This window comes from Apteryx mantelli, chromosome 16, assembly GCF_036417845.1.
Source record: "Apteryx mantelli isolate bAptMan1 chromosome 16, bAptMan1.hap1, whole genome shotgun sequence".
Taxonomy (NCBI): domain Eukaryota; kingdom Metazoa; phylum Chordata; class Aves; order Apterygiformes; family Apterygidae; genus Apteryx; species Apteryx mantelli.
Window position 1 is genome coordinate 21,809,982 of NC_089993.1, and position 262,197 is coordinate 22,072,178.

The following is a 262,197-nucleotide window of genomic DNA, read 5'->3' on the forward strand; positions in this document are numbered from 1 at the left end:
GCACGCACACCCACTTTGCATAATTCAGCATAGATCTCACTTTAAATATTGCTATTTTCTCACCATCTATGAAAAATATTAAGAAGTGGCCAAACTTTGCTGTTGCTGTCACCGTCCCTTCTGCAGTGTGATTGCCCTGGCAGATTTATAGCCCCCGTGCCTGGGTTATGTGTGTTCTGCCTCGCCGCAGGGCCAGGGCAACGATAAATCTCCTTCTCCTCTGGAACATGTTCCCGCCTTCTCCCTTACTAATAACACGTTAAATCCCGAAGCTCCCCTCTCTGGCCTGGGCACTCAAGACAAGCAGATTTCAGCCGAGCCGACAACTTGTTTGCCATGGGCTGGAGCTCGCCTTTATGGGAGAGCGCCTCTTCCCAGATCCGCGTGGATTTGTCCTGGCTTCCCTCCCAAGGAAAGCTGCCGAGGCCACGTCCAGCCCCGCCGCGGCATGGGGGAGGCACCAGGCCCATGCGATCCCTTGCACGCTCATGTGCAGCCCTGGCGCGCCGTCCCATGGCGCCGCTCCGCAGCTTTGGGGAGGCGCCGGCTCCCATCCCTCCGCGCCGGCGAGCGACGGGGGAGCGACGCGCTGTGGGAGCGATGCGCTGCGGGAGCACAGCATGCGCCGGCACACACGCGCCCTGCCACCGCCGCCGGACCGGCACGTGCCAGCGCAGAGCAGCAGGAGCACGGGAACCCTGGCGGGAATGGGCATCAGCTTCCTCCCCGGCGCCAGCGCTGCCTCCAAAGTGCTCGGTGGCAGCCACCAGCTGCATCCCCATCGTTCCCGCACTGTGCAGGGATGCTGGCGCCGGAGGAACTGGGCAGAGCCGGGCAGCCGGACTGCAGATCAGCGCTGGAAGAGGGCTGAGAATGAGGGAGCAGTGGCACCATGGCGCGGCACAGCCGACACAGATGCGTCGGTGGGCAGTCGGGGGAAAACAGGGCAGCACCACGGCTTCCCTCCCTCCGCCTGGTCCCGCTCGGCGCTCAGCTCGGCCGGGCAGGGACCAGAAATGGTCTCTTTGCCGAGCGAAGCTGAGCAGGAAGCCACGCGTGGTGCCAGGCAGGAGCAGGGACCGGGGGTGCTGAAAGGCAGCGGGGAGGGAGACGCAGCCCAAAGGCGCAGGGTGAAACCCCACGAGGATGGAGCCACGAGCCGCCACGTGGCTCTGAGCTTCCCAGCTGAGCTGTGCGGTGAATTACGGCACAGTTCTGTGTTGTAGTAATACCATTTTTTCAATATATTCTGTTTGGATTGGCAGGTTGGTCTAACGCTTTCTCAACTGACTGATAAAGCACTAGACAGGGGATTAGTCCTCTTGGAAGCTAAAGAAAGAGGTAATTTGGGTTGTTTATAGCCTGCAGGGGTAGAATCGAAACGTGGAGAGCTGAAAGAGTCAAACTTTTACAGCACACGGCACAGCCATAACTCAGAGCGAGCATCAAACATCGCAGCCCTGGGAAACGCGCTCCCGTGACAAAAGGCTGGAAAGGCAAAAAGAATGAGAGGAATTCATCTGTTCTTGGGACAAATATTGTAATGAAGACAGGAACTGCCAAAAAAGTTAACCCTTGCGTGGACCGCATTTAGCCTCAGACTGTTTGCTGCAGACTCTTGCCCCGCACCTTGGTCTGTGTCGGAACCCGGCGAGGCATCGGAGACACTGCTGCTGGTCACGCTCTGTGGCAGCCCACATCTGACCTTGGCTTTTTGGCGTTAAATGAATAACAGCTTTCCCCCAAACAGGTTTTGCTGGATTTTTATAGCTTTTAAATCTAATTGCTGAGATAGAGTTATAAAATTATAATTTTAACCATGCAATTTAGATGGAGTAACTGGTCATCTATTCCTGTGATTATCCCTGATTATTAAATGAACAGCTGCCTCCAAATATGTTTGCAACAAACTAATTCAATGAGTGCATGTGCCTGAATATTCATGCCTCCAATTCGTGGCACAGACCTTTAAGACTTCTTCATTGTGGCTTTAAAAGTTAATTTATCTTGACAATTTAAATAAATACACTTCCATCAGCTTTGGTTAGCACTCCAGACTCTAACATTATATTTGGCAGCAAGCAAAGGTGTTCGAGTCCCGGCTTTGACGTCCACTCACAACACAACACTTTCAATGGAAATAAGCATCAGAGTTTGTGTTGATTTCAGATGAGTCCTGTTTGCCGGTTTGACAATCCTTCCCCACGCAGCACTAACAAAATGTGACACTCCACAGTCTATCTGTTTTAGCATTGCCACTAAATTTTGCAACCATCTCGAGCAGCCAGGAAATAACCTGGCCTCCCAAATGCTGCAATATGGGTCGGGCTGGCCAGCACAGTGGCCGGAGAGCAGCTCCCCGCTCCAACCAGGGCTGCTGTGCTGAGCACCAGCACGCGGACAGCTGTCGTTCGTCATCGGGTCAGAAATGCCATTTTTCCCCTCTATCCCCGTGTGCCGGCAGGCGTTCCTGGGGCAGGAGCAGACCCTTCAGAGGCCGGACCTGCAAGCAACTCCACGGCTCTTCTGGCCGACCCCCCCCGGATGGAAAATACCGACCCGGACCCAAAAGATGTGGCTGTGCCTTGGCTGCGGCCAACAGACCCCGGAGGTCTCCGCACAGGGAGGCAGTGTCTGCCCAGCCCAGCCACGCGCCGTGGCTCCGCTGGCCTCCCGGGATGCAGCAGGGCCGGCTCAGGCGCTACAGCTCTGTCCCCCATCTGTGACAAACCACGGATGCAGATGCATCCTGGCCACTGGGCCAGCAACAACTCTGGCATCCAGTGCTGCTTTCTCCTCCTCCTCCTCCTCCTCCTCCTCCTCCTCCTCCTCCTCCTCCTCCTCCTCCTCCTCCTCCTCCTCCTCCTCCTCCTGCTCCTCGTGCTGCCGGATGGATGAGGAGCTGCGCCCCGGTCTCCAGATCAGCAACGGCTCCAGCAGACAGTGCCGGTGCTGCTTCCGCGAGCTCCCTCGCCCCAGGAGCAACCCTTCCTCCTCCTGCTCCTGCCCCCAGCGCTGCCGGATGGACGTGGGTGCAGGCAGCCCCCTGGCCAGGAGCCAGGCTCACACGGCCAGATGCAGCCCTGCTCAGAGCTGTGTCCCTGGGCAGACGGCACGGACCGCAGAGAAGATGCGCCAGGGTCTGGCCGTCTGCACCGAGCAACCTCCGCTCCCCTAGCACGGTCTCCGAGAAAATGAAATGCCATTCTCATACTTCGATTTCTACATGCTGTTCAGGCTAAGCTGAGCTTTTCCTGACTAGCAGAACATTTTAATAATATTCATAGCATGGTGAAGTTGGTCCGAGCATATATATAAAACAGTGGACCACAGGCGAGCGTCCCAGACCAGGTATCTCGGCCGGCATTTGCCTTGGGGTCTTGGGCTCGGCAGCCACGTGCGGCTCGGCAGCCTGACAGGAGCCCTGCACCCTCAGGAAAGCGCTGGGGCTGCAGGCGTGGGAGAGGAACAGCGGCTGCTCGGGGGTCGGCACAGCTCCTGGGCGCTTCCCAGGCGCCTCTTAGGTCAGTGCCGGCGGCAGCAATGCCGCTTCTCCCGGCAGCGCAACCCGCCTCCACTCGTGCAGCTGCTCGGCTGGAACAGCCCCAGAGCTGAGCAGGGGCCGGACCAGGACACAGCCTCTCCAGCCTCGTGGATGCCTCCCTTGGAAAGCCGTCACCATAAGGAAATCCTCTAAGAGCTCTTATTAAACAGCCAAGAAAAAAGAAGAGGAAAAATCTATTAAAGTATTTGAAATGTAAAGTAGGGCTTTCATTTTAACAGCTTCCCTTATTCCTTTTGTCTTTTTCTGTACAGAGGTTTCACAAGAAAATACACAGTTTGACAGACTTTCAGATGATATTAAAGAAAGTAACACCTGATGCTGGGGGAACAGAGACAGTTTAATTGAGAGAGGCCAGAGCTGTCGGACTCCGACCTGCTGCTTTGCAGAACCGCACTGACGAGCACAGATGGCACGAAGCAAAGACCAGCAGGGACACCGGTACCGAGCTGTGGCTGCCACCTCCCTGCTGGAGAGGGACAAGCCCATCACAGAGCCTTCAGAGGCCTGGCAAACTCATGGCACTGTTGGGCATCTTGGGATGCTGCTTGTTACAGTCCCTCTGGCTGCAGTCTTGCAGCAGCATGCAGAAAGGCAGCTCTGGCCCCCCAAGGAGGTGGTCGTCCTGAAAACAGCAAAGGGGACGGAGAGAAACAAGGATGGGAAAGGAGAGGGGTGCATGGAGGAGGGAGTAGGCACAGCACGGTCATGGACACAGGGACTCGGCTGAAGGCAGCACGTCCAGAAACGCAGCTGCATCCCCATCCATCCTGTCCTGTTCCATCCTGTCCTGTCCTGTCCCATCCCGTCCCATCCCATCCCATCCTGCTGCTTGTGGTCAGTATGAACTAGAGCATGTGCAGATGCAAAGGGGCTGTGCTGCTCCGTAGGAAAAGCAATGCAAGGAAGAGGCGGAGAGCAGAGACACCCCGAGAGGGAGCTGCTGCCAGAACCGCCCGTGCCAGCTCATGGCACCCACTGCCGCCTCCAGACCCGGCACGGCTCTGCTGCCGACGAAGGCAGGAGCCCGAGCACTTATTCCTCCTGAACCTTCAATTCGCTGTGGGGCTGAGCAGGAGACTCAAGAACAGAGAAGGCATCCAGCAATGCCGAGAGCAGCCCAGCGACACCAAGAGCAGGGCAGCCTGGGCTGGCCGTGGTTCTGCTGTGCAGTGAGTGGCGAGCGGCGACTCGAGCCCGCAGAGGCCTGACTTTGTGTCGGGACCCGGGCGGCAAGAGAAATCAACAGATAGATAAAACATTAACAAAACCACCAGCTCCTGCTAGCAGAGAGCAGGGGCGTCCTCGCAGCGACGGAGCACCGCACAGGCAGCGCGACCCAGGAACGCCGCCTCTCCCGCAGCCAAAGAGACAAGAGCGGGGGCCAAGAAACTGCTTTTCTAACAAGAAGCAATAGATTAAAATAGCTAGTTAAAAATTCATCCAAGAGAGGCAGAGTTTCCCAAGCATATCAGAGTTAATATTTATAAAGGGGATTGTTGCCGGGTCTCAATTATCCTAAAAGCTTGGTACAATTGATGCATTGAAGAAAGCACGAGCACAGGCACGTCAAGGGAAAACCATTCCCTGTGACCGCTAACAAAATGCAATCAGATCTGCAACATGTGGAGCCAATTGATTTTCAACAAGTTTTACAGTGTAAACAAATGATTGATTCTTGGGCTCCTTTTATTTCTGAGCAAGCAGCCAGAAACTGCTCCTGCTCCTCAGAGCAGGCAAACAAGGGCTGTGCTGGGCCGCGCGTGCTCCTTTCATCAGCCTGCCAGCCGCAGGAGCTTGGGGTTTCCAGCCCTTAAGCAGCCACTAAATAATCAACAATTCCTCAAGTAAGCAACCCCCGATCATGTGAAATCTTTCTGTTGCCAGTGGTCATGTCGAACCAGCCTCTGCTTTCAATGAGAGTCGGTTCTTTATTGCTTTTACATTTTTGTCTCCTCTGATGTTTCCAGCCTTCCTCTGATTTACACGAGACGGATGAGACAGGAATATCTCCGGGAGCTTTATCACCTCTCACTGTCAGTGGCTGCTGCCAAGCCAACAGTGGCGGCAGCGCCCGGCTGAGCGTGCCGAGGTTGCGCGGATGCTCCTGCCGCGGCTGAAGGCATCCTGCTGCGGGGCCGCGCAGCCGGAGCGTGCCCAGGGCTGAGCCGTGCTGGGGACCAGCAGGAGCTGCGCAGAAAGCCGTGTTGGGGACAAGAGCGGAGCAGGGGCGCTGCTGGAGGGACCCTGCGTGTCCCTGCCCAGCTTGGGAATCAGGGACCCCTTCCCGATCCGCTAAGGGCACCCCGGCAGCTATGGGCGGCTCTTGCTGTTAATCACCGGTGTCCGCGGTGTCACCCGTGCCGTGCGGCGGGTTTGTGGCGCCGATGGCGCAGCGCTGTTCCAGGCACAGTGCCCGCTCCTGGTGCCAGTCTGGCACATTTCCCTGCACGTGGGCACAAATTCAGCATAAAACACAAACAAGGGAGGAGGTAGCGAAGTCGTCACTCGTGTGGGCGCGGAGAGATTCCCGCACAAGGAGGTACTTCACCAGGGCTGGGAGAATTTCTGGTTAAAATTAAAATGATCTTTTTAAAGCAGATTAAAACTCATTATGAAAGCAACTATGAACATCTGTGATCTCTCAGCAAAGACTTTCCTGGCTCTTTTAGAAATTGCCCTGTTCCCATTATAATTTCAGCATAATTCTCTTTATTGACATACTATTTCAAGTTCGCAAGATAGTCATATTTCATATAATTTTGATAGAGTTCAACTGTGAATTACAAGCTGTTTTTTCTGCATATGTATTAATTGCATGTGTGTGTCCAGTGCTAACCCTTATTGCCATGTAATTTGTACGATGTAATTAACCATGTAGAGACCATAATACATTGCCTCTGGAAGAGTTACATCCAGTTAATCTAATTGACTAATAACATGTTTTCATTTAGCAGCACGTACTGTATTTCCAGTGATTGAATTAATGTCATGTTAACAGCTGCTTTTTGCAACAACATTTGGCATAAATTGCATTAAAAATTGATGTTCGTACAAATGTATTTTGAATACAGCTCAGCATGTGGTCTGAGAAAACACTCCTGTTGTTTATTAAATCAGCTCAGTTTGCAAGTGCACTCGGAGGAGCCACAGTGCTGGGGCCCTGCACTGCTGGCGGCGGGATTGCAGCGGGAACTGGGGTCCGAGCTGGGCCATCGATGCCTCTCCCTGCACCGCTGTGGACGGGTCTCGCCCTTCGGCTTGCACCGCTCAGGGCTGCAGCTTCCCTGCGCAGGCTCTGAAACAGGTTTTAAAGGGCTCGGTGCTGATGGAGAGAGGCTCTGGCTGGAGAGACCCGCTGAGCGGGGGACAAACCTGGAGACGTGACTGCAGCATCCCTCTGCAAAGCCCACGCCGCTGTGCCCTGCGGCCCGCGTGCCACAACCCCACGGTGGCCGTGCGAAGGCAGCGAAAGCACGCTCTGCACCTGCCACCTTCCTCCCGTCCTTGTTTGCCCGTCCCGGGGGAGGCAGACGGACGCGGCCGGGAGACCAGCGCTCGCTCTGACCTGCCGCTGGAAGCAAGTGGAATCGCACGCGACAGGCCCCTCTCTGCCCTGTTCCCATTTCCAGAGGCAGGAGGAACCCAGGCACCTGCAAGCCACTGCCTACGGACGGGAGCAAGGGGCCGATGCAGCCAAGCCTCGCACTGGGGCAAGAGCAAGGTCCGGAGCACTCCCGCTCCCAGATGCCGCTCGGTCCCTGGGGCGGGCGGCAAGCGCAGGCGGAGGGAGCACGCAGAGGAGCAGGTCTGTGCGCTGAAGTTAAGTCTCCAGCAGGGGCTGCAGCACCTTTGCGGGCTGGCTTGTCTGCTTTTCACACTGTCATCCCTTCCTCGCTTCCATCTAAGCCAAAAGCAAAACCATGAAGACACAGGGGAGGGGGCTGTGCTGGAGCACCGCGGCCCAGCCCAGCGCCTTTCTGGAGCCGCAGGAGGGAGAGGAACCCAGGCAAAGGGGCAGGTGCTTTCCAGTGCAGTGAAACACAAAACTCCTTCCTGGGGCTGGAGCAGGAACGAGCCACAGCATGAGCCCCCGCTCCCGGCGCCGCCGGGCTCCCGTGGCATCCAAGCCGCACATGCCACCTGCTCGCCAGCAGGGCCATGGGATGCTGCCATTATCACACACACACGTGCACGTGTACACACATGCACATGTACACACGCATGCACACTCTTCCTCCTCACAGGTTCAGGAGTTTCTTTTGCTTTGTGGTGAACGAATAAGTGCCGGTTTTCGATGACACGCGGCAGGGGTGCTGCTCCGAGGGCTGCCTGCGATCCCAAGGAGCTGGCTCTGCCTTCGCTGTGCATCAGTCCTGGAGAGGGAGGAAGCAGCTTACGAAATCCAAGGTGTGAAGCAGAGGCTGTCAAGGCAAATGGTGAGCCCACACTGGCTTTCTCCTTTTGTACTTAAGTTTACACGTGATGCCTCAGGCCCTGTAGTTCATGGGCTGGAGAGCGCGCTGGTCCGGCCATGCGTGAAGCCACCCACCGCACCGGCACCGCAGGGCAGCCCAGACCCAGACCCGGCCCCAGGACAGGCAGCTGCCAAGGCCGGGGCTCAGCACGGTCCCAGGACAGCGGCGGCCCCAGAGGCGCTAGAGTCAGACAGGGAGAAGAGCCCATAAATGAGCTTCAGCTCTCTACAAGCATCTGGGCTGATGATCCGGAGATCCAAGAGGAGCCCGGCAAGCTCAGATAGCAAACATCCTAGAGGAGGAACCCGCGATGCCACGGCCTCAGTCTACACCCTCCTGCCTGGCCCTTTTTTCAATTTCTTTTCACAAAAGATCCACATTTCTGGCCTGGTTTCAGCTGTGGCAGGGTTTTCTCTTGAGCATCTTTCCGAGTTTAGTGCCTCCAACCCAGCTTCATAGCACTTTGGTAGGACCTGCTCTACGCACTTCATATTTCTCACTTTTTAGGCACAAATAAGCTATACCCTGCATCTTTCCAGCAATATACTATCTATCTATCTTTAAGAAACAAGACAACAAATACTTCTGGCAAAGCATTTGCATCTCTGGATCCAGTAGCAAAGACACTGCCTGCTTGCTGAGATTGTGTTTATAAGGACCACAGCTCCACACCTGATTATGACCTGATTATGAACATCAGAAATCAGTTAAGCAGGAACATCTGCATGTAGTTAGTTGATAATGCTAAACACTTTCCCCATCACCAGAGAAAACCACCCTCCCTGGGAAGGTGGGTGTGAGTTTGAATAACCCAGCAAAGGCAGCAGGACATGAGCAGTCACAGCTCAGCTCGAGGGCTGGCAAATGAAATCTGCAGATCGGCACATCGTGCTCCCACTGAACAATTCAGAAAGCCACTGCAGACCTGGCTGCTGGTTACCAGCCTGCAGGTGGGAAATTTGCTTAATTTAAAGCAACAGCTAAAATGAGATTTATTGGAGAGAATTGTATCTAGCATCAAAGTGAGTTAACTAAATGCTTAAAGGTCCTTTTTAAGTAGGCTCAGATGAAATAAGTACTATAGAACCTGTGAATGGCATCCTTTTCTTTAAAAGAGCACCTCTTGCTTTCTTTCAGGCTTGTGAATGAATTTAGTGCTCCTAAGGGGGGCACAACAGCACTAGACCAAAGCGCAGGCAGCGCAGCCAGGCACCGTGGGCGATTCCTGGCGGCTCCGCAGATGCCGCCATGTCTGGGCTGCCCGGGCCGCCCGGCCCTCTCCCACCACGTCTCCTCTGCGCCGCTTCCCACCAGGGAAGCGATGTCCCAGTCGGGGCCGCAGCCCCATGGGCGCCGACAGGTCCCGGGGTCCCGGGGATTCGGCGTATCCTGTGGTGCCAGCGCTCGCTGTGTGGTTTTGGGCTGGGGAGCCCAGGCAGCACCACAGTGCCCTGATCCCATCCGAGGTCGGACCGCCAGGGTCCGGTCAGCCTGCGATCCCTCAGCCACACCTGGAGTGAGGCGAGCGCGTGCAGAATCGGAGGAAGGCAGGAGACAGCGGTGAGCAAGGAGGCAAGGTGCAGCCAAGTGCCGCTTCCGCGGAGTCCTTGGTGCCGTGGAAACGGAGCCAATCTCTGTGGATTTCCAATGCAAATCAGCAATTCTTCTTGTTCCACCTGAGAATGAGCACAAACAGGACGGAAAGTCCAAACTCATTGCAATGTGCCTTGTTCATCCCCAGCGTGTCGTTGTAATCAGCATCCCACCTGAAATCTCTGGGAAACTAAAGCACGCCCAGAGAAAGACTTAAATCACAGGACCATATAGCAATTAAAAGTCATGTTCATAACACAGTCATTAGTGCTGATTCTCACACTCTTTACATAGGAGTGGCAGGTAATAATCGTTTCCAATTAAATCACACTTCTCTAAGGTGCATTAACCACTTTTATCCATCTGATTAATTGGACCCATCTTTATTGCATGGAGCAGGGTTACATCACTCTAGAGGGAAAGCAGTTAATAAAAAGTGTTGCTGAAGTACTAGTGCAGGAATAGTTTGCTATCAAACATGCACTCACACACACATTTGCGGCAAGATGTGTACTGAAGCACAGAGGCATGGATTTACCTGCACACACGTGGCCAAAGCACACCCAGCAGGCAAGCACACACCTGCTCCTGGAGAGCATGCATTGCCGCAGGCTTGCAAATTCTGCAGCATCAGTGTCTCCAGAAGACGTGTGCACCGAGCCCAGGTCGGTCACCAGCCTCCTCTGCCTCCCAGGCCTGGCTCCTGCACCTCCCAGCTCCCAGCCCGCTCTGTGGATGGGCAGGGTCCCGCGGGCGTTGCAGCGCCTGGAGCCAGGCATGGGCACCCCGCACCCCCACCAGCACTGCCACCGCCTGCGCGAGGCTGGACGGGCGCTTCCCTTCGCTCTGCTAGTCGCTGCTGTGTGATGGGCAACTTGCCGCTGCCCGAACTCGCGCCAGCGCGCCCTGATCCAGCTGCTCCCCCCCAGGATGCCGTTCCTGGCAGTTTTGCTGAAGGCGAAGACTTCTGTGAAGAAAATTGCGCAGGGCCTAACTTGTGCAGGAAGAGCTGACCTGCTGCCATGACCGGGGGGTGAGGTTTTATTTACTTGAAAGGGACGAATGTCTCCATGCAAATTCTTGCACTCAATTCTTCAGATTCCTTCTTTAAAAGAAGCAAAAACCATGTCTCCCATGGACCGAAAGCGACGTACCTGCTGAGGGGCAGCACGTATTTAAAACAGAGAGCGAGATGTGTGCATCATGGTGCGAGCGCATTCGCGGGCAGCACATGGGCACCGTGGCAGGGGCATGCGGGATGGGCCCAAGGTGCATTCCCGGCCAGGGGTAAGGAGAGGTCTGGAAAAAACTGCCTGCTGACTCTGGGGCTTTGTAAATAGGGCCGTAATGGCTCCACGAGCCCTGCCACTTTGTCACGATTACAGCAACGACGACCCTGACGCCACCTGGAGACTAAAGCAATGCCCACGTGATGAGCGACCGCGTATACGTGAGAGCTGCCAATGCACCTGGCTGGCGAGCGCCCACGTGGGCTCCAGGGAGCTGAGCTAGGGAAAGGGGAGGCTGGGAGGGCGCTGGAGCCCTGTCAGCGACTCGGAAACAACATGTCTGCATCCCCCTCTCAGCCCACGAAAAGCTAATTTCTTCTCTGCATCCGGTAAGGAAGAAATGGGTGTTGGTGGTGTTAGCATGCCTGGAAAATACCCCAAAACATTAAGTGTGAATGAGCTACTGAGCCATAATGTCTTTCTCAGAGCAGGACCCCAGCTCCCAGCCGCCGGGTGGACTCCTGGCCTCCACTGTCTGCTCCTAGACGTAGGACTTCAGACTTAGCCGTGTCAACACGTGCAGCTTCGCGGCCTCCGGCTCAGACAGCCATCCAGGTTGCTTTGCATCTGAGACGAGTTCTCAGCTTTATCAGCCACTTCCCCAAGTCAGAATACATTGAAATGAACAGGAATGGGAGCGAGCGAGCCCATGCCGGAAAGGGAGGGTTTTTTCCCAGGATCCGGCTGGACGAACCACGGATGGCACGGAAGGGCAGGCGAGCAGGGCACACGCGTGTTCTCCTACCCGCATGTGTCCAGGCTGTGGGCAGGAGATCCCTCCTATTCATTCATTCTGCAGGCACAGATGATATAGCCTCAGGAGCATGCAGTTATCAAAATGTTATAAATTGCTACTTTTTAAATACTGTGGTAATTTGCTAGTCCATTACAGCAGGAGTTGTAGGATACAAGGAGCATGCTATGAAAAATTATGCCGTCTGCAACACTGCTGACCTCGGTGGCTGAGGGGCTCCGAGAACAGCTCCGTCACGGCAGCCTTGCTGTGCAATTAGCCATCCATCAGCCCTCATCAGCACGTCGCGGCGCTGCGGAAGACACCGCACGCTCCTGACAGCTCCCTTCCTGGGAATGCTTGCTGCAGAGGTGCGAGTCACAGTCATGTTGGTGTGACCTACTGCCACCAGTAGATTGCTCCCAGCAGGGAAAACCTCAGTCGCTCTCCGCAGCCAGCCCTCCTTCTGTAATCAAGGTATTTTTATAGACCTCACATGAGGTCTATAAACAAACCAGTTAATTTTAGTCCAGTAGCTGTATTCTAAGAATTCTGCAAATTCAGAAATAATCCTTTTTGCGACCTGTAATCTTTTAATGACAGTGCTGGTGACAAGCACTGCCTGTGCAAAAGCCAGTAGAAAGGCAGTCTGCTTCGGCACGGCAGTGCCAATGGCACAGTCCCAGCACTTCCCCATGGGATGTGTTCCCACAGCTGGAGCAGGGACAGACAGACCCCCACCAGGCGTCTTGCAGACGTTCAGATCTGCTCTTCTCATGGCAGCCCTATTACAGGGTATCATTACTTCCAACATACCAAAAATCTCATTTTTTTCAGTGTCCAAGGAAAATATAGTCTTTGACTATCTATGGTATAGGCCATCTTTGGTCTCTCTTAAAGGATTCTTGGCATTTCTGCAGGTCTTGAAAATGGGGATATAAACCTTTCCCATGTTTCCCACTAAAGAAGAGGTGCCCTTTCCCAGGGTCAAAGGCAAGTTCCCTTAGCAGAAGCCTCTTAAGGCCAGGAAAGGAGCAGGAGCTGCCGGCGTGGGGAAGGCAGTGGAGGAGTTTGGGGGCAGTGGTGCAGCCCTGCAGCAGGGCCGTGTTCCCCTATCGTGCCTCTATCCTCCATGTGCCAGAACCACCTGCTGTCCTTCGGGAAACATGCCGAATGCTCTGGCTGCGAGGTCTCCATCGCGCCGTTCGCTGCTGTGGGACCCTTCGAAGCAGAGGGCAAGGACTCCCCAGTTTATTACCCTCACATCCATATTTCACACAGGAAACACTATCAGGGAGCTTTGCAGGATCGTGAATATGAATTGCTTTGACCTCACTTAGTCTGATATGGCAAAGTATTAAATCTCTATTTTTCAAGCATTAAGCCTGTGTAATAGAAGGATGCTGCGAGCAATTTGCAATAAGATGAAGGGATATTACTGTCCTGGGAGACAGACAATCCAACCACATCCACAAATTGATAACAGAGATAGTGACTTAGGTTCATCCTTGCTATTAATTAAGGGCATGTTTCATGCAGAAGACAACACCAGCTTACACAGGCAGGTACTTGTTGGTCTTCCCTTCCCTGTTGTGAGCAGTGTTGCTGGAGCTGGAGAGCAGCCAGGTGGGTTAGCTTACTTTGCTGAACCTCAGTTCACACCCGTGCATTTGAATCTCTGACAGGCAAAATTAATTTCTCAAGCCTTTAGCAGAGTAGCTTCAGAGCTGCTGCTCTGCTTGCTCATGAGCAGCCGCAGCAGGGAGCAGGGAGCAAGCCCTCCTTCTCGGGGACATTCAAAGGCTCCCTCTGAACCGGCCAGAGCAAAGCGCTAGAGGCTGGTGTCGAGAGCTAACACGTCTCTAGCTGCTAACGAGCAGCTACCCATGTCCTCAGCTCTTCCTCTGCCCTCAGAGCATGCTGCCTCGTTATCTCGCTGATCCCTGTCTCTCAAGCCAAGAAACCCCAAACCAGATTTCATTTCTTCTTGCCTCTCCTTTGTCTCCTTGGCAGCTGGTGGCATCCCGCTCGGCCCCAGGATGGGACCCACCTCGCAGCTGGCGCCCCAGCAGCCTTTTCCTTTCCTGCCCCTGCAGAGGGTGCGCTGGGCTCTTCCAGCATCTCACATGCATGAATTGACTCAGGCTGATCAAACGACTGGCAGAATATTGTCCTTTTATAAACTTTTTTTCCTCTCCCTAGAATTCAGCACCAAGCCTGCAACATGCCCTGAAGGCTGATCCCTGCGCTGGCCTGAAAGGGCCATTGCTCCTCCTGCTTCGCTCAAGGAGACATCTCCTGGCTTGCACTCCACTGCTCTGAGCAAAGTCTGCCCGTGGCAAGGACGCACGGCCCAGAAAAAGGGCAAGTTCATCCTCGGGGAGCTCCCAGGCACTGGCAGCACCCCGCAAGGTGACACCAGGCGTTGGGGTGAGAGATGGCTCCAGGAGCAAGGAGAGCGACCTGTCTCCCTCTGGAGTCTGACAGACCGACGGAGCCCAAGGTACACTGCAAACCCCACTGAGCACCAGCGACAACATGGTCTCAGACTGCTCTTCTGGAGAGTGCCTTCCCCACTGGCTGTTGCCTAAAATGCTTTGAAGAGGTAAATAATGCGGGTCATCAGTGGAAGTAGGGTATAAATTACTGGAGGAAATGGCACTAAAGTCCCGTGTGCTGAATAAATTAAAGCATCCCCTCTTACGGACAGGCACCTATGGAGAGGAACTGAGGCAGAGATAAATCAATGGGACAGGCTGGGGAGACGGAGAGATTTTCTTCCAAATGAGATTAGAAAACAGCTGGAGAATTGATGAAGTGGGGAGGAGAGGAGGATTGCTCCAGATGGCCATGTTGCTGCAGACGCTGCTTTCCACCCCAGAAACACTGTGTTGGGGCCTGCATGGAGGTCACACACACGCATTTCTGAAAATTGTGTGCAAAGACATGGGGAACTTCCAGATGGGAGTTGTGAGCTCTTATGGTCACTACAAACCAGCACAGATCCCTCTAGACTTTCTGATAAAACATCCACTCTCCAGTGGTTTCTCTGGAAGGCAAGTCCCAGCAAAGGCATTTCAGGTCAGAACAAAACCCCTGGTAACTGCCTGCGAACAAAACACTGCCGCATGCAGCAAAGCGTTGCAGCACGGCTCACCCAGGGGTTGCCCTGCTGGGTGCAAAGCAGACAGGAAAGAGAGGGTGCAGGGTCAAGGAGTTGCAAAGCCGCAGATGGCGCAGGTGAGCCGGGCAGCAGCATGGGGTTCGCCACTGGGCACGCTTTCCCATGCCTGGACAAGCCACTCCATCTTTGAATGTCTCTGTATTTCAGAGGTGACAGCTGACGTGGGTACAGACAGCCAGAGATGTCAGGTGGACCTGGGACATGGCCCTGAGCTGGAAAGGGTGGGATTTGTCTTGTGCCCAAATACAGACCTGCCTCGTCAGCTAGAGGCAAGAGCAGCAGTGCAGGGACCTGGGAGGGGGCTGCAGAAGGACAACAATCTGGTTGATGGCCAGAATGCCAAAAATTTACAAAACAAAATAAAACAAAGGACAAGCAGGATAGGGAAGAGAAGCAGAAAGGAAGGAGGTGACCAGGATTTGTGGAGAGAGGGTGACAACACGGCCAACAGACCCGAGAGCAAGAGGAACATCCCCTGGCTAGCGCTTATGGGGCCAAAATGCCCAGGATGGCCGCGGTCACCGTGCAGCACGTTTGGGAGCCTCCGCGCGCTCTGTCCCACTGCACATCCACACCCACCTCCTACACCCACTTCAAAGTTAAAATCTGTGCTGTATCCTGGCATTTTGCAGATTACAACATTTCAGCAGCCTGCTGCAGCTCAGCTGTATGTCTGCTCCTAGGTGAGGAATTTCTCTTTATACCAACTGTCTATTCAAGTCATAAAAATAGGCTTTTTTTCCTTCTGTAAGTGCAACACTTTTCATATTTTTACTTCCTGCTGTCTAGATAGTATTTCACTTTTTTCATTTCTAGTGCTCACTCTCAGTTATTTAATGTGAATTTCTAGGGCATGGTGCCCTTAGCAGACATCAGAGCAATATAACACAAGAAATCAGATATATACTGTTCCAGGAGAAGGCAGGAACAAAAAGACAAACTAGGCTCTTAATACATACGGTGCTTTTGATTCATGGAATATAGAAAATTGTATCTGATTATATCTGTAATGGATCCTCGTAACTTTAGATTAGGGTTATGCTGATGGCCCAACTAATGGACAGTTTACTGCAGGAAGAGATTTCATCCTATCATATTTTTTTCTTGGTATCAATTACTTTGAATGTTTAAATGTTTCATTTCTCTGGATGTTTATTGCTCAATTTTCTTTTCTAAAAAAATCCCCTGCACACACAATGCCCCTGGTGTTCCTCTACCCAGCTGCGAGGAACCAACATTTGCACACTCCCGGAGTGACGGTCGCCTCCTGCGTGCACAGGCTGGACCGAGACCCAGATTTGTGGCTTACGGTTACTGCACTCATCTCCAGACACAAGCTGTGGGGTCACAGGGCATAAGCTCTCTTAGCAGACGTTTGAATGCTATCAAAAAAGAATAATAAAATAAAAAGGTTTGTTAAATTAGCTTGTCTAAAAAGGAAAGGAACTTGTGGGAGTGCAGCATGCAAGATTAACAGCAAACCTGGTGATGAAAGAGTTTGGAAGGAAACATGGCTTGGTGGAGAGCACCTCCTTTTCAGTCAACTTATATTAGTAAAGCCCTGAAGACTAGCCTCATTAAATTATTACTGTCTGAAGCAATACTGCAGGACCTTGAAGGAAATGCTTTTATGCCACTACAAAGCTGAGGAGTCTGTGGAGGCACCAGAGATGTCACCTAGTGACTAGAGGGCTGGGGGCACACGGCAGGACTGATGGGTTTGTTACTTTCAGACTGGCCTTAACTGTGTCTGAAATCCTCTGTACGAAAAAAATACTTGCAGAGAAAAATGCCACTTTTGTCACACTTGAGCTGCTAGCCGTGTTGCTAGACATCAGCGATTTCAGGACGATCCCTGCTTTGCCTTATAAAGCATTTAGTTTACAGAAGTGCGCTCGGCCCTGCTCCAGAGCTGACAGACGTCAGTCAAGGAGAGCCATGACGCAGCCGTCCCCGAGGGGCAGCAGTCCCCGGTCGGGAAAAGACATGGAGCGTTTTACGGGCATTTGCGAGGGCCGTCGGCTGCCACGCGCAGAGGAGCTTCAGAGCACCCATCGCAGACAACACGACTTTTCTTTTTTTGATTTCCACTGAAGTCCTTGATTTGGCCCCTGTGCCCAGAGAGGGAGCGAACTCGGAGGCTCCCCAGTCCTCACGCATTTCCCCACCACAGGCCGGGTTTCTGCAAAGAAGAGGAGGAGGAGGAGAGGGGACAAGCCGGCAGCAGGGAGGACCCCGACCACTGCCAGGCTTGGGGAAGGCAGTGGTCTGCCTCCCGCTGTACCTCGCTTGGCAGCAGCGGCCCCGGGAACCCAGAGCCCCCGGCTCCTTCACACGCCGGCTGCATATTACTGCTGCTCCAAGAAGAGCGCTAGATCCACTTATTTTTTTCATTAAAATACAAATTAATTTAATAAAAAGTAGAATTGTAAATTAATGAAGCACTTAAAAATTCTACATAATACAAGGCTAATACTTACTCTGTAGAATTTCCTCCAGTTAATAACACCACTAACCCTCCAGAGCGGGGCCAGCCCAGCAGCGCCGCCAATCTAAATCGGTCTCCGTGATTAGCACTGGGATCAAAGCTCACCAAGGGGCACACTGCCTTTCTGCTGCTTTCCAGCTGCTGGGGCAGGGGGAAGTCTGCTGCCTCCGTGGAGAACAATCCTGCAAGCACCTGTCTGCCCCCACAGCTGATGCAGCCAGGAGCAAGGCCCTTTTCCCTTCCCTTAAAATAGTATTGGACCCCTGTAATTTACCACAACCTGACAGCTCGCACGATGACTATGGGGGCTGCAGCCCTGAGCCGAGCTGCAGCGACGAGCTGCCTCCCACGATGTTCAGCTGTGAAGCACTGCAGCTGCCTCCGGGCACAGAGCTCCCAGGTGGGGCTGGGACACGTCTGAGTCAGAGATTGTGCATCGGCTATTTTCTTTTTTTCTACCCAGTATGAAGGACCAGATTCAGGCAACAGCTGCAAGCCGCAAGCTCCAGGGCACTGTGTCGTCCCCAGCTCACTGCCAGCAGCACCCGGCCCCCTTCTGCAGGCAGTGGGGCTGTGGCAGCCCCCCACATGCAGCAGTGCTGCCCCAGTGCCACAGGGGAGCGTGGCAGGACGAAGCGCCTTGCCTGAGGCCTGCGGGGGGCAAACGTTGCCCCCGGCTAGCTTGGGGGCAAATCCGACCCAAGGAAGCAAAAAATTGCCTGAAATGCACAGGTACACAGATTGCTTTCTGCACTTTCCCTTTCCAACTTATATTTCTATGGAAACACCGCAGAAAATTCATCCTTTGAAAATTCATCCTTACAGTAAGGTAGAACCGGAGCGGCACACTGAGAAAACGTTGGCCAAGGTGAGCCAGGTATTTCCGGTGGGATCGAGCCCTCCTGGTCTACAGCCCACATCTGAGCTCTATGCCTTCTGCCTTTTATACTTGGTGGAGAGAAAAGGCATTTCTGGGAACAATTTAGCTCACCGTAAGGTAGGCATCTAAAGCAGGTCAGATAAACGGCGCCCCAAAATCACCCTGCTCTCTGTCAGCTGCAGAGAGAGCCCGGGCAGGCAGCAGGGACGGGGCGATGGCGCAGATGTGTCCAGAGCTGCGCAGGCAAATCCTCCCGCTCATCTCTCCCCGTGGGACCCGTCTGCCCCAGGGGCATCCGCTGCGCCCTCCCAGCGTGGACCCCACGGTCATGCACGGAGCCCCGTGTCACATGTGCAGCCCCCCATCGCAGGTGCAGCCCCATGTCACACGTGCAGTCCTGTGGTCACACGTGGAGCCCCGCGGTCACACATGCAGCCCTGTGTCACGCATGCAGCCCTGCAGTTGCAGGTGCAGCCCCACAGTCACGCGTGGAGCCCTGCAGTCACATGTGGAGCCCCGTGGTCACACGTGCAGCCCCATGTCATACCTGCTGGCCCCTGCTGCCACTCGGGGCCCTGCTGGGCTCCTTCTCTTCCGGCCACGCAGCAGGGCCCACATTGGCTTCACGCCCATGTTAATCACCCACCACACTCATTTATTGCCATGTATACACCACTGCCGGGAACATTATCCCTTAAATAAAGCTCAACCACCCTATTATTGTAATGTCAACTCTGAACCTCTCAGATAAGCCCTGCAGACAATTTATAATTACACAGAAGTAGCTCTCGTACATTGCACCGAGGGCCCATCAGGAGAGGATTTAGGTCTTTCACAGAGGCAGCGTTTGACAGGTCTTTTTGCTGCTATTTCATCTTGACAGCTCCTTGCCACCGAGCTCCTCCTCCGACTCTACGCTCGCGCTTTGTTGTGTGATCGCAGGTGAAGAGAGCACGTAATGGGCAATAATTGTGGGCGATTACTGTTTACTCGTTAACTTTGCCTGGCAGAGCAGCCGTGATGGAAGCAGGGACTGGAATATACTCTTTATCCCCTGTAGCACTCTGAGTGAACTGCTGCTTAATTCAAAGGCTGAAATCTATAAAAAATAAGTCGAAACCCATCATTAAATTTCTCTTAGTGGCTATGTGCATAATTCATCCAAACATCATCAAATATAAATGGCCCTGTGTCAGGACGAGCAGCACAGGCGCCGCAAACCCAGCCTCTTCCAAGAGACAGAAATGGCAGAGAAGCCTCTCGCCCCCGTGACGAGCCCAGGCCTCAAAGCGCTTCCCGGTGGGTTCCCGAGCGGGACGCAACCGTCAGACGGCGCTGAGCGGAGCAGCCCGGCTCCACGCGCGCTGCAGGGCCCTGCACCGCCTGGTCCTTGCTGCCCCCGCCACCAGCCCTGCGCTCAACTGCAGCCGGAGAACCCCAGGGTGCAGACTCACCACTGTGGCTCTTGCCTCTGCACAAGAAAAAGAGGAAAACAGTTGTTTTTAAAGCCTGATCAATATTTACAAACAGCGGGCAAAATGAGTCATAAAGGAGGAGTGTTAACAATTCCCGGGGCTAATGGAGAGGCCGAACAGCTCCTCCCCAGAGAGCTGCACTGGCTGGTGCGAGGGTCATTAACGGCACCGTCCAGTCCCGGTGTTTTCCTGGGCTCACTTGGTCGAACGGCAGGAGCTGGAGTGTTGCCAGCCGCTGGATGGGAAGCGATCCCCAACCGCTCACTCCATGCCGATCCCCAACCGCTCACACCGTGCCAATCCCTGACCGCTCACACTGTGCTGATCCCCAACTGCTTGAGCCATGCCGATCCCCAACTGCTTATGCCGTGTTTCATGCACAGCACGGAGGCACTAAGCACTTGTGCAATCAGAGCTGCATCGCGGCGGCAAGGTGGGACGCCAGCGGGCTCCACAGTCCTGCAGGCTGCAGCCACGAGGAGCTCCCTGGCTGTGCTGAGGCCAGGCTCCCTGCGGCATAGCCAGGCTGGCCGCGATGTAGCCGGGCTGGCTGCTGCATGGCTGGGCACCCTGCATCATGGCCAGGCTCCCTGCATTACAGCCAGGCTCCCTGCATCATGGTCGGGCTCTCTGCATTGCAGCCAAGCTGGCTGCATCGTGGCTGGGCTCCCCACATTGCAGCCAAGCTGGCTGCTTCACGGCCAGGCTCCCTGCATCGTGGCCGGGCTCCGTGCATCGTGGCCGGGCTCCCTGCATCGTGACTGGGCTCCCTGCATCGTGGCCGGGCTCCCTGCATCATGGCCAGGCTCCCTGCATCGCGGCCAGGCTCCCTGCATCGCAGCCGAGCTGGCTGCCACATGGCCAGGCTCCCTGCATTGTGGCTGGGCTCCCTGCAATGCAGCCAGATAGGTAGAGCTCTCCCGGCTCCCGCCATGGCTGCTGTGCCAGGGCACGGGGCGCTGGTCCCGGGGCACCTTTCCTTGCAGGGTGGACACGGCCCTGCTCGACCGGGCTACGGCCACAAGCGAGACAAGGTGCAGCCAGGTCTCTGCTCTGATGGAGCAGCTGTGGGGAGCGGTGCCAGACGCAGCCTCGCTGGGGCGGCTTCAGCAGTTCAGAGGGTGGTCAGGGAGAAGGACGCCATAATTTCACTAGATTTCTACCCATAATAACATGAAACTGCCCTTTTTACAGCAGGCGCTGGACGTAAAAGATGAGCAGAGCCCTCGCTGCTGGTGACCAGGCTGCTCATGCAGCAGCGCACCAGTGACACCAAAGCAAGAGCCGTCATCACCCCGAGGCAGCCGGCTCGTCCCGCCACAGGCAGCGAGGGGTCTGTGCCCACCGAATCACCCCCCACCTGCACGGCCCATGCCAAAGGGCTTGAATGCTTCCGTTCACGGCCAGACGCTCCACGAGGGGCTGCAGTCCCTCGCTCCGGTCATCTGCGCTCCTACAGTAAAGCTGTCTGCTTGCACCAGTACAGTATTTACTGTATTTCTTCCACAGTTTAAAAGTGCTTGAATAGATTATGATATATAAATTCTTTATTGCTCCCTGCTAGAGTCTGAACTTTGATTAGGAGCTGAATGACCTCAATTTCACAAGCATCAGTCACGTACCGGCAAACAATCCTTGTTCCACACAAGCAGATGTTAATCTACAGTGGTTTAGCAAACTTTCTAGAAAACTTGTTGCAAGCCTTTCTTTTTCATTATTTGGAAAACACCAAGTTAGTTAATACGTCGCAGCAAGTTGTTTTGCAAAAGTATCCTTTGAACCATTAGACATTATTGTGAATGCCGATTTTTCTTCCCACCTTATGGCAGGATAAAGATACCCCACTCAATTTTCATCAAAAGCACATGAAAGCAATGAAGGCTCCTGTAGTTTCTATGGAAATAAGGGATGCAAATTGGGATTGCGTGGTGCCTTTTTTCTTGAATTTATCCATAAAAATGCAAATACTCTTCAACAGATACTAAAATATTTGCCTTGTTCTAAGGAAGGTGAAATATATAGATGAGACTTTTGTCCAGTGGCTCTCCTGACAAAGAGATATGACAGCCCATGGAGCATGAGCACGAGCCTACCAAAGCTGAACAATCCCTGTCAGAGCACGAAAATGGGCAGAGCTGGCTCTGGCATGAGTGTGCCGGGCCCCAAAGGGCTGAGTTTGCTCTTTGCAGGTCCCTCAGCCTCCAGTGTTAGCAAGCAGGTTGCCTGCCCTCTTCCCCGACGCCACCGCCTCCATCCACAGGTTTCTTGTACATCCCTGCCCACGATGCAAGGTCACTCCAGCCAAGCGAGTCCGAAGAGCAATGTCATCTCTTTGGTATGGAAAACAGCAAAGCAAAAGGAACAGCACAGACAGATCACGTCTGTGATGCATCTGCTTTGCTCTCCTGCCAGACATTTTAGAGAAGAGCATGTAACAGAGGATATTCTGCTCCTGGGCTAGGTCTCATCCTGTCCTGCAGCAGGGACTGATCAGATCCCTGCAGCAGGAGGTTAATTAATTCCTTCCCAAACTGGAGGATACAGAAGAGTTAATGATGGTGAGGACGTTCGCGTTGCTCCCCCAAGCACTCTCCTGTTTTTTCCTGCTCTTCTGGAAGCTCTGTTGTGAGCTTCATACAGCACCTACCGACAGACACTCAAATGACTCTAGGAAATGCTGATCTGGGTCTGTGGTCGCCTGCAAGGTCCCGGTGCCTCAGTGCAGCAGCACGGCTGCCACATGGAGCCAAGCGTCCTGCAAGGCCATCATTAGCTCCCTGGTGCATACGCTCTGTTCCCAGACCAAGGGCACTTGCAAGGTCCAGGGACGGCTTTTTGAATCACTATTGCTGGCCAGAATTAATGACAAACCCTGGAAACTCAACTGGTAATATGTCAAGAATGAACTAGAGAATGCTGCAGCTGTGTGATTATAAACTTGCAATTAATTAATTGTGCTGTCACTATATCCACCTGAGAACAACAGCTAGATCAAAGAACTGAACAGAGATCAAAATGATTAGTAGATCACTCTACTTACAGTTGAAAGTGCCAATTAGATACAGCAAAGAAGTAGTCCAGATTAGCTACTTCTACTAACAGCTCTGGAAGTGAAAAGTCACTCAATAGACTGCAGAAAAAAGAAATCAGGAAAGCCCCATTGCTCACACCATGGACAGAAAGAGAAGTCATGATGGTCTAGCCATTGGCTTTTCCTTTCCAAGGACGCCAAACACCTTCCAGTGCTCACTGCGCAGCATCACCCTCCGGGTACTCTCACCTTGGACTATGCCGAAATGAGCCAGATGGGTCTCGCTGTGCCTGCTCGCTCTGCAGAACTAACGGCCTCCTGAAGCAGGTCTGGGAGCCGCAGGGCAGCCAGGAGCAGGGTGCCCAGCTGTCCGGCCCGGCGGCCCTATCCAGGGCCGGGGTGCCAGTGGGGTCCGGGCGCAGTGTCGGCCTGCCAGGCGCAGCGATGCCAGTGGGTGCTGCTGCCTTGTCCCCATGCACGCGGATGCAATGCCAGCTGCACGAGCGGCCAGAGCGCCGTCCCCGAGGCACGCGCCCACTCCCGGACCAGGGAAGCCATCAGGGATGCTGTGGATTCAACACTGCTTCATTTTTTAAGTCTTCAGTCTTGGATTATCATCTTTCAGGAAAAGATGCTGAAACCTCGCCGCAGGTACAAGCTCACAGGAGGCGTCACCGAGGGATTCCTGGCACACGTTACGCTGGATGCCGCGTCCATGACCACGAGCAGCAACTCCAGGCCACGGAGCAGGGCTGTGTCACTACCGGTACGAGCAGGGCTGCAGGCTGCGACCGCGCACCACCGCCAGCGTGGGGGACGCTCCCCTGGCACAGAGCATCCAGCCACCAGGCTGGGCACCGCTGCTGCCGCCCCGCCACGGACAGGGCCTGAGGCTGCGCCGGCTGTAGCGGGCAAGGAGACGGGCAGAGGAGCAGGACCGAGGAGGCCAAGTCTCCTGCGTAGCGGGCCCTGAGCAAGCAGCCATCAGCCCCCCACAAGATGATTCCCGTTCTCCAGCGAGATAAGAGCACACGTCTGGGGAGGCACAGCAGCTCTGCAGCGAGACGCCGGCTGCTTTGCATGTACTTGCTGTCCTTCTTTAAGATGTAGTTAGCACTGAGCTTCATCTTCATTGTCTCCTGTTTGTCACATTATTTAATCTCTCTTTTTAATTGACTCAGACATTGTTTAATTTCTCTGTTTAATTGGCTCAGACAGAGACACTGCAGGCAATGTCACTCTCGCATCACCTCCCAGAAGCATTGCAGGCACGAGGGCGACATTACTGGTTGTAGGCAGCGAAGTCGCGAGGCATCCCTACAGATCCACCCCCGAGCGATAACCAGGAGGCAGCGACAGAGAGCAGGAATAAATCATAAACATTTGGCAGGACAAAAGCTATTAGCAGGGTGCCATCCAGGCTTGTATGGGAACTGCTCTCATTTAACACACGTGCCTACAAGCGAGACAGCAGGTAGGATAAGAATTCAGCAAACACACCGACGACATGAGTATTTACATTATTCAAGTCCAGAAGTGCCTGAAGGGAGCTTCTGAGGAGCCTCACAGAGTGAGGTGAAAGCAGGTAAAGACAGCAAGCAACACAATTTTGCCATATAGACGCAGTCTTAGAGCAGTCATTGCAAGCTGCAATGATTTTCCTCATTGATACAGATTTAACAGACACCCAGCAAATACTGAGAAAATGTTCTTTGTCACGTAAAGATGCGGCATCCAGTGTGCCCCATATCTTCCCAGGGACGTGTGTTACTTGAACAAGTGTGTTTACCTCCCTGGGTTCAGCACCGGCTGTTTGGGCCACAGGATTTATAAATGGAGCTAAATTCCCAAAAAACCAGGTGAGGGGCTGAGCACCTAATGTGAAGGTCTCCACGTCCCTCATCAGCACCATCGTTCCCTGTCCAGCCTGGGACCTCAGACCTTACTATCCAGCTGCCTCCGGCCGAGGTGGCACGTTCCCAGCGAATGTTGTGCCAGCCACGCACCGTCCATCCATCACCACAGGAGAGATGCAAGAGTCAGCTCCTCGGGACAGGTCCGACAGGCTCCAGTGCTCCCAAGAGCTCTTCTCCACACCGGCTTCCTTTGACGGTTGCAGGACGGTATTGGAATAACTAGAGGTGAAAAATGAATGTTTAAACTTCTTTCTGTGGAGAGCTACAAGTGTTTGGAGATCTGCAGCACTGCTCACCGAAAAGATTTTTTAATAGCTTTGACCTTTGTGGGTTCTGTGAAGTCTCCTTTTGTCAAAAAGTATATTTCGAAAGAATTCTGGAAAAAGCTCAAGATAATACAAATGTTCTGCAGACCTTTGAGGAAATTGCAGAATGCTTCCTCATGTTCTTGAAATATTGTTCCAAAGATTAGACTATCAGTCCCAGCTGCCGCAGACATATAATGGTTTATAACCAGGAATGGCAAATAATCGCTGGTCAGAAGGCAATATAAATATTTGTTATTGCAGATGACTTATGAATAAATTATTTGAAATGGCAAAATTAATCAGACAATGCATCTGACAAATAAGTATTTGATCAGCTCTGTCTGTATCACAGTGGACAGCCAGGCACTCTGCAGAGAGAGTTCCTTGAATACATGAAAATCGTTGGAATTTATGGAAAGAAATATCACTTCACCTCAGGACATCCAAGCAAAGAGAGAAGTGGTCAGATCATAAATTGTCAGACTCAAACTTCAGACCAGATATATTCGAAAAGATCCCTGGTGCGAAGGCTGACAGCCCAAGAAGCAGGACAAGGGTGGCCCCGATCTAGCAAGTGCGAACAGCTCCCATCTCCCCAGCGAGGTGTGATGCTGCGTCTGCGGCACCTTGTAGATCTGGTCGACACTCCATCCTCCTTGCAGTCACGTTCCCCTGCACAGGGCATTGGTGCTCCATCAGCACACCAGGGACTGCACCAAGTTAGGGGACTACGGCTATCCAGGTTGGGATTCCAGCATGATTTTCAGAGTATGCTGGGCTAGCCTGATCAGAGGTTTTTTGGGGAAAAACAAAAGTGAGTGTGTGTCAGTCTACACTGTATCTCATCTGTATTCAGCACATCACCAAAATGTGAAGAAGAAAATAGTCCCTGAAAATAAAAGTATGAGAGGAGGAGACAGATCCATGAAAATAGCAAACAGCTCCTTGCCTCTGTGCTGACTTGCCAGTGTCTCTGTCACTCCCACACCCTCTGAGCTGCTGTGTACAGCATTTAGTGCTTTTGGACTCATCAGTGTTCAGAAACATTAATATAATCTGCTCTGAGATGTGCACATATTACCCACACTGAAATGTAAAACAGGCAAGAAGGAGCATATTTTTGGTGATTTCTTTCCTTTGTGCATTTTAGCTCAGAACAATCTAATATCAAAACACTAATGCTTGCCTCCAATAGCTTAAATGTCAGTATTCTATTATTTTTACAATCTGGTCTCAAGGGATATAAAGGGCACCAGACTGCACTCAACAACGAAGAATCACAGAGCTTTCCTTACGTGGTGGAGGAACGAGGAGCACCACCGAGGCTGCGGGAAGCGGAGCCTTAATGCTCCCTTTCCCCGCGACGGCAGGTTAGCGTGAGAACTTGACTTCGCAAGGGGGGGACGCGACCGAACGGCCCAGGAGGTTTTAACCCGCCAGCACACGAGGATGATGTTTCTTGTTTAAAAGCTGCTTTGTTTAACCAGGGTGGCTGGAGGACTCATAAGAGCAGAGGACGAGGGATTTTGCCGTGGCAAAAGGTGCGAACTGCTGTCGGGGCAGCGCTCACACAGCGATGCAGGACCCCGTGCAAAACCCCCGAGTTAACAGAAATCTTTGCCAGACGCGGGTGCCGTGAGCGGGGCCCACGACAAGCTCCAGGAGCGCTGGGTCCTTGCTGGTATTTCACATCTCTCACCTGCGTCAGAGATATTAACCGCACTTGCTGTGAACTCTTCTCAGGCTGGGAGTGTTGGTGAGGAAGTGAAGATCCCTCGACGAGAAAAGATGTTAATATCTCATTTACATTTTTTAGGAGGAAAATCCCTACGAAATCACAGGAGTGTAATTTTCCTACAGTCTCCAAATGCCCAGCCACTTCCAGATGATGCAAATAAAAGCTTATTATTCAGCTTACGCCACAAGACTCTGGCACCTGTCCCCAGGACAGGGAGACTATCTGAGGCCAGGAGGAGAAACTGGCAGATTAAACTTTTCCTCGTATCCAACAATTTCATGGTCTGATTTTTATCAGGAAGGAGTTTTAGTGTCAGAAACAAAATGGCACCAACCCTGCCAGTGGCCGCAAGGCCGCAGTTCCACGGCTCGGGGGCAGGCGGTGCAGGAGGTGGCTGCGCCCGGCTGATCCTCGTGCTGGTGCGGAGCAGCCAGGCGGCAGCATCGCGGAGGGACCTGCCAGGCCGGCGTCACCCCTCCAGGGACGCATCTGCCAAAGGCCGGCTTATCGCGGCGGCAGGGACACGAGCGAGCGCCTCCGTGCTTCACTCCTCTCTCCAGCTGCGAGGGCATCACGCGCTCTGTTGGGATATGTCCAGGTTGGCATGTAGAGGAATTTTCCGGTCTGTTGTGAATATTTTCTACTCAGTCAACCTTTTATTTAAATGACATTTGGCTGCAGTGCTAGAAGTATGATATTGAAAATCAATAAGTGGAAAGTGTTTGAAAGCCAATCTAAATCAAATATTACAATATGGTGGAGTTAATCATCTGAAATTAACCTTATAACTGCTTGAATCACTGTAATCTATAAAGAAAATCAATACAGGCATATCAAACCCTACTCCAAACTGCTGTCTGCTCCAGCTGACCATGCAAATGGAAAATAACAGCCATTGGATGCTTATTGCTCCTTATTATATGTTAACACCCCGCACAGGGCTGAGATGCTCAGACAAGGATTCCCTGGGGAGCCTTTGCCATGAGCTACAGGCAGGAATCCTGCTCTGCAAGAGCCAAAGAGACACCACAGGAGCAAAACCCCTCCAAGTGGCTCTCACGGCACTTAATTTCATAGAGCCAGGTGGAGCCACGAGTGACTAACAGGCTGTTTCATGAGAAGAATTGATTGTCTCTGGATGAAAAACAGCTGCTGCAGCACCAGCACCAATCCTGCATCCAGCCCAGTCCCCAGTGCACTGCTGCTGCATCCCAGTCCCCAGGCCTAGTCGCAGGGTGCCGGGCATGGGCACAGACACAGCCATGCGGGTCCCTGCTGGCACTGCCCGCTCTGCGGGTGCAGGTCCCCACGGCCTCTCCGCACTGCACCGCGCACACTGCTCCACACCGCACCGCTCTGCACTGTTCCGCTCTGCACTGTACCGCTCTGCACTGTGCTCACCACTCTGCACTGCGTCACTCTGCACCGTGCACACCACTCTGCACTGCACCGTTCTGCACTGCACCGCTCTGCACTGCACACACCGCTCCACTCCGCACTGCACTGCTCCGCACTGCACCGCTCCACACTGCACCGCACCACTGCAAACTGTGCCACTCTGCACCACGCACACCGCTCCGCACTGCACTGCTCTGCACTGCACCACACCACTCCGCACTGCGCCACTCTGCACCGCGCTGCACCGTGCTGCGCCCTCCAGCTCCGGGTCACAGCCGCAGTCTCCAGCAAACCTCCCCTCTAATCACAGGTGGGGTGACAATTATTGCCTGGTAGGGAATTCACCCCAAAACAGATTGACCTCTACTGGCTAGATGCCCTTCCCCCAGGACGTAACTCTGACACTCCAGGCGTGTTAATAACCCGCCCGGCGGAGCTGCAGCCCAGCGGCGAGAGGCGCGGAGCAACTGCCCTCCCTGTCTAGCTGCATTTCCAAAGTGGCCATCAACATGGCATTTGCTAGGAGGCTGTGCGATATGACAGTGATAAGTGCTTTGATAGCAGATAGAAATCTATAAATAACAACAGTTTCTCTCAAAAACCTCATTTTAAAATAATGAAGACATTTCTTAAAGTGACAAGTGTCTCAAACAGTGACAGTAAAAGCTAGGAGAGATCTCGGCAGTAACCAGCGCAGCCCAGCGGCGCCCAGCGCGAGGCAGGGTGAGCGCAGGCCTTTCCAGGAGCTGCTCGCCAGGCCCACGCGCACGGCTGCGGTCCAGGGAGCTCAGTCGCCCCGAACGAGTCCCACCTGTACTGACAGCAGCCCCTGCCTCCACACTCCCCTCGCTGCTACACCTCCCAGCGTGAGCCAGCTACACTGGGGTCAAAAAACTGTCTGCATTACAAAGGAAGAAACTAATACCAATTTTATAGCTGCCAATCTGGCATGCTTCAGCAAGGCTGCTGCACTCTCCAGTTATGCTTATTAAATGCTCACGGTCCCTGTCTGCTGTTCTGGTTCCTCACCCAGACCAGTCCCTTAGGTTGCATCGCCCCAGACAGTCCCGCCAGTCCCACTCCGTTTCCTTTCAGCTCAGATAGGATGAAATTTGAAGAAAAGAGGAAGTTTTATCAGTCATCTGAGTGCTCAGTGAAGTGGCACGATTTGGGTCAGATCACAGTTATCCCCAAACCCAAGGGTAAGAGCAGGGGCCAGAGGGTCCCGCCAGAGGGGGAAACCTGTCCCCAAAAGCTCAGCACAAACCTCTGGGAAGTGACGGCATCTCCCTCACCACCTGCCAGGGGACGGGGAACGCACCCTGCCCCAGGAGCATCCTGGCTTTCCCGGCTCTGCATATCCACTCCCCGGTCAGCCCCAGGGTGAGCATGGCACTGCTCAGCTCTTTGCGGCCGGGTCATCTGAATTTGCAGCCAAATGACCCAAACTAGCAGCAAGTGAGGCCAAGCACAAACACGGCAGCAGTGCAACTACAGCGTGCTGCAGCAGCCTGCCCCCTCTTGCTTGTAATTAGCCTTTTACTGCACGTTTATTTTTGAAATTTTTGCTGTGTTTTAAATCAAGATGTAAATGATACATTGGCACAGAAGGAGGGAGGAGAAGAAGTACTGAACTGGGTAAAAACCATCCCAGGAGCAACGCGTGCTGGCTGGAAGGCTGGAAAAGATGTTTGAAGCAGCAGGTTGCCACAGAGTGATTAAGAATGGCCCTTTGATAGTGGAAATGTGTTTTAATGAGTTTCCCGCAGTATACATCCCCTGGGTTTCCATGGAAGGGTCTTGCACAATCCTCCCCTGCCTTCACCCAAAGGGACACCAAGAGTGCAAAAAATGCCCCATTAACGCACTGTAAGCCGAAAGGGTTTTAAATAACTGGAAGCTTTCTCAGTGTTTAAGAGTCTCTTCATTTCTTTAAATTGCAAAGCAGAACTGCATTTTCAGAATCAATACCCAGAATTTACAAACATCTCTTCAGGTAAGGAGATTCAATAGCAGAGCTTAGCTCTCAGAGGGGAGAGCTGGAAGCAGATGCTTTATGTCCGAGCTGCAGCAGGAAGCAAATCTCAGCTGTGACTCTCTGGCAGAACCACGCTCTCCATGTCACAGGAGTCTTGTATTTTGCATTATGATTTGTTTTAGGCTTTGAGCTTTCTTGGGAAGGGACCGTATTTAATTTTCGTGTGGGTATACAGTGGCCAGAATAGAAAAATCTGTGCCTGCTGAAGCTGTGAGTTCCCGCCACAGTGTGAAGAGTGAGTAAATAACTGTCAGAGTAACAGCAGACGTGCGCAGCCCCGGCTCCCACGAGAGCCGGGAGGAGGGTGGCGCTGCGCCAGCAGGACGGCTGCCACAGCCGGGAGCAGGGGCTGCTGCCCGAGTCCCGGCTCTGAGCATCAGCACCTCCTTCGCAGCCCCAGAAACGGGCACTCAGGTGAAGCCCCGGCTGCTGGCCCTGCTCGGGGCTCTGCTCGCCTCCCGCTGCAGTTTCGGTGTCTCCCAAGACCTGCAGGTCTTGGTTAGGAATGGTTAGGAATGCAGGAATGGTTAGGCTTTGGCAGCCTTTCCTCAACTTCCCACCCAGCTGGTCCCAGAAAAAAGCTGTTCCTGTGCCTGGTGCATTAAGAGGCAATGCAGACAAGAATTGGGCATGTCAGTAATTACACTACTGTAAAACACAGGGCAGGTTTTTGCCCAATGTCACTAAAAACATTTGCAACCAATTGGAAGGGACAGTTGTCCCATTAAGAAACCAAAAGACATTCTGGCTTTCTTCAGCCTCAGGGCTTGGAAGCAAGAAGCGTTTACTGCTTAATTAAATTTTAATGTACTAGCAGAGTACAGGTCTTCTTTGTGAATTTGTACTGGACAGCATGCCGTGCTGTGCAGAAAAAGAGCAGGCTCAAACCGCCCGCAGCCCCGGTGCCTGCTGCCAGCTAATACCTCCAGGGTCCAGCAGCGATGGTGATGAGCACAGCCGGACACGTCGTGTCACGGTGATGGCCCTGAGAGCTCCCGCGTGCTTCTGCAGCCGTGTGCGCTGCCCGGGCAGTCTGCCTCTCTCCACAGCAAAAATGCAAGCAGAAAGCAGGACACAACACTGTGAGGCTGGGGAAGAAGAACGCGACTGTTGCTGCATGCCCCGGGTCATTTCTGCCATGTCACCGGCCCTCGTCCCAGTGCCAGGCACTCCTTGCGATGTGATGGGGACCCGGAGCCAAGCGCCGTCCCAGCCGGGATGCAGCCGGCCACACAGACATGCCGCAGCAAGTGAGTAGCTGGGACCTCTTGCACGTTGCTGAGGGTGTCAAAGGGCCAGGGGTCTCCAGCCATCATTTCCTTGGCAGATAAATGCCTGAAAAACACCCTACCGAGGCCAGGCACTGACAGGGGGCCATGAGCAGAGACAGGTCCTGGCGCTAAAAATGCTGTGATTTTAAATGGGTGACTCACATGTTTTCATTGTGCCACAGCTCTCCCACCGTGAAGCTGCCTGCAAGAGATCTTCACACAAGCCTTTCAGAGCACTGCGCTGAAATAAGGTGCTGTCAAAACAGCATATATTTCTGCAGCTGCCACAAGGAGTTGTTATTATTGTATTTTTCTTTAATATAGAGACAAGTGTGCTCCAGCGCACAGACTGTGGCTGTGCTGGGAGCTCAGAGAAGACCGAGTTTCAGGTCTAAAGCAGAATAAACCAGAGCATTTTTGCTGGCCAGAACACAGATCCAAATGCCCTCAGAGATGCCTGGCCCTGAACATGGTGGAGTCTGTTACTGAATTATAAACATCCCAGACCACCCGCTCCCGACACCGGAAGCCGTTTCCTCTGAACACGCACACGCCGCCCTTGCTGCCGCGCTCTGGGACCTGAGCCGCAGCCAGCACAGGCATGCCTGGGGATGGGCTGAGCACAGGGGAAAACCCACCACCAGCTGCAGGAGGAAGCACTGCTGGGAACACAGGAGGGTGAAATGGAGACTCCAGCAGCCAGTCTGCTCCCCCTGCATGCACACACACACGTACAAACACACACACACACACACTCGCTCACTCTTTAGCAGAACAAAATGCCAAGCAATTGAGCAACCATAACACTCAGTTTCAGTCCAGCCAGGGAACAGCCAGAGTTTGATCAATATTTTCCACAATGGCCACTTCCATGTGATAAATGCTCTTATGGATAAGAGGAACAGATTAACCTGCTGGTGCAGATGGCAGCTAGCACCTGGGAAAAAAAGATGGCTCAGTTCAGCAGGGAAGGACGCAAAGGGCCAAAGTCAGGATTCCTGCAAAACTGACCACATGAGGCAGCATTTGGGAAGCGTTAATGAAAGTCAGCCCCAGAAGTGCCCAACCATGCACAGGGAAGCTGAAACCGGGTCCGTCACTGCAAGTGTCATCTGTGTGTCTAGGAAAGCAGCAGAGAGTGAAACTGTCATGCAGGAAGCAGAAGCAGCTGAACCAGGCGATAATATATATACTTGGGGCAGCTGATGGATGAAGACAACGGAGGAATTGTGCTGCAGCAGAGTGTATGTGGGAAGATAAAAGGCACCTCAAAAAGCACTTCCCCAGCATCAGTCTTTCCACTTGTGACAAATCGTTTGGAGTCAGGGTAATTTGGCAGCCAGTTGGATCAGAGATTACATCTGAGATTTCTCACCCACAAGCTAATGATGAGAAATTCAATTGGATGCAAATGGCAGCGAGCAGAGGGTATAAGTGTGAAAAGTACCATGCACAGGAGCAGCACAGCCCTAGGAAAACCCTGAGAGAGGACCCAGAATGCTGGGGATGGAAAGGCAAGTGCCATTGCAAGGAGAGGAAGGGTAGACAGACCCACTGCATGCCCAATCCCTTCTTTGGCCATTCATAGGACGGAGGAAGGGAAGACAGACTTCCCAAGCAGCACAAAATGAAAAGCTGAAGAAAAAGATCAAAAAACATATGGGCATGAAGACATCTCCTTTTTCTTTCTGGGTATGTATCTACATCCACTAAGGCTATTTTTACTCTTCTCCCAGCTGCAAACACCAGTTGAAATAGGCTCTTATTTCACCGCTCTGTAATCCATCATGAACTTAAATTTGTCTGTATTAGAAAGTAACCTTGTGCTGCATCAGCCTCAGCTTCAAGAGCACAGCACATAGGATTCAGCGTTGGACAATGGTTCACAAGCTCTCCAGAAGCTCTTCCAACCCCCGTCCCATTTCTCTGCCGCTGCCAGCTGGCGTGGAGTCCCTGCTCAGCGGGGACGTGCCCAGTGCGTTCCCCCACGATGAGCTGTGGGCAAACTCAGCGGGTGTCCCGGGCAGTGCAGCACACATCTTGGGGCGGGGCTCGCCGGCGGGCTGCACCACGCTGCCCAGGCCTGGCCGTCCTCCATGCAGGGGCTCTGGCCTGGACGGTCTAAACACCTGCTTGGAAATGGTAACGAAGGAAAAATGGACTTCGCAATGGCAAACAGGAAAGATGGGTCCAAAAGTATTGTCCAAAGAAGATGAAAGACTGTTCATATTCTGGTTTCCTACTGAAACAAATACACACGGTGTGATTTTGCTGGAAATTCATTAATTTTCCACATATTCCCAGAAAGTTAATTTATCAAATAGCAACTGCATAAATAGTTCAGGCAAAAATGCTGAAAGTAGATTAAACATTGATGCAAGTATATATTGATTTGAACATTCCTGTGCCTTTGCTTGTGACACATCAATAAAATTAAATAATATCTTAATAAAATGTCTTGGTAATTATGTCTTTTCCCTTGGGTAAGTGTGCCCTCCAGCAATGTAATTAAAACCAAAATTACGTTAACCCTCCAGTGACCATTTGACAAAAAATTAAGAGTCTAGAGAGTTCTCTGAACTCTTATACCCAGATCGATTATTCTCTGCACCAGATCTAGCTCTCGCACACTACTGCATACCCCACTTTCATTTGGACATGGCTAAAAGATGGTTCTCATTCACACCATTCAAATGTCAGGAGTCAGGTCCCTGCACTACCTGGGAAAACAGAAATGCCTTCAAAATTGTTTTTTTATGATTTTGGGAGGACTTGGCTTTCTAACCTCTTGTGATTCTTCTCTGTGCAAAAATCGCCATGACTTTAGAGCAGTGATGAGTCAAAGAGAGGCCATGCATACCTTGCTGCCACTCCGCAAAGACAGCAGGTCAGCCAAGGGACCAGCTCTGCCATAGCCACAGGCACAAAACTCTAGATAGATCTCTGTTGTGAGGCCTAAACCGCCTTTTCCTCCCTTGAACCATGGGAACCAAAGCACCAAGGCAAATAACGCTGGCCCAAGTCATGCAAGGTGATCATGCTGTGTACCATGACGCTGATACTTCCCGGTAGAAAATCAGTTTGCTTGTGAGGGGTTGAACAGGCTGAGCCAAATGGGACGGGAATGAGCATATACCTAGAGACATTAAACAATTTTTTTTTTTTTAATTTTGATGATGCAAAACATACACAGTCTAATTATGGGTCTTGCTGGCTGTGGGGTAAAGAGACTTGGACTCAGGCTTGCTCCGGTGCTGCGCGTCCCACAGAGTCCCAGGCCAGCCTGGGTTGCTGGGGAGGCTCTGCAGCGGCAACCAGAAAAGCCACTATTTCTGTAACCGCTTGCCTCCAACTGGAAATTATTCGCTTCCTAGATGCTCTGTTTCCGACGGGTGGCTGGATTGTTGCTGCCTCACTTACGATTCCCAGCCAAAATCAGCCAAGCAGTGCCAGATAATCAAGGCATTGCATCTGTCCCTTTCTACTGGATCAAGGCCATGCTTCAAATCCCGGCCTCCAGCACTTATCCCTCACACCATCCTTGTTTCCAGCCAGCCAGCCTCCTCTTGCTCCCCCTGCTCTGCCAGCAAGCCCAGCACAAAGCCCTCTCCACTCCCACTCCCGTGCCAATCACCTGCTCCCTGCACCCCGCAGGGCCACAACCAAACCCAGCTGCCTGGACGTGGTGCAGGTAGGAGAGCTGGGCATGGTCTCCGGGGCTAGGATGGGGGTACACGGTGCACGTGAGCTCTTCGGGGCAGAAGGAAGCCTCTCCGTGCTCTGTTCAGCACCTCCTGCGTGGGGCTCCTGGCAGAAACAAGCCCACCTTGGCATGGAAACCTGCTGCCTCTCTCCTAACGGCAGCCAGCACAGCTCCTCGGGGTCCCAGCCGCTGCTCACAGACAGTGCTGCAATGGGAAGGAAAAGCGGCAGCTCCCCAGCATGCCAGGCAGAGAGCGGCAGCTGAATGCCAAGCGCGAAGGTATGGCTCTCGCCATCGCCTGCAGAAGCTCTGCCCAAAGGAGCCCGCTCTGCTCACCAGTCCAACGCGAGTGACGGCGGCAAATGTGCGGGACTCGACGGCGGCTCCTCTCACCACTGTGCGGGCCCACAAGTGCCCAGGACAGTGGTGCCAGCAACAGCCCCCTCGGAGGAGCAGCTGTTTGGAAATGTCACCAAAAACTTCATTACCCACAAGAATGTTCACAGCATGCACGAGAGTCCATCATTAACATCCGAGGCACCAAAGTCCCTTGTCATTTCTCATTTGGCAGGAACAAACAGCAGTCCTCCCTGCACTGACAATACGACCTTTCAGGAATCACAGAGTAATCCATTTGCTGTGACTCTGCTGTGTCACACTGTCAGCTTGTCACCAAAACTTGCCACTCACATAACCTATTAGTTGTCCAATTTGTCTTTCTGTCATGGACCTTGACACTCAGTCCAGTGATTCTGTGCATTTTTAATACTCTTGTTAGTTAATAAAAATAATGCTTTGGGGTTGGGGGTTGCAAAGTCAGCTCTGATGCAGCACGTTCCCCTCGCCAGCACCCAGCAGGTCCTGCCCCCCTGCGGCAGCACCGCGCCAGGGCCAGCCAGCAGGACAGGAAAGCAGTGGCTATGGCCTTGACTCCGCTTTCTGTGCAACATGATCTTCCTCCAGCCTCGCAGAGACACCTGCTGAGACCTAACATAACACTGGAGACTGCAAAATAGTTCATGGCTTTGGTGGGAGCTGAACTCCAGGAGGCCCCGTCCCTCTCCAGCTATGCTCTGTGCTCTGGTGGTGGGAACAGCCCTTAGCAGGCTGCAGTTCACAGCCAGCTGGTGTTTTGAAAACAGCAGCTGTGAAAGGCTGCGTTGCCTTTTTACGGGGAGGAATACCAAGCTGTCTCCACCACTGTGGCTGCCGGAGGCATTCGGACACAGCCCACAGCTCCCGCTCGTGGATGCATCGCAGAGCACCGGGGCAGAGCACGCAACACCCCGAGCCTGAGCCGTGCAGCGCCTCATGTGCTGCACGGGAAACCACTGCAAAAGCAGCTGGACACAGGCAGGCACCACGTTACAGACTGCAAGCCACACAGACCAGGCTCACAGGGACAGATGGAAACAGAAGACAGGGGATCCGACAGCTTCTAATCTTCACAGAAGTCAGCAGCTGACTCATCTCTAACACAGCTGGCAATTCCCTACAGCTGACCATGTCTCCAGTTTGCTACTCTTCCTGATTTTGGACTGGAGCTGCTGCAAGCCAGCAGCTGCAAGCCAGACTCCAATGTCGAGAGCTGCCCGGGGATAGCCATGACCCTTCTGCCCCAAACGGCTCCCAGATGTTGCATGCAGCAAGGACAACATGAGCCTCACCTGGGCAGCTGGGGCAGAGCGTGCAGAAATGATGGACTGCACAAAGCTGTGGGCAAACTGGGTTGCAAGTTAGCTCTTTTCCCTGACCAGGAGAGCTTCTCTTTTCCTTTCACGTCTTCAAAATAGGACTTTCATTCTGAAAGCGTGCGCTGACCAATTTACAAGAATGCTTCTCAGCACACAGGTGTTCAGTAAATTGCAAGTTTCTTGTTATTTCTGATGTGAGATCAGCCCCTCATATCTCTCCTGCACCCTGAACAGACAACTATGTCTTTTAAACAGGAGAACCATGAAGAGCAAATAGCAGCAAGCTGAAGCCTTTGCTGACTGGAAAAGTCTGGTCTGTGCAGCAATCGCAGGCACTCAGCAAAGCAGACATCCCCCAAATGCGTCTAAGCAAGTTCAGGTCTGGAAGGAAGGCAGTCTCTTACCCCCACCCTGAATGATCACATCTCCACATCTGAACTGTACCCATCAGAGGAAAGCCTTTATGTCTTGGTTTATATCGTGTAGTTTGCTTTGAGAGGTGGCTATACCCTATGCTGTGCTTCTATAGATGTTCTCATCTAAAGGCCTCACAGAACTTTGCAGCCATTAATTAGCAAAGAACATCCTGGCACCATCAGCTAATGAGAGAAGGGAGACAGATGAAAAAGCTGTTCCTGAAAACCTGGATCAATCCCGAACTCACAGCAAAGTTTTTTTAGCTTGTTAGGGTTGGAACTAAAACAATCTGGCAAACTATATAAGATATGCAAAGCATCACAAAACAGATATTTGTCTATTTGGATACAATTACACAATGAAACTTTAGTCGGATAGCGAAGAGTCTGGACCCTCTGCTTACTTAACTTTTCATTTAAATCCTTATAATGTTGTGTGCTGTACTTTATCATGCATTTAAACACCATAGTTAAAACCCCACTATGACATTTTACACCTGACTTAACCAGTACTAGATTATCAGCTGTTGGGCTAAGAGTGCATTTTTTACAACTTGCTTTTCTCTGAACTTGCATTAAAGGGCCCAGGAAACCCACTGGGACTGAGAAGGCTCAAGACACAAGCAATGTAACCTTACAGCTCTTGGCGTGCTAGTACAGACCATTAGCTGCAGATGTCCTTCTGAAGATCAAGAGTACTTCAAAGCCTCCTAAATTCCTTCCTAAGCTCCAGGGGCTTGGAACATTTGCACGGTTTGTGCCAGCTGACCTTGATTCATAAGGCAACACTCAGATTCAGAGGCCGACTTCTCCTGAAAGCTGTTTAAACATCTCCCTTCCTCTGCCACAAAATAATCAGCAGACCCCAGTTGCACAAACTTGCACAAAGTTACCTTTTCAACAGTCTGTTGCATAGCAAAAGCAAAGCCTTGAGGTTTTATCTGCAAAGTTGTCTATATATCTATAACACAGTGAGAACCACAAAGAGAAGGTGCTATATGCAATAAGAGTTAAGAATTGTAAAGGTAAACATGAATTCCTGTTGCATACAGGTTAACTGGGCAGCTGTAAGTGACCCAAACATGGTTGTCCTTCCACATTTTAAATGCAGTATCTGCTTGGAACACCCTGATCCAAGGACCAGGAGAACTTCCCTTCTTGTCTCCAACCATCCTTCTTGCAGGGGTTCCTCCTGCTGCCAAACAGAGCCTTTGGCCTGGCTCTCCAGCCTCCCCGTCCTTAGTGTGCTGTGCCCAGGGAGTGTCCCAGCAAAAGCAGTAGCTGGGCTGAGCTGCCAGCAGAGATCACACCAGTGCGTCCAACACTTGCATGTGGCAGGATGAGCTGTCGGACTGGAAAAAGCAGGGGCTGCACACAGGGAGAGAGGAGACAGCCCTACATATCTTCAGGAAGAGGCATAGGTGAAGAATCAAGACATGGGGTCCAGAAATGTGAGGGCAGTAACACAACGGACAAAGTAACAACCCAGGCGCTCTACTGATTTATGTTCCAATTGGGAAATGACACTTCACTCCTGTACTGAAACACTTTTCCAGACAAAACAGATTCATCCAGCTCTCAACCTACTGAATGACAAGGTTTTTCTGAGAGAAAAGCAGCAAGGTTACAAATCCAAAGTTGCTGTTTGTTCTGCCATGAAAGCTTGAAAATTAATTTATCTGGTGAGAATTTTCTCTGTGTGCAGAAGCCCTTGATTTTTTTTAACCTCTTATAGCCTAAAAAATTCATGACTTCCTCCTTTTGCAACAAGACTATTAGCTTCACAGGAAGATGCACAAGCATGTTTAATGTGCCAGAGCACCCCACTGCAACAAAGGGATTGCGCTCCTCTACCATTAGTGCATTAAAGCAAAGTGCTCAGAAGACACAGTATGATGGGCGAAAGCCATATGTCACATCATTTAATGCCTCAAGATTATTCATAGATAGTTGTCTTTACAACAGACTTGGGGGAGGCTCCCCATTCATTCTGTCTGAAGGACGACAGTGGAAACGGGTCTGTTCTTCCTGGCACTTTTGGGAGGAGGCAGCAACTTGCATTAGTTCCCCATATGTCCAAAAGAAACACTGAAAATAGTTACTGACTTCTGAGGACTAACATTAGCTAATTTTCAAACATTCCAGTCAGTGACAAGTGCTTTGAAATTTGGAAATTGCTGATGTTTCCTCTTGTCACTGTTTACTGTCCTAATATTAGTAGAAAAATAATTCAAATAATGGATAATTTCAATGGTTCACGATAGCAAAAACCAATCCCAGTGTATCTGTATTTTCAAAGGTTCAGAGTACTGGCATTCGCCAGGAAGGTAAATAGTTAATCTGCAGCTGTAAATTTGGGAGGACAGTATTCCCTGATATACCAAGCTCTCTCCGCTGTGGATCTCTTGATTTACTGGAGTGACAGTAAGGATAATTCGTTCCATTGTTTTTAAACGAATGAACCAGCCGTTGCACAAATAGGACAGTCCAAAATCAGAGAAGCAAAAACCAGAACAATAACAAAAGACCAGACGGCCTGAGCCTTGGAAGTGGCATAACAGCATTCTGTTTTGAAGATGGAAAAACAGCACAAAAAGCAATGAGTTTTCATGCCCTGGCAGCTCCCGCCAGTTACAAGTTCATAGAAGGGCATCGATCTAACATGAGTTTGTTTAGTGTCAGCTGTGGTGGTGCTATACGGGAAATTGATTTCTTCTTTAGTACATTCTCTTCCAATGGAAGCTGGCTCTCTCCATGGTGATGGGATGTGTTGATCAGTTTAACAAACTGCCAATGGGATTATGCAGAATCAGTTCTATTGGTTTTCAGTAGCTGTGTGAAATGGCACTTGCAGGAAATGCAAGGGTGTGTGGCACCTAAGTGAAAAGACAATGAGATCTGAGCTCCAAAGCCTTACGCTGAAGAGGAAAAAACACATAAGACCTGAACATCTTCAATACGTCAGTTTGGAAGAGTCCGTCTTCCACAGAAGGCAGGCATCATTAGAACAGCCGGCTTTCCAGGGCAGGGAGGGATTTTTAGCACAACGCATAACACCACTGATATGCGACTCCCTCAGCTGCTTGGTTCAGAGCATGAAGGTGCTGTCAGTACCAAGGGGACACTGCGGAACGAGCAGATGGGGCAGAAAGCCCCAAGGGTGACTGGGAGAGGCAGGGCCATGGGCACAGTAACCACCAGACCGCTGCAGTCAGTGCTGTGAGGGAGTAAAGGAGCATCTGATCCCTCTCCTCTGCCTCAGGCTCTGGGGCTGCTGCACTGGTGCCCATATTATGCCCACGTTAGACATCTGTCCCCTGTCATCATGCAGCAACATCCAACTATCCACCACGTGTCTGCAAGGGCCACCTGCTCGCACAGCAGAGCAGCAGTGTTGCATGCAAGGAGGAAGGCTGCCAGGAGCTTCAGCCTTCCAGTGGGCTGGTTCATGGAGACGCCAGCGCACGCAGTGCCTCTCTGCACGAGGCACCCAAGGGGCCAGGGGCTTGCCAGCCCTGCACACAGCACTGTGTTGGCCCCAGTGTACATCTCCTCCCACTCCACTGCTGCATCAGGAATTTGGGGGAGAATAAAGGGGCCACCAGAGTGGCATCTTCAGCTTTCTGCACAGTTACAGATGTCTGTCAAGCTCTCCAGGACAGGATCTGTCCTGGCACACAAATCCCACCTGGAAGAGTGTGTCAAGTCCTGTGCAAGATGTCTGTATACATCTGATGCTGGAGTCAGCAGCGACTGACCCTCACTGCCAAGAGAGGAGCAGAGGTCCTGAAGTTGCATAGCACATGTGCTCCGTCCAGATGTTTCCTTCCCTGGGAATCTTGCATTGCAAAATATGCTCAGACATAGTCATGCTTTTCTAGCCCAGGGGCTGCAGCAGGGGGCCCCACTTGCTCCAAGTGTGGTGGGGCACAGCACCACTGCAGTGGTGGCTCTGGAGGGCTGGTCCGCCCATCTGCACCAAAGTGTTGTCCCTTCCTCAGAGACGTGCATCTGTACCACATCACACACTACGGCAAAGCAAAGGAAGGTCACTTCTTGACCTTCACTAATGTCAGGATCCTCAGAAAGAGCTCAGGCCCTCCTAGTGGAAGGTGAGCAGCTCACCTAACTTCATTTTAAAAAACACACACAAAACCCCCCCAAAACATTAGCTAGTTCAGCCTTACAGGGCAGGCATAAAGATAGATGAAAGGAATAAGGCAAGCTGGGAACATCAATAAATTACTGCAGCCTCTTATTGGCTGCAGTATTCAATAGCTTAAAATGTTTTCTGGTGCCTTAGGCAAGCAGAAGATTTGCAAAAATGCAGAGCCCATCACGTGTGATATATCATTGTCACTCATCAGCTGCTAGGTTGCATTTCCTCTTCCTTTCCATGCAGGGTGTGTAATTCTGAGCAGCCGCAACACTGAATTAGAGAAATGATATCTCTAGGCGAGCATGGGCTGCCTGGTGACTAAATGGCAGGAGGACTGTCTAATTTCTGCTATTCACAGACAGATATGTGAAACCAACAAAGATCTGAGTGCAAAGATAGGGAATACTTCAATTAAAGTGTCACTCGTTACCCTAAAAGAATGAGACATTTTCATGGGTGAGGTGCCCTGCCGATGCATAGACCTCCCTGACCTGCCGGGGGGCAAATGGGTCCCTGCTCCCTGTGAAGACCCAGAGGTCCCCATGCAGAGGCGTGCCAGGAGCCGTGCCCAATTCCCTCCTTGCGTCATGGCTGCACAGGAAGGCAGAGGGGAAGGCTCAGGACTTTATTACTAATGAATGAGCAGCTTCTAACAAGTCAGGGACTGCATTTTTATGGACTGGCTGTCCAAGTTCAGCAGCCCCTTGTGCAGCACGGCAGCAGTGCTGGGGGCACGGTGAGCAAGGCAGCAGGGCCAGGCCTCGCCTCGGCCAGCAGCGGCTTTCCATCGTTTCAGGGTGCCAGACAGGGAAGTGCAACATCGCTGGTAGCAGCGGATGGTGAGGAGCCAGGTGCTGCGAGGAGGAGGAGGAGGAGGAGGAGGAGGAGGAGGAGGAGGAGGAGGAGGAGGAGGAGGGAGGGGACCTGGCCTGCCCCGCGGAGGGCGAGTGGCGGAGCAGGATCAGGGAAGGAGGCGCTTGCTGCCAGCCCTGTCCCATTTCCAAGCTGGGCGACACGCACGTGCTGCCAGCAACGGACCCGGCCCTCACGCAGACAAGAGGGGAAACCCCAGGGCACATGCAGCCCTTCGCTACCATGAGAGCACTTGCTCAAGCAATGAGATGTGGCACTTGCCAGGATCTCACCAAGAGGAGGACTTGCCTGCGGTATACTATAAAAAGGGGCTTCCACTGATGGCAGCACAGGCTGAGCCCCTTGCAGATGGGCCAAGGAGAAACCGAGTCCATGTTGCCCCTGCAGCATCAGTCATGCTCATTGCTTCTGGGGAAGAGCCCTGCCCTCATCTGTAAAAAGCCCAGGGAAATCCCACTCATGGAAAGGATTGCTTATGAATGAGTCAGTCTGACCCCAGAAGGCATATGGGATGTGACAGGCCTGTGAGCCTGCTAATAAAGAAAGGCACTCAAAGGTATCCTTGCAGCAGCCCAGAGAAAACCAGATCCAATTAAAAATGATTTTGGCTAACCCAGTCCTAGTGGGTGCCACATATCTGCAAGATGATATTCACAAATGTAGTGGACTACTCAATGTGGCTTTGACTGCTGTTGGAAATATTTAATAAACTCTGGGATATGAATCACCATCAAGAACCCTGAACATTAATTTTAGTCACAGTTGGCCACACTGTATCACCCTATAAACACCTCTCCAGTTTCAATTAACATTTCTCTATCTCCTGTCTCACCGAATATTATATTTAACTAATTTAAGAGGATTGGTAAAGATAGTTTTCACACTTCACAGGAAAGCATAATGAAATAATTATACCTGTACCTACAGAAAGCATGAGGATATTGCATAAAGAGCTTTAAAGTCATTTGAAGCAAAAAACTTCTCCAGGAGACCTTCATATGAGCTTTGGCTACTGAGGCTACTGCACAGATAACCTGCTACCTCCTTTCTCAGAGTCAGTTTCTGGACTTCATGGCACCACCCGCTGCTGGTGCAGCAGGGCAGTTTCCACTGCAGAACAGGGCTCTCATGCAGATCCTGCGGCAACCCCTGCTCTTCCCTCCTGGGCCATCAGCACAAAGATATATTGCATCCCTCCCTGGTGGAAACTCCTTCTCTCATAACAACTGCTCTGGGGCTTTGCTCTGAAAAAGGCTTGTTTCATCTGACACTTCAGTTGTTGCTTTGTGGTGGTGGAGGCAGAAATCTCTGAAGACGATGAGCTGAGGCTCTGCTGGGCAGGAGCTCCAGAGCAGGGCAGCTACGGACCTGCGGATGGGCCCCAAGGCTCATCTGCTCCTGGCTGCAAGGATGTGTTTCAGGCACCTGTTCCGCTCAGAGGCTAGAGAGGCCCGGCACACCTCTGCCTTGTTTTGGTCACATTTTGGGGCTTGGTAACAGCGGCACCCTTTGGACCTCTTCCACCACCCCTTCCCAGATCTCCTGGTTCAGGGCAAGCCCTGGGCTGTGCAGCAATAGCCCATGTTTTCTCCAGCAAAAACTGGCCTGCAAAGCACAGATCATGCTCAGCTCCCCAGCCTCCATGGAAGGAATTCAAATCTGCTGCGAAATGAGGGACAGTTTGGCAACCTGAACCAATAATAGCTAGGGAAAGTAAAATTTCCAAGACAAAAAAGGTATTTTGGCCATCTGGGTCCAGAAGCAAACTCCCTGAAGGAGAATACACATAGCAAGGCCTTATCTAGCCAAAGAGCAGATCACCAGGACAGGAGCCTTTGTGAAACCCAGAACACGTTGCCTGAGGAAAGGAGTTTGTACTTGTGTCCAGTGGAGGGGCTAAAGACTCTTTGTCTTAATTAATAGTTTCCTTCAGATAACGCCTCCATTTAATTCAGGAGGTCCATGCAATGCTAGGCAAGGCAACCAAGCACAAATACCAATTCCCAAATCCCAAATCTGTCTTTCACTCCTTGGCAGGGATTTAACCTATACCTTTCCCCTAGGAACAACACTGAAAAAGAAGGGAAACCAAGGCATAGCAGTGCACATACAAAGATAACAAAATATTCCCACATTCTCCACACATCACTAAGGCTCCACCTGGAAACAGCGCAGCGGGGGGCATTTTCCAGACACAGAGGTAACAACAGCACAAGGTGATGGAGCAAATTGCAAACTGCAATTGCATGAGGCTTTCAGGAACAAAAAGCATTGCTCAAGAGCTCTGGAGGAACAATGAATAACCAGACTGGTAACAAGCAAGTGTAATTCATCATCAAAGAAGCTCCTTTTTCCTCAGGATGGGAGAGCAGCCAGCAATACACCTGCCCTTAGCTAGGTGGGTACAGAGGTGCCTCTGTTAATTATAAACTGCTGAGGGCCATTCTGGTAACAAAGAACAGAGCTGGAAGAGGTCCATTAACTGAAATCAGAATTTCAGAGGCACTGAGGAGCACAACACCCTGCGAGCCACGCATCAAGGAGGATTTCTAGTCAAACCTGCTAGTGCAATGACGGTGACGCTTGCTTCTGAGGGCAGTCAGCACCCAGCAGAGCCTGCTGCTTGCTTCAGCCACACCACAGCCACGTTGAGATTCGTGCCGGCGTGGGAGAAGGGGAAGCTAACACCCACTCACCCAACAGGAATTAGAAAGTAAGGGGAAGCACAGCTCTGGCCAACAGCTCTCTGGATAACTCAGTTAACTCCTGGTTACCACTTTAGCGCATCTCGCCCTCCTGTGATTCACAGGCCTCAACAAAGTCTTTGAAATAATCAGGAATTTCTCTCTCCCACAGGCTGTTGCAGGGCTAGCTCCTAGGGCAGAAATCTTGCAGGTTTGTGAGCATGCCTCACTCAGCCATTGAAGCAAACCCATTTCCTGGCCTGGACTTGGCTCTACCGTGGGACCACCACCTAAGTGCAAAGCGTTTGTAGCTGGCACATTGTCCTGCAAATAGGCAGAGAGCCAGTAGCACCTGAGCCCCCAACAACTGATATCGGAACACATGAAGGCAAGTGTGCAGTAGAAATTAAGTTCTGTGAAGACTCAAATGGCCTTATTCCAGTGCAATAATCAATGCAGACTGAAATATTTCAAGCTTTGGGGTTGGAGAAGGAGGTTGGGAGGTTTGTCACTAAGGTCACAGTCACATAGAAAAACCTGTGGCAAATCAACCTGTCCTGATTTTAAAAAAGTGCACAGACAATGCAGCCCCTTAACAGTGACAGATATCAGGTCAGAGGGACACAACTACTCCAGATGAATCAGGGCAAAAGCTTCAATACCTTCAGATGACTGTTTACAAAACATAAGCCTGTTCGTTCGTACGCAGCTGCGCTTATGTGATTTGCCTGAGGCATAAATCTGAATGCCCAAACTTCGTTGCTGCATTCAAATGTCCACAGCCCAAGCATCCAGTTTTCAGGCATTTATGATCCTGGAGCACATTACATACAAGTACTGGGACACAAGACACTCCCCCTCCAGTGCTGAGCCCTCCGTCCATGACTTTGTTTACGGTGCTTGGCTCATCCTTCTCCTCTAATGGCAAATCTTATGCATTTTCACTAGGCTTGCTGGTTCTGATGCTTTTGGGCCAAGCAGAAGCCTCTCTGTCAGCAGCAGTCTTCAGCATTTTGGTTCAAAGCAGCAGAATGGTTTTTAAGCAAACTCCCCAATCCTCCCCATTTTCTATGCACTGGTTTTATTTGCAGAGCAGTTTTAGTACATGTAAACAAGGTTTCTTTTGGAGGAAACTAAAGCAGAAACTCTTTTCTGGGTGCACATCAGGCATTTCCAATCAATAATCAGGGCAAAATGGACTGAACAAAGGACTGGTCAGCTTCAAACCACAGGCCTGGTGGTTAGGTCCAGAGGATGAGACTAAATCTAGTCCAAAGTAAAACCTCCAAATTGCACACACAGAAGATGTGGGGGCCTCAGCAACAACTGCTTCAGCCTACTGATCCACTCTTATCCTGCAAAACCACTTGCTAACACAGGCCCAGCCCCTGAACACACAAATACCAAACCTGTCTATCCTACCGGCATCCCCAGACACATCCGAAAAAGGAATCTTCTGAGAGTCTCCTTAGCTCTGCCACAAATCCTGCTATAATTTCATCTTGCCCTTAGACCTGCAGCGCTGTACAACAACGTCAGGCTTTGGTGTGCTAACACCTTCTGCAGATATTCTAAGCTTTTTTCTTCTTGTTTCTGATGTTATAACAAACTCCTTAAGAAAGAACATGTTTTTCCCACTACAGACTCAGAGAAAGACCGATTATTGTTTGTCCTTGTCTGTAACCTCATTTGCAAGTAACCAGTAGCCCAGTTTTTCCAATATCATAATAATTTAAGGCTGGAAAGGACCTTAAGAGGTCATCCAGTCTCTTGCCATAATGTGAGGCAAGGCTAAGCATATTTCAGCCATCCCACATAGCTGTTTGTCTAACCTGTTATTTAAAACCTCTAATGATAGAGACTTGGTCCTCTCCCAAAGGAACTCATTCCAGTACTTAATTATCCTTATACTTAGAAAGTTTTTCTTAATATCAGATCTAAATTATTAGCAAATTAAGCTGATCATTTCTCACCTACCCTCAGCAGACACAAAAGATGATTGACTATTGTCCTTTGTGTAACAACCTTTCCTGCTTTGGAAGATTGTCATATTCCCCGCTCTGGTTGTCCCATGTCAGACTCAAGAGATTCAATTCTTTCAGTCTTTCCTTATGAGACGCGCTTTCTGTTAAAAATCTCTAGCGCTTCATCAATTTCTTTATACTTTTCTTAAAAAGAATTTATTTTTAAGTATTTTTAAAAATAAAAGATTTTTATTCCCTACCATCACATGCAGGGGAATAATTTTACCCTGGCCCATGCAGGCAACACTCACGTTAATGCATCCTAACATGGTAATTCTTTGTTTTGCTTTTTGGCAATGGCATGGCACCCACATCCTTTTCTGCAAAACTGTTGCCTTGCCAGATATTCCCTATATATATTTCTGCTTTTGATTTCTCTTTCCTCAGTTCTGAATTTTGAACTTTTCTTTATTGAATTTCCTCTTGTTGGTTTAGGCCCCTTTTCTGATTCTAACTGTGCCCTGGGGAGTGCTCAGACTCCCACCTACATGAAATCAGCTAGAGTTGTAAGGTTTATAAGCATATAGGCTCTGCCTTCACCCATATCGTTGTTTGGCAGCCGCCCCAATTTCCTACATTAAACAACCCAATTTTCCAATAATGTTCTTTTTTTAATCTTTGCCCTATCTCCATTTGTGCAAAGCAGACTACTGAGCGGAGCAGAAGTAGCGTTATCCTCGCAGCTTCATTTAGCTGCCACGCAGGCATGTGCCGTGGGAAACTCCACAACCGAACTGAGATGCGGGAGCGGGCTCCAAGCACTAATAGTCAGATAATAACGTCCATTAACCTCCCGGTTACCACTTTCTCCCTATTTCCACCCAAAGGAGGGCCATGGTTTAGCACCTCTCTGAAACACTACAGTGGGCTTGCTCCCTGCTGCAGCTGGGTCAAACTGCGCCGGGAATGGGACCTGCCCTGCAGGACACACCAGCCCCCACAGCCTGGGGATGCTCCCTGCTGCAGCTGGGTCAAACTGCGCCGGGAACGGGACCTGCCCTGCAGGACACACCAGCCCGCACAGCCTGGGGATGCTCCCTGCTGCAGCTGGGTCAAACTGCACCGGGAATGGGACCTGCCCTGCAGGATGCACCAGCCCGCACAGCCTGGGGATGCTCCCTGCCGCAGCTGGGTCAAACTGTGCCGGGAATGGGACCTGCCCTGCAGGATGCACCAGCCCACACAGCCTGGGGATGCTCCCTGCCGCAGCTGGGTCAAACTGCACCGGGAACGGGACCTGCCCCGCAGGACACACCAGCCCACACAGCCTGGGGATGTTTCTTGCCGCGGTGGTCTGCAACAGCTTTGCCCTGCGGGAATCAGTCAGGACCACTTCTGCGGAGCTGAAGGACAAAGTGTCCCTGTGTCCCCTATTTCTGGTACCACTAAGCCATCCTTCCCCTCACAAAGTGGGTGGTGGACACGCATCACATGCATCATCACTGCAGCTATTTTTAATGCACAGAAATTAGCCCAGCAGGAATTCAAATTCATTCAATTCCATTATACTGAAAAGGCAATCTAGACACTTACTTCAGTGTGCAGCAGCCACAGAACCTGCAGGAAAGTGCAGGAAGGACCGAAAAGGAAACAACTGCATGCAGAAGGGCTGGGAGGATGCACAACATGCCTGCCTGCCTGCCTGCCTGCCCGCCCTGGGCACCTGTGGGCGAGCTGTCCGAGGCCAGGCTGGCATCCAAGCCAAGCATGCAGCTCCTGGTGAAAACAGCTCCTGGCAGCAGGAGTGGCTCAGGACAGATTCAATTATTCCCATCTGTTAGTGCCTCAAATGGCTCTTTACCTGCACTGTCTGCTTGCAGATGATTTACAGGTGATTTGTGAGTGTGGGCTGCCAGCATTAATCAGTATGTGATGGGGTCCGAGGGGCTAACAGCAGCTGGGAAGCAATGCCAAGTGCACAGGGGCACCCAGCTTGCTGCTTTGCCAGCCACTGCTGCAAGGCACCCCTGGACAGCCTCACTGAAGTGCTCAAGTTTGCATTGCCACACAGGGAAAGGCAGCACCAGAGCCTTCATTCTGCACCAGGAGGGAGGGAAGAAGGCCGGAGCTTGGGAAGAGGGAGGAAGAAGGTTGTGGCCAGCAGGGGAAGAGGGGAAAGTGCCTGGCTCTGCATGTTGCAGCCGCTGGGCCTGGGCAGGTCTGGGCACCATGCCACAAAGTGAGTGCGGTCGCAGGCTGGTGCTGAGCCCGGCTGTGCGGCAGGCCAGCAGCACCAGGGCAGGCTGGCCGCTCTCCCAGTCCCTCCCTCTCCGACCCCAAGCATCAAACCCCACTGCACGCTCCGGCACCGTCTTCCCAAAGCGCCTTACAGCATCTCCTCGTCTGGGCACCAGCAGCTCTCCTGGGTCTGGAGCAGACGAGGGCAGGCAGCTCCGGTGCCAGGACAACGTGACGGCACCACGCACGCGGATGATGAGGAGCAGCTCCAGCACCGCAATGGAAAATGTATCTGGGAGCTCTTCTTGCCTCATGTCTCCTAGAAGGAAAGTGGTACAGTGGGGGCAGACTGGTCTGCAAGCCCCCACACAGGGAAGAAGGCAGCATGGGTTTGTGTAATGTTTCCATGCCCCGAATCTCTGGAGATCGGGGGCACAGGGGTCTGTACCTTCACCCCTTCTAGTTGCAGTGCTGCATGCGGAGGTTGGGAGAGCTGGTTGTGACTCCCATGTGCCAGGACGCCCTTGTACAGATGGCAGTGAGATTAATGTACTGAGACATGCAGATCCGAGACCATCTGCATGCAGAATCACACGGGGAGGAAAACCTCTTCTTTCTTAGCATTTCAAAGGGGCTGCAGTTCCTGTAGGACTCCCAAGCCCACTGCATAAGTGAACAGCTCAGGGACCCTTACCAGAGCTGTTGTTCCCAGCCTGGTCTCAGTCTGGGCCAAGGTTGCAGCCTTGCAATCTGCAGAACTTTACTTAGTAATTCAGACGCTACCAAAAAAATAAAAGTGCACCCAGGCTCTTCACAGCAGCTCACTAATGTTAATGATTTGAACCTGAGGCACTGGCAGGACAAAGTCATGAGAAGGAGCCACAGCCACAGCATGGTTTAGGTACACTTGACTTTGCTGGTCTCGTGTCACACTCGTGACTTCCTCCCTCTGAGTCCCCACAAACACCCCAAAGAAGTGGAAGTCCTTGTTCTGGTATTTACCTTTCCTCATTCAGCATCCCTGTGTCTTTCCCAAGAACTTAAACACAGCATCCCTGGGGGAAGGTCATTGGATTCTCACTCTCCACTGCTCAACAGGCTTTACTCTTGTCCTTAACAACTGCTTCAGAGTGCCAGATAATCAGTAGTAACTATATTTAGTCACCTAGGAGACAGGGGGGATTCCCAAAATTAATGCCATAAAACACAGTAATCCACAATTAATTAAAAAAGAAAAAAGAAAAAGAATTAGACAAGCCCGGTGTTGTTTGGACTGTTATTAACAGTGCAGAGCTATTGGCCCAGCAAGCTTTCATGAGGGCAAAACTGACAGGATAATGACATGGGATTCCTATACCACACAAGTCCTGCCTTCTTTCTGGGTCTGTCACACCAAAAGAAATGACCACAGCCAAGCATTAGCTCCAGACCTTAATATGCAGGAGGCCATTCTTGTTTATGGATTTGAAATAATTGAGTTACACAGAGCTATAGCGTTTGTGTGCTACACAAAACATCTGTTCACTAGGAGGAACTGCTGGAACTGGCAGTGATCATTTAAAGAGAGAAAGATTGCATCTTTCATCCCATAATGTCACCAATAAATCCACCCTTTCTGGGATACTTCCATCCTTACCCATTTTTGCTGATTAGAACCTAAAGCAAAAGGTTCAGAGGCAAAAGACTGCAGAGGCGAGCTGGTCCGTACATCCAGTGCTCGGTGTCAACGGCATCATTACATCTCCACGACTCCCATCAGCTCAGAATAGATGCCAGCACTGTCCTTCCATGCGCTGTAATGGCAAATGCCTGCAAGACTCGGGGAAGATCTATCGCTTGGAGGCCCCAAACAGCTCAGAGCACATCTGTTAAAGAGATAAAATAATATTTTCCTGGCTAGATACCAACGCGTTATTGAATAAAGTTTAAAATCTTCACCCTGAGTCAATTCATCTGTGCAGGTGCCATTGTACTTTCTCATTTTTATTTTGGAGAGAAAGAAAATGCAGGGCGAGCAGACAAAGCAGTTGCCTGATTTGAATTTCACTTCTATCCCATAGCTCTTTGCAGAGGTCAAGGAGAAAGTGACGGGTGAAAAATGTATCCTGGAATCAGCAACCTGAAGGTTTAAGAAAATACATCTCCACAGCATTGCTACACACACTGAGAGGAGGAAAGCAGGACCAGCCTGTGGATCGATAGTACAGGATGTGAACAGCAAGTGCAGCCTGCCAGGAGGGAAGCGGATGGCACAGCACTCCTATTAGCATATTGAAAATGCTCTGTTTTAAACTTGCTTTTTAACATGATGGAGAAAATTCAATTTCATTCTCCAAACAGATTGTCCCAGCAAGCGGCACCCAAGGGGAAAGGAGCAGGTTGCCTCCACTCTGTAATTTAAAACTCCTGTCACAAGCTAGGGCTCATCCACTGTCCCTAAACAGCGTCTGTGCAGACCCGCTCTGGGAGCTTTGCCTGGCGTGGTTAGTCTGGGGGCCTCTGGAGCAGAGGTGCCGCAGGGAGACGCTCTGCGCAGCTGCTCCAGGCGTGCCCCTTGCGTTGCCTCGTCAGGCACCTTCCACCAAGACGGCATTTATTTTCTTTGCAAATAGAGCAGTATATTGCAGTTCAAGATTCTGGGAACTATAAATAAACTTGAATCCACCTGTAGTCTATCTGAGAGATTTACCAAGTTCAGCAGTTTTAATGTCACTGATTAGATAAAACTTTCTTCCTGCACAGGACTGTGGGCTGTGCATATTCATATAACTTCCTGAAAAGGAATGAGAAGTTACCGAAAGCATCATGAAAGGAGGACAGCAACGCTCATTCCCTCACAACAAAACAAGCACATCAATAAGATTTAGGATTTAACTACATAAATATTTTGTTGTTGCTCTAAATCAGTGATCCGTAAGGAGAGGAAACGCAGGGAGCCAGCACACACCACTACCTCCGGCAGCGCGCTATCAGCCCTTGGATAATTTCAAGGGATACTGGGGGCGCAAAGATCTGCAGGAGGGAATCCCGGGAGACCGCGCTTCATGGAAGCACATGGCATGCAGTGTCTCCAAACATGAGGCAGATTAATGTAGTAAAGATGCTGAAAGGACCCGACCTGCCAGGCCTCCAGACCACCCAGGCGGAGTTCACAGGGTCCCCAGGTCTGCTGAGCCCCAGGACCCCCGGGCCGACACACTGCTGGTTTTCAGTGTAGGCCTGACCCAGACAGTCCTCCCATTACTGTGGCAGGAGGAGGCTCTGGAGCCGCTGTGCCGCCCACCTGCTGCCAGGTAGGGCATCGCTCCCCCTCTGCAGGGAGCAACAGCCCCACGGAGGGGCACGTCACCGAGGCCACGCGCCAGTGTGTCCGGGAGCCGCGGGAGATGCCCCGGGCCCACGGAGAGCGGTTGGGGTGGCCTAGCCCGAGGCAGCGAAGCGGGGCAGGACCACGCTGGCAGCGCTCGCACATGCCAGACGCCGTTCCCCACCCAGGCCCTGGCTCCCTGCAGCCCCCAGCGCCGGCTGGGCACCCTCCCCTGCGCTGGCGTGTTCGGGGCTGCGCTCCGCCAGCGCCGCCTTCCCCAAGACGCTCGGCGCTCTTGGAAAGCGAGTGCCTGCCTGTGCTTAGTCTCCCGTCGGAAGCTGTTACCAGGAGCAGCTCCCTTCTGTCTTCTGGAGACGGCCAATTTTCTCATTGGCAGTGACAGATTTTGGAGTTGCAGCTCAACACAGACATCTTGTACTCAACACAAGGACAGCGTTCCTTTCACACATTTCAGTGCTACCGATCTGCTTATGCAGCCCTGTCAGCAGCACGTCCAGGAGCCTCCCCAGTATTTAGAAATAGCAATCGCTATGCCTTGTACTTTTTTCTCCTCTTGTACAGGAACTTGTCGAGCCTCTGCATACATGTGTGCACGTATCTTGCTGGGGGAAATTGTGCTGAGGATGTTTGGTAGCTACTTCTGAATGCAGCCTTGACTCCCAGCCGGTGGGAGCTCCGACCCCTGCATGCTGGAGCATCCCGCTGGCTGCGTTAGCGTCACCGATCCTGAAAGCTGTAGCTGTGGCCAAGGGTGAGCAAGTCTGAGCCATTCCCACTGCTGTCTCCGAGCATCAGCAGGGAGCCCTGGAAAGGCAGCTGTGCCAGATGAGCGCTGTACTGAAGGGGATCAGCACGTCACCTCCTGGCAGCCTGCCACCACATGCGGCACTGCATCCTTTGAGGTTTTCAGTCTCTTTATCTGTTCTTGGACACCCTGTGGCACTGTTCAGTCCTTTCCTGGTGGTACATAACTATGTAGTTACATCACTTGTCTTAGTCAAAAGCAGCAACTGTGATAGCAGATTGGCCTACAGAGAGAGGGCAGGCCTTCCCCTGCTTATGCCAAGATATCACACTGCACATGCTTCCAGATGCACATCCTGACCATTGTTCCACCATTGCATCCAGGCATTTACTTTTCCAGGACAGTTTGGAAGTGTCTCATTCCACCTTTCCCAAGGCTTTTCTTCCTAGCTCCTTGTGCGAGCATGTGCACTCACAGATGCATGCATGCACATGCGTGTCCATACACACATGGACATGTCTCACTGTCCGTCTTCGTTAACTGTGTCACCCCTGCGTTCTCGGTCTTGATCGCCTTCCCAGTGCTGCCAGCCCTTTGCTCATTTCCTCAGAATGCTTTTATTTGGGAATAGACACGTTTGAGGAACATTTGGCTTTACTGGTTGTCACTGAGTCCTTACTGGAGGATAAGTCACTAAAATACCCATTTGCAATATTAAGCGCACCTTTCCTGAAAGCTGCAGTAATTGTACAGGTTTGTGTCTCTGTAGAAAATCTCACCCTAGCATAGCCCAACTTGTAAGAGTTTGCTCTGTCCTTCCTTGAGGTCAAGACTCAATGGAGGCTAATGGCATAATATTGCCATTTCTTTTAGATTGTATGCTCTCATTTTAGTACAGCAGCTCATTTTTAATAGTTTGGAAGGATTTTTTTGTATGTCTTCACCTCTCCTACTCCAAGGATGTTTGCTCTCAGTTTATTTCTGCTCTTCTTATCTTCTCAACAACTGCATCTCTTGTTCCAAGTCCTGCTCATTTTCTGCTCCTTATTGTGATTTTTCTTTAATTTCATCTTGTTCCCACACTTCCCAATCACACATTTCATCACTTCTGCTTCCCTGTTTCCAACAATACGTGATTTCTTTATCTTAATTGTATCAGCCAGTCATCTGGTTCCAGGCTGGCATCTCTTTACCTCACAGTGCAGTCCCTTTAATCATTACTGCTTCTGGCATGTATAATAATAGCTGAGACAAGCTGTTAGCTTTCACCTCCCAGTTACAGTCACACTTTTTTTTTTCATGTAAGCCCTAATGACAACACATAAACCAAAAACCCTCCAGACATCAGCTTTGTACAGACTGCAGGAGAAACTCACCACTCCAGAGCCCCTTCCCTCCCTCCCTGGTGTGCAGCAAGGCGATGCACAAGATAAGTCCCATGGGGACGAGTTCTTCTGATGGACCAGCCCCAGCCCCTGGAAGGACCCCATGCACAGAGCTCCCCATGCACTGCCCCAGCCGGCCGCAGTCACGGTGCCGAGAGCTGCACAAGTTTCCCCAGCCACTCTCAGCCGGGCGTCTCCTTCACGCAGGAGCCGGGGCTTTGCAATTCCCTGCCAGGGGCACTGGCAATGGGCAAAGCTCCTCTGTGGGTGGGAGAAAAGCAGCCTTCTCCCACAGCAGCTGGGACACCCTTCTTCCTCCAGGCTAGGCCTCTCTGATGTCCACCCATTTGCAAAGAAACAAAGCTCTTTGCAGTTCATAGCCAACAAAGGAAACCAGAGCAGAGGCCTCAGAGCTGCTGTTGGCTCACCCACCCTCTCTGCACTGCACAGACTTCTCATTTGGAGGGTCCTTTTTTACCAGTCTGTGAGCTACCAGGCTGCGGGACTTCCTGCTGAGTGTCCTTGCTCAGTGCATGGCAGAAGTAAGTTACTGACTAGCTGCACCATCTTAGTGGAGATGTCTCTGTGAATATACCAAGGACACTAGCAGAAAAATGTTCCTGCTACGTGGTTTGGATAATTGGCTATGCTGACTGCTGCATGCAGTGTCCCCAGTCTCTACTGCACTCCTCACCATATAGCACCCAAAGCCCCCGTGCAGAGTTTTCAAATGGATTGTTCAAATTTGGAGCAATTTCAGTGTCTGGGGAGATCCCGGTCAGTGCTGCAAGTACCAGCTCCTCTTCAGGGAGGCGGGACGGGGGAGACTGGCTTTATCAAACCAAATTCTAAACAAAGATCTTTGAAGGTTTCCTTAACATCCTAAGAGAAGACATTTTCATGGGCAGTCTGGCTAACTGTGTCCCCACTCCAACCACCATACTAGTACATTTTCTGGATGAAAACTATGCTCCTTGAATCCATGGCTCCAGCCTCTCAGTAGCTGTGGGAAAAGGCAGACAGCTGTGAATGTATTGCAGTGTCTCAGCTCTAAGAAGTTGTACATGTGGGTAGAAATAATATTGATACTAAGAACAGCTTAAATGCCACTGCAGCAGCTAGTACAGTGTAGAGGGAGTAGCTGCATGCGTCAACAGACTCAGAGCCTCTGTCTGTACTCTGATCCGCAAGCACCGCGTTGGAAGGTTAGTGAGATCTTGGCTCATACAGACAGGAGCATTTTACATATGTCAGAGGGAATTGTGGTGCCAGCTATGAATCAGTGGAGTACAGTATCTGTCTTTGGTCACCTGATTTGCACAATGGTAGAATTGAATTGGAGCTTGAATAATATAGGTCAAATAAAAAGGGAATGGAATGTAGGGGGTTATACAGCAGGAAAATCTGACAAAAGAACAGTTATTTAGTCTGGAGAAAAGCCATTTACATAAGGTACCATATTTTATATTTGTTGATGTAAAGTGAACCTTGCTGATCTATCAGAGGTCTCTAGACAGGTCAATGCTAAAGGTCAGCAGCTTAAGGGGAGGAGGAATGTGCCCCCGCCAGCTCTCCCGGGCGCCGGCTGTGCTCCTGCTCTGTGTTTGCACCGCGCCCTGCACAACGGAGGCCGTGACCGCAGCATCCAGGCATGATGGTGCTGCAGGTAAACAAAATTAACTGCTGCATTACAGAAAGGGAGGCAGTCAGAAAGGAATCTCTCTCTGTCCCTTGGCATTGCTATAGGGTTGATTTATTCTCTAAAGCAACTGTACTTTGTAGGGTTCAAAAATTTAACATATCATAGCTGTAACCATACAGAAACCTGGGCAGGGATAGAGCATGGAGGAGCCAGCAAATGGCTGAGAGTGGAGCAGATGCCAAACATTTCCAGAACTGACAAGTTCATCAGCTGCTTCAGGATGAAGAACGGTATATATGAAGTGAAAGAAGAGGAAATTTTTGTTAAGTGGTAAGAAAGAAAGCAGATACTGTGCAGTCAAAGGCAAGTAGTTGTAAAAGGACGGCACTGACCAAACCAGATGTCTACGCATTTACATGCAGAGGAGGGAAAATGCACACAAAGAATGAAACAAGCAGTGGCAAATTTGTTTAACTGCCCTGTAAGTCTCACACCTGCCAAAGCAAATTGGAGAAACATGCACAGAGTGAGCAGGTTTGGAGGAAGGTGCCACAGGCTGGTCCTGTGTCTCTGTCTCAAAAGTATTTACAAACCAAGAGGAGTACAGCCCAACACCAGTGAAGAGACACGATCTGCAAATGCTGGCAAAGGTACACGAGATGACCATCAAAAGCGTGTGTCAGCAACTGTACTGGCAGGGAGAGAAGGGGAAGCAGCTGGACCAGGCACGGAGAAGCACTAGCTATGCAGACACTTGCTAACGCCAAACGCAGCTCTCCACAGGTTGCCCTAGAGAGCTTAACTTCACTGTGCTGAGAGTGGGGACTCCTGGGTCTGCATGTGACTCAGCCCAGAGGAGATGGCCAGGAATGTGATTTAGTATCAGCGATCACAGTGAACAGGGGGACTGCAGGACACAGGAGCAGGACAGTACCGCTTCCTAAAGGCTGCCTTACTGATGCATCAAGAGACCATCAAAACACATGCAATAAAGGTCAGCAAGGCTTTCAGGAAGCGAGGCATAACACAGGACAGTGACAAACCACCAGTGAAGCATAGCGGGTGGCAAGAAAGCCTCTGGTCCAGACATCCTCACTCAGCGAATCTAGACTCTGCTTCCTGCCACATGGGAAAATTGCTGTGTTTCCACTTGCTGGACCTCTGCCAAGGCAAGAGCAGCTGATAGGACATTTGGAGCTTCAGTAGTCTTGGGAAAGAGGTGAGATGCAGCAGGTAGCAAGAGCCCACGTGGGAACCTTAAGTTCAGAAGTCCCTGAAGCTCAACTCTGAGTCTGAGTACCCTGAAAGTTACTGAAAGAGCGGCATGGCAATAATACTGCTCTCATTCCTCCTGATTCCCATACATTAAATGTGTGTACTCATGTGGTTTAAATCTTATGCATTCAAGGCATGTTGATGTATTCAAATATTTCTTTCATGCAAATAGGACTCTATATAATGCATTCTAGGCAGCAATAACTTAAATTAACAGCTACTAAAAACTGGGGGAGACTGCCATGGGCATGACAAATACAGATAACAATACTCAAATGCTGAGTAAAATACACCAATAGTCAGCCATGGAAATAGATGGGGAAATTCCTGACGGACACTCAAAGGTGAATGAAATGGTGGTTCACCTGCACAGGTTTGGGCTGAATGACTGGGTCAGAGTGTTGGCACTTCTAGTTTCTCCCCTTAAAATGAGTTGTCAGAGGAAAAGTAAAATCAACAAGGAATACATTCCGAAGCAAAGTTAGAATCTCCTCCAAGAGGATTTCTTTAAAGGCATGCATTTTTCCTAACGAAGCTCTGCCTCTGCGCGAAGCAGGCGCCCACGGCCACGGGGAGCTGGCCCCTGCCACGCGGGTGCCGCATTCACACTGGGAGCACCTCCGACTACCACGGAGAGGTCGGGCAGGCAGAGCCCACTGCTCTCCCTACACACTGCCCACAGACCCGCACTTCCGCCTTTGACTTCGCTCAGTCCTTTGCCATTTCTGCTTCCCCAGAGACCTTTTCCTCCCCACTGAGCACACCACAAGGACTGGAGCTCCTCTCTGCTGGGACCCCTGAGCACTTTCATTCTGGTTCAGCTCTATTCCAGCTGCCTATCTGGTGCCTTCCTGCGTGCTGAGGCCTCACTGAGCAGATTTTTTAGAGAACCATCTGTATCCTATCTGCATATAGATTTACAAGTAATAAGGCCAGGAGGGACCTGATGATCACCCAGCCTGACCTTCTGCTGAGCATAGGCCATGAGACTGCCCTAGATTAATTCCATTTTGAACAACCACAAAATCTTTTCAGAAAGAAAACATTTGATCTTCATTGCAGCATTTCCAGTGAGGAAGAGATCCTAGGTGCGTTGCTCCAGTGCTTAATTACCCTCACAGTTTCTCTTGCGTAGCTTATTTCTAATCTGAACTTGTCTGTCTTCAGCTGCATCTAGTTAGACCTTTGTCTGCCAGACAATAGAACTGCCTGTTATCAGTAGCTGATTTCCTACATAAGTACTCACTGACAGAAGTAAGTTGTTTCCCCAGCCTATCTTTGATAGGAAAAAAGATCCCTCTCCTGCAGGCTCTCACAGTCTGGCATATATTCATTCCCTGTAATCATCTTTGCAGCTCTTCCCTGACTCTTCTTCTGTGTATCAGCTTCCTCCTTGGCATAGACAGCAGAACTGGGCACACTGCTCCAGCCATGCTGACAAAAATTTCCACTTCTACCCTATTTGCTACTGCATCCATGAAATGCATTAGCCCTTCTAGCCTAGCTGAAAGCACCCCTTCCTCTTTTGCAGGGTCACCACTTCCTAGGGAAGCTTTCTGCTTCATCAACATTCTGTAGACCTGGCTTCTCACTCACTTTCATTATTCTCAGCTGTTTTCTCTTTCACTTGTTTACATCTTTCTCCTGAAATTCTTCCTCCCCAATGCTATGCCTCATAATTGTTTTCAGCTTGGTGAAATTAACCCTTTTAAAACACCAAGTGTATATCCATATTATTGATTTGGATTTTATTGTGTTTGCACAAAACAAATGTAGTCAAGTCATGATCCCTTGTATCTAAGCCACCACTAATGTTTAGTTCTGTGATCAGTCCCTCTTCATCTGTCAAAAGGAGGGCTAATACAGAATTCTGTTGCACTGGATGCAACTCCTTCCGAGTCAGGAAAGCGTCATCTACAATTTTTGGAAATGTCAAGTCCATTTAGGTTCTGACAGCACGAGACCTCCAGCATATGTCACTCTGAGTGAAATATCATGTGCTAACCTGTTTTTTTCTCCCTCATTCTGTAAGCCTGCATGGAGCTGACCCTCCTGTTCTGTCGTGTGATCTGTTTTTCACAGCAGATACCAGCTAGCATCCCCTCTCATGCCTTACAGACCAGGACATCCACCTCTATGTCTTTGGGATCACTTGCTGATGAGTTGTCAGCACAAAAAATGCTGCTTTGATGTAGGCTGGCTTTTCCCCACCTTGGTCCCCTGATCTTTCCCAAATAGGTTATAACCAGACATGTTAACTTTCCAGTCATGCAGACCTTCCCAGCAGGTCTCAGTAACAAGAAATAGTTCAAATTGATTCTCATAAATGAGCAATTCTGAATCTTCTTGTTTATTAGCCAGCTCCTGGCACTGGTGCAGAGCAATTAAATAACTTTGTTAATGTATCGTTCCTAATTCCTACTGCACAGACGCAAACGCCTCAAGATCTTATCATCCCTGCTCACAGTCAGAGATTTACAAGCACAGGCAGTGACTCAGATAAAGATATTCCAATTGGTGCATGAAATCATACCAAAGCTCTCCCCAGTCCTCCTCCATAGGCCACTGCAGGCCTCTGGGATAAGAAACTGCTGCTTCAGAGAGAGAAGTTGCCCCTAGCTAGATCTCTTTGAGAACTGAAGTTCCTTTCTAATCAAATTGTCATGCCAAAGACTGTCTTTACCATCATTGTAATTAACCTCCTCACGCATAAAATGCAAATGATCAAATGTTTCTCCTCGCCAGGGCTCGGTGGGACTCTCACATCTGACACCGGCTGCGGCTGCTCTGTCCCTGCCCCTGGATGTTTCTGTGCTGCCTCCGGGCTTGGAGGGGACACGGTCTTCTCAGGTCCACCTCCCCTCTGCGTGCACAGCTCCAGCAATCCCTAGGCCTAACCTCCCAGCCTCCCCGCTGTCTCCGGAGTCCTCCCATGGAAATCCAGGAGCAGAGTGATTACACGACCTCAGCGCACGAACGCTTGCCAGAGCAGCACTGTGGAAATGCCCTTCTCTGGCAGATGCGGCTTTGCTCTCCCCCGGGCACCCTCCGAGGACTGTCCCCGTGCGGAGGGCTTGGGTGCGCCACCCACACGGGCAGTCAGCGACACTGGCACTCGGGGCTGCCGAGGCTGGTGTCAGTGGCAGCAGTACGACCTCATTCTTACAAAAAAAACAGCAAAGGCAGAAATGTGACAGAAATTGGTCACGGGTCTTAAGAGGCAGCAGGGGCGCTGGATGCCTTGGGCACAGGGGGGTGGGAGAGCGCGGTAGTGAGGCAGCGGTCAGCAGACAACAGCAGCGGCACCTGCCCCCGGGGAAGGCTGCGAAATGGGCACAAGGCAGGAGGAGCCCAGGAGCCGCCCAGGAGGCTCCCGGGGACGCGCTGCCACTCGCAGTGCCGGCTGGGCTGGTCGGCAGGGGCCGAGCGCGCTCCCCACAAAGCCCCGCTCCGAACCGTGCCTCCCGGGGCGCGCCAGCCCAGCCCATCCGCCCCTCCCCAGGCTTCCTCCGGCTGCTGCCACCTCGCTCTGCCCCGGTACCCCAGTCCTCCGTGCGGGATGGACAGCCCAGAGAGCTGCCAGGGCAGGGAGGCAGGAACACGGGCTTCTCCTTCCAGCCCAGACCCAGGGCCAACGCTGGTGCTCAGGAGGAGGTGGAGGGGCCCCGCAGGTGAGAGGGGCTGGGGCTGGCCGCACAGGCAGCAAAACTGAAGAAAAATCTATGGAATAGGGAAAGAGTTCATCTAACTGAATCTGCTTGGTGAAAACTATTTGTTCCCGAGTGAAATCTATGCAGAATTCAGTCTACATGGTCAGCTTTTAATTCTGGTGTCTGGAAAAGTAAAAACACAAAACGTTCGTGCTCTTCTTTGGCACCTAGCAACAGTGCTCAGCGCTGTGAATAAAACCAGCCTGGAGCGCCGCAGGAAGTGCGGGAGGAGGACAAGCCCTGGGGCTAATTTACAAGGAATGAAAACACTTTTTACACAATGTCCTGACACCGTGGCAGCCATTTTCTCTACACAAAACAAGTCCAATATTTGTTGTTCTTTCAGCCAGGCTTTTCCTGTCCTAGAAACAAGCCTGAAGTGCTCTTAAGTATCCCCTGTGCTGCTAAATTACTTGTGGCTGCTGAAGTGTTCCCTCCACGGGAATGCTTAAGCAAAGGTCCCTGCTCGATAGGCCCTGGCGGTGACGGCGCTGGGAGGGGGCCAGACGGGCTGCGCATTAGGCACCGCAGCTCCGCTTGCTCCATGCATCGCGGTGTCACTCCGTTACTGAGCTGCAAACGTTTGGGTCCTGATCCGCAGCAGCTGCTCATCACAGCCGCAGGCTGCTGGCTGGCAGCACCTCCTGCGAGAAGCCATTCTGGCGTCCCCCAGGCAGGAGGCCGCAATGGCCTGAACGTGCACAGCGCTGCTTGCCTTGCTGGTGGAGCAGGCAGCCGTGCGGGGCCGCAGGGCTCTGCCGCGCGTTGCGGCAGCGGTCTGGCCCACGTCCCCAAGGCCCCGCAGCCCCACGGCCCCGCCGGTGCACGCAGCGCTGCTGCCCACCACCAGCCAGGGCATCCCTCGCGCTCGGGGCCACAGGGGATGGGCAGGCGGGTCCCTGCCTGGCGGCAGCTCCACAGCCACCAGCCTCCCCATTGCCAGCGCCGCTCTGGCCCCTCCTCGTGCCGCGGCACGCAAGACCGGGCCCCTCACGCCATCACTCCTGGTGTGCCACTGCCTCTCACCAAGCCACCGCCTCTCCGAAAGACCACAAGGCTTCCTCTCGCCACCGCACGGTCAGCAACAACAGCGGCCACCCCAGGCTCTGCTTGGGAGGTGTTTCAACCCGGACACTCCCGCCAGCTCTCCTGCTCCTGCCAGGCCCCTGCAGGGACTCGGCAGAAGCAGAAAGGGAAGGAAGCAGCCGTCCACGCAGGAGGCGGCTGCCCTGCGGAGCATCCCTCGCAGACCAGTGCTGGCGACCCCATTAGCAGCAGGATCACAAAGCCCCTTCCTCATGCACCGGCTACAGGCTCTGCACCACGCCACTGCGCTCCCACCGGCCTGGCCTCGGCAGCACCCGCCAGCACCCCCCCAGCCTGCAGCGGCTCGCAGCTCGCCTGCTCGCCCGTTAGGAGCCAGGCACTCCCTGCACACGAAATGCTTCTTGGACAAGGGATTTTCAGAGGCTGCAGGGCCCCAGCTCAGCAAGCTGACATCATACGCCTGATGTTGCCAAACAAGGATGAGCTGTTGCTAGAACAATCAATTTTTAAATATCTCTCTGCCTGTTACCCTTAGCCCTGCAGTAACTATAGTAACAGTGCTCTGGGCTTCCCCCTCTTCAAACGTGCTGCAGCTGCGCAGGCAGCTCCACTGAGCCCACGGCCAAGCGCCACCAAGCACAGCGCAGCGCAGTGCAGCGCAGCGGGGAAGCCTGCCGGGCTCCCAGCGCCACTGTGGGGCAGGTTGCAGGGACCAGCACAGTCCCTCCATACCCTGAGAGAGGCCACACTGCCCATGCACAGGGCTCCGGCAGCCTGAACACGGGGATCTGGCGTCGTCCTGCACAGCTGGCTCACATGGCTTTGGCAATACATAAAACAGCCCTGGCATCCTGGGGGAGCGCGTGCATCCCCCTCCAGGAGCCGGCATCCTGGGGGAGCACGTGCATCCCCCTCCAGGAGCCGGCATCCTGGGGAGTGCGTTCATCCCCCTCCAGGAGCCGGCATCCTGAGAGAGTGCGTGCATCCCCCTCCAGGAGCTGGCATCCTGGGGGAGTGCAAGCATCCCCCTCCAGGAGCCGGCATCCTGGGGGAGTGCGTTCATCCCCCTCCAGGAGCCGGCATCCTGGGGGAGTGCGTTCATCCCCCTCCAGGAGCTGGCATCCTGGGGAGCGCATGCATCCCCCTCCAGGAGCCGGCATCCTGGTGGAGTGCAAGCATCCCCCTCCAGGAGCCGGCATCCTGGGGGAGTGCAAGCATCCCCCTCCAGGAGCCGGCATCCTGGGGAGCGCGTGCATCCCCCTCCAGGAGCCGGCATCCTGGGGGAGTGCAAGCATCCCCCTCCAGGAGCCGGCATCCTGGGGAGCGCGTGCATCCCCCTCCAGGAGCCGGCATCCTGGGGAGCGCATGCATCCCCCTCCAGGAGCTGGCATCCTGGGGAGCGCGTGCATCCCCCTCCAGGAGCCGGCATCCTGGGGAGTGCATTCATCCCCCCTCCAGGAGCTGGCATCCTGGGGGAGTGCAAGCATCCCCCTCCAGGAGCCGGCATCCTGGGGAGCGCATGCATCCCCCCTCCAGGAGCCGGCATCCTGGGGAGCGCGTGCATCCCCCTCCAGGAGCCGGCATCCTGGGGAGCGCGTGCATCCCCCTCCAGGAGCCGGCATCCTGGGGAGCGCGTGCATCCCCCTCCAGGAGCCGGCATCCTGGGGAGCGCGTGCATCCCCCTCCAGGAGCCGGCATCCTGGGGAGTGCATTCATCCCCCCTCCAGGAGCTGGCATCCTGGGGAGCGCGTGCATCCCCCTCCAGGAGCCGGCATCCTGGGGAGTGCATTCATCCCCCCTCCAGGAGCTGGCATCCTGGGGGAGTGCAAGCATCCCCCTCCAGGAGCCGGCATCCTGGGGAGCGCATGCATCCCCCCTCCAGGAGCCGGCATCCTGGGGAGCGCGTGCATCCCCCTCCAGGAGCCGGCATCCTGGGGAGCGCGTGCATCCCCCTCCAGGAGCCGGCATCCTGGGGGAGTGCAAGCATCCCCCTCCAGGAGCCGGCATCCTGGGAAGCGTGTGCATCCCCCTCCAGGAGCCGGCATCCTGGGGAGTGCATTCATCCCCCTCCAGGAGCCAGCATCCTGGGGAGCGCATGCATCCCCCCTCCAGGAGCTGGCATCCTGGGGGAGTGCAAGCATCCCCCTCCAGGAGCCGGCATCCTGGGGAGTGCGTCCATCCCCCTCCAGGAGCCGGCATCCTGGGGAGCGCATGCATCCCCCCTCCAGGAGCCGGCATCCTGGGGAGTGCGTCCATCCCCCTCCAGGAGCCGGCATCCTGGGGAGCGCATGCATCCCCCCTCCAGGAGCCGGCATCCTGGGGAGCGCGTGCATCCCCCTCCAGGAGCCGGCATCCTGGGGAGCGCGTGCATCCCCCTCCAGGAGCTGGCATCCTGGGGAGCGCGTGCATCCCCCTCCAGGAGCCGGCATCCTGGGGGAGTGCAAGCATCCCCCTCCAGGAGCCGGCATCCTGGGAAGCGTGTGCATCCCCCTCCAGGAGCCCCAGGCCAGTGCCAGCGGGCAGATGCTCAGCGAGGGGCCCATCCTTCCTGAGCAGTATCACCTCCAGCATGTGTTCACAGAGAGACCATGTATGTCGCAAGGCAAGAATGAAGAGTAAATCATGCTTATCGTGTTTGTTGAGCCAAATTAAAGGATTAAGCAATTGATACCAGAATCAGAAGCATGAAAAGACAGAACAGCAAAGTGCATTGTCGGCATCTATCTGACACACTGGTCATTCCCATCTGGTGCTCTTGGCTCCCCTCCACCCCCATCTCCCCCTTCCACTTTCAGAAGTGGATGCAGAGACATAACTATTGGGGCATGCTCTTGCCCATGAAAAGCCTGGTTCAGATGGTGATCCCGTCCTCACAGAGCTGCTTGCACCCAGGAGCCCTGGTCAGGGCGCAGCCTCCCACAACCTGCTTAAAAGGATCTCCTTTCCCTGGCAGCATGGAAAGGGGCCCTTCTCCACGAACACCCCTCTCCTGCCATGTAGGGATGCATGTCATGCTGCAGTTTAAATTACCTGACATGCTTATGAAGGTAAAGATGTCCTTAGGCTTCTGAGGGGATGTTTGCCTTGTTTCTCTCTTTACCTCCATTCTGCTCAGTAAAAATGCAAATGAAGTGTTGTCATTAAGTTGACTCTTTCTGCAATGCAAATGATGTGTGTGCTCTCTCCCTACCTGCCTGCCTCCCAGATTTAGGAGGTGGAGAAGGAAGGAGGGAAGTGGGTTGGCTGAACTGCAACCTTAATTGGACTCCTCCCCAGACAACACACACTGTGAATTTTTCAAAATCACATAAATCATGTAATATCAATTATTCAATCATTATGCTAATCTCATGGCTTCCAGAAGACCTCCAGCTCTCTATAAAACTATACATGAAGTACCAATTATTGACAGACTTGTCATCAGAGGACTAATACCCAAGCACATTTCCCTTCTGAAATGCAAGTGGAACATGCACTGCTCCCCTGGGAGACGTTACCTCTACTATTCAAGTACTCTTGGAGATGCTTCATCACACTAAATTCCATCACTGCATTTTATAAATCCTGTACTGTTAGACACATTTATCCTTAAAACAACTTTATGGTATAATTCCTAGTTTTTCCTTGGCATTACTAATGTGCATATAACCAATGTACATAACAGATCAGCATGGAAAGCACAGCTGACATTTAGGTATGCAGACAATTTCACACATATCACACATTATGCCCATATCACGCATTAGGGCAACCATGTGCCCTGCCAGTCTCTTGTTTCCCTTCCCCCACCCCAAAAACTGACAGTTGCATCCTTTAAATGAGCAGGAGATCTAGGCATTCTCCACTGCTAATGCTTGGCTGTAAAAGGAGGCAGAGAGTACACACTGAACGCCATGCCCTGCCGTAGCATATTGAGGGTCACCCAGGGCCCATCTCTCGGCCAGCCTTTGTCAGGGAAGGGTCCAGGTCTAGCGCAAACTCTCCTGCCCTGGGGCATTGCACCCCAAGTGTGTTGCAGGTCGCAGCTCTGTGGAGGCTGCAGGGCCATGGTGCGTGTTCGCAGGACATGTCCTCTAGGCCAGCCAGCGGCCTGCCTCGTGTCAGAGCCCAGCTGGGGGATCCCACAGGCTCTGATGCTCGTAGGCAGCCTCGGACCACATCAGCAAGGGGACAGTGTTTCCTGAGGGTGTCACTGAGCACACACAGAATACAGTTTTTGCACTTAGTTTTCTGCCACTCCATCAAGGCTAGAGCTCACATCCCCCCCTTGAAGCCCCTCCCCAGGGAAGAGGCCACAGTAGGATGGTGTCACCTGGAGCAGAGGTTTCCCAGGTGACACTCCACAGTCACTAGTGACTACTGCCCCACAAGGTCTCTCATTAGCTACCCACCGGCTAATGAGCATGGTCTCCTGTCATCTGCATTTAGAGCATTTTTCTCTCTAGGGGTTATGAATTACTATCCAGTGACTTCTCAGTTGGAGGGAAGACAGCTTTGTACGTCCCGGTGAGATGTCCTCAGGCACACAGAACAGAGGCATTTGCTGCCTTGGAGGAATGGGTTTTGCAAACAGGAAAGCAGAATGCAGAATGAAAGCTGGCAGTATTTAGACACTCGGATCCAGGGCTGAATTAACCCCTGGAGAGGGAGAGGGAGGGAGAGGCCTGGGCCACACTTGAATCTCACTGAGGGTTTGACTCTCACTGTTACTGCAACTGAAATCATTGGCAAAATGCAGGTCCTGGCTTTGTAATTTCAGCACAGCAGCTTGAGTTGGAAGGAGAAGATGGGTATGACCTAGTCCTGCTATTGCAAGGCTCATGTCGTGCAAATAACTGAGCTTCAGTCCGGAAGTTTGCCCTCTGTTCTTATTAGGAGATGATTTCAGGACATTATTCCTCAGCTACTACAAAAAAGTACCCCAATTTCTAGTTTGAATTCATTCAGGGGCAGTTTATACCCAGACGTGCTTGTGCAAGGATTATCCTGCATCTCACCAGCTCTTCTCCCACACTGATGTGTATTCTTTGATGTATTTCAGGAGAGTTATGATGTCCCCGCTCAGCCTTTGTTTTGTGCAGCTAAATGAGCCAAACTTCAATCTTCTCTCATAAGCAGGCCTTTCCCGGTGCAACCTCTCTCACACAGTCTTGTTCACAAGGCGCAATTCATCCAGCATTAGCTCCCCCAGTGGGGATGCTCCCTTGACCCCTGCTGCTGTCAGGACCATTTGCTGCGGAGGCAGCCCAACAGCCAGCAAGGCACCTTCCCAGGGCACGGGATGCACGGCAGCGAGTGGCTGAGGCAGACTTTTTTAACTGTCAGTTCTGAAAGCATTTGATGCAGCTGCTGCAGGCTGCGAAAAAACAGGAGGCTGCCAGCACCATGCAGAGGGTTTGGATGCCTCCCACAGGCAGGAGGGGCAGAGAGAGTTAATTAAAATGCACTGAGCAAGTGTAAAGTTTTATTACAAGACACAAAGGTAGGCTGGTTTCTTTCTCCCACAGACACATCTGCATAATCCAGCCTGGGCTCCTGCAGCTGCACTGTGCTGTGCATGCTGCTGCCACTGACATTGTTTTCATCTATTTTATTGAAAAAACACTACCCAAGGTTTAGACTGCATAACAAGCCCTGCTGCTCAATAATGTCTTGCTTTCTTCCTGCAGATGAATCTAACTGGAAACTCCCAGGTAGTAAGTGACCATCCTGCAGACAGGCATGCCCATCTTCCTGTCATCTTCTTTTCAGCAAAACTCAGAAATCTCCGGAAAAGGCAAAATGACAACGGGGGGGAATTCCAGCTCCATGGCAGGCTGCAGTTATACCCCCATGCTACCAAGCCATGCCAGCACTGTTTGTTGAGCACAGAATAGTCACTAGGATAAGTGAAGCAAGTACAATTCTCCCACACAGGCGACAGCATACATGCACCCAAGTGATGAGCACCAATTTCCGCAGGGAAAGGAGCTGCAAATGAGTCACAAATGAGACAGATCCAGAAAAATGTCTCAGCACCAGAAGGCTGAGATCTGCTCCAGCTCAGCCAGGCGCAGGACTTGGAGTCTGCCCGAGCTGTCTGGCAGCTCCATCGAAACTGCATGGTGGGTGCCTGTCCCTTGGCTGCCTGGCCAGGGCAGACTGCAGGGGCATTTCTCAGCAGGAAGCAAATGCCCGGTGCAAGGACTGCAGGAGCAAGGGGCTCCTCAAGTTCTCGAGGTCTGAGAAGCGTGGAGTTTGGGGCAGCACTCAGCCTGAACTGTTTCTGTTCCCTTCTGCCGAGCAGGGAGGTGAGGAGCAGGCGGGAAGCAGGACTGTGGAACCCGCTTCGGCAGGACAGAGGACCGCACAAAGGGGGAAGGAGACAATGTTGCCTCATTAACCATGATAAAGAACAGGTTCAAAGAGAGCCTGGCTTGCAGAGTAATTAATGAGCTCTTTAATTTCAGGCTGTAACACCCGAACTACTCCATTAGGCAACAACAGCTCAAAGTGTCCTCGCCATGTAGTGCCAGGGAGCTGCACGGGCAGCTCTGGAGCAGAGAGCACAGCGGCTTTTCCTGCCACGTCAGAGGTGCGCTGGGCCATGGGCTCAGCAGGTCAGTGGCCCTGGCTTCGCAGGTCTTCTGATCCAGAACCCAGCAGAAGCACTGATCTCCTGCGACCCCAGCCTGTCTGGCACTCCCTCGCGCTGGCACGCACTCAGCACAGCTCTGCTTACAGGGAGAGCCAGCGCTCTGCAGCTCCCGCAGACAGCGGAGCTTCGGGATCAGCGCTCCCACTGCTGCACGCTTCCCCAGAAGAGCACTAACAAAAATATCTCTGGTTCCCTGATTAAAACTCAGCCAGCCTCCGCCATTGCGGAGTGTGAATATACTCTATATATGAACTGGAGATTTGTCCGACACATTTTTCTCAAAGACTGTATGTCTTTTTTTTTTAATAATGCCAGTCATAAACATCATGTTAGACTCCAGATCTCATTATTGTGAGCAGGGAAATGTATGCCATGTAATAAATTCTTTTGTGGGAAATAACCCTGGTGACTACAGGAATTTATGAATTTATTACTCTTTGTAGGAGCCTTTCCTCCTATGACTTAAGGAGATATCTATCACCCTACAGGAGACCTTGCTGGTTCTCTGTTTGGAAACCTTCGTAAGGCTTTATGTCGCACTTCCTCACGTGCCTTCATGTCCCAGGATTCGCTCCGTGCGAATCACTCGTTATAAACAAGGCGTTTCAAGAGCAGGCAGCGACCCAGCGGGACGGGGGCCGGCCGTTGCAGCCCCACACAGACCCCGCGAGGAGCAGTGACTCCGTCATCCCGGGGCCCTTTCCGGCACTTGTGGCTGCGGCACTGCAGCGCCAGGACCCTCGGGGACCCTCGGCCCTGCCGTCCCTCGGCTCCGGAGCCACGCGGAGCCGGGCCTCAGGCCAGCAACGCCGGCAACGCTGGCCCCCCGGCCTGCCCGTTGGCTCCTGCGGATGGTCCCGGACTCACACAGCGCCTGGCACACAAACACGGGAAATCTCGCCTCGTGCTGCAGGAAGCCTTCGGCAGTGCCAGGAGGCCACAGAGCCCTGTCTCTCCCCGCCGTGAGCTGAGTTTCAGCCCCCGGGGCCCGCGGCGCCCTGCAGCAGCCGCCGGCGAGCGCTCGCCGAGCGGGGAGTGGGCCCTGCACAGCAGCCACCACCGCGCCGCTGCTGCCCATGGCGCCGGGCAGGGGCGACCCTCCGCATGGTGCCACCGCAGCACCCGGCACCACCGCTTCACTGCTGAGCTGCTGCAGAAGTGTGCCTTCTTATCTCATTGTCAATTTTATTCTAATATACGTTCAAAATACTTGCAATACAAACCTTCCCTGTAAGATTACAAAACGCTCGAGCACTTCTGCAATTTGGATGGCAAGGGATCAATTATTTGGGCATGGTTTTGCATATAATGGCCTGCAACAGATTGTAAAGTTTCTCAGTTAGCTAAGTAATTATGAATACTGAATACAAAATAATGGCTAGAGAACGATGGAACTGGGCCATCTGGACTCAGAGAGGCTTCGACCAGGAGGGAAGGGAGCGTGGGGAGGGGGACTCTCTAAGCTAAATGCTGTAAGTACGTCATAAGTGTGATCTTATAGAGTCTGCTGGAACAGAAAATTCACCATGTAAGGAACAGAGTCCAAGAATAAAAATAAAAATAAAAATAAAAGAGAGAGAGAAGTGATAGAAATTGTTTTGCCAAGAAGGAAGTTCAAACTTCACTTCCATGTGATCACTGTTTGTTCCAGAAGACCAGATCACTTGGTTTGTTTAATGATTCAAAGCAGAATATTTTCAAAAATCTTTGAAAGCTTTCACAAACAGACTCCCATCCAGCCAAAACCCAGCTGGCAAAGTTCCTGCGTGTGAGGAAAGATTTATTTATCACGTCTCAGTAATGAACACTTGGTTTTATTTTGTTGAAAAGGGAAATAAGTGGGGGATTTGACCATGCAAGTTACAATCACTGCCATAAAATAATAGAACTGAGAGTGATTGCTCCAAAGTAATCCAGAAATCATCTCCTTTATGACATATTCCCAACACAGGGCTTGAGTGCTCATGCTCCCAGAGAGCCCCGCCGCACTCCATGCGCTGCGGTGCCCTTCGTTACCCGATTGATCCTGGATCCCTTGACACGCACCAGGCCCCATCCTGCTCCACCGTGTCCCCAGCACGGTGCCACGCGCACTCCCGCAGCGCACTGCAGACCCCCCTCGCTCGGGCTGCTTTGCTGCATCTTGCCACACCACATCTGTGCCTGAGCCCGGCGCAGCTCGCCACACGCCTGCACCCGTCCCTCACAGACCGCGGAGGCCACGTGCTCGCGGGAACTGCCCTGCTCCCCAGGGCTGGCTGATGCCGCTCATGTTGGCTGAGCAGCCGTCCACTGTGCATAATGACACTTGCAGCTACATGTTTTATTTCTTGTGTTTTTCAATCCATTCATAAAAAATGCATGTGGGATGAAAGGTTTTACACAGCAAACAGAACTGAGATTTAGGGCTACAAATACCAGATTTCACAAATGCTCCCTCTGTACAATTGCTCAGAAGAAAATCACGCCACTGACATCAACAAACTGGGGGATGGGGCGAGCTGCTTCCCCGGCTGGCTGCGTTTAGAGGCCTGGGGGCCCCATGGTGGAGGCTGCCGGGGCTGAGCCTCGCTGGCACGTGGGAGCTGCAGCAGCCCCGCGTGGAGCTGCTGGCCCGGGGCTCCCGCTCCCTCCATGAGCAGCACTGCAGGCCCAAGCTGGCACGTGCCCACGTCCCACCTGGTGCCACAAGGGCTCAGTCTGGGCCAGCGAGCGGGCAACGGCAGTGACGGGCCTCGCGCCCGAGTGCTGGCTGGCGTCCGCCTGTGCCGTACTGCAACAGTCAGACACGGAGGAGGGAGGTGCCCGAGTCCTCAGGGAACTCCCTGCCCTTTGGCTTCATCAGCGTGCCCAGTGCGGAGCCCTGTCTTAACAGTCCAAACCCAACTAGGAAATGACAGCGGTAGTTACATACCGGAGGGTGGGGTGGTACCGCGTGCACAGCGCCTTCCCTCTCTTCTCCAGGTCGGAGATGGTTATAGGCTCTCCAGGACATAGTGGTGGATGCACCAGTTGACAGAAACCCACAGCTCTCCTAAAAGTAAATGAAAATGGCATTAAGATTTATTTTTCTCCTTCTTTTAAAAATCAGCCTAGCAGGAACATCAAAGTAATCCATGAGTCTGGTCATTCCTATAACATATTATTATAAATCAAAACCAAAACCGTGGTTGAGTCAGGTAGAAAACCATCTTCCAGAGACATCCTACTGAGCTCAGCAAAGGAGAAAAGGCTGACATAACATCTTTAAACATTTTTAATTGCCCTGTCAAACTGACAATTATAGAACTAATTATTGGGAAGACAATACCAGATATACTGAATTGTGCATCACCAGTGCTTTTATGTAATTATGCAATTTAAAGAATTGAAGGCTACAGTAATGGACTATATCTGGTTAATTAGGGACTCCCTTTATGCTAATAATGCCATTTATTTTCAGCTCACTATATTTGTTTTTTTTCTGTAAAACCAGGCATATTTTCACAGACGATGAAGGATTCTTTGCAGCAGATCATATGCCCCTTCAGTTATTTATAGTACCCAGATTTTTTCATACGGTGGATGATGAACTCCAACTGGCTTCTCTTTCATTCCCACCTTTGCTGTATTTTCTACAGGTTAATTATAGCCCAGGGCTGGGTTCCTGCAGCTTTGCTAATGTTGGTATCCAGCCCTCCCCAAGCTGCGCAGCGCTCGCGGAAGGCACAGCAAGTGCTGTCACGTGCGGATGCGTGCTGCTGCCCGCGTCGCTGCGTAGAGGCAGCGAGCGGAGGCACCCGGCGCGGCGCGGCGCGGCGCAGCGTGGCACGGCCTGCGTGGGGAGCTGGGCCGGGAGCGCCCGCCAGAGCGGCTGCAGAGGGGCGGCGTGGGGAGCCTCGCCTGGGCAGCCCTCCCTCCCCAGCCCGGGAAGGGCCAATGGCACGAGAACGGATCCAGGCCGGCTCTGCCCCAGGAGCTCTTGCAGGACGGGCGGGAGGTTGGCGAGCGAGTCCCCACGCAAACCCTGCAGAGCGGCACGCGCCAAGCCCTGTGCTCACACCTGCAGCAGCAGCCGCGCTCTCGCCAGGCCTCTCCCGAGCCCCCGTCACACCCTGGAGGCCAGGACCTGAGGAGCAGCCGTGGACTCATGCCCAAGCAGTGTGGGCAAGTCTGCCACTTTGGGAGAGGCTCCCAAGGAGAATCAGCTGTGGGGAACCTTGCAGCCACCCTCAGCCACGGGGCCGAGCCTCGTGCCCCAGCTTCCAGGAGCATTCCCTGCGCAGGATCTGCCCACACCAGCCTGTCCCAGAGACAGAGGCTCCAAAGAGCAGGGCTGGTCACAGGAACAACTCTTATTAATGCACTAATACCTATAGTGGAGGACAGCACACATGAGTGAGAAGTACACAGTTCTCTAAAGCTTCCCCTTATTTCTGTGGGTCAGTTCATATTCATATTGCCTCTCTCTTTCCACAGGCCCTTATTGTTGAGGCTATTCTGCATCAGCTTGTATCACACTTTGCATCACACATCAATGACTTTTCACCAAGGCCCACGCCACTTTTTAAACTACCCAGCAAGCAAGGACGCTCTGCAAGCACACCAAATGCCTACCAGCAGCGTGAGGGTCTGCCAGGACATGCTGTGTCGGTCCCCGGTCCGCAACAAGCCTGCGTGAGCCCCAGCTGTGCGGACACCTGTGGCAGGAACTGCAGGTAATGAGCAGGTGCAAAGCTGCCTGCAAAGGGCAGAAAGGCCACTGTGAGCTTACAAAACTCAGTGCTAGAAACTTCTGGCTTCAGCCTGTAGAGCTGCTGCTGGTTTAAGCCTTTGCACTTGAACTAGCTGCCCCCAAAGTGCATGCTCCAAACGTTACCATGCCGCTGGCTGGAAGTTAGTGGGGAAAGAGGGGAAGCACCACCAGCAGGGACAGAGTCCAGGGGAGGTAATGCCAGACAGAAGAGCGCTCAGCCCAGCAATGGAGGCAATGAGAACTTTCTGCCTCTGCACCCACAGCCTCCATCCACCACGGCCCCTGTGCCTGGGTGCCCGCGAGCCAGCCCTGCCTGCTGGCATTAGCCGTGCTGACTCCTGCTGGCCAGGAGCACCCTGCCCTGCCGCAGCTCCTGGGGTCAGGCCCGCTCCACCCGCTCCCAGCACACAGTTGACTGCTGACACCCCACATGGAAAGTGGGTTACCTCGTCCTGGCATCTGTTCCTCCACAGCTGGCTCTGCGAGAGGCTGAGCAGATCCAGCCTGGCTGCTCATAAGTACAAACGAGACACACTGGGAATGTTATTCTTCCCGTAAATGCGAGGTGGGATGTGCAGCCTGCAGTGTGTGATAACCCCCTGGTAGCCTGCTCCAGCAGGGAGCACAATGAAGCAGTAAAAGAGAATACAGGAGGAAAATATTGCTAAAAGAACCTGTAACATTTAAGAAGGAAAAAAGAAAAAGAAACTATCATCTCAATAAACCTTTCCCTGTCCATAACACCAACTCCAATGGCAGTGCAGGAGCCCTCCTGCGGCCTAGCCCAGCTCTAATCAGAGACTGTTTCCTGGCTGCCCAGCAGGAAGGGGGATCTATGCAGAGAGATGTCCCAGGGCCGGGGGGGGGGCCAGCTAGTGGCACGTCCTGTCACCTGGTCACTGAGGCACAGGCTCCCAGCAGCGAGGGCAGGGCCCCGGTTGGTTGTACCAGCACATGGCCACATCAACCATTAGCAGAAAACAGTGCTTAGGATTAACCGTCAGTTTTACAGAGGGGTGGGACATGTACTCCCAAACACGTCGCGCCAGGGAAAACCACTGAGCTTGGCTGCAGCATGGAGAGGACAGCGCACACGCAGAGGGAGGCATGTCGTGAAGGCACTAACCATCCCTGCAGGCTCATTGCAGGGCACGGGTTCTGGCAGAGAGCACTGCGGAGGATGGATGTGCTGTAAAAAATGTGGGCCAGGAAAAGACAACAATGGAGCAGGTGAGACCTGGGGATTCCTTAAGGACAAGAGCGGGTCAACTGGAAGCTGAGAATGCAAAAAGATGTGTCTAGGACAGGAGCATTTGATGGATAGAAAGCAGCTACTTAAAATTGCACCTGCCTCATCACTTCTGCAGAAAAAGTTGTTGGGCCACGTCTGCTATCCCTTACTCTCCTGCATACGCACAGCAACGGGAGTTGCAGCTGACCCATCCGAGGAGTAGCTGGGGCTGAACAGTCTCCGTCTGGCTGTGCACAGAGGCAGGAACTATCACTGCTGCTAGGCCACAAGTGGGACTGCAGGTGCAAGCTAAATTTGGGGATGCCTTGACTAAGTGGGCAATAGAAATGGACTAAGTTAAAGCCATTGGATAAAGCAGCTGGCAAAGGACATGCTTGGATCCTGGGAACAGAACTGCAGTGCTGCTCACTGCAAGGGAAAGAGCAGCCCAACAAAGCTGGGTCTGAAAATGTGGGCTGTGATGCATCTGCCTTCTCTCTGAGTCAGACCGAGCCACTGTTGCCACAGGGTATCGCAAGCGCTGTTTTATGTGCTACCCACGTCAGAGAGGAAAGCTCAACTCCTGACTTTTCACCATTCCTCGAGGAAGAGCCACACCTGCAAGGGCAAGGACTGCAATCCTGACAGTCAGCCCACATACACCATCTGCCAGTTTAAAACACCCCTGCTCCTTTGTTTTGGTCTCAGTAGCTCATTTAATTCCTGCTATTGAATGGGTTGTCAGATCTCCAAGCATGGATAAAAATAGTGGTGTTTCACCCCAGAAGCTGTGGGAAATGTCATAGTAATGTATCAGTTTACTCAGTGTCTGGAGAGAACTGGGTCCTTTCAATGGAGTTGCCAGCATGTATTCAAAGCAGGTCACACTACCGAGCTGGAAAAGGCAAAGATGACAAATTAACTTCTCCAATGGCCAGAAACACAAAGAACTAAGAGAGAATGGGAATAAGGAAGATCCTCTTTCTGTGCTAAGCACCAGTGGAACTTGCAGACTTTCCAAGAGAGCCTTTGCCCCCCAAGCTGGGCAACTATGAGCCAGTCCCCCCTCCAGTGCCAGCTCCTCACACTGTACAAGGGATACAGGCAGTTCCCTCCTTTATAAAGTGTTCCAACACCTGCCAAATGAAAGCACCAAATCAGTGTTATGACATTTGCAGTTTACTAGCATTAATGGCACAAATATTAGGTATGTTAGGGCAGGTCACTTCCTAGCAGTTTTACTAGCCTTGTGTACCATGCACTGCCACAACACACTAGAGTTCCCATCTAAATGAAAGCTGTTGTTAGGAAGGAAGAAATTCAATAATGTACTTGTAAATTAATAAAATCCTGGCAAACGTGAAAACATCCTGGGCTTTTGTTGGTCTGGAGATTTATTCAGTCCTGCTGGCTTCCCAGCTGAGGCAGAAAAGATCGTAAACCTGCCAAGAAAAATGCCTTTGCAAAATGTTCCAGGCTCAGCTGTAACATTCCTCTACCTGCTGGCACAGCAGAGACGATGCCCCAAAAAGTCAAGAGCTGAACCTGCAAACCTTGTCCCCTTTGTCCTTGCCATGGACTGGTCAGCAGCATTAATGCTGACAAGAGTTCATAGTTCTGCACCCCAGTGGGGTTGGTTTGGGTAGGACCTTCAGAGCTTCATTCTTTCTAGGAACTTAATAAGCCTCAGACTGTTACATCCCTATCAAGATCAGCACTGTCCACAAGGGAGTGCTGAGAAAGCTGTCACAGGTATCTGGGCTGTAACCCTGCTAACAGCTGGCCAGGTTCCTCGCTGTCCAGCATTCACTGGACATGCAGGCAGCAGAAGCCTTTGTCGAAGTGCTTCCTTGATGAACCTGCCTCACCTGAACTGCCATTTGGTTTCTGCTTTCACTTCTTGTGAGGTGCCCAGGCTCCACACCTCGTCCTGGGAGAGGGCAGACCTGAAAGCTTCAGTGAGCCCCAAAGGAGGATCAGTGCTGCCCCCAGGACAGGGGGCCAAGGCCGCAGTGACCCCCAAAGCCGGTCAGAGGAGATTCAGAGGAACCAGTGTGGACATTAGCATGTTCCCCACCAGCCCAGCCATGAGAGCAGCAGCCGCACCTGGTGCTTCAGAGTCCTGCCAGCCTCCAAGCACCCTTCCAAGTATCCCACAGGAACTAATGTAAACATCAAGGTTTACATTTGCTTTCTTGAAAACAGAATAGTGGAGGAGCAATGTAGGTATGGGGAAGGGTGTTGGCAAAGTTCCATGCCAAAGAAATGATGCTGCTTTATCAAGGCCAGAAGGAAAATGTTTTCCCATTTGAGAGGGAGCTCTGACCTGAGGATGAGAACAGCCTGCAGCCAGCCAAACCAGAGACCAGTTGCTTTTGCTGTGACTGTTTATTGTTACCAATTCTTCAGGCATTAACAACAAGAATACACATCCTGGGCTCCTGCTTGTGATTCCCAAGATCTATGCTTGCAGCATCCCACTCCCTATCATCAGCCCTGCAGCATAATCAAGGGTGCCACAGAGACTTGACTAAACAAAGCTTCTTTGAGTCACTTATCCCAGCTGTATACAAAAACCCTTCATAACTCTAGGTAGAATCAAAGCGTTTTATTTTTGAAAACATAGCAATGTGAAAATCAGAGAGCGAGGAGGGGAATGGTATAAGTCACCCTTGCCGCTATGGTGCACTGTTATCTCCATGGCAATGGGGTCCAGGAGCAAACGCTGCACCCAGCAGCCTCTCGGAGGACCAGCTGGCAACAACAGCCAAGCAGCCTTGAGCTTCCCCGAGAAGACTCTCTGCTACATCGCAATGGAAACAACACAGGGATTAGCAAAGCCACATGCCCTGTTCAGAGTAGGGACACACAGGGCAGGGAGATTAAACCCATCTCTGCAGAGCAAGAAGCTTCCAGTGAGGGCAGTTGGGAAGAGACACAACGGGGCTCTGCAAGAGCATAGCAGCAGCTATGACCAGGCTGTCTGAAGTGACATCCACATCCTGCTCCTGCCTGTTAAACAGGCCAGCCACAACTCTCCTGCCCTCACTCCCCCAGCACTGCTTTGAGACTGGAGAATGTTTTGCTTCTGTGATATGAGTCAAACACATTAACTCCAGGCCTCCAGAGAGTCTCTGAGCACTGTACCTCTGCCACTTCCCCAAGGGTCAGCAGCTTATCCAACATCTTTCTGATTATCTGTCAAGGCAGCAGAATTCACTGCAGTTTTCATTGGTTTTATAAATGCTCCAGAGCCCACGAGTATAGGCACGCAGGAAATCCATGCTCTCTATGAGTAGCATCATTACAGGAGGGACCGCAACCAAGATGACAGGGCCGCTGACGGGATCTCTGCCTTGCAGACTTAAAAGCGACATCCAAATGAGCAGCAAAAACCCTGCTGTTCTGCCCCATGCTAGGCCAGCTCTGCAGAATCCCATTTTGATGGAAAACACACAGCTCTGCCCCTGCAAAGCCACACCCCACCACCAGCACAAATTCAAACTGTCCAGTTTTAGTGACAAGAAAGATCTATTGCTAACCGGCAGAGCAGACCTCTAGTATGGGATGCTTTGCCTACATAGATGCAGGGATTTGACCGCATCCTGTGCTTGGAAAGGGCTGATCCCTGACAGGATGATACTGGGGCTGCAGTCAGACTTTGCCAAATATTTAATAGACAAATGATCCAGAACTAGCACTTCCTTTGAGGAGAAGCAGCATTTCATTTTCATTGGGGAATGCTCAGCTGGCTGATTTTATGACAGTATGTCTTTTTTATATATATATAAAATTTGTGAGTGAATTTAGTGCTTGTGAAACCAAAGGAGTAACAGCACTGGCAAGAGACAGGGATAAGGTGGAGACCTGTGTTGGCTTCCTGTGGTCATGAGGCAGCACAGCACCATGTGAGACGCCACTCGTACCACATTCAGGAAAGCAGCTGCCCTGCTCTTTCAGCTCTAGCAACATGTAAAGCCTGGGTTTTCAGCCCAGGTACCAGCCATTTCATGGGACTCCAGTGGTTGGTCCCTCGTGAGCAAAATCTCCACCAGCCTCAGTACGATACTCATGAAACTAGAAGCTGCTAGTGTCAGTACTTGTGTGGTGCAAATGATACCAACTAAGCTTCATGCAGCTCTGCCTGCCACAGATCCTTATCAGGAGTTTTCAGAGCGGTTATCCAAAATCTCCTGAGAGGCACCAAAGAGAAAGGAGTAACTCATTTAACTCATTTAAAGGAGTAAGCTCCAAGATAAGCATGAGAAGAACTCAGTTTCTCCTTCTCCTGCATCACAGAGCACCTTCCCTGCTGCAGTTTCTGTCCTCCCACTGCTCCTCACCTTCAGAGGAGGCTGCAGTACTGGGGAGCCTTGGGAAGCGGCTCAGGCATGCCATCCCTTCCCAGAGCATCACCCCCTGCTTCCAGCTCTCTCCTCAGACCCCAGCTGCCTTTCTGTACATTAATGCTGAATTCTCTGCAAAATTACCCAGGCCTTTTGTGATGTCCAACTGTCAGTACAAGCAATAACTATGTTGATGCAACAGACTTTTCTCTAGAGTACACAAAAGCACCACCTCAGACCTGAGCCCCCCACACACCTTGCTTTTTTCCTGCATTCTTCCACTGACTCATCAGCTTGACTGAAGCTCAATCTCTCTCTCTTCTCAGCTCCATTTCATGCAATGATACAGACAGATTTTTTATTTTCCAGTCATTTACACATTTTTCCTACTTACAGTCTAAGATTTGCTGGCTGATAACAAAAGAATTGTCAGGAGGGACATCCCCACCAGTTTGCTCAATGGCTGCCTCTTGCATCTACTGGGCTTTTGAATATCTAGGGTGCACTCCGAGAGCCAGCTCCACTTTCCCCCTCACTCTTTCCAATGCAGACCCTCCTGGATAGCCGATTCCCCTTGCCCCTCCTATTCTGGCAGGTCTTTGGCAGGGGGTCAGACTGGATAAGCAGAACAGTCCCCTCTGGTCTGGAACCTGTGAAATGACAGCTTTTGCATCCCAGCTGGGTTTCCAGCCATTTAGTGATCAGCAGTCCATTAGTTAGCAGTACAGTCTGAGCAGGACTCAGAGTCTGCGGGGGAAGGCAGGGGGCCAGCAGAGCTGCGGGCTGTGACGGCAGGAGACATGGTCATGGCATGGCAAGGCAGAAGCTGCTCAGACACAAGGACAGCACCAGTCCAGAACAAGCATCAGTTATTCTTCTGACACCATCGTCCCTGGAGCACAATCCCCTGACACCAGAAAGAGACTGGTGCGCTGGAGGCACTCACAGAAAGGACTGAAGGGGATCCTGGTGTGGAGGGCCTCACCCAGAAAGAAGCTGATCCACCTGCTCTTTCTGCAAGCTGATGGTAGGGGTGGGTGAAGTAGGGAGGCACCATAAGTTTCAGGGAAACAATCCTGGTGGTGAGCTCTGAGGGGAACTGCCTCAAAGTCCCCAAGGTCAGAGCAAGAGTTGAATGGCATGGGCAGAGAGGAGAGTACCCACGTGCCAGCACTGGTGGGCACAGCCAGTGCAACACAGCGCAGCCCCTGGCTGTTCCAGGGCTGGCTCCTCCTCTGACACACCGTTCTGCAGCAGGTGCAACACAGCAGCCTCTTCTGCAGTTAATCTAAGGAGGAGACTGTCCCACTGCAGCCAGCAGGCTGTCACCATGCTGCCTGGGGACCTCCTAGGGAAGCTCCTTCCCGCCAGAGCACAAAGGGCAAAAGCAAGATTTTTTCTAATGCTGGGGGGAGGAGGGGGGGGGGGGTGTTCAGGGCAACAGGAGACTTCTGGTTTCTTGCTTTCAATTGTTTTTGCATAGCTCCATCTAGGGGGGATGTCACTGGACAAGGCTGCAGAGCAAGACACTTTCCAGTAAACAACTAAATAGCTCCTTCCCCTGGCCCGAGGCCTCTTGCCACACACTTACGGTGCTAATTAAAAAGGGAGGGAACAGCCCATAAATTTTACAGTTTATTCTAACTTCAGTTCCAGCTGGTTTTAAAAGAGCTGATGAAGGTAAGTGCATCTGTGCAGATCACTGGTGCATCACAGACAGAGAGCCAGAGTGCTTAATTAAATGTTATTCTAGGAATAAAATTTAGCCCTCAACTGACAAGACTGAATATTAAAGCATCAATTTCCTGAAGGAGACTGGCTGTAATCAGAGTCTCCTGCTACGGGGAAGCAAAAATAATCCCAGTTACTGACATCAACATCCCTCAGACAAAGGTGGAGAAAGTACCACAGCCACTGAAATGCACCCAACTCTGACAAATGATAGAGCTGCCTCTGCATAGATAGCAGCCTTCTTACTAGATCCCATGGGCATGCTCTGCTCTTTGGCTGGGAATAGGAATGGGGAACCAAAGTCCTGCAAGAAATAGTGACTCGGATGGTGTTGCTCTTCCCTGGGCAGCACTGAGCAATCCCATGCACAGCATGGAAGGCTCAGGGTTCATGACTCCTGAGAGCTGGTTTTCAGGTGATCAGACGGATTCAGGAGGTTTCTGAGGCTGCTTATGGACATGGAGAATCTCTGACTATCTGGTGCTGGATGAAGAGGGAATTAGCCCCTTTTCTGTAGATATGCCAGCCCCTAATCTGGCAGGAATGCTCCCATTGGGACTGTGCTGTGTCCACGTGCTGGTATGCACACGCAGACATGAAGCAACATATATCCTGCCTCTGATTTATCTGCTCTCTGCACATATCCAGGCCCCCCCAAGCCCCTCCCATGGCATTTAAGGCAATACCTGACAACTCTTCTTTTCTGCTGGCATTCAGAGCACTTCCCTGCTGCTCTCACCCATGGTGCTTGCTTCCATCAGGGCCTTAAGGGCTAACAAATGAGAACCACACAGGTTGCTAAAAGCAAATCAGGCACCTCCCCGGCCATGCTACAGCCTGAGCTACCAGGTGTTGTGCTGGGGAGAGATGCAAACATCAGAGCTGCAGCAACAAATAGCAATTGAGGTCCCTTTGGGGATGGGATACAGGAGACCTACCCACATCCTCCACGTTTTTATTTCCAAGTGAAGTGTGGTGTCTCATTGCTTCAGCCCCAAGAAGAAAGAATAGTGTTAAATTTCACAAATCCTCTAATATTGCTGTGTCTGCAGTTGGAGGCCCTCATATATGCAGATATTGCCTCTCCTTTGCTCAGAGGTCTCTTTCTAATTTAATACTTCCCCCAATATTGCAAAAGTCATAACATGGGCTTCTCCAGAGGAGCACAGCTTATCTCTCAGGAAAGGGCAGTCCGTCATTGCAGCCTGAGTCTCAACAATTTCACAACATTCTCCTATCAGGACAGCAGGGCGATGACTGGGAAGCCGGCACTACAGCGTGCACATCTTTGCATCCAGGCCAATCAGGCAGTGTCCTATCCAGCCTGAAAACCAGCAGCAGTGAGCCCTGGGCAACGGCTCTGCCCGCCAGGTCCTTCCCCTCCTCTGGTGGTCACCACCATCATCCTCTATGGAGCCCTGACAAATCTCTAAACTTAATGCTATTAGCCAAGAGGGCTGGCAGCTTGATCTGCCCTTTGCTGGTACTGTCAGATCAAATAGCTGCTAATTGACCAATGCATCTCCTTTTGCTGAGCTATTAGCAACGGCACCACGACAGTACTCTGACATTAATTATCTGCAAGTTAGCAGTATGTGAAAACATAAATAACAGTTTGCCATTATGGCAGGGTGAGCTCACTGCTCCAGGCATGCCAGGGCAGGCTAAGGTGGCCACAGTGATCCAGCATGGCTGAACTCCTGAGCCCTGGGTGCCATCACTGCATCCTGCGACCAGGAAGGTGCCAGGCAGCTCTCAAGAACAGCCAGTTCTCCCTGTAAAAGCTCCCTTTGCACTCATGTTTTGCTGGGATTGTCAGGGTGCAGGGATGCCCTGCTCCTTGGGCCATTTTTATTTTCCACCCCAAGTCCATCCTCTGTGTGATAGGCTCCATCCTTGCTCCCTGAAGACAAGGATCCAAAAGCTAGTCCCACAAGCTGATGAATCACCAGACAACAGCACTCTCTGGGGTGAGCTAGACTGGTTGGGCTTAGTCCTGGATTTGAGGTATTGTCTTACAGTCAAAGCCAGCCTTTAAACGCAGCAAGAGAACAGCCTGTGCAAACCACATGAGGCATATTCCTCCAGCAGAACATCACCAAAGAAAAAAAAAAGATCGAAAATAGCAAACCTCTGTCCATGTTGTCTTTCCTGGCAGCTCTAAGAGGTTCCCATTAACCCAGTCACCCTTGGCTAGAGGGGCTGACTGTCCCTGCAACAACTATGGTGGGGGTTAGCCCAGCCCACCAGTTAGCAAGTAAAACAGCCGCAGGAAAACAAACAGGCCCCAAGCACTCATGCTGCTGAGAGGGCTGGGATAGGTTTAATATACTCTTATCTGCATTTCACATACGCATTTGCATTTTGCAAACACTCATCTGAAGGACACTGAACCCTTGTCGCCCCACTGTAACACTGCTGTAACATAGCTCCTGCACAAGTCCATCAGCCTGGCCCTTCTGGCTCCTCTCAAGGGCTCAGCCACTTGCACCGCTGCTTCCCACAAGTTCAGACACCAGCAAAAGAGGCTTCCTCATGCCTGCCTGAACACTGGGGATAGAAGTGGCCCAGAACAATTGTTTCCCAAAGCAGAATCTTGTTGTCTGACAGGACCGTGGGAAGTGTGCAGAGAGCAAGTCCCCTCATCTGGAACTATACCTGCTAGCCACTGTGTCCAGAGAGGGGAGCAGTTTGAGAAAGCAACACGGATTTGTAACACTGAGGGACAGGAGCTGTCTCTGAGAGGGGTCCCACATCTGTCATGAAGAGCCCATTCGTCTTTCTCATTTAGAAGTGACCAAACTGAGATTATGTTGTCAAATCCTTTTTGAATAATATAATTATTACCTAGTCTAATTATTATTGATACAAAGACTGAGATTAAGTGAGGATTAATAAATTGATTTTCATGCATTAATCCAAAGGCTGGACCCCAAATTGTCTGCCTGCAATAATCATTGTGGATATTGCAAGAGCGCCAGCCAGAGAACTGCAGAAATGTGCTTAACGAGGATTCTTTGTCACTCGGAGGCTTCTTTGCACAACATCAGCTCAGAATTAGCTGACTTTTATGCCAAAGTAGATTTTTACATAGTGAGACAGAACAGTGCAAGACATGCTCTTCCAAGTGAGAAGCACACTGCCTGCCCTAATGTCACTAGCATGCCCCCTACTGACCCCAGCAGCCCCACCGCCTTGGTGTTTTGACCCCACAGATTTTTCCACCAAAACCTCTCATCCTGGATGCCAGCACCCTCTTGCTGCACCCTCCTTTTCCGCATCCTTCAACAGACAGGAGCTCTGCACCAGCCAGCCTAGCCAGCGCCCTCCTGGCACTCCCAGGCAAGGCTGCCAGCACCCCTCAGTCTTGCCAGCCTCGTCCCAGCTCTTTATCAAGCTGTGCCAAGCCACACGGCAGACCTCTTAGGAAGTCACATCCAGGAGGAAATGCAAGCAGCCTCCAACCTACACTTCACTCCCACAAGTGCCAAGCTCACGAATAGAAGGAATCTGGCTGTCATCCATCTCCATGCTCTTTGCGTGCATCTGGTCTTCCCTAGGGAGTTTGGAGACTTCTCAGCCTGCTGAGCACAGAAACGGCTGTCTCCAGGCCTCCCTCCCCAACTTTTCTCCTACTTTCTTTTGGGTGCTGACACCTTTGGTGTCCCTGGTCCCAGTCATGGCAGCTGTCCCAGGCAGCTTTTTCTCTAGCGGCTTTGGCTGACTCCTGCCCTAGTGAACCAGGGTGTGACAGCCCATGGATTCTTCTCTGACCATGGTCACACACAGGCAGGGAAGGACAGCCACTTGCCCTTGCCCACGCTGCCCTCCTGCCCACAGCTCCAGTTCTAGCGTGGTTTGGTGGACTCCTGGCTCTTCTGGCAGAGAAGTGTCCCAAGTCCACGGGGCACGGAGGAAGCTATGTTCCCCACCCTTTTCCCCGAAGCGCCTTCTCCTGCCAGTGGTTTCAGTCCTGCAATGGGTGAATGCTAGCAAGAAAAACATATGGCTGAGGAAGGTGATACAGAGAGAAATCTCCTTCCAATGCCAAAGAAAGCTTCCAGGAAGCCCAGCTGGGCTGCGAAATTGCAGCACGGCTCTCAGCAGCCCTGAGCCAGCCGCTGTGCTCAGGCCCTTGGTGGTGTAGAGCACTGTGACCCTGTGGGGAGCTGCACAGAAAAGGCAGCAGGGACAGACTGCAGGAGACTTAAAGTTTTCACAGGTGCAAAATGAATCATTCCTAGCTATGGAGCTGTGTGAGCTTTCCCTGTCCTTATTCTCCTTGTGTTTTTAACCCTGTCCTTGGAACCCATTATATTTTTGTTCTGTTAAAATAACCAGACTTGAGAAAATGGAGTATGAATAGTTTCTCTCTATTAATGGCAAGCTCATACCCCAAGAGCAAACTGGCTGGTACAGTGAAGCTTAATACCTTCCGTGATATTTCACCAATTACCCTTCTGGGCAAAACGTGTAGCAAGTTAAACAAGCTGGGCTCATCTCCCTTTGGATAGTGGTAGCTTTAAGGAAATTCAGACCTTTAGCCAAAGGTAGATGGATATGACCTTCCGGAGTGTAATTGTAACAATCTTGCCATTTTTATTCCCTCGAAGTTGAAATATTTCAAAAACTAAATGACCCAAGGTCATTAAACTTTGCAAAGAGATTGCTGCAGGTATTTCCAGACATCTATCAAAAACTAAGTCACCATGACTGCCTATGATTAGAGGAGAGCACAGATCGGCAAACAGTAAATTGTCCTGTTTTATATCCCTTCAGAATTTTTGCTGAGGTTTCCTAATTTTTCATATCCAATTTGATGACCATATTAATTAAAATTAGAATTGAATAAGCAATATCTTTATCCTCTTATCACCCTCTCTGATATGAAAAATGAGTCCAACTGTTGAAAAATAGCACATAGAAGAGACATACCTATATAATTCGGTTTTTTTAACCAGTTTCTTATTTAAGGCAGGTTACTTTTGGGGACTACTTCTGCTCGCCTGTGATATTTAAAACAGATATGCAAAAAGTTTTCATGCTTTTTCATCCTCTACCCATAGGTGTGCAAACTGTGGCTATCTAAATATGAGGAGATGCAGGTCTGGGATACATTCATCTCATTTCTGATATGTTTAGCGTCTGTTATAATCTTCATTGTAAGAAAAAAAGCAGTGGAAACAACATGATGTCTCTAAGCAAAGAGGCTGAGCGAACACCCCTAGAGCTCAGAGAAGCTACAGTCCCGGTATGCCTCGCTCCGCGGCTCCACGGAGCTGGCCACTTCTGTGCCCTGCTTCTAGGAGGTTAGACCAGGCCATTGCCTGGGATCCAGAAATACCCCCGCAGCACCACAGGCACCGACTGTTGGCTCACCAAAGTCAAGAAGGTTTAAAAAGTTGTAATTTACACCAATACAACATGACGTTATTGCATGTAGAGCCCACTACAGATCATCCACACTAACCTGTCTGAAGAACAGTAACATCACTGATATGCTCTGAGTGATGGACTTGATGCAGAAATTAAAACCCTTGGTGGGTATTGTCCCCGCATGGGTCGCCCAAGCCAGCAGTGCATGGAGGCACGGCATGTTCGATGCAGGAGGGAGCACCTGCTCCCAGAAGGACCGTCTGCAAATCATACAGCAGCACCAGCTACTCTGTAGTGCCTTTAAAAAGTGTGACACAAACTTATATTGCAAGATTAGATGAGCTTTTCTTGCCATTTTCTTTGCTTTGTTTCAGCAGGAGAAAAAAAACGAAATCAAGCCACAGCTAACATGATCAGTGCGTGCATGGTGAATAGGCCAGAATGCTGTGAAATCACATAAAAGATTTGATCAGAGTCAATATCAGCTGCTGAGCTATAATAGCTTCTGTGATTCTCCTAACAGGATTTTAATTTTATGTTTATTATTTGGGGACTAGCAAATCACAGGAAATGCCTGTGTGGTGGTGCAGGCTCCCCTTTCCCTCTGTTCTGTGAAAGCTCTAAAAAGCTGGGAAGACTCAAGCACAAAGCAAGCTGACTTTCAGCATTTTTAATTTTTGCTTGTGTTCCCCAGGCTTGGCAGGAGAGAGTGAACTTAATTAAAATCAATGGAAAAAAAAAGGGGGGGGGGATAAATCACAATATGAATATTCTCAGTGACTGTATGCAAGCACAGCACGCAGGGCTCCCACCTGCATTTGGAACAGTGACTCCTCCAAAGCACAGAAGAGCGTCCTAGCCCTCCATTGTCCCCAAGAAACAACAGCTTCCCAAAGCACTGCAGCTCCCCTTCGGAGTCTGCACCCTCCTTCCCCTGCCTGCCAGTTACGGTGCTCGCCAGGATGTGAGATGGTTGGAAACACCTGAGAAGACCCTTCTGCAGTGTCTTCAGGTGCGAGCTGTCCTGAGCAAACAGCACATTCCCCTGAGCAGACCACCCATGCAGGCACTGCTGCAGCCCCAGCCAGCAGAGTCCGTTCACCCTCACCGACCCCTGCCTTTATGCAGAATGCAGCATCCACCCCACTCCTGGGGTACGTCAAAGCCCCAGCATGACCATGGAGACGGTTTCGCTAGTCATTTTTCCTTTTGCTGTTGTTTTTGGTATTTTGCTAGGGGCATAGGGCTGCACAGAGCACAGTCTGATTCTTTTTTCAATCAGCAAACTTGGTTTCCAAGAGCGTACTTTCCACAGCAACATACAGAATCATCCTTCACTCGTCTTTATTAGCACATCTGCAACCCAAACGCCTGGGTCCTCCCAGCTGGAGAACAAGAGCTGGGGGGGCCTGGGACACAAGTGGAGGGTGCAGGCAACAGACTGCTCCTGCAAGGCAGTTCAGCTTTCGTAAGAACCATTCATCCATCCCAGACCATGAACCACTGAGGGTAAGAAAATGGGGGGAAAAAAGAGAAGGAGAGAGGAGCAGCAGGAATAGGGGACACTGAGAGGGAGACAATCTTTCTGAGTGTGTTTCAGCGCCAGCTCCATTAAGGCTACTTCAAGAGTCGGATTACCTCATCTAGATGTAACTAACTTCTGTTGTTGGAAGCCATCAGGTAATAGTGACAGCACATTAACAGAACAGCTTCATTTTCAGCGCTGTGGGAGACAGAGTAAGGGTGAAGATGGATAAATTCAAGAATAAAAACAGTGGACTTTTACTGAGATAATAAATCAAGATAATTTTAAATAAGATGCCAGGATCGATGGAGCTTCAGTCCCTAGAGAGCAGTGTGCCCAGGTCCTCCGGGATAGCTCAGGGTATGTTGTGGCAGGCTCTCCTTCTGTCCCTCTGGTGGGCACCTCCTCTTTCAACAAGCTCAGGAGTCTCCTCCGGAGCCTGCATGGAGCACAGGCCAGATCCAGTGCCCCTTGGCACCGCCAGGAGTCTTTCAGCCACCTGGTCAGATCCCACCTCTGCACATGCGGGTTCCCATTCAGCTCAGGAAAGCAAAGCTCGATCCCTGAACATTTCGGGTATCCCTGGAGCCACTAGCCAATTCAAGAGGCAAGGCAGCCCAGGTCCCGCTCCCTGCAGCGGTGCCGCACAGGTGATTTGCTGCAGGGAGGCCCAACTTCCTCCTCTGCCAGGGAGCAGACATTGCATTAGGTGCTCTGTAGCCTCCTTAATTGCCACTTTTTTTGAATATCTTTGGATGTTTCAAGAGTTACAGGGAGCCACAAAACAAAGAGGTGACATGAGCCCCTCCAGGGCTCACGAAGCCACAGCAGAGACTGGAGAGCGCTGCATGGTGGTGCGTGCCAGCAGCTGGTACAGGCGGCGCAGCCACGCTACCCCTCGCCAGCACACACTCGGCTCCGCTCGGACATGCCGCCGGAGCCCACCAGCAGCACAGCAGCCCGGCGCAGCCCTTGCTCCACACGGGCCTGTGCAACGTCTCCAGCAGCTCCAGCCAGCCTCCCCCCTGCACTGTGAATTCATAATCAGCCCCACACCTGGGCTTCTTCCTCCCACGTCTAGCGAAAGGGGAGAGCGCGCTGCCACCGCCACCGAGCAAGAGCTACGGGGCTTCCTCTCACCACACAGCCAGGGGCTCTGCCCTAATTAAAATATTTTATATATATATACACATATAAAAATTCCATTGTTTAGCACTGCATGCCAGGCCCTTCCAGATGAATTAATTTCTTAATCACACTTTTAATGGGGGAGACCGTTAGAGCCCATGCGGGAGTGGTTAATATTAGTACTATTTAACTGTTGAAAGCTTTTCATATCGTAAACCAGTCTCACAGTCGAGCAATAAAATTCACAGTTTAATTGGTAGGTAACAGGCCTCCAGGCACCCACAGCTTATAACGGTTGACAGCAGTAACGCTGTGTGCCGGACCACAGCAGCTGGCTGCTTCGCGCAGCTCAAGAGCATCATTGCCTCGTCCCCGCCTGCCCAGCGCTGCCCCAGCCCCGGCCCCGCTCCCGCCGGCCCCCCGGCCGCCTCCTCGGAGGCGCTGGGCGCCCGCACGGCCCTGCTCGCGGGGTCTCCCTCTCCTGCGCCGAGAGGCGGCTGCTCCTCGCTGCGCCCCAGCGGGCCACCGCAGCGCCACACGCAGCCCCCATGCGGGGACACCTGCCCGAGCAGGAGCTTGCCAGCGCCTCGCGGGCTCGCGGTCCTTCCCACAGCGCAGGGGCCTGCTGCATCCCGCGCCCCGGCGTGGGGCCAGCGCCGCCAGGACTGCCCCCGACACCCACAGCGGGACATCGGCCAGCAGGACCGTTGCCAAAGGCCCTCTGCTCGCTGCCTTCGTGACACTGCGCCTGCAAAAAGTACCGCGCTCGCAAACGACAACACTGCACCCGCAACAGAAGAGTAAATGTTGCAGATATCCATCGACAAAAGGGGGCTGCTGGAGTCACTCACCCGTCTCCAGTTCAGACAGCTGCAGGTGCACAGCGTGTGAGCACTCAGCACATATGTGGGCTGTTCATGACTGCATTTTTCTTCTAGTCAATCTTTCACAGATTTATGCTGGAGAAACGGGAGCATTAAATATTCCCTTGCTGTAATTCAGCGTGCAGCAAGAGATACAGATTTAAATATTTAGTAGCACATAACTGGCTAAAAGCCTCAGCAACATTTTTAAAAATCACTTCTTAATAAAACTGGACTGAAATATTCCCCACAGTTAGAATTTATGGTGGGTAATTGGTGTTCTTGTGATAAATAGGAGTGGATATATATTTATGAACAACAAATATTAATGAAGAAATAATATGGGAGCCCAACTTCAGGCTGTGCAGCTTGCTATTACTCTATGGTATTCTCCAAGGAACCCTGACATTAAGCAAACACAAAGGCAAGAACGACAGTGTTTGACTGAAAAATCCAGGGGAAAGGGAGCATGGTCCTGAGGCACAGAGGCCTGTTCCAGAAACCGCAGATGCAGTGAAGGACTCTGCTTGCCGTCTGTACAGGCACGCTTGCCTCTGATGTGAACTCTGGTCCCTGGGCTATGTAGCAGATACAGCTCGTATCTGAGTCGCAGTTTGCAAACACTCCAGCGCTATCGATTGTTATCATGGGTGAGTCGTTAATTTGCATGTGTTCCCAAATGATTAAAAACCTGGAGGTAGAGCCTACAGTAACTGCTCCTCCTCCTCTGTACAACAGCAGGGAGAGATTTATCTCCAGGTGATGATCTTGATTACTGCTTAGGCACAACACAAGCAGGAGCTGCATGTTGATTTCTCTTCATTTTTCACACAGCAGGAGCAGTTTTTAATGCCTATTGCCTTCTGCACCAGAATCTTGAATTAAAGCATGAGCCAGATAGAGAAAACCCCACAGAACACCATTAACCAGCACACAAGTCTGCACCTGAGCACGGTTTTGCCCTAGGCCAGCGAGGGGTCGTGCCTGAGCCCAAGCTGGGCAGGAAGGCAGGAGAAAACCTGGCTGGTGTTTGCAGCAAGCTGGGCACCTCTGATATGCTTGCTGGAGCTGAGCAGAGCGAGCCACCCCATTTCCCAGGGCCCACAGAAGGTACCAACACTCATGGCAAAGCAGGCAGAAACCAGGCTCTGACACAGCCACAGGGGACCAGCTGCAGGGAGTTACTTCTGCTGCACAAGCAGCGGGACCAGTCGGGACATCCTGAGCCCAGCAATTCCCCTCCCCACTGCTCTACCAGCCCTCCAGGAGGGACTGGCACTCTCCACCATGTCTGAGAGCACAGAAGAGCCACATCGTCTATAAAAGCCACAGCAGCCAAACAAAACATTTCAGCATTAAATAAAAGAGACATTTCTATTCTGCAATAGAAACTGTGATCTTCGAAAACAATTTGCATAAACAGACAATTGGCTATAAACAATTTCAACATTAACCAGTATTTACATATAGAACAACTCATTCAAAATACAATTAGAGACCTTGATGGACTGGAAAACGTCAAAACATTTAAAAGGCTTCAAAACATGTGTTTGATTTACATCTCCTTGGTCAGATGTAAAAGCAGTTTGTTTACATTTTCTCTGCCAGAGATGGAGCACATGGAGATTCTGCTCCCTGTCCAACATCCTGGCTTATCAGCATCAGCACTTGCAGGGATCAATTTACTGGTTATTTCTCCACACAGGGAATCATCTGTGTTTTCTCTAAGAACAAGTTTAAAATTAGAAGATTAAGGCTTAGATTCCCAGACTTTCCTCACAGCTCTCCCTGCTCACTCAATACCCTTATATGAGCTTGCAGGCCCTGTATTTTCCACACTGCACAGAAAATACAGTCTAGGAAGATGTCACTCCTTTAGAAACACCAAACTATTCCAGCATAAGGCAAGACCTGGATCTCACACTGAGCTGCCTGGAAACAAGCACCCCAGGTCAGCAGCTGCTTTTGCCAATTTGGCCTATAACTTCTCCCTGTCCAGAGAAGGCATCTGACTCCCTAATATTCATTGAAATAAAAATTGAAACCCACTCCCAAGTCCCCTTCTCACTAGTTCCCTCCTCCTTTCCACCAAATAGCTGATTACTCAAAGCAGAGTAGTTCCAGGAACAGAAGAAAGCACATCTCACCCCAAATAGGCCGCTACTGTAGTTTGGGTATTCACATGTGAGGCGAGACATACATGTTCAAATTCCCTCAGAGGGAACAGAAAATTCAGCCAGGCCCCCCACACCTGGGAAGATGCTCTCTCAGAACTACTGCATAAGAAAGAAACCTTGCCTGCATTGCCCATATCTGCACGACAGGGTTTGCGCAGCTCTGTGGGCTAGGGCGAGTGCAAGAGGCCGCTCCAGAACAGGCTCATGGCCTGAGCCTCTCTGCAGAGCCTGCAAAACCCCTCCAACACTCTCGGGCCAGTAGCGACCAGGGAAGGGCAAAATGGGAAATATCACACAGCAGATCTTTGCAAAACACAAGAGCTGAGTTACGTGTCAGGAACCAGACTGCATGCTTCTGTTTTATTCAGTATCACACTATCAAAACTTGTCTGCCTAGGACCAGAACACAAAGCAACCCAGTAGAAAATGTCCTAATCCTTAGGAGCTAAGGATCCCTGGAAATCTCACCAAAAACTTGGTATTGTTACCCTAAGGTTCTCTGCCTCCGATTGCACACTGAGGTTATCTGATAGTCAGGAGAGTCTTGGAGTTTGAGTTGCTTCCCCAAATCACACCAACCCAACAAGGCTCACTTACTGCTGAAATAATAAGCCCAAGTGCTTGCCCTGTCTCTCTGTTTCCAGAACATTTTGAAGGCTGCTCAGAGCTATATTTCTTCTCTTCAAGGTCAGACTCCTTAAGGGCTACAGGCTGAACAATTCCACAGATATCCTAAAAATACAGAGCTTTATTTATAAATTGCCTAATATATTTTAAAGGGCAGGCACTTCACCTTTTACTTTTTATTGCCACTTATCTTCCATCTCTGCCACTGTGTTTATTCTGTGCTATGTAAAGGCACATATCCACAGCCTTCTCTTTCTCTAAGGCCAAAAGAGTAGAACGACAGGAGCTCAGTCGAGTGCAGTTCTTGTAATTTATCAGAGCGCTCACCGAGGGTATCAGGATGCTTTCTGAAATACCACTGAACATATAAAGCAAAGCAAAAACCCATAAACAATCATTGACCATGGAGATTGAAGAAGGTAAAGTCTGAGAGCTACAGTCATGAAAATCATGAAATTAGCCTTGGAACGTGGCACACTAAGCAACTCCCGAAGGCAATGTGTTTTGCTGCTGGCAGAGCACCACCCTCAGCACTGAGCGCCCTGTTCAGCTTACAGGGAGGTGATTGTCCCGTAACGCTCTTACGCTTTCCTGTAGGCGACAGCAACAACCAAAGCTCTGCACCTGCGCGCTGGGACAAACACTTGCCTTCCTGATCCGCATTCACGCACAGTCACACGATGCATTTTAAGAAGCCCCCCCATAGCTTTGCTTGGGAGGGAGAGAAACATTTACACATGGCACAGAAGTGCTGGGATGCAGCTGACTGGATAGAGCTAAGGAAAGGAGTGGCACAGACAGGCCCGTGTGGACGCCATCCCTCCTCCTCTCCCCATTACTCCTGCCTGAATGCTGCTCCTGGAAACATGCCTCTTCCCACAGCCTCCAGCAGGCTCCCAGCTGCACTGCGCTTGCCCCACAGCACCAGCACTCGGCTCCACAGCTGGCATGGGGCAAGCTTCAGGAGGAAGCACTCATTTACTCCACCAAGTTCATCAGCACTTTATTAACTGGGCTCGCAGATGGTTCTCATCCCTCCTAAGTCTGAGGCCAAACATGCACTAGCTCCTGGCAGTGCCTCCCAGCAGTAATTCCTCAGCCTGGGTCCTCCTTCCCAGGCCATGGTAGAGCCCTTTGTTAGGGCTGCTGCCGCTACTGCCCAACAAGTCACAAGCTGCGATTTATTACAGTGCAACATATGGATGCTCTCTTTTTCCATTTGTCTGCATTAAATAATTATTTAAGCTTTATTAGGTATTTATCAAGTAAACTGTCAGCATCTGAAGTTTCCTTATTGTAGCTGGAGATTTAGAGCAGCAATTTGTATGCATCCTGGCCTTTGCATGGAAAGGGCTCTCTGCAGATTGGAATTATGATATGAACATAATGTTTTATGAGATACTAGAACTTAAGTTAAAAATTTTGGGAGCAGGGAGAAAGAAGGCAAAGTTTGTCAGGTTCCTTGGCGTAGCCAGAGGTACTCAGCTGTGTTTCTGCTAGAAACTCTGGGGCAGCAGCTGATGTTCAGGATAGTGACAGACAAACTGGTGAAACTGCTACCCCTCTAGGCTCATGATACTGAAAGTGACACCACACTGCTCCTCTGCTCCCCCAAAGGAGGAGGGTAGTGCCCTTAGGGGAGGGCAGACCCTGTTTCAGGGCTGGGGTAAGTATCTCCACACTGACCGCAGCCCCCCCATCTCCCATTCCTCCTGGGATTTCAGAGCCCTCCAGGAAGAGGCCGCACTAGCGAATTCAGAGCTGTGAGCCAAGCACCTACCCCCAAGGATCCTGCCCCATCAGCGGGGCAGGAGGAAGGGTGCTGGGCACAAAACCCCCCCAGGACAGGGCTGCCTCCTGCCCCATGCACAGATAACACACACCTGCCCTGGAGAATTAGGGCTCATTGCCCCATTTGTCACCCTGATTTTCCTAAACTAGGAGATTCCAACACTCTTGTTTTGAGGGCCAAAATGGAGAGAGAGGCTCTGTGCAGACTGACAGCAATTCCTGGCCTCCTAAGCACATTCCCCAAAGTCCCAGAAAGCCTGATATAGTGACCCAGGCCAGGAACAGCAATGCAACAGCTCCTCTCCCTACCTCCAGGCTTGGCACTCATCTCTCCCACGCAGCTCTGACAGTTTCACAGAAAGAGCCTCTCCATGCTGGAATCTGCATCTTTGGATTTCAAAGATGTCTCACACTGCTCCTTTCCCTCCCTCTCTCTCCTCTCTGATGAGCTGTAGGTGCCTTCCTCCATGGTATCCTCTACGTCTCATCTGAGCTGGATATCCACATGGGGAAACTGAGGAGCTGTTGCTCACAAAGATGTCAGCTCTCAGCAAGCCGCACATTTGAGGGCCTTTGCTGCTCTCTGCATGAGCAGCAACTCCAACCACACTCCAGCCATCACCATAACTACAGCCCAAGTCAACCTCTTATAGTAGGTCTCTCATCAGATTAACTTAAAAGGTTTCAATTCAGCTGACTGCATCTGATTTGCCTTGAACCAGTTAGGCAGCTGTGGCAGAGCCACAGCTCTTGCCCTAGCAGCCCCCTCTCCCCTGCCCCAGGTGGCTGCCTTGGCAATTGCACATCAGCTGAAGAGGATCGTGATGCAAGCAAGGCAAGCCCCAGGAGATGGCACAGTGTCCCTTTCCATCCTTAGCTGAAGCTTTGCTCTGTGTGGAAGGAGCTGGGGAGCTCTGGGCCGGGCCTCAGCCTGCTAATGGGCCTGGCAGGGCTGTGAAGAAGCCAGCTATCCTAGAGAAATCGGCAGCAGGTGGCTGTTCTCGGAAGCAGGGGAGCTGCCGAGCCCCAGCCCCTCCCTGCACTGGCCAGCGGGGCACTGCAATGCCACCAGCATCCAGCACCTCACTGGCAGGTGAGAGGCAGTGCTGCTCTGCCTGCCTTCTCTGCTGTCAGGAAGGGGCATTTTATTCAGCACGCAGTCCTCTCTCAAACCTTTGAATGACACCAGACTCGCATTCGTGAGCCAAGACTCCAGCTACAGACCATCCAAGCCAGACCAGCCCCTCTGGCCCGAAGCAGTGCCTCCGCCAGGGCTATCGCAGCCAGGACATCTGACCAAAGCAGGGACCTGCCTTCTTCAGGCAGAGCCCTTCACCGACCAGTCCCTAGGGACAGGTCCAGCCAGGCTCACAGAGTCTGAGCAGCGCATGCGGCAAACCAAGGGAACGAACTATGCCATTTCATCCAGAACACGTGCTGTGGCCAGAGCCGGGTCTGGGAGGAGACACGGAAGGAGGGAAATGGTATTTCCAGCAGAGGCAGCCATAAGAGGCACTACTACCTTCTTCCTCGCTCGCCCCCTCATCCCCAGCCCACCCAGTCCTGGGAAGTTGTGCTGGGCAACAGTGAAATAAGGGAAGGTTTGTGTGCCTAAGTATAACATCTACAAGAGCCATGTATTATTCCACCAACAGCTTCAACCTGTGAAAAAAAACAGAAACAACTACAAAGATTGAGAGGAAAAGTTATTTCTGACACACAGCATGCAGCAGAAACAAAGCACAGACACCATCGCTCAGTAAGTTCATACTGGGTCTGAATCATGAAACGATTAGTGCACAGATGGAGACCTGTCCTGTTTTCAGTTCCTGCAAGAATGTACATAAACCATGTTTTTCTTTATAGATTCTTAACACTTAACCTACTCAATGCTTTTTATTTGCATTGATCACATTTTATAGTATGATTAAGTTTGCATGAAAGAGAACCAATTAGTTTTGTTTTACACTTATCGAATGCACTTTATGGTCAGACAAATTAACTTTCAACAGTTAGTTTGATTTATCCAGCAGCATAAAGCTTGACAATCTGTACTCTCAGATAATCAGTTTTAAAAGAATTATCCTTTTCATTACTTTTCCTGTTTGGGAGAAACCATTAAACCTGGAGGGAGGTGTGAAGAAGCAAACTGTCAGCAGACTGGCCCTGTCCTGAGATTTCAAAATCAAAACATGTCTGTCTGCCTCCTGACAAAGCCTTTGCTGACAGGCACAAGGATGCTCTGGCACAGTGGCTTTGTCTTGGCAGCCCAGATGAGGAGCAAGTGCTGGTTTGTTTTAGAAACATTGCTTTCTCCACCTTCAGGGAATTGTATGCAGGTGAAGGACATAACAGCAGACTGGGTGTCTAAACAGCTGCCCTAGGAGCAGCTGGAAATGCTGTGCTAAGAGGGGCACTACCCAGAGAAAATTGCCAACAGGAGAGTTAGCCAAAGAGCTTTAGGAGAGCAGTCTAGAGATCCCATCCAGACCCGCCAAGGACGAAGGTCGTGCTGACAGACACCCCTTCCTCCCTGCCCTGGCCAACTGCGGTCTGGCCTGAAGATGGGATCTGCACCCACTGCTGCAGCAGGCGCTGTGCCACCAGCTCGGTGCCCCAGGCCTCCACCTGGCAGAACTGCAGAGCTGGGCTCACAACCCTGCTACGAACAGGCAGCCAGAATCAGAGGGGATGCAGGCAGCCCTTTCCCAGCCCACCTCTGCTGCAGCCAGCAGAGTCTATGCCACAGGCCTGATTCAGCCCAAGCCCTCCAAGGATGGATATGAGGCCCTGCTAGTAGGCACTCCGAGGGGAGCTGCAGGGCTGGAGAGGGCTGGGAGTATCTGGCTGGGGAGATGCTTAGCTTAGAAATCTGCCCTGTCAAAGAAAAACAATCTCCAGCTATTAATGACCTGAGCTCTGACCGTGTGGGCAGTCGGCTACAATAGCCTGGACACTGACAGACCTGGATGTCTGGGACAGGCACCTAGCACAACCCCAGTGCCATAGTAAGAACACTTTCTGCATCTGCCTCCAGACCTCACGGGGAGTCCTTCTTCCTCTTGTGATCCCCATGTTAGGGAAGGGCTCCTACAGGGGCTAGGGGGAAGGCAAGGAAAGACATGGCTGAGAGAGCAGCAGGAAGAGGAATCAGTGGCCACAGACTGTGAAAACTTCTCCCAGGGAAGGGGTGGAAGTGCTGTTGCTTGGATCAGGAACACTAGAACAGATGGCCCTCATCAGAATTGTGTGTAATTGGGGAAATCCTTGTTGTGCCCAGAGCACATCTGAAAGACCATCACTTTCTTCTGTTGCTATTTCATTATAGATATGCCTGTCAGGACTGGGCACGGGGCATGGCTGATGACTGCCCTTAGGAAGCAGTCTGCTCCAAGGCTATCCCTTCTCTCTCTGCTATTTGCACAGGGCAAACAGCTCAGAATAAATCATTGCCGGTGCTAGTAATGAGTTCCTCCAGGCTGGAATAGACTGCTGCAGACTCAGCACACAGAGATGGGTTTCCCTGTGTGTCTGGTCTTCCTCTCGTGTGAGCGCTGATTAGGCTGGGCTCAGCAGCCCACTTCTGTCTGGGCAGGACCCATCAGCAGAGAGGTTTCTTACTGGCAGAGTGATGCTGCCATTGACACAATGACAAATGGGCCAAGGTAGCCATGTGGTACCTGGGGAGCTCTGAATCTCAGCCTCATTCATATTCAGCAGCTACAAGTAAAAATAATTTGTTCCCAGTTAATAAATGAGATTTAGTTAATAAATTGGCTCATGTGAGCAGGCTGCCAGTTTTCTCATGCAATGCAATAAATGAAGAAGTTAAAGCTTATTATTTCTTAAGAAGGAGCTGTTTTCATACAGGACTAGATGCTGGAGAGATGTTGCTATCTTTCAGCTGAGTTCGATGATCATTAATTTCAAGGACCCACATGTAACGGTCAGGATGTTTCCCAAATTTGCTGAACGGGCAAGAAGAAACCCCTTTCTGGCAGTTCTGCTGCCCATCAGCTCCTCCCTGCTAACTCAGCATCCTCAGCCAAACAGACACAGAGAAGTCCTTTCACTGATGCAAGCACCGCAGATGGCAGGGACAGAAGGACTCTGACCCCAGCTGGCTCCTAACAAACTGGGAGATTTTCCCACAAGCTGCAGCAGCTGGAGAGTATTGAGGAGGCCAAGAAACCCATCGCCAGGGAGAGAAGAAACAGAAAAATGCTGGTCAAGGATGATCCCCCAGCAAGGTTAAAGGCACTACCCCAGACACTGCCTCTGAGAGAGCAACAGGTCCTGAGTAGTAGAAAGGAGCAATAGAGATGATCCGGGACCCAAAACCTGGCCTAATTCCACTCAAGACCCTGTGCTTGCTGTTTCCTAGGAAAGTGGCTCTCTGAACAACCAGAGCTAGGCAATAAAAAACACTAGGTAAAGGACTCAGGTAGAAATTGGACCTGAGCTCAGCTCAGGGAGTATGGAGACAGGGCTTGCCATGGTAGACCTCACTCCTGCAAGGACATGAGCAGCAGGGAGGTTCCCCCTCAGTCCAGGCAGAGGGAAAGAAGCTCAAAAAACAGGCTACTGACAGGAGCACACCAGGACACAGATGGGGAGATGCAAATTGAGCTCAGGCCTGAGAAACAATTTTCTGTTCCAAAATGTAACTAATCAGTTACATCCTGTGAAGTGGGATCGATATTTTTATAAACAAGATGTTCGTACCTCAAGCAGGAATTGTTGCAGTTGTTGCTTAATCTTTCACCTTCTAATCCAATGTAAATGATGGTCCTGGGTAGCTCTGCTCTTCCCTGCCTGCCAGCTCAGCCTGAGCTCCTTAGCAGCGCTCATCACACAGGGAGCAAGCTGCTGCTGGGCACGGAAGGAATCCCATAATATTGCTCAGGTGATTCCAAACACAAGGGCTGTTTCTTGCCCTTGTGCACAATAAAGCTTCTGTAATCAACTATCCTCCTGCCCCAGTGAAGAAAGCCATTCAGCTGGAATTTTGTTGGTCCTGCTAAAAATCAGCCCACTGAAAGCCTGAAAAAACTTGTCCTCTCTATCACATCTTCTAGAAGAGATGAAGGCATGCACCCCTGAATTTCTCATCTCATCCTATGGCACCTCATCTTAAGAGTAAAAGGGGTAGCTGAGCACCCTCTGTCCCAAATGGCAAACATCTGTGGCAGGCATGCAATGTCACCCATTTCCCAGGATGCTCCAGAGGACAAATGGGTCTGTTCCCACAATAATCCTTCTCTGGCTTTCCACTGTCTGGGTCAGTAACTCAGTGTCTTGTCCCTCCTCATACACGAGAGAAGGGAGTAAAAGAGCAGAAAAGAGTAGCCTGTACCAGCTTTCCCTCCATCCCCACCAGGGACATCTGCCTGTCACGCACAGACCAGTCCCCAGCTCTGCTTGCAGCCTGTCAGAGAGAAAGGGAAGGCAAGTCACGGACAGCATGTCCAGCCGCGTGTGCCCTAGCCATCGCCTTTGAACAGGCACCGCTCCAAGAGCGGGTCTCTGCATCCCACTCAGTCCCTGTGCCCATGGGGCTCCGACGCAGCAGCGCAGCGAACGGGGCACTCAGGTCTGCCAGAGAAGCCTGCCTCTGGGCCCTCCTGGCTGCTCACAGCGGCTTGTGCTGGCTGCAAACTCCATTTCGCTCTTGCCTGGCAGGACGAGTCTGTGTCAAGCACCTTTACAAGCACTGGCCATGCCATGCACTTGTCCCGCCAGGACCCACACCTGTGGCCACGGCAAAGCCTTCGAGACACCCTGGCAACCGTTGCGACCCCGAGCCACGCTGGGGAGCAGCCAGGAGCACTGCTGGTCAGCATGCCCTGCACACATCTGCCAAGGCCCCCCAGCTCAGAACCACACGAGCAGCTTTGAGGCAACCCCACGTATCAGGCAAGACCTTGGAGCACATGCAACCACGCTGTCAGGCACCAGTGCCTGAAACAAGTGGAGGCACACAGCCCACAGACAGCAAGACCCTGCATCCCAGCAGGATGGCTATTGCTGGGCCAGACCGTGTCAGACACCTGACAGGGGCACACACTGCGTGTTCACACATTGGTGTGCCCCAGCCGTGCTGCAGGCCAGGAGCTACAGGTTTTTCCCCAGCAGCCAGGAGTATCAACCCTGTTGCCTCTGGGACTTTGGCTTGGTTCACCACACATACTCTGGGCACAACTGCTTGCCAGGGCCATGAGGATTATAAATCTAAACTCTAAAAAAAAGTCTCTGTCTCATGCTGGGCTTACTTGCCCCTTAAAAGTAATTCTGTGTTTCCGGAGTTAGTGTTTCCCCAGAGCAAACAAAATGCCTTTTGTGAAACAGTTTTGCCTGGACATCACACTCACACCTAAACAAACTTACAAGAGGATAAAAACTATGCTATTCTATCAAAACATAGGCTAAATGCAGAATGCATTTTTTTGTTTATTGAACAAGTTTACAAACATCCAGCCAGCCCCAGGCTCTGTAACTCACATGCTGCAAGTACTGCACTTGAAATCTTTCCAGACAGCCTTGACAGTGGAGCCCAGTCAAGTTACCCTGTACAGTATCTACAGACCCACTTGGGTTGCAGGTCTAGTAGACAGGAAAGAATCCTACCTCATAGGGTAGGATTCAAGACCTTTCTAGGCAAAAAGAGATCTGGAAATCCAGGGAGCAAAGCCATCGCCCGGCTTCTGCTAGGTTCCCCATTCCTTTGCCCTTTTACTCACAGCCTCCTACCAACTCTAGTTCCTTGCTAAATCCACACAGATAGATATCAACACAGTCCAGCATTTGGTAGCAAACATAAAACTGATTCTTCTCTTCATGATAGAAAAAAAAAAATCCCTGTCTGGTACTTATGAAGGTCCTGTGGTCATCTGTCCTGCAAATATAGTGTGTGTGTTTTGATCCTGTAACATAAAATCTGAAAGTAACATTTCTTACCAGAAACAACCCTGTTCTCTAAAATACAGAGCCTAAATATGATATAGACAGCATATCAGCAGCAGACATATGAGATGGGGGAACAGAATTTGGGGGACAGCGTCCAACAAAGAAAACAATCCCAGCACACCTCTGATGTAGATGCTAACTTTGCAGGGTCCTCAGAGCACACAGTTGCTCCTCCCCCTTTGCAAGGATCCTCTTGAGAAGCTTCACATGTTTGAACTATACAATTGCCATTTGGCCAAGCCATGAAGTATTATGGAAGTCAAAGCCTGCACTGGGAGTAGCATGCCATCTGCTCAGGCTTGAAAGACAGGAAGCAACTATCAAAACTACAGTCTAATCATAATCAGCTGGCTGGCAGCTAACAAGCATGCACACTGTCTGGTGAAGAGCTAAGATGCTTATCAGCTGAGCTTCTCACAAGAAAGGAATGAGGTATCTGATGGGGGAGAGGAAGCTACAACAAGAGCAGGTGGCAGAACCAAGGCTAATTACAGAGATGAGGCATGCGGTCCAGCGAAAACTAGGGAGAATCTACATGAGGTTCCTCTAGTTGCACCTATATACCTATGGTTAAATTCATATCAGCTATTAAAGGATATGGAAAACATGTAGGCCAGGAAACATCCAAGTATGTTTGCATGAATGAAACCAAAGCTGACAATAGAGATGGGAACCTGAGAATTAATATGTGGACCATGAAGCACAGCAATTAAAATATGCACTGGATAGAAAACCACAATCTACTGGAAAGTATGTAAGATGTGAATAAGGACAGTGACAGCTCCTGGTCACTGAAGTTGGGTTCCTGGTCAGCTTCACTCCATGAGGTATATCGCAGTAACTACTAGTAATGCTTTGCTGCTTGCTATTCACTGTTGAGCTCAGTAAGCAAGCGACAAATTTATTATGGAATTAAATCTTTGCTCAGAGATAACTGATCTGGGGTCAATCCTCTGGTATGTCTTCAGTATCTGTATCAGTAATGGCTGGTGAGTAAACAGATGCTCCAGGGATAACAAGGCTCTGGAAGAAGATAAACATGGCTAATGAATTTGAACCCAAGAAGATGCCAAATTTTGCACTGGTCAGCAATAAGAGACAGTCCCATTCTCATCAACCTGTCTGAATTTCCAGCTAAATGATAGTCACAAGGGAGCACACACTTATTCACACTCTGTACCACCAAACCAGCAGTACATGACTGTATGAAGAAACACCAAAAGATTTTGCATGGACAAAACCACTCAGCAGCCTGAAACAATGAAAGCGAAGAACACCAGGCTCGTCCTTGAACAAAGCACATTCAGAGGCAGATAGTAAATCTTCAGAAACAGCAACACACCATCCACTTTCCCTGTAAACTATGGCAAGCCGTCACTATCTGCCATGAGAAGGAGGACTGGGCAGGGCTTCTGGAACATGTTCAGCCCACCGACCAGACCATGGGCATAGGAAGAAGAGGAAGAAATATGTAACTTTACAAAAATCATGCAGCCTCAGGACTACAGTACCAATGGATGGGGATGTTTCAGAAAAGAGAATGATAAATTGATCTGCTGGAGAGCTGTCCTCCCTCAACACCTTGGTGAAAGCCCCACCTGAATAATGCCAACATTTAATTTTGGACAAATTGGAAGATAAAAGAAGGCGAAAAACTTAACAGAGACATATTCACTGTAACAGCTGTGACAACTATTCCCCAAGCACCACACAGCATAGCCGTCCCTACATTCAGCTCTGCACAGTAAATGGTAATTTGAATTTGCCAATCATTGTTGCTTCCTTATTGATGACGATGGGAAGATGAAGGATCTGTGATAGACACAGATTTTCCTGAAGTTTCTCTCTCCCATTTGTCATTTCAAACTTGCAATTAGAATCAAAGGATTTGCTCAAAATGTGTTTCAAGGATTTTTCTACACTTCTGTTCTGTACATAAAAAGCCTCAATTGCTTCTAAAAAGGCTTCATTTCAGTCATCTTCAGCACACAGCACTGCAGCAACACAGACATGCCATAAAATAATCAGTGCTGGATCACACCTACAGCATCCTGCCAGCAAACTTCTGAATTCCCCAAACTGGTCTTGACTATTCTGAGACGACTGCAATGTCGCTAACATGGAAATTAAGCCCTACTGTTAGTCACAGCCTGTCCTTGTAAGAATGGAAAACATACTTCATTTGATTTACATGAAGGGCTAACTCCAGGATCACAGAACATTTGACATGAACCCGCAGCAAATGGGGAAGAGTACCAGGGAAGGCAGGCAGGAATAACCCTCTGCATTTGGCCCAGACCCCTGGCCCGTTAAAGCTGCTGCTCCTGCACACTGCATTTGTGCTTAGTGTCTGAAATACAAGACTTCACATTGACCACCCCATCGCTTATTGCTTAAATTGAAAGGACTCAGAAAGCCGAAGGTAGCTAAGTGCAGCCAAGGCCAAGTGCATGGAGGAGAACTCGCACAGTGTCTGCACAGCACAGTAGGAGGAGCAGGGGTCGGATCTGGCCGGTGGCTGGCGGAAGGGCTGGTCCCCACTCCTGTCTCCCGCAGGCTGGCCGAAGCCAGGTCCAGGCTGGGAGGGCGCTCCAGGGAGAAGGTGGCAGTGAAGTGTCAGCCCCGCTTCTCATGCCAGACAGAGGGAACAGGCAGCCCCACCACAAAAACTGAGGAATTTGCTTCAAGACCTGTAGCTCCACAAACTTTTTTTGTGGATGAAACAGTCCAGGACATGCATCTCTGTAACTGTGAACAACTGCAGGCAGCAGCTCAGAGCCTTGACCCTGGACAAGCCGGGAGAGCTGCTCCCATCATAGCAGTCACAGAGGAGGAAATACAGTCTCCTGGGGAGGACCGTCTGCAGCGCCACCGCCCCAGGGAACACCTTCTTCCAAGTGCAAGGAGACCATTTCAGAGAAAGAAGTAAACTCAGAAAGTTTCAGGCTGCAATGATATTTCTGGTTTTGCTTTTAATGTCCAGTTTTCTTTTTCTCATGTCTTTGGTCTTTGCATTTCTTTCTAGAACAATAACAGGAGCAGATACACATGCTTTAATCTGTTTGCAGTGAAAACGTGGAATGCTGATTGATTTCCTTGACTCTTTTGGTCAAGCATTTTTATCCTGCATTGCTATGGGGAAAGGTCTTTGCTCTTCAGACTCCAACTTTTGTCTTTTTGTGAACTGAAGGGTTTTTCCCAAAGAGAGTACTGAAATGCTTCAATGATCTTTAAAAAAAAAGTTGTGTAGATTTTGTGAGATTTTGGACTGGAGTAAAAGAAAAATCTTCTAACAAGCTGAATGTCATTTTTTAAGGAGATAAGAAAAAGGCTACTGGAGCTGTCAAAGTTTAAGCTTCAACCTTTATGTTTACAAAGCAAAAAGGGCAATTAAGTGTGGAAAAATAAATCTTTCCAGGACTCTGCCAGTGGTTCTGCTGGCTTGTACTCAGACTGCTGAATGACAGGCTGGTTTAGTGCCTTAGGCAGGGACTCAGAATAGAGCAGCCCTGACATTTCTTTGATGCTACATTGTGTATCCTAATAAAGACCTTCCTTAAAGCCATTCCCTTCTTGCCTGGCAACCACGCATTACAGAACATCCACACGGCAGCTGGACAACATACTTGCTCTGTGCCTCCCCACATACGGCACTGTTTGTCCCTTCTGACTGAAGTGCAGTCACTTTGGACCTGTTGCACATTTGCATGGCTGAATCTGAGGAAGAAATGGTTAGAATAAACAAAGGCCATGGTTAACAGGCAAATTCTGTGCTTTCATGTCCTGGCTATTTCACAAAGCCCTCCAGCAGGTGCTGACGGAAAGTAAACATTATGGTCCCACAAGCACAGAGTCAACAGACAAGCACAGACCACCATGTGGCAAGGATGGCTGCAATGAGACACAGCCCTCCTAGCAGGACAGTGAGGTTGGCAATGCCTGCTGGACTGCCGCGTGAGCTGGACACAATTCCCACACAACCCACATCCCACTGCTCCGAGACACCACACACAAGGAGCAGACTGATGCCAACCATCCCTGGAGGGACATGCAAAGGGCCGCCAGGCACAGGGTGCTCTCTCCAGCAGGGCCCAGCTGTGCTCACCAGGGCCTTGCAAGAGCAATGCTCTAGAGCTCTCTGCCCCCTTGTCCCTGTTCGTTTCCCAGTTACTCAACAGCAGCATCAGGCACACCCCTGTGCCTCCTCCCGCGAGGATGCATGCATTGGCACTGGCCTCGCCTGCAAGGGCAGCTCCCCGCTTCCTTGTGAAGGAGGCGCCAATGTGGGGTCAGATGCTGACCCCTACAGCACAGATTTGCTCAGCATCACCTGAGCATCGTTCCTCAAATCCTCAGCAAAGTAACTTTGCTCCTGCTGCTGTTTAGTGCCCAGAGCCTCATTGGCTGAAGGCCAGGAACGGCTCATGTTATGCCTCCAGGTACAGAGGTGCCTGGAGGGAGACAGCTGGAGCAACAGCAGCGCATGGCTCCCAGATGAACCATTCGCATACAGCTAGATTCTGCTTCTGAGGTTTTGTGCTCCTGCACCCAGATGGCAGTCCGCATGGTAGTGCTATGACATAGCCCTGGTGTCTCGTCTCTAAAGCTGTTTGGTTACATGGCCACTGGCTCAACCCACCAAGTCTCCTGGCTTGCCTGCCACTCCAGCCTGTTCAAGAAGGGGTGTGATTAACAAACATGCCCCCCCAATTGCTTCTGCTGAAAAACATCAGGTTTGCAGCATTTGTGAGCCAGTATCCAGTAGAGTGACAAATACGCCCTCTCCCTACCTTCCCTCAGTCACATTTATAAGCCTGGAAGAAGAGTGCCTTCTTTTTACCAACCCAGAGTGTTATAAACAGTGCAGGAGCATATGTCTGGGAGACAGAGTTCAAATTGAATTAACTTGTTGAACAAGCACGGGAAATCCTGCTCTCATTATTTACCCAAATAAATGTACAGATCAGAGAAGATTCCACCCGCTAATAAATACAGAGTTAGCTTCATATCTCCGTTTTTCTGCAGAGAAGGAGTACACTGAGGTTGCCATGTCCTTGTCAGAGGTGGTTGTGTGGCAAACTCGCAAGCCTGCCAGGTTTAAAAAAAATTTGGATCCTGCTGGAAATACCAGGCATTTTTGAAGGACAGGGAATGAAAAAAAAAAAAAGTTAATGAAAGGCTGATTAATAATTTGCCTCCTTCGCTATTTAAAAAACATAAGAATCTCTGAAGAAATTATTCTAGGCACAATACAAGGACTGCAGAACTGGGCTTGAGCTCCATCGGCAAAACGGGGTAAAGAAAATTGGAAAGATGAAAGGCAGCTCTTAATTTTTTGCAGTACTTATTAGTGACAGCGAGTGGTATGGATTTCCTACTGCAGTAAACTGTAAGTAAAGAAAGAAGTCATAAGAGTTCCTAGGAGTTGTTTCTGCCTTCTTCAGGCTATTTACACTGGTCCACAGGAAATACATGTATTAAAAGGTTTCACATAATGCATATTTGCACAGGAAAAGCTGCATCTAAATGATAAACAAGTGCAGAAGTGTGCCCTTCCTAACAGCTGCCACAGACAGCTAAAAGAGACAAATGAGACAGCAACTGCTGTTTTCATGTTGGGCTCTCTGCCAGTACAAAGTGTGTTTACATTAATATATAGCTGACTGCATCAGGCAGTAACAGGAAGTCTTCCATGCCCAAATAGCCAAACTGCATACACAAACCACCCCAGAATGCAAGCCAAAAGTAGAGCTTCTTGGAGCCCAAAAGAAACAGTTCATGCTGTCTTCCAAGTAACAAGCATGCAAGCAGCACTGGGATCACTGTGCAGCAATCCAGTGGAGCCTGCTGTAAGGCTGGTGCTGTTACACCCCTGCCACTCTGCTCCAGCCTATGCCTGGCCCTAGCACATCCTCTCTCAATGTCCAAACCAGGATGCATTCATCCCAATGTATCATTATGCTGAAAACTAGCCTTAGCACTATCCAGATGAGTCTGGAGGAAACAGAGAAGCAGTAATAGACGCTGACACAATGCAAGTCCTTTTGTTCCCCTGGAATTTCCAGCTGAGATTGTTCAGGGATCTTCTATTAAGGTCACCAGTTTCCTGTGGTTTGTTTCAAGCTTTAAGTACGCTGTTCGCACTGAACAGCCAGACAAATACCTGTATATCATGCAATACTGGCACTATGCTTGTTACCTTCTCTTTGTGACCTGGAAAGTCACGGGACAAGCATGCGCAATGGGAGGTCAGCTCTCCCACTTCCCTCCATGGCGTGTAAAACTGGCCTGGAGGACAGCATCCTTCCCAGCACCTGCACTCACACTCTCAGGGAGGATGGCACACGAACAACTTCACGCCAGTCCTCCTACCCAGAGCACCAGGAATTCCCTGTGGGGAGATGGCCCAAAAGACATGTCCTTTGCAGTTTTTAAGCCCAGCAGACAAGTCCTGCCACCTCCAGGCCTACAGGCATCCAGTCTGGGATGATAGGCAGAACCTGATAGGACTGTACAACTCTCCTGCTCCCACCTCCTCCCAGGAACAGTGTGACACCAAGGGGCAGTTTGGGGAAAAGAGAGCTGGCAGACAGAGTGCTGCACAGGACGGGACCCTGAAAAAGAATAAACACTGCATGCTGACTCCATTAGCTGCTCCTTCCCCTTCCCACTGAACATCACTTTCTCTGCAACAGTAAGTGAGCATTTTGTAAAGTCCTGTAGTGCCAGCCCACCAGTTGCAGAAAAAGGGTTACTGTATCAGAGAAGCAGTCAAATGAGCCTGCACAGAGAAGGCCTTGCACAGGCATCCCTCCCCATGGGCTAGTCAGTCCACAAGCATTGAGAACCGAACTTTAACAAACCATGTTTGCAGGCTCATTTCAGCGCTCTAACTATCTTCCTTTGATTCAATAACACACATTTTGTGTACTTAAAGGGGTGATGGGATTAGGAACTTCTTTCATCAAATTAGTTCTTCACCAGTTGAACGGTGCACAGCAAGAGTACACCACCTCCTAGAAAGAGGCTTCTGTAACACAGAAGTGAGGGTCTGCTGAGCAGCTCCATCTCAGGGAGGCCAGACCAACACCATGGATAGGAGGCAGTGATGCAGGTGACTGAGGCACAGCTCAAAGTTAGGCTGGAACATGCACGTTACACTATCTGAAGAAATAGCAGAGTGCGTGACAGAGCCATTTTGCATGCTCAGGCCTGTCAAAACTATTGTCATTCCCCAAAGGTATCTCTAGAAGAAGCATTAGACTATTTCACATTCATCTTTGGCTTGCTCAGCCTCTCCAGTGTTTCTTTCATCTCACCACAACAGTTAATTTCCCGTTACATCTGTGGTTTCCCTTGTGCCGTTCCAAGGCGTCTAACAACACCTGCCTGTGCTGCTGCATCTCAAGAACACTAGCTTTTGCTAATTTGTCAGCAGAAAAGTAGTGCAAACACCACATCAGTATCTTGTTTTTTCCAGTCATAGTTCAAACACTAAACTCTTGGCACTAATTCCTGCTCATTCCTCTAGTCAGAAAAGACATCACAGCATTAGAAAATAGGTGTTTGGGGGGAACAATGCAAAGAAATATGTAAAAATGATGAGAATTTGCGGGTGGCATGTGTTGCATGCTTGAAAGCATTTTCAGCAGGGCATGCACAAACATTTTACAGCCTATTTTTGATAACACTGAAAGGCGCATACACAGGTCCTGCTCAGAGTGTCAGCCTTGCATTCTGACACAGAAGGCAGCCAAGGTCTAGACCAAATTACTTTGTTTCAAAGGAGGATGTTGATCTTCATCTGCAGGGCTGCATGCTCTGCACCAGCTGAGGAGCCCAGCTCTGCATTGGTCCAAAACTGGAGTTTCTGGACACAGGAGTCAGATACAGGCCAAGCACAAGTGCTGTACTGCCTTATGTGTTACCTCTCCACAGGACATAAGAACTCTCTCCACCAAACAGTAGCTGGAGGCTTGGAGTCCAGCCAGTCACCTCTGAATCTTATTCTGCAAATATTCGTAGTGTAACAATGCTTGAACTACAGATATGGACTGATCCTCCCAGAGACCCCCAGTAACACGGCTCAAGAGGACTCCCTTCACAGGCTTGGCACCAGCCAGTTCCAGCCCTTTATCCCCGGAAAGTTGACCTGTGGGCCGCAGCTGATCCTGCTCCCAAAGAAACATATCTCACAGCATATCCCAGGTAGCTGCACTGGCCAGAGGAGAACAGACTTCATAGACAGGACAAGGCACAAGGTGGCCACCGCAGCCAGAACTGGGACCACACAGACAGGACATGGCCCAAGGCATCCCTTGGAGCTGACCCAAACACCCCTATCAATGTGAGGGATCCACAGAGCTTCTCACTTCTCAACCATCACCCGCTCTTAGCATCCAGCAACTCCTTCTGTTTGGAGAAAGGGTGTTTCAAATAAAAGCAAAAATACAAAAAGAAACAAACCCATGAATACCAGTGCCTGCCAGGTTTTGGACATGGGCAGCTGACTCTCTCCTCTGCCATCTCTTCTCCTGGTTAGGCAGCACTGCTGCATCACGGAGGGGTCCAAGCAATGAGCCAAGCAATGCAGGGCAGCTGCAAGCCCTGTTGTTTCCTTCTGTGCACAGCTGTGGTGCTCAATGGCAAGTCCATATCTGAACTGTCCTGTTTACAGACACCTTGAAGGGATCAGCTCTCATGGGTGTGCTTTTTCATTTCTGCTTTAAAAGTCTTTTAAATCCTTTGTGTGGATGAGAGAGAGGAGCTGGAGACAGGGGGCTGGTGAGGAGAAGAGAGGGCTCAATAGAGTGATGCTAGTAGTTCTGCCCAGCTCCTGCAGTTGAGAAGGAGAGGAAGGTGCCTACCTTCATGCAGACCATCACTGGCTCACTAGAACCAGCAGAGCAGCAACAGGCGGGGCTCCTTCCCACACAGTACGCCACGAGGGCAGGCAGTCAGCTGAGGAAAGACCAGCCCCAGCAGCCCACCTACAGTGACAGAGCAGTGAGGCCAGGCGAGGCCAGCTGATGTATAGTTTCAAACCACAGGCACCTCAGCCCTAAAATCAGCCCTGCCTCTGACTTGCTTCATGGTCGTGAGCATGTCACTCACCCTCTCTGCAGCCCTGGCCCATGCTTCTTGGGGGAGAAGGCAACAGTCCTCAGAAGACAGGCACAGTCAGGTCACATCCCAGTGCTGCTTCCCAAAGCCCTTGGTGAGACCTGCACGTCATTCACTCCTGCGGAGTTTTTGAGCCAGTATGCACTCAGCAAAACTGGAAAACTAAACACTTGGTGTTGTTGTTGCCTGTAATGAATCTTGCAAATAGTGAAAATGCAATTAATAATAACACTTAGCACTGCTGTGCTGCCTTTATATTTACAAAGCATTGTGTAAACATTAACTAATTAATCTACTGTACTTAGCAATTATATAGTGCTTTGTATTTTCCAGGACCTGTACAAACATTAACTAATTAATCCACTTAATTATTTCCATGTTTTATATGCTGGAGCTCCGCATACCAGCAGCACAAGGAGGAAGCCTTAGCAGGGAGACTCATCTGTGGCTCTTCTGCACTCTCAGCATTTGCAGTGCCTGCCATGTTTCAGGGAGACACCTCCAGTAGGCAAAAATATTGCCAGCTGGGCCATGGATACAGAAAACCTCCAGGAAGTAGACACAGAGATTTCTACCACAGAATCACAGAATCACAAAATGGTTGAGGTTGGAAGGGACCTCTGGAGATCATCTGGTCCAACACCCTGCTCAAGCAGGGTCACCTAGAGCACGTTGACCAGGACCACGTTCAGGTGGCTTTTGAATATCTCCAAGGAAGGAGACTCCACAACCTCTCTGGGCAACCTGATCCAGTGCTCTGTCCCCCTCACAGAAAAGAAGCTTTTCCTTATATTCAGATGGAACTTCCTGTGTTTCAGGTTGGGCCCGTTGCCTCTTGTCCTATCGCTGGGCACCACTGAGGAGAGTCTGACCCCATCCTCTTGACACCCTCCCTCCAGATACTTATCCACACTGATGAGATATTTGATAAGACCAGATATTTAAAAACTGAAAGGGGCTCAAAGAACAGCTGCAAGAATGATTTCACATCTGCAAAACCTGCTTTGCAGTGGAAGACTGAAGTTGCTCACTAGATCAAAGGGAATTAAAAAGGTGACTTGATAACAGCCCGTAAACTCTCACACAAGGATAACATATGAGATAACTAAATATCATCTAATCGGATTCAACACCTGGAAGACAAAGGTAGAAAAATTGGAAATAAAATTCGCTTTTCTAGAAGTGAATGTGAGCAATGCCTGGCCTGGAAAGGTGATTCTGAGGGGCAGCTGGAATTAGATTTTGGAATTGTATTTTGGTGCACTTCATTGATTTCTGCAGGTTTTACTGTTGCCTCAGGGCTGACCACTTGCAGAATACACGCTGGTCTAGTTAAAGCACCTAGGTTTTAAAAAAAAAATCCACAGGGATGAAGTATTAACCTCCTGGGGAAATGAGGGCAGGTACTCGGCTGCATAGTGTAAGTGGAAGCAACACACTGCCTTTCCCACTGCACTGCCCTGGGAGCTGAATTGTCCTGCTATTACAGTGTGTCCAGGAAATTAGACAATCCACCCTAATTACTAAAACTGCGGAAATTTGAAGCATTTTCCATCAAAAAAAATCCTAAAAGAACTAGGTCTGCCAATCAAACTCTTCTAAACAAGCATTAATGTACACCCACTCATGCAGAGCTGCATCTCTCTGCTGTTTATGCCATTTTAACATTGTCAACAGAGCTTGCTGAAGCACTCACAGTGCTCTCCTGACCTCCATTATTTATGAAGGCATGTGAAATTGATTGTCGTTGAAAGATCCTTACTGGAATAAAATGAGCTGCTCAATTATTGCCACACGAATAAATCTCTGTTTTCCAGTGATCCCCCCTAGGGAGCACTTGTATAACCCTGAGTTCATGACAACAGATATCTCCAGCTGGGAAAACACAGGTGACTGCATTGTAATGGTTGTCAAGTTATAGAACTGCAGAGGTCAAGTGATTCTCTCTCCCTGTGACCATAGGGAAGGGAAACTCCGGGAACAATGTAAGGCTTATTGGTGGTTCTAGATGGATAAATGATAAACTCTCTAACAAAGCAACTTGTAATATTTTTGATACTTTCTGTGTAATGAAGAGCAGGAAATACACACTAAGTATTAATGAGGTTATGAAAAGATGAACAAGATGAACAAGCCTTTCAGAGACCCAACCTCCTATCTGCCTTTCTTCTTCCAGAAAATCCTCAGGTAGGTGTAATTCAATAACTAAATTTAGCACATTACAACAATCCTGAGAGAAATCTTACTGCTGGTTTTACCTCTTCCCCCCAAAATGCAGATTTCTATACATGCAATTGCAAGACCACACAGAGCATTCCCACCTGTCCATCTGCCTTAGTCTTCTGCTGCACTGCCTGTGCACAGGGTTAAGCCAGATGCCACATGGCTGCAGAGCAGAGCATCGCTCTGCACACGCGCTGACACCCAGCACACCCTGTCCTGCCTGGAAACAAAAGCTTCTCTCTAAGGCTGAACCCAGGCAGGTGCTGACTCCAAGCTACTGGTTTTCCCTCCCCCACAATGGGCGGTCAAAATGGGGCATGGAGGGTCCTGGCTGTGATGCCCACACTATCCTGCAACAGGAGTATGAGCAGAGCTGAGAGGGAAGGAAAGCCCAGCCTGGGAAACCACTTGCAGTCAAACCTCACGCTCCCTGCTCTCAAGACCAACACCTTGGGGCCAGTGTCACATGAGTCTGTAAGCTCAGACCCAGCAGTCTGGGGCATCTGTGTGCTGCTCATCCCCTGGGGTAGCTTGACTGACTGTTCATTCACCAGAGCAAGCACGTCCTCCAGCATCCCTTCCAGATCAACTTCCAGTAGTCTTCCGCAGGACCATGTGAGAGAGTAGGCAGGACTCTGAGCTGGCCTGCTCACCCTGCCTGCTAGGCAACCTCTTTGCATGCTCCCAGAAGGGCTGCTGTGTGGCCAATGTCTGCTGCAGGCAGAGGACTTGCAGATAGAGAAGCACCTGGCTGTGGCTCAAGCTACCCAGCTCAAGGGAAAACTGCAGGGTGCAACGGAAACAAGAGGAAACACCAGTGTTGCCCCCAGAGACTTACAAATGACGCAGTGCAGAGAAGGGAGACAGACAGGGCATGGATAGAGTTATCTCTGTGCTCTAAGTCTCAGGGCTCAGACACCGGTTCCATTTTTGAGGGACTGGTGCTGCCTCCTGGCACCTTGGGGTGCCTAGGGTGGGCGAGGGAGACTTGGGTCCTCACAGCTCACCCCTTGTTGGAGTCCCTGCTACAGCCTTGACTCCAGTCACTCCCCAACCCTGCTGATGGGATTCTAACCACCAGGCATGATAATCACCTTGCTCTTTTCCTGAACACCCTGCCCCTCAGAGACCAGAGAAGGAGGTGCCCCAGCAGCCTGGCCTTCTTGCAGGTGCAAAGCTATCCCTCCCAAAGCACAGCACTTGGAGCACCTGGTCTTGGGGAAACCCGGTCTCCGCTGCTGCAGAACTTCATGGGAACAGAGATTCATCTGCTCGAGCCAACATTTCCAAGCTGGCATGGTTATGGACCAGCAGCACAGCCAGACCTTCCAAGGACCACACAGTGAGCCAAGGATTTCTCTTGCACAGTTAACACTGCTTTTCTGTTCTTCCAGTTCTTTTAAAATCCCTTGTTCCTAGTCTCCCAGGGGATTCATTGTTCAAAGCATTTGACTATACTTTCTTGGTGACCTTTAATATTAAAGAACATTATTAATTCTTGATTTATTTAAAACAGTCTATTTTGACATGAGTGGAGGAAAGGACACCTCTCTATTTTAGGATTATAGACTATCTATTAATCAAATACCAACGACAGAACACTGAAACCTTTCCAAATTCCCACTGAAGAGTCTCTCTCTCTGCTCCCTTCTCCCCCTTCTTGTTACGGAGACCTTCATTTGAGCTCTGGAAACTGGCACACTTGAAGGAGACAGGAGCTCACTCCTCTCCCTGCTGACTTCCCTGAGCTCTCACTCTCTGGGTAACCTGGGCACTGGACAGCCTCTCATTACAGCCCAACACATCATGAACCCACTTATCTCCATTGGTTAAGACCTGCTTTCAATCTCAGAACCATTTTCACAAGGATCACCAGACCGGATCAGCCCAAGACCTGTCTCTAAAGACCAGTTTGGACACCACAGGGTTCATACACCTGCAAATTCATCCTTCCTGTCTCTCCACCTACTCAATGCTCCTCCTCCAGTTAATGCAGCACAAACCCTTGGGTGCAAGAACATACAGTAATACAGAAATTCTATTTTAACTCTCATCCATACGTATAGGGCAATTTTGTATGCTGTAACTCAAGAACTAGCTCTTCTCTAACTGTGCTTCTTTATGGCACTGTCATACAGGCATATATATATAATTATTTTTAAAAAAGGTAATTTAACACGAAAAACATTGCTTCTCTACCAGAAAGGACATGTGGTGCAAATGAACTCCAAATCATTTGCAGAATTATCCTGAAGAGGTTCCATGTTCACATTTGCTTCTAGTGAGACACATCTTATACTGTAATAGAGGTAACTTTATCTCTTTCATTTCCTGTTGAAAGCACACATACACCCTCTGAATATGCAAACTAATAGTGTACTGCAGTGACAATATCTACTGCCAAAGACCATCCTCAGCTGGAAAGAAAGACGAGGAGGTTCCTTTCGTTAATCAGGACTTGTTTGGCATCCTCACCAGGAATCAGACTGAGATTAGGACTGATGGTTTCCTGAAAGGGATATTCTGTGTTCATCATGCAAGATGATGAAAAAATGAGTGCAATTTTTGCTGGTGATGTCATAAAAGTGATTCATAATACTGAAAATGAGGCATCTTGCTGTGACAAAGAAATGGTATCAACTTTGTACAAATCTGGTTTTGAATAGGATATTACAATTTGCTCTTAAGAGTTTTCTTGATTATTCTTCAGAGTTTGTCTTATAATGCAGAGGCCACAGTGCCAGAGTGCAATTCATCTTACCTCCTCCCTACCCATGTAGAAGGTAAGTGTCCAATCTGAGGCAACAGTGCATGTTCCTAATGTGATGGATGCACAGAGGTGGGATCAGTAGCCCTGGAGATATCTGTCCCTTTCCAGTAATTACTGACGGATGCCCAAATTTTACCTCACAAAAGCTGGGCAAGATGAAGCACAGGCTTGCTGTACAGCAAACCAGGGCTGATGACTAACTCTCTTTAGAAAGACTGAGTTTCCTCAAGAAGCAAGAAAGATGCAATGAGCATCCACTTTTCATCACATGACATCACATCAGTTCCTTACAGACCATGCCAGGATGTTACCCACAAATAGGCAGAAGCAGGATGGGATGCTCAAAATGACATTCTGAAGGTAACATTTGAGCTCTTTCTTCCGAAGTAGCTTCTCCACATTGTACTGAGAGACAGGGAGAGGCAGGAGGCCTATGCAGAGAATGAAAGAAACAAAGTCCAGGAATAGAAACCACCTGGCCAAACCAAGTTAAAGTGTACTTTGGCTTCCTAATTCTTGCCGATGTATCATGGGAATTACAAATGCCTGGAGGAACCATGGACTCCATGTAGAAAAGGTGTTGAGGCTTTTTTTTCCATAGCTATGAGAAGTTTTCAATTTGATGGCAGATGAGAAGGATGAAGAGCATGAGACAAACTGGCTACATGTCATGATGGAACAGACAATGTTTGGACAGCAGTTTGCAAAAGTTTTAAGTTCCTAGAGCAGATTTCATTGCTTCTGAATAACTGATGCCTTTCAGAGGCCAATTTTTCTTTAGACAGTGTATCTAGGATAAACCTTCAAAATACAGTACCGACATCTTGTTGTGTTGTGATACTAGGACACTATATCCTCTCAGCAGAAATGTTTGTCATTTCTCTCATGTTCCCTTTTATACTAGTCCCTGCCCAAGTCAGCCCTTCCCAAAAACACATTCATCTTGCATCAGTTTTGATGTCTATCTCTCCCTGTCCTCTCTACCCACAGTGCCTTTTGGAGAGGGAAATAACCAAGGACTCAGATCTTATGCAAAGCAAGAGCGGAGGAACCATTTACATGAAGATGTGACACTCCAAATATTATTCCTTACCACATTCCCTGTGCATTCTTACACAATGTTTGGTATTTTGACTGCTGCTGCACACTGAATAGAAGGTTTCCTCGACTTCCCTGCAACAATGTCCAGTTCTGTTTCCTGAGCAGCTGCACTTATTTAGATCCTGTAAGATATATGAGTAATTCAGATTGTTTCTTCTAGTGGGCCTTGCTCTGCATTTGTCAGTAGTGGATAGCATCCTACTTCATGTAGCTCTCAGCTAGCACTTCCATGAGGAACACTACACACCAAACTCCTGGCTAAAGTCTCTCCTGCACCTATCTATCCATTACTGGATGCACCAGCTTCATTGGGGTGACTCTCACCAGACATCATCTTTCAGAATGACACTCCAGGAGCTGTATACCCAGCCAAGGAAACAGGACATGTTTCTTGCAATTCAAATCTTATCCAGATTTCAGATGATCTACACCAGTATGGATCACTGAATCACCATCTCATCTGTCTTAGGCTGTTCTGCTGCAGACAAGGTCATCCTCTGCCTGCCTGCTGCTGCACATGAGGCACCACACCCTCGCTGCCTCTTTCTGTACAGGGTTTTCAGCGCAGAATGGCTCCTCTCTGCTTGAAATAAGAGTGTGGGAGGTGGGGACCAGTCCCCTGAGCACCACAAGCCTAACCTCTATGAGCTGCTAAACCAAGTGCATAATCTACTCCATAAACAGTTAGACAGTGTTTAATATCTCCATTCAATGAGGAAATGTTTTTAATATCCCTGTTCTCTCCTTTCTGCCTGAAAAATGACAGTACACCCAGCCAGGAGGGCTGGCTCCTCTCCAGGGGGCTGCAGACCAGGGTGCCAGCCAACCATGGGTTCTGCGCCACAAGCTCCAATCCTCACATTGTCCCATCCTGTCCTGGCAGCTCGCTGCTTCCAAAGCTGGCCCTCTGGGAACACCGTAAATATCCCATCATAAAGCTGAGGAACTCCACATGCAACACGTGGCCGTGGCAAGCCAGCAGACCTCAAGACCTGACAAGACACAGGCAGCAGCTCGAACACTTGTGGCTGGGAGGAAGAGAGGCAAGGGGCTGCTGGAGGTGCTGGCCACAAGCTGCCTGCCCCAGAGGACGCAGCACTGCTGAAGCAGCTCTACAGTGCCCCAAGTGTGTGGCACCAAAGGCAGGTCTGACCACATCTCCAGACACCAGAAGAGGAGTCCTTGTCTATGTTGCCCTTAGTTTTATGTGTCATAACCATTACAAAAATTATGAAGAATCACCTCAGATGCATGCAAAATCACTCCCAGCTTTGCAAGAAGAGTCCTGTGTCCAGCATGTAGCTGTCCAGCTCTGCAGTGAGGTTATGACAGGTCCATGAAGGAAATCCTTCCCTTGTCAGAGTCACTTCCTTAATATTCCTTTTCCATGCAGTTTGATTAATTCAGCTTCATTTCTAAGTCTCTTGAAAATTAATTGGTTAGAAAAATGGGAATCATTAAAAAACATTAATTTCATCCATGTTCCCCTGAAGCAAAACCCTGCAATGCTGCCTGTGCCTGCTGCGCTCCTTGTGAGCAGGACAAAGTACAGCCCAAGGCCTGGACTGTACCAGGTGCTCATGGGTGTGCAGGTTGCAGCCTTGCTCTTATGCTTACACATGTGCTCTTATTTATCTTCTTGTATTTCTTGGTGAAATGCATTTTAAAACTGCCAGTAAAACAGAACATAGGGGCACACACCATTTAAGGATTGGAAGCTAAAGTGTGCATGCAGTTGAGCTCCCCAAGGGGCCACAGAGATTTTCCACCAGTAACCCAGGTCCTGCTAGAAGCACATGTGGTGCTGCAGGTGCTCGCCTATCAGCTGGGACAGCCCCACACTCCCTGGTGAGTTCAGTCCACTCCAGCTAGCCAGGAGATACAGTGAGGAAGGGGCTAATCAGACAAGCTACTCTGCTGGCAAGCAGACCTGGTACTATGCTGGGGAGCAAAGCCCAGGAGAGCCAAGGGATCCTGCACTGTTGTGCTCCTGACTTGAAGCAGCATAGCGAACCAAGTCAGCATAGATGCAGGAAATGGGCCAGGCTTTGGCACATTTCCCAGTCTAGTCACTCCCTGTGTAGGAGACGTGCAATGCTGAGAGCTGGAGGCTGCTGCAGCCCATGCACAAGGCAGGCAGGAGTTCATGCCCTCTGGGTTTTGCAGATCTCCACCCAGGCAGACAGGCATTTCTCTGGGGACAGCTGACCTTGCCTCAGATAACTCAAGAGCCTCCTCACCGTAGTAACAACCGTGTAGGGTCAGACTTGCAGTGGTTTAAATCAGCATTGCTCTCCCAACAGAGCACAGCTCACAGGCTGCAGGTGACACCAACAAAGATTGCCTCACCATACTCCCCACACGCTGCAAAACCTGTGGGCAGGGCTGCAGATTTGGGTTTGATTCCCAAAGACTGAGGGCAAGGACAATTGTGTAATGAGGTGACTTGATGGCCAGAAAGCTGCTATTTACAGCCTATGCACCTTGGAAAGCTGGCAACCCTCAGGAGAACTTGCCAATCCTGATGGGGCACCCAGGTGGTGATCACTGCAGCAAATCTGCATGTACCCTAGTAGGGCACCATGCAAGAAGTTACAGCAGCAGTAACACAACTTAAGGTGGTTTCATTCACATGGATCTCCTGGGACTTTTCATTTCCTTTGCCTGCTTTATACCTAATAAAAAAAATCATGCCAGTAAGCAAGATAACATACCTTGCCCGTGTATCTGACAATTATTTACAGTTACATTAACAAACAGACCTAGCAGACTGCTTAATAAACATAACATTTACATTTTCATTGTAACCTATTAAAGCTGGATTCTTTCAAGCTGCAGTAATAAAAAAAAGGTTTCCAAAAAGCTGATATAAATATGGCTACTCAAAGGGACAAAAATCAGGCATTCAGCAAGCTGTTTCTATTCACCTGAAAAGACATATATTCTGACTAATACAGCAAACACTGCCCATGGTCCCTGGTAATTGGAATTCTGATGGAGTTTGCATTGGCATTTTAACACCAATTAATAACTGTTTTTTAAATTTGCATTTATTAGAAGATTTTATGTGTCTGGGAGGAAAAAAACAAAAACAAAATGTTCACAAAACATTTACCAGTACCTGTACTTGCAAGCCATTGACTTATTCTGAAGAATAACGAGTATTCTTTTGCATCTTGACTCTGTCCTGTAAGTGGCAGCAGGGCTGCTCTCAGAAGAGCACTCAGGCCAAACGGGCAAGTACCCAGGTGCCCAGATTCTTCCAAAAGTTGCGTCCACATCCATCCCTGGGGAACTAGGGCAGTGGGACTCTGCAGTAGGGGGCAAGGGAGCAAGGGGGTGCTGGGACAAGGAAGTCTTATTTACCCTGCTGTCCTAGTTAGAGGAGGAGACTGAGTAAGAGGCTCTCTGTCCTTCCACAGAGGTAAGCGAAAGCTCTCTCTCAGCTCAGCTCCTCAGGGCTGCTAGCACCCTCAGAGCTTCCCAACGGGCCTGCACATAGACCGGTGTTGTGAGGGCAAGAGAACTATGACACCAGGTGGCAAATGCAAGTCAGGAGCTGGCAGTTCGGGCATTACTTTCCATGCCAGGTGCTAGATTCCCTAGGACAGTGCATCGATCCAAAACTGAGGGCAGCAAACTGGTTTCTGAATGGGGCTAATTAGCACATGCTCCATTGATTTTAGTGCTGTGAGTGTCCAGGTTACCTGCAGGGAGGGCAGGGGAGTAATGCAATTGGCAAGCGGCAGTTCCCAGACACAGGCAGGATGAGAAAGGCAAGAGTGTGACTGGCTGCAGCTCTGCCTGGGAAACACCAGCTACAGGGGTAACTAGTGCTACAGAGCTACAGAGCATCGCAGCATTGCCCTCGCCCCAGCAAGGAAAATCACTCAGGACACAGAAAGAGTAAACAGATTTTACAGAAAGCTCTGTCCTCCAGAGGAAGACAAAGGAGGAGATTTTAACCTGCAAGTGTAAACACAGATGACATAAATGGTGCTGATGTCAGACATCCATGCTACTGTAAGGTGCCAGCATTCACAGAGGGCTCTGCTCTCTGACATGCACAGCCTTCCCAGCAGCACCAACCCCACTGCCCTGCCCCACTTTGCCACCAGACTCCAGTCATACAGAGTGAAGTTGCTGCAAGGAGTGGAGAAGCAGGAGGCAGGACAGCTCCAACCAGCAGCAGTGCTCAGTCCCACTGCAAAATGCCATCACAGAGCAGAGCTACACGTTTGCAGGATCAGGTAGGTCTAGGAGGGGACAGAGGAGCTGTGTTGGGGTGAGGGACAGTGTCTGAAGAAGGGTAAGGCCTGGCCCCTTAGTAAGGTCAAGGGGAGGGGTAAAAGGAGCAAAGAGGCATGCTTTTTCCCAAGGCCTCCTGAGCCTTTGTCGCTGCTGGATATAATCAGTGCAGAATGTGAAGGTGTCCACGTGTCCTCTGCCCTGAGCAGCACTGGCACGAGCAGCAGCTGTGACATGCCACAGCTGAGAGATGCCATGTGGTCCCAGAAGCAAGGGCAGGACAATTGGGCTGCAGCACCTGTAAGGACCGATGCTCGTAGCAGCCCGTTTTCAGCATTACACCCTGTGGCTGAATCTGCTGCATCACCCCCCCATCAGCTTGCCTGGACCAGCGCCCGGTGAATGTGTGCAGTCCTGCAGTCCCACTGCCTGCTCACTGAGCAAGCCCACCCAGGACCTACTCCCCACCTCTGTTCTGGGGGCTTCCCCTCTGCCCACACCAGGGGGGAGGGAAAGCAAGTGAGCTCAGCTCCATGAGAACTAAGCAACCCATGGTGCTGTGCTGCTCTTGGGGGAGTCAGGGGTGAATCATGACTTCATCAGCCTACAAGAAAAAGAACCAATTATCTGGCAATTGTATGCAGTCCATTTCAGTGGGAGGCTCATAACCTAACCAGTCCTTGTAGTCAAGGAGAATAAAATATATGCTGACATCAGTATACAGAAGTTCCCATTGGAAGCCACTTTCACTGCAGTGTCATGAATCTTTTCAGAAACAGCTTGAGAAGATTCATTCTACGTATCAATCTTCCCGGGTAGCTGAGCTGACGATGGTTGTACATAATAATGCTTAAGTCAATTCACATGCACAGTCAGTGGCTGTCTACAAGTCTTGGCCCTAATCAGTACATTAAATAGAAACTTATGACTAATAACTCTGAAAGGGCCTCTCTGGGGGCAGCAAAATGCTCCTCTTTGTCCACTTTCAGCTCCTTGGGCATGTGCTATAGCCACACACTTTCCCCTTGGCTCCAGGAAGGGAGAAGGGAAAGTCATAACTCTTATTCTGTTTGCTTAGGTGACATATTTTTTATGAGTCAAATTCTTTACTTCATACTTGACAGTGTTTCTGTGACTTTATGTCCATCCTGTAATCACAGTGCCTCGCTGGAGCAAGACCAGAGCCCATAAAAGCTGCTGGCTTAGCTCACTCCATGACAGAGGGGAAGTGGGAAGCAGACACCCCTCTGCTCCGGCTGCCCTCTGCTCAGGCACTGTGTGTGCAAGGGGTGGTTGGCTCTTGAAAACAGACTGCTCTCCAACAGCAGCAGTCCAGCTGCTGTGCTGTGCTGGTACCAACCATTGAATGGAGTGAGCCTGAGTATCGTTATGGAGCTGAGTGCATGAACCAAATTAACTGACGGAGAACTAACTGCTAGGAGAGTCAGTGGCTCTAACGGAAACAGTGACAGACAGAGATGTTGAGCAGCCCTGGAACTGGGGGAAAGTGGCAGCAAGCCCAAGGCAGCCACACTGGAATGCTCCTGCAAATGTGGAAGTGAAAAAATTTCATGCTTGAGCAAAAAAATCACAGCAAAGATATGCTTGTTTCAGTTTTTTGGTGCTGGTGTGACACTGTTGGTTCTTAATGGCAGAGGTGCAATGAAGAGCAAGCATACAGGTCATTGCATTCCCAGGATAGGGCTGCACACAGCAGATGCTGAGCACTGCAGGCCACCAGGATCAAAGGAGAAATAAGAAACCATCTTCCCTCATCTCCACCACGAGGTCCCTCCCCAGGTGGAAGCACACCAAGCTTGGCAACCTGCCATAGGATTTTAGGCCCTTATGAACTATACACAAGAGAGAAGGAAACTGAGGCTCATTCTCACCAGTCACAGGAGATATTAGAAACATTCCCATCCTTTCCCTGGTGCTTCCACACCAGCCGTATGCTGCTGCCCAGAGAAGCTGTGCCCAATCCAGGCCACAGAGACAGTATAAGACAGGCCTTGATGTCCTTACCCCACATTGAGCTCTCCCAGAGCCAGCATCCTGAGGATCTAAGGGTTCAGTCTGGCACTACAGCACAGGGCTGGTGAGAGTAGCCAACACAGCGGTCTGGTAGGTGGCAGCTGCTGCCAGCCCCCTTGCGCACAGCGACCTGGCAGCTCTCCCTGCAGAGGCTGTCTGCTCTGCACCTGAGCAGCTGAACATCCTACTCCCCATCCCCAAGCCCACACAGCCCTGGCGATTCCCATTACCGAGATCTCTGCTGCACAGAGCACAGACATAGGCCAGGAATACCTGGAAACATGCTGCCTACCAGAAACCATTTTCTGCCTTGTTTTCAAGATAAGCTGCCAGGGACAAGTGACTAAACTCCTGACATGCTGAAATTTTCTGTAAGAAGAGATTCATTTTCCCCACATTGCTTTCTACTCTTTCAAGCAAGAAGCTTGGGGAAAACTGCAGTTTTCACATTGACCTTCCTGATGCCTGATATGGGAGACTCCACAGGTGAATCCACAGAGGAAAACCTGATTCAGAAGTTGAAAACTCTTCAGGGGAAATGAGGTGGAAAGAAACAAAGAGAGAAAGAGAGAAATGCAGACAAAGAAGAGGGAAAGTTGAGGTGGCAAGGAGCAGAAAGGGAATAGAGATTCATCAACTTAGTTTATTTACTTACTTCATTCAAGGTTATTTTAGCTTTCTATCCTTGACAGCTGAATAAAACCTCTCTGTTGTCCCCAAGGGCCAACCCGTCATTTCCTACAGAAACAGTATGCACAGCAGGTCATTTTTAAAACTTGCTGTGCCAAAACATGAACGAGAGCTGTAGCATCATCACCACTTCTGCACAGCTTCAGAGCAGCCATGCCAGTCAGGCAAGCAGCTAACCCCTTGCCTCGCTGTGAGTGAACGTCACGAGACTGATATCTGTGTGCACTGCTCTCCAAGGGAGCCCTGTGCAGCACTGGTGGCTGGAACAGCACTTTGGGCTGCAGCACCTCTGCTGGAGTCAATTCTCCAGTGCCTCGGAGCATAAGTCTTGCTGAAGCTACAAGAACACAGGGCACTGGAGTCTCTTTACTACAATATAGACAAGTGGCCAGATAACTGAATGTGTCAGCATCATCACCTTGTTGCTCCAGCCATACCTCCTGTCTGCCTGGAAAACTCAGCTCACAGAATTACAAACTGTAGGAGAAAGTCTCCTGGGAGATGTCAGTTGTGCCAGCACACCTAACCTGCCAGCAGCCCTCATGTGTGTGCTGGGACACATCACTTGGCTGCTCAGGCCTGTTGGTGTAGCTTGGGAGCTAGACACTGCTCCCGCCACTGTTTAAGCAGAGCTTATTCACCACATGTATGAGCAAAATGGCAAAATCCTTCTCCTTTCACCTCCTGCCCAAAGTCTGTGCCTAACACTGCTATCAGTAGCTGAGTCAATTAGTCTGTGTCCAGCTCAAGGCAGTCCCATTGGCTATATTCAGCCCTTGTCCCAGCCTTGGACATGCTACCCCATGGCATACAGACACAGTTAGTGACACTAGCCTAGCAGGTAACAGAACACACTCCAGGAAACAAGACAATGGTTGTTGTTTCTTCCTCATAAATGCCTGCTTCCTGCATCTCTGCACGCTAAAGTTCTCTTCAGGTAAGGCAGATAACTCAGCATGTTCTGATATTTTGAGGAAAGGCAGCTTTCAAATTGCACTTGGACACGAGACGCTGTCCCAGTTCTCTGCTGTATTTTAAAAAGGTCACACAGCTGATGCTCAGTGTCTTCAGATCCATCCCTCAGCCCTCCTGCTCCCCCGTGCAACACATTGTCTGTAGCCTCAGGCCATCCACTGCACACAGCAGAGGGAGGATTTATAGGCCTTCTGCTGGAGAGACAGAACAAACCCTTCTCCTTAGGCCTTCCCATCACTGCTGCCATCTACCACCTCATTCTCTGCATGACAGTGAAAGGAGCTATGAAGAGAAGTATTTGTGAAATTACTACCGAAGCATCTCAAGTCAGTACATCCCTCAGAATGCAGAGTCCCTGTGTGGAACGAAGGCCCAAGAATGCCCAGCTCCAGTACTGCTGGAACCGCTCGTCACGTATGCAGAAAAGCCCCTCTAGAAGAGATACACTGTTGTTGGTAGATTTTCAGATGTAAACAGCTCTTGTTGTCATTTTTTTTCTTTGAAGATTTTTTTTTCTTAAAATGATAGCAGACAACCTTAAAACTCCCCCCTTCACAAACACAGAGAGAACTGGCCATTAACCTCCTGTTCACCCCCTGCGCACAGACACTGCTTGTTACAGTGGTATGAGAGCCACCCATTTAATAAACGAAGTAACTGAGCCTGTATTTTCTGCTGACTGTCAGAGGAAAGTAGCATTTGAGAGAGAATTTACTATTCACTCTTACTTACCTTGCTGTGTGCTTTGCTGAGCGACTCCAAAGACGGGCAGTTGTGTAGCGGAGGCCAGCTGTGACGTTAAGCAGGGTGCTCGAGAGGTAGGCAGCACTGGGGCAAGCCATGAGCTTGACTCAGAGGGACATTGCTATGACTTGCTGGCAGGTTTACAGGAGTGAAGTATCCCCCTAGAGCAAAGTCTTCTGGACGATTCCCTATGAAGATGGGGGATAAACAGGAAAGCATTTTACAAAGCAGATCCTGGCTGCCTTCACCATCCCCAACCTTCGTGTGGTTGGGATGTTTCTCTCAGTGCAAGCACACACAGAGAACACCAGCCTTGGCTAGATCACGTGGAGGGTAGCCCTGGGCTAGGAGCCTGCATGGCATCCTCCCTGATGCCACAGTGAGGACAGGAAAGTGCAAAAAGGGTGTTTCAGGCTTGACTGTGTCCAAAGCCAGTGTAAGGAGCTCTCTGTATGCTGTTTTCTGCAACAGCTGAATCACAGGTGGTGCTTTATTAAGCTTGGGATTCATCTGCCATTGTTAGTGTTGCGCTCAGTAATAAAACAATCATTTAAAAAAAAAAGTCATCAGGACTAAGCAAGACCACTGGCTGCTGGGTTTTGACTTCCCCCACCAGGGCCTGGCAGAGAGAGCCTGCTGCCTTCCAATTCTGACAGGCAGGGCAGCAACGGGAAAACCCTGGATGGCTATTTTATTGGGAAAGCACTATATGAAGCTGCAAACATATCTGTCACCTTCCAGCACATTGTTTACCAGTTCTCCTCAACATTCTCCAAACAATATTTTCTAGAGACTGTAATTCAATACCAATACACCTCAGAGCTGTAGCATCAGCCCAGAGAGCAACATGATGAATGCATCACATCCCTCCAGGGCTTAGGCTAGGGAGCTGGTTTGTAGTGTTCCAGATGTTAATTATCCCTCTGCATTTTGGTATTCTCATCCCAGCTGTGCCTCAGTATTTATCATATAGGTCTACATGCACTAAAAATATTCTGATTGTTTTAAAGTATAAGCAGCAATTTACCCCTTTTGTGCAATGCTAGTCAGCTCAGGGGATCAAATGCCAGGACTTGATCAATAAAGCTCTCACTAGATTAGAGACACCAGGGCTCAGACCTCAGAGTGCATGTTTAGCAGAAGTGCAAGTCAGAGAATGCACCAAGAATATTAAAAGCACAGACACAAATACAACGCCTGCATTCTCCTTTCCCCACCTCTTCCCCAGCCACTGCCTGAGTCCCAAAGACATTCTCAGATTAATCCCTGCATCAAGATCAATGTTGAAGAGACTGTCCAAAGCCAGGAGAGTCCAGGCCAGGCTATTCTCTGGGAGTAGCTTGCTTTTCCCAGCCACAGTGGCGTGGGCTTCACCAGCAGCTTGCACCCAGGGGGCTACACTCAGATAGCACCAGCGCCTCTCTGCTTGGGAGCACCATGCCAGTCCTGATCTGCTCCAGCTCACCAGCACCTGTGTGGCACAGGGCAGTGATAATGGCACCACCTGCCCTAGCATCCTACTGCCCACTGGCTGCCCAGGCTTTTCCCCAGGAGAACTAGGGAGGCACACTCCTGCTCTGCTTGTTCTTTCTGCAGTTATCCTTCTCTCACTCTCCTGGTCTCATACAGGGAGTCTCAGCCTCTTCCCTCCTCAAAATCCCTATGTTCACTCTGTACTCCCATGACTGCTCACTCTTATTCCCAAACCTTTTGTTAATGCAGAATACAAATGTTGAGGGCTGCATGCGTGCATTTTCACAGCACGCATTCCAGGTGACTCTCCAGCAATGCCTACATATAACTTAAAGATGCAAAGACCAGTCCTTTATGCATTTCCAGTGAGTACATCTTATGCCTTGATATCAGTAATACACTATAATGCACCCTCCCCTTTGCCACCACTCCATTACTGCTGCAGTGCTCTTTCACAAGTGCACTGAGGTCTTTTGTTTGTTTTTAATAACAGATCGTGTTCTTTGTGAAACATGCAGCCCCCCAAAACAGTCATGATGTATCCAGTCTGGGGTCCATGATGGGGTCTCTGTTCAGCTCCCCTCCAGCAGCCAGAAGGCTTCCTCCTGCCAAGGCACCCAGCAACATCTTGCTCCTTCCAGAACTGAAGGGCAGCAGAAGCCTACAGGGACAGCCAGCGCAGGGAACTGATGCTCTCAGCATTGCAGTAACATTACTCCTCATAGCCCCCCAAGAGACAGGGAAGCAAATAATATTATCCCCACTTTGCTTCCAAGGATCTCACACAGGTAATTAAGACCCATACTGCCACTTCTTGAGCTGTGAATTGCTGATATTTAATGACATTTTCCAAATATTTTTAATAGAAATTTCAGGTCTTGTTCCTAATCTGACATTTATCTTCTATTAGCATGAAAACAAATAGAAGGCCTGAGAATCATTGCTTATATTATAAATGACTTTATTGTTGGTTTTATTACCTTCCCCATTAAGCTGTCACAATCTGTGCCTCTTCTCATTTTTGTGATGACCAGCCAGTGAAATCTGTCATCTTTTCTATGTGATTTATACAGGACCCTAGTGATAACTTTATTCATGTGGAGGATAATTATCAGCTATATTATTAAGGTTGCTCAGTTGCCCTAGGGGATAATATGTCAGAAAGGTTAAAATATTGACAAGCAATAAAGCATGTATTATAATTATACAAGTGCCAGGATAGATAACTGGCTATGAGCAAGGAGGTGAGCTACAGCTTTGAATTTGTCCAGCAAAGACAGTAGTGGCATGGTCACATCTTATATCTTCTACTAGGACTGCAGAGGTCTAGGCCAACTATGGAGTGGACCCAAACAAAGAATATGCCCTATTCCATTAGTATATATTGATTACCTGAACCCTGATGATCATGCCCTACAATGAGCTGGTCTATCTGTTCACAATTGAACAAGATGTGTTAGCTAAAATAGACACAAGGTTTTCCACAATCCTTCTGTATTCCTTCCCAGGGCCCCCCAAAAAGTTTTTCTTCATAAGAATAGCAAAAGAATGGAGAGCAAAGAATTGGCAACTCTGAAATGAAACACACTGATTTCTTCTGGGATTGAAGCAGCAGGTGCATGTCTTATTGGCAAAATGGTATATTGGTATAATCTGAAGGACTTTGCTGAGATAAATTGTCTTGCTTAAGGTGTTAGCAAAATGAAGCACTGAATAACTTGGCGCTACATCTGAACTGAGACTATAAAGCTAACCTTGGTCATTCCTCCAGATCTACTACTGTTACATCAAGAAGAGTAGATCAGGGCTCAGGAGTTCATAAATAATTTCCCATGGAAAGCACGTACACTAGCCAGACAAAATCTCTCTCTGAGAAAATGTGGAAAAGTGGTAGATTTAACCTACTTCAAAATGTCATTTTTTGAAGGAAAAAAACCTGATCCACATCTCTTTCCAACTGATGCTTAAAGGATGTGTCTGTACTGCAGCAGCATGTTAAACACCAAGCCCGGGCCTGGACTGTGGGCAGCTGAAGGAATTCACTGCATCAAACGCTGCCTTTTCACCCCAGTATAATCATATGGAAAATATACTGTTACCTAGGGAAAAACATGACCAAACAAGAGGTGTAAGACATTTAATTAGTATATTGGTTAATTTTGTTCTGGAAAAGAAGTACGTACAGCATACAGCTTTCTTCTCTTACCCAAAACCAAGAAGTCTGGTGTTGCAGATGCAGCCTTGTGCTCGGGAGCAACACTTGGTCTACTCAAATGCAAGAAGTGCAAGGACCTGTGCTGGGGCAGATTTAAGAGCCTCCTCTGCCCTAATGTCATTTCAAATTGTGCCAAGAATTAGCTAGAACAAATCCATGAGGCACTCCAGCTCTCCTCCACAGGCTCTCTGGAGTCCCAAAGACAATGCTTAATGCAGTTCTGGATGAGAAGCTCCTTGGGTACCCACATTCACATCCATCTCCAGGCTGAACGTTTACCCTAGAGTTGGACAACTTATTTGTGCAACATACCACCCTGGCCCTCAGCTGAAAAGACCTCTGCCCCTGCAGGCTACCTGAGAGCTTCCCTTCCTGCTGGCTCCCTAGAGTTTTCTTCCTCCTTCCAAGCTGTTGGCTGGCCCTCAGCAAAGTGGCAGACCCCAGCCTGACTTGCCCTTAGGACCTAGTTGTGGCACTTCCAACTCCAGCTCCAGCCCAAACACATGCGAATCCTCAGAGCACAGAGCCTGTTTCCCATGTAAATGGGTTCCAGGAAGCAGCGTTGCTCAGGTCAGTGGTTTCATCACATAGGAAAGTGGTTTGGCCCCCCAAAAGGCTCTTTTTCTTTGAAAAACTGTTGCTAACTTCTCCAATTGTCACCCCCTCAAATTATGCTGTAGGAGGTGTAAGAACATGGCTAGATGACCAGTCAACAGAGAGGTACAACTTGGCCACACGCAGTGCTGCCCAACACATTGTAAAACGATGAGCTGGAACAGAGACATGAACTCATTTGCTTCATATGCACCCTGAGACCTGAGTACATTTTACAGTGTGACACCAGCACACAGGGAACAGATGACATAAACGGAAATGAATTAAAACTCATGATCTCAGGAGGGCAATGGCTGCAACATGCAGCATCTGCTCAGCCTCCAGCTTCAAAGCAGCAGGAACTTTAAATGTTACCATTTACAAAAGGCTCATCTGCATCTTCTTTGACTGCAAATCTCTGAAACTCACTTCATTAAGGAATGGTGTGAGTAGGCTGGAGTAGAACAGTGCCTCTATCACAACTCTCCAGATATGGTCCCCTCTGATGCATTATAGATTGGCTCCATGGAGAGAATAAATCTGCATTACAAAGCAGGAATACACCTTATAAATAAGTAAACTGAGGCACGTGTCTGCTACATGTGCGTGTCAGAGCAGGAGACAGAGTCCTCAATTTGCAGGTATCTGTTCCAGCGATTAGCTGAACCTGCCAAATTGTCTCTGCAGTCCATGCTAACGACCCTGCAATGCCCAGACAGAGTGGCTTGAGCAGCGTGCAGCTGGGGGAGTCTGGAAGGGCTCATTCTGCCTTGTGGGTGAATTTGTGCTCTAGGGAGGAAAGGGACATTACCTGTCCCGGTTCCCTCCCTGTCCCTGATGCTGGTTACCTTTCTTCCCATCTTCCCCTCCAGCCCTAACACTGTTTAATCAGTGTTGGCAGCACAACACTGGTCTCTTGTCTGTTTGTGGCAAATGTCTCCTGATTCTCTGTCCTATCTTTGCTTCAGATTGGACAGTCTCAGTTCCATCAGGAATTTGCTTTATCTTCCCCAGACAGTCTGGGGTGCCCTATGCCTTAGGGGAACAGCTCTCACCAACATACAGCTCTCTGAATGCTTTGAAAGCCAGTGTCACAAGGTGAACATCTTCTCCCCACAGGTCTTTGCAACAGAACTGCAACTTCTGCTTTAATCCAATCTTGGCAAAGCTAATGGTGTAACTGAAGAGAAGATCTGCCTGAGTCTGCAGACCCTGAAACAACACTCGAATTTACAGAAGCCAGTTTAAGTGACAGTACTAAAGAGGGGCTGGAAGACAGACAAACACTAAATGTGGAGTGCAGGCAAACACCTGAACACCTGCTCCAGGCTGCAGGCAACACAGGCAAGTGCTTCCCCTAGCCCGTATAAGTAGTGCATCCCACCACTGCCAGGAGGTGCTGTGTTTGGGGGCCTGCCCTCCCATGTCCTCCTCTCCCCATGTGGCAGCAGCTCTGCTAGCTGCTACCATGTCTTGGGCGGCTCCAAGCAGAGCCTTCAGACAGGGACTGCTGCTGCTGGGCTGCACTAAAGGAAGCAGGGAGAGCTCACTCCCCACCTGCGCAGCCAATGCATCCAGCAGGAGGGCGAAAGCTGAGGTCTAGTGGCCAGGGGTAGCGCCACAGGTAGGCACCATGGCATTACATGCCCAGCTATGGGCATAGCACAGAGACTGGGTGGACAACAGTTAGTTAAATGCAGCAAGAAAGGATGACTCTTTAAGAAATGCAAGGGAAATCATAAATGTCAAATCAAATTAAGAGGCTTTTCTGGCCAGCTGTAAATGTTATTTCCACTTTATTTCAGGCAATTTGTCCAATGGCATGCACACACTTTACACATAAACATAAACTCCATTCCTCACTATGTGGTCTAATGGTATTGACTCAGAGCCATACCACCAATGAAATGCACCTTCTGAGGTGCAGGCTGCCTGTGTGAGGATATGGTGGCTGCAGGCTCCTAACCTATTATCACTGCTGAACTGGAGGGAGATCTCGGCATGACACCCACACAAGAGGCATGATAGCTGCTCAGGAAAATGAGAAGTTGACTCAGGAGGTTCTTTTGCTAACTGTTGTATGGGAAGCAAATCACAGATTTTACTATTTGGTAGGAACTCTCCTGTGCTTGCCTTCTTCCCACTATTAAAATATCTAAATAAAAACAAGAAATGAGGGGGACTGGTGTCAGAGCAGAGAAGGGACAGAGAGACGGTCTACATGAAGCAGAAACATGGTGCAGACTTCTGAGTGGGTAACCAGGGCACCTCTCTTGATGAGTAACCAGGAACGCTGGAGAGCAGGACAAAGCCAGACAGTATTTCCCATGGCCATGGCTTGGGCCTCAGTGGAGAACCACCCCCAGGGGCCCCACGATGGAGGCTCCAGCTCTACTGCAGTTGCAAGAGGAGCATGCTTAAGCCTCTGCTCCAATACTCCTATGTGGAGGTTACAGTTACTCAGATGGAAAAGCAGCGGGCAAGATACAGCCTCAAGCTGGCAGAAAAGCCACTGAGCAAGTATCGGAGGAGGTGGAAGCAACTAGTCATTTGGGGGTGACCCAGAGCAAAGCAAACACGCACGCAAGCTCACCTGGAAGGAGCAGACGAGAAGCAAGATGGACAGGAAGGGCAGAAAACAAGCTGAAGGGATGGGAGAAAAACACCTAGAACTTTGTGGCAACTGCAAGAGGCAAATAGGATGCTGAAATACTCATGAAGAAAGCTTTGTTGACTATTTAGGGTACGTGTGAAAAACTGTCTCCAGAGTACTAGTCTATTACTCTTACTCTGCCTCTTATTCTGCACAGACCAGGATCCAGAGACTACACTCCAGTGCCAATGCACCAATCCATTCATTTCCCTGAAAAATCATATTTTAAGTATTAACTATATCCTCTCTCCTACTGGAAGCACTGGAAGATGAACTCTCTCCTACTTTGGAAGAAACTCCCCAATGACATGTACTTACTGACAGAGCATTACAGAATACAGACTCTTTGAGGCAAGCATGTTTAAATAACATACCAGTCCTAGTACAATGCACACAAATGCCTACTTAGGATCTCTGGATGCTAACATCTAGCATCGTAATACTTTGTAGAACACCAGCAGACTGTCTCCACAGGACTATTACCTCTGATTCTTAATAAAACCTCTCCTGTAGTATTTTCTTCCCATTGTGCCTTGCAGAGGCTTCTCTTTTTAATTTGGCAGAGAAAAGCAGCTGTGAAAATGACATTCTTCAATAATGCTCTGTTTCCTGCTAGATCTCCCTCCTCAGCTAGTACTGGTTATGTTTATCCTTGTTTATCAGAATGGCAATCTGCAGCCCAGTCCATTGGTTTAGGTTAATCTCACAGATATGCTCAAATAAAAATTAACTTTGCACTATTGAAAGCTCTATTGAAATGAAAAGATGGAAAACATAAAGTCTTATTTTAGTTATGTATCATATGTTAAAATAAGCCTTTCCAATTGTGATATCTTCTCAAAGGACAAAGGAGTTTTCTACTCCTTACCGATAAAAAACACATGTCACCAATTTCAATTGGCACATTCCTCAGAGCTGAGAATGCTTTTGTTGTATTGGGGTCTATTGCAAGCCAGTTAACTTCAAAGGTAATCAGATATTTAACATGCCTGGGATGAATGCATTAACAAGCTTGTTAATCGTTGGCTGTTTAGCTGAAAAACAATGTATGTGTGGGGAGGGGCTATTAAAAAAAGTTATTAACACATTATCAGCCATTTATGGCAGAATGTCACTGTCAGTGGCAGGGCCCAGTCCCAGTTTGTTCCCTTTCTCACAGTGCGATCACACTCCACCCCTCCAGCCTGCCCCACACTGACGAGAAAAGTCCTCCCACAGGCTACCAGCCCATGCCAGTAAGGAAGTGCAACCCACAGTGCTTTATTATCACCAGATTACATCTGCTGGGAACATACAAATCACTCAGCATCTTCAGGGGCCCCAATACCGGAAGGTTAGGAAGTTCTTCCTACTAGTTGCTGTCCATTTGTGTTATAGTTAGCACAGCCCCAGGAATCAATATCACTGCTCACAGAAATTACAAGCATTAAGAATGTTAGATAGAATGTAAACTTGTCCTTTCTTAGAACTAAATGGCATTTAACAGCACTTGAAACAGCCTAGAAAGCAATCTGCCCTTATTGGATAAACAGTTGCAGCTGCTCTCCCGGCACATTATGCATGGCAACAGAACTGGCATTTCAGAAAGTGGCACAGCAGCAGGGCAGGTGCAGAGATGACCGAAGGAAGCCAGAGAAAAGGAGCTCTGTCTCCTCGGGTCCGTAGCACAGATCCAGGCTTCACAGGGAGGCACCAAAGCAGAAATGGCACTGAGCCACATCAGAGGAGATTCAGTTTGTTATTTCACCTACACTCCATTATCAGCTAGCACCTGCAACTTCTCTAAAGACTACCTACTGCTAACAGGGACACCAAATGTCTTCATGGCAGGACCAGGCAGGAATGAGCTGTGACAGCTCTCATCTCCACCACCATGATTGGGTTGCAGCTCTGCTACCCAGACAAGCTTCCCATCCTACAGGGGGCTGTTTGTCCAGTACAAATTTCTGCAGCCAGAGAAAAAGCCATCTCAAAGGTTTAACTCTTCTCAGCTCCAGGAAACCTTACTTCTTTGTCTTCCTCACAGAGCACAAAATGCCCTGCTGCAGTGCTCCAGGGGGTTACAACAAGATCCAATGCAGACCTCTTCCACCTGCTGTTCTGGTTCCCAGGACAGACTCACCTACCTATCTTCCCAATCTCAGATCAGTCTCTGCTAGTATGTATCCCCATCTCTCTCCCCAGCCACCTCTATCCCTGCTCTCTTGCCCCACTGAGGGTACTGTCAAGGAAGCATTACTCCATACTGCCTCCATACTGCTCCATCTGCCCCACTCCTGTTGCAAACCCTCCTGTTAGCATCAGCCTTTCCTTATAAACCCCTCACCAGATCCTATTCGCCTCCTCCCATCACATGATCTTGGGCTGCAAGGAGAGGAGTTCCTCAGCTTCAGGTGAGATAAATGCAGAGGTCCCTTGAGACCAGCTCACACATGTGGGACACACAAGGAAGAAGGAGCTCTTAGACACACCACTGTGGGGAGGCAGCTTCTGTTCTTTCTCTGTGTAATAGGAACACTGTCAGCCTCACCAACCCACAGCTCCTGGCCTCCCTTTTTACCATTTCCATATGCTGGTAACTGATTCACTGTTACTGGCCTCTCAAACTTCCCCAATACTCCCCATTTTGTTAAAAGCCAACATTAATGGTTCAAAGAATTCTTTCATACCAACTATCTTGCAGATGCAAACATTTACTAGCCCCAGTTTATCATCCCCTCTGGTTTCCAGTAGAATAAAGTATTCCATATTTACTGTAGGATGCAAATAGCTCACCTCACTTATTTTCAAATACAGAATAGGAGTATTTGTCAGATACTCCACCCTTTCATACATCATGACTACCAGTCAGGACCCAAACCTCAACATAATCGTGGCTAGTATTTCATTTGCTCCTGATATGGTTAAGGAATACTTTCTTCCTAACCCAAAGATTTTTCATTGATACCAGTGCCTTCTCTCAGATTAATGGCCAAAAAGCTTTTATCAACTTCATCACTTCCCACTGAGATAAGTTTTTATATCTTTTTATGTTTTAATTGCTTCTTTCATATTGTCTCTCTAGATCAAGAGGCTTTTTAACTGGAGATGTCTTCTTCATGACTGTGAAATTATGAGCACTTGTGGTATCTGCTAAAGCACCTTTAAACAATCACAAGTTTTTTTCACATATATGTTTACATTCTTCCTTTCTCTCAGCTTTTCTTATGATAGCATTCATTTTGCAGAATTACCCCAGATATATGTGCCCAGCCAGGAGTATATTCTGAGTAAAAAGGCCCTAATTTGTTTTTTCCAGCCTGGGCAGGACTGCAGTGTTACTATCTAAAAGACATTTCCTTTAAGTCACTTTCCCTTTACAGGGGCCATCCTCCATGATCCAGGGGAGGTCAGCAGTCCCTGTCCCCTTCTCTTGACCAGTGCAACAAAATGAAATATTGGATCTGACCTTGCATACTGAATGAGTTGGCCAGAAGCCTAAACCCTTCCCACTATTGCTGTCTTCAGCCAACTCCTTCTGACAATCGAACACCAGCCTCAGATCTCTTCAAAGCAAGCTGTATGGCTGTACAGGTCAGACTGCTCTCCTCTGTTCCCACGTACTCCGAAGCTGCTGCTGTTCCCTGTTTGAACCTAGACATCACCTTAGTCTCCCTCCTCATACCTGTGATTTTGTGCATGAACTTTTACCTTCCTAATGCAAAAAGCACTAATGTTTGATGATTCAGAATAGGGTAAGGAGACAGCCAGGCACCAGTCAGAAAGCTAATAAACCCCACACTTGGTGTGGCTTGTTATTTACTTTGGGAACATGAAGTTCAGGAGAGAGTATTTCATGCCTCCTCCTAATAGCAACTTTGAGAATCCACCAGGGATCAGTTTAATGCTTTGGAAAAGGTTAATGTTGTTAGGGATTTACTGCTATATTTGAAATGGTTTAAACTATTATTTTTATTTCCTTGAGTAAAATGGAATCTCAGTGAATCGTGCAAAGTTAGATGGTCAGTTTGTGTCTGAGAGGGGTCATTAAAAGCTTGGGTGGTTTTAAATAGCATCTAATTCTGTCTGTCTGGCAGGGAATAGGGAACTGCCATCGGCTCTGGGTTAGTTGCAGCAAGTTGCTCCACATATATCCTAAAAGCACCGTTCTATATTCTCAGACCAGAGATTTAGCATAACCAGCCTGCCATCAGAGTATATAATCATTCCTGTCCTGCTTGCCCCTGCACTGCTCTCACAGATCAGCTGGCCTCTCACATGCACAGCCAGAAACTGTCAAGCAAGCTGGAGCTGCATCTGTGTGTTCTAGCAGCCATCCACCACGTGCTCCAGCAGCAAGACCCAGTCAGTAGCTCATCCCTGGCTGCTTCAGAGCTGGCTCATGCCCTGGTGAGCACTCATGTGAACTGCTGTTTGCTTCTCAGGGTAAGAGTGGACATCCTCTATCCCCATGGCTCTCATGTCTCCTCAGGCCTGCTGAGAACAGTGAGTTCAAAAGGGCAGCTGTGTGCTCAGAGGAAAAGAAATTTCTATCCCAGTTTTAGTTCTCGGGTCTGGTGAATGGGATATTCACCAGAGTTAGGTATCCCTAACACTTCCTTTGCTCTTACCACTGGTTTAACTTGCCTCCAAGGCATATCCCTTCTATGCACAGCATCCCTAAGTTGCCACCCTCTTCAACAGGAGCATTTCCAAGCTCCCTACAACCTGCCACCGCCTGCAACAAATGCCCAAGAAGTAACAGAGCTTTCCTTTCTTTGCTAGGATTTGCATCTCCGCCAAGCCTGTCTTTGATATTGCTGGGCCAATCCCCAATCCTCTACACCTCTCAGTATTTCACAGTGGCTGCTGCCACTTGTATCAAGAGACAGAGAGAAGGCAAAGGGACCCCTGTTACTTCATGCATTCTCCACTCTTATCAAACCCGGATGTCTACAGCCAACATAGTAGCTCTCTTCATCTGTCACAGGTGATATCTGGTGGTGAAAAATGCTGATAGAGAAAAGTCCATGTGCAGGCTGTGCAAGAATGAAGTAAAACACTGCTTCTTGAACACAGCCAACAGAAAAGTGTTTGCTTGAAAAACTTGACGCCAGCCACATGTTACTCTGAGAACCAACAACTCTTTCCTGTGGAGGAAGTTAAGGGCATTTTGTCTCCTGCTGCTCATTTCAGGGGTCATCTGTTAGCCTACAATTGAAGTCATTTGTGCAAAATGCTGTGACAATGTCAGATGTAATTGCATCAGTCATGCCACACAACAAGACAAATGTGACTGGAGATGGCGTGTCAACCTTAGAAATTGCTTAAGACTGAAAAGCAAGTGGAGGAAACAGCAAGTGTTCAGAAACAATTATTTTGCTATTGTAGGAATAATAACAGCTCTCATTCCTACACACAGCTCTCCTGGGAGATGGTGCAGAAAGTTGCCAGTCTCTCTTCCCTCCTCCATGGGACACTATCAGACTGAAACAAAATACACTGAGCAAAAGTGTCCCATTTTCCTAAGGGGTCTGAAATTACAAGATGCATCTAGCCCTGGACACAGAAGCATCCCTTCTGAAATGTCCAGTCTTCACAGCACAAAGGTATCTGCCTCTACAGAGAATTTCGTTCTGCTGAGATACATAATGAGGCACTTTGCCATGCCAAACTCAGCTGTAAGAGAGAATGCAGTGACTTACCAATTCCTTCAGTGAGGTGTGAACATGCCTGTGATACAGCCTTGTGCCAATGGCATCCTGACTGCATTGGCAAGCCTGTGCCAAAATGACCTCAAATTATCCCCATGAAAAAGGATAGGGAAGGTTTCCACCTCAGGAGACTGTTAACCTCATACCAGTGCTGCCCTGACCAAGCAGAGGGTGTGGGAGGGATTCTTCCTACCAAAATTAAATAAACCTTGTGTGAAAAATGCCATTTTCAATGTCTTCAGCTGTCAATTGCAGGAGAAAGAGATATTGATTTCTACAGAAACTTTATCTAAGTGAGTGACCTATTAAATGAAACTTATTTGACACCAGATGACTCCTGTAATTTAATTCCTGAATGAAGTGATGTCTCCAAGGCCTTGTGATGTTCTTTATCTTGAATCATGAAAGGCATTTTCCTTCCAGCCTTTTGCTCCTGTATCCCAGGATCTTTGCAAACAAATTCCTCGAAAGAATCCAGAATGCTTATACCATCATTAGCAAACTCCAAATGAGGAACAGACAGCCCAGCACACACTGATCCCTAGGAGGAAAGCTAAACCTGCAAAGAGACCAAGAACTGTCTGGCTCTCTAGCATGCCACTTTAACAAAGGCACTAAGGAAAACAGGAGGAAACCCAGCAGAAACCCTCAGTCCTCCAGCTGCCACAGACTCTGGAGCCCTGGCAGATACACATGGCCAGAAAGGTCCAGCTTCCAATGCTAAATGGTCACAGCAACCTTTCAGCCCAAGTAGCTCTTCTGTTCAAAAGCGTCCCTGGGGCGACGGAGTCTGCCATTCTCACCCCAGACACCCAATGGCACCAGATGTGTGCAAGGAGCACTGGTGGTGCCTGGCTCCACAGAGCTCCTTCCTCCCACCCTGGGGAATGAAAGGCAAGGTGCCCAGTCCTGTGAGCCCCCATCCTGACAGACAAAGTCCTTATCATCACTGCACCATGCAGCTCAGGCCCTTTGTGTCAGTCTGTTTAATGTCAAGCTCTCACGGCTCATCTGCCTGCACCAAGGTTAATCCCCCAGGAATGGTCTGCCAGCAAGCAGCTCCTGGGGGTGCGCACCCAAACCCTTCCTTCACTGGTAAACTGCATCCTGGGGCCTGGCAGTCTCTTTGCCCTCCTCCGACATCCGCTGGCAGCCCTAACTTGGCACAGTGTCCTCCACCGCCACCCTCAGGCTGGGCAGTCTGCAGAGTCTACCGGTCCTGAGGAGGAGATGTCAGCAGAACACTGCCTGGAGAGGAATGACAGGCCCGTGATTTATAAAAGCTGCAGACAAACCTCCTAAGCCAGCAATTCCTTCTAAATGCAAACTGAACTCATCACAGCAGATTTGCTGTACCCCAGGTGAACTTACCTTGAGGCTTGCCTTGCTGCAGCCTCTGTGGAAAGGGGTCCCACAAAGATGATAATGGCTCTGGGAGGCATCAAAACAGAGATACTCTGCCACCAACTCCAGCACTCAGGAAAAAGCCAGTCTGTCACAGCCTTCAGAAATGCCAGACACCCATGGAGAGCCCCTCTAGAAAAAATCAGCATGCCATGCTGTCTCAGCCTGCACCCATGCTCCCACCTCGAGAGGGAGGAAGAGACCTGCGGCACAGGCAGCCACAAGAACAAAGAACCTGGCCTTGGAAGGGCCAAGCAGTTAACCACTCTCAGACAAACAGATAATGCTATTACCTCATTACTCACTCCCTTGCAGTCTCATCCCAAAACTGTCCGCCCTGAAGGGCATGAACCTTGCCTCCCAGAGGGTTTGGGCAGCAGCTATACTTGAGGCCTTGATCTCACTTGGCCTCTGAGACCTGCTGCAACAGAAACAGCAAATGGAGACTGCAGCAATGTCACATCCTCAGATCTTCACTGCTTCTTCTGTGACAGGCACCCCATCACTGGGGCAAAGAGCTCACCAGTGCTGGCACTAAATGCCTGCAGAGTGTTCGCGGCATGCTGTCTGCAGTGGTGTTGTGATGGGGTCTGTGCAAGCCTGGCTTCTGAGGGATGTTCAGACTCTAAAACCCCCTCCCCTTCCTTCTGTGCATATGTTTCCAAAGCATTTCAAAGCTAAGCTAAAGCTGGGAAGAGGCATTCACTTTTCAATCCAGCTCTCTCTGCACTAGCCCTTGAAGTCTCTGTTGGCTGGCTGTGAATACAGTGCTGTCTGCCATGCTTCAGAGACCACACACTTCTGCTTACACAAGCTTTTCTGCGGTTTGTTCTTTTAAAAGACACCAATTTATTTTTATTCAAAATCTATAAGAAACAATTGAATAGTAAAACTGTCAGATTCTGTCTCTTTCATCAAAATGGCCCAGTCATGTCTGGAATGACAGCACTGAATAACAACCCAGGTCCTTTGTGTGCCTCACACACCCGAGCGCTCCTTCTACTGGGCATCAGGTGAGCCTTGCAGAGCACTGAGCAATGCTGCAAGCCCTAGGAAGTGCTGCTTCTGCAAAGAGAGACAAGCCCTACTGGTTCCTCCCGCTCAGAAGCCCTCCCCAAGGGCCCTTCCAAGCTAGAGACCAGACCCATGGTTATTTTGTGGTTTTAATTGCTTTGCTCCAAAAGACCAGAAGCTAAGACTGTCCCAATTTCAGGTAGTCTCTTGCCTACTGTGTGAGCTGCAGAGCATTCACAATAGGGCAAGGCAGAGTGCCTTGCCTGCGTGCAGGCAAGTGTGGGACAGACAAAGCCACAGCTTGATTGTGCATGTGCTCATGGGACAGCTCCAGGAAATTTTGAAGCACAGCAAACACCTCAAGGCTAAGCAGGAGGACAGAAGGAAGGCCCAGGGGGCTGGGGCAGGCAGCAAGATCTCTCACTGGTACTCCATCCTTCCAGGAGATCTCAACCCCTGGCACTAGGTGCTGAACAGACTTAGGAAGGTAAAGCTGCCATCCACAAGCCAAAAACACGTTTATAGTGAGAACCATGTTCCAAGCAAGAAGCCATCCAATGAACTGCTCCTTCCCAGCAGCTCTCAGCAAATGTCTCATCCCAGGGGCAGGAATAGTGAGCAGAGGCCACTGTGCACTCAAGTGCCCCCAGGACCATCAATGCAGCATTACAGCTATAAGAGAACACAGCCTCTTCCTCCCTGCTTCCCGTGAGCCTGCTGTCCTCTTACCTCTATGCTGCTCAAGAGGCAGTACAGCCCAGACACAGACTGCTTCTCCCAGCAGGCAGCCATCTGAATTGTTTCTTTAAAACTACTTTGTATATCTCCCCTCATTTCAGTTCAGTCACGGCAGAGCAGCCCACAGGATTGGAATGCAATTTTCTCATTGAGTTATACTAAATCCTTCAGGGAAGGAGGCAAAATTATGTAGAACCCATAAAAACTAAAGCAACATTTCTATTCTGCATTTTAACTTCTTGATTATTATTTAGAGTTAACCTTTTCTGCTTCTAAATCATAAACTCATTTTATATTCAACCATCAGATATGGGCCATAAGCTACAGGAAACATGAGATGAGTATTTCTTTCATACTCACATGAGCTAAGAGATAATGGGGCATCTAGTGGTCATTGCTCTTCAGAATCAGACCTAGAGCAGTAAATTTGCTCAGGCTATGAGACTCACCAAACTATAGTTACCTTGTTAAAAGCACCAGAACTGCAGATGAAAAGTGACATGGATTACATTGCAAGTCACTCAGCTCAGCACATGGTGCTTCCCTGGAAGTAGATACCCAAAGCAGTTTCTCTCCAGTAGAGATTCTCCCTCTGCTCCCAGGGTCATCACCATCAGACTGAAGTACAACAGCTGGAAACAGCTGGGACTTAAGGACTCGGACAGTAAGAACTACAGCACATAAATACCAGAAGGCCGCATTTAAAGCAGATCTGCTCTCTGCTGAGCTACATGGGGCAACACAGCCTATGAGCAGCACTGGAAGCTGGAGGGGGCTGGTCTCTTCCGAAGTATCATGTATGAGTTGCCATTCCAGGGATAGAAACCAGGTTTGATGGATGGAGAGGTTAATCAGTTATGACCCTTTCCATGTTAGCTACCTGCTGCACCAAGTTACTGCAGGCTGGCAAGCAGTTACCAGGGTCACCTCTCTGATGCCCAGTCTATCTACTGGATGGCAGTGCAGCATTTTTCGCACTCAGTATAGCCAGACCCTGCTCCATTACTCCAGTCCACTGGCACCTATCCAGCTCCAGGGTTGTACTCCTGAGACTTCTCATACTATAAGTTAATGTAAGATCATTCCAGCCTTTTGGAGGGAAGAAGAATTGATATATCAACTACAGTCTCAGCTGGAATAACAAAGGGGACTAGTGTGTCCATGTATGCTGCTGGTGGTTTGATTTTTCCCAGGAAGTAAAGCTTCTCCTGTTCTGCCAGTAGTGCACCTGGGTATATAAGGCAGACAGAGCAATGCAGGATCCTTTTCAGTTTAGCTGTAATGATATCAGTATCTAAACTGCTTTGAAGCAGAATGAGGTTTTCCTGCTAGTGCACAGGGCATGCGCCCTCCGACAGACAGGCGTAACCAGTTTAATCACCCTGTCAGTTCAAAACAGCAGCTCATGCCACAAACCAGCAATTTGCCACTAAAACCAATTCCTGCCAAAGGTGTTGGTATTAAACTCTCCTCACACAGCTGATGGGTTCCTACACTGATCTCTCTCAGCTGTCTACAGATAGCTGAAGGAATACATCCTTAAAGACAAGTTTCCCTCATCTAGTATGTTTGTTTTCTGTTCCTGCTGCCTATTTAAATGCCAAGCCTTCTTTAAAAATAAAGCACACAAAGCAGAGTTTAATTTATAAAACGCTACTTTCTTTCTGAAATTTCAGCAAAGCTGAAACTTGACTTGAAAAATACAATCAGCTGCATCTACTGTGCATGCAGTTACTTCCCTTCATGCCAAGCGCTGCCTTGGGAAGGAGAACGTGTCATAAACGTATTCACCTGTCATTAAAAAAAAGCCAGACAAAGTAAATAATTCAACAGATTTAAAAATAAATTCACACTTTCATAGAAACAGACTTCCAAGATTCTTTTCATCTCCTCTCTGCAGCATTTTGCTGTAACAGAACAGTGATACAAATACAAAGGGAGAGCAAACACAGAGCAGGTACTGAGTCTGTCTAGCTTGAAAACGAAAGGAGTCTGTTTGCAGGAAAAGAGCCCTGTGAAGCACACACAAAGGCCTCCTGGATTTGGAGACACATCCAAAGAAACCAAATTCTTGATATTCCGGAAAAATACAGACTTTCAAAGCAGACAAGATCCCTTTGAATGGGATGGGGGAAGGTATCTGTGGTGCATCCTTAGAGTTCCAAGAAATGGGATATACAGCTGAGTTGTTTCACAGGGAAGCACTTTAGCTTTGCTGCTGCATTTATGATGTGATTTCATTACTACTTTAGTCCTGACTGGCACTTTCAGGCCCTGCACTTAATAACATAATCTTTAGTAGAATGGGATAGTACTGGAGGTGCAAGACATTCCCAGTATCAGCAAAGAGGCTGGCTGTACCTGCTCTTCACAATGGTCTGTGTACATCTGAAAGGAACTAGGAGAGGGACACACATGCCTGGCTGTGCTGCTGTGGACCTCTGTTCACCGGGCAGAGTCTCAGGGTGGGCAGCAGCAGCTCCACCCAGGGCAGTTAATTGTCCATGTTCCCTTTAATGCATTAGTAGGAGATCATGCACCACCTACATGCTATCAAATACCGATTAATCCCTACTGCCAATACAGCAAAGTTCATAGTGGCCACCAGAAAGCACACTGAGAGAGGGTATTCACATGTCTTTGTACAAGTGCCACATCTTGCACTTGCTGTACATGCATGTAGTGCATTCCTTGCCAGTTTCCTTAACTGATGTTGGACTGCAATGCCAAGGGCAATCCCAAGTGCTATACCAGACATGTCTCCCAAGGCAAGAGGGTTCAGGGCCAACGGTGACAATGATCTCATGTCTTTCTGGCTAAATGTAAAAGCAGATTGCTGCCTGGTGTGGCCATGAAAGCCTCCCCCAGCCATGGAGCCATAGGCTATTACCATTGCGATTCTGACCAAGCTGCCAGGGAGAGCTTCAGGCTCTCCAGGGCCTGGGGCTGGCAGAGCATATCACTGTCCAGTGCACAGGAGGACACTGCTCAGGGACTTGTGACAGACAATACTGGCCATGCAAGGGTTATAAAGGCATTTCAGGGATGATGGACTTGGAGATAATCCCATTGTGTCCCCAAAAGAAAGAAGGAAGAGTCTTTCCTGTCTCTACTATGCCCACGATGTTCTCAATCAAGACACAAAGGCTACATAGGATTGCTGCTCCCTCCACCTACCGGCACCGTGCAGTTTTTTTAACTAACTTAGGAAAAATAACTCCTAATATCAGATAATGATGATCCATCCCTTTCAGTATCTTCAAAATCTATAGAAATTTATTTTCCAGAGTATTTGAAAATTACTCTTTGCTATTTGCTAATTAAATAATGTCTTTATTGATAAACAGCTTTCCAGGGGCGTTCAGATCAGTAACCAGCCTTTGGGGTAGCAGTCACATAATTAAATTAATCTCTGTAGCTCTCACAGTTTCTAACTGGGGGAGTTGCCGGTTCAGATTTCACAGACTGAAGCAAGGAGCTGTGCAGAGGTACAGACTTTGACTCCTCCCAGTAAGGAACTGGGCTTTAAGTAGACACAAACCAAGCTGCACTTTGCATTCCTTCCCAGTCTCTGATCCCTCACTCCTTTCCTTCCCCCTTGCCAAGCTCTGCTCACAGTTGTTTTTTTTTCTTTGAGAAATTCATTTTTTTCCCAGGGGCAATAAGACGAGTGGTAAGTTCTTTGGCCCATAAATTAGAATTTCCTGCAATGCGAGCACCCTAGGCTCAGACCATCCTTCAGCCACAGGTGCACTCCAAGCTTACGCTCTCATTACGCTCTGTGCTACAGCTACAGAGCTTCTATCTTGCTTTTGCTGTACTGGGGTGGGATGGGCCAATCGTTTCCAGTTAGGAAAGTTTTTGGTGTTCATAACATGTCTTTTCTTCTTAAAGAAGTTTCCTAGCAGTGCCCTGGATGCAGAAAACTGAGTTGTCAGTTTTCAATACATTACTGTGAACTTTATGAGACTTATGTGTCATCAAATCCCAGGACCAGATCCTTTCCCTCTCCTCATTTCAAGGACAAGTTGAAGAACACGGCTGAATTCGTAATTCATTTGTTCAAAAACAAGAAAGGAAGCAAAGAGTTCTGCACATCTGTATTTCTGTATCTCATGATTTTAATGCTACTGTGTCCCTGTGGATTCCTGATACAGGAAGAACTGTGCTGCCAGGATACCCATCTGGGAGAACCAAGCATTTTCACTGGCCAAGGCACATTTTGCTTGTTGCTTGCAGAGTCTTGTCTTTGCACAGCATTTGTGATAAGCCAGGAACCTTCTTTGGGTGGAAATTCACTTCTTACAACCTTCATAGGAAGACTCTACTTCTCCTTGGTGAGAAAATGGCATTTACTTGGTCACAGTAGCCAAGGAGAGCAGAACAGCAAGAAGGGACCATTCTCCTTGCTAGGGTTTCCCTGGTTTTAGCAAAGGTTATGACTTCCACTGACAGGGAGCACCTTTGTTAAATACACCTACATCACACAATAAAAAGTGAAGGTACCTTTCAGCCAAGAGCAATGAGCAACAATTCCTGGCAGCTCCCTCCCGAGCAATGATAGCATAATCTTCTTTAATGTAGTTTCTATGCCCCAAAGGGCATCCCACTCTCCTCTCACTGACTGAGACAATGTCAGGTACTTCCAAGCACAAAGGAGCCATGTGGAAGTTATTAACACAGCCCAACAACCTTGTGCTGAGTCTAGTTGGGCAGATCTCTGGCAAGATGCTTTTAACTCCTCATCAACCAGAAGAGCATGTGGTTTCCTGATGAGGCTGCATTTCATTCTTGATTACATGAAGAGCTCCTATTATCTCTTACTTCAGCACAGAGTACACATGTGCATATTGAACAGCACTTCATTAAAATGCTACATCAGCCAAATCTCCTCAAAGCTTGCCTACTTTCCAAAATTCCTTCAAAAAATGCTTCCAGTATGTGCTGGCAAGAGGTAAGTGCACAGCAGGGCTGTGGAAACAAATATTCAGACTGTAAGCAGGCCTGGTAGAGCAGATTGCCAGCAGTAAGACATGCCCATGAAGGTATCCTGCTTGCAGCTCTTGCTGGGACAAGTGCAAGTTATCAGCATCCTTCAGGCCCAATGCAAACTGGTTCACTGATGGCTGTGATGGGGAAGATAGAACTGTCTCATGATCCCAGCTCCCTGAAAGCGTTTCTCCTTGCAGTGGTTCTTGGAGGAAGGAGGCAAGGAGAATGGGCAACAGTGGGTGTGAACTATCACGACACCTCCTGGAGTGTGCTGTAGAAGAGGAGAGCTCAGATCATATTTCTGTATGGTCTGTAACGGCGTGCTAAATTCTGGAGATCACCCAGGAGCTTAGTGAGCAAAGACTGGAGAGGGGTTTATGCCAGACATACTCTGAATCTAGCTGTGGAGGCAGGATGGATGTGCACCTGGGAGCCTGGGGCAGAGCACTTTGGTCATCTGCAGAAGGCGAGGGGGCAAGAGCTCTAGCTCAGCACACTTCTGTCCCTGTAACTGTTTCTGTCAGAACTGCTGTCTGCTTCAGTAGCTGCTACTTCTCTGCTTAGGAAGAGGAGCTTCTGTTTGCAGAAGAGAACAAATGAAATTCTATCAATCTCAACAGCAGAATAGAAGCAGATAATGTGCAATTTGTTTTAGCTCACCTTTATCTTGTCAGTCCTAGCTATAATATTGCAACAAGCATCACTCTGAAAAATGCTGCTGCGACGGTGCAGGGTGGGATTCTGCAAACCCTATTGATTACATCACAAGCCATCACTATAAATATCTGAAGGAGAGAAAAACCCTTGTTCTTTCTTTCTAAACATGTTCATCTAACAAAATGTGCAATTGAGAGAGTGTGAGAAATGGCTCTAACAGGACACAGATGCCAGAAAGCAAAGCATTTAAGCAGCTTACTTTCAACCTAAATGACATCCATTAAATGGAAGATTGTGGGACTCATGCTACAAAGGGTGAACTACAAATGGCTCTGTGTGCAGGAGCCTCAGAAGCACAGACAGTATGTCACGAAGAATGCACTATGTTCCTACAGCTTCTTTTGGGGGCCAAGAACTGCAGCAAAAATGGAACGATGAAGCCTAGAATTTCTGGGTGCATCTGTGCTGAGCAGAGGATGGCTCCAACAGCATTTACAGACAGGAAGGCACCAGAGCAGCTCATTCACACCTTGGTCATTATTCCACATCTGTCATTATGCCAAAAGGATTTTCTCACTGTGGAGGAAGCAGAGAGAACAGGGTTGCCTGGCAGCCCCTGATCTGTCAGCTCCAGGGAAGGACCCTGGGCTTCTGCTTCTCTGCAGAATAAAAGGCAAAACCTGGGAGAAGACAATGTGTGCAATCAACATCGGCACTAGCAGCTGAGGGCTATTGCCAAGTCTGTCAGGGTGATTTGCGTGGCAAATAAGCTGCCTTCCCAAAGCCACCACCTGTGGTGACACACCCTATTTCTCTCCTTGTCTATAGGAAACAATCTTGATCCATTCATTCAGTTTGTGTTGATTTTCTTTATTTCTACAAGAAATGATCTGTGAGGAGCTTTTTCTCTGTTTAAACTTGGGGAGACACTGTTCAAAGACTTGCTGTGATGTTTTTCTATCTGACAGCTTTATTGGGTAATAGCCACTGATGGTATATGTGTGCATAGACAGTCAGACCTTTTATACTATGTGTGTCCCCATAAAGATGATTGGTATTAAGGTGTTATTCTAGCATTGCTGTGATTGTACCATGGGAGAAAATACTCTAGAAGGCAGATGTGAACTGAAGGCTGATTAACAGGCATGCACTGATTCTCCCTGCTCTGCATGTCCCTGCAGGGAGCAGCCAGGCCACCACCTGCCTGCTCAAGACAGATGGCATGGAAGGAGAAAGCATGGCTTTGTTGATATTCAATTAGCAAATAATAATCAGACATCTCAACTGCCCTGGAGAATAGCTGCATCATATTTCCCTCCCTTCCTTAACAAAACTGGAGGGATTGGTTTGGGCCTAACAAGAACTAATGTGGCCTTGCACTCTTGTCACCTGAGGCTTTCTGCCCATGACAGTGTCCCTGACAGAAGCAGAAGAGCCCAGGCTGACAGCACTGGAGTGTCAGAATAGGCGTGTTCCTCAGCAGGGAGGCAACCAGAGTCAATGCCATTCAGGCCCCTCTGGAAGCCCATTTCTTCTCCTGTCTCTCTGGAAACAGCGTTAGAGTAGCCCACACACTGCTGCAATGAGAGCAGCTACTTATGCAGGCAGCTAGTTCTGCTTACGGTGTGGCTTGAATGGATGGTAACTGAGGGCTGTTGCATTTATTAGCATGTTTTAAAAGACTATCCACTGTGCTCAACTTGTTGGAAGGGTTTCAATCCTACTGTTCCTAAAGCAAGAGACAGTCCCCCTTAAAAGCAGGGCCAAAGACATAACTGATGTTATCAGCATCCCTGTTACTCTAATTCCAAAAGAGAAACTGTTTTTTTGTTAATTTATTAGCCAGTGCCATTAACTACCATTAGTTCATTATCACTCATTAATTGTAACTGGGATTTCAGATGATTTATAGTTCTGATTGCTTATTTTCTTGTCAGAAGTTTCAAAGCCCATCCAGCCAGAAGTGGAAAAGCTTGAGTGTTATGCCAGGGGTGGCTGGCTCACTTTGGCACTAGTAGGCAAAGGTAATGAGGAAGAGTCACTGATTATCAAAAAGGAAGAACAGATGTTTCACATATTAAGGAGCTATTATGCTAAGCGTCATTCCAGTGACTTGTGGGAGTGACACACTCATTCGACTAAGATTAAAGCATAAATGACCTTGTTGAAACAGCTAATGTGATTAGTTATGCCACTATTGATAAGGAAAAAAAAAAACAGAACCCTGGCAATGAAGCATCATTACCTCATCACAAGACTATCGCCTTGAGTTCAAGCTTCCCCAAAAATCCCAGTAGAGTCCAGTTTATACATAACACTTGCATGATTTTGCTCCTTCCTTGCAGGACAAAAGGGGATATCAAAATGAAATCCCAATAAGAAACCAGAGAGTTCAGAAAAAATCCTAGCACATCACCCTCCTGGGAAGCAGCAGAACAACTAGAGAGTTCGAGAGATCCTTTCCCAAACCAGTATCTAGGAGAAACAGCTCCATGCACTTAGTGGTCAAAATCACATTAACTCCAATTACCCCTACCTGGTAACTTTCCCTGGAGCTGCATCAGGCAGAACTTCAAGTCCAGTAATTAAAAAACAAAATCTCATCTAACTCAGAACTGGTCTTCTGGCCTTGGCCTGATCCAGCTGGCATGGTAAAAGGCCTAGTGTTCCTGGGAACTGCTGAAAGGACATAGAGATTTTTTCTATGTACATATTATTATTAAAGTTGCACCAGGTGATGATACCAGTGTTTTTAAGCAGTTCTAGGGGCACGCTCCTCATTAACCTACTGTCACCCAGTCATCATATGAAATACTGATGCAAAGTCTTGACACCTGCAGACTGTGAAAGAAGATGCAGCTCCAGAGGAGCTGCCTCTGTTGCAGCATGCTATGGAAACATAATCAGCTGTCTCTGTAGCCTCTGCCTTTCAGAAACACCTTGAAGAGCAGAGGGTGGGGAAGCCTCTATCTAACCTGCCCTGGTGCGCACAGAGTCAGGGGCCTTAAGCCTGCCTTCCTGGAAAAGTCTTCCATCCTAGAAATGAGTGAGATGAAACCCTGGGCCCTCTGGCAGCAGTGGGAAGAGTCACCATGTAACTGGCATGGCAAGGGACAGGCACAGACCTCACCTGGGGTGAGGCAGTACTGGCATCATAGGCAGAGCCAGGGGAACCAGCTGCTGGAGCCAAACTGAGACACTAAACACAAACACTTGCTGCCCAGGACCAAACATCCTGGTGCTCTCTAGGCCTTCCTGCTATCGTCTGCACACTGCTGTTGACTGGGCCCAGACCTGCCAGCTGCTTTCCCGCCATCCCACCCAGCAGCACATCCACCACCCCGCCAGCATTACAGGCCAAGGAGCGCTTCAGGCACGTCCATGGCAGCTCTGCAGGCAGCTACCACCACCATCTGCATCTCCTAGACAAACCAGCAGGACAAGGTGCACCGAGAGCCCTCCTCAGCTCCCATGGTACATCGCAGTGCGCTGAAAGGCGATTCCAACCACCTTGTCTCCTCTGAGCTGAGTGACCTTGGGCCTTTGCTGCCATGGACCACCCCTCAGCCAACACTTCATATTCCTAGGCAGAAAGCTATATGTATACATTCTCTCATTTGCAAAAAGCACAAAAGTACAAGAAAGAAGAAATGAGACTTTAAAGTGCATTCAAATGGCTCATGAAATCTCCAGGAAAGCTATTTTAAAAGCTTGCATCATATTCAAATAGTTAACAATAAGTTTTCAAATAAACAGCTGTTTCAAGAACCCCATCTCTGAATCCACCCTCTATTCCCTACAATGCATGTCAAATCTGCATCAAACCACTTAGCCACCTGTTTCCACTTCGAATGCAACCAATCATTGTTCGTCAAAGTAACAAAGCTGTTTTCAATTTGAAAGCAACAAATCAAAGTTTAATTATTTTGTCCTTCAGAGCCTTCTGCTATCATTTACTAAAGCTTTTTCAGATATGAAGAACTATCATTGGCTAGCTTAAAAAGGGAAGAATTGATTGACAGCTGAAAAAACACTTCTAAGGACAATAGTATTTGTCAGTCTGGTACTTTTCACTCTGAAGACAAAATGCACTTTATCAACACCCTGAAATTATTTTGTCAACAAAATTCATTTTGTGGTATTACCTTCATCAGTCAAGTTGACAGAACATTCTCCAGCATGTTTTAAAACCATTTTGCCAACACAATTAATTTCTGTAAAATTAAGTTTTGCCTTTTAATCATATGTATGGGAAGACATTGCAACACATGCACAGGAAGGTGTGAACAACAATGCCATTAGTTCACTCACAACTAGAAAGATGTCATGCATACAAAATCCATGCCAGTAAAACATTACACCAGACTGATACAAGCTGAAAAGAAGAGATGCAACAAATGATCAGTTACATGTAGACAAGAAACCTGCTTGAGTAAATCATGTTTTTATATATTATATAATCTTACTAAAAACATTTAAAAGAGCTTCAGATAAAATAGTCTTCAGCAATTTGGGAAACATATGTGTGCAAACATAAAATAAAGCACTATCATCCTATAGCAAGTAGTATCTACTGGACGGCTCTATCACCTCGTGGCATGGATAACATGGAAAGATGTACCAGTAGCCCACAAAAGAACTAGAATGCAGAAGGATTTGTTATATGCTCAACTCGTTAATACAGGTAGCAAGTGTCACAGTTCTATGCCATATATGGGATTTTTAAATGGCATTTTTTTAAATGGATTTTTACCAAATGCTTACCTGTGACTCAGGCACCAAATTCAAATATTTTGTATGTTTCTGCTCAGAATCTCTTGACTGCCTTTCTACTTGAATTTAAATTTCTAGCAGATATATAAATGGATGATTTTCCTTATGCCCATTTTGCTACTGGAGAAAATAAGACACAGAGAGGTCAAATGACCTTCCCAAGATCATGCATTAAATCAGCACCAGCTAAAGGAATAAAACCAAGCTTCCTGCCTCCCAGTGCATCCCCCTGGAAAACAATACCAGTGGAAGTTACTCATGTTTTGCCATAATTGCACATGCAAGTGCCCAGATGAACAATGTATAAGCTCAGATATTCTTAAACAAGATTATGTCTACGCTTGTAGGGATACAAAGCTTCATCCCTCTTCACAAATCACACATGTTGCATTCAGGATCACTAAAAAGGTTAAAGGAAAAGGCATTTATGAACCTTTAGAAATGAATTTATGGACAACTGAAATATATTTCCAAAGTGCTGTATGACTGTGGGACATTCTCTGAAATTAGCTGGTAACTGAAGAAAAGGCTTGAACTAAAATGTCAGTCTCTACAGCTTTCTGTTCTTCTGTTCAGAAGCTCAAACACACACATGCTCACATACAGGCATACCTCATTTTATTGTGCTTCACTTTATTGTGCTTCACAAATATTGCATTTTTTAAAAATTGAAGGTTTGTGGCAACCCTGCATCGAGCAAGTCTATCGGCGCCATTTTTCCAACAGCATGTGCTCACTTCGTGTCTCTGTGTCACATTTTGGTAATTCTCGCAAGATTTCAAACTTTTTCATTATTATTATATCTGTTATGGTGATATGTGATCAGCGATCTCTGATGTTACCACTGTAATTGTTTTAGGGCACCACAAACTGCGCCCATACAAGACGGCGATCTTAACTGGTAAATGTTGTGTGTGTTCTGACCGCTCCACCGACCGGCTGTTCCACCGTCTCTCTCCCTCTCCTCGGGCCTCCCTATTCCCTGAGACACAACAATACTGAAATTAGGGCAATTAATAACCCTACAATGGCCTCTAAGTGTTCAAGTGAAAGGAAGAGTCGCACGTCTCTCACTTGAAATCAAAAGCTAGAAATGATGAAGCTTAGTGAGGAAGGCATGTCGAAAGCCGAGACAGGCCGAAAGCTAGACCTCTTGCGCCAAGCAGGTAGCTAAGTTGTGAATGCAAAGAAAAAGGTCTCGAAGGAAATTCAAAGGGCTACGCCAGTGAACACACAAATGAGAAGAAAGGGAAACAGCCTTATTGCTGATATGGAGAAAGTTGTAGTGGTCTGGATAGAAGATCAAACCAGCCACAACATTCCCTTAAGCCAAAGCCTCATCCAGAGCAAGGCCCGAACTCTCTTCAATTCTACGAAAGCTGAGAGAGGTGAGGAAGCCGCGGAAGAAAAGTTGGAAGCTAGCAGAGGTTGGTTCGTGAGGTTTAAAGAAAGAAGCCGTCTCCACAACATAAAAGTGCAAGGCGCGAAGCAGCAAGTGCTGATGTAGGAGCTGCAGCAAGTTATCCAGAAGATCTAGCTAAGAGAATTGATGAAGGTGGCTACGCTAAACAACAGATTTTCAATGTAGATGAAACAGGCCTTATACTGGAAGAAGATGCCGTCTAGGACTTTCATAGCTCGAGAGGAGAAGTCAATGCCTGGCTTCACAGCCTCAAAGGACAGGCTGACTCTCTTGTTAGGGGCTAATGCAGCTGGTGACTTTAAGTAAATGAGCCAATGCTCATTTACCATTCGGAAAATCCAAGGGCCCTTAAGAATTATGCTAAATCTACTCTGCCTGTGCTCTATAAATGGAACAACAAAGCCTGCATGACAGCACAGCTGTTTACAACATGCTTTACTGAATATTTTAAGCCCACTGTTGAGACCTACTGCTCAGAAAAAAAGATTCCTTTCAAAATATTACTGCTCATTGACAATGTACCTGGTCACCCAAGAGCTCTGATGGAGATGTACAATGAGATTAATGTTGTTTTCATACCTGCTAACACAACATCCATTCTGCAGCCTATGGATCAAGGAGTCATTTCGACTTTCAAGACTTATTATGTAAGAAATACATTTCATAAGGCTAGAGCTGCCATAGATGGTGATTCCTCCGATGGATCTGGGCAAAGTAAATTGAAAACCTTCTGGAAAGGATTCACCATTCTAGATGCCATTAAGAACATTCATGATTCACAGGAGGAGGTCAAAATATCAGCATTAACAGGAGTTTGGAAGAAGTTGATTCCAACCCTCATGGATGATTTGGAGGGGTTCAAGTCTTCTGTGGAGGAAGTAACTGCAGGTGTGGTGGAAATAGCAAGAGAACTAGAATGAGAAGTGGAGCCTGACAATGTGACTGAATTGCTGCAATCTCATGATAAAACTTTAACAGATGAGGAGCTGCTTCTTAAGGATGAGCAAAGAAAGTGGTTTCTTGAGATGGAATCTACTCCTGGTGAAGATGCTGTGAACATTGTTGAAATGACAGCAAAGGATTTAGAATATTACACAAACTTAGTTGATAAAGCAGCGGCAGGGTTTGAGAGGATTGACTCCAATTTGGAAAGAAGTTCTGTTGTGGGTAAAATGCTATCAAACAGCATTGTGTGCTACAAAGAAATCCTTCATGAAAGGAAGAGTCAATTGATGCGGCAAACTTCATTGCTCTCTTATTTTAAGAAACTGCCACAGCTACCCCGACCTTCAGCAACCACCACCCTGATCAGCCAGCAGCCATCAACATTGAGGCAAGACCCTCCATCAGCAAAAAGATTACGACTCGCTGAAGGCTCAGATGATGGTTAGCATGTTTTAGCAATAAAGTATTTTTTAATTAAGGTATGTACTTTGTTTTTTTAGACATAATGCTATTGCACACTTAATAGCCTATAGTACAGTTTAAACATAACTTTTATATGCACTGGGAAACCAAAAAATTCATGTGACTCGCTTTATTGCAATATAGGCTCTATTGCGGTGGTCTGGAACCGAACCCACCATATCTCCAAGGTATGCCTGTATATAAATATGAGAGCTGATCTAGAAAGTCAGACATATGCAAATTTATACTGTATACTGATAAATGTTATTCCAGGAGGTGAAACGATCCATCAAAGTCTCTCTTTAACCTTGTTTCTACATTTTTTACCAGTTCATATCATAAGCCTCAGTCTCAAAAGGCAAACTCAGGGTACAAGTTTTCTGTTTTTCTAGTGTCCTGCAATGCACCTTCTGATTTCCTGGGAGTTGATTCAGGCTGTAACAAGGAGAACCTACTTCGTTTCAGTAAGGAAAAGCCAGAACATCTGTACCGGTTTCAAAGCCAACACAAATTCTTTCCAGATGCAACAGTTTCTGTGCAACTCTTTCTTTATGACTCGCCTTCACTGTTAATGGCTGAGCAGCAAAACTTGGATCTACCCAGTAGATGATGCAGCTGGTTATCTCTTACCTCTGTGCTGCCTGCAGAGTGACTAGGAAAACCCAGACCTTCACTGCCCATTCACTGTCATGGAGTGAAAATCTGATATGTCCCTTCCCTGTCCTGTCTGTGCTGAGGTTTGAAAGCACTGCTCAGCCCTGCTCCCACTGCTTAGCTTTCTTCCCAGCTCCAGAAGATGCTGAGGTTTATATAGTCACAGCCACATGGCTTAAATCCATTTGCTCCCTCTGGGGCCCTTTTTGACACTGAACCATTTATTCATTAATTTGTTTTCCACATTTCTAAATAGAAACAGCCATTTCTGGTGTGCATAATCAATACTATGTTCCCTAATTTCTCACAGTTCCATCATTTTAGAACCTACTCTGCTTTTAATCTTGGGTCTTTTTAATAGGATTTGGTTTTGTGAAGAATTTGACACTTCATTATGGTAGCCCCACGCTAACAGATTTAATAATTCATATCTGCACAGATCACTTTTAAATGACATTATTACACATTCAATTCACTTTCACATCCACCTGAGAGATAACCCTAGAGCACAAAGACTGGCTTTGGGGATCTATGCTCCACTTCTTTGCTAGCAGAGACACTCCAAGGGTGCATCAAGGCTAAGCACTGTGTGCCTTGCCTTCTGTTGCTAGGAGCTCTTTGCTAGCACTCTCCTCTCTCCTCTGCTAGAGAGGTGAGCGGCTCTCAGGTGCTGAGCCTTGCATATTGACACCAGCTGCAGCCAGCAGAGCAGCCCAGCTCACTCCGTCCAGCCCAGCCCAGAGCAGCAGAAGCGGTATAGGTAATCTGGAGCAGCAGTGTAGCCTCAATCTCCACATAGGGCTCATAGCCAACCTATCAAGCTCAAGACACAGTTGGCAGGTCCCTGCCCAGACATACCTGTAGATTAACCGTCAGGGACCCACATGCCACGTGCAGTGAGAGACAGCCCCATCTGTGTAGTGCCAGTAAGGTGACTGGTACACAGAGTCCCAGAGCAGGAGACACATGCAGAGATCAGCTGAAACACACCGTCTGATGGAGTCCCACCTCTGTAAGGCACCTTGCTAGATAACATCCTTCCCATTGTGTAGCCCCATATTGTCTGTTCTGCACCACATGATCCAGTCTGGCCCGTTCAACCCTGTTTTCTGTCCACCATAGTCCCTCTGTCAAGACACAACATGCCAGATGCACCCCAGCACTGACTCTCTTCAAGCTGTCGTCTTATGTAGAATTTGCATCTCCCACTACTGGACTGGCACAGTCTCACATATGAATAATGAAGTGAGCTGACAGGTGTGTGACACCGCAAGACTTCATACTTGCTAGCATGAAGCACCCTGTGAACAAAGCTGCCATCTGGCTTTAATGTTCCAGAAAGCAAAGGACAAGTTATAGACAATGAGGTTCATATAATTATTTACAGTAAATACTTTTCATCATGCATAATTTTTAGAATACTGTTACAGTCTTAGAATGTGACCACACTAGTGAAATCTTAACTAGGAATTAGGAAACCATTGAGCTGGGTGGAAAATGTTAACTGAAGACCACAAAAGCAGTAGAAAATGACAAATGCCAGCACAAGTGTATACAGATATATGTATATCCCAGGGTGCAGAGAGTGTAAGAGAAAGACTCCCAAGCTATTTCAGCATTTGTATACCAAAGTCCAACACCAAAAGACAATGGAGATAGAAGAGAGAGCCTTCAAAACTGCTCTGGTGCTAAGAAAGAAGCAGGGATCAAGGTTTAGCACACACTCATGTAATAAAGAGGAAGTAAAAATACACTAAGGTATACTTATGCATAAAGGAACTGGAAATATCCTGGAGTATCCCTCTGCATGATTATATCCTGACGGCTGTGGCACTTTCAGGTTTGTCTGAAGCTGCTGCACGTCCCTGCTGCAGCAAGCAAGGGCAGTATTTGTCCTGGGAGGAGCATTGTCAGAGAGATGTCCTACAGCTCCTGACAAAGCCCAGGATGTCGCTGCCTGCTACTGGCAGAGATGGCCACCTGGAGTCACTAAGTGCCCATGGCTTGTCCAGTTCTACTTGCATGAATTTGTATTTAAGAGAAAAATCATAGACCATTGTGTGAAGCTGCAGGGAGATGGCAGAAGAGAAGAGACTAGCCTGGACGAGCTTCATACCTATGGAGCAAACAGTACAACAGCAGTGGTTCGACTGCTTCCCATTCCCCATGTCACCCAGGAGGGGAAGGGGAAAGGATATTACAAATACTCAGAAGGCAGACCTGTCCCGCCTGTATGGATAGAGAACTCATGCACCAAAAGATGAAATCACTAGACTAAGATCTCAGAGCATGTTAGCAGCTGACTCAGGACTGGAATTGCCTGCTCTCCAGGGCTGAGCCTCAGAGGCAAGTCACCACTAACACAGCAAATGCCTCAGAAACAAGTATGTGCTCTTCACACATGCAGACAGAACTCGCCAGATGCAGCCGACTGCAATAACAGGCAGAGCTCAGGCACTCCCATCTGGCACAGCACCTAACCAGTTAAAGTTACAAGCACAGAAACACTTCAGAAAAACACAATTACACTGTGATGAATATATAATTATGGCGCAGACAGAATCCAAACAGATCATCAAGTCCCAGTGTAAACAGGAGGAAAACTATTAAACATCTGAAGACATGCAGGGAAGAAAAGGAGAAGAGAGAATTATGTTGACTGAGAAAGAAAAAAAAAAAAAAAGGAGAGGAAGGCCTACTGTTTTCAGTCTCCACTGTGGCACTGGGCCTCTGCTTTCCTTCCATGCCTTGCCCTCACTTTTTCCCAGCGGTCTGGAACAAAAAGGTGAATTCTCACAGGAGTTACAAGGCCCTGAAATGGCCAATACACAACAGCTGAAGTATAAACAGGTGACAGAATCAGACCCATTAACAGGTAGATTCCATCACCTCAACATCTGTTTTATGAATTATGCATTGCAAACTGAAATTCCTTGCCTGTATCCCTAGCACAGATTACAGCCACAGAAAAAGGCATGGCAAGATCAGACCAGCACTGCTACCTCTTCTCATTTCTTCCAGTTCACTAGCAACCTGCAGTAACACCAGGCAACAGCTAAGTGTATGCAAATACTTTTCATATTGGAAAACCTCCTGAAAACATTTCAGGGCTGCTTTGTGACCCTATGTTCTTGTGAGCCAGTTACAGCTTTGGCCTTCCCCAGTGATCTCTCATTGTGTTTACCAGTACACAGGGACTGCATCTGTCAAGATCAAGAACTCCAAATACGGCCTGGAAAAAGAGTTAAGATCTCCCCTACAGTGATCTTGAGAGCACTAAAAAACAGACTGTGGCTAAAGAGGGAAATCCAGCAGATTGCTAGAGCAAGACATAACAAACCTACCAACACAGTGAAGTGATAATGCACACCAACAGGTACCAAACACAGCCAGTGCTCTGCCATAACAGCATAGCTATGACTCATTTACTCGTTCCTTAGAAATGCTCAGCATGACACACCCTGGGACCACCTGCTGAATAAACAATGGTAGTCCTATCAGTGGTTAGTCACAGCAGGAAAAGACACAAATGCAAGCACCATCTTCAGAACAGACTGAACAGGCCTTTTTTCTGACTGAGTTCATAACTGCTAACATTATCTTTATTAAATCATTACTACTGTTTTATTTATATAACATTTTCTGTAAGTCTGATGGCCTTTACAGCATTACTCTTGATGCAGGATCACTTTACCCACTACTGGAACAAGAAGCAGCAGCTGTTTGTCAACACAGGTAGTAGATTACGGAGGCAGTGAAAAGGGATATCATACCCTTCAAAACTGCAGGAGAGTTTCAGACAGAATTCAGACAGAATGTAAAGCACTGTCTTGGCACTCAGCCTGAACACGGCTCACAGTCTGACTTGTCTAGGAAGTGGCCCAGGAATCCTTAACGGATGTGACTGGCCATCATTTTGCACGTCAGCTCCATCCAAAACCTGGAGCTGCTGCTGCCACAATACACACACAAGGAGCATTTGGGGGGTTTCTGATCACAGATCTCCACTTTGTATTCTGCTGTCCAGCTTGTGAGGTCAGAGCAATTACAGAATTAAGGCAACAAAACCCAATGTTGCCAGTGCTGTATATGCAGTCCTCTTGCACAGCCTGAGAGCATATGCAAGCATTGGCCTCAAATAGCAATAGCCAGCATATTACTGTGGAAAGAGAAGCACTTCCATCTCATATCAGGAGGCTGGATATCAACTCTCAGGTGTATTTGACTTAAAGGAGCAATTCAAAGGTGTCCCAGTAGTCCTCAGGAAATAAGTACACCCATGTACAATCAGGACAAAAATGAGAGCACCGCACCTTGTTTGCATCTCAGGAATAGTACTTCCACAAAGATTAACAATCACATGGTACTTTACAAGTTGTTCTTGAGCCCCTATCCATAGTCACCCTGGAACCCTGGAAAGGCAAAGAGGCCCAAGGGCTGCAGAGGAACAAGACAGAGAGCTTCAGTGCTGCAAAGCACCCTGTCTACTTGGAAAAGATACCAAGAGGAGGGTTCAGCAGAGTTGGACAACAAACATACCAAACATACCAAAAAAAAAAAAAGATACAAGATGCAAAGTAACAGCACCATGTTAGAGAAAATAGCTTCAAATGCTGCACAGCAGTAACCAGTGTGAAGGCAAAAACTATAGAAGGCCACTCAACTCAATACACGTCTGTGGGGTCACTCCACCAGCTTGGGGCTTTCCCAGGGACAACTCTAGCCCATGTTGCACACACTCATCAATAGCACAAGAAGCCACCACAGTCCAGAGTGCTTTCTCTGACGTCCTATACATTCACTTGGCAAGTCAGAGTGGTGCTTTTGCCTGTTACTGCCACAAGCCCTGTTTGGCCCATGGGATGACAGCAGCCTGGGAAGGAAGCCCAAAGGAGTGAGTATACATCAGAGGTCAAAAGCAGGGCCAATAGGCTGCACTGGGTGGTAGCAGGTGTGCTCAGCAATGCTGACCTGCCCAGTTGCTGGGTGGCTGCACTGACAGACTCCATCAAAAAACAAAGGGACTGAAATGCCATTGACAGCCTGAAGCCCCATCACTGAACTCTGTAACTCAGAGACCGGACACACACACAGTGTGACCATATAGCACCTCTGCACTCTGAAACCAGTGGTCGCAGAGGAGATATGGGGGAAGGAGCACAGAAATACTCCTGTTAGAGCAGAGACAGGGCACCAAGCTCTCAGAAATCAAGCACCGATCCATGCTGTTCTTTCACTGCAAAAATTCATCTAAGCCAATGCCACTGACACTACCACCATACAGGGGCCAGATGCATGCACAGCTCGTTATGGGCACAGGTATGCAAAGAGCTTAGGTCTGTTCCTAGGGCTATGGAAAGTCATTCTCTACATTCATGCAAAGGTAGCCCAGTTCTGCTAGCCCAGCAGCATAACACAGTTGCTCTGGCCAAAGAAGCTGTACTAAAGCCTGCTTACCACAAGCATTTGCAGTGCCCTGTATAATTAGCCTGTACATGTGGAGCTTGATGAAAGCTTCCACATGCCAGGCATGGCAGGGTGGAGGAGGTTCAGAGACTGGAGCAGAGTCACTTGAACACATAAAAGCAGCAGGAAATGGTGAGATGACATGCTGGAATGAGGTTCAGCATCTCTGTCTTTGAGGTGAAAACCCTGTGCCTTTAGAGGGGAAGCATCTTTTCCTAACTCCTGCACAGATCCCCATCACAATAGCTCTCAGTTTTACCCCTTGCAACTACCCTCTGTGATTTCTCTTGGAGCCAGTTGTGCTTTGTGTTGGTATTGTGTGCCTCGGGTAGGGTTTTTACGAGAAAATAGTTTGTGTTATTTAAAACATGAAAGTTCATTAGGTTTACTCCAGACAGCCCAGATAATAAAGGCAAGTGACATATTCACTGCAAATTCCAAAGAGAGAAAAACGCATCTCTGTTTTTTATGGTAACAGAAAAACCTAAAAGAAACATTAATGGTTCCTTTAATCATGATTACAGAAGATGTCATTCTCTCTTCCTTAAATGAATGAACACATTTGTAGTTCATCCTCAAACCCTCCTCAGCTGAATTAAAATTGCTCTATACTGGATCTCAAACCAGACTGAACAAAGCTTGCATTTCCATTCATTGCTGCTACAGTATAGGCCTAATGGCCAAGGCTGCTCCTCTTGGCACAGGAATTCGATCTGCATAAAAGGTTATAAACCAGTCTAAGTTCAGCTCACCCAAATAAAGAGCAGCAAAATATGACACAGATAACCCCACCTTGCAACCCACACTCTGTCCTGAGGAAAATATACAATAACCTAAGAGATCTTTTCCAGCTTTTACTTCAGTGACTTTGGAAAGGGAATGTTCTATCCTGAGCTATGAAGAAGCTACTGCATTTCTAAAGGTACCAACTTCTGTGTTGATCCACAACTTGCCTGTGTTTTCAGGAGGTACAAGTCAGCACAGACTCTGCCCCATTGCCTATGCAGTGCCACAAGCTCTCTGCAGTATCCTGCAGAGATGAAGGTAGTGAACTGAAGGTGGCACACAAAGTTGCTAGAGCCAGCAGTGATCTCTGAGTATGAGCCAGAGGGGAAGCAGGGCCCACCTCCCTGGCACAGAAGGGTGTACGCTCTCCTGCAGCATGGTACCAACAGAGGAACACAGCCCAAGCTGTCTGCTCCTTTGCTCCTTCTGCCTCCTGCTCCCTCCAGGGTGGATCATGGATGAGCATATGTGACCCACAAGGTAAGCAAAGGGGAAGGGAGGGCAAGTGCCTTCAGCTGATACACACACCTCAGGCACTGACTCCCTTGTTGACTAACCCCACCAAGTATTTATTAACGAAACTAGCCTGATTGTTGATTCATTTGATTGTTAAAGCTTGTGGAACTCGTACTGTTATTATTCATTGTTATTAATGTTCACAGCTCAGCCTCTCTCTTTCCAATATGTTCCAGAGAGGAAATCGAAGGCTGAAGCCAATCGTTACAGTAAATGAATGATGGAGTCGCTTGAGGATAGGAGTAAGCCTGCTGCTCTGGGACTACTGCAGGTTATTGGGGGCAGGTTCACACATAAGGACTGCAAAATGAGGGGGCTATTCCAAGCAGCTTCACCTGTTCTCTGCACTGCTTCCTCAGTCAGCTTGTCAGTGAGCATTACCCTAACAAAGCCGTCTGTGCACAGCACCAGTGACCCAGCCAGGTTTTGATCTCTGTGCAGAAATAGCTCTGAGTTCAGCAGGAGCATGGCCCCTGCTAGATGGGTCAGACACAAAGAATGAGACAGGCATTACAGGCAGCTTGGCACAGGCTTGCAGACAGCACATCTCCATGTGACTGCACATACTGGAAAAAGGCAGAGCTGGCCATCCTCATAAAGTGTCTCCTCTGCACTCCTTTGCAAGTGCTCAGTCTTTATAAAAGGTATAGGGAGTGACTCTTTCCCTCGTTTGCTCCTCCTTGAGCAAACCAGAATGGCACAGAAGATGGTAGACAGGAGTGCAGGGGTCCAACACCTGAACATGCTGGATAGGCGGGGAACAGTACACTACTTGTTTCAGTGCTTTCTCTCTCTTCCCCTTCTGCAAGCCTTCTCCACCTTTCCACAGCCTCTTTGCTACAAGACGTTTTCCAATTCATGCACCACATATAAACTCCCCAGGCCAGACTGGTAGCATTCCTGCCTCTCCAGTAGCCAAGATGCTTCTAAATTCTCAATTGGGTTCTTACACCACCTTTCTAGAACAATATATTTTATTCATGTTACATCTTAGGAATCTACAGAGCCGTCACATACCATATTCTGCCTATTATTCATCTCAAATAGAGAATTCTGCAAAGCAAGAAGAAATAAAACAGAGCTTGATACAGCTTTACTAAAATGGAATTTGCCAAAGACTCATAGAAAAATGGATTTAATTAGGGCTGCTAATGGGGAACAGTTTGTTCCTGTGATTTAAAGCAGAAGTTAGATAGTATCTATAAATTCAACATTTTAAATTATATATAGGGAGTTATTTCTCACTTCTACCTTAATTATAAAAATCCATCTTTATGAATCCCAATTTTGAGGCAAATAAAACAAAGGCAGAAAAAAATTGATATTTTATTTAATAAAATTTGTAAGATGCCACAAAAGAAGCAAAAGACACTTCAGTGTTGATGAAACAGACTCACCACAGCAAATAATAGTTGTAGGCAAGCCTCTTTGCACTACTTACGGACAGCGCAACAACATTAATTTTTTATTTGGGAAAAGATGTGCAAAATAAGAAGGTGTGGTCTCTCATACAGAATGAAATTTGGTATGGCTTTTATGAACAAAGTGAATGTCCTTCATTTCATTTTGCAATTAAGCAGAATATTAGGGCTGGAGGCTCTAATTGGCCTAACACGTTCCATCTAATAATCCCACATTCTAGGAGTCACTGCTACCCCTTCTTACATTGATTACTGTCAGAATCTCTGAATTGCCTGAAAATTGTTTCTCCAAATAAAAGGGCTAATAGACCTTGTTAGAACCACTCCTCCTGAGCCTCCTCCATAGCCTTTGATTTTATTTAAAACTAACAAATGCTGCTTTTGTGAAATTCTTCCTCTCAGCTGGCTCTGACCGGATGACCTAAGTAAATGAGTCCTGGCATCATAAAGCACTGATTAATTTAATAACAAATAGCCCAGACAACTGACTAGCAAGCTAGGCCTGGCTGCTGTCACTGCTGCAGCTTCTGTGCCCGCTGTAATGTATTTTAATACTGCACCTCAGATCAGAATGAAATCAATGAGTGAAGTTCAAATGTGGCACATTTCCTATTTCCCTGACAGCTTATTTCATGGATCACAGGGACCAAAGTACAGCTGCTTATTCAACAGAGGAAAGAATGAATCAATTTTCATTCTTTAATACACTATGTGACCTATTCTCTGATGCTCTATCCTTTACAATGGCTCTAGTCTTTTTAAGGCCTTCAATTTTGTCAGATAGAGAAAATTTAAAATAATGACAAAATGCCCTGCCCTAGGACTGCTTCCAACTGACTAACTGCTCTGCTGGTAATAAGTCCAAATGAAAGATATTATGTCATCCAGTTTGAATTAAACAGATGAACTATAATCCTGTATCATTAAAAATGAACCAATCTCCTGGAAGATTTCTATGCTCTCGTTCTGAGTTCCCCACAAAAGGTGCTGGATTCCTCAGAGATTCTGATTCTCATCTGCTCCAGTAAATTCTCCTACTTCTAAACATAAAGGACTAATATGACAAAATGGCAGCCACAGCAGCAGCACCCGGCTGAAAGAGCAGGCACTTTCCTGGGAAAATTCGGCACCCATCTTCTCCCTTCCTAGTTGCACAGAGAGCTCTAGCCATGTACCATCCATCAGGAGTGCAGTAAGCCACGGGACAAGGCTGAAGCGCCAACATTGTCCTGCTCCTTCCATCCACCCCAAGCACCCACTGTGCCTGCCTCACACTCAATCCACACAGAGCCGGGAGCAGCCCAGGACAGGGGTGCTGGGGCTCTGCAAGCAGTCCAGACCATGTCCCCTCTGAACCCTGCACCCTGGAAGTAAGGCTGTGGGGCAGCACAGAAGCAAGATGCAGAAATGCAGGGTTTCTCCCCACCAGTGGTCCCAGAGAAAAAGCTACACTGAATGGGGACAAGAAAGTTCTGTTGCTCTGTTAACCTCATCAGACTCCCTGAAGTTAGCAGATAATGTTAGCATTTCTTTAGACACTGCCTACTCTGGGCAGAATTAATACACTGAGATGCATCATTTTGCAATTTCAGTGTGAAGATTTTTTTTTTAATTTAGAAATATCCCTAGGTATTGTGGGTTTAATTACTCTCTGTGTGCTTTGTGTTTGTCTTTCTCTATTATTTATCCCCAGTTCACAAGTGATATTCATATTGTTCTTGGCACTGATGACTTGGTTTCAGCCAGGGCTTTCTTATGATAAAAACCTTTCAAAGAAGGAAAGTCAGGTTCTGCAAAGAGGCAAGCACAGCAGTGAGTGCTATAGTCACCCTGGGCAACTATGGGCACCAGGCCCTGGAGATGCTGGCACTCCCAGAGCCAAGGCAGCAGAGCTCATTTCAACCATGCCGAAGGCAGTGCGCATGGGCCTGGCACTAAGACAGAGAGGTATAGCTGATGTGCCAACTAACTGATGAACTAGACAGCCCTCTGTGAATTTTGGTCTGAAGAGCAGTTTGGAAGGGAATCAGTCAGAGACTTCCACAGGCACATAGGATTTCTGGCCTTCCTCTCTCAAACTCTCTAACAACGCCCTTCTACCGCATTGTATTTTATGATTGAGACAAAGGTGAGATCCCATGAGGTTTACCCAGCCTTAAGATATGACAGTAATAAATTCGGCCTTATCAAAATATTTTGTAGATGAAGGTGACATCTCATGGCTGGCTTTATTTGCTTTTCTCTCTACATAATCACAGTTCAATTTTAGGGCTTCCAAAGCATGTGGATTTAACAAACAACAGTACTTGAGAGCACATGGGCAGACAAATTGCTGACTTCAGTTCTTAAGATGAATCTGGAAATCTTGTGGGTCACTAAACTGATGCAACAAATGCTCTAATCCAGATCTATATTTAACTAGTTAGGGAGCTGTAGCAGAGGTTGCTGGTTTGATTTGTTTGCCCCTCAGAGATTCATTTTCCTTGTCTATTTTTTTGCCTTTTGAGAAAGAAGTCCAGAGATGTGTCACTGTTCAGAACACCTCATTAGCAGCAGCTGTTCCACTAGCTGCTTTGGTCTGAAAGCACACAAGACACCCACTTTGTGGGAGTTGGTGGCTGAACTGTGAGCTCTACAGTACTCACCACCTCTCCTTTTGAGAGCCCTTCTGGGGCTGCCATTTAGCTAGTGGAAAGAGCAAGTGCCCCAACTAAGTTATAACCCTATTTCTTCTCTTCTCCTACAATTATCCAGCTTTAATACAGAGAAGAGCTGTTCTAGTTGGTCAGTAATGGAGCAGTTTTGAATGTTAATCAATTCTCCTTTTCATCACTAAGCTGCCCTTGAACCCCAAAGTCCCCTCACCTCAGGAGATGCAAGGTGACAAACCTGGTAGTGCTGCCCTCATTTACTTTCCCTGAGCTCCACAGAAAGATAGCTCTACACCACGGAGGGCAGCGCACGCCACCCACTTTGCCCCTCTTTGCACATGAGGAATTGAGGTGAACTGAGCCTCAGTGAGAATATTACTAAAGGTGGTCTTTGTCCTGGCACTCCTCCATGGTGGGGACACAACAGGAGCCTTACGACTGGCACGAAATGGTCTCCCCTTCTAACTACAGACAAGTTCTCTGTCTTCCCTCCCCACCAGCCTGCAGACTTGGGGCCACCTTTATCTTTTCCATATAAGAAGGTTGACATTTCCTTCCCAGTTTTACCAGACTTATCCCTCTTACCTCCCAGCCCTCTCCTGAGAAGATCAGTTGCCTCTGGACTGGCTACTACCAGTGCTAAGTTTGTTTTGACACTAACCTAGTGTTCCTGCTAACCTAGTGCTCCTCTCACCTGGCCAGGATTGTGTTCCAGCTAAAAAAATATTTGAACTTCTTGTTGATCAAGTTTTGGCAGAGGAGGCTGGAGGACAGTGATGAGGGACGAAGGCTGAGTAGCCAGCAGCTACTGTAGAGTCAGCTACTGAACAGTGAATTTTTATGAGTTTCACCTGATTAGCTCTGGGTGTATGAACAAGAACTATATGCAGCACTGGGCACACACATATGAGCTAATGCTCTGCATGCCTGCCACCAGCACCCATTTGTTCCCCAGCTATCAGAGAGGGCAGGTAAACTGTCCACTATGCTCTGTCAAAGTAATGTTCAAAATGGAGTTCTAGCGAGACCTTTTCCCTTCAAATAAAATACAAATTAACAGTCAGCAGCATTTGAAAAATGGCCCTAATCCCTGTCTGCATGGGGAGTTTGTTCCCAGTGCAATGTGCCATATTATGACAACGATATATTCTTCAAGTGAATGAAAACTAATGAATAACTAACACCCTGACAGTCTTGCTATTACTGAGTGCTTAGGAGTTGGGTAAAACTGACAGAGCAAGATGAATATGGCACTAATACGAGATGTTACTTTGCATGACTGGTCAGGGGAATCCAGATTTAATGGACATTACAGATGGGTTAATTCTAAAGGCTGAGTTTGATTCTGAGCTGTAGTTACTCTCTGAGCAGGCAGAGCCAATCTTGCCACTTGTGAAGGCTTAATCACTTGGACAACCAAGTCACAGGTTCTAGTGCCATTCGTGAAGGAAGCATTGGGAGCCTGGTTCTGGTAACAAATGATGTGAGTTTGCCTGTTGTCTCTACCTCCTCGAGAGCAGGCAGAACACTCAGCCCTCTTAGCAGGGGCCCAGCAAGACTCAGGGAGATGACTCACCTAGAAATTCAGTAAGGGAGGAACTGTCACTAGCAGGAGGGATCACTGGAGCACAGTGAAGATGCACTAGCCCCTGTTTTCAAAACACAGGAATAAAAAAAACACAAGGTGCCCATAAAATTATTAGATATCAGGCTGAAAGAGAAAGGGTGGTATGACTCCAGAATTGAATGCGGCTGGACCCTATAGAGTCCCGATGCACTAATGGGTTTCAAGAGGCTTCAGAGACACTCCTGGGGCATAGCCCCCAAGTGCTTGTTCAGGGTGATGGTCAGACACAACTATTGCTCCAGGAGAATGAACAGAATCTCTGAGGACCCCAGGAGAACAATCATGTAATCTATGCCCGGTCTGTTACACACTTTTCACAAGCATCTGCTAGTGGCTATGGCCAAAGAAAGGCCCCTGCAATAACCAGCTCTCCATCACCCACTGTGTTTTTTCTCAGATTGGCTCCACGGTGGTGCTGAAGGCCTTTCAGTGGCATGTCACTGGTAGCCCCATTCTTTACCATTCCCCAGCCTCAGCAGAGGACGACCACAAGGTGGGGATCTCCTCTGTCCTGGTTAGCTCTGCCCATCCTCAGTGTAAAGCAAACTAGTGCTGCAGGATCTCCCCTGAGCCTGCAGCACAACACGGGCTGGTGTCACCAAGGAAAGCTTGCAGCAGCAGGAAAGATCACACATTCCTTGAGACATGACATGGCTGCATCTTTTTTCCATCCCCAGGTACCTCTTTCCCCTCAGCTTAAATGTAATCAGTGACAGATCCTCTCTGTCCTCTGGAGATATGGAGCAGGTTTCAGCCTGTACCTCTTTCCAGCAGCAGAGATTTCAGATGATGATAAGCACGCACTGCATCAGCCTGGTAAAACTGTGGTCACAGTGATGTCAGGACAGTCTCTGAGCCTCTTACCCCAGGTACAGCCCAGGGGGAGACAGTTCCTGTAATTACAAATTTGAGCCATATCAGAGGAAAACTAATCAGCTTGCTGGATGCCAGCAAATTAAATATTAATCCAACTATTGTGAACACAAAAATGCTCATCTTCAGATATTTTCTGGCACAAGTGTCACAATCAGAGTGGAACTGAGGCTTTATTCATTTTCCATTATCAACTTAAATAAAAACACTCAGAAAAATGGGCAATGATGTGCAGAAGCCACTCAGCGTAGATAATTAGAGTGTAAGTTTAGGCAGCTAATCACTCCTAGAATATGCTTCTGATCGAGATAACTCTGACTGGCTTGTTTCCCTGCTTTGTTAAATCAGCTCAGACAGTCTCTCAGCTTTGCATGACGGTGACGAGGCTCCCAGAGTCAGCACCTTTAAACAACAGGCTGTCTGGGAGGTGTGGAGATTCACCCTGTAAGCAAACAGCAGGATGAATAGAAGGCCTCTGTAATGGGGAAAGCGAAGCAGCAAGAGGAAGGGACACAGCAAAAGCAATGTTGGGAGGTGAGGCAGCGAGAGCCAGGCAGGAGCAGGAACAGAGGTGGAGGAATGCAGGCTAGAGGGCAGACACTGGCAAGCAAAAGCAATGGCAGTAGCAGAAGCAGAGAAGTAAAGAGAGGCATGAGTGCAAAGACGCACAGAAGAACAGAGGAAGAACTACTATTGCACAAAGGGCGGTGGGAGTGAAGTGCTGGGGGAAGTCCCAGTCTTAAAGCCAGCCTCTCCCAACAGAGCAGCAGTTCAGGCCTTCACGGTCCTCAGATGGGAAGAGTTTCCTAGGCCACCTGGGTAGCAGCCCTCCTGTGCGTGCCTCACAGCCCACCCTGACCACCACAGCTGGTTGCTCATGGCCCTTCCTTGTGGCCTCCCCTATTGCTCTGCTCTAACCATTGCACTGACTGGGTGAGCAGTACTAAGAAGGAGGGACAGCAACGCAGCTGAGAAGAAACACCGGCACTGCAACAAAAGGATTCTTCTTCAAGAGAACTCATTTCTTTGGACTAAGGGCGAAAGGTAATATTCTACAACCCTTTCTCTGGTTTGTCCAGGCCCTGCCTTCCCAGTGGGTGCCAGTCCACCAGCTTTACTTTCCAGTTTCAACAAGGGCCAGATTTCGCTGCCTGCAGACAGCAAGCACAGGTCACAGTAGCAAGCAGAAGCAGTGAACTCTCATTAAGTCATGCCTCTCAGCATGGGGCAGGTGCACGGAACGTGGTTCATGTACTGGGGAATGGTGAAAGGGGTGTCTCACAGAAACAGAACACAGCTGCAATCTGGATAATTTTGCACACTCAAACAGTAACATTTCATTTTAGTATCAAATAGAATCCTGCATTATCCAGAAAGCACAGAGCTTACAGGAACTCTTCAAAAGACCTCGGATCCCAACCCTCACTGACTATTGCTTCACCAATATGTTGAGGCAATGTCTGAATATTATATTTACTTTATTCACAAAAAGAATGAACTCCTCTTTACAGTTCTACTGGATCATCCTTATGTTCTCAATCACTAATTTACGTAGGCTTTCTGCCTGGAACTAGGGCAAGAATTATTTTTATAACAGCATTCATGGATATTCTCTTTTCTGCTTAATTATTAACCTTGTTGTAGTAAATAAAGGGTGTTTATGAATTCCATCAATCTCAACAAACCTTTTGCATGTAAAACACTGAGACATTTGTAATGAGGAAATAGCATTCACTTTTGCTTTATTTAAAAGAATGAAATGATAAATATAGTCCTATGGATGCTCTTGTGCAGTTTCTTAAATTAAAATGCCTGCCAGCAATTATGCCTGACTTACTAGCTGCTTCATTATAACAACCTAAAAGATAGGAATGGACTGGAATAAATTGGGACTTTAAAGAGCTCGTACACCCTTCAGCAACACACAGGTTTTCGGAGATGGCAGAAGCTCTGTTAGTTAACACAGTGTTCAGTATTCTGTTTTAACACTATGGTATCTCTCCATGTCACAAAATGTGCATCAGTTGAACTCTTCAGCCATGTCTCTGAACTCCGCTTCTCACAGGATCTGCTCAGAGCAGTGGTAAAGAGCTGCTTTGGAGGGAAACACAGAAATTCCATATTTATTTCTGCTAACACATTTTATGACCAGCGTTTCTTTAGTCATACTGATGAACTTTTTCATGTATTCTGTGGAATGCTATTTGTTGTCCTTAAGCTCCTCATGAGACAGAATGCAGAGGGGAAGTGCCAGCCACTGAATTATTCAGTGTAGCCCCCAAGACTGATCTCACCATTGAAAATGCACCTTTCTAGACAGATAAAAACTACAGAAGTAGCTGCTCCTGGGGGCTACACATCCCATGACACCTCTTCCAGCTATTTATACATCATATTGCTAAACAGGCATTGATGGAGTCTCTTCCTTTGATCCATTTTGACCCAGACAAATATTAGTTTCTCTGAAACAGATACTGGAGAATGTTCTCTTCTGTTGTCCAAATAGTTAACAATCTTTTTCCCTCTTGATTTAAGAAAGCCATGATCCTTGGGTCCTCAGCTGTGCTACTCAGGATCCTAGGGGTTCAGCACTGGCAACTGATACAGAAGCCAGTAAATTATTTCAGCTCAGCAGCATAAACTCCTAGCGCTGTTGTCAATACAAAATGAAAATGACCACATTCTCATTCTGGGAGAAACTGTGGTATTAGAAAGCCCAGGTTTGACAAGACAAGCTAAAAGCTACTCTCTTCAGATTCCAATAGGCCTGTGTCATATTAATTATTTATCAAGATGTTTTCTTAAAGTAGTGTCTTTGTGCCTTTAATTTTCAATTCCCTTAATGCTATGAGGATCTTTGCTGGCAACTCATCAATTATTAATAAAGTTAAAACAATATTTGTTTTCCCCTGAATGCATTTTTGAATGCTGTCCTCATATCTAGTTAGATTTTTCTGAAACTTTAATGAGGGTCTCTGATTTCCTCCAGACTCATAGCTGAGACACAGACTTGGCTGGGCCTTTGATTTGCCCGTTGGAGCATGCACGGCACTGCCTCCTTCATGCTGTTAGTCTCACTGGGGCTGGGGGAGTGATCAAACTAAACAGCTGTGAAGAGAGAGGAGAAACAACAGCATGTCTGTATCAGGAAGTTCAGTAGCTGAGTTCAGAGGTGTCTCTTGTTCTAGTGACCGTTTTGCATTTTCTTATTCTAGTAGGTGTGCCGAGGCTCAGTATAGAGTCTGTGCTTTTCTGTTTGGAATACCTTTTTTCCCAACAAATTAAAGAACAGTGCAGTTTCTTTAATCAAGAGAGAGACATTTCAGTTCAGCAAAAGGATATTTGAAATATCATGGTTTTAAGAATTTTATGCAATCTCAGACATTTCTGTCTCAGGGAACATATAAAAAGTTAAAACCCCAAATATCACTTCTTGCTTTTCTAGGCCCTAATTATAAATACATTTTCAGAAGGAGGAGTCAACATAAGCCTAATATTGTGTGAAATCTCATAATTTCAATACAGTCTTCGCTAGATGTGGATTGGTAATTGGGGCTGTGGAATCAATTTTTCTCCTACTTGAAACACCCAAATGAGTATGAAATGTGCTGCATTTGTTCCGTGCACGTCTGCAGTTCTGCACTTTGCTTGGAGTGGGATGATCATTCTGATGTATTTTTTATAACAGAGCAACATTTCCTCAGACTTTGATGTTCCATGTATGGTGCTATTATAACTATTTGCCATTGAGATGCATGATCCGTGGCTAATCTCCAAAGCTTTGATGCATGCAATAATTATTACTATTGATGTCATTGCACCATATTTAAAACACGAACATCTCTTTGTAAGTCTACAGCTAACAAAAGGGGGAGGCAACCAGTCCATGCTAAGGCTGGAGAATTCCTGTCAGTAAAGAGAAACACCCTGAAACACTGTAAGATGACATCCTATAACCTTCAGGGAGCCACTGGCTATGATGAATGCAAGGGCTCGGTGAGCAGTAAGGTGATGTGTTTTCTGATCTCTCTGCATGGAGAATAGCCCTGAGAAACTGAGCCCTGTGGTCTCCAGATCCCACATTCTGACAATCAACTCTTGATGCTTGACCCTGAATTCAGACATATGGCATGTTTCTGGCAAATCCCACACCTAAAGCTCAGACATGTGCACCATGTTTTGCTGGTGTTTAGGAACCTGGCGTTCATTCAGATCAGGGTTTTTAGATTTCACTAAGCAGAACAGTTGGAAGCTCCCCACACCTCCCCACTGTCCTATCCTGAAGTCTAGGGCTGGACAGATCGTTACCTAGGACTTTCTCAAGAGGGTTTTTATGTTAAAGCAGAACTTGCCCCACCACTCCTCCCAGAACAAACCAAGAAATCACACCTGCTTTAAGGGCACTGGGAGGTTTAGTCCTAGTCCACAGGCCCACACTCCAGCAGCCTAGGTAATGTTAGAGCTGAAAATGTTTGAAAATGTGCAAATGTATGGGCCTGTATTAACACTCAGTAAAATGCACTTTACAGGTCTCTGATTACACTGAAGCAAATTGCATTAATATATTTATTAACTGTTTAATTAGGCTACGGGCAACCATTTCTGGAAAGTCAAATTTAGTAACAACTCTGAACAGCTAACTAGTAGTAAAAACATTATGTTTTGATTGCACACAAATGTTAATGGTTAGTAAGTTTTTCAGGCTTATGTATTGGAATTAATTTTGGTGTGTGAAGACTCATTTTTGTATCAAGAAATAATACTTGCTTTAATTATGTTAGTGTAATGCTGTGTCTACAGGAAACCTTATCAGAAAATAGAAACAGACAGAAAATTGACCAAGGTCTTCAGCCTAAACCATCACATGTGTCTGAATGCACTACAAAGTCTCCACTTGGAGGTATAGAGGATACAGGACAACATTAGGCTGACTCAGAAAAGTGGATGGTTTGAGCTGCTAAGTTCAGCCTCTTCCTGAGGACACCTGGAAACATGGCCTGCAGTGTAGTCTGATTTAAAACATAGCCAGCTAACACCAAGCTAAAGCTGTTACCCAGCATCCCCTTATAAAGAAAGGCCTGCAACCAGCAAAACTCAGTGGCTCCCACAAGCCAAGCCAAGTACCAGGGAGCCAGCCTGTCTGGACAGGACATGCTCTCGTGCCTCTGTACAATGAGACTACCTTCAAGAACTTTCAAAGGAAATGTTAATTACGGGCTGCCTTTGCCTTGCTCAAACTCCACTGCTTGGTCTGAAATGGAAAGTCTGAGTAAAAATATCACTGATTTTATTACATACAGTCAGTGTTTTCCATGGCAGGATCAAGAGAGAGAACAGACTGATTAGCTGAAAAAGAGAACAAAAGCAGAAGGTCAGCTAGGGCACAGGCAAGGATCAGGAGTCAAGAACAGCTGAGAGCATCAGGCAGTTAGGGAAGGAAAGAGGGTCTTTGGAGCCACGAGCCAACTACACACAGCAAAGACATTTATTGTTCACTGGCTGGATGGTCTCACGTTGCCTCCCTGTCTCACTCAGGCATTACGGTCAGAGTCATGGCCTTTACCATCCCTGCCTCTCAGTAGGTGCAGGTGGCTCCCCTGCCCTCAAGATCTTGAACTGCTCTGCAGGCTGCAGAGACCTCTCCTTCCTGGGCCCCTGGTGACTTAGGCAGCTGCCAGTAATTCAGGAGCTGAGCCTTGTGATGGAAATAGGCTACAAAAGTTGCTCCCAAAGACATTAGATGTAGACAGCTGTATGGAAGCAAGGGTGAAGCCATGCAGAGAAGTGGAAATAGTGGGTCAGAGCTCTGTGCAGGTCCTGACTGAGGAAAACCTCTTCTCTGGCAGACAGAGATTTCTTTGTTAGCCAGGCAGGGCTCTGGATAGCTCCTGCAGACCCCAGTGCACAGTTGTGGTTCTCCCAATATCCATCACCACCTTAACAACTTTTGAGATTCTCAGTATACATGTCCTTCCTTACCCTTTACTTTACTAAACCGCAAGAATCGTAAGTGTCACGTTAGTCCTGCTGTGCTGTATTGTCATTTCATCCCAGTGGCACTACCCAGGAAGAGACAAGTGTAACTCATTCCTGTATATGCACCATGTAGTGTCCATGCCTGACACATTAACAGCACAGAAGACAGACATGACGAGAGCCTGCTTTCTAGCTCACTTTCTCTCCTTTCTAGCGTATAGTGTTCTGCTAGCAAAATTATTTTTAAACTCCCCAGTTAGAGCTTCTAGACAGTACTGCTGCTCCATTGATCCAACACTGAACAAAGGAACAGGTCTGACCCATTCCCCAGCAAAACTCAACTGCTTGTCTTACTGGTGTGCAGAGCCAGCCCAGAGCACAAAAACAGTGAGTGCAAGGAGCCAGATTCACAGCTGGTGTAAATCATACTAGCTCCACTCTTCTCTGTGGGGCTGCACCAATTTAGACCACTGCGGAGCTAGCCAGCCACCATGAAAAAGTCTTGGCAGTGTTCATGTATTCTTATTTGATTTCCAAAACAAAAGAAATTAACTAAATGCAGCATATTGATCTTTTGCAGGTGACGATAGACCTAACATGTTTCAGCAGGATGACACAAAAAGTTCCCAGATGTCTTTATCACTAGCCAGGGCATGCCATTTGATTTCCCCAGCAGAGATCTTTGGTTAATCTTTGAGAAATTGCATTGAGAAAGAACCTACACTTCCCAGAAGAGACAAAGTTAATCTAGAACTGGATCAGCCATTTCATTCTGCAATAAAGCAATACAGATCAGAAAGCACTAAGGAAGCTAAGCAAAGACAGAATCTCTCTGAAAGGATAACTTCAAACCCCAAATCTGTCAAAACTGACTGTTCTCTATTCACAAATGCTATGGTTACAGTAGGTATGCTACCACTAGAAAACACAACCATGTCACAGAAGCTGTCCTTGTATTTGGGGCTACTTGCATGTCTGACATTAGCATTTCAGCTAGATATCTGCAAACTCTAATCAAAGTTTTTAAAAGAGATGAATTCAAGCATCAGATTAAGTTCAGTACGCAGGTAAGTATTAATCAAGTCTGGCCTGCCTACACTTCCGTTCTGGACCAGGCCGAGACCCTCAGAGCTGCACATAAAGATGACACAATCACCTGAACAAATTTGGGGGGGGAAAAAAAAGGGAAAAAAAAGAAAGAAAAAAAACCTCTGGGTATTTAAACATTCAAGTGGCAAAGTAGCACAGCAGAGTCTTGCTGGAATGTAGATTACCAGCTGCCCTTCATGCTTCGGGTTATTTAAAATAAGATAGAAGCATTGATGAGGGACACTTTTCATAAAAATATGTTTGAGGATTTGAATAGCATGTAATAGAGCTCTCTGGTCTAACACTGATAACACATTAACCCTGGGTATAAGTGTCTAGGGTTACATACATTTCCAAACTAACATTTCCAAACCAATGCTTCATCTACAGTGCTTTGAATTCACAGAATTAAGCACAACCAGCACAGGTTCCTGCTTGCCACAGCCCCTCGTGCTCAATCCTTGTGCATGTATCATCAGTTCCTGGATGGAGGGATGGATGGGTGAGCAGCATCGGCTCAGGACACTACCTCTCTGCCAGATGACAATCTGAACACAGTATCTCTTCTGGACAGGGCTCTAACAAGCCCACGTTGTCAAGGGTCAAGAATCACAGTGACAGAAAAGGAATTATCATATTTCCACACAAAAAGAGTCTACTAATTAACCTGCTGCTGAGCTCAGGGCTCTTTCCTGTCATAGAAGGTGCTGTCCCTGTTCAGGAATCACAAAATAATGAAAAAATCCCAGGAAATTAATATCAATATAGTTTTGTTTGGCTACTTTTATCTGGAAACTTTGCCCAAACTCATTTCTCAATGTGAAAACAAAAGCACGCACAGGACTTTATCACCTGAATGCTGCTGCCTTGGATCTCATTCTACCCCAAAAGAAGTACAATTGAAACATATGACACTTCATTTTTTTAGGCAGCAGTGTCAGCCTTGGCTTTTTAACTCACTATTTAACATTGACCTGCTGCAGGAACTGAAAGAATGAGGCTTGCTCAGCATCTGTGGCACTCTCCCACTTATGAGCTGCCCAGGTCTTAGCATGCAAAGCACACAGTAGTAGGAACAAATGAACAATCCTGGCAGAGAGGGAAGCAACTGAAATGTCTATAATGAAAATTCAATGTTTAAAATGCTTTGAAGATGTTTTCATTTTTTCAGGCTTACACTAAAAAATCATCATCATTACTATTACCAAGCATTCGATTTAATTTTTAAATTTGATTATAGAAACTGAGAATAATGGTGATATTGTGTTACCTTCCCTAAGGTGTGCAGCAAAGGTAGGAAGTTGCTTATTTAACTAATGAGGCTGCAGATGGGATGCAGGTACCCACCTTGCTTCAGAAGTATACAATGGGATGCTAGAAAGGATCCAGGTATGCCTCGATTGAACAAAGGCCAGTATAGAGCAGAGCAGAGCAGAATTTCAGCTGTTTGCTGCTGTCCTGGTCAATCTGCCAACAATACAATAGAAGAGCTTCCAATATCCGCCATGAGAGCTTCAAATGCTGCATCATTTTTGTAACCCTTAACAAGCTACTGGGTAGTTTTCCCTGTTCTCTGACTTCCGTTCTAGAGAAAAAGCAATTTGTTCTGAACAATTCAACAAGATTTTGGCAGAAGAGGCTTTCCACAAGAACACCAAAATTTCTTATCTCGTCAGACTACAGAGATGGTGGAAAGTCTATCAGGTAGTGATTCTACATCCTAGTCAGCAATAATTACAGTCAATGCTTTAAAAAGGCACAGAAAAAATGGTGTAGGATGAAATGCCATGCATGGAAAATTATAACTACTTTTTCTTACTACCTTAGGCTGCTCATTTTTTCTGTGCAGTCACTATTACACATGACAGTGGCTCCTGGCACAGTCAGATCATGGCCTTCTGTAGCCAAATGCTATGCACACATGCAGTGTGAAACTGCCTTTACCACTAGAAGTTTATATTCCACTGGGTATATTTCTTCTAAATACCACAACAGAAAACAGCGGCTGATGTCTGCATAGCAGACAGACAGAGCATGGCAGTAAAACAGCAGTCAATGTTTCATCACTTTACTGCCTATGTGTATTTTGGTGCTTGTGAAGCTGCCCCTACATGACATCTCCTGATACAGTTCTCCCCATTTTTCCTAAATCAGTGAGGCAGGAAAGCTTCTTGGGGCTAGGCTCACAACAGCTCCCTGGCTTGCCCTCCTTCCCAAAGTTTCCCAAGCAGCTATGGAAAGAAACATCAGCATCCTTTTCCTCTATCTAGCCCTCTCTCTGTTCCTGTCTATTATCTTCACACCCAACTAGTTTGAAGAGAGCCATGTTCTGGGCTACTTCACGAGCAAGAAAAAGTCCCAACTTTTTGCAACAAAGTGCCAGAGTTGCTTATCATTTGGATACACAGAGGAAATACCTGTACAGCATATAAATCACCTGTCATCATCCTCCCCAGAAAACTCACTACAATAATAGGCTAATCACTGCGATATCCACTGGTATTACTCCTACTAACATAAATCCTGATCACAAGTTCTTCCACATGATTTTCCAGGCTTGTTATGGGCTTAAGCCCATCCTGGTTTCTGCTTGAGGAAGAAGGCTGTTTGTTTGTTACTTGCAGATAGTCAGGCACCCAAGTCCCAGGATACATTTACTGAGTTGATTCTTTCCTATGGGCCTCCCAATATCTTCCTCTTAGTGAAAAGCATTTCACACCCTGTCATTGTGCAAACTCTTTGGTTTAGTGAACTCGAATTTTCATTTTGTTATTTTGTTTGCCTTCCACACCTGAGCATGTCATCAGTGCTTAACAACAACCTGTCCACAACTCTGGAGTTGCAAAATCCATCTGATAAGCAGGATCAATCTTTTAAATAGAGAAGAACATACAGCAAAGAGCAAGCAAAAACGTCATGTCAGAGAACGGGGAAAGACACAAGGCTTTGCTAATAGACTACTGGTTAATTAGCTTCTACAAGAGAAAACATTTTCATTAGATGGCTCTGAACATCTCATTTCCTAAGGTGAGAGCTATTTATTAGATAATTCTGTTCGGTTTCTGTGGAGAGAAGAACAGAAAGCAAATATTGAATCAAAAAAAAAAAAAAAAAAAACACCAAAACAAAAGAAACCACTGCAATTGTTTAACCTTCTACCACAATCAGCTACAGCTGTTTCTCTGGTACACTTCTCACCCTATCATCCGCAATACAGAGAACAGCTTCCCACAGCAGGGAGACTCCAGAAGTAGCTGCAGATGCAATAAATTCCCCAAGTAAAAAGTGCACTGAAATGGTCTGACACTGACTTGTGTCAGTTGCCCAATCTCTTCCATCTTACAGACTAGCTTCAGCTTTTCACCATACCCCCCTCCCAGCATCACTGGCAAGCTCTGGGAAAGTACGAGCTCTGTCTTGTGCCAGAATGACATTGCCAGGTCCAATTATAATACATAGAACATCATTAATCTGTGCATAGAGGAAGAAAATAGGATTCCTCCATACAAACCTCAGGGGAACTCCTTCCCTCATATCACCGCACCATCCTACCCTGCCAGCTTATCAGGCCCTCATGCTGTTGCTGGAAAGTAAGAAAGGCCCCCCCCTAAAATCTCTGGAAAACATGCCTACGTCAAGAACGGCTGTCTCCGAGACACTTGGTGCAAAGGAGGCCAATGAGCAACAGCTACCAGTGATAGATGAGAGAATCCCATCGCTCAGACCAGCTGCGACAATTTCAACTCTGCAAGGAAGTGCAAACCAGGCCCTTTTTGCTTTTTCATCCTTTTTGGTTTTAAAAAGATATCAAAACAAAACATTCTTGAAGAAAAAAAAGCACGAGCACAGAAAGGATAAAAGGGGTACAGCATTAAGTCAATGGAATTACTGCTTTGTAGTGTTTTCCCAGTTTGCTATGCAGTTTACTTTGCCCCTTATTACTGTAAAGTATAAAGAATTCTACATTTGCGTTAATGTCACTGTTGGAACCTTAACTTTTCCATTCTCTGACTCTTTATTTTAGCTGTGCAACTGTAAAGTACCACAGATTCAAATTTTTGTAGATTTGTAATACAGAGAAACCAGAAGTTTAAGAGAAGGTCCAAAAAAGAGCAGGTTGTTTGGGAAACGGGGACCTGTAGTTAAGAAATTGTAAGGTGATATGCTGCGGTTTTGTTTATTAAGAACAAAATACAAGTGTCAGCAACGCAGTAATTACAAAACAGCCCTCTTAAGGTGCACAGATGTGAGCTGCAGGGGTACCTCACTGAATAAAAGGGAATAAAGAACTAACATGGAAAAAAGCACATAACATGGTGGAAATACACTGGGATTTTCAGCTGGGGATTTTCAGCTGGGGTTTTCTACATGTTCCCTTCTGTGTCTGTGCACTCTGCTGGACAACAGAGTGGGGCCAGCTTGCAGGCAGGTCACTCAGGCTGTACAGCACTATTCATTTTCATGTCAGACACAGCTTGTGGCAAGGTAACAAAGCTGCTGGTGAGAGGCATATTCACCTATAGTAACAGGAATGGGGATAACTCTGTCTGCTCAACCCAGGCATCTTATCACAGAGCCAAGAGTTTTACTACCAATTCCTTCAATGTTCTTTTACATTTCACTAGCTCTGCCTTAGACATGGTTGGAATACAAAGCACAATACCATGTGAAGGAGCATCAGCTAATCCATGCTGCCCTCTTCAGGAGCTGCTATTAATTCATTACCAGGGTGCAGCACAATCCTGCTGCGTAGAGTGTAATTTGGACTAGTTTTCATAAACAGGCACATCAAGAATGTCACTTCAGCAAAGAAGAAAAATGTTCTCTTTCTGAAGATACACAATACAGAACATCTTAAGAGCATCTACCTGAATTACTCCTTAACAACAAACTTCTGCAATCACTTCCCTGATGCCATGCCAGTGCGCAAAGTGCAGTAGCTGATGTGGAGTCTGAGGAGTGCACATGGCACATGAAGGAAAACACCCCTCCTCTAGCTGTAGCAGCACAGTAGGTGGAGCAAAGTCACTTGTTTTGATTTTCTCTTTGAGCCATGCAGAGGTTTTTAGGTACTGGTCCAAGTAATGCAAGATGCAGTCAGTGCATCTCAAAAGGAAAGGCTTTCTCTAAGGTACTAAAAGCTCTGCTATTTGGTCCAGGCTCAAAGGAACAAGAATCAGCTTTTCGTCAGGAAGAAAGTGCATCTAGGAGATGCATAGGACAATGAAAAGCAGGGAAGTAGAGGTAGTAGCTATACCCGTTGTCTGTAACTGGGGGAAAGGAGGGAAGGAGATGAAGGGTAGCAGAAACGATACCGCTTTCTTCATGTTGTGACGCACTGGATATGGCACATATGGGGATTCACTGATGGCACATGCCATCATACCCAGATCACAGTCAGCTCACAGTGTCTGCTTGATCGCAGTCATAGACTTGACAAACTGGAGGGCCCTACTTCCTGGGCTGTAAAGCCCTCTGTGGAAGTAATGCATCCAGTGACAGAACAAGCCAGCCTGGCCCACTCAGTGACAGGAATACATTGCCTGAGACCCGGCACAAGAGGGGAAGAATGTCAGGAGCAAATGTGCACGCTTCTTCAAGGCTTGTCCAGCCATAAATTCTTGAAGTAGGTGTGGAGAAGAGGTGGGCATCGAACAACAGTCACACAACAGAAACATAACAGTCAAAATGCAAACATGAGTAAATCACATGAAGTAGGAACAAGGGAAGATTTTATCATTACACCAGTATGGGGGAAGACCAGGAAAAAACTCACTAAGAGAATTTCAACTGGTTGTATTTCATTAAAGAGCTAAGAATTGAACACAGTGAGTCTGTGTTTGAAAGATGCAAATCTATCAGGGAAGGTCATGATCTAGCACGAAATGCAAAGGGTTGGCAGGAACAGCTGAACTATTTGCAGTGCCCACATCACTGTCCCAGTGAAGGGCTTTTAGCTTCTTCCCATTGCACAAGAGGACATGCTAGATCCATCACAGCCAAAGCTGATATCTGGAGGCAAGCTAAGGCACATTCCAGAGATAGCACGTTTATAGTCCAATGATGTTCACATCTTTTGCTGCCATCTTTCACCAAGGGATATCTTTGCATTTTGCTCTTATTTATCACTAAAGTCTACTCTCATTTCAGCCCACAGAGGCTGGTGACCAGCATTTCATTATTTTTCATTCCAGAGGAGTACTATTCATGTTGAACCCATTCATCCCTAACAGAGATATAAGATGAAGTCTCCAGGAATTCAGATGTTATTTTAAGTTCTTTTCCAATATCTAATTTGCCTTTTATTTATTTAGGGAGCTATTTCAGCAGGAACCTTACTGTTGAGACACCATGACTTGTTTACAGTGCTGGTCCTGAAAGCAGCCAGGAACTAGGGGAGTCAGGCAAGCAGCAACATTACAGATTAAACAAGTAATTACAACAGAGAATACAACATTAAATAAAAGTGAGAACACCAAGGACAAGAAGGAAAAGGAAACTTAAATTGGGAACAATACAATTATCTGCTGGTGCTTATGATAATCACAGTGTGGGGACTACAGTGTGCTCTTAAGCAGGCATTTCTTAGCCAGACATAACCTCATTTCAGAGTAGTACACTACGCACATGTTGTAATCATGTCGGTGTCTGCTAAACGGGCTGGCATGTCATCTTTCCAAAGGTTAGCAGCCAGGCCTGCACTGGCTGGCTGGTTCCTGGACACTTACCGTTCAGCAGAAGGACTCATCTTGCAGCAGCAGGAGCATGGGACTGATAACTGCCAGCCATAAACACATGAAGTTCAGTTCTCCTCAGGGAGAGGTGTGGCATTGCCCAGGCTTCAGAGGAACTGAGCACTGGGCTTCGAGTCTTCCCTAGAGAGAATGGTCTCAATCTCCAATGGCGTTTCCATGCCCACCCTCAGGCCCCGGCTTGTGCTCACTGCCACAGCACGGATATGTTGTGCTGTGTCTTATGTGACAGCATGAGATGTTTTTCCTTAACAAGACTCTTACTGTAATGGTCAGAAAAAGCATACAAGGCAGCCTAAAAACTGACAGCAACATCTAGCCCCTTCCACTCCCAAGAACTGTTTCTGTGCATTCAGCAGCAGCAGCCCTCCTTCAGGCTGGCAAGGATGAGATGGCACTGGTTTATGCCCAACCCTGTCCTGTTGCAGACATATCATGCACCCCTGAGCAAGTCTCTTCACCTTCTCTTCTGTCAGTGGTGCTGGATGATAATGACCCTCCTCTTTTCACAGAAAGTGATAGACTTGTGACTGGAGCTGCTCTGAGTCTGCCTGATAGGTACAGAAGAACTGAACAAAATCTTGCAGCCAGATGTTCCGCAGCCCGCACATTCACTGAAATTCCCTGTACTGAGAACTAGCCCAAATCCCTGTGCACAGCACCACCCTCTGCCAATCAGGCATCCCATCCGCAACATTCACTTGGTGGAACAAAACTGCATTCTCCTTAACTGTAGGGGCTTCTAAATGAGCATTAAGAAGATACATCCCCATCCTGGACACAAAGCAGCTGCTAGTTATTCTCTCTGCTGTTAGTTTCCTTGGGTCTCACTCACTGATTATTTAATGGGAAACAGATTATGCAATAATTGAATGTTGGAACCAGCAGATCCCTCCCACAACAGGGGATATACATTATTTACCCATAAAAAAATATTCCAAGGGTTATTACCATGTAAACTGTGATTAATTAAATTCACAGAAATTGTTTCTGAGGCATATAAATGAGAAGATTCCTGCTGAGGAAAAGATGGAGAGCTGGCTCCTTCCTGACAGCAACACAGCCATGGAGCACAGGGAAGCACTGAACTTAACCCCATGATTCTTGGGCTGCACAGTGAGGAACAAAGCACGCAGCGGAATGGGAACGGTGGAGATTAAAGTCAGTGTCCCATTAACCAATTCAAATTTTCCATCTAGAAAGTCCACACCATGTGGGCTCCTCAGTGCTAGCAGGTTGTTCAGCCCTTGCATAGACAGTAAGAATACTCACCAAAAAGCATGTAGGGTCAGACCAGCATCCGCAGCACAGAAGCCTCCATAAACATTCCCAGTGCTTCACTGACTATCTCAGTAGAGAACTCAGAATGGGTCCTAGTGCTGACTGAACCACTTCTCCCCCTTTCTTCCTCCACCACCAGCAGCAAAATATTACCAGATCAGTGGCACACCCACTGATCTCCAACGGAACCTGACCTCCATACAAGGCAGCACCTGGCACTTGTCTGCTGTCTTTGGATCTGACTTCCACTGCAGGCAACACAACTTTCACTGCAAGCACAAAACACCCAACACAGCCTAAGGCCACTGTGCCTGTGTGGAGCCAGAGGTAAATTTTAAAGGTAAAAAATACTGGGCCTAACTGTGAACCAATGTCATTGGCAATTTCCTACCTTAAACATGTCAAATCTAGGATAATATAAACTTATAAGAGTGGCCGCATTCAGACCTAAAGTCCATTCAGTCCAATATCCTGTTTTTGAGCCAGAGAAGAATACCTAGAGAAGAATATAACTGGGCAAGCATGTAATGATATGCCCTCAACCTCTAGCAATGATGCAGATTAGGAACTTTTTGAGTCAGGGTGGGGTAGGTCTTTGGTATTTTAATTTTTTTTTTTTTAATTTTGGTACTTTAATATTCATAAACAGATTTTTCATCCCCAGTTTTATGCTGGCACTTTTTGAACTCATGGAAACCTTTAGCATCTACCACATCTGGGTGCAAGGAGTTCCATAGCTCAACTATGCACAGTGTGAATAAGCACCTCCCTTTTCTTTTTGTTTTGACATATGTAGTATCATGTCTCCCCCACCCCCAGCTCCTGTATAAGTAAAGGCAGTGAACAATCATTCCTTTCTCACCCTTCCTATTCCACAGGATTTTATACAAATATTATATTCCTTTCAATTGTCTCTCTTTGAAGCCAAAGCTTTCCCCCTAAAGAAGTCATTCCAGATCTTTGATCATCTTTGTCACTCTTGGCTAACCTTTTCTAGTTCAGCTCTTTGCTTTCTGAAATGGGGAAACAGCACTGTGTAGAGTATTCACAGTGCACATGCACCACAAATTTATGCAAGGACATAATGATGTTACCTGTTTTGCTCTCTGTTCCTTCTCTAATAATTCCTAACGTGGTATTTACCATTTTGATTATAATGGAGTGCTAAGCCAGCATTTCCATAGAAGTATTTACTACAATATCAGGTCTCGTTCATGACTTAATAATCACTGCAGTACTCATCACTGTATATGTAAAATTAGGATTGTTTCTCCTTCTGTTCATCACTTCATATTTATATGCATTGAATTACATCTGATCAGTCACTCACTACACAGAAGGCTTTCCACAGCTCTCAGCACTCAACCCTTATTTTTACTATCCTGAATAACTTGAAATTGTCAGCAAGCACATTATCATTGTTCACCCTCTTTTCCAGATCGTGTATGAGTATGTTGAACAGCTGAAGCACAGATCTCCGCAGGATTCCACTGTGAAAACTGACCATTTACTCCTATACTTTTTGTTTCAGCTACTTGTCCATCTGCCGACTTTCCCGCTTATCCCATACCTGCTTACTTTCTTAAGAAGTCTCTGATGAGGGACCCACTGAACTATTTTTGAAACTTCAAGAAGAATGTATAAACCAAATTTTCTATCCCACGTTTGTTGCCTCCTTCAGAGAACTCCAAGAGATTTATGAGACATGCCTTTCTCTACAATAGTTATGGTAAGTCTTCAATATATCACATCTACCCACATGCTACTGACTTCATTCATTCCTAAAAAAAAGCAGACACTGGATTCCTTCCCATCTTATGCTCTTCTCCAGGTCTGCCCCAGTTAGGCTACAATGATCGTGGTGCACAGGGAGTTTTTCCAAGTGCTAACACTGATATATCCCAGGACTATAAAGTCAATTGTTCCCATGAAATCCTGCCTGAAGCTGCACTGAGCCACACAGGACAGCTTCCCCACTCCTTTCTGACAGGTGTATAAGAAAGGTCCAGCGGAGCATTACTAAGATGATTAAGGGACTGGAGCATCTCTCATATGAGGAAAGGCTGAGAGAGCTGGGACTGTTCAGACTGGAGAAGAGAAGACTGAGGGGGGATCTTATCAATGCATTTAAATATCTGAAGGGAAGGAGTAAAGCAGATGGGGCCAGACTCTCCTCAGTGGTGCCCAGTAACAGAATGAGAGGCAACGGGCACAACCTGAAACACAGGAAGTTCTGTCTGAACATGAGGAAAAACTGCTTTACTGTGAGGGTGACTGAGCACTGGATCAGGTTGCCTAGAGAGGTTGTGGAGTCTCCTTCCTTGGAGATATTCAAAAGCCACCTGGACACGGTCCTGGGCAACGTGCTCTAGGTGACCCTGCCTGAGCAGGGGGTTGGACCAGATGATCTCCAGAGGTCCCTTCCAACCTCAACCATTCTGTGAAAGGTCAAGAATGGCTGCAATGAGAAGGGGAGCTCTCCCATCACATTTGCATGCCAGTGCTCCTTTTCTAACACAGGAAAGCTTCCTGGCTCTGAGGTGCAAGATCTGCAGCTCTGCTTACTGGTAATGGGCTGTCTACATGTGGCCACTCACACAGCTCTTAACATCTTCTGCCACAGGGCTTCCTCAAAAACAGCTTTGAAACAAGGGGTTTGGTTCCACACTCAGAATAGCAGTACAGGTGCAGCAGATAGAAGACTGAAACAGCTGATGTAACTTACAAGCCATTTGTCACACACTTTGTTTAATTTCTTAGAGTGAAAAAGATGGAAGAATATAGGATTCATCACTTTAAATGCTATATAATGACAAATCAGCTAGTGCATTTAACAACTGAAATATACTTCATAGACAGTAATGGATACTGTTAAAGTGTAACCTAGTATTCAGATTATCAAAGGAAGAGTCTATCAATTTTTTTTTTTATAAAAGTTGTTTTTTCCATGTATTGAAAGTGGCTTTTTGTGATTTCACAGGGCATTAGACTTTATGTGTCTCATTTGCTGCACCCAGAGGAATTTCATCCTACTACATTAAAAAATACCTTGGGATGCTGGCTAAGCTTTTAACTTTCCAGAACACACTTCCATTTCTGTCTCCATCCCAGCAGTTACCTTCTTTGAATGTCTTATTTATACACACATGTATATAATGTAATTCACAAGTCATATGTCCTTTGTCACAACAATCAGGAGTTAGTGTCTATCCCTTTGTGCCAAATCCATGGTCATTAGCCAAGTTTTTACCAGACATGTTTGGAAGGTATACACCTAATCTCAAACAACACTTACATCTGTATCTGTGCCTTTGTTTTCCTGGTGCATTACACAGATGCAGAAACAGGAAACTACTTCATTTTGCAGCAGATGTCATGCAGAAGATGCATACTGCACACACATACAGACACACTTGGATATGCTTTCACTCTCATGTTATTTTTTTTTCTTTTAAGGTAAAGTACAGGACATTGTAGCTGAGTGTTACCAATATTAAAGCAGGACTACCTCTTAGCAGAGGATCATCCCAATCACATCACCATAACTACCACCTGTTATAAGTGCCATCACAAAAACCACTACCATATGCATCTTTTATCCTTCCTCTAAAACCATGGCAACCAAATACTCTTATCACCAATAATTCTGTCTCAGTGGTAAGCCTGGTCTCCCATCTTGTCCCAAGTTCTCAACGTCTCTAGCTCCCTGCACACTTGCCCTTTCTGTTATTGTCACTATTACCACATTGGCTCAGATCTTGCTGCTGTAAGATCTTTCTTCTGATAAAAAGGCTCAAACACAGCAAGCACCACCCCAAAAGTGGTATCTTGCTACAAAGCAAATTTGGGGGAAGGTTTAGTACACTACTGAATCTAAGCTTCCTACCGGGTCTTCCTCAGATGCATTATGACTTCACAAAGCTGTTACTGGAACTGATGGTCGAGCTTGGTAGGTGACTTGAACCTGCTGTGCACCACACACAGGCAAAAGAATAGAAGGGGTCTAGGCACAGCACAGTTGTGCAATTTGCAAGACTGTCTTTTTAGAGCACCACTATAGTCTATCGTTTCCAAACACAAGTTGTTCGTAAAACATAGCTAGGTCACTCACTGAAATGTAGCCCATTCCCAGCACAAGATGCATATTAACTTTCTTTTAAAATAATTACAGGGAGAATTTCCAGGGCAGAACAAGCCGCATAGCATTTTTTATGGTTTGTTACAACAAAAAGGGATCCTGAGTGCATGCTGCTTCACTTATCTTCACAGCAGTAGCCCAGAAAGTTCTTTTCCCCAAGAGCTCCACCCTGCTTTGACTAGAGTTGCTCACAAGAAAATGGAGGATATTCCTTCTGAAAGTGCAGAGGAAGACGCACCCTTAAATTTTTGCATTAATTCTCCTCACCATTGCAAGTAGCAACTTGATGCATTTCTCTCCTGCATTTTCTCACAACCTCCAATATTATTACAGTGATGCACAACACCAGAGAATATAATTGCCATAGTGATTACTTACAGCCATTACATTAAGCTTTAAAATGCTCCTTTCAAATTGAACAATGTTTTTTTCAAAGTCAACAGCTGGTTCACAGCTTGAAAGCAACAGTTAAGATAAATTAAATAAAAAGGGTAATAAAATCACAGACTAAATTTAATTTCTGAAGCACATGCAAACTTCAGCAAAGCCTTTAAAATATCTTTTAAAAAAATCCAGAGAAACAAAAGTCAATACAACCAATAATTATACTATGCTCATTAATAAGAATGTGATGTATGAACACAAATAACTATGTACACTTCTAAATATACTTACAACAGAGCACACAAAAAAAATTCATGCAGCATTTACAGCCCCGGTCTGGCGGCTAAATCAAAGAGAAGTTTCAAATGAGATTAGCAAATCTTGTGAAGAAGAAAAAAATGTTTAGATGTATATTCTTCCTCTCAAGGTATATGTGTATATATAAAGTGTGGTTAATAAAAATGACACTTTCATGACATTAGGGTAAAAAGGCAATCTGGTGTATGCTCAAGGTCAGTATAGTGCCAGGAGCCTTTATCAGCTCTTGAAATGCACCACCAGAACAATATGTAAGGCTTACATTTCTAGAGCATACAACTTCATTTAAATGCCAAGAGACTTTTCTCTGGCCTGATCTTCTGTTTGCCATTAGGAGAACACTATTCACCATTCGAATGGCCTCTCCCTGGCTAACAATTGAGTGCCAAAAATAAACATTCATTCTGATGAGGCAAATAAACTTGATGAGTCACATGCTGAGTCTCTTTCACACTTTTCTAAGAAAGCCTTCCGCTTACCACACCTTTCCAAACAGGCTGACTAACAAGCTGTTCATTTGCCTCTGTTCTTTACATTGTTATCAGCTGTTCAATACCTTAACATCCTATTGCAATTGAAAAAGAAAGGGGCACAAGAATCAAGAGTAAATATTCCACCTTCTTTATAACAATTATTTCTTTCTGCCTTATCAGAAATGGTGTTTCTCATCAGCGCTCGTAGCTAGAAGAAATCTCCCAAATCAGTTTTCCTTTCAACTCTTTCCAGTGGACCAACAGATTTGGTGTCAGTTTTACCACACATGCATATGAGACGGACAGATTGCAACAGGAGGTATATTCTGAGTCACACACCATTTTCCTTCTTCCCTTGCTGTTCATCACTTGCAAGAGACTCTGTGGCAAAAGTAAGGCATGAGTTTCCAGGCACCAACCTGGCCAGACAGTTGGGTTTCAAAATACAGGAAATAGTGAAAAAAAGGGCCTAGGACCTAAAGGTACGCCCAGAGACCTGCCACTGATGTCAGCGAGAACTGTACCAAAAATTGTACTAAGAACAAGCTACACAGCAGCTGTTTGTTAGTTATCACTTTTAATATACATTGGAATCTCTGGGTCGATATCCGTTTGCTACATACATTGGCCAGACCCTACCTGCAAGCACAGATGAAAGTTTTCCTTGGACTTTTCCCAAAAATAAAGACCCTGACAGTGTTTCATTTTACTAGCACATAAAGGTTCTTCACTTTTTCACTTAATTCTCTCATAGACCAAAATCCTCCCTAAATGAAAGTGGAAAATACATAAAATATGCACTGTTTTAGTGTTTTTTCTCCCTTCTTTGTAACCACAGCTTTTGATTTTTTTGCCTTCTTTCAGGTTTACTCACGTTAATAATAGGTTTTAAGCTTTAACCCTATTATTTTGTGGAACAGGGGTTTTTTTTGAAAAAACAAACCGAAATATCTAAATGCATATATCTAATCTCTCACTTGCCAAAAACGATTTGGAAATGGCAAAGTGCAGAAGCTGTTTTTTATGATAAAAAAATTATTCCAGAATCTAGAGCAATTTTGGACATTATTTTTGTTTCCTATTTTTTAAGGAAAATATTATTTTATAATATAAGCAATTAAAGCAAATCAGAAAAGCTGCAATTATGCAGATTAAATCCTAGAAGGGACAGTGTGTTCCCTTCTGAATCCCGTAATTGTCTCATACATTCATCTACAAAGAAGCTGCAAAAACCAGATCATCAATTCCTGTCCACATCCCCTGTCATCTCTACTTCTCTCAAGGAAAATGCTGTCTTCTGTGCTTCTCCCTGTAAGTTTTGCTCCAGCACATTTTATCACTGAAAGAATAATTTCATGGGGCAGAATCCTGTGGGTGTTAGGTGAGTGACCCAGGCAACAGTTCTGTGCGATTCTACTTCTGTGTAAAGTTTCTGCATTGTGTTCAGTTTTGCTTAAAAACTGAAGTGAAATTTAATAAAAAGATGCTGATATTGCCACATTATCACAAGCTTAAACTGCAATAACAGATCAGAGCATAGCTCATCTATTCCAATGCTCTAGATTATTTTGTGAAGCATACAGATCTGCATGCCTTATAAAAGCATTCATCCCACCAAACATAACTGGAGTATTCAGATAAATTACCATTGTTGTCACGGTACTCCTTCCAACGCACAGGTTCAGTGCATATTGACACGTGTGTAACCCACACCCTCAACAGTCTCCAGGACAGTGGCACACTGTTCTCCATTGGCCCTCAACAGACCACAAACATGAGTTATTAATTCACCATCCAAGACTTGGAGAAAACATGCTGAAACTCCTGATCCTACCACCGCTGGGCCAATAAATGTAGACATTTCTGTCAAACAGCAAAGTGCTTCTGAAAGAGAAGGCTGTGAACCGTGCACCACGATGACCAGTGCTGTTACACTGCTGCTCACTTTTACTTCTTACACGTCATGAGGATCCTCTTTTACATGGCTGGGGCTTTACACGGTAGGTAATAAGGGAGCTGTACCCAGGGCTAATCAGGTCTGGGGTGCTATGTGGTAGAGAATCACAGTACACAAGGCCAAGGTAAGACACAGAAAAGAACAGACCTCATCACAGTACTGTCTTCTCGCTGGCTGTGGAAGGGCAACCATGTATAAATAGCATTCTAGATGCAAAAATGTAGCTTTGGAGCTTTCAAAAGCATGAAGCACAACTGGAGAAGACTTAAACAGAGCTTTACCCTGCACCTATTAGTAGCATATATGATTAAAAAGAAAGGAGGAAGCAGCTGTATTTCTGGCACCAGTTGGCTCTAAAGCACTCAGTGACTTAAGTTTTCAGTAAAGTTAGGTAGAGACTAACTAGAAAGGTATCAGAAATTTGTGGAGTATTGTACTCCATGTAAAAATTAAACTCAGAGATGTTTATAAACACATAGCACAAAAAAGGTGAAAATATACTCAAATGTTTGTGACAATGGTAACGTCGAAGACCTAATTATCTCATTTTGGGAGACCGAATCACCAGCAAGAAACAGATCATGGTTTGGAACCAGGTTAAAACACACAAGGGGAGATTACAGAGCAACAGAGAATTAACTCTTGACAACACAACTGGAATTTGCCATGCAAGCAAAGTCATTCTTCCAAACTGAAGTTCACTGCAGACAGGATGTGCTCCAGCACCATGAACAGGACTGAGAATCCCAAATGCTACACCAGAACGTCTGGGGAGAAAAAGGCCTGTGAAGCTCAGAGAATAGGGACTAATGTGGAAAGAAGAGATTAGCTAGCTACTTGCTCGAGGAGTCATTGGGACTACCTTTGTAGTAAAGACTGCACTAAGTACACATTCAAAGGAATAAGTATCTAAAAAGAGGATATATCTCATTCCTTACAAGGAGAGACATCTCTGTGGAAGTGGATTACACCAAGTATATTTCCTACACTTGGTGCACAAGCAAGATTTTGGCAGGCACCCTGAGAACAAGAGGAGGTGCTGACATATATTCAGTATGCGATTCACCCCACCTGCCCTTATGCACCTAAAAGGCAAGAGGGAATCTGAGCTAGTCTTTTAGTCTCCTTCTGTAGCCCAAGGAGAGAAATGGACAATGCAGAGAGCAATCTATTCTACACACTTGCCTACCTTAAATATCCATCTCAGGCTCGCTCTCAGAAGGCATCTCTCTCTCCGTTCACTCAAGAGAGAGTCCTAGAGTGGTTTAAGCTGGATGCCTAGTGGAGTCTAGTCTAGTCCTAAATTAAATGCCCCCACCTAAGGTCCAACTGAGACAGTGGAAAATGGACCCCCTGCCATAAACCATGGAAACGAATAAATACACCATTACAAATCACCAGATTGTCTGTATACTAAAAAGCTTACTGAGAAAAATTCTCAACAAAGCACTGCAAACACAGATGCAATAGATATTTGATGCACAAATTATTGTAAAAATTTTTTGTTTCTTTCAATGTTGAAGGAGCTGTCTGCACATGTATGCAAATAAGAAATCAAAGAAGATTCAAATTAACATAAACAAAAAAAGAAATAAATAAATTTTAATAATAGTTTAATTCATATAATTTCCATCCAGCAAAGGTAACCAAGGCTACATATGTAGCCAATGCTAAACACCGAAAGCATCTCAGCTGCGTCTCAGCAGACACACATATGTCCCAGATGGATGTTACATAACATTTTTGGAAAAAGAAGTGTTTTCCAGTGATTTCTGAAATTGGAACTGGGTGTGCTGTTATAGCCTGTTCCAGAAAGAACATCGCGTGTCCTACACACAGTGCAATGAAACGTATTCCAAAGTGCCAAGCATAACGCTACCTTACCTCAGTTAAAGTTATTCCATCTAGTAATATCAGAGAAATTATGACAATATGTTGTTCTACATTAAAGTACATGACAGCGCTATTTGAGAGACCTGGCAGCTGCCGCTCTCAGCAGAGCAGATGGCAGTGATAAAAACACAATGTAGGGAACAGGTTGATAAAGACATACCCGTCATTACACTTTCACTTTACAATTACGCTCGACTGAGAGATACAATCGAAATGCATGGCTCTGTCACTCTCAAGCAGGAGGAACTTGCTTATCTGAAGAAAATCACTCCTGTGTAACAATTAATTCTGTACATATTATTAATCCATATCATTCATCTCCTGTCCACAGGAGCAGGAAGATGCAGCCAGAAAAGACATCCAGAATCTTTAAAGTCTTGTGTGTTCACTCTTTTGTTCTTCCAGAGCAAGAGACAACCATTCATCCTCTTTAGTGAATAGTCAGGGTCAGCCATGATAACAGACGCTTCTGTAACAATTACCACTTCACACTCCCACCTAAGGACCAGAGGGCACCTCACCCTGTCTAGTCTCTCATTTTCATGTTTTGGGTTTCTTTAATGAATATAATGCTCATGGAAGGTTTTGGCCAACAGTCCTGGATAGAGAAACAATCAATGTAACCTAAAACACACATGGCAGGGCTGCTGCAGCAGTGCCAGCTTTTCCTCTACTTCATCTCTGCCCCCAGGCATACAGGCTTTGGCTGGCAGACACTTCTCTGCCAAGATGACCAATAAAGGCATACACCACCCAGGCCAGGCACGGCAGCATCTTCCTGATGCAGACTCCCAGAGGGAAACTGAGTTGCATCATTTCACAGAACCACCAAAATAGTCAAAATCGGTCACTACTGGTGTGGAACAAGTAACCCTGACGGGCACAGCTTCAGGAGCACTCAGCAGCAGGGTGGCTTATATGTCTGTGGCTACCACTGGACATCAGTCCTACAGGGAGACCATCAAAACACTGACATCAACTAAACTACCTTCTATCCCATGTCAGAATCAATCCTCAGATGCCAGTCCTGCTTAGATCATCCACTGGAAATACTGATTCAAAGAACAAGGATGCCAAACAACATTCATGGCGAACAAACTACTAGAAAACAATCAACTAGAATCAACTTAAAGTTCTAGCCAAAAATCTGTTAGTTTCTGTAACAGAAAATCTAGGCCTGAGGCACGAACATAAAAAGCGTATATGATGTTTATTTTAATATATGACCTCCAACCATGGGACTTGCTAAAAGTTAATTCCATCCTTGCTAATTAAGTAATCAGAGCAATTAACCTTGTAGTACATGTGTGTTAGTTTTAAAACGTCTGTAAACTAAATAATAAGTGTTTTTGCATTATATATGTCCTTACAAGATGTTAGTGGAGACAAGTTGTATTTTTGAAGATAACTGAAAATTAATCTGTAACAACACAATAATTATCGATACTGTAACGTAATACTAATGTAATGGTAATTAACATGCTAAAATATAGCATGGCTGATACACAACTAATAGATATAGCTAAGTGCATATATAATTTAAATGGGTTAGAAATAAAGACTATCATGTTTTAAGACTTTGCACAGAGAAAGAGCTGTTTTTCCTAGAAAGAAGTTTCTCATATCTGTTATTCATTTTGCTTCTGCTAGAACAAATATGGTAAGCCTGATAATAACCTGTTAAGATACTCTAGTTGAAATTCTTATATAAGATTAGATATAATATTAAATTTAAATCTTGTGGGGTCTACTATGCAAACATACACTATATCCTAAAACAATCTCAGAAATGTCAGTTAACAGTTTAGGAAACAATTAAAAAGCCAGGCATTTAACTAGTTCATTGTTTTATGAAATGGCATAAAAGCCTAGTAAAGAGGGCAGAGTTGACAAAAGATGGAACCCTAAGAGCCTGTTACAAGGTAAGATTTATCAGAAAATGTTATTTAGCTGTCCTGTCCCATTCCTCCTGCAGCAGTCAGAACTTGACATTTCCAATGGAAGGTGGCAACACTGATCTTTAATGCAATGCCTATACTAATATGTGAAGGAAATTAATTCTATGATGACTTGAAGTGGATAAGTTAATTTATATCAGAAGCTTGACAGCTCTTAATTTGAATTCACAACTGCAAATATTATTCGCCATGAAAATACTAGATGTTAAAAATGTGGTTACAAATCTTGGATCTCTACAAGCTCCACCTCTCTCCCCATGCCCTGAACTGGATATGCTCCATCTTGCAGGTTGTTTTTGTACTTTCAAGTTCTCCACTTGCAAAGGCATCATGCAGTTCTGGATCTATCGACTGCTCACCTGTCATGATGACAGACTCTTTCCTTTAATAGCCTCACTACAGTTACTGCTAGACCCTCTTTCCTTTGTACAAATTGGCAAAATAATACCACCTAGAGGCTGTGTTTCAGGGTCCCCTCTTTACCAACCATAGAGACACAAGTAATGCCAGCCTAGTGGCATAAATCTTATTAAGTTTAATAAGATAATATATTAAATGAATATTTCTTAAGATAACAGGATTTATAAAATACTGTGACAGCCTTCAAATGTTCTGAACTAGACATTTAGTTTAGAAGAAATGCAGTGAGTAAGGAATACGCTAAGACTGTGAACTCAGACCCCAAGAAGGAGGAAAGTACCTACACTGAATGGCAGGATGAGCCACAAAGCCAATTGTGAAAGAAAGATAGGAGAGAGCAAAAGGAGCAGAGGAGGAGAAAGTAGTTCCCGAAAGTTTCCAAGAGCCGAGCAACCCAGGAAGAGAGGAACAATAAATTGTCCAACACACCTCTCCCAGCTAGTGAATGAGGCAGCTGAAAAGGAGTCCTACTGTTCAACATAACTTTCACAGTTTTATATTGGTTTATCTTCTTTATAAAATGGGAAGGACATATACCAAGAAGGTAACTTTTGCTTCTGTTGTCATAAATTTGTTTTCATTTAAGAGGAACTGCAGTTACTCTGATGAGCACAGTGTAAATTGCTGCTTAGGAAACAACCACCACTGAAAATCACAGTGAAAGGAAACTCTGATTCTCAGGATGGGATTTCCCCATTAAGCTGCAACAATCACTTCAAGACTGGTCTCATGAACCGCCACAGTAAAGCCAGAAGTCTCCCAGAAAGCATTTTCCAATGACTCTCTTGCAAAACACAAGCAATAAAGAGACAGATTGCTTCTTTTGGTAATCCCAGAGTGCAAGGTTGTCAAAAGGGACATGGAGTTCCTGAGGAGCTGAGTGGCAGCCTGAAATCCCGCAGAGGAAAAAAAAAATCTTTGGCACTGCTGTTGTGCTCCTGCAGTAGTTGTCTGAGAAATTACTTAGTATAAGAATACACCTCATAAAAGCAACAAAAGGACTTGGGTCACAAAGCATATGGGATTTGAGACAAGATGGTCCAACAGCACAGTTTCCCCACACTTGCCCTCTTCAAGAAGTGTCCTTAGTCAAACTGATCCTTGTTTGCCCCTTCTACCAGTATTTGCTCTGTATTGGAGAAGCAACCAACCAAGGCCACAATAGCTCTCTGTGGTGCTTCGAACGTTTTCGCTCACATCGGCCGAGATCTGCAGAAGTGCTAGAATTAGACCCAAGATACTGCCTGGAAACTCCCTTGCATTGTTGTATGTGATGTGGTTGTGGAGAGGGTTTCCTCTTTAATACAAATTCCAGATAAAGTCAATCCATCTGATATTGTTTTGCCAATGAACAGTTCAAGTAATTTACAAGTCCCTTGTAGGGTTTATGTATTTGGGGCATCTGTTTAGCTTTTATTACTTCTGGCCTTGGCTCCCACACTCCTTCACAGATCAAATAACTGCTTTCCCTGCTTGCTAATTCAAACAGCTGGTTATTACTCACCAGACTCCTGCTATACTCGCCTGGGGAAGAATCATAAATAATTGTGTACAAGCAAACAGATGCTGTCATTTTAAAAACTGATCCATCTAGTAGAAATGCCCCACTTAGGACTCAAGTGGTGAATCACTGAGCATGTGTCTTGATGTCATTTCAATAAAATCAAAAACAATGGCAGGACTCTGTTGATTAATTCAAATTAGTAAATGGGGGAAGAGTGTTGTAAAAGAGAATAGTACTACAAATAAATAATTAAATTCTGAACAGGCCAAACACCTGCTCTTCCTAGTGAAGACAAAGACAGGGTAAGATACAGAGCATTTTTTTGATAATTGGTGCAACTAATCACTTTTCCATCAGTGGCAGTCAAAGTAACATCAAGTAACTGTGGGTCCTGAAATCTATGACCATAAAAAGACAGAATATAGATGGCTTATCAGACCTTATTTTCTCTCTTAATGTTGTACCTGTTTTTTGCAATACAAAATTTCTTTTTGATTGTCAGTGCTAGGAGAAAGTGAACTGCCTGGTGCACACTTACAAAATATGCAGAACATAAAACACAAAATGCTTTGCAGTCTATACCACAAGCAGCATTAAGAAAAGATTATTGGTACCAGCTCTTCATTCCTGTTTTATAAGGACTTTTTTTCAGGGTTAGGCAGTTTGGCTTCCACAATCTTTAAAAATTTGGCTCCTAATGAAAACAGTATGGGTTCCAGAGATGGTGGCACAATCTGCAAGAAACTGGAATGCTCTTCCACATCAATTTCTCAAAGTTACACAGATGACAATCTTTGTTCGGTGGTAACATGGAGTATATTCACTTTGTTGACTTAGAATGGAAATGACTAGCACTGAAGTCACCCACCTCCTGGGTCAGACAGCTCATAACAACAAATCTCTGCATTAATCACCAGATAGCAAAACTACCCAATTCAGCTTTTGCAAATCCATTTGCTTCCAATAAAGACAATTTCAACCAAATTATTAAAACACATGTATGACATTACAAGCTGTTAGTGGATATTATTTGAAGACCAAAGGCCAAATACACTACAACAAGACTTAATACACACCTAAAAACCTATCTTTATTTGCTTAACAAATGTACACCTCAGCAATTTCAAAACTATTGATGCTATATTAGCATTCAAACCATTGTGCCAAAATATGATGACTGACTAAGAAACAATTACCTCCCAGGGTACGCCTCAAGAGAGACATTGAACCTCTCCCAGTACTCTCGCATAAATACTCAAGCAAAAACTAAAATCTACTCCCAACTGCTTCTTCACCTACAGCAGACCTGATTAAGGTCACCAAGGTTATAATGCCTCATCATTCCTCTAGAGAGGGCAAGTTCAGAACAAGGTGTTACATGAAATACCAGAAAGAATATCCAAATCTTCAAAATGCAGTTCATGAAAAGATTTCTAATATTTAAACTAGAGAAACTATGGTTTAGCAAGAATCATTTTAACTAACTTAAAGAGGAGTAAAATTTCTTAAAAATGGCAATACAAATTGGACTGTCCATAAACACAAGACTAGCAACATTTGCTAACATTGTAAATACCAAATATTGAATCCATGGTCTAATTAGAACCATTCCTTGCCAGTTAAATACTTTCTCATATAGTAGCATATATTACCATTTAGTGATCAAGAAGGAGCACATTCTAGATAAATATGTTAAATCATAAAATCGTAGCTCCAGAACAAATTTCAGGTGCCAAGAGCAAGGCAGTCAGAAGACAGTGAATAGGTAAGCAATGGACCAGCAGGGTAAGCTTATGCAGCAAGTCTGAAGAATGACAAACAGAAGAACAGGAAGTCATTCAAACAAGATAGCAGGAGAATGGGCTGGAAGAGATTCACAAAAAGCAGTGACAGAAGGACTCAAATCATCTAATTTTTATGAAAGCACTTATGACTAAGCTTCGAACCAAGGAGAATGACTGTTCTCTCAGTATTAAGGTTTATGATTTTAACTTTTTCTGTAAAATTAAGACTTTGCATCAAGCCCAAAGATTTGAATACCACACAGAAGATATCTTTAGGATATTTCATGAGCTATGAATACCTTATTTCTTATTATTTGGCTTTAGATTTGGATTCATGATATTAACACATTCCTCAGAGCTACTGAATTTTAATACTGACTACAAAAAAAATATTATTTTACTTAAGCACTGATAACACATTTGGGGCACATTACCAAATCAAGCTGGGGCTAAAAGATGCCATGCAATTACTTAAATGTTTGTTAGGAGAATGAGGTGCATATTCAATACAAGAAATACGTTGTCTTCAAGGAGAGAGCAAAAGCATGCAACATAAACCACCAAAAAGACATTGCCTCGCAGTGGTGTTCATCACCAACGTTTCTAAGTTCCTCTCATGTCAATCAGATCTGCACACAATGTCCCAGATGGGCTTTCCTTCTAATACTTAAGATCAACATCAATCAGAATTTCTCCAGGTCTTCCAGTAGTCATCTACTTGTTAGTATCAGTCCTAACTTTGGAACAGAAAGATTTCCAGAAAGAGAACAGCTATCTTTCCTCACACAATCATTGTACAGGTAACAAGGTAAACTATAGTAGAAAGAGAACTGCATTTGATTTGTAAGTTCTCCCTTCAAGCCAATAACTGTACCAGTCACGCAATTAAAAAATTCCAGTACACTTGAAGGTGAAAGGCCCAAATGACATTTATCCAGATTGAGGGTTGGTGAATATTACACTGCTCATGGAGACTTGAGCTTTAGTCTCACTGATCCTTTAACCTAGCAAATAATCAGCAATTCTGCCAAATGGCTCCGCTTTCTTTAGCCCATGAAACCCCCTACGGCCCCTTCTTTACATTTGTACAAGCATTTGCAGAGCTGTGTCAGGAACCAGATAATGAGACTGATGCAGGCTAAAACAAACCTAGCAAAAATGGACGCTTTTTAACTTAAATCACTTCTGCATTCCAGCTGATTACACAGCTTTATAAGGATTTGTGTCACCAGGTGCCACAGCCCACCCCCCCGCAACAGGGCCCCCCCTCAGAGCTCCCCACACACACAGAACTCCCCCCAGGACAGGAGCCCCCGCAGGACCCCCCTCCCCCCAGGGCTCCCCTCAGGACAGGAGTCCCCCCAGGACCCCCCTCCCCCCAGGGCTCCCCTCAGGACAGGAGTCCCCCCAGGACCCCCCTCCCCCCAGGGCTCCCCCCAGGACAGGAGCCCCCCCAGGACCCCCCTCCCCCCAGGACAGGAGTCCCCCCAGGACCCCCCAGGGGCGGCCGCGCCGAGGGCTCCTCAACGGGCCCCCCGCAGCGGGTCCCCAGCAGTTGTGCAGGGGCTCATGTGCCTCAATTTTAACTCCTGCGAGAAAGCTACGGCTCTGGAAGGCGGCGCCTTGCCCCCGGGCAGGGCAGCCAGGGCGCGGCTCCAGAAGCGGCGACGAGGCGGCCACCCCACGAGCCCCTCCTCCGCCCGCGGCTCGGCGCGCCCGGGGCGGCGGCGCAGGTGACCTGCGCACCTCCACCGCCAGCGCGAGAAGCGAAACTGTCACCTTCGCCGCCCCCGGCGGGGCTCGTCTCACCCGCTCTGGGCACCGGCACTTCAGACGCCCTCGTCCGCCGAGCTACCGCGCCGAGGGAGCAGGCGAGCGGGCGGCCGCGCGGAGACCAGCCCGCCGCCACGCGCCGGCCCGAGCCCGCGCTTTCCGCTCCTGCCTCCCGCGCAAGCTCCGCCCCCTCTTCTCGCCTCTCGCCTCCCGCCTCCCGCGCAGCTCGCCCCGCCCCATCTCCCACTCCGCCCCGCCCCCGCAGGGCCGCGCAAGCCGCGGCCCCCGCCTGCCGCGCGGCGCCCGCCTAGGCTCCGCCCCGCCCCCGCGGGACCGCGCAGGCTCTGCCCGCCCCCCCCCGCGGAGGCCGGCGGCGGCTGGCAGGGCTGGGCCGGGCCGGGCCGGGCTGCGGCGCGCGCTGCCATGGCGGCGGCTGGCGGGGAGGCGGCGGCCGGCGGCGCGCTGTGGGCCGAGGTGCGCGCGCTGCTGCCCGGCGCCGAGGAGGCGCTGACGCTGGCGCTGAGCGGCGAGGTGGAGGAGTGCGTGCCACCGCTGCTGCGCCGCGCCCGCGCGCTGCTCTACGGGGCGGGCGGCCCCCCGCGCGGGCGGGCGGCGACGGCGCTGCGGCGCCTCGGCGACGTCCTCCGCGACTACTCGTGGGAGAAGCTGAACGCGGCACCCTGGCGGGACGTCGGCAAGGCCTGGCGGCAGGTCTACGCCTACGGCTGCCTCTTCGGGGCGCTGGCCGAGGCGGCGGGCGGCGGGCCGCTGGCGCCGGCCGTGCGCCTCTGCGACATGGGGCTGCTCATGGGCGCCTCCGTCCTCGACAACGTCCTGGCCCGGCTCGTCCGCGTCCTGCAGGCGCACCTGCCCCGCGGGCAGCCGCGCGCCGCGCCCGCCGGCAGCGCTCAGGTACCGCGGCCCCGGCCCCCCCCCGCCGGGAGCGGGAAGCCGGCCGGGACCCCGCCGGGACCCCCCCCGCCGGGAACAGGGAGCCGGCCGGGCCCCCCCCCCCGGGCCCCCCCCGCCGGGAACAGGGAGCCGGCCGGGCCCCCCCACCGGGCCCCCCCCGCCGGGAACAGGGAGCCGGCCGGGTCCCCCCTCGCCCCCCCCGCCGGGAGCGGGAACCGGCCGGGTCCCCCTCCGGGGCCCTCCGTTGTCCCCGCAGGGCCTGGGGGACCGGACCGGCCTCCTGGGGGTTCCCTGCCGTGCCCCCCTCAGGCCCAGGGACTAGGCCAGGCCTCCTGGGGGTCCCCCTTTGTCCCCCCCCGGGGGCCAGGAAGCCGGCCGGGCCCCCTCGGGTCCCTTCGGGCCTGGCCACCTGGGGGTCCCAGGGCCCCTCAGGGATTGTAGGACTCGGCACAGGCAGCAGCGCGTCCCCGTGCCGGGTGTCATGGGCCAGGCTGAGGAGACAGCAGAGAACTTCGTTAGCAGCTGTTTCACAAAGACGTTTCTCTTACAGAGGGTCCGGGTTGATCCCCCTCCAACTCCTGTTATACAGCCAGAAGACGCAGTCCCACATCTTCACTGCCCTTCACTGGAGCATTTCAGAGACAACTATTTAATTCCACAAAAACCAGTTGTCTTGGAAGGGATTATTGACCACTGGCCATGTATGACAAAGTGGAGGTGAGGAACTAGTGCTTCATTCCTTGTCCGACTAAGGACAAGGGTTGTTTTGTGTGTCAGGTATCAGTGCAGTAATAGAGAACTTCATAGGAGACAAGTGCCATCAGGAATCATTTTTTGTTAGGAGCATCTTTGTGATGCAGTATTTTCTTTACTTTTTACATGTTTCCCTACAAATGATAGGAGTCAAATGCATCAAATCAGTTTAGAATATTACACTGTAATGCAATTATGTTAGTGAAATCAGGTACTGGAAGAGACTACTGGAATCCAGCCTTTTCAGGGTCTGAAGCAGGAGAGCACTCCAGCAAATCCCTGATGCTTTGTTTTGCTTAGCTGAAAACAGGTGAGCATATATTGCTAAGTATTCCAGTGAATTTGCTCATGTTTTAAGTGGATTAGTCTCAATCAGACATAAGTCAGTGATTTTTATATATCAGAACTTGCTGATAAATGGTGTAATGGGAAGTGGATTTTGGAGCTGCATGAATAATCATGATTGACTTTTTCATTCACAAGTACAAGTATTGATGTTTGTTTAATGGTGCTAGTGAGTGCTGAGTTTCAGATACCTGCATTCAGAAGTGAGTAATAACATTGTGCAGCTTATCATAAGCAGTGGAGCTAATGGTTCCAATATTGAGAATCAAATATTTGTGGCATAAAGCTTATGACCCTTCTGAAAAGGGGGGACAAAACTCAAAAAAGCATAGTTAAAGGAATTGCTTATATTCCACAGCCAAGGGTAGAATCTACATTAATTGAGTGCATTTGTTATTTCATAGGTCTTTTATTCTCCTTTCAGGCAAGGTACTCCACTGCCTAACTTCAGACACTTAAAAAGATGAGCTACTTAAATTAGCTAAGGTCATTGTCAATGGAGAGACCTATATCAGCCTTTGAAGAAAATCCTCCGACTGTAGCAAGAGTGGATATTATTGGCACTGACAAAGTTTTGATCTAGCATTCATGATAAAAAGATACAGTATTTTATTTAGCAAACTTGGTATAAGGCAGCAAAAAGATAAGCTGTAGCTGGTCAAGAGAAACTAGCTGCTTAGATCTCCTTAGCTCATAAGGAAATGATGGTTAAGTAAGGAAAATATTCAACAAGACTTTAAAATAGGCCACACATTTTAAAAAAAGAAAGAAAACATTTTGTGGCATAAAATATATACGAACTTGACTGCTTGTTTCCTTGCACCTTGCATCTTTTTCTGCTACCCTTTGTCTCTCCGGCTGGTTGGTTTTAGAGGGAAGAAATCACGATGGTAGCATTTATTACTCTGAAAGATGGATTTCCTACTCAAAGAACAGTATAAAAGGGTAATGGAACTTTCTGTATTTCAGTGTGGACTATTTTTGTCAAGTTGCGGGGTGCCGCACAGTTCCTGTAGAATTGGGTTCCCGATATACAGATGAGGAATGGTCTCAGAAGCTCATGACTGTCAATGACTTCATCAGCCAGTATATTGTGAATGAGGTCTGTTACTCTCATGTTGTTTCATCTCTAAATACAGCAATGTGCTACTGGAACAGAGAATTTCTGCCTAGTTGGAGCTTATTAGAAAATAGGTGCTTAGAAGTGAACTTAGTGGAGGGGGCACACTATAGACACGACTCTGAATTAAAAGATTTGACATATTTTCAAGATCCGAAGCCACAAATAGTTATTGCAATAATAACTAGCTTTGATCTTATATATAATCAAATGTACAGCAGCTGGAATTTGATAAATAGATACCATCTGCAGCAGAAGCCTGGATGGTGGCGTCCAATTTAACATAAGGGTTTTAATTCAGCTCCTCAGCCAGCAGTACTGTTCCTCTGAGTTATTAAACTGCTTAGTGAGATCTAGGATCTAGATCCAAATTGACATCCCACCCAGTAAAAAATTAAACAATTGATTAGCTATTGAATGTCCTTTTACTTTGACAGCTGAGGATCAGAAGCCCTCCTTTTCTGCTCCTTAGTCTACTGGCAGGTAGAACCATGTGTCATTGTGGGTTGGTGTGTGGTACAGCTAGACTAGAGTATGGAGATATTTATAGTGAGTGAAGGTGAAATAGTCTGCTTGCTGGCAGTGGGTCTAGCTATAATACTGCAGAGCCTTGTCACAGGAGTGATAAGAGAATAACTGCCAGACTCTATAGTATTACAGCTAGGTTCCTTCCAGTAACTTAAGCTAGATAATTTGTTAATTGTGAGGATATATCTACACTCTTGCAATTTTGGTATAAATGTAAGTTATTATTCCAGAAAGCCCTTTATAGTAGTCAACTGTTGAGGCAATTCTAGTACTTTGAAATAGCAAATTGGAAATTGATCTTACCTATAAATAAATTCCATAAGCATGACTGAGAAGCCTTACCCTATGTGTCACTATGCGTTTTTTTTTCTTTCTCTGCTGTAATTTCAGAACAGTGTAGGATACCTTGCTCAGCACCAGCTTTTTGATCAGGTAAAACTGAGTGAATGTTTTTATCTTTTTGAAGTCATTTGTTCCCTTTGCAGCACAAGTCATCACAAGTCATTTTGAGGATGCCAACTCTACTAGATGGAGGGTCATATGGGGGGAATTCACAGTATTTATTTATATTTGCTTTTCCCACAACTTGAAGGAACAGGGATGATTTCACTCCACTTTGCTGAAAGGAGTAGAAACAAAATCCTTCCAGGAGTGAAGGCATTCGGTTTTAGCACTGTTTCAGTACAGTGTAGCATTTACTTATATGGATATCACCTGGAAAGCAGCATTTCCCCAAAGAATATGTCACTCAGAGAAGAGATTTGGACAGCAAACAGTCTTCAGTGGTAATGTATTCACCCTGTTCTGATATGTCATTCCAGTTAACTAGAGGAGATTAGCTTGGTGGGAGAGGTATAAAGGAATCCCATGGAGAAGCAAGCTTAGCATATAAAAGATAAGTTGCTCTTTTTCCATGAGCAGCAAACCTGCTCATTTTTGTAGTTCTTGCTCCTTGGGTTTCTCTGGTTTCTACTAAAGAAAAGAGTCTCTGAAGATTAAGAAACACCTTCCCTTTCTTTCTCCCACCTCTCCCTCCCTCCAACACGATTTGCTTGCTAGGACAGAAAGTTTGGGGACATTTCCTGCAGATTCCCAGCACTCCAGCTACTTCTCCGCTGCCTTGGCTGGACAAGCAGGTCATTTGTTCTCTTTGTGTCAAGCCCAGTTATTTTGTTCTATGAATTATGCATCTTGTGCAAATCAGCACATAACCTTTTTTAATGTTTATTTCTTTACGGGATAGATCCCAGAATTGAAGCAGGATATCAGTATCCCTGACTATTGCTGCCTGGGAGAAGGGGAAGAGGACGACATCACCATTAATGCTTGGTTTGGCCCAGAAGGCACTATCTCACCTCTTCATCAGGATCCCCAGCAAAACTTTTTAGCCCAGGTCCATACTCTACTTTTCTTAAGCATGCTATTAATGCTATTGCTAAAAAACATGCTTATAATATGTAGATATTAGATTAGCAGACAACTTGTTGAAGGATGGAGAATATGTAAATATTATTTGGTGATTCTGTTGCATTTGTAACTACTGCACCTAATGCCTGACTTAATAATGTAGACCCCAAGTGCTCGTTGAGATAGATTATCACTTACTCTCATCTTACAGATGAGGAACTGAGATTGCAAAACAGTGGCTTTTCCAAGGTCGTACAAGGAAATTGTAACAGACCTGGGAGAAACCTGAATCCCATCCCAGAGTACTAATAAGGAATCTTCTTTTCGGAACAGCAAGATGTGGGGTAGACAGGTATATGCAGTACCTTCAAGTTACCCAGTAAAATTTCTGTTTGTGCATGCATGGAGAGTCAGATGAGGAAGCATTTGCACTGTGACATCATTAGTCCAGTTAGCTGCTAAGTGCAATACTTTTGATAAGCTTCTTGAGAACTTTTACTGCAGAATAGTAAAATATTTTACTGTGAAAATATTCACAGTAAAATATTGCGGCCCTTTGAGATAAGCACTACACAAGGCCAAAGACTCATTTTTTGGTCCAAGCAGTCAACAGTTGTACACATCTTTAAGCAGTGAGGTTTTCTGCTCACTGGAGGGAGCCTGGAGTTTTTTCCTTCCTCCCATCAGACTCGTTAACAAATATGGCTTACGGTTTCAATTTTCAACAGGATCATTACATTCAGTATTTTCTACTTGTGCTTGTTTATGGGAATGGGCCTTAGTTCCTGTGTCCCAAACAGAGGACAAAATCCTGCTTTCTGTGACAACCTGTATTTTCACGTGGAAATATGACTTCATTCAGGGCCATCTAAAGTGGGCTGTGCAATTGAGAATCTATCATATTTCTCTTCCATGCCCCCCCAACAAAGTAATTGCATTCTGAAAAAGGAGTATCCCACCATACACAGTATGTAATTTGCTGGGATTTGGGGGGGGATGGAAGGCCAATATAGAGGGAATTGTTGAACCAGAAAAAGATACTTCCCTTAGAAACTTCAGAACTTGTATTCTCTTGCCCAAAGAATGGAAGTGTATTTATCTGCCAGATGCTGTAAAAGATGGTATGGAGTCTTTGCAATCTGAACAGCAGGTGGGCTGGGAGTTTTCTGTTTTCAATTAAAACTGCCTCTCTCTGACTCTCCATGCATGCACGTGTTTAAGCTGTGGCTGCAGAGTTCAGGAGGGGGCAAGTGCAAGTAACAAAGCAGAATGATCTCTACTGGATTCAGTGGTGATGTTTGCTGCAGAGATTGTAGTATTTTCATTAATGAGGAAACCAGTATCTGGAGATGCATGTTGTTGTCCATTAACATATGAGTTCAGCCTTGTAATCTACAAAGCCTTAACCCAGGGAGGCAAGTGAAGGAGCCATTAATAGCTCAGTTTAGTCCAGGTAATCCACACACAAAAATCAAGGATTCAGAAAATGTGCTGCCTGAGCAATAACCAACATTCTATTTATTTCCATGCCTAACTAAAAATAGCACTTAACACTTGGTTCTTTAGTTTAGACAGTTAAGTAATATCCATAATGCCTTTGGGGTAGGAAAGGTATCTTACAAAACACATGGACAGCCATAGTGAGTCAGATCAGTGTTCCATTTAACTAGTGACTGTCACTGATAAGTTAGTAATAGTGAAAAATAGGGCAGGAATACACTGATACTTCTCCTGATCATAGTTTTTTTAGCTTTTAGAATAAGTTTATGCACTGTCCTTGAAACAAAAAAACAGTAAAGATCTGGCATTAAAACTCGGGTATTGATAAGATTCAGAAAATCTTGTTCTATGATATGGGAAGAGATGTTAAGATAGATAGAGCAGCTTGGTTAGGAATAGTTTGGTAGCACAACATCAGTCCAGCATATTTTTAGATGTAGTTACATCAGAGTATGGATTTATTCTTTGTTTAGTGTGACAGTCCCAAATAGATATTATTACTCCTGGCCCTTGAAGAAATCCAGAATCCTGGCACAAGCAGCATGAGTATTTGCTCTGTGCCTTCTGTGGGCATTCTGCTGTTATCAGTGCAGGACTCCATGAGGACTCATTTATTCTGCCACTTCATTCTAAGCACTGCCTGCCTGCAATTCAGTGTAGTGCTCAGGTCAGTCAGTCCACCTGCCTTATTAATTCTAGTCACCCAATTAGGACCCCAGTGAAGGAGCTAATTTAATGATAGAGAAGGAAGAGCTAAAGGAGTATATGCAAGCTTACCATTCACTGTCTGCTGGTACCTCTGCCTGCTGATCTGGACTGCACTGAAAAATCTACTTCCTTGTTCTCAGTCCTTCTGACAATTACTATCTAGCTATGTAGAGCTCAAATAATCATATAAATTGGGTGCCTTGAACTTTGAATTTAAAGTAATTTGAAGGCATTTGCTGGTATTTCAAATTCTTATCTGCACCAATAGAGCAGGTACTTGGATTCTAGTACAGTTTGATTTGTTTGAATTTTGTGTTATGGCAGCGTCTGTTTATTGATAGCAGACAGTGATGTTTCTTATTATTGTCTTGGTAATTGTTATTCTTAAGGTAATCAGCTGTATTTTATTGTTAAATGCCAGCCACGGCCCAGAGTGTGGTATATTAGACTGGGTGCTAGTTAATTGAACTTAAGTCATTTTTCTGATAATGTGTACATTAATGACAGATGGAAAATATATATTGTAATATTTACAGGTATTTGGAAGAAAATATATCCGTCTATATTCACCGCAAGATTCTGAAAACCTATATCCACATGAAAGCCATATTCTTCACAACACTAGTCAGGTAAATAGTTGCCTGAAACTTTAAAATCAGTAATGTTACTTTATGAAATCATATTTGACTAAAGACATTCCATTGTTTTTTTTAATAGGTTGATGTGGAGGATCCTGACTTAATTAAGTTTCCCAATTTTAGAAACGCTGCATCTCAGTCTTGTATTCTGATGCCTGGACAGGTTTTGTTTATTCCAGTTAAATACTGGCACTATGTACGATCTCTCGATATCAGCTTCTCTGTAAGTTTCTGGTGGTCATAGTCAGAAGCATGCATAAAGCTTGTTAGAATTTTAATAGCAATTAAAAAGAAGAAAAAGTAGCTATTGACACTCTACAGAAAAGAATTCTTTTTAAACATGAGAAAGTTGTTCTCTATCCAGAGTTCGGAACTGGATAAAAAATAACTTCCTGCTTCAGCATGGTGAAAGAATCTGGACAACTAAATGGAAGTGAGTTGCTACAGCCACTTAATTTTTGTAAATGTTTCCAATATAAACTCCTTGTAAAGAGCATCTGCCAGCTGATCGTCTCATATGTGTGTGTACATCCAAAACAGCTCTATACATGGGCACTGCCAAGACACTGTGGCTCAATGTTTGGAACAAAAGATGTATATAACCAAGCTGGTGTTTCCTTCTGTTTGGATTTAGTAACAGTAAAAATTGGAGTTACATAAACAGTGGGGGAGAATGCTCCCCATGAATTCAATATATTAAAGTGCTAACATGAAGCATGATACCAATCTCTAATGTGGAAAAAATTAATAGTATTAAGGACTAGGACTACAATTAATTGTAGCTAATCCATAGTTCAATTACATAAATTGAAACTTAATCATACTTTGGTTAATGATCAGCTGAACTGCTGGCACTCTGCCTTTCCCTGAGCAAGTGTTGAATTCCTTTCATTTCTACCAAGGGAAGATATATTGCCATTCAACTCTCTGGCATTTGGCGCTATAGTCTTTTTATCAAGCCACTCTTAAAAGGAAAAAGCATCCTTTCAGAAAATGGGGGGGTTGTGCTGGGCAATGTGTTTTAGGTGACCCTGCTTGAGCAGGGGGGTTGGACTAGATGATTTCCAGGGATCCCTTCCAACCTCAACCATTCTGTGATTCTGTATGCAAGACAGCCTCCAGGAAAGCTGTGCAGACATAACTGTTTAGGAGAACAGTAAGGTCAATGACAATTTTATTGCAAGCTTCTTAAAAACTTTGGGAAAAAAATAAACACACTTAAAATTACACTGTTATTAATAAATACAATTACAGTCTGGCTATTCTGCAAGAGAACAGGAAAAAAATTTTCACTGAAAGCAAGTCTTAACACCATCTAATGCTGAGAATGAAGCTCTTTTCCTCTCTCTCTTTTTGATGACAACTGGGAATCCATCCGACTCACCTCTGTCACGAAAACAAAAAAGCAAGGTTAATGAATGACAAAAAGGATGATATGGCACGACCTCCAGTTTCTCAAAATGCTTTATATATTCTTGTGCTTCTGTTCATAACATCTAATTTCACTGACTAAATGAATTCTGAAGAGTTTGTGCTCTTCATAGGAACTCAGTATTTCCAAAAGGTTTTTTGTTGGTTTTTTTTGCTTTTAGGTTTTGGAGGTGTGTTAGTTTCTGTGGGAGTTTTGGGGAGTTTTTAACTTTAATACTATTACAAACACTATTCACAGGATCTACTAATGACCACAAGACATACTTCTGACAGTTCCAGTGCTCAGTGCTGCCCAAGGATGATTTACTGTCGATTAAAGTCAGAAATAATGTATACTCACCACAGTTATGAATAACATAAGCAGTGCCATTTAATATCACAGTCTGTTCCTTAGTAGTACTACATTTAATTTTTTTAAATAGGTTGCTTTTTACCTGGAATCTCATGAGGCCAGAAATCATTACAGTGAGGACAGTGTGGTTCAGTCTGAGCTTTGAAGTACTTTCCGACACAAGGTAAATGCATTCCAATTCCACAGGTTTCACATACTTGGCTCTAAAATCAGAAGTGTTAGTAAAAAACCTTTCTAATCCATGCTTCAGTTCAACCTAAAGTTGTCAAAAAGGGCTACAGCTATGCAGTGCTTTATCCCAAAGAATGTTTCACACATTACAGTTGGAAGACACTCAGAAACCAATGCCAGTAAAGTTAAAAGGAGGCATTTTCCTGGAAACTATGAAATACCACCTCCTTAGATGGGCAAAATTTCACTTGAAAGCTCAACAACACAGAGCTATTTGTCTGCAACAAAGGAGAGCGATTGGGATGGAAAACATAACATTAGGGAAGTGTGTTAGTTGGGAAGAGATGGAGGGTCAAGGAGCAAGAGAGTCTGATAGTTTTGAGAATCAGAGTTCAGGTTGTAACCACCTACTGTACAAGACTAAACTATCAACTTAACAGGTATCAATGCACAATCCTTTAGTGTGCTACACACACACACGTTCATTCTAAAATCCAAGATGCAAGCAATTCCTGAACCAAAATCCCAGGACCAAAGATGGATGTGTATCACATGAAAGATTACTATTTGCAAGGTCCAAAGATCAAGCTAGCTAACCCTTACTGTTATGCCTGTGTAAGGATAAGGGTTCACTTCTAGCCTGCTGGGCTTAGAAAGCAAGGCAGTGTGATAATGTTCCTCATTGGATTAGTTTCTCCAAGGTTTTTTTTTTTTTTCCAAAGACAGAAGATACAATATCTACACTGACAAAAGGGGAATTTTTTTTTTTTTAAATATAGATGAGCACCTTTACCACATTACAAGACCAGAAATGTTAGTGTCTGACTAACCCTCAAAGGAAAGTATCACACACTTCAGCTATGACCATGATAGTCCATCAGCAGAAGCCTGCTAAGGTAATCCAAACAATTGTGTTACCTGGATGGCAAGGCTGTGACAGATGTTACACTTCCTTGCCACACCTTGGTAGTTGCTGAGAATGTATTGTTCCATCTCCATTATGCAGCGAGTATGCAGCGTATATTCGCCATTTCTCTAATGAAACAAGAATTGGTGAGACAATCAATTTATTTTAGTTCCTTTTGTCCCTTTCGACCTTGCTCACCACTCTTTAGCAAACATTTGACATCCACTTTTTTTGCCATAGTGAAACAAACATCCCAACACTGACAAAAGGCAAAGCCAAAATACTTTTTAAGTGGCAGAACCTCATTTGCTTAGAGGATCAAAAGAATGATCTCACACCCTTAATAGAGATGTAGTCCTTGGAAGGTAGAGATGAGCAAGCACGCCCTCCTTAAGCTGAGACAGTTTGGGGACCCTTCAGTTTGCACGTTAGAGAAACTATTGGCTTTCAGAGAAATCTGGGCATTTGATGCATCTTGGAAAATCTCTGCTAAAGCACTGCAACGTAAGGAAACATGCAGCAGCATGTTGGAGATCTATGATGTGATGCATCCAGCAGAGAAGGAATTGAGGTCTCACTAATCCTAACAAACAGCTGCAGTGTCCACTCAGTTTCTGCCTCATGAAGTAAAGGAGATCTCCAGATGCGCACAGTGGCAAGTGCACTGCTGGTACAGGCATTTTCAACATGTTTGACCTCACTGCTTTTTCCAGGAAATCCTAAATGTTACTGGCAGCACTGATCACCTTGAAGAGCTTCTCTCTTGATTCAAGCTTTAAGTATGTTCTGCTGTTAAGTACAAGGGATGTCTGTATGTCTGTACACAGATAGCTGCACTAGCACACATACAAGAAACTGAAGCCATGTTGTTCTGTGTAGACCTACCCAAGGACTTTTTGCTTGTAAATGTACTACCTTTTCTTCAAAAAATCAGTGACTGGGGTGACAATAAGGACAGGCCCCACAAAACCATTTTTGCTGTCTTTCATTGAAGAATAGCTCCAATTTCAGCTATCACATCCATGAAAAAATAATATCTGGACCTATTAAAATACAAACACTTGGTAAGATACATTCGTTACCTCAGAGAGCCACTTATCCTCCACAAAAAGTTTCAACACTTGCTCTGCTTCCTTTTTCTTCATTTTCTTTGTCTTCAGTTGGTCAGCAAAGTTTAAAATCTCTGTGGAAGAGGCAAAGCCATTTTCTGATAAAATGATTAGGTCCATCTACAGGAAGAAATATTTTCAACTATTAAAAAAGCATGCAATTAGGCAGGCACACCTTATAGTAATGTACCATTTTTCCAGCATACATATATATTCTGGTATATACTACAGTATATGGCTTGAACCAGAACTATGTAAAACACAGGTCAAAATCTAAAACAATCATAGTTACCTTGTCGATTTTAATCTTTGCCAAGAACATGTACAGTGTTGCCTAAATGAAGCTGCATGCAAGGACCCTTGAGCATATTCAGGACTGATGCATCTGTTTCTTTTGAGGAAAGATCTTTAGCGACCAGAGTAAATTTGTCCCCTCTGGATTCGTTGGTACTGCTGAACCTATCTAGCACATGTAGGCTGTAGCACTGTTACCAATTTTCAGAGATTCCCTCAATGGAAACATTCCTGCTGCTCATTATCACAGAGCAGCATGCGGTTTATATGGTAGTAGTAATATGTGCCATGACAACGTTGTCTCCGCAGTAGCACCTGAACAGTCATGTCAGCACAACAATAATAAAAAAATCTCTGGATACTCTCAGTTTCTCAGACTTCAGCAGCTGCTGACAGAACAGTTGATACACTACTCTTTCCAGTTTATACAGAAAATTTTTATTTTAATGACTATAGTGCAAGACCAGGAAAGTCTAACAGCTGGACAAATTATGTCCTCAAAGTTCAAAGCATTATGAGAACAACCTACTAAAACATGAAAGATACATAGCTACAATCACAACTCAAAATACTAGTTGTTGGTATGAAATTGGACACTGCATGTCTTGGTATCTAGACCTAACAGATCTATTTGGAACTTTAAAAATTGCTCAGGTATTATGTTTTCTTGTTTGATAAGCACCATTCTGACTAGTTAAAACGCAGAATGAATTGGCTACCGTAACAATAATACACAGAATGTTTCCATTTAAATCACCAAATCCAACTTCTACATTATTAGCATTAAAATCTACTGTATATTAATAGAGTGCTGAAATCAGTGAGAATGTGGCTCTTTCTTAGCAAGATTCAGCAATTCCAGCTGAAAACTCTAGAATAAAGTTGCTGAAGGATGTTTGCTTAACTACAAGCAGATATGCCAAGTCATTCACTCCAAGGAGCCCTCCCCTGTTACTGATTTCCGTTTAACAACAACTGATTTTCAATAGGGAATGATTGCTTCTATATACTTATATTTTTTCCCCTACATGATGTGAGATAAAATTAACAATTATAAACTTATGTGAAATGGCAACTAGTTCCTGAAAAATATTTCAAATTTCCATTCATTTTAAGAGGATACCTTCACAAATAATACAATTTGCTAACTAATAAATGACATACTTACTGTTTTTCTGAACAATTCTAATTCATTTTCTGTATAATCAGATGCCATTTTAGTTATTTCAGTTTCTGCCAGATTAACCTATAAAAATAATACTTATACTGAGATCAAAATGATGCCTTTGTATTTCTACATAATAAATTACAAAAGATATTGCAGTGAAAAGAATATATCATCTTAAAATTAACAGGAATGTCATTTCTTTAAGTAGCATGAAGGAGGCTGTTCCTTAAAGATAATACCCGAGTTCTCTCTTTACAGACCCTGTTCATTCCAGCCATATGTTCTGCACAGCAGGCTCTGCCCAGTCCAAGCTCTCTCTTGAGCAACCCCCTGCCCTCTCCCCCAATAACCTGGGACAAATGGAGGTAGACAAGTGGAGAAGAATTTAAGACCATATCTTAAGTTTATATTAAGCTAATAGAAAAAATTGCCAAATTTTGAGACAAGATGCAAAGTCATACAGTAGAACTAATATAGTCCACCAGGACACTGTGCTAGACAATAGTGGTAAATATTTTATAATGCATGTTTTTATTTCATTGTGAAAAACAATTATTGATATTTCATATTTGTATTGCTCATGCTACTGCTCTTCAATATTAGCTCAAATTAATTGGCAAAATTACCCAGAAAGGTTAAAAGCAGCAGTTAACATCAGAAGACTTCAAGTATGGTCTTTTCACATCACTGTATAGCCTTCCCTCTTTGACATTCAGATTTCAGAGCATCCAGGGAAATATATATAAGCTATTCCTTAGCAAACCTTTTATGTTAGGTAGCTTGTTGATTAAGGAAAAAAAGAAAACTAATGTTGGAAAGCTCTCAATGTTTTCTAGCTGAAATATTCCTCTTGAGAAAGAAAAATCTGTGAAAAAAAAAAATCTTACTTCATCTCTAAATCTTAAGCAATGTTTATGCTACATAAAACAGACACTACTATGGTCCTTACTGCCATATTCCATTCCCACGCACCTATGGTGTTGACAGTTTATCCTCCCACTTCCCTGTTCTACATGGAGCTTCTACAGCAGCTGTCAGCCTAAGAGGGGAACAACCCAGCAGAAACAAAACAAGACACTGCTAAGAGTAAGAAGCCTACCGGCAGATACACCTTTCACTTCTGTGTTTTCTCTAAATAGCAGGGGGGTTTTAATAAATAAATTGTAACAAAGGATCATAGATAACTCAACCTTCCTAAGCTGGCACTTAGAGCAACCTTGTGTTTATTATGCACAGATACAGATATGGTTTTTGCCCAGTTTACAATTAGAAGGCATATGTACCTTTTATTGGCACATCATTCACAAAGGTTAATTTTACATCAGTGACACAGGTGACCACTCATTACTGCTCCACGTGGCGATTTATGCACTCATCATGAGAAGCCAAAACCATAAGATGGCAGCACATCACATACTTACTAGGGCATAACGCACTCTCCCGTCATCTTCAGACATTCCTTTCCGGATCTGCATAAACAAAGGCTGCAGATGGATGTTAATAGTATTGATGAAATCATCCAATTTATCATGTGCATAGTAGACTGGGGAGAAAAAAAAAAAAAAAGAAAAACTTAGGCAGACCTTTTTATGTTTTATCTGCTGAAATGTTTTTTCCTGGCCTGGGTAAAGCAGCTCAAAGTTATTCAGGCAGAATTTGAACAGGTCCATTATATGCAGCAGACATATAACATTTTGTGCTGCTGATTACTAACCTTCAGAAAAGTTCACCTCCTTGAAAGTCAGAGTGTACAGAAAGAGAGTCCAGACTTTTTGCCTCACTGTATAGAACTCACCACAGTAATCCATTACTTACAGCAACTGCCTTCAACTAAGTCTAGTTGAAAATAAAATACCACCAGAAACAATTCTTACGCACAATACAAAATACATATTTAATCTCTTTTGTTTATATACAACAGATTCCTTGTTTCTTGTGTTCTATTTCACAAACTAATTGGCATGTAGCAATCAAGTTACATGCCAAAAAACTTAAAATTCTAGCTTTGTGGAAATACCATTAATATTTTTGTGGCATTCCATAAGCAAATGAAATGCTTGCAGAAGTTTTATCATAGACATAATTAAGATGGGCTTTGGAGTCTTTTGTAGAAGCAGGTGCTGTAGCTGTGGCTTATGCTTGCACAGGAGCTGCACAAGCCCTCAGAGATTCCATCCAAAACAAGAGGGTGAAATCCCAGCTCCAATGGTGCTAGTGACAAAACTCCCACTGACTTCAGCATGCTAGGGCTTAAAAACAGCATTAAATAACAGTTCACAACTCAGCTATACAGGAAAGTGACTGATTTCTCAAAAAATACTACCAATTATCACTACCTGAATACTATTCTCAGTTATAAGAGTCAATCACTTATGTAATAGCAGCAGAGGTCCAACTGAAGGCTCCAAAATCCTCTGTACTTTACAGTATAGTACAGCACAAAAACATGAGACGCTGGATAATCCTGCCCAGAAAGTTCATGATTCTGGTTTATGCAAGACTCCATAAGTGGACAAAACCAACAAATTGCAAGAAAAAATTAAAATAAGTATAATTATCTGAAATTGAATTTTCCCCTGCCTGGCACCTGTCAGCAGGAAGGAGACTGCAGACATCAAGGCCAGTGAATGTTAATGACAGATCTAAAAGAGGGTAACATGAAAGAGATTAAAGAATATTCTTTTGGGCAACAGCTGTAACATTTTAATTTTAGATGAAAGGCTGCTCCACTCATCAGAAAATGATATAAATTCTCCATAAAAATTGAATTAGGAGATGGATCACCCCAAAAGCTGTGCTTAAAGGCTGTAACATCCAAGAAGTCTGTACACTTTACTATTCCAGATTCAGAAGGAGAAATGATGAATACCATTCACCATGAGCAAAGATTCATAACCTTCCTTCCACATTACCTTCCTTTCACATCTGCAGTACTAGGTCCAGTTCTTGGCTCCCCAATACAAGAGAGACAGGGAGCTACCAGAAGGAGTCCAGTGAAGGGCTACTAAAATGATTATGCGACTGGAGTATGTGTCATATGAGGAAAGGCTGAGAGAGCTGGGACTGTTCAGACTGGAGAAGAGAAGGCTCGGGGGGATCTGAAGGGAGGGTGTAAAGAAGACAGAGCCAGACTCTCCTCAGTGGTGCCCAGTAACAGAATGAGAGGCAATGGGCACAACCTGAAACACAGGAAGTTCTGTCTGAACATGAGGAAAAACTGCTTTACTGTGAGGGTGACTGAGCACCGGCACAGGTTGCCCAGAGAGGCTGTGGAGTCTCCTTCCTTGGAGATATTCAAAAGCCACCTGGACATGGTCCTGGTCAACGTGCTCTAGGTGACCCTGCTTGAGCAGGGTGTTGGATCAGATGATTTCCAGAGGTCCCTTCCAACCTCAACTGTTCTGTGATTCCTCTATGAAACAGTTCTTGTACACAAAGCTGTACTATGAATAACCTCTAAATTAACTAATTGGATAGAAACTGTTTATTCAAATATATTACTACTAAAACCCAGCAATATACTGCAACAGATTTGATGAGAAAGAGGACAAACTAACGTGATGTTACTAAAATGTGGATATTAATCCACTAAGTATCCACAGTCTTCATACTCTGGCTCCACATATACAGGAATCTATCTGCCTTTTTTCTTTTAGTAAAATATCTGAAAGCCCAGATTGTCAATACTACTTCAAACAACTGTAGTTAGGAAGGCCTTCTTGTGACATGACAGAATATTAAACTTTTTCAAAAGTCTTAATTTCTGATAGCTTTCCAGCAAAATGTACTACCTTAAAAAATAAAAATCTAAACCTTACTAACAGTTGCTGTAAATGATATTTCTCTAACAGAAATAAATCATTTCCTTCTCTAGGGCAAAAAGTATAATCTCAACTAATACCAATCACAGATGTACTTATTGTAATCTGCTTTCAGTCAAATAAAATCAAAGCAAATTGCTATTCCAGTTTTCAGGTCCAATTACAAACAGAACAAAGTTGTGCACAGCATTGAAAACCAAGTATATCATGGAACTAGCTACTGTTCTTTATCCTCTCTATCAATAAACAATCCTCAGCCCTGAACACTCAATAAAGATAGCATGTGGCAGCATTAGAAAAAGAGCTCATTATATATAGTATAGAACTATAGTATAGAACACTGCCTGGGAGCATTTTCTTTAAAAGAAATTATTTCAGTTCAAGAACAGATAGATAGCAGATCACATAGTAATTTTTTTTAATTTACACAAACTCTTAAACCTCAAGTATTTTCCAGAGAAAAGTTCAACAGGTCCCTGGTTGTGATACAATGTAGAGGTGCTCAGAGAAACCAGAAAATTTTCTGAACATGTCTGTATGCAAACTGTAAACAGCAGGTAGCAGAGCAAACTAACTTTCATTTTGCATCTTGGTTAATTATTATTTTTTTAAATTGGCACTGTTTTAAACTGTATTGTTTAAAGACAAGCAAACATCAGGAATCTTGTTACTAAGGTCAGTTAGAGAAGCCACAGTTTCATGATAAATTTCAAAAAATACGTGGAGTGTTATAAAATCAGGGCTCCCACGTTTAAGGCAAAAGACTACAAATAAGCTGAATAAATGCTTTAAAAGAAAAGAGATAAGATCTTTACTCATATAAAACCTAAACATAAATTTATCACATCTATGCACTTTAGTTTTCATGTTCTCTGTAAACAGATTTAGCAGAAGATTAAGTGCAGTTCTAGTCCGCAAAGTTGTATTACGAAAATAGCTTGTTTTTCTTCTACTTTGACACGGACACTGATTACAGATGTAATATAAGCCATTGAGAAACGGTTTTGATATTTATGGTTAATTTTCAGGGTCAAATCATATTTAAAAGATAATAACTATCCAACTTCTGACAGGCAATTCATCAGTTTAGAAACTTCAGCATTAAGCAAAAACTAGAAGTAACCACGAAGAATAACATGACAAATTATTTTGATTTTAAGTCACTGCTGCTCAGTTTTGATTTCATAGAAGACCAACACATTCAGAAAAGTGAGTTTTTTGAGAAAAACAATTTCTTAATTTCCTTGACTTATTCCCTAAGTAGGAAGATTTATATATATAAAAAGCTCCCTATTGAGATTTGAAAATGCTGCCTGGGAACTTTATTATAGCTAGGAAAAACTGAGAGAGGACCACTATTCATAAGAGAATCTAAGAGCCTGTCTGAAGTCCTTTAAAAATCAAAACAGTCTTAGTTGCACTTCATAATGACATGTTTTGCAAAACCTTTTTTCCTCTGATTTTTGTTGTTGTTATACAATAGAGGGAACAACCAGGAATACTCCCTCCTAATAGCAGAAGATATTATACGAAGACATAAAAACAGGCAATCCTTGCCTCAAAGAGCTGAATGACATTTTAACTATGGACTAGACTACATCATTTGTGATTAATTTTTTATGTATATCCTGCTTTACATTATTTTATACTCACATAGAACCATTCACATTATACCTGTTTATATACACACATCTACAATATATGTTTCAGGCCTCCCATGAAAAGAGAATCACTGAGAAGCAGAAGTTGCTGCTTCTAAGAGTGTTTTGCAACGCAACCATCTAGAACAAAAACAATCAAACTGCAAATGTGTTTAGGCAGGGAAAATATCCAGTTATTCAAACTGGGTGGCTGGATTTTCAGCCATATACCAATGCTGATACTCTTGAAAATGTCTCTATAAATTTCAGTAACCATTCATAGCGAAGACTTTGGTTTTAAAGCGTAACTACTACCTGAGTGATGGCTAATGCACTATGCTACAACGTTGGTTCAGTACAGACTAATACTCAGGTATCCAATCTTCTGTCACTGTTTTTAACACAGTGAATACTGAATTTGGACCCAGGGGATATCAAGTCAGTCTTCATTACCACAACATCTCAACGAAGATTTGATAAGCTTCTCTACATTTTAGGTTTCAATCCAGCTACAAGTCATCTGAAGTGCAGCAAAAAATATTTTGTAAAAAATATGGCCTGGTTTACATGGTAGACAAAAAGAGATTGTTGTATTACTGCATTCTGGCCTTAAATTCTATGGATAAGTAGATACAAATCCATGGTGAAAACAGAAGAGCCCTGGTAGAGTGTCATTATGATAAGCCATGAGTATACTAACAAGCCTGGCCGGAGCATGGCTTCCAAAACTAATAATGGGTAATATGATGCAGATGAGATGGAAAAAAAGTACAGCTGTTCACCAGACCTCACCTTGTCCTCACCAAAATATTTCCTCAGCGTTCACTTCTCCCACAACATCTAGGAGAAATAACTGAAGTATTCACTAGCAAAATATCAAAACAACAGCACAGTAAGTTTTTCTGTTGTTTTTCAGTGCAAACCCTTCTCTGATAACATAAAACACAGTCTTCAAGCAGATGATTATCTGCAAACCCCGCCACAGATAATAAAAAATCCCCAAAGCTCTAGCTGAACTTTGCAAACAAGATATTAGCATAATTAGCACACTAGGTCACACATCAAAGCAGCTACTGGGGCTTTTTCCTAGAATAACAAATACTAAAAATAAGTTTGCCACATGTAAAACAAAAATGCTTGCCTGTTGTATGAATCCCTTCTTTCTCATAGATAGTTTATTTAGTGGGTCTTACAACAGTCAAGCACGAAATGTATTATGCCTAAAAAACTGGGTATAACTGTAGACTAAAGTTGCCACTCACAGACATTTTCTTCAGAGTTTAGCTACCTAGCCAGTTAAATAAAATACAGAATCTACTTAGACAAAAACCAATATAGTATAATCCCCATTAATGAATGGCTAAATAAATACATTCCTTCCCTATATCCAAATAGGAAGGAAAAAAACGCAGTTTTCTCTAATCTATTCATTTGTTTAAACAACCCTTCACAAGTGCAATGCATTAGAGTTTGATAGCACAATGACTGATGTAACTCAATAAACAGTTACACTTTATAATGAATTTTATAATATTGGTGTTCAATAAATCTTGCCATTGATTTGAAATGCAACTTGAATTTGTCCCTCCATATTATCTGTAGATTCATCAAAAATATATGGGAAGAAAATACATTTGTTTTTTTCTGTTACCCTTCTGGCCTTAAAGACTGTAGCAAAGAAAATGCTTGTGAATGCCCTTTTCTTTGGAAAATAAAATGCTGGTCACCAAAATACCTAATATTCTTATGTTTCACAGAATCACAGAATAGCTGGGATTGGAAGGGACCTCTGGAGATCACCTGGATCTAAAACCCCTGCTCAAGCAGGGGCAGCTAGAGCACGTTGCCCAGGACATGTCCACACGTGTTCTGAGTATCTCCAAGGATGGAGGCTCTGCAACCTTTCTGGGCAATCCATTCCAGTGTTCAACCACCCTCACAGTGAAGAAGTGTTTTCTTATGCTCAGATGGAATTTCCTGTGTTTCAATTTGTTTAAATACTTGTCAGATGAAAATGTACTGAATCAAAGAAAAAATAGATGAGCTGGGGAATCTGTCAAGCGATAAAGAGGAAAGCACATGAATCTTAGTATTTACTCCATACGCTGAGGAAAAGCAGCGCTATTACAGAGAAAAATGTGTTTTCCAAGGGAGAGGCACAATTTTTTCAGTTGTACAATTTAGAGGTGTAAACACATCGCTCCAGTTATTAAAGAACTACAGCTGGCTTGGAAGATAGCAGGAAAAATAACTGCAAACTCTCCTATTTCTACTACATTTCCTGCTTTCAGGCTGGGGACAGGATTATATTCATTTTTCACATATTCCCTTCCCACAGAGAACGTCCTGTGAAAGGATCCAACATCCAGCACAGATACCATCAGCTCCCCAACTGTCCAAACACAGGAAAAAGGTGCTCAGCAATCACCCACAAAGACAACACACAAAGCCACCCCAAAAAAGGATGCTGAGAATGTCATGGTACCTCAGCTATACATAACACTGGAACACTGTGAAATGTCTTTAGCTTTGCACTTAAGATTTTACCATAACATGTTTCATAACTGGAGAAGCCGTAACACACTGCAGACAGAAAAAAACATGCGTTTAACAGATTCCAGTAAAAATAATAATACCTTTGCTGAACAATCCTGCAATTTATATCCTAACTGAATTGCACATTTTCTAGTGGTCCTATGCATTTTGATAGATGTTTGGAGCTTTTCCTTCAGAGATCTGTGCAATTTTAGTATAGGTACTTGACTGCTAACAGCAAGCATACATGTGCTGCACAAACAATAAGAAGGTGTCTCTAGCCAAAAGTCTTGTGATTTTGAAATAAAACAGAACAAGAGAACGTGCCAAATACCAAGATGGAAAACAGTCAGATCGCTTTGCTCAGAGGCTACACAGACTGGTTACTGTATGACTTGACTTTGTCAGACAAAGCTTTTTCGTTCTTTTATGTTTAAGGAAACCATCATCATAGATAGGTGACAGCCTTGTTATACAATACTTCGATCTGCGGGGGAAAGGAATTAATTCAATTATGCTGTTTTAGGTACATTAGCTTTGATCTGACTAGAAAATTATTATTCAGATTGCACTGAGCATTATTAAGATGTATTTGAAGAAACTACATCAAAAACAGAACTTCTTCAAGAAATAGTACAGACAGGCTATGTTTCCTCAGAAAAACGTTACTAACAATATCACAACTGACAAGATCATGGCGACTCTGCCCTAATAAGGATGGTCTGTCAACTCACTATTTTTTTTAATTCATAACAAATGTAAAGATGTAAAAAAAAAAAAAAAAAAAAAAAGTTCCATTCAATGAGTCAAGTTCAACATCCCTTTGTCCCCCAACATGACACACAGCCTTCCTCGGTAGAGCATTTAATAAAATTGTGACACTTAAAACTCCCACACTGTATCTGAGTAGTTTCACAGTCTTTTCCATTGCGCATTGGCTGTCACTATACAGACAAAATATGAAGTACTTGGTAGGCAGCAATTGCAAGGGAGCTATTTAAAAAAAACCTCTTCCTAATAAATAATTCTTTCTAATGAATGTTACTTTATCAGCTCTTGCTGCATCCTGCAATCTTAAAATTCACTGATTCTACATACTCAATACAGGATCTAGCTGTAAAGTTTTTCTCTTAAGATTCTTTTTACTAAACACACAACAAACTGGTTATATCCAAGCTGTTGGTTTAGGCCATTTACCAAATGCATTTACCACATGTTTATTTTTACAAGACACAGTGACTTGTTTCTCACAAATACAGGAGTAAACCAATGAAGAGCAACAGTATTTTTTCTAGTCAGGAATTTGTCATGTCATTTTTTCTAGTCAGGAATTTCCATCTATCAGTCAGGACCTTGCACAGGTGCTGAAATAAGTTCTTCTGGCTCAGCAAAGTTTGAACAAACCTGTGGAACCTGCTTGACACATTTTAACTACGGAAAATATATAGGTAGTGGGCTCTTCCGGAAAGGACTCTCAAGTCTGAGTTCACAAGTGATTGTCCATATCAGTAACTACAGTCTCTTCTAACAGGGGGAAAGAAATGTTAGCAGTGATGATGCTAAAGTTATCATCACCACTAACCACTTCAGTAACAAACTGAATAGTTCAGTTCTCCTGCAATTATTGGTTCAGCTCTCAACAGATTCACATAAACAGCATGAACTGACCAAATCCCTCAAATATAACTGTTAAGAGGGTTTTTATTTTTTAAATCTTAAATGCTAGAGTACAAGAGAATAACTTGAGATGTATATTCAGTGCACATCACTTCTCTCAATGTGTAATTTAAGCAACATATTTTCTAGAGTTATCCAACTTTCAACAGTAATTTGTTAAAATTACTACTTTAAACAGCATTTGGACATTTCCTTTCAAATGGCTTTTTTTTTTTTTTAAACACATTCCTTGTCCTTTTTAATTTTGCTCATAAATAAGGACAAGATAAAAATATGGGAATTTTATTATTTTCATTGTTCTCTGGGAAACAGCAATTAGGATTTAATTTTTTATTTTGTCAGACTATATAATTTACAACTAAAACCTACCAATTAATTAGTGCTAAATGCATTACTCATTTCAGGTTTATTTCAGTTTGTGCCCACCACATTTTCAAAATTAGTGAAGAGACACACTTACAGATAGTAAGTAGATCTCTCTGAAAAAATCATAACTGAGTTGATTACACATTTCTGTAGTATTTTTGTTCAGTCAGGAACTTCAAACAAATTTGAAAGTATATAACCAAATTTTTGTTCTATGTGCCATAAAATTCAGCTTGTTATAGCATATATCAGGACTAACCTAACTGAACATGTAATCAGTCAGGCAACAGATTTACTCCAGATGGATGCATTGCATAACAGCATATACTTCATATTATATTCCAAAGGAAATCCTTCCAAAGAAGTATGAAGAAAAACATTCTGGAGACTTAAACACTGTTCTTGGCAAGAATGAATAAAATTTTAAATACATAACCAAAAAAAAAAGTCTCTGCTAAAATAAAAAGTTAGAGTTTGCTCTGTATGAATCTAACTGGATTAAACCTTAATTTCCTTTGGGTTGTTTTATTTTTTCTTTTAGGAAAGAAAGGAGAGAGAACATGCATGTCATTAAAATTTTTAACATTTCTTTAGATGGTGTATGCTTTCAAAATAATGTAACTACTTATAAACTATATCAGAAAAAAGTGTTCTCCCATCTTATTCTCAACACTTTTTCTCAGAAAGAGAGACAAACCTTTATGGATTTCACAGCAATGCCTGTGTAATTTCCTAGCCTCTGATCCTTCCATTATCCCATGAGACATCAGGACCTGCAAGAATCGTCGATGACTATCAGTCATCTGAGCTGCCATTGCAATATTCCACCAGGCTTCAAATGCTGAAAAGGGAGTACACTGGAATTAATACAGATTTCAATTAAATTTCTAATTTATAAAAAAGAACAAATCAGTGAGCTAAAAAACTGAATCAGGGCAAAAAAGAAGATACCCCAGCTTCATCTCCAAATACAGACGTTGACTAACTCCAGGGTTCTATGAGAAGAATGCAACAGACAAAGTCTAACTGATTTTACCTAACACTTTCAGTTACAGATTAAAATAATGTAGACATTGTGCCATCATACCCCCCAAAACAATTCTCTTAACATCTATTACAGTCAACAGAACATCTTGCACAGTTTTGTGTTAAATACTTCTTCTGTTTAGTACATACTCAAATAGCTTGTCTAGTTAAAGAGTGTAACTTACTTAGGACAGAAAATCCTCCTCTACATGTCGTGAAGATTGTCAGAACTAAACAAAAGCATTTCAAGAAATTCTTTGACCATTCCAGCCAAATAACGCTGAAAAAAATCCAAAAGATGTAAGAAGCTTCCAGAGTCCTCCAAACCAAAGACCCCCCCCCCGCCCCCAGCCCGCTCGTCCCCACCGTCCCCCCAGGCCCAAAGGCCCCAGCGCTGTCCCTCCCCGGCCCTGTCGCCCCCACTGCCCCAAAGGCCCCCACCCCCGTCACGCCGCCGCCCCTGCCTCGGCCCCCCCGCCTGCCGCCGCCGCCGCCACCGCCTCACCCCGCGGGCCTGCGGCGCCGCAGCCCTCCTGCACTCGACAGTTCGGGGATCGCCACAGCCGCCTGCCATCGACCGGCTCAGCTAGCGCCCAACAGAGCCCGCCCAGCCGGCGCTGTGGCCCCGCCCACGGCCGCGCGCACTAGGGGCGGCCTTGCTGGCGTGGCCCCGCCTCTGCCGCGCGCTCCGGCGGAGCGTGGTCCCGGCCGGCGCCCGTAGTCGCCAGGCGCGGCCTCGTCGGCGCCCGGCTGAGCCGCCGGCTCTCCACAGTGGGCGGCCGCGGCCGCGGCGGGGCTCCCCGGCCGGGCGCCCGCTCGCCCGCCGCGGCCCGCGGAAGGACGCTGTCACCGCCCCGGGAGCCGCCTCGGGAAGCGTGAGTTTCACGGCTGCCTTAGACGCGCCGCTGTCCTCGCGGTGCGGGGAGAGGGGCGTCGCTCCGCGGGGCTCCCGCGGGCCGCGGACGCCGTGTCTGCCTGGGAGCGCGGCGGGGCGGCTGGAAGCGGGGCGCGGCGGAGCCCCGCTGCCGCCCCTCGGCGGGCCCGGGCCCCGGGGCCCTGCGGCGGCGGGGCGGAGCGGGTCCGGCGCGGAGCGGCGCGGAGCGGAGCGGCGGGAAGGGGCCGAGGGCTCCGGCGGCCCTGCGCGCCCCGGCGGGCGGCCCCCGGGCGGGCAGTGCCGGGCCGCTGCCCCTCCGGTCTTGTCGGAACTGAACTGTTCAGGAAGTAGTTAGAATTTCTTTGTCGCTACGAAAGTTGTTACTGGCTGAAATGTTTTTTTTTTCCTTGGGATTACTCAACTCAGACAGTCCTTTTGAAATATTTTGTGTTTATGACAAAACTGATATAACTCCTAGAAAATGCCTTTCTACTAGAAATCCTGCTTGAAGGATACAGAAAGTGCAAAACCTCCTATTGCCTTCACTTGCAAGACCATGCTAGCCAGGACGCCTGTATTTCATGATCATAAAAATTGCCGCGCTAAACTCACTCTAAACTGTAGAGTTATGGTTCTGAATCTCAGACTTCTTTCTTCAAAAATTATTCCCAATGTGTATAGTGTCAAGAGGACATCAGTTTATGATAAACTGATCTTATGTTTCTGAACCCCTGGTTCTCAGTGGGAGCTGTTCTAGTCATTGTAGTCTAGACCTTTTGCAAAACTGGCATTTTTTTCAAGATGTTCAAATTTAGCAGTTTCTGTAGGTTCTATTGGATCTAAGTTAGAAAATATCTGAAGTTAGCTTGCTGCTTGCAGGCTATTATTTTGCAATTTGTCAAATTATGTGAAAGTACTGTATTCATTATAGGTCCAAACAGCATATCATTATATGTTTTGCTTTCTTCCATCATCTTGGTAAGGGAATATGTTCAAATGCAGAAACTCCAGATTAAGTCATAAATAAAAACTGACAAGTTTCAAGCTTTCTAGGGAGAACTCATCTATGCATTTTGAGAGGCACTTCTCTTATCTACGAGGGAAGCTTTATCCAGACATGCACTGTGCTGTGCTGGAAATGCAGATTTCATTTGTATGCCTTTGCATTTGTATTGGAAATGGAATGTAAAACGTCCTTAACAGTAAGCATCGCAAACTAGATGAAGGACTTTGTGCAATGAGGATGGCATTAAAATATTAGTGTAGTTATTCACTTAAAAGATAAAAATGTCTTGTTCCTTTAAAATTTGCCATTTTGAAGTGAAATTCCTTCCATAGCCAGCAGGAAATATGCTAGCTATGTAGTAATGTGTGTACATTGCCCTGTGAGATAAAAAATGGGGCAGAGCCTCCTCTCTAAAGAGTCCATAATCTAAGGACCTGATTCTGGATCTGATTTTCTGCTACCCCACCCTTTCCAACTCAGCAGTCATGGCAAGCAGAGGCAGCGCTAACACAATGCCAAATTATTTAGATGGTAAAGAGGCATGAGAAAGGAGCATAAGGCAATGGTTTTCTGCTTAGTTTAGATATCGCCAAGTGGGAGCTATTGAATTTAATCTTTTGGCCCTTCATTCACCAGTGTTGCCATCCTTCCTTACAGGAACTCCAAAGTATCTTCTAGTCTACGCCTTCATCCAAACCTCCTCCTTAATGCAGTGCACAAGTCTCACTCCTTAGCATCCAAATTCTTCTGAAAACTTTCTTCCACTTTTTCAAAGACACCTATACTTCTTACTGTAGGTATACCTTGTGTGGTTGCCTCTGACAGTCATATTGCATGTCGAAGAGTAGGTATTATGCAATATATTCCTGTAGGTGTGCCATTTTGTGTTGGCATTTAGAAAAAATCAATAAAAAATAGCACTAATAATCATACAGGAGAAAAATTATCTCCTATCTTTTTTTCTTTTCAAATGTTGATATAAAATCAGTTGACTAATAATGTAATTATGCTTTGTACTGCTTATCTGATTTTAGTCTGCAGTTATAGCAGGTTTTTTTAAATCAAAAAGAATAAGACAAGTTGTCCTTTAAAATTGAAATCCCAGTTTTAAAATGGGAAGTGGCCCTCTAACTGTACAATTGCAGCAAAGATAAATTAAGCAATTTTAGATAGAAGTGACCATCATTTGTCTTTTGTGCATGAGTTACTCTTTGAGTGTAACAGTTTTGCAGATTATACCTGTAGATTAACTGTGACCCAAATTTATTTAAGAGCCCACGCTAGAAAATATTTTTTTCTCAAGATTAAATGAAATCTTTTCGATTACATCTCGATTTTTTTTTTTCAAGAGATAGGAATAATCAGATGATTTAAGCATATAACTTGGGCTGATAATCACATAGAGCTACTTTCAGCTCTATATGGATTGCTTCTATAGTTTTGGGAAAGACTTTTATGCCTTATTTTCCTCAAATATACAGTGTTATATTAATAATACCTGGGAATACAGGTTGCTGAGAACTTAATATTCTATATATTTTATATGTTTTATTAAGTTTAATATATATACTTATGTACTTTATTATACATATAATATACATGTACTTAATAATATATATATACTTATATACTTTATTAAGTTTAATATTTCATTATTTGATATTAAGAAAAACTTAAGAGCCTACAGATGGGAAAGCCATTGTCAGTTTTAAATTTTCTCCCTAACCCTTGGTATTACTTTTAAAATCTACTACTCTTATTTAAAAAAAAAAAAAAAAAGGTTTGCCTCTCATTAGAGCTATGGATTAAATCCACTTTCTTCAAAGTGTCCAAATCTTCTTTCTTCCTGTAGAAGAGAGATTTTTGCTCTGCAGTCTGCTAACTCATACGAGTTATGTGATACAGGATTATTTGGCAAAAGTTTTCAGAGTTTCTTGGAACTGCAGTCATGGGACACTATTAATCAGCAATGGACTGGAAAAGCAAGCATTTCCTCTCTTGAGAATGCCAGTAAAAAGGAGAGGAAAGATTTTGTTTGCTGGAGCACTTTGCTCTTTTTTTTTTTCTGAGCTGCAAAAAGGCATTTGCATTCTTTTCAAAAATTTTATTAGTGTGCTCGATCACATTTTGTCTGTTGCCAAAAGTGAAAACCTCAGCTGTTGAGTAGTAGTTTTCCTGAATGTTTATGAGAAATTCATCGTTAAGTAGGCCCTTTATTACTGGATGAGCAGTAACTGCTTCCGGTAAGGTCACAAAACAGTTTCCATTCTAGTTTATTTGTGCTCACAATATTCTTATTGCTTAACTTCTAAGGTTGAAATTTTCCATGTTTAATCTTTAGAAGCTTACTTTAAAGGATGGTCAGTCATGGGTGTGAGAACGGAAGAAATACAGCATCATAAAAAGTGGCAGCTTGGATAATGAGGTTTGGAGCTGAGTCTAACTTACACTGAAGTAAAGATACATTTAAAAGAACTAGCACTTCTTTTATAGTGTATTGTAGAAATTAAGATTCTGTTGCTATATTTTGCTATGATTTATGTAGATAAATTCATCAATAAAAGGCATGGGCATCTTTATAAAAAAAGTTATTTTTCTGTCTGTGCCTTGCTCAGCTGGGAAGGATTCTGACTGTTGTCTACATTGTGTTTATTCTAATTGACAGCAAATATTCAGCAGCTGTTTTTGAGAGTCTTACCAGTTTTTGAGAGGTGATATTTGAAGGAATATGGCTTCAGCAGCATACTTCTGTGGCTACACACACTTACATGTGTACAGTGCCCACATGCTTATTTCCAAAACAACATTAAATTCTTCCGAAGCTAATCACTTAAGAAGTTTATACCACAGCAAAGTTGCTGATCCCTCAGCCAATTCCTTTTGTCTGGTGCACTGGTGAATCTCAAATCTGACAGAAGTGTCAAGGGTTGTTCTACTTTTGTAGTTAGGTTAGTGGTAGAGGGTGCTCAACCACCAGCAACAAATATGCTTCTTTGGTTTCTTCTACTTCAAAATGTAACGGAACTTCTGCAGAAAGCCAAAAACCTGTCTCCTACTGGAAGAGATCTTCTGAGAGTTTTTCTCCTCTTTACTCAGTCACACAAAGAGAATCGTGAGGTTTTGGAATCAAAAATACTGTGCCACCTGGGAACTCTGCAGATGTAAGCAGAGCAGCTGTAGCACGCAGGTAGTAAGTGTAAGAACACTGTGTCCAGACTCAGAGATTAGAAAATACCAAGAGCATAAGAGGAAGGGACAAAAGCATTCTGTGTCAACAGATGATGTGTTTCTGAACAAGGTTTATTCCTCTTTATGCTGAATGCGAAGTCATGGTCACCGCATATTAGTGAGCATGAATTTACATACAAATTTACCTAGTTATCAAATACTCACACCACATACATTTCTAGTGATGTGCAAGCAGGTAGCCACATCTAATCCTGAATAGGATCTTCTACCAAATGGCTACTTTATGTCTTCAGTAAAATCTTGGAGGAAAAAAAAAAAAAAAAGCTGTTCAAAAGTCTTAAATGGATTATTTCATCTGGTTTCAGTTTACTTACTGAACTTCACTGTGCTTCAAGAATTGTAATATATAAAAGTTGCATAATTTTCTTTTTCTAAAGTTGTGCTGGATGGCCTCATCATAACTATGTATGTGTTTTACATCTTCTAATTTAGTTATTGTTTTAATAAATTTGCATTCTGTTTGCATTCTGTGCAGAGGTCTTTGCTCAAAACTTTAAGAGGCTGGTAATTCTCAGTATCTAGGGTAATGGTGATAAGACTGTTGTAAACATTACAGTCAACAGCTCAGGCACCTAGTCCTTAAATTCTTTCAGTTATCTGAGTGGAATCATATGGCTCTGGTGACACGTTGATTGACAATTAATTGTTTTGGTCCAGTGCTTGCTTTTTTAATATCTCGGGTACAAACAGCATCTCTCTTTTTTTAGTACCTGAAAAGAGTAGGCCCACAGCAGCTGACAATTTAATATCCTCTGTAACTACATTTTTGCAAAAAAATCTTCTAACTCGTTTGTATCACCCTTATTCTCCTACAGGTCACGTTGTTCCATGAACAAACTTTAGGAGGATCAGGCACTGCAGGGGATCTTAATCCTGACATCTAGCACAGTGCTAGGAAGAGCTACAGCCTTCCCTCAACTAGGACACTGGTATAAGCTTGTAATGTTTTCTGTTGGCAGGATTTCAGCACAGCTTGTCCTGCTGAACCTGACCAGTGTCAATGATGGCAAGAATCCCAAGTGCTGCGCTGCATACCCTGTGGATCCTTTTCTTTTCATATGCAACAAATGAAAGTATGTTCATCAATGTTTTAAATTATTACACTGAAGTTATCGACAGTATTTTACCACGAGTAGGAGTAACTAGTACACAACATTATTACTACTATTAATTGACTTGAATAAAATGTGTAGCAACATGTATCAGATATTCATATATTAGAATAAATTCTCAGATCTTCTCTTTTTACTGACCTTTTCCATATTGGCAGTAAGAAATAGGAATCTGCGAGAAGCAGAAACTGAGGTTTGGAAAGTCATCTGTCTGCTTTCCCATTAGATAATCTAATTAGATTAGATAATCTATATTGGATGCCTTGCTGCAAGCAGGATTCTCTGCAATGAGCCAGGGACATCTCTGTAAATATCCCATAAGGTGGAAAGCCCGCTAGTCTCTCATTTGCTTATTTTCATAACTGCGGCTGTACATCATGTGGGCCAAAAAGGAATCATCAGCAATAGACCTTGAGGGAGCTGTGCTCATAAAAAGAAGGGTGACCTATAGACTTACAGTCAAAAGGCAGCTGTCAGCGTGCATTCTCCAAAGTGCGTAGAGTTACTAAGCTGGAAAACTTAGCTGAATGGATTTGAACAAATTTTGCAAGCACTCACTGTAAGGCATTCCATACTGTGACTGGTGCTTGTACAGGAACAGATGACTGACATGTAGTGATGAGCACGCAGGACATTACATATTTTGGTCTGGCAAGATGCACATTCACGTTAAGTCTTAGTGCTGCTAGTTACTTAATGGTTATTTTCTGCAGTTCGCCTAACAGGAGCTGGATATGAAAAAATTTTTCCTTATATCTTTCCTGATATTTCATTTATAAAGAGAAGTTAGATTTATAAAATCTTATCTTCCAGGAACATGTTTTTATTCTCTGGAAAATAGTTTATATTTTGCTTTCCATAGTTTTTAAGTAGCTACACAATAGTCTGCTTTATTTTTAAGAAAAGCAAACAAAAACAATAAAAAATAAACTTTTTTTAGAGATAAGTTATTAGCTACTTCCTTATGTACTATGAGTTCAGAATATGCTGCTGGTGATGCTGGAGGGAATTTCACAATTTGAATTAATGAGAATGATCAAGCTTTGTAAGTAAACATTGGCCGAGTCATTTGGTCTAGGTAATCCCAGATTTTCTATAAATTATCAAGTTTTAATTTCACGGATTACCACGTTTTAAGTTTCTTCATCATGTTATTCTTGCTGAGGATGAAAAAAGTCCGTTATTTCAGTTCCCTTTTTCAACTACATGAACTGAAAGCAAACTTTGTACTGCATGTAGTTTCAAAAGGAAATTTTTAAATATCTGAGGTTTACAAAAATGTCATACCAGAGATGGAAAAGGGAAAGGGTCACAGGAAAAGAATACAAGGAATAGTTTAGAATGCAGGAAAGACATGAGGACACTAAAAGGCAAGATAAAGTAAGGTTACAAGTCATCATAACAGCACAGCAGGAAGAGCTTCATATAATTCAAGGGATCTTGAGAGTGTAACATCATTAACGCACTGAAAAATAGCAAAGTCCATCTTTAAAGGGCTCAACATTTAGTAGTTCTTTTAAAAGTCCATTTTCAAGTGGAAAAATTAAAAAAAACAATAAAAATATAAATAGCAACACATATAAACAACAGTAACAAGATAAATAGATGACAGTTCTTTTAAAAAAATGGGCTGTGTGGCTATTAGAGTATTGCAGAAGTTTAATCTTTAACTTGCTGCTCTTCTGATTTTTTTCCTTTTTTATTGTTGTTTTTGAAGAATCATGGGCAATGCAGACAAAAGGGAACTAAATGCGGTGCTGTCATTCAGAAAGGAGTTAAGAGTGCTTGTTTCTATCTACAAGATAAACATCTATCCTTGGTAGCTAAAATAGAACAAGACACTTTTAATATTTGAACAGTAATAAAACCATAAGCTACAGGTAGTTCTAGGTTTATAACCAGCCAATGTACCAGAAAAATTAGATTACGATTCTTGCAGAATTTAAAAATGGTTCCTTGAAATTGCACTACATTTTCATTTGCATAAATGAGCCCCACGAAGGTTATTGTGATTACTCAAGTGATCCAGGACTGCTTGGTAATCAAGTTTTGTAGGAGGCCTTTTAAAAAGAGAGGTGAAAGTGATATGTGGTAGTACCAAAGAGACAGTACTAAACAATGAACTATTTCTTTGAATCAGGTTTCTCATGAAGTGACACCGGGCCTGGTAGTAGATCCAATTTTATTCGAGATGACATTATGCCCACTAAAAGGTAGCTGACCAGCATGTTTATCTGCAGATGCTATGCTATATCAAAGTATGCAGAAGTTATATTAGAAAAAAAAAAAACACAAAGGGACCACAAAAAAAAAGAAAAGTAGGAAGAAAATAATGAAACTTGGTATTTTTGATAATAAAAGCCTTGCATGGGAGGAATAATCTGAAATATAGACACTCATTAGGATGAAGAAGCCTGCAAAGCTTACAGGATGTGAATCAGTGGCAAATTAGTCTTGAATTTGCAGTATAAATGACAAGAATGAAGTCAGTCATGTGCTGGGCTGTGTGAACAGAATTATTTGTGTACTATACAGAAATGAAATCATGTCTTTATATGGCCCTATGTAACTGCAGCAGGAATACTTCTAGCAAAATCTCTTGGGAAGCTCACGATTGGAAAAATATCAATAAATAGGATGCTAACAACCAACCAAAGATATTCTAAATTTCTATGGGGACCTGAGATATAGAGCAGGATAGAAATAATTAGATCTGTATGACCTGTGCAAGAAAAGGGAGATACTGTAAATATTTACAGATATCTGAAAGGTCAAACATGGAAGAAGGGAAAGAATTGTCTAGGATGATAAAAGTGTTAGTAATTTCTAACAGCTTCATTTAGAAATTATCACATTTCAGTACCATGGGTTTGGCACACTGTTAGTCCTAGTAACAGCATGATCTTAATGTCACACAACTGTTTCTGCTCCTTGTTTCACTATGCAGAGCATATTAAAATAATGGGAAAATGGGGCTGGAAAGGATACTGAGGATTGTGTTTTCCATTTCTCTTTCCAGTTCTGTCAAGGCTGATTTGACCAATGTTTTCTCATTTGTTCTTAAACATCACCAGTAAAAGAGATAGCAAGTGCTAATAACGTTGGAGTACAGGGATTTAGGGCTCTTCTGTGCCCTCTCAATGCCCAGGACAATGTGACACTGAATCTGATCAGAACTCTGAACACTATCACAAGAAAGAAAAATACAAACCATAACAGGAAATACTGAATGAAATTAATAAAAGCTGTATGCTAGATGAAAATCTGTGACAGGAAGATCCTCTAGGCAACGGGGAACTGTTTGAGGGAGGCAGAGGGCCATTCACACAGGAGTCTTGGAACCAGAGTAGATAAAGCACAGGTAAATGCCTTTAGGCAGAGATCTTGGTCTGACTCTATTAATTATCTGCATTTTGGTTTTTGAACCTTGTGTATTTAACACATGGGATGATGCTGTTTTAAAAGTTGATGCTTTTTAGGTAGAGCTCATCAAGATCAGATTTTCTATGTCTAGAAGTTTGTATTAGATGAGTTGTGCTTTTTTTATTTCAGTATTTCTACTGCAGACCTTCTTCAAAAGCGTAGAGGTTGTCTTTGCCTTTCTGGAGATATTTGGTGTCACACACCTCTTTCCATTTACCCAGAACATGAGAAATGGCTGTGCTTTTGCTTCCCTTACAAGGGGTTGATCATCCTGTTTGGAGGAAAGGATTTTATGTTCCTGCTTAGTCCGATTTATTCTTTTGATTCTCGTGTTTCTTGCTGTGTGCTGCTTCTCCCTAGTTATGGCTACAGGACATGTACAGGAGTTTGCATGCTTCACTGACTATGCTAAAGAACTGGTTTGTCACTGGAAGGTGCCCACACAGACAAACTGCTCCAAAGAATTCCTGCTCTATTACAGGAAGGAATTTTTGTCTCAGCTGTAAGTGTTTCATAAAACTTTCCATTATCATTGTTGGACCTTAAAATATGCTATAGTCGTTATCAGCTTTGATTTCCTCCCCCTGCCACAGGAGCCTGAGGCAAACTGGAATCAGGATTATTCTTCTTGACAAGAGGAAAAATGAGATGCTACTATAAACAGCATGCTCTATTCAGTGGAGCACTCTTCTGCAGACCTCTGCACTCTTGGTACAGAGGAATGATCAAGTATTACTTGTAGGAGTGCTAGGGCTCTCATAAGTTTACCTAACCTTCATTTCAGGAGAATTTTTACCCCCTTCAGGAGAAACTTACCTGATATATCTGTCTGTAGCCTGTGTAAAAGGAACCCTTGCCTAGAGTCCAGGTGAACTTCTCTGCATACAGCATAACTCCTTGTTCATAGACCATTTTCCCCTATTCTGCAGCAGAGGGAGTCTTCCTGTCACTTCCTACAGAGGAAGACGCATCTGGGCTCTTCTTCTTCCTTTCCATATGATTTCTCCACAGAGGCATCCAAATAACCTTGGTTTTTTTACAGTGCAGTAAAACTGTTTCCATACTAACGAGACAATGATCTGCTCTTTCAGAGGCTGAAGTGTGACAAAGGATGCTTTTGGTGTTCATTTTTCCTCTTGGGATCAATCCTTAGTTTTCCATCAAGTTTTTCACTAGTGCAATACGGATAGCTGAGGAGTGTTTGGGGATGGGTGGGTTATTTAAGGGTTTGGGGGATAGTTCTGTTCTGATAGTTCTGTTCTGGGTTGTTTTGGCTAAATATTTCTAGGAACTAAGCTTGTTTGTCTCAGATTATATTAGTTCTACACACTGGGAACCTTGATTGCACATTTTGAAGAATAGAGTGTGTAACACTATGTAAATATCACATAATTTTCTGTCTGTTTTTCAGAGAGCATGTGTGTGTCCCTGAGAATGGAAAAGAGAGTTCCACATGCGCTTGTACAATATGTTCTGATTATTTTGTATCAGGCCTCACCTATATTCTATCTCTGCAGTTCAATGGGACTGATATGTGGAATTACAGTGTTACACCGGCCTTGGTTGGTAAGAAACTATTTACTTTGTCACCAGGACATCTGGTTACAGGCTTTGCAATCCTAGTTAACTCCTCATTAATGTTACCTGAAGAGTTTTTCCTTATTGGAGGTAAAAAATGCTCTGCTGGCTCAAATCAAAGGTTCATTTGGCTTGGTAACCTGATTTTGGAGCAGATTCTTAAGGAATGGGGCAAAGAGAGAGTGATTATTCCTCTAGCTATACCCTCTCAGCTTTCAGCAATCACCAGTTTGAGGGCTTAGCCATATCTTTAGTGCATTTTGCTTGTGGCTGTAGAAGATGCTGAGGTGGCTGAGGAAGGTGCTACTCCTAGTCTCTAGGAAGAAACTAGACTACCCCTGCTGCAATTTTATTATTTCTGTCTTTGTCATCCTCCCTGATTTTTCATGCTAGTTGAATCATCCCTCTGAACAGAGCTTTTCACAGTAATTACTGTTGGATTATAACAACCAATGATAAAAAGTTTATGATTCTTCTCTTTCTCAGGACAGAGCATAGATTTAGTTTGTATCTGTCTTTACAAGCATCTAGCTTGTTTAGAACAATGTGTCACCTCAAACACTCAAGAGAAATCATTCAAGTGTCTTAGGCAGGCATTCATCTGCACCAGTGATCTGGTTCATTTCAGAATACTTGATGTTGCTTCTGCTCATCAGCAGAATAAGCAGGAACCTGCATCAATCTCAAAGAGACAGTTAGCCAGAATAATCTGGCTGAGAAGTTATCAGAAGCTGTATGTCTACTCCAAGGCACAGCACGCTACTGTGAGGGCACAGATTAACCCAATTTTTCCACTTTGGAAGCTGCATTCAGCATACCATAAAGTAGAACTTGAAATTTGTTCAGCTAACTTGAAGACCCAATGCTTGTTAACAAACACCTTGCAGTTACTCTGTTTTGTCCTTTACGTCCTTGTGCTAGCGCATAGTGAAAAGGGCTAAATGCATTGACTGTGATGAGACTCTGGTCTCTGGCGAATATTTGTGTCTCTGCTTCTCTCCATCAGCGCTTTCCCATTGCAATGCTCTTAATTGTATTTTTTAATGTACAGTTAAGCCAAGGGCCCCCAAAAATCTTGCCATTGAGAAAGCTGAAAATGGTAATTTCAATCTGAGCTGGGAAGAGAGCTATACCCCTCCATCCATGCTCTCTGGACAGCCGGTGATCTATGAAGTAAAATATTGGAACAAGCAGGACCCCACAGAGGTAAGAGACAGACAGTCTCTTCATTCTCTATCTCTGCAGCTTTCAGGTTTTAAAAGTCCTTTGAAAAATCTTGAAGAACTTTGTAATCATTCCATTATTAATAGTGTCAGGGCCAGCAAGGGCAGCTCTCACTGAGCACACTTTGCCCCAGGGAGGTTCAAACTGGGCTTTAAGGGACTGAAACTCTTTTGACTGGCCTGCGGCTCTCAGTAGGCTGGGCAAAGATTCAAAATACATTTCTGTTCCTGGACCTTCATTATGCTCCTTGGGCACGAGGAAGCTTGAGGCAGCCCATGACTCTGGCACACTTGAGGCATTTCAGGCACTGTCCAGAGTACTCCAGCACTTTAGGGCCAGGCTCCTTCTGGAAGGGGCCAGAACATGCATAATGGTGTGTCACAAGTGTTACCCACTAATGACAGCAAAGCACAGTATCACAGCAGATCATATACACAGTCATTCACCTGCTCATTTGTGAAAGGTCACTGAAGCACATAGCAGTACTAGTATCTAATTGCTGCCACCAACCCTTCATCCCATTAAAAAAATCCAAATGAACTTTCTCACTTTCTTTTCAGGCTTTTACAAAACCAATTAACCATCAGACAAAAAGCTTTGAAATTATTGCAAGCTCTTTGAGGAAAGGGTATGATTACATTGTAAGCATACGGTGTAACTATACAGACTACCCAGCCTACTGGAGTGACTGGAGTGACAGAGTTGAATTTCACTATGGTAAGTATTGTTATAAATAGCAGCTTGGTAAAAGGATAGTATACTTTTATAAACCACATTCTGCATGCCCCACTGCCTCTTATTTATCAGAGGAGAGTAATGGAATCAGTGATTTGCAATAACTGCAAATAAAATCATCATCATCATCATCATCGCTTTGAATGTATTGTGGACCAATCTGTGAAGGCTTCCGAGGAGACTAAATGCAAAAACACAACTCCTGGAAAAACTGAGGAAGGGACCTTGGATTGTTTATCCTTGTGGGGAAGAAAAAGCTGAAAGAGGATATATTTGTTCTCTACAAGTATTGCAGGAAGTAGACACGCGGGAAGGAGAAGAGTTACTTAAACTAACAGGCAATGTTGATGTAAGAGCAAGTGGGTATAAACTAACTATGAGAGACATTTAAGCTTGAAATTAAGCAATACTTTTAACCGTGAGAGAGCTGAGGTTTTAGAAAAGTCTCTGAAGAGCAACAGAGAGGATGAGAAGCATGGCTGTGCTTCAGTGGAAGTTGGTAATGCCATGCTAGGGACTACATGACAAGTTTGTCTCTGAGAGCTGGCAAATGGCTTCAGGACACAGGTGGGCCCTCCCAGTTCCTAACTCACCCACAGTAATTGAGTGCAGTACTCCTACTGGTCTTTCAGACATGCCACACAGCATTGCCACTGGCAGCTGTGTATGTTCTGATGTTCGTCTGAAGGTTTTATTTTATGTCTAGCGTTATTTTAAGGTGCAAAAGAAGAGCAACAGATATGGTATTCTTGGTACTTGTATTTATAAACGCATAGATCTGTAAATGTATATGTTTGTTTAATAGATTATCAAGTAACAACCGAAGACATTCTGCAGATGGCTGTTCCTGTATCCTGCATACTGATCATGGCAGTAGCTGTAATTTGTTACTTCTGTTTTGCCAAGTATGTATAGCACTGTTCAAAGGTTTATAGAGTAGCAGTTCACACAGATATCAGTATTGCTGTAGATTGGCTGAATGTCTAGTAGTACGGCAATCTAATGGTTTGTTTTTCCTCAGCACCTTTATCTCAGACTCCACAAGCAAACTTTTTATAAACATGAATCAGTTGCACTCTGTCATTTTCTGAAAGGATAACTGAATATTCTCTGTCAGTCTTATTAAAATGGGCTTGTTATGGCATCCAAAGCAAACCGCAGTTATGGGGTCTGTCATTTTGGTGCCCCAATCTTTGCTGGAATCCCAGTAATGATGGTTAAATGACTGTATTTCTTTTTTCATTTTTTAATGGTAATATATGAAAGTTTGATCCTATCTGTTTCTCTCATCTTTTCATACGTGATTAGAAGAACATGTGCTTGTGGTTGCACAGACTGGTTATCACCAAATATGTAAATGCCTTTGCACTAGTTTAATAAAAAGCAGCATTTGGAGATGCACAGAAGAAGCACTTCCTGTTGCTGAAATGCAGACAGCTAGGAGGGAAAGCAGAGCAGAGGAGGGAAATATGTAGCGATCAAGTCAAAATGCAGTCAAAGCAAACAATTTTCTTTCTTGCCTTACAGAGTGAAGAAGGAATGGTGGGATCAAATCCCAAATCCAGCCAAGAGCCATTTGGTTGTAAAAAATGTCAAGGTAATTTAAGGGCTTTGCAAAAATTGTCTTTTCCTGATCATTAAAAACAGAACATGTAGTAACTGCTACTGGCTGGCTATTGTAGGGGATAATAAATAAAATTCACGTGTCCTAAATCTTGTCTGTCTTTATCAGTTTTCAGTTTTGTGCTACATTGATGAAATTAAGTTCCCTTTCCACGACTTAAAGCAGAGTCATATGGAAAACCAAATGTAAGTAAGATAAAGCAAAAAAACCTTCTGCTTTATAGCATAAAATACTTTCCTATTACATAAACATTAACTGTACTTTCCTTTTTATTCCTCAAAACAGAAGTTGCAAGAACTGTCTGGCTCAAAGTTTGTCAGGCCAAAGCTTCAAGGGAAAAGATAACATCACAAACATTGAGAAACCTTGCAGTTGCCACAGCAAGTCTGGAGACTGGTTCCCAAAAGGCTATGGTGCAGTTTTAACCCCTGAGACAATTCTGGTTGAAAAGTCTCTTGAGATCTGTGAATGTTTAACAGACATTGAGGCTGAGAGCCAGGAAGAGACTCGTGACCAGGTCACCATGTTTGAGCCTTGTGAGGGCAGTGCCAGTACTTTCAGGGAGCACATTGAACATAATGATGCACTAGCTAACATGTTCATTGAGCTCCTGGCAGATGAAAACAATACACAAGGCAATAAAGATACAGACATCAGCACAGACGAGAATAAAACCTTTGAGAGACTTGAGCCAGAAAACCCATTACAGCAAAATCCAAAAGAAAATGCAGACCAGCATCAGCAGCCATGTGGTATTTTTCACACAGACTCCCTTTTCTCTGAAGTCTCACAAGATGACTACAATTGCAGTACAGCCAGCAAGAAGTCAGCACGATCAGAAGAATCCTTTGAATCTGGCTATCAAAGCTCCAACACAAATTCTGCTTCTCTGGAGGCAAGAGATCCTCCAGATATGCTTGACCAAAGCCTTTTTTCGTGCAGTTCTGAAATTCAGCGTGACTCATCTGTCCTGATTCAGGAATCACCAAATGAACCAGCCTTTGAGATCATCAAAAACAGAATAAGCAACTCTGCATACAAGAGCTTTGACACCCTTGTGTCTCCATCCATGGGGCCCTGTAGCTCTGCATACAAGAGCTTTGACACCCTTGTGTCTCCATCCATGGGGCCCTGTAGCTCTGCATACAAGAGCTTTGACACCCTCGTGTCTCCATCCACAGAATCTTGTAGCTCTGCATACAAGAGCTTTGATACCCTTGTATCTCCACCCAAGGGCCCTGGTAGTTCTGCATACAAGAGCTTTGATACTCTTCTGTCTCAGTCTGTGACTAACAATAGGCTGACTCTATGTTTTGAAAACATGTGCACCTCACTGCCTTTGACGCAGTTCTCAGAGAATCCAGAACTTCACTGCAGAGATCAAATTTATCAACCCCCTAGCGATCAGAGATGTTATGCCAACTACAGATCTGCCTGCATTGAGCTTGATTTTCAAAGCACCTTTTCAGATCATATTGATTTTCCATCTTTCTCCACACATGCAAATAACAGAGCTCCAGCCTTCCTACCAGAGGAGGAAATATATAAGCAAATAACATATCAAAATGTTCAAAAGAAGGCAGACGTAATTTCTTACCCCATTGGACCTCAACCATCTGGTTATCAGTCTTTTGATACTGCAGTTAAATGTAATGGTACATACTTTGACAATGACAGTGAGGTTATCTTTAGGTCACAATATGAACCCTTTATTAGTCTTCTGTACAACAACCTCAGAGAAGCACCTCCAGATACCATAATCCATGAACCTGACCAGAAGACAGACAACCATGTACATTTGATTTTACAGGGCTTTGATAGTGGCATTGTCCCAGGTTTAGCCACTAGTGAGAATGTCTCACAGAACAGCGATAACAGGCTTTGGATTATCAACTCTAATGAGCTGTCTAGTGATAGCAAAGATGAAAACACCATCAGAGACTTACAGCTGTTGAGTTTGTTAGAGCTGAACTCTCAAGATTTTAAAAGCAGAGAAAAAACTATAAAGGGGGCAAAATCTGACAGTTTTGACTATGCTGGTAAAGGAATGCAAGAGAGCAGCAGTAACAGACTAAATGCTGACTTCCAGTGCCACACACATACCCATTTGAAGAAGCCTGGAAATACAGGGGAAAATAAAGAGGTGATACAGCATGTAGTAAGCAGAAGATGGGGCTCAGCAGCTAATTTACCAGAAGAATCACTGGACAGCAGTGGACTAAGCTTAAAAAGAAAAACTGCAGATTCCCTGGAGCTCCTGGTCGTAGACAAGCTGTTACCTCCTCTTTCTGTGGATAACTCCTGTCCTTCTTATTCTTGCACCATTCCCAATGAGGGATCGAAACTGACACCTCTAATTAAAAAAAGATCAGCAGAACTATTGAGGGAAAACAACAGAAAGAATGAGAAAAAAGTGAAACTTCTACAAGTCCTTGCCCAGGAGGACAATTGTTATATGAAGGTAGCCTAGCCACACTTGCCAAGGCTGAACCAAATCAGCCCTTGGAAATAAACTGTATGGCAAATTGAAATGTTGCTTGTTTTTCCAGGCTTGCCTAAAATGAGGGCTACTGCAGTTCAGACATGGATTCACTGGGTTGTAACACTCATGCGTGCTACAGGACTGGCAAGGGGTGTATGATGCAGGCCCTTGGGGGACAGGAGCGGTTAGTACCTAAAAATTGCAGCTACAACTCTCTCAGGGAAGTAGAGCCAAAGCTAAGGTCTCCCTGGACCTGGTCCCACTCCAAAAGTGAGCAGCAGCTGCATAAAGTAGGAGTTCTTATTCAGTACAGCTCCTGTGATAATTGCTCTGGCTCTGTATATGATTGGGAAGTGCACAAAGGTGATGTGGAAGGTGCTAACGCACCTGGAAGATGGAAGTAGCTGCAAGTCAAAGGGGAAGCGACTGACTTGCTCTGACAGTATCACACATCTCCCATAAATTATTTACTGAAAAGTGAGAGATGTCATGTTTGACTGGCCCTAGGCCATTATTCAGGATTAGTTTCTTGTCCAAACTACAGGGCACACACCTGCAATTATTCTGCAGAAGTAAACAGAATTATTTCATACTTCCACAGCTGTAAATGGAATCAGACATTTCTAAACTGTGTTTTCCCAGAAGGCCTATCCAGTGTATGGTCAAACTCCCCTGAACTGATGGAGCATTTTTCTGTGTCTTGTTCTGCCCAGACAGAGTGGGGAATTATGCCCTGAGCTTGAAAATAGCATGTGTCTCTTGCTGGATAATTGTTCCAAAAGTTTTACTCATGACTCTGAACTTTTCTAGGGCATTAGCATATATTTTTGGCATTGTAAATTCCACCATAATGTGTTGGCAGTATTGCAAAATAGTTAAGGACTGTTAAAATAATTTCATGTCTCAAGCCAGTTCTCATTACACAGAAAAAACCCTATTCCCGTTCCTATCCATAAACAAGGAAGATAAGAGCAACTCTGAGAACAGATCTGTAACTGCCACACTGCAGCAGGTTTGACATGTTTGTAAGTAGGATTTTTTACTGCAACTCTTTCTTCAAAGTTCAGGTTGGCCGGGTAGTAGAGGTTTCCACACACCAGTTTTGCAGCAGTTAAAAAGGGTATGTAAGCTCTGGAAGGGTACTCACAGTGAAGTGTCTGTATTTAGATGTGATAGCTAAGATTTGCATAGGCACTGGTATCTAGCCCACTTTCATTAAGGTGGTGGATAGTAAAAGATCTCACTATGCATAGTTAAGCTTCTGATGAACATATTAAAAATTGTCATTGAAAATATCAGGTTGAATTTTATTTTCTTTCAGATGAGGTTTAATTCAGAAATGCTCTGTCTTCATGATTGCAGTCAGCTGTAGTTAAATCAGCACATGTTCTGTGATGTGGGACGGCTGTGAGGCACTGACAGATAACGAGGTTTTCAGCACTCATCAAACAAACCTTCACTGAAATGGTGGAACAGGAACATGCAAAGTGGCCAGAGGTCAGCCTCATGCGTATGCTGACTCACTTCCCTAAAGCCAAGCAAAATCAAGTTTAAGCAAAAACCCACAGCTTGTTGCTGCAGCTACCCGGAATGGGTTACTCACTGTTTACTGTAGGAGCACAGGGCTGTAAAGGGAGGCATAGAGACACAAGTGGGGCTTTCTTCCCCTTCTGCTCCTTTAATCTCCATTGGGCCCTTGGCGGAATCCTCCTGGAAGGCATAGACCTGGCTGGAGCAGCGTGGAGAGCTCTGCTCAGGCCAGGGTTGGAAAGCTGATGGCTCCAGCAGTTCCTTGCTTTGGTGTGCTGCAGCTTCATTCTGCCTTTCCCCTGCCTTTCTTTCCACATAGCTATGTCCTCCTGTCATTCATTTCCACTGGATGGCTTTCTCTGCTTGTGTGTTTTACCCCTTTCCTCCTTTCAGTCTTTCTTGGATCAAATCAAACTGTAACTCTTTGGGAAGGGGGTCCCTAGACCTTTGCCTGAACTCAGAACTGATGTTAAACAGCTGGGCTAGCTGGCCTACTCACCTCTCCCTCCTATGATAGGCGCACTGCTTGACTGAAGATTGATCCAAATTAGTGTTCCCTCCTCCGCTCTTGGGACTCGGAGCTAGAGCCAGGCTATAAAACACAGGTGTGTCTCAAATAACAAGTTTCTGGTGTATGATGATCAGCTGACAGTGGGTGTGGGCTCTGGCCTATGGCTTGCTTCTAGGACTGCTGATGCAGTGTGGTGGCCTGAACCACACCTACCAGGGACCAGTCTGTTTGCAAAGCAGCTCCCCCTCACCAAGAGAGGCACCTCAGTCCCAAAAGTTGGCACCCTCCATGCCTGGGCTTTTTAGCTAGTGGAGGGTTCCTATCTGGTCAGAGAATTACTCATTGTAATAAATGTATTTTCAGTGTTTCAGTCTGTTTATAAGACTGCAGCACAAGTGAAGGCTTGTGCCTAGTCTTAGCCTAGTTCTAAGGCCATTTGTTACTCACAGTCACTCCACCTCCACATCTTCCTTATCTGGCTGCCTCCCAAGTATTACCAACCTGATTTGTCATTCTCATGTATGAGTGAAATGCGTTCTTGAGAAAAGCGGGTGTATTCCCAGTACAGGAGGGGCTAGTTCTGATAAACAGTTTTTCCTTTGCAGAAAATGCCATGTGCTTGCCTTTTTCCTCCTTTTTTCATTTCTTTTTTTCCTTTTTTTTTCTAGTGTCAGTCCCACCCTTCTGCATAAGTAATGTCAGGTCATTAGAATTATGCACCTGTACTGAACAGCTGTTGGAAAATTCCCATCAATCACCGGTTTTGTCATTGCCCTTCAAAAGCTAATAATGACCACAAGAAGAGGGTGGGAGAGTATGGAGCAGGACTTTTTTCTTATAACTTGTTCTGCATCTTGCTTTGGGACCCTGTGTTGTCCAGGCCAACTTTAAGAATGTGCTTATCTGTCATGAGCTACAAACTTGTTCTAAGAAAACAGGTTCCTTTTAGCAGAGAAATGGCCAAAGGGCAAAGGGGTGAGAGAACCAAATGAGGGATTTGTGGCTTCTGCTACGCTGTTCTATGATATTTATCTCTGATTGTGGGATGATGTGACAAAAATCCTCAGTGAATAGAGACTGATAGGACAGTTTGTTTTTTCCTAGCCAAGTCTTTTCTGTAGAAAAACTCCTTAGCATGGTTTGTGGAGTTTGTATTCCAGCTCTGACAGAGATGCTTCCAAAATGTTTATTTTTGTATGCAGATACTTTTACAAAGAATAGGTGTTTTTAACTAATTCTCAGGGGAGCTGTGCCTATGCAGCGCACATGCATGTGCACAGGCACACATAGGTATTTCCCCACCTCCGCAGATTACTAAGTACAAGTTCTGCCTCATGCTCCCACACGGTGATATATCATACAATCGCATTTTACCCAGAATTTTAATTTTTTCAACACACTGCTATGACTGAGGCAGCCATGTCATGCCATCAGCCTTCCATCAGATCTTGCAGCAATTGCACAGAGCTCTCAAGGCCCCTCTGACTCAGCTGTGGTGACAGGGTGGGAAGCTGGGCAAAAGCTCATCATGAACTTGCTGATACTTAATCAAAGGAATGAGACAATGAAGCACTCCAGTTTTCAGCTGCAGGACTCTCAAAGCAGATTGTTCCAAAACAAAGGAAAGAAAATAGCCAAGCGAGGAAGAGGACACCTTCCAGATACCCTGCTAACACACCTAAGCGAAGTTAAAGCTTACCAAATTGCCTGACCTCTGTGTATTTTCCCAGTTTTCCTAATAACAGCCCTCACCAGCACCCCTGGCTTGCTGAGTACTGACAATTCTCTTTCTTTTGACAAGCTGAGAAAAAGCAATGTTGAGAGGAGCTTCAAGTGTCTGCTGTACTCCGACCAAAGCTGCCTTGCTCTGTCCCTTGTGCTGTCCTGCTTCCATCCTGGCCTTTCTCTGGCTTTCTACAATATGCGATTTCCACTCACCCTGCTTCCACCCCTCCAGCAAGATTGAAAGAAAAACTGGCTGCAGCCTAGGAACAAACAGAGCGGGGAACTGACTGCTGGGGCTGATTTAGTTGCTAGTGGGGAGGAGCAGCTGTCTTCTCCCTTTTTGTTCTTAGCCAGAAAGCTGTCTATAAACCGGTGACTATCTATGGAGGAGCCCTAAACATCCGCTCCCTGAGAGCAGAAAGGCAACTGTAATGGCAAGAGTTGTTACAGCAGCAAACTGTGACCTGCAGCCTGTCTTTGACAGAGGGGCGACTGTGTTACACCTGTCCCAGTCCATGGAAGGTGGCAGCTCTCCTAAGAAGCTCCAGTCCCAGGTCAGTGATGGATCAGCTGCTCTCTTGGTCCCATCTGCACTCCCTTGTAGGAGAGCATGGCATTCAAAGTAGTGTGGTATTTGGCCTCTACTGAAAGGTGACTGAGCCAGTGACTAACATATCACTGGGACTTTCCTACTTGCTGCTGTTTCCCCAGCTCTTAGACATGGGGGAATTTGCCATGAGCTGAAGAGACAGAGGTTGGCTGCTTCTCCGCAGCTCAGTCGCTGCTGGTTTCACTTGCAATGAGCCACCCACACAGCAAAAAGAGTTATAACAGGGTGAGAGAAGTGCTGGACTGCCTTCTGGGGGAAGAATTTCCACACCTGTTTCAGGGTTGTAACAAGGCCCAGCTATTGCCTCGGTGCTCCAGAGAGTTGCTGTGAGAACCAGGACGTGCCTGGCCCTGAAGTTAGTACTCTTGGCCCTTGGCGAGTAGCCAGCAGAGGCCTCGAGGCGATGACTCTGGCAGGTTCATGTTGTGCTGCGTTCACTAACCCATGCACGTCTGTGACAGTGCTCTGGGCTTGAAGGCTGTGCAGGGCAGTTCATTGCTGGGTGGTCTGCTCCCCCCACCTAGCCGAGGGGCTCCAGGGGCGCCCAGCAGGCTCCTCTGCAGCATGAGGGAGGCAACAGATCCATCAGGTGAGTTGTTTCCTCTACTAGGGTAGGAATTAGGACCTGCAGTTTAGCATGTGCTCTCTGCAGATCCATTTCATAGCCTCATTCTGAGTTGTGCTGTGCCCTTGCAACAGGTGCTGTCCTCCTGACGCATCAAGGATTTTTCCCACTTCTGGTGCAGCTACCTAACTGCTGTTCTTACGCCTCATCTCAAAAAACTCCTGTTGTGCTCCCCAGGTGCAGAGGGCCAACACGTTCACCTGCTGTCCATGTTGTCTCTGTTTTGCATGCTATCAGTCATTGTTTTAGCTTCTTACTGCTCCTCATACCACATCACTCTCCACTTACGCACATGCACAGCAACAGGGTGAGGGATGAGAAAACTGGGCTGTGCAAAGCCGCTCTTCCCTGATCACAGAACAGCAGCCAGGGGATCCGGCAGCTTCCTTGTTTGAGCAAGAGCCTCACACCACAACCAAAGCCACTGCTGAGCATGGAATCCCCCTGCCCCAGTAATTTATAGAAACAACCTTCATACTCCTTCTGTTCTCACCGAGCACTGTAAATGTTTACCAGTGCTGATCTGGATGCAGATGTACCGATGTGACATGATCTCATTGCTTTAGTCCCTCTGCTCTAGTGGAGCCAACAACCCCACACTTCAGCCTTTGTAGTCTGACAAAACAAACTCCTGTCTTCTACCACCTTGCAATGAACTCCTACCAGCTTTGTAGCCAAGCTGCAGCTTCCAGCAACAAGGACTGCTGCTTGGATCAGCCTGTTTCTGTGAAACCCCTGTTTATATCCAATATTGTTAATATGCCCCAACATATTGCAATGTGTGTTAATACATGCCTCTCATAAACTCTGCCTGTTTGTCCATCCTGCATCCCCATCCCACCTTTTTTCTTAAAGACACGGTATGTCCTTGCGAGTGATGTGAGGAGTCAGCGGTTGTGTTAGGACTGCAAGTCCTGTAGGTTTGGGAGCAACCCAGCAACACTGCTGGAGCCGGCACGCTGCAGCCCGCTGCTTGCCACAGGGAGGCAGCACGAAATGTGAGCCATTAGGTTTTGCTTTGAAAGTGCTTCCACACTCAGAGGCTTGAAAGCAGCTCGTGTGGTTTCTGTCCTGGGAGCGACGCCAGGAGCTGTGCGAGGCGCCCTGGGTTGCTGCACGCAGGCCGGGAGCAGGGCTGCACGGAGCTCGTGGCTGGGCCACACGCGACGTGAGGGGAGCAGCCCGCGTTGCGGCAGCCGTGCAGGCGGCTCAGTGAGGATCTTGCAGAACATACCATGTGCCAGCAATACAGCTCTGACCTTGGTGCATCACTGCCTGCAGGAACAAGCTGATGGGTGTTGACCCCAAGCAGGTGAGTTTGTGCCAACTTTCATGAGAGCGGCAGGGAGCTCTGCCAGCGCTGCTGACCCAGGTGAGCGCCGCCGAGCGTGTGAGGGACCTGCTGGCTGTGCGCAGGGCCAGCACGGTTCTGCGAGCACAAACGCAGAAGGGTGGCCTGAAACGGACTGTGACCGGTTTGCGGCTGGCGGTGGCGGGGGAGGCTGGCAAGAGAGGTGCCCCAGGGAGCAATGGGTTGACTTAGCTGGGGGACACGTAGGCTGATGAAACAAGGAAAGCCGATGCTCGGCTTGTGAAGCTGCAGGAACCCAGCTGCAGGACAGGACACGGAGGGAGAGTCCTGCCCCTGGGCTGTCCAAGGGGGTCCACACTCAGGAGCGTGCTGCAGAGTCTGTGTCGGAGAGAGCCCAGCGTTCCCACAGGCTGGATGTGCACCTGCCCGGACCCAGCACGGCGAGGCGTCGGGGGAGAGGGCTCGGGGCACGTCCTGCGTGGGGCAGGCGAGGCTGGGGAGCCTGCGCCTGGGCAGAGCTGCAGGTTTCTGTTCCAGATGGCCAGGGTGAGTTCACAGGCACAGTCATTCCTGTTTCTGTTTAGCACCATGTGTCTGGTGGTTTCCTAAGAGCAGAGAGGAGCCTCTGTGCCATCCCCTACCCGTGAGCAAGGCGCACACGGTCACAGCGCTGCGAAGGTAAGCCCTTTCCCTCTGATGGCAGCCGAAGTGGTGTCCTCCTACCACAGCCTTCGTGCAGACCGGGGTCAGGCTTGATGCATATTGGCCAAAATAAAACTAAAGAGGTGGAGGCCCATGCCAGGGATCTGCAGAGACAGCGGGCAAGGCCAAAGGGAGGCAGGAGGGCAGGCACTGCTCGCTGCGGGTGCTCTCAGCATTCCTCAGAGCGAGAGCGGCATGCTCCTTTCTCCTGCTCTGTTCAGCATCCTGTGTCGGCCGCAGGCCGCCCGCCAGGGCTCAGTTGTTTTTCAACCTGCTGCTTTGCTGACTAACGCCTCCGCTTTCTGCCCGGCTCATTCATGTTTTACCCCATTTCCTGAGCTTTGAGGTGGTTTCTTCTATTGCTTTCCCTCCCAGTAGACGGCTGTTACTCAGGTCTCAGCTGTTCTGTCATTTTGACTCATTATTTATGGTAATACATGATTATGTCCCTGCTAAATGTCACCAGCCTGTAAAGGTGTCTTTGACTCTAGAGTTATAATACCAGGTCTGTATCTTTGAGGATGCTTAGGAGTTTGTTTTAATTCCATTGTGACAAGCAGCAATTACAGAAATAGTATTGTTTTTCCATTTCATGAACTTGCTAACTGGAAGTGTTAATTAATTAACTGTTCTAGGGGAAGGAATTGTCAACTTTGTGACTGTTATTTCCTGTGTGTATTTATTCTTGCTGAGAAATATATACAGGTGTTGCCCTTCTTCCAGTCATGGCAAAGGGCTCTTGGCTCATCAGTCACTCTAAGAGCATTAGCAAAGCCCTCCCTGCTGTGCCCTCTGCGCCTGCAGCTCGCTGCAGGCTGCCACTGCAGGCTGGGCTCAGACTGCAGCTGGGTGCAAGTAGCTGCCTCTTCTCTTGGATCCACACAGATCCACGGCAATTAACTTCCTCAGGCCTTTGAGTGCTTTGCTTTGAGGGCTGATTCTGCAGCCCAGAGGTGCCAGGGAACGCGTTGTCACTGGCGTGGAGAGTCGGGCAGCTCTAGGGCCACATGCGTGGCGGTGCTGTAGGGGCAGTCGCTGCACTCTGCACCCACTGGCTCGTCTCGTCCCACGCAGGAGGTGTGTCTGTGCTCTGTGCGTCAGCTGGCAGCGAGCATCGGGGCTCCTGGAGATGCTGTGTGCGTGTGCCATATTGTAGCTCTTCCCAGGCTGGAGGCAGTGGTGCAGTTTCAGAGAGAGACCTGGAGGGCCGCACTGTGCCGGGCTCCCTGGGCTGAGGAGTCTGGCATCTGTTAAACGTCTGCTGTGCTGGGGCAAGACTCCTTGTTGCCCTTCATGCCGCAACACTCGCACACACTCTTACATGTGCACACGTGTGTACATGCACATACGTGTGCATACACTGTGCTAGATGACAGAAGAGCCCAACACTAAGCTGCGACACATCTGTGCATGAAGAGCTGCTCCGACCTTCTGGCAGGTCCTTGATGCTTTTCCTGGCTGTTTGCTTCACCAGCAGTGAGCATCACCAAAGGGAGACCGTACACATCCAAATTCTGGCCCTGACAGATAAATTATCTTAAAAAAAAAAAAAGAAGAAGTTCCAAGTGGCTGTCCAGCCTGCCTCCTCTCCGCCACTGCTGCTCTCTCCACACTCCCTTGACCTACCTTCAGCCCTAGCTCTGTTTCCCTGTCCCTCTGCAGTAAAAGCACTTCTGTGTCCCTGGACCCATCCCCGAAAGAACAGACATTTCAGACCGTTCAGGCCAGGGCAGGTGGCTCTTGACTGCACTTGCTGGGAAGCTGCTGGTAACTGGGCTGGTCAAGGTGCCAGCTGTGCCCTGATATGACATGCCTAGAAAGGTCATTACCAGCCCAGCAGCTATCCCTCAAATGTTCCTGTAAGAGGGACCAGCTCTTCTCTCTGCACACTTTGCAGATCACTTGCAGGCATGATGCCAGGCCTGAGCATCTGGAAAAGACCTGCCCAGCTGTTGGTGTGCACGGGCTGGACATTGTCACTCCTGGGTACAGTATGGACAGTGCAGGGTCGAGTAGGCTGAGCAGTTAAGTTAGACACTTGCCAAGAGGTTAGTTCTTAATTTCTTTCTTTTATGAGGACAGCAGAGCAGGAGAGCAGCAAGGCTTTGCTCCACGGTTACACAGGGCTCTCCAAGGTGTGCCAGCAGCATTATTTGTGCAGAGGAGGGAAGGAAGGGAAAGGGCAGCATGTTTAATCTGAGCAGGTTGTCCTGGAGGCACAAAGCACACTACTTTTAAAACACGCAGTAATATGCATTTTGTGTTACACATGCAAATGCTTGTTTTTCTCAGATTTAACTCATGAAAATTGAAAAATCACTTGTTTCCCAAATATTTTCTATTTAACTGTTTAGGGTGTAATTAATCTATAGTGTTATCCCTTTGTTAAATATTAACTGAATTCCATGTTAGCTTTTTTAATTTAACACTTTTGTTTTAGACCTGTTGGTATCTCCCAAAACCCTACTTGCTTGTTCAAACTCTGGTATGTTGTTAAACACTCTTTCAATCTCCTGCAAATACCCCCTGACATAAGGACACCTTACCTTTCCCCCTCTTGTGCATCAGCACAGAAATCCTCCAGAGCTTCTCCCTCTCATTTAGGATTATTAGCAGTTTCCCTGCAGCTGTATATTCATTGCTCTGGGCTGGGAACAGCAGCCTTTTAAGGCTGACTTTCCCCTTTTCAAACAGACATTACGTATGCTGGAAGCTTCTGATAATTTTTCAAATATCAGTACATGAGAAAGAGAGAGCTGCTCCTGCTAAATACGGAGCTGGGGCCTCCTGCAGTAATTGCTGCCTCCTCGCCCATGTCACGGATAGGATTTATTTTGTTCCTAACCTGCTATGAAAAGGTCCTGCACCTGGGCCGACCAACCATGACTCTCCCCTAACATTGAAGCCCCTTGCGGTTATCTGAGGAGCACTGGGGTCCTGGCGAGAGCTGGCCCCTCTGGGCTGGACGTGCCCTGCTGACACCTCCCTGGTGCAAGTCTAGTGCCACCAGCCCCCCTAAGCCACTTTGATGACCTTTCAGAGTTAAAGCTTCTGAGTTTTTGTCTGCTCTCCCACCTTTTTCTCACATCAGAGTACAAGACCAGAGCAATACAGTAGCAAACGTTGTGTGGGTGTTGGGACCTGAATTCGTTGCCTCCTCTGCGCTCACCACATCCTTCTATCAGCACAGTAATACTGATACAGCGGTGACGTCAGCCGCCATTTATCACTGCCTATTCCAATATACGACAGCCCGGGCCGCGCACGAGCAGGCTCGGCTCCTCCGCAGTGCTGATGAGACCCACCTGCTTCCCCGCTCCCGTGCCGGCCGCGCCTGCCTGCGGCAGCGGTTTGGCCAGGCCAGCCATGGAGGTGCTGGAGGGCTGACATGGACAGCTGAAAGGATGGGGCAAGGTAATGTCCGTGTTCCCACCAGCTTTCCCTGCTGCGCCTGTTACCGCTTGGTATCTGTGACTTCACTGTAAAGCTTTTCTGTAGCTGACGTGGCCCTTGTGGCCCTGCTGCCATTCGCGTTGGCCTTCACCAGACGGCCAGAGCATTCCTCTGGCTCCCTGCTGCTTTGGCTTTGTGATTAGGTGGCACCGTACTTCGGTAATGAAGCTCCTCAGAGGACATGTAAGAAGAGAACTGGCTTTTGCATGTAGCTAGTGGACTGAGAGACCTCTGCAGACCTTCCACTCTTTTTACTTGGCTGTGACTGTGACATTAACTTTCTCATGCTTGGAAATATCAGAATTATTATTTTTTATTTCACTTTTATATGTGTGTATGAGTTTTATATGTGCATACAGTTCATGGAGACATTTCAAACTGCAAGCTTAGACTGGATAATTCAGTCTTTGGCAGGTTATAGCATCATCATACTTCCAGACCATTAGCAAGAATAATCTTTGCAAATACCTGTTTTTGTATTGGTCCCATTTCCTGCTCTCTGGCATATTAAAACATTGTAGCGTCCTTTACAGGCACACATGTACAGGAGTGGCTAATCACCTTTATCATCGCCCTGCGCTCTCACACGCCTTTCCCTGGAGTACGAGAGAGTTTGCAGCAATGGTGGACAGCAGCTGTAGAGTGCTTGACATTTTACAACCATGAAGCAGTTGGGTTTCAAGCACTCTGGAAGCTGTCTCAAATTTTCCATTTTACAGACAGGGAAATTGAAATGAAATGGTGGAAGGGACTTTTCTAATGCCAGAGAGGGAATAAGTTCCTTTCCCTGCTCATTGCCCACTGCCTTTCTCCTCCCCAGGTTACCGGTGAGCGGGGAGCTGGCAGGTGTAAGCAAGCAGGAGAGACCTAACGAATGGAAGGGAGGTGGGAAGGGTGGAGACGGAGGCTGCAGAGGGCCTGACTGGAGGAGGCGTCAGAACAGGGGCTGCTACACATTTTTGTGGAGCCGTGAGGTCTTCCAGCTTGTAAGGACCACAGCAACACTGCTGCAGAGCTACATCTTTCCTCTTCTGCGCGGGCATCTGTGCCTCGACGCCAGAGGCACCGGCGCGGCTGGGAGGTCGGGCATGCACGGCCCGGACCTCCCACACGCCCGCGGGCGGAGCGGAGCGGAGCGGAGCGGAGCAGCCCCCGTGCGCGGGGGCAGGAGAGCCAGGTGGGGAGAGGGGAGGGAAGGAAGTCGGGACCAGGCTGTGGGCGCTGGCAAGGGTGGGAGGGGGGACAGGGGAATTCAGGTGAGAAGGCTCTTGGCCTTCCTTTACCTGTGTTCGAGGGTCCTACTGCTATTCGGTCTCATTTTCAACACTGTATGCTCATTCCCTAAGTTTCCTTCTGAATTACTACCTTTTGTGTTAAGCTCTCTCCAGTACATAACGGCCGTTTCTGATGTCGCGATAAGGTTTCTTCCAGATGGGCTGCTCTCGGACTCTTTTTCCTCTTCAGCGCTTCCCGTCCCCTGGGATTGATAGTACTATTCTCTGAACAGAAAAAGGGAAATGGGGAAGGCAGTTGATAGAAACGGCAGTCCAAGAGCTAAGAGCAGCAAAACTTGCCTTGTGTTGCTCTGCGCGTTTGGGCCGGAATGGGCTGGAGGGAGGAAGCACAGAAACGCCGTGGATTGGAAACGCAGGGGGCATTGCTCTGCGATAGGCAGTGGGTCCGCAGAGCTCGCGGAGGTCCAGACCTCCCTCCCCTGCCCAGGAGGAGCCGCCAGCTCCTCCTTGTGCTACCGGGAGGCCACGACTGGAGCGTGACAGTCGGAAAGCAAAGTGACACTGCGATGGGGGCTGCTGCAACAGGGACAGGGCTAAGGCGGCACTCGTCCGGCCGGCAGTCCCTGGCACATGTTGCGTTGCAGTCAGCGAGAGGGCTTGAAGGCCTGAGAGAGAACAGCAGCAGCCCTTGCGACTGCACCCTCTCCATCTGGGCAGGGCGGCGGCAGCCTGAGCCGCCAGACCCCTGCCTGCTCTGAGCCTAGCAATGATGCTGCTGGGTATTTTGCAGGGAGAAGGATGATTAAAAAGGTAGGAGCGAATTGCATGTGTCACTGTCTCCAGGGCTAGTGACCTCAAGGCCGCAGTGACCTGTGCATCTGGCATAGCTCTTCGCTTAAATGTGCTGCAAGAAACAGGGCCCCTGATGCTAAGAGGCCATGAGCAGCTGCTGCATCAACTGACAAGGAGATTGCCCGTCTCAAGGGCGGCCACATCAGGCTGCGGTCAGTCCTAGTGTGAAGTCAGGTGAGCGTGTTTCAGGCGACAGGATGACAGGGTGCCTTTCTCAAAGGAACAAGAATTTGGAGAAGAGCCATGGAAGGATGAATGGGGGCTCAAGGTGGAGTGAGACAGGGTTAGGCAGATAAAAGAGATAATCTGCACAGATAAAACTAGGAGAATTGGGACCAGAGGCATCAAGAAAAGGTGTTTCCCCAAGGAACTGTATGATGCAGGAAGAAGGGCTGGCGTGTGGGGAAAGGGGGTCCCTGTCCTGCCACGTGCAGCAGGCAAGGGGGGCTGCGGCTCCTTGCTGAGCTGGAGCACATGCTTCATCTAGAGCATGTGTTCCACAGGAAAGGAGGGGCAGCAGAGGCGTGATGACACTCAGCTGCTCCCACCACAAGGCTGGGGTGCTGCAGCCATGGGTCGCTTGTGGCACCTCCTGCCTGAGCCTTGCTGATCTCATCCGAACACCCCAGTGCCTTGAGAGCACGTTGCTGAGCTCGCTTGGGGCTGCAGGGGCTTTTTGGTGGCTGCTAAATTTATTTTGCTTTCATTATTTGAGTAAACCCGGAAAATTTTTAAACACCACGAATATTCCCTGGGCAGGAGTGGCCTCACTTGCGTGCTCTCTGCTGAGCGACTGTGGGGGTGTTTGCCGCTGGTGGTGGGGGAGGCACAGGCACCCGGGGCCTGCAGCAGGCCCTGCCAGGAGACCAGGGCGCTGCTGTGGTGGCTGCAGCTCGCTCAGTGGCCCAGTCTTCACCCAGCTCGTTTCTGCGCGTGCCTCTGTGCAGTCCGGCACAGTGGGTTTTGCAAAGTTCTGGGGCTTGTTCCTCGCAAGCACGGCTTGGAGTCAGCAGAGACCCACTCCCGTGGGTCTGGTTGCGGACAGCAGTGCTGCCCTGCGGCACAGCGTGGGGGTCCCCTTGCTGGCTGTGCATCCTTGTCACCTGCTCCGACAGGAGCATGCTCCATGAATAATACAGACTACGTCTCCAAAGCCTGGCATCCCCACACTGCCCAGCCCGTTTCAGAAGGGCTTGAGAAAACAGGGCTGAAGTCTGTGGTGGGTATCAACAGCCAGTGCTGTGCAGGGAGCCGGCTTTGTCTTTCCGTGCTTATCTGCCTATCTCCATAAATACTAAACACTGTGAAAACACAGGCTTAATGTGTTATGTGGCTGGTCTGGGAGCAGGGGCCGTGGGCTCAGTGGCTGAGCAGTGTTTGTAGGTGACAGTTTTCTCACATTGTTGAAAACACCCTGCTGCGCCCTTGCTCACCGAAGGTTTTCCTGTAGTTCTCTTCTCTGAGCTGCGTTGGGATAGCCTTCCCCTGAAACGGTGCCGTGCATTATTCTCTCCTGTATCACAGGGGAGACCACTATTTTTGCCTTCCCGGAGTCCCTTAACTAAGAAGCCCGTGCTTATTTAACCTGGGGGAGGTGAGATCAACCAGTTCTCATAAGCGCTGCTCGTATGGGCCCACAATGACATTCAGACTCTTATTTGACAAATTCACTGCACAGATGTTTAAGCCACAGCAACGTCACTTCTCCTTGTTGCAAGCCATTTCTAGTTGCAGGAAACCGATAGAAAAAAAAGGGTTAGTACTTACCCCAAATGTCTTCCTGTTGCATGAACAGTCTGGAGCTGTCATCAGTTTGCTGCTTTGACTGGGCACACTGCTGTGAAGGAACAGCGATTTCTCTGGCCTGGTTTTTGGCCCGTTAGCAGTGTCATCAGGCCCCCTCCTTAGCCCCTGGGAGAGATGCACACAGCAGAGCCGAGATGCTTCTTGAATTAGACACTTCACTCGTAGGCACATAAATGAGGGCAAGAATAATCCTGCCTCCACCTCCAGCACGTGTAGACGGCTGAGCTGAACTTCTAATTCTTTTTTTCAGGACATCCAGACAGAACCAACATGAGGAACAAACAGTGGCCCCAGAGTATTTTCTTCTTCCTTTTATTCCAGTACAGTAAGTTCCTACACATCTTTTCCAGGCTGTGCACCCGCAAGGTTTATCTTGCTGGCCGTCAACGTGGGCTCTGCGGAGAGGGACATGGCTCGAGGGCGCCACGGGGACAGTGCTGGGGGACAAGGAGCCACGGGGAGGCACTGTGGGGGGTGGAGACCCGAGCGGGCGCGCAGCGGGGCAGAGCTCGGCCAGACCGCATCCTGCTCCAGGGAGCGCGCGGAGACTGCAGTGGCGGTACCTGGCTTGCCCCGTGACACAAGAGTAGGATCCCTCACAAAAATCTTTGCCGTAGAAAAAGTTCAGGTGGCCAAGAACAGGATATCCGAGACTGTGGCCAGCAGGGACACCACTGCGAGCCCCTTTGCCCAGGACGGCACCGTGCGGAGGGCCACCGTCCCTTTCATGCTGGCTCCTACCACCACCCAAACGTAGCCGACGCGGAGCTGAGTTTCTGAGCAGGTCAGCTGGGCAGAAAAAGGCAGCAGCAATGATGTCTGCAGGCAACAGGAGCAAGGTCGGCATTTCACATGCTGCTTCTAGTCAAAACCTGAGACCTGCTCCAAACTTGAACCAGAAGAAAAGATGAGTTCAGAGTTGTACCTTCCTTCCATAAAGGACCGCTGCGACTGCTTAGTCTGAATTCTGTGTAACACAGGCCAGGGAATTACCCTGTGCTAATTTCAGTTTGGACTAGACTAGATCTTACTTTTTAAAATATTCGATCTTTGTTTTTGAAGTTGCCAAGGATGGAGAATCCTAGACCTGTCCAGGTTGTGCTAACATTTAGTTATTCCCTTACTGGTAAAAACCTGACCTCTTCTGAATTTTGGTAGCAGATTCTTACAAACAGCAATGCTTGCAGCTTACCAGCTGCCTTTGGTTGGTATCAAAATACAGCGGAAGAAGGCTAACCAGCAATGCTTATTAGCTTATTAACACTTGCCACTCTCTCTGAGGGAAAGCAGGGTTTGTAACCCAAACTCTGTAGAAGAATAAAGTCAGGCTAAGGGAGAAAAGTATCTTGTTCAGGGCCCTGGAACAAGCAGTGTCTGTACCAGGGGCCTCATGGGAGCCTGTTGAGGGCTCAGAATGAAAAGTTAAAATTGAAATGAAACACAAATGAAATTAATTAAAATTTCAGAACAAAATTCTGAAGTCATAGTGAGATGAAAAAGTCAAAATGAAACAAAATAACAACCATATCATTTGAATCACAGTTTTAAAAAGCACATGTATGCCCTTGGGGCCAGAGTCTGTTACAAGAATCCCCAAACTTCTTCTTCTGTCACCATCCTGACTCTTCAGGGTCTTGTACACAAAGCTGAGCACTGTGGAGAGCAGCATGTGCCCTGCTGCAACAGGAGTAGGAAAGGACTTTGTGATGAGCAAAGTGAGTGGGAAATGTTGGGCTTTATTTTCCTTTGAACTTGCTCTGGTCTGGAACTGGGCTGCTCCCTCCTCTGGACATGTCCTCTGTGCACTGTGACTAGAAATGCATTTGTTGGTGAGGACTGTCATTTGATGTGGAGGGTGGAACAGATGTTTCTGGTCCATCAAACAAATGGGCACAGCACCACTCAGCCTGCACTCTGCATACAGCATTCTTTTTATTCGCAGCTGTAAAATCAAGTATTGTGGCTGATGCACATATCACGTAGGAGCGCCTGACAGCTGCCAAAGTCATGTGTTCCCAGCAGGCTGGGCCACAGCTGTGGGCAGTGCAGGTGATAGGGGAGGGCCCATGCCTGATTTAAGCACTGGATGTCACAACCTTGAAATCTTCTCTTGGGCAATGGTGATTTTACTCCCATCAAACAGCGGTAATATTGTACATGTAAGAGATTACGATGTCAATGTGGTAGGCATGGTTTGCATCAGCGTGGCGTGCTCTATCTCCTGACGGCCTTTCTGCACTTGTCGTTAGTTATTCCTAGTGTAGTGCCAGATGCTTGACTCACCAATACAGGGTTTCTCACTGTGCTGCAATCTTCCTTTCCTTGAAATCCAGGGAGATATCCTCAGTGTGTCATGTGTGGAATGCCACTGTTTTTGTACAGCACATCTCAGATGCTGATGTGTGAACAGAGCTCCTGCAGAACAATTAAAAGAGCATAAATGCCATTTTACGACCACTTTCAAAAGTAACTGATTTTCCTGATGAACTGAGGTGTAACTTCTGCAATTGCCATTCGTTCTCAAGTTCTCATTAGAAGTCTGTTTCAATTTTTTTAACTGATTAATAATTTGTGCCCATTACTTTAGTATATAAGTTTTTATGCAAATTATAATAACTACAAAGTTATAATGTATTTTTGTCAAACTTGCATGAAAAGCTTATTCCAAGCCCCTGGAGATGGTCATGAAAAGCATTGGTGCTGCAGATATCAAGCTGTAGAAAACTGCAAGCAGAGAGACATAAAATGAATGTTAGACCAGCAAAGAAGAGTACTATAAATTTAGGAAATGCTGTAATTAAAATGTTTATACATGTGATACATAGAAGTTAATATTTTGTTCTGTCTTTCCAAACCTACAGCTACACATTGTGAAAACCTCACTTGTTTTGTGGACTATGTGCAGACCCTGTCCTGCATCTTGAAAAATGACCTGGGTGCCGGTTCATATAACCTCACTGCAGCATGGTATGTCTCAGCAGGAAGAGCAAAGTGCAGTCAGCAGGAACTCCTAACTTGGCAACAGCATAGTGATGTCCTTCTGCCTCTTTGTTAGGCAGAGCTCTCATGCTTGCTGCCATGCTGGTTTTCCTTTGTTCTTCATGCTCCAGTTGCCATCTGACTTTCCCGTTCACAGAAGATCCATGGCTCCGCCGGCTGCCCTGCTTGCCCCTGACACTACACCAGCTCTGGCTCCTTGGCATTGTTTCCTCTCCTGCCTTGGAGTGCCTTGCTTTTTGCTGCTGCTAACAACAGATTTTCACTCCTATGTGCTGGCAGGGCTCACACAACTTGTCCAAGCCCCATAGAGCCGCTGCTCCACTCCAGCCAGGAGGTGGGTGCAGTCCTGGCCTGTGCAGCCCTGGTGAGCACCTTTCTTCTGAAGCTTTCCTTTCCACAAACACCTCAGTTCCATTTTCCTATTTCTCTCAGAAAGCTGGTAAGCTGAGCAAATAGAAAGAAAAAAATCTCTCTGTCTGAGTTCAAATATCAATTTTTATTTGAACACATTGATCCTTTTTCTTTGCAGAAATTTTTTTGCCTGGTTGTTCAGCAACAGATTAATCCAACTACAGCATGTGGTAGATGTGGACTAGTTTGTTTGTTGTTTGGGTTTTTTTAGGATTCCTGAGGAAGATCCAGAAAATACTGTGGCTGCCTGCAGTCTCCTGCAATCAACGAGGAACACCAGCCATACACAGTACATGTGCACTGTGGACATGACAGAACTCCTGGCAGATATCAGAGTCCAGGTGGATGTTACAGAGATAGCTGATAGGCAACACATGATTTCCAAAGGCTTTTATATGGGAGAGAACAGTAAGTACAAAAATGGTGGGCTTGAGAAATACTGCTTGAGCTCATGTCTATCCAGCAGTCTGGGCAAGGAGTGAGCATCAGAGCCAGGACAGGGGGCTGTGTTCAGTGTTTGTTCTCTCCACAGAGCACTGTGGTCTTATTGTTGCTGTTATAAACTACAGAAACACTTGTTTAGCTTGAGGCTAAGCTTAGACCTGGCTTGGCCACTAGATAAAACCCCTTCTCCCCCTGAAGCAGTGGGTGATATGGGCTAGCCAGTGAAGGGCTACTGAGATGATTAAGTGACTGGAGTGGAAAGGCTGAGAGAGCTGGGACTGTTCAGACTGGAGAAGAGAAGGCTCGGGGGGATCTGAAGGGAGGGTGTAAAGAAGACGGAGCCAGACTCTCCTCAGTGGTGCCCAGTAACAGAATGAGAGGCAACGGGCACAACCTGAAACACAGGAAGTTCTGTCTGAACATGAGGAAAAACTGCTTTACTGTGAGGGTGACTGAGCACTGGCACAGGTTGCCCAGAGAGGCTGTGGAGTCTCCTTCCTTGGAGATATTCAAAAGCCACCTGGACATGGTCCTGGTCAACGTGCTCTAGGTGACCCTGCTTGAGCAGGGTGTTGGATCAGATGATTTCCAGAGGTCCCTTCCAACCTCGAGCGTTCTGTGATATACTTCCACCTCAGACCAGTCTCACATCTAGACTATGACAGTGTTTGTTCTTGGATAGAATCAGAAGAGCAAGAGGAAATGTTTGAACTGGAAATGCCACAAATGTCCTCATAGGAGCCCCAGGCGGCTCTCACGTAGGACACCAGAACAAGCACGATGTTATTGGCTGAGGATAGCACGAAGTGTCCCAGACATAACGAAGGTGGCACTTCTCCTTTCTGAGGCTATTCCTAGCCATCTTGTCTGCATGACAGGAAGACTGAGTGCAATCATATCGATGATTTGGTGGGACGCTTGTTCGCTCCAAGTCAGGCAATGAACAGTAAAGAAAAGGGGTGTTTAGCCAGGCTGCTGAGCCAGGTAGGCAGGAAGGCACCATGGGGGCATATAAAAATGGATTTTTCTACTTGGATTATTCTGAAAATTAAACTTCGTGTGAGAAGTGTCGTCACCTTTGACAAATGCCAGAACATCTCAGGAAAGCCCCTTGCCCCCCACTGACAGAGTCAAGAGCAATTTGGAGCACAGATTAGGTAGCGGTGCTTTGCATTCTCCTGGATGCTGGTGCGCCCATACAGAGGCATCACAGCTCGGTGACAGACCCTGGAGATTAACACTGTGCATTACTGCTTTTCCACATGTGAAAACACCCTACAGGAGATACAAAAGCTTGCTCTGCTAGGCACTCGTGACACAGCCAGGATTTGCACTAGCCTTATGCAGTGTCCACTAGCCTCAGCTTTTCCTGATGGCTCTGTTACGTTAAGGGGTGTTTCCCTAACTGTGCAAGTGACCTTGACTGCATGGAGTCCTCCTGTGGCATGAGCAGAGCAGGATGCTCTGCTCTCCACATATCCCAGGAGGTATCAGCCCCTCCTGCTACCTTCTCCTGCTCCATTAGGTGATGAGGAGGTTCAGAGATGGGCATCAGGCACATTCAGAGAAATGCAGGCCTGACTTCACTGCGCTGCCAACGTGTGAGGCTCTGTGCACTGCCCAGGACTGCTCAGCCCAGGAGGCAGGGATGGTGCCCTTGCAGAAGGGGCTGCCTCTGCCAGGCAGCTCTGCACCATTCTCTGCCTTGCTGATACCATGCAAGGCTGCCTCTTGTACGTGCAGTGACACTGTGAAGAGTAACGCCACCCTGTCTTCGCCCACAGTCAAACCGCAGCCTCCTTTCAATCTCACCGCTGTGTTCTCAGAGGGTTACAATATTTCTTGGGAAACCATCTACCAGAACTCTCCTTTCTCCTTTCTGGATGAGGAGCTGGAATATCAGCTGCGTTATAAAAGAAGGAACGACACCTGGGAGGTAAGTGAGATGTCATTTTAGCATCAAGTAGGATGTACCAGCAAAAAGGAAGCCAGCACAACCCAGGGCAGGAGCCCTGGTGTGGAAGAAGGGTTCTCGAGGTTTATAAAAGTTTTCTCTTTGCTTGTCTGAACTGGAAACAGACAAAACTAAAAGGCAATTGAGAAGTAGAAGCTGTTTGAGAGCTGCTAGATCTTGTGGGGAAGGCTGGTAGCTTGTTTGCCCCCGTGCTGTCCCGCACGAAAGGGTCCCACAGGGTGACGTGCAGCTACAGACCAGCCAGAGCATGGCCTGCAGAAACAACTTGCAGGCAG

General features: G+C 47.0%; 4 protein-coding genes and 1 long non-coding RNA gene across 14 annotated transcripts in view; 3 read left to right on the plus strand and 2 right to left on the minus strand.

Moving 5' to 3' along the window:
* Positions 1–50,896: 50,896 nt before the first annotated feature.
* Positions 50,897–200,077, minus strand: LOC136993517 (uncharacterized). Of its 2 annotated transcripts, none has more exons than XR_010885868.1 (3): positions 200,023–200,077; positions 71,797–71,916; positions 50,897–50,978 (listed from the first exon to the last, which is right to left on the minus strand). It is a non-coding gene; the product is annotated as an uncharacterized lncRNA (long non-coding RNA). The 2 variants fall into 2 exon arrangements; XR_010885867.1 differs by lacking the exon at positions 200,023–200,077 and adding an exon at positions 125,275–125,434.
* A 338-nt stretch (positions 200,078–200,415) lies between these two features.
* On the plus strand, positions 200,416–208,230 carry KDM8 (lysine demethylase 8). 4 transcript variants are annotated; one of them, XM_067306670.1, is made up of 8 exons: positions 200,416–200,928; positions 201,479–201,645; positions 202,996–203,128; positions 204,065–204,106; positions 204,739–204,810; positions 204,918–205,067; positions 207,826–207,918; positions 208,007–208,230. In XM_067306670.1, exons 1-8 carry the CDS (start codon positions 200,440–200,442, stop codon positions 208,169–208,171), a joined length of 1,311 nt encoding a protein of 436 aa, XP_067162771.1. In that variant the 5' UTR covers positions 200,416–200,439; the 3' UTR covers positions 208,172–208,230. The 4 variants fall into 4 exon arrangements, with proteins under 4 accessions (XP_067162771.1, XP_067162773.1, XP_067162772.1 ...); XM_067306672.1 differs by lacking the exon at positions 204,739–204,810; XM_067306671.1 differs by lacking the exon at positions 204,065–204,106.
* An 854-nt stretch (positions 208,231–209,084) lies between these two features.
* Positions 209,085–225,020, minus strand: NSMCE1 (NSE1 homolog, SMC5-SMC6 complex component). 3 transcript variants are annotated; one of them, XM_013944666.2, is made up of 9 exons: positions 224,930–225,020; positions 224,610–224,704; positions 224,096–224,239; positions 214,781–214,902; positions 213,360–213,437; positions 211,871–212,017; positions 210,800–210,916; positions 209,793–209,913; positions 209,085–209,313 (listed from the first exon to the last, which is right to left on the minus strand). In XM_013944666.2, exons 3-9 carry the CDS (start codon positions 224,211–224,213, stop codon positions 209,243–209,245), a joined length of 774 nt encoding a protein of 257 aa, XP_013800120.1. In that variant the 5' UTR covers positions 224,214–224,239; positions 224,610–224,704; positions 224,930–225,020; the 3' UTR covers positions 209,085–209,242. The 3 variants fall into 3 exon arrangements, with proteins under 3 accessions (XP_013800120.1, XP_013800121.1, XP_067162775.1); XM_013944667.2 differs by having other exon boundaries at positions 224,610–224,654; positions 224,930–225,011; XM_067306674.1 differs by lacking the exon at positions 213,360–213,437.
* A 202-nt stretch (positions 225,021–225,222) lies between these two features.
* IL4R (interleukin 4 receptor) lies at positions 225,223–243,026 on the plus strand. Of its 4 annotated transcripts, none has more exons than XM_067305941.1 (10): positions 225,223–225,299; positions 230,513–230,626; positions 234,449–234,590; positions 235,500–235,654; positions 236,718–236,872; positions 237,451–237,607; positions 238,431–238,530; positions 239,153–239,222; positions 239,358–239,434; positions 239,535–243,026. In XM_067305941.1, the coding sequence occupies exons 2-10, from the start codon at positions 230,554–230,556 to the stop codon at positions 241,717–241,719; spliced, it is 3,114 nt and encodes a 1,037-aa protein (XP_067162042.1). In that variant the 5' UTR covers positions 225,223–225,299; positions 230,513–230,553; the 3' UTR covers positions 241,720–243,026. The 4 variants fall into 4 exon arrangements, with proteins under 4 accessions (XP_067162042.1, XP_067162044.1, XP_067162043.1 ...); XM_067305943.1 differs by having other exon boundaries at positions 225,252–225,299; positions 230,369–230,626; XM_067305940.1 differs by lacking the exon at positions 225,223–225,299 and adding an exon at positions 232,806–232,878 and having other exon boundaries at positions 230,596–230,626.
* A 9,095-nt stretch (positions 243,027–252,121) lies between these two features.
* Positions 252,122–262,197, plus strand: part of IL21R (interleukin 21 receptor) — a 17,098-nt gene continuing 7,022 nt past the window's right edge. The window contains exons 1-5 of the mRNA XM_067306174.1: positions 252,122–252,160; positions 256,343–256,417; positions 258,954–259,059; positions 259,715–259,911; positions 261,732–261,883. Coding sequence (XP_067162275.1) covers positions 252,151–252,160; positions 256,343–256,417; positions 258,954–259,059; positions 259,715–259,911; positions 261,732–261,883 — 540 coding nt within the window. The 5' untranslated portion in view covers positions 252,122–252,150. The remainder of the gene's footprint in view (positions 252,161–256,342; positions 256,418–258,953; positions 259,060–259,714; positions 259,912–261,731; positions 261,884–262,197) is intronic.

What these genes read in the sequence shown, in the direction of transcription:
- KDM8 (XM_067306670.1), top strand. Translation starts at nt 200,440, where the DNA reads ATGGCGGCGGCTGGCGGGGAGGCGGCGGCCGGCGGCGCGCTGTGGGCC. An exon ending in CCATGTATGACAAAGTGGAG is followed by an intron (nt 201,646 to 202,995) that starts GTGAGGAACTAG and finishes TCTGTATTTCAG; the next exon opens with TGTGGACTATTTTTGTCAAG. An exon ending in TGCCTTGGCTGGACAAGCAG is followed by an intron (nt 204,811 to 204,917) that starts GTCATTTGTTCT and finishes TTTACGGGATAG; the next exon opens with ATCCCAGAATTGAAGCAGGA.
- NSMCE1 (XM_013944666.2), bottom strand. Translation starts at nt 224,213, where the DNA reads ATGGCAGCTCAGATGACTGATAGTCATCGACGATTCTTGCAGGTCCTG. An exon ending in GTCACAGCCTTGCCATCCAG is followed by an intron (nt 209,914 to 210,799) that starts GTAACACAATTG and finishes TTCTGATTTTAG; the next exon opens with AGCCAAGTATGTGAAACCTG. An exon ending in CTGGCCTCATGAGATTCCAG is followed by an intron (nt 209,314 to 209,792) that starts GTAAAAAGCAAC and finishes TTTTCGTGACAG; the next exon opens with AGGTGAGTCGGATGGATTCC.
- IL4R (XM_067305940.1), top strand. An exon ending in TGTTACACCGGCCTTGGTTG is followed by an intron (nt 235,655 to 236,717) that starts GTAAGAAACTAT and finishes TTTAATGTACAG; the next exon opens with TTAAGCCAAGGGCCCCCAAA. An exon ending in AGTCATATGGAAAACCAAAT is followed by an intron (nt 239,435 to 239,534) that starts GTAAGTAAGATA and finishes TCCTCAAAACAG; the next exon opens with AAGTTGCAAGAACTGTCTGG.